Raw genomic sequence first — 288,358 nt, 5'->3', positions numbered from 1 at the left:
TCATGCATTTCCCTGTGCATTTTCTGGGAAGCTTTGGCCATCATGATGTTTTCCATGTCAGTACTGCACAGTTTTGAGGTAGGGCTTGGATGCGTGGATAAAAACATCCCACAAGCCCCCCTCTTGCGATGGCCATTCTATTTCACTAATGGGACTCGCAAGACCTGGGATGTTTCCTCATCTTCTTCCAATAGATGGCATAGTTCAGCATCTTTTCCTCCATCCGGTACTGATCGATCGGTTCTCCTCGCCGGTCCTGATGGGAATATTGGGCGGTACACCAGGCCCGTTGCGTCTCTGCTCCCGGTCTCCGGATCGTCCTCCTTGGCCCGTCTCCAGGTTTTCTTTCTCCTAGGACGACAAAGGAAGAGCGGCAATACCTATTCATAGACATTTTTCCCCCACCATTGATATAGTGGGGTGGCATATGAATTTTAGAACTCAGCAGATATGAACATGCACATTTTTTTAAATTAAGAGACAGGAACACATAAACTTGAGAAACACAGAATTTGATAGGCTATATGTAGGATCTTTTAAGTTAGAATTGAATTAATCTGAGACAGTACCCTCTAGGATTCCTCCAGTTGTTGCAGAGTGTGCCTGGGATGGCAACACTTCAACTGGTTTATGTGGACCCACTTGTCTTCCCCCTCTGCCAAACCGCCTTTGGGGATGCAGATCTTGTAGGCCACAGGGGAGATCTTGTCGATGATCTCAAAGGGTCCCTTCCATGTAGGCAAGAATTTCCGCTGTTTTGCCTGGTTCCTTTGGAAATTGTATAGATAGACCCGGTCCCCCACCTGATATTCCTTCCTGGAAGTCTTCAGGTCATAGTGGGTCTTCATGCTATCAGCTGATCTTTCTAGATTCCGCTGAGCGTAAGCAAAAGCATGTTGGAGGTGTTTCCTTAAATTCTCCACATACTCATGAGTAGTGGAGGCATTTATCAGTGTCTGCTCTTGGGTCCTATAGAGCAAATGCTGAGGAAGCACCATCTTGCGTCCAGTCATCAACTCGAATGGTGACATTTTGGTTGCAGATGAAGGGGTAGATCTGATGGCCATTAGGACCAGAGGTAATCGGATATCCCAACTTGACCCAGAATCTGCCACAAACTTTTTTAAGATGCTCACAATTGTCCGGTTGTAGCGTTCCACTGCTCCAGAAGAAGCTGGCCGGTAAGCAATATGTAACTTCCTTTTGACCCCCAGTATCTCCCACATCTTTGTCATTACTTCACTGGTGAAGTGGCTACCTCTGTCTGACTCAATCCTTTGAGGTAGACCAAAACGGGAAAAGATGTGGTTAATCATCAAGGCAGCTGCCGTTTCTGCCTTGCAGTTTGGGGCTGGGAGACATTCCATCCACTTGGTAAACAAGCATGTCACAGTCAACATGTACTTATTCCCCCTAGCAGAGCGAATCACAGGGCCTACAAAGTCGATTTGTAAATCTGACCATGGCAGTGTCATCCCCCTCTTTTGGAGAGGCGCACGGTGCGTGAGGGATGATGGCTGAAATTGTGCACACACAAACACCCCTTCAAGTATTGGTCGAGGTCCTGCCCCATGTGTGGCCAGTATGCAACCTCTCTTAAGATTTCCAATGTTGTGTGAAACCCCCTATGACCGGCGGTGGCCGCATCATGGGCGTGACTTAACATCAGGCTTCGGAATGAGGTAGGAACCACCCACTGATCGTGGCCCGCTTTGGATTTCCTTACCAGCAAACCGTCTTGGATTCGGAACATTTTTGGACATTTCATCAACACTCTTAGGTCCTCTTTCCCAATGTAATCGGTATCCGTCAGGGGAAAGTTCTCAGGGTCCTCAAGGTGTTGGTAAAATTTACCAATTATTGGATCCCCTTTCTGAGCTGTAATTAAATCAGCATCAGGGGTCTCCTTACTCCATTGTGCAATTGAAAGATCATTGTGAGCATTTGTCTGGAACCTAGTGATAGCAGTGACCTGGATTTCCCCCAACAGGGACTCAATCTCAATTTGATCCCCTTGGAAGGCCCCGGTTTTGGCCAGCTGATCAGCTAAGTCATTTCCAGTTTTGTCTGGTCCCTCTACTTTGGAATGACCCTTGATCTTTTTCCAATAGATGGTCATCTCATTCGAGGTGACCAGATCATCAATGTTTTGGATCAACTTCCCATGTTTCAAGGGTTTGTTCTTAGCACATAACATGCCTCTGGTTTTCCAATTAACCAGGTGCTCCACGAACCCGTTCCGTACATAATCCGAATCTGTGATTATGACCAGTTCGTGGAGTTGATGCTGGACAGCAGTGAGGATGGCCTGATGCACAGCCATCAATTCTGCCACCTGACTACTTCGGGGACCAATTTTGTATCCAGCGGAGGGTTCTGGGGACTCATTCACCCATGCATTCGCTACGCCGGCCACCAGTTCTTTCTCCCCGTCGTTGTCAACATGGTAAGAGCATCCATCCACATAGACAGTGGGCATTCCCTCACACCTGTCCTCTTCAAATACTTTGTGTGGGGAATTAAGGTATGCCTCCATGTTGTCCTTGATTTTTAGACTTTCGTCCTCGAGACAGTTTTCTCTGGCACAATCATGCAAGTCAGCCAGACCTTGCGCGAGGGGACTCTTCTTGTTTTGGCCATATCTGACCTCCACAGGAAAGCCTTGCATTGACAGAATCCAGGAAGTAATTCGGGAATTACTCACATTTCCGGCCCGGATTCTGTCACTTTGGAGATATTGCAGAGGCTGGTGTGGAGTCTCCACTATGATGTGTTCCCCCTGGATAAACGGGCGGTAATTCTTCAATGCCCACACCGTTGCCAGGAGTGCCTTCTCACAATCGTTGAATTTTTCCTCCACAGAGGATAAAGTTTTGCTCGCATAGGAGATTACTTTATTGACCTTGTCATGCTTTTGGTATAATACTGCCGTCAAGCACGTATTAGAGAACCCTGTCTCCAGGAAGAACTCCTTGTTTCTGACAGGGTAAGCTAGGCAAGGCGCTTGTGAGAGGCTTCTCTTGAGTTGTTTTACTGCCTCGGCTTGTTCTGGACCCCATTCCCACTTGACCCCCCCCTTCAGGAGATGAATCAGGGGTCTGGTGATCTCTGCGTAGCCCTCAATGAACTTTCTGCTGTAATTAGTCAGTCCAAGGAGGCTCCTTAGTTCCCGCAGAGTTGTGGGGTCTTTCAGTTTCTGAAGTGCTTCCACTTTCTTTTCCTGGGGACAGAGACCCTGAGGAGTAATCTCATGCCCCAAGAAATTAACACGGGTTCTACACCACTGTGCTTTCTGAAAGGAAAGTTTTGCTCCGGCGGCCCTCAACTGCGTCAGAACATAACAGATCTCCGCTATGTGTTCCTCCACAGATGAACTTTTGATGAGGACATCATCTACATAAGCCAGGTTACCCCTCGCACCCAGGTCGGGCATGGCCTTATGTAGGAAAATATTGAACTCATTACCGGAGTTAAGGTATCCGAAGGGAGTCCGGGTCCATGTGTATTGCTGGCCCCCAAAGGTAAAAGCCAGTTTGTATTGGTCCTCCCTACTGACAGGCACAGTCCAGTATCCATTGGTCAGGTCTATTGCAGTGAATACCTGTGACCCCTGGATCTGGGCCATTCCTTGGTCAATGTAGGGCAGAGGCCATCGGGAAGTATGGACCCGTTTGTTGAGCTCCCTAAGGTCAGCGCAGAGTCTCCACTGGCCGTTTGGCTTTAATATTCCCAGCACCGGATTATTGAAGGTGCTGTGGATGGGACGGATTATTCCCCTGGACTCAAGGTTCTTAATTATTTCAGTAAGGGACTCCATTGATGCGAGAGGCAAGCGATATTGCTTCACAAACACTGGAGTCATGCCAGGGTCCGTGGGGATTGTTGTTGTGTGGATGTCGGTGCGACCACAGTCATATGAGTCTACCGCAAAGAGATCTTGGAAATCCAAGAAAACTTGTTTCAACTTTTGCTTTTGTTCCAGAGTCACACAGGCATCAGCTAGGTTGACTCTCTCTTCCACCATCTGCCTGAAGCCTGGAAAGACTTCTGGTTTGGCTATTTCAGCGGCCTCCTCCAGCTGGGTGGAGAAGTCCCTGGTCAGAGTGCTGATTTGGACTGGAGGCTTCAGGTGGGAAAGGCAGCCCTCATGGACTTGGAAAATCACCTCATCCCTCCTGAAGTCACAAGTCACATCTTCCTTACCATAAGGGCAAGAAGTGTACACCAGGAAGTTCCCCCCATGCCGGGTAAAAATCCTGTCTGGTGTTGTATTGTCGTCACTGTCACTGTCAAAGCAGTCCTTGGGGATTGGCCCTAACAGTTCATTACCTAAATCTATGGAAAAATGTCGGTCATCAACCGCCATTCCAATAATGGTGCCTGCGGCTAGAGTAATACTCTTTAAGTCGCTGTTATCCACCTCTATTAGAATGGTGTCATGTTCTATGTTGACTAATGGTGTTGGGTTTACCCCTAACCCTTGCTGTTGGAGAGAAGCATTTAGATGTATGTAAGCATCAGGGTTTTGCAAATATTGTCCTCTTTTAACTTTCACTTCCAGGGAGAATTGTCGGGTCCTTTCTGGGATGGTGACTTCCTCTTTGATCTGAATTTCAACTGCATAAGGTAGCAATTGAGCTGACCTAAATGCTTTTTCTGGATCATCAAAGCCCATGGGATTATCCGCTAATCGGGACCAAGCTTTGAAGTTTATTAGGTCCAAACTAATGGCAAAGCGATTGAGAATGTCACTGCCTAAGTAAAAGGCGGCAGTAACGTCTCGCACGACCCAACAATTATGGACTATGCTCTTGTTGCCAATGGAGATTTTGAGCATACACCTGCTTGGCAGGAGATGTTTGGAATTAGGCGCTTCCAGGTCCATTTCCCATTTGTCTATCAGTTTGAATGTGGGAATGGCTGGATCTTTTGGGAGTTGGCGGAACATGGCTTCGCTGATGAAGCTCTTACCGTTGTTCACACACACTCGAGCGAGAACAGAGTCCTTCCCATCATTTAACTGAACAGGGATGAACAACTGCTCTCCAATTTGCTGAATATCAGCCAGGCTCTGAGCTGATTTCACATCTTTCTGGACTATAGGAGTGGGAGTTTCTGATTGTGGATTAGTATAGAATCTCAGAGTGTTTCCTTCCAGCGTGGAGTACCACTTTAGACTGGAAGGAAGGTTGATTTTCAGAAATAGAGAGGACCCCCCATCACCAGTCTGTTGTCCTACTGCTATTACTGTCACGTCTGGAATTTGGCTATTCTGGAAGTGAAATTCTACTTGGTCAGATTTTTGTTCAACCATGTGGCAGGTGCCGTTTAAACTAACATGGTTGACACTCTGTTTTAATTTTATTGGTCGGCTAGTCTGGGTCCAGAGGACCTTGTTTACGCAATCTATTAGGGGTGACAACCTCCTCAGGAGGTCATTCCCCAGTAAACAAGGGGTGCCCTCTGGAGTCACTACTATGACCGGGTGTTTCAACTTGTGTCGCCCGATTTTAATGTCCAAGTCTGCTGTCCCCTCGACGGGAATTTCCTTCCCGTCAAAGTTCTGGAGTTGTCCAGGAAGAGAGGTGAGAGGAATTTGGTAATTCTCTCCCCTTACTGCATTCAGTTCGTCAAAGGCCCTTCTGGACAGAAGGGTAGCTTGAGATCCAGTGTCCACCAGTGCCAAAATTGTCCCCTGCCCCTGTACTTGTACCGGGGCATAGTATCTTCCCTCCTTCTCCTCAAGGGGGCACAGATAATGCACATTTTTGGACAACTGGTGGGCTAACTTTCTGGTTTTGGACATCGCTAGCGAAGAGATTCGGGCAGAATTCTGTGGAGAGCCTTGGGAATCTGAAAGGAAAAGTTGGCAACTGGAGATCAGAGCCATTGTGGGTTCCCCTGGCTCCGGTTCCGGGCCGCCCCCCCCCCTTTTTGGAGGCAGTCACCAGGATGGGTTTGAACCAGGGGATTTTCTTGCTGTTGGTTCTGGGATGAGATGGTGGGCGGCGGTAGCTCAGTCTCCACATCTCCCCCGTCTGGATTTGCATCCCTAGGGACCCATTTTTCTTTGGGAGGAGTTCCTCCCTCTCTGAAGGAGAAGATCCTTTTCCCAGGATCCTCTGAGGATCCCTCTCCCTCAAATTGGAAGATCTGTACCTCCTCCTCAAACTGTGTCTGTTTGGGTCTTTTGTTTCTCCTACCCCCCCTCTGCTCCTTAGGAGGCAGACTATCAGGGGCAGGAGATTTTGTTTCCGGTTCCTGGTTTTCCAGGGGCTGTTTACAAGTAAGGAAGGAAGCTTCCTCCAAGGCTTTACACCCCCCTTCCCCTTGTGCCTCCTCCCTGGGAACCGGTGAGTTATCGGGGTGCTGCCCCCGTCATTGTTCTGGAGTACCAGGTCCAGAGTTTGGGGCATTCTGTGCCGGCATGCCCATCTGAGGGTTCTGCTGCGCCCTCAGTATTTGACCCAGATCCCGTGCCATATTTTGGACCTGGCGCTCTAATTGGGAAACCCGCTCAGGCTGATACGGGGCCCTGTTTTCTCCCCTGGGCTGATCCCGGGAAGGGTAGCTATCCCTTCTTTGGTAGTACCCCGGATTGGGAAGATTTGGGTACCCCTCCACCCTTGGCCTCCCCTCTCCCGGATTAGGTTGTCTGGGCTCAGGGAATTAGGGAAAGAAGGATGGATGATTTTGGGGTTGGAAATTGGGTGGATACCTGGGGAAAAAGTTCTGCCCAGGATTTGGAGAATTTCTGCCCTCCGGTGGGAAGTTAGGAGGGAAGTTCCCTGGGTTAGGTGCTTGGCTGGATCCCGCCCCTTGGGCTGGAGGAGTCCACACATAACCCAGGATGGGTCGATTTCCCTTGTAACGGGGACTTACATAATCAGGAGAGCGAGGGACCCCATTTGTGGGGCTGCCTCCCTGGCTCCCTGTCTGTGACTGGCCCGAGGACCTTCTGGGCCTAGCATTATTAGGTGCAGGTAGGTTTTTAGGCCCCCCCATCTCCAAATCCAAAACGGGGGTGACCTTTACCTCTGCCACCTTGGCAGCAGCAGGGGTTTTTCTGGGCATTACTTTTGCTATCTACCGGTTTCTGCACCTCATAGATCCGGGTAGCCTGTTCAATGACCCAGTCTAAAGATCTTTTCTTGTGAAAATCCCTCACGAGCTGGGTCATTATGTATTTGGGCAAGGCATGAAAAAATGTATTAATGAATTCTCTACTGTCTGTGCGCACCCTTCTGGTGGTCTGCGCAAAAGCACGTTTCAGTTCTTGCACAAATTCTTGTGGGGCCTGATCCTCCCCACATTGCAATTGTAGGCTGCCTTGCGAGCCTCTTGAGGATTTCTGTGAACAGAAAAATGTTTCAAGATGGCCGCCTTATAGGTGGACCATCTTACATGATTTTGGTCCTCCAGCCCCGCAAAGAAACTGGAGTATTCCGGGGAGAAGGTCCACTTTACATATTGAATACAGCTTTGGCTGTCCTTCAAATGGAAAGTCTCCATCATTTGCTCAAACAACTCTAAGTGCTCCCAAACAGAATACTTGGCGTTCTTGTGATAAGGCGTGATGACACTCCTGATTGCCTTTATTTGCTTCAATGGGTCCTTAAGCAAGGCCCTTTTTGCCTTATTGGCCCTTTTGGTCCGGGTAACCCTGGTCCATTCATCTTCTGACTCAGAGGCACTGCTCCCAGAGGTTCCCGTCTGTTCTTCCAGGTTTTCCCGGATTCTGCGAGCCTGGGAATGACTGGCAGAATGTGGGGACCTGGTCTCCTGTGTCCTGTACCGCTCAGAGGAGTCTTCAGATCCCTCCTGGCTGCCAGGATTTGATGGGTACCCCCTCCACTGACCTAACTGGGCAGAGGTTTTCAGGATGCCCTTAATGGGCCTACTCTCCTGGGGTTCCCCATTAAATTGCACTGTGCTTGGGTGCCCATACCCGGATGCCCGCCCCTCCATTCCTGGGTGGTACTGGCCTATGAGCCCCATGCTTCTGGCTGGATAGTAATCTGCCATCCCTGTGGCCCTGTGCTCATGTGCGCCAGGGGACATGGGGGTGGCAGAGTCCAGGGACTGAGAGAAATAAAGGCCTCTGGTACTGGGGCTCCTGGGGTTATGCTCAGGAGTTTCTCTTTCCCAGCGAACCTCATCTCTATCCGCCCCTGCTTCCTGTTGCAATGCAAGAGCCTGCACCTTCAGTTCCTCAGTTAAGGCCTTACTAGACTCTATCAGTCTCTCCTGCATCGCTACCTGTTGTTGGAGCCTATCATTGTGCTGGCAGAGAGCCTCATTCTCTCTCTGCGTTTCCTGATTGGTCCTGGAGCACTGGGCCAGTCTTTGCTGCAGGAGGGTTAGCTCCTGAGCTGTGTCCCTATTGGCCTGCTCCTTTCTTGCCAGAGCATCCTCCACCTTCCTGGTGTGCTCTAACAAGTTATGGTGTTCTTTTTGGAGGTCACCCAGTCCCTGGTGGGCCAGGTGATTTTCTTCCATTTTCCTTTTTAAGTGGCAGACTTCCTGGCCTAAGGTATCCCTTTCCTGACTAAGAGCCTGCATCTGTGCCGCCAGGTCGTCCCTTTGCCTTTGGAAGGCACCAGCTTTCTGGCGCTCCTGGTCAAATTCTGCCTGGGTATCCAGATCTTTCAAAATCAGTTTATTGCTCTTTGCCTTCTCCCTATCTAGGTGGCTTTGCAGGGTGACTACCTGCTCAGCACATACCCTGTTGAAGTCCAGTTGTTGCTCCAGCTTTTTCTGGTTTTGCAGTAGGGAGTCCAAACCTTCTTGGTATTCCTTCTGCAAGGCCAGAAATCTGGTATCCTGTTCTGCCTTTTCCTGTTGCAGGATGTCCATATCCTCTTTTATTTTAATGATGTACTGCCTACTATCATCTTCTGACTCCTGGCTCCTCTGCCGCCTCTGCTCAGAAGAGACCAGGTCAGATTGGACCTTCTGTAATGCCAGCAGTTGCCTATTCGCCAGATCTTGGCCTTCAGCCCATTTGTCCTGCATGGCTCCCATATGTAAATATAAATATGCTGCTACCTTGGCAATCTTGTGGTGCTCATCCTTGGCCTTCGGGGCCATGTATAGTTCACTCAGGGCCACATGTAGGGGACCCTGATCTCTATATATATCTGACCCTGTTTCAGTGACCTGTCGTGTGATTGCCTGCAACCACGCATCCTGGCCTTGTTCGGTCCATTCACCTCTCACAAATAGCTTATGTAAGAGGTGCTCTCTGGCTATTTTCATGTCTACTAAGGTCGTCATTCTAGAGATTGGTCTCTGTCCTGACTTACAGAAATTAGTATTTTATTTTTGCAAAACAGACCTTCTTCTTAGAGCGTTCCTTTGAGGAGTGCTTTACAGCGTAACACAGTGTGGTGATCTGACCGTATATGTGTATCTGGTCAGCTGGCACGCTGTATTTATCTGCACAAGTGATAGATCTAATCCAAATGTCCGGCGCGAGCCCCCAATTTGTAAGAGGATTCAATTCAACACTACAGCTAAGTCAATGCCTAGTCTGGGATACTGAATGGAAACCCTTATTGATATATCTTTATGTCCAGTTCATGCGTTCTGGATGACTACCCCTATATAACACCCCTCTATCGGAATCCCCCTGACCCCACTGAGCCAAGAAGTAGTTCTGTTTTGCAAGTTAAAAGGTTTATTTGAGAATTTAAACAATATAGATATATATCACACTTTATAATAAATTAATAATTGGATATCAAACTTAATCTGATATGTAATCAATAATGGATAGTCTGGCACTAGCACACTTCTTTATAATCAATGATGAGTGGTTATAGGATGGATAAGATAGCAACAATACTTTATGGTTTCAAATGGATGCAAGGTGGAATGAAAATGCAGTACAGAAAATACTCAATATGCGTTCAACAAAACAATGTAATCACTTTTCTCTGGCAATCCCCTCCCCCCTTTATGCAATGCAAGGACATGGAAGGAAAGCACACAGTTCTCAGAAATGCAATCAAATGTAATTCAGTTCACCCCAGCAAGCTTAGACTACAGAAGTTAGAAACACAGGCCCAAAATGCTTTTATATGTGCTGGTAATGAAGTGAAAAATATGCTAAAATGCTTTTAATTCCCTCTAGAGGTTCTAGGTGAGTGGTATCTAGTTAATATTAGTCCAGGCTCACCCTAGCAATGATTCAGGAATGATTGGCAGGTTAAACAAACTTTTCTTTAACGGAAGGCAGCAGCAGCAGATTTTTACACATGGAGAAACTTGCAAACCGCGGCAAAATGTCAAATCGCGGCAAAATTTTCGAATGCGCCGGGCGCGATTACAGAGGAACTACAAGGGCTAGCAATATCGTTTTGAAGTCAGTCCTAGGAAAGCCTATGATCTCAGCTTCCAGATGAAAGTTACTGCAAGTCTCTAGCACAAACGGTTACGGAGATATGAGCGATAAAATAAAGGTAGTTTTTCGGATTTGTAATGTTAAAATTCAAAAAGACAAGTGCAGCTTGCAACTAGAAAATGACAGGTGACAGCTTTACAAATGACAGGTGACAGTTAGGAGACAGTTCTACTTAGATTAAAATAGGATTGAATTATATTATTTTAACTAAGAGATTGGTTCTGCACAGTTTGCTAGGTACTCACACTATATTCTTGAATTAGAATGGGCCTCGCCACGGATCTGGTCAGGTTTTAGACTGGACTCTGGTCTCTGCACTTCACAGTGATCTGGGTCAGCTCTCTCTCTCTCTGGTTCTGGAAATTGATGGATTCGAAGTCTGGATCTTTCTGCACAGCTTTCTCTAGAGATTGATGGAGGTAAAGTATAGATTTTCCCGGCAGAGCGTCCCGCTGCAAATGGATTTGAAGGTCCCTATCTGTCCTGTCTGTCTGCTTTTATCTGTTTTTAAAATGGGTGTGTGTGCAGCATCACTAGACCCTACCCCTCTCCACTTGCCATTGGTCAAACTTCCATTTCTCACTTGATTGGGGAACTGACTGTGAGTCAGAGCGATGTCATTTTATGGCTTGCAGAGAGGACACTCCCCTGTCAAATTGCACACAATCTATATTTGATAAAAAAAAACATATTTGCACAGGTACACATTTGTTTAAAATTACATGCACCCTTCACATATCACAGGAGGTATCCCCTGTTCAAACTCTGCTCTTCCTGGGGGCTTGCATTCAGAAATGGCACATATTTCACTTTTTTAACTGATTTTGCAATTTCGGACATTACCCCAAATTTACACACATGTGCGCAAGGAGTATGGACATTAGTTGATGAAGTGTCAGATTTTTCACATGCACACATTTTGAGTAATATCCTCTTTTCCGCTAAAACCCCCCTGAACATACCACCGGGTCCTAACACGTCTTAAAATGTGGGCAGAAAAATCACAAGAATTATGGTATCATTTAAATAATTTTCACAAGTCCGTACTATGAGTTATTCATCTTGTTAGAGTTATGTTCTGGCCCCAAAGGGGTGTGGTTTCCCCCCAGCACAAGGTTGAATTTCTGGTTTTTCCAGTTCTGCCAAGCCAGCTTGCTCTCACAGGCAGTGCCCCTCCCCTGTCCTTCCAGGAGGAAGCTCCATTTACGACTCCCGCCAATAAAACATTTGCCTGAGTCAGGACAGGGCTTTGTTCAGAGCTCCTGTATTCTGTGGGGGCTCCCCTTAATTCAATTATCAGAGAGATGGCATATCCTTAGTGTGGCCAGCAAAAGGCAGATAGGCCTGGGAACACAGCTGTGACTCAAGTTTCACTCCTGATGGGGGGTAGTTGCCAGGCAGAATTCAGTTCCTTAAGCCAGGTTTCAGATAAAATGTCACTTTTTGTTCCCCAGTTTAAGTCAAGATATTTTTTTACATATGCAGCTAGAATGCTGATTCTAAGTTTAAAACTATGACATTTAAACAATTGCAGCCTATGTGACACTCAAAAGTAGGTCACTCATTTCTTTTAAACATTTAGATTTTTAGTGTCTTTCAGTCCAAATTTACTTAAACTGCTGAAATCCACAGCTCAGCCAGTCTTGTTATAAACCTTCAAGTCACTTCAGAATATAACTTTACATTGGATCCACCTCTCAGTAAGTCTTTCTTTGGCTTGCTTTGGGGTCATTTATTCAGTTTTCTACAAAAAAGTAAAATCTGGTGTTGTTTTAAAACGCCGGCTTTCTGATAGTGGTGAGTACTGGTACTGCACCCCTTTTTGGGATTTAAGAAAAAAAATGAATTCCCAACAGTCATGGGTTTGCTTTTGGCAATCAGCATTGCCATTCCCAATGGTTTCAGACTACTGTGTGGGTAGTCCAATGGTGGTTTTAGGCAGTGCCCTTCTGTGCCCATAACATCGGCAAAAATGAGTGGCAGCCTATTCTTCATGCATTTCCCTGTGCATTTTCTGGGAAGCTTTGGCCATCATGATGTTTTCCATGTCAGTACTGCACAGTTTTGAGGTAGGGCTTGGATGCGTGGATAAAAACATCCCACAGCGGGTTCCGCACAAGGGTGAGTAGCCACGGCCTCAAGGGATATCCTCCATCACCTGCAAGCAGATACAAATAGGTGTGTGTCACTCTGAACTACCACCTTCAGGGAGCACAGTCATGATGGCAGCTATTTGGTGTGGGCATGCACATGTCCCTGTACGCGATCAAAAATGTTACCTAGATGCAATCTATACTGTCATGAGGTGTGGTAGTCTGGATGGCATTCAATAGATGATGCAGGGTGTAATCATGCATGCTGAGGCAGATGTGCTGGCGTAGTGCAATAATGTTTAGCCTACAATTCATGCTGTTCATCCCTCACTATTCATGGTCACACTGACCACATTGCCACAGTTGCCATCCTGTTCATTCATGCATTGTTTGACATCAGCATGGTGGCCTGGTTGTGCCTCTTACTTGTTGTAATCGATATGCATTAATTGTGATATGTGTCCCAGTGATGTGTCATGTTCCGTTTGGCTGGTTCAGGTCAGGAGTGTTTAGCTCTGCATGCATTCTCCAATCAGCGGCTATTGCCACCCAGGTGCAGTATGCCCCCCCTTCCCACCCAGGTGCAGTATGCCCCCCTTTCCCACCTAGGTGCAGTATGCCCCCCCTTCTGCATCCCCACACATCAGTACCCCAAAGCACTGCCATGGGACAGTTGTGCAACTCAGCAAGCAGCCAGGCGCGTGGTCCAGCATGTCGCTCCATGTGACGGGGTAGCGTGGAGTTACGCAGTACCATAGCATCATGTGTTGATCCGGGAAATCGGGCGCAGCAATGTGTGATGGAGTCACATACAATTTGCACATTGATGGAGTGGTATTGCTTGCGATTGTGGTACACCGCCTCTATGGCATGGGGGACTACCAATTCCACATGGGTGCAGTCAAGTGCACCAACACAATTGTGCATGCCTGCATGGAAGGACACTTTAGTGTTGGCTATCTCCTGGGCAGTCCGTGATAGGGATATGTGGCTGCTTGCATGCTTCAGGAGGGCATCCAGCACTTGGTTCAACATGCGTGAAAATAGTGGCTGTGAAATGCCATGCAGCTGGCCCACTGTGTGTTGGTAGGTGCCTGTGGCCAGGGAGTGTAGCACAGCCACCACCTTTAGTTGCGGGGGGATGGCAGTGCGTATTTCTATGAGGCTGGCAATGTCGTTCTGTATCATGTCCAATATGGTGGTGATGGTGTAACGGTCCAACAGGTACAGGGTGTGGGTCTGCTCAGGGGTTAGGTTAAAAGGGCTGGGTCTAGTGCGTGGGATTGGTGGTTGGCTACGAGGCACTGCTGCCTGCGCTGGTGGTAATTGCTGGGCCTGTCTCACCCTCCTTCTCCTGCGTCTCCTCTGTGCTGCCTGTTGTTGCTGCTGTATTTGTTGTTGTTGCTGTTGTTGCTGTAGATGTAGCAGTATGGGCATGTCCTCCAGCGCCATGATTGCAACAGCTAGTGGTAGCATTTTGGTGTTGGAAGGGGTGTGGTGTGTGGGTGTGCTCATTTTATGCTGGCCCAGCCTCCATTGACTCCACCTGTGGGGATTGTGTGCACCTGTGGCAGCTGCCTTGTATCCTGATTGCTGTTTGCGGGTGGTCCGCGATGCCTGTATGGCCGGCATCATGCAGCCCGTGATTACCGGCTTCACGATGCCGGTATTTGCATGTCCACGTGGGTTGGGATGTCCCCCTATTACCGGCATGCCAGTATTTGCTCCCCGAAGGGGCGCGTGTACCCGCCTATGCCGCTATTAGCGGCACCGTTGTTTAGGGTGCCGCTCATACCGGGTTTGCGGTTCGGAATACACCAGAGCGGTAAACGATGCCGGTATTACCATACCGGCATCGTTTTTTGCCTTACCGCCAACCTTGTAATGAGGCCCATATACTTTTAAATCTAACAATGTTTAAGAGACTAAGGCCCATCCAACCCTGTCTTCATGTCTGGAGTAGCTTTTTATTCAAAAGCTTGCATTTAGTGGTGTTCTTTTACAGGGATGGGTTATTCATGTTTGTATTGTTGGGGTTTGTATTGTAAGTTTTATTGGAGTCTCCTTTTTTCCTAGAATCTTGATGGGATATTTCTTAATTTTGGTAATACAATACCATTGTTGTTTGGATGCTTCATTGACAGATCACATTCCTCTTGAAGAATTTAGCCTGCCCTCGGCTCATGCTACCTAAAATAGGCAAAGGAGCACTTCCATTCCTGCTGTGCCTGTTTTGCATTTAGGAATTGGATCACTGCTCGTTCACTAGTAGTGTGGCGCTGAGTAGGACTTTAGAAACCCCTACCCATCCATGCACTCTTGCTTGGCAGGAGTCCTTTCATCACAGCAGATGTCCAAGGAAGCTAGAAAGGCTACAAGAGCATGTCAATCAATTAAGTGGAATAGTTTTGTCATAATGTGTTTGCCTTAAAATAGAAATTTCCATATCTGTCTTTAGAGTTTCATGTGCCAGTAGTTTCAGCCACTACATCTTCCTAAATTGACTATGGGAATGCTCTCTATTTTGGTCTTCCCTCATATCTAACATGCTGATTGCAATGAGTACAGAATTTAGCTGCTAGACAGATCATAGAAACATGTAGATCTAAACACATTTTGCAGATTCTTCCATCTCTTTGTTGCCTTTGCAATAAGGAACAGATTTCCTAGTAGGACCTATGTTTGGCTCATCAGGTATTTATCATGGGTGCATTGTCATACAAGTGAACAGATGGAAGTGCAAGGCAGGGGGTGGGGGAACAAGTGCATCCAGTCCAGCACAGCCCTGGCTTAATTGCAGAGAGGTTACCCCTCTCAAGGCACATATGCTGAAAGTGCAGTAGTGCTGATCATAGTGCAGAGGCCTGGAGCTAAGTGCAAAGACTGGCGGGGAAGCCTGGGACCTTTGAGGCTGTGGAGGTGAGCCAGGCGACCAGTCAGCAGAAGCTGAACAGAGTTAGGGGAGAGACGGAGGAGTGAGGCAGGAGTGAAAGAGAGAGGAGGTTAGCAGGGGAGAGGGAGAGAGGAAGAGGAAGTACACCTGTGTCCATCTAAGCCCGCCCTAGATCAGCAATTACCATATGGTAACTCTTAAATATTTCTGCAGGTTTCAACCACTTACACATCTCAGTGACTGTGGTTACTCTCCAATGTTCTTCGCAGCCTCTGAAGCACACTGTGCATCTTACATATGCACCTATTGAACAGTTCCCCCAGCCATTAGGGCAAAAGCTCCAAAAGTGACCCTTCTCTTTTGATGTCTGTTTGCAATGTTGCCTCAGTCCCTTAATATGTTTGAGAAGATTATAGGATAGCCCTAACCTCATTTGATTTCTATTGAGTCTTTCCAGTGAGTTACGGGTTCTCCCTTGGTTTCTAACAACCACTCCCAATATACGAACCCCAAGGCCAAGCCACAGCTTCCACTGAAAAGAGTTCAGAGCATTTTGTTCCATTCCCTAATGTTACTTACCACATGGCCATTTGGCATCATGTGTTTCTTGTAGGGTCATGCATTAGTCAATGTGGTCCTTTCAGATGGCTGCCAATATTGCCTCACCTTTTTAATGACCACTGAGCGGAGGTAGATGTATGCGCTGTCGATGCCAGTCTAGACAGCAACGATTTCCACATCGGAGACAATGGTTCTCACGTGTTTCTAAAATCTCCCAAATTATCAGCAGAGCAAGTAAATGAATTTGAATTATGTATTTACTTGTTTGATTTGTCAAGTGCACAAATGTTGCCTTTCAGCCCCTTGACATTACTTGGGAGTCGGGAACACAGGAATCGGGTAGGAAGAAAGACTGGACGTGAGAGTGGTCGGCTCTTGTTTGGTCTCATGCAAGTGGACTGGAATTGTTGTATAGGTTTAGCACTCTGCTAGAGGGGAGATGAGCAACAGCAATATTGGCTGTAGCTCAACAACAGCTGCTTGTTTATTTTCTTCATTGTTACCTTGTGCACAAATGTGCCTCCGTTTTATTCCACTTTCTGACTATTGTGAGATTCACGACTTGAGGGAATCGGATTTTGAGATTTGAAAACAGATTCTCCTTTGGGCATGGGGGAGATCCTAAACAGCTCCCAGGTACATGTGATAAAGCAACAAGTTGCTGTCATATCTAGTGGGTGCGACCAGGCACACATTTACAGGAAGAACTTGTTCAACTGAACAGGTGCCAGGACAGAAACGCTTGACATCTCTTCCCTTATGCTTGGTCATAGGTATCATAAGCAGCTGGTCATTTTCTATTAGTAGGGCCAGAAGAGGAAGGCGGAGTCTGATCATATCTTTGAGGAGCAGATGAGATGTGCAAGCCGTGAATGCACTTGTATGTCAGCCATAAGCACTCCAACTTATTTCTCCTCCACACCAGGTGCCAGGAAAGGGCAATCAGAGATAAAATTAGAAATAAGAAAATGGTCCGACCAGGCAAGAGCAAAGTTTCAACAATCTTTTCGCTGCGACTCTTGTGAGGAAGAAGTCTGGTGGTACAAAGATTGTTATCATTAAGATGAGACTGAGCTTCTAGAAAATGTATAAGAAAACTTGTGTCAGGTTTGGTGGGTTCATCCATGCAGCTTCTATAATCCCCAAGAATTCAAATATGAGGCGTATCTGTTGCTTTTGAGGATAGAATAATGCAAACAGGTGTCAAGACATCTTTTGCTCATCCGGGCAGGGGGCAACATGGCAAAGTGTATATTCGGTGAGGGAGACGACGCCAAGGCAAGAAAGTAAACAGTGGCAGCATTATGAAGAAAGGCCTTTCAATCATCTGTAGATTGTGTATCCTGGGTTCCTGCTTGAGAGAACGCCGAACTGTGGCGTACACTAGTGGCTGATCAGCTTTGTTAACTGCTTCTTGGGTGGTGGCAGGCTTGCTGTGAGGGATCCTTCATCAGACAGATGCAGACAATGGCCTGACACAGCTTACAATGTAACTGGCCTACGGTGCACTACTGAATTTAGCAACAGAAAATTACAAAGTATTGCACATTGCCTCAGGAAATGGCAGACTCAAGGAGAAGGCTGCTAGCTCCAGGATGGAGAATAGGCTTATAGCAGGAGATTCACCAAACGCTCCAGCAATGCTGATTGGCAGGCGCCTTCTGCCCTTCTGCTAATACAAGTCATTGTAATTTACTTCCATTAAATACCACAGCTCACAGTTAAAATTTCAAACTTCAAAGGAGGTTTTCCAAAGTTATCTTTTTGGTAATATCGGGAGCCACGCCAAACACCCTGATTCATGGAACAGTGCAAAGTGTCTTTTTGAGTCACTGCTAACAAACACCTTGATTCGTGGAATGGTGCAATGTGTCTTTTGATGTGGAAAGTCTCTTTAAACTGCAAAAATACACTTTGCCGTGCTTCATGAATAAGGGTGAAGCCGTGCAAAGTGTATTTTTTGTAACGAGAGTCTGTTTGGTGTGCATTGTCTAGTCATGCTTTTCTTGATGTTCCTTGAACAACAGAATGCAGAGTGCATTGAAAAACTTAGACACAGTTAAACACAATAAAGGAGTGTAAGACAGGGCTTGTTTCTTTTACTTTATCAAGTACCTCTTAGAAAGATAAGTAATATGTGTTTCTTTAAGACAAACATTATGTGCTGCACTGATGTTCCCTTTCTCAGACTGCAATGGCCTCCACTGCGGTCACATAAATGCTTCAGTAACTTGACCCTTAAAGATGGACAAAATGAGTCATCTCTTAACCAGACCTCACTCCACATGGAACATGGTGCTGTGCAAACGTTTCGCCCTAAAATGTCCAAAATAATTGTACGTATCGTATAATTGTTTGAATTTGGGCTGCACTAAAATTCGTACATCCCTAAAGGTTGAACAATTATGCCATACTATCCATTATAGCGAACAGGGGAAGCAGGGATTGTGGGGGTGTCCCCCGCTCCCCTTGTTTGCTATAATGGGATCAGGATTTGTGGGGGTGTTCTCTGGTTAGCCGGAGGGGTTGTGGGGGTCTACGGCGGGAGGGGTGGTGGGGAAATAATGTTTTCAACAAAAAAAAAAGGACCCTGCGATGCCAGTTTCCATCCATGTATCCCATCCATGTATGTGAAGGGAACTGGCGTTGCAGGGAGAAAGGGGAGTCGGCAGCATACTTCTTTGTGTGGCGCCAAAAGGTAAGTGAGGTGGGAGGGTGTTGTGGCAAAGCGGATGAGGGGAAACCTAATCTGCTTGGTTACACTGCACCACGACTTTCGAATTTGTAATTTTGCACCACGGTTTAATCACGTACATCCTCGTGCAAATGCCTCGCCACTATTTCATGCTCCATTCTAATGCGCATAGTTAAATTCTGTTCCATTCACTTCTGAGTCCCATGGCTGTGAAATTCTTGAAAAATGTGCACACATCATGCTGGATGAATTATCATAGCTACTTCCGCTATGATTCACTTCCCCTTTCCACTTACTAGATAAGCATTGACTAAAATATGTCAGCCAACCACTAGGCAAGATTGTTGTCTTCGAGTTGAGGTGACAACAACTACATTTCAGTAATTCATCAGTTAGCTATTAGCTTAATATCCCGTTTAAGCCGACATGCATATCATAAACTTGGGGAGCCTCTACTCCTAGCCTTGCAGATTTGGGGCCATGTTACAGAAACTTTGTAAAAATAACTATTCTTTCTATGCATTGTTGCACCAGAACAAAGTTTGCCCCAGTCCGAGCCCTACTGCAAGGTGCAAACATGAATTGAAAGAGTGGCACTAAATGCAAAGGTTCTGTAGTATGACCAAAGCCATAACAATCAACTTCATTCAATATTAGTGTCAAACCCTCTACTTCTATCTCGTTCATTCTCATGTATTCTACTATAGGAAGGTAGTAGTCAACTTTTGTTCTGATACCAACTATATGTACCTGCAGCTCCATAGCTGAAGTTCTTATAGAGGGTGAAGGGGTGTATAGTATACAATTAAGGAAAAACGGATATGCAGCAAACGAAGAACTAACACAATACAGAGCCTTAACAGCGCCATAGACTTCCTTACCTCTGCTTTCGAGTTGTCTCTTTGCAAACGTAAAGGCGGGACATATTAATAGTGTTTCATGACTTTTGGGATTAAATCCTCCAGGAGCACATTGAGACGCAAGGTCCCTGGAGTAGAACAAATAAGCCATTATGTCAGATGAGAAAAAGGAAAAAGCGAAAAATACCAAATCATGCCTTTGCAGGGAATTTAATACTGCATACAGGGTCAGGCATGTGGCTTATTTGCTTTCGTTTATTCTCTCAAACAATCCTTTAGAGCTTTTTGTCAGACAGCAGCGGCAAATCCTCCTGCCTACGTATCTGTGTTGCTTCATCTCGGATTTGTTATGGCGTTCAAACAATATCAAGCATATTGTGTTCCTACTTGCAGAGAATGGTATCTTGAAAGGCCAGTTCAATAGTTACATTATCTCTCAACCAATAATGGAGATCTCTCATGACAGCCATAGCCCAAGAGAGGTGGAATAAAGGTGCCATTCAGCTACCCAGCTCGTGCCATAATCGCCTCACAAATAATACCTAGAGCAGTCCATACCTTTTCCAATCAATCAAAGGTACCACCTGTCCTCAGGAAATTATGAAATACAATGTCCAATATTTCTTCAACTCGTCAGACTTCTGCACGTATCAGGACCTTGAGCAACAATTGTGACACAGGTCTTCACTACTTTAGCAAGCTTTAATTGAGACTGTTCAAACGCAAATCATTTGGATTTATGACCTGTGCACATTCAAAAGGTCCCATAAATCAATGCTAAACCTTCCAACTTTCTCAGCAATGAACACACTGTGTGGACTAAACTATGCTCAAACTTCATTCAGATAATTCAACACTGGTCTGGTATTTATCGAATTGCAACATCTTATACTTACGTTTAAAAAAGTAAAAGTGTTTTGATGGGAAAAGCATCAGCACATCTTGAGCTCCAAGACAGGAAATGTGCATAGGTAAACATCTAGGATGGCAAGATTCAACACAAAAGAATGGAGAACCTCCAGCAGATAACTGCAGTGGGTCATTGTAAGCGAACTCAGTATGAGGCAAAAAATCAGCAAATTCTCTAAAGGTTCATTCATTAAATTAACGCCAAACATATGGTCTTATGTTATGTTAAAAATGTCATTTTCATTTAAAAAATGTATACTATACACTACAATGATAGACGTTTTACATTACGAACAGAAGGATGATGGTTGCGTAGGGTGGTTTGGCAGAACCTCTCTCCTACTGCTCCCAAATCCCGACAAACAAATCCATCAATGTTATTTCAAAAGAAAAGAATGTCCCTAATGTTCGAATTTCTACTAAGAGAGCAGTACGGATATTCATTTGGGATGCAATTTGGCGAGTTGCGCCTACTAAGGCCAACAACATGGGTTGGAAGGAGCATTTCCCTGTTCTTGACACAGACTGCATCAGCCTTCAGCCTTAAGACACTCTTCTCCCTGAAGGCTACAAGATCCTCTCTTAGCCCAGGCTCGACAAGCCAGGAGGGGGAGTTGCCCTGATTTTTCCAGAGTGAATCCCTGTTTCTATCATTCCCATTCAGGCTCATTCCTCTTTCGAATGTCTGGTCTGCAGGCTCTCTCCTGTTTCCTCTCTTACTCTGGCCACCTTCTATCAGCCGCCGAACCAGTCCACCCTCTTCCTCTCGGGATGGGCTGACCTGGCATCTTCTCTCCATTCCTCTGCCTCCCAACTCTTCCTGCTAGGGGATCTAAACATCCATCTTGGCTCTCCTGATTCTTCAGGAGCTTTCCCCAACCTATGCGACTCGCTCTCTCTCTCCATTTTACCCTCTGGTCCGACACACACTACTGGCCACACCTTGGATGCTCTCATCTCCACAGACACAGCCCTCTCTAACGTACATCTTTCCATCTCTAAAACTCTCGACATCCTTGTCCCTGTCAGGAAGGTCTAACTGAAGCCTCCCAACAAGTACAACTCTTAGTGCGACTCTGATCTGGCTGACCTTAAATGCAAGTGCAGGGCAGCGGAAAGGAAATGGGGATCTTCAGGTGCACCCTCTGACAAGCTGGCCTGCCTCCTTCTGCAAAGGCAATATAGACGCTGCATCCATTTCAAGAAAAGAGTGCATATTCAAGCCTCATCACTGTGGCATCCAACAACATGGTCTAACTCTTCAAAGTCTGTAAGGAGCTTTCCAACCCTACTGCGACCTCATCCTCTATTGCACCCTCTCAAGCCCTTTGCGGGGCCCTGGCTGCACACTTCACAGCCAAAACACAGGACATCCTGTCCTCTCTCTCCTTCGCACCCACTCATGCACCATTATCTCCTGGGCCCAACAGCCTCTTTCTCAATCTTCCTACTTCTACTCTCTGACCTCTTCAACTTATCCAGAACAGAACCACAAGACTTATTCTTGGCCTATGGACCGCATCTCTAAGGCCTGAAATCACTCCACCGGCTCGCTGTGGCTGCAAGGATCAAGTTCAAGTACCTCTGCATAGTCCACAAGGCTTTCTGGGGCCGGGGCCCTTACTATCTGCAATGCTCTCTTCCCAAATACTCTCCTTCTAGAGCTCTCTGCTCAGCCTCCTCCAACTCCCTGTTTTGGGGGTAGATCCTTATCCTCTGCAGGTGCCTCCCTCTGGAACAGCCTACCCACTTCTCTCCATCTTGAGCCAGATCTCCTTAAGTTCTGGAAATTCCTCAAGTCCTACCTCTTCTCTTTCTCTCCCCCTAATATTACACATCTTGTGCCTCCTCCCATGACTTTGGGACTGTGCCAGGGACTAGTTTAGCCCACCAGATCGATATCTCTCTTTCTCCCTGACTCTCTGACTCTCTCTCTCTCCCTTTCCCACTCCCTCACTCCCTCTCTCATTCCCTCTCTCCCTCTCTCTCCCTCTTCCTCTCTCTCTCTCTCTCTCTTGCTTTCGCTCTCTCTCTCTCTAGGAGGGGTATCCTTTCTCCTCCTGCCACCTCAGGTACAGGAGATGTATCTCCCCCACTAGCTCATCTCTTCTACCACCAATGTAAGGGGCTTTTACCTCACCCCCTTCTTGTTCGTCTCTTTCCCAGATAACAATCCACTTCCTCCTACCTACGCCGGCATCTCTCCCGAAACTCAAGCTGCCTCTTCCAAGTCCTCCTCTTGCAATGCTGTCCACTAAACTTCCTGCAACTTCTACTCAAAATGTCATCACTGACGGGCTGAATCATACCATTTTATAATAGTATCTCCTCTGTGTGTGTGGATTTGCAAGGACACAGGGAATACCTATGTTCTGAGAGCTTAGCAGATTTGTGATTTAACCATGTGTTGATGCTCATGTGCTTTGGAAGGGAGTTGGTTTAAGATTACATGAAGGTTTGCTGTCATCTTGGATTTTAGAAAGGCTATTGAGATGTGTCAGTTTCTATTTCTCCATCTGGAAAGCTAGTTGCAACTGCCTCCCTTATTATGGTTCTGTTGGATCCCTCAGCATGTGGATGAGGAGTTTGGAAAATGCTCTGGCAAGTCTGGAAGCTGTGGGTTACACTGACATTGCTTTGATTGTGGGGAGATTGCACGTTTGTAATCCTTGCAATACTAGTGAGTTTCTTTTCTTCCCCATGTCGTCCATGCAAGTAATTTCTCTAGCTTTCCAATGTTACTATGTATCAACGGGACTTCTGCCAGCTCTGTGGGGGTGAGTCACAAAAAGAAGTGTTTCTTTCAGCAGAGACACTGAGAGAAAGAATCAATTTATTTGCTTGTCAATAACATTGACATTTTGCAACGTTGTTTTCTTACACAGGCATGTTTAATTTCCCATGCTTGATGTTTTAGTCTGGCTAGTGTGCTGGAACAGCTCTCTAAAAATCTGCTCTTTATGAGAATTATACTTTTTAAGGGTTTTGGATCTTGTGCCCCTCGTGGTGGCTACTAGTATCGGTTGTGGCGTCTGCAATGGAAGTGCTTCTGTGACCGTCCCCACTGTTATTGCGGTGGCCCAGCAAGGGCAGTCTAGCAATCCCTCATATGCTTCTTCTGGGCCCATCATCCACTAGCTCAGGGTGGTACCTGGCCCCTTGACCACTATACCGTTGGTCAACATGGTTATGCAGGGAACTTTGTCAAATCGAAAAAAGACATGTTGAGGCAGACATTCTCTCATTGGGTGCCCTTGGATGGGGAATTTCTGTGTAGTAAGTCACAGCTGTCAGATTGCTCTAGCCATGTCATGGCATGGTGCTTTGTAATTGTAACTGTAATTGTTTATTTATAAAGCGCTTCAAAGCGCTTCAAGGTGGGAAGGGAACAAGGGAATACAAGTGTCATTCTTAGGCCTTGAAGATTCTGAATGATCTAACAACAATAGCTAGCATACTAGGCCAGAGCTATATATACTAGGTATATTTACTAGTGACATGCTTGACAAAGAGTGAGGAGTGAGGGGAGAAGGGGGGGAGAGGAAGAGGAGCATACAGATCAATAATCTACAGTACTGACCCGGCGACATTTCAGATTGCTTGGTAGTTGGTCATCCAATGTGCCTATGCATGTGTATTTCAAGCACAACCAAGCTAGGGAGTGGAGAAAGAGGGAGGCTCGGATAGACAGACTTGCAAGGCCTAGAACATTCAAGGTCAAGGTCGTGCAAATGTGCAGAACAGGAAGTGCGAGGGAAGGGGAGGTGGACAAGTGTGCCCAGTCCAGAAGGGGCCTGGCTTAAGTGCAGAGTGGTTGCCCCTCTCATGGAGCGTATTGCAGTAGTGCCAGGCAGAGTTCAGAGGGCCGGAGGCAAGTGCAGGACTGGCAGGGGAGCCTGGGAACTGTAAGGTTCTGGAAGTGCACCAGGTGACCAGTCAGCTATCTGAGCAGTTTGGGGAAGGGAAGGAAGGAGGGAAAGAAGTGAAGAGAAAGGAGGTTAGCAGGGAAGAGGGTGAATGTATCTATGTTCGTCCAGAGTCATATGAATCCACTGCAAAGATATCCTGAAAATCTAGGAACACCTGTTTTTGCTCCTCGGTCTCACAGGCATCAGCGACATTGATTCATTCTTTGACCATCTGATTAAAGCCTGGAAAGACCTCAGGCTTGGCAATTTCAGCGGTATCCTCCAGTTGGGTAGAGCGATCTCTTGTGATGGCCTCCTGGCAAACCCTGCACTTGGGGACTGTTTTTCTGTATCCCTACAGTCCCACTACTAGCACTTGACAGCTGATGCCTGCACTTTAGCCTTGCACTTGCCACCTGCTGGCCATACCTTACCATTGTACTATTGTTATTTATTCTATCTTCCCATGTACTGCACTGTCCCCTCCCCTTTTCCCCCCTGCACTTTCCCCTCTCCCCTCCCATGCACTTGTGCGATCTGAATGACACCTGGCCTAGTAGGATCGCTGTCTGTCTTCCCTTTGTCCCCCTTGCTTTGTTGCGCCTTGAAACTCTTGTGTATAGGCGCGTTATAAATGCCACATCATATCATATCATGGTGTTGACCTGGATGGGAGGTTCCAAGGATGATAGGTAGTCGCCATTGACTCGGAATACCACCTTCTTTCCTGATGTCACAGGTCACCTCTTCCACACCATAAGGGCAGGAAGAGTACACCAAGAATTTCCCCCCTTGTCTGGTGAACATCTTTTCTGGGGGGATACCGTCGTGGAAATTGTAGCAGTCATTTGGAATTGGCCCAAAGATCTCATTACCTAAATTAATAGAATAATGTTGGGCATCAACCGACATTCCAATAAAGTTGTCTGCAGCAAAAGTGTTACTTCGAGGGTCACTGTTATCCACCAATATTCAAATGTTGTTGTGTTCTAGGACAACTAGGGGTGTTGGATGTAAATACAAACCTTGTTGTAGGAGATGATAATTCAAATTTATATAGGTGTCCTAGTTTTTGAGGTTCTGTCCTTGCTTAATTTTTAGGGGATTTGTAAATTGTCACAGCTGTCCTGGGATGGTATCCTCTTCTCTCACTTGAACTTCAAACGCATAAGTCAGCAATTGAGCTAACCCATAAATCAGCAATTGAGCTAACCAGAATGCTTTCTCAGTGGTGTCAAGGCACATGGGGTTACCCCCCAGTCGGGACTAGGCTTTGTTATTAATTAGGTCCAAATTTATTGCGAATTGATTGAGAATGTCACTGCCTAAGTAAAAGGTGGAAGGGACATGTCTCACAACCCAAAAATTATGTTGTATGCTTTTGTCACCAATTGACATTTTTAGCATACACCTTTTAGGCAGAAGATGTTTGGAATTTGGAGTTTCCAGGCCCATATCCTACTCATCAATCAATTTAAATGTGGGAATGGTCTGATCTTTTGGGAGTTTCCTGAATAATTCTTCACTGATTAAGCTTCTTCCGTTATTGAGGCATACTCTGGTGAGAACAGGCTCCTCCCCCTCATTTATCTGAATGGGTCAAAACAGCTGTTCACCAATTATCTGGATATCCGTCAGACTTTGAGCTGGTATTTCACCTTCTTTCGTCATGGGTTTTGGGTTTTCCTCTGATTTTTGACTAGTATAACATTTCAGAGTATTCCCTTCCAGTGTGGAATGCTACTTAAAACTGGGAGGGAGGTTGATTTTCAAGAATGGAGAAGGGTTCCCATCACTAGTTTGTTCTCCTACAGAGATGATGGTGATGTCTGGGACTTGATTGTTCCTAACATGGAATTCTATTTTGTCAGACCGTTGTTCAATCATGTGACATGTACCACCCAATCTCACATAATTTGTGCTTTGTTTTAGTTTGTTCGGCCAGTGAGTCTGGAGCCGGAGGACCTTGTTCACACAGTCAATCAGGGGTGATAACGTGCGAAGGAAGTCATTACCCAATATACAAGGTTTGCTGCCTGGAGCCATGACTATCACTGGGTGTTTTACCCTATGTCGCCCAATTTGTATCTCCAAATCCGCAGTCCCTTCGACAGAAATATCATTGCCATCAAAGTTTTGGAGTTGTCCTGGAAGATATGTGAGGGGAATTTGGTGACTCTCCCCCTTCCTGAATTTAGTTGGTCGAAGGCCTTTTTGGACAGGAGGGTGGCTTGTGATCCAGTATCAACCAGCACTTATAACTCACACTGATCCTGTACCTTGACAGAAGTGTAAAATCTTCCTTCTCTCTCCTCAAGGGGGCAGAGAAAAGTGTGCATTATTGGCCTGCTTGGCGGTTAACTTTTTCATATTGAACTCTGACACTGTGTGATCTTGGACAGTTTTCTGTGTCGGAGTCTGGAATCTGTAAAGAATTGCACGCAGAAACAGGTGGGATTGGGAAGTCCCTTTTGTCCTCAATTCTTTGCTATCCCTCTTTTCCTGGAGACAGTTGCCTGAACCTGATTGGGGGAAAATAACCCTGTGATTTATGGGTCCACTGAGTGACATTGTTTGGGTCGGTTTCCATAGTTACCATGTCAAAATCAGTGTCATTTGAGACCCACTTTTCCTTGGGAGGGATCCCTCCATCCCCGAAAGAGAAGATTTTATTAACTGAATCCTCCATGGATTCTTCTCTTTTGAAAGGGATAATGCAGACTTTCTCCACAAAGTGGGTTGCTTTGGCTTTCAATTTCTCCTACTTACCCTCTGTTCTTTAGGGTCCAGCTTGTTGGGCGTAGAAGATTCATGTTTATACCCAGAGGTTTCCAGGGATTTTGTTACAGTGGGAAAGGAAGCTTCCTCTAGAGCTTTGCATCTCCCTTCCACCTGGACCCCCTCCTGTGGCATATGTTGGTTTGTCTGAGTTTTCTTCCTGTTATTGCTCCCTCAGGGCACCAGACCTGGGTGTTGAGTTATTCTGTGCAGCAGTTTCCAGTTGAGGGTCCTGCTGAGCCCTCAATAGGTGACTCAGGTCATGGGTTAATTGTTGAAATTGTCACTCCAGTTGTGAAATTTGTTCTGGTTGGTAGGGAGCTCTGGATTCATACTGTTGCTGCTGCCGGAAAGGGTACGTGTCTCTTCTACCGGAGTAGATAACCTTCCATCCTAGGTCTCCCTTCTCCCGTATTCGGGGTCTATTATCCTAAAAGTTGGGAGAAAGAGGAGGATTATTCTAGAAATTAGGGTTTCAAGGGTATCTGGGAAAGAAGCTTAGGTTGGGGGGTGGAACATTTCTTCCCTCCTATGGGAAGTTTGAAGGGAAGTTTCCTGGGGCAGTACCTACCTGGTCGGACCCCCCCTTTCTGTGCAGGGGAGAATAGACATACCCCAGGATGGGTCTGTTACCCTTGTATCTCGGACTGATGTAGGTTACAGGGTTTGATGGAGTGTTGGTCTGGTATCCTGCCTGGCTACCATCCGATTGGGTTGGATCAAGGGTCTCCTGTGCCTATCGTTCTGCTGATTGGTGGGAGGAGTTCTAGGCCCCCCATCTCCAAGTCCAATGGGGGAATATGTTTCGCCTCTGCTACCTTTGCAGGGGTAGGTGTGTTTCATGTTTTTAGTTTTTTTTTTTTGGTTACTCTTACTTTCATAGGGCTTTTGGACCTCATAGATCCTGGTGGCCTGCTTTAACACCCAATCCATGGTCCTACACTCATGGAAATCCCTTACTAATTGGGTCATTATGTATTTTGGGAGCGCGTGAAAATGTGTGTTGATGAACTCCCAGCTATTGTTGTTCACCTGCCGAGAAGTCTTTGCAAATGCTCGTTTCAGCTCCTGCACAAACTCTCTAGGTGCCTGGTCTTCCCCACACTGCAGGTTGTAGGCCACCTTGCAGGCCTCCTGCGGGTTCGTGTGAATTGAGAAGTGTTTCAGAATGGCTGCCTTATAGGTGGACCATTTTTGGTGATATTGGTCCTCCAGGCCTGCAAAGAAGCTTGAGTATTCAGGGGAGACTGTCCACTTAGCAAATTCCATCCATTCAATTCCTATCATTTTTAATCCCAAATGATGTCATCATTGCTCATAAGCTCTAGATGCTTCCATACAGAGTATTTTGCATTCTGAGGGTAATTTCCCTTGTACTCCCCATTTATCACCAGAAAGTACTCAGCCTCCTCATCCCTCCTTCCTGGGATGGTGGGGAATACCTCTCACCTCCCTGAATGTGTGGAGGATTTTAGGATGCTCTTCTGAGGCCTAACCTCTGGTTCTTATATTCCTGTAATGCAGCCCAGGTGGTCCCTTTGTAACTTCATTTTGTGCAAGTCCAACTCCCCGATTCTTTCATCATACGAGCCCACCTGGTCAGAAGAACATGTCAGGGCATTTTTAAATTCCCAGAGCCCACTCGTCTGGCCACTTTGCCTTCTACTTGTTAACCCTGAACCCTCCTCGATGTCAGATAAGGACTGGCCTTCTGGATCAGTTGGACTAGGCCTGGGTGAGTCCAGCTGCCTCATGTTTCCTTGTTATTGAAATGTGGTCTGCATGAAGTCAGCTGCACTCTGTAATATGAGGTGGTGAATTGTTTGACGTCCCTGATAATGAGGTCATCACTCCGTAATTGGAGGGCACTTTTCCATATCCTGACTGGTCATGGTGCCTCAAAGCCTGTTTTTGTTTGGCTATTTCAACTCTCACATTTGTTTTTTTCAGTCCCTATCTCTTGGTGATATGCAGAGGCCTGAGTTTTAAATTCTGACACCAGTGCTTGAGTGGCTTCTAGCACTTTACCTGGTGCCATTAATTGGTTTCTTAGTTCCTTGTTCTCTTCACAATGGGACTCATTTTCCTTCTGTGAGTCTTGCATCATCTGCGCATATTCAGAGTGTTTCTTTTTCTGGAGACTAATCTGCTCCTGTTGCACAATTTTGGCTTGTGTGGCCTGCTCTAGGTCCATCTCTGCTTGCCTCACACGTTCCATTAATTGTGCATTTTTATAACCTACTGTCAGTCAGTTCCTGAGAATTTGACTCACTTTTCCCCATGTCCATTCATAACGGATGCCCTTCCTGAAACAGGGCACTATTCTCTTGAGTTAATTTGCTATTTCTTCCCTCAACTGCTCTCTCTGCTGTTTCAAGGTGTTCAGATCTTGGTGCATCTGATCAAATTGACCCTGACAATCAACCCATTTAATAATTATCTGGCTGTTTTCAGCTTTTGGTTTTTTCACCTGTGATTGAAATGTGAAAATGTCCTCTAAGCAGGCTCTATTATGAGCAACCTGCTCATTTAATTTATATTTATTTGCACTAAGATTTTCAACACATTCTTTATACTCCCCTTGCAATGCAGAAGTCTCTCGCTCTACATTTTCTTACTGCTGTGTTTTTAGCTGCTCAATAACATTTCCTAATTTTAACTCTACATGTTGGCTCTGTTGTGCTTTCTCTTCTAATTGTTTCATCTCTTTCTGGGCTTGATTTAAAAGCTCAGCCTGGTTTTGCACAGGAGCCACACTATTCAGGTGTCCTTCTTCCATGATCAGCATATGAAAATACATGTATGCTGTAAGCTGAGACAGTTTAATTTGCTCATCTTTGCTGATTTGTGTCATGTAAAAGACTGTCTGGGCCTGATGTAACAGCCCATTATCCTGCCAGATGTCAACGTTTGCTGAGGTAAACTCCTGCATCATTCTGGCTTGCCAAATGTCATGTTCCTGTTGTACCCATTCACCTTTAATAAACAATTCAAACAGGAATTGCTTCCTGGCCATATTGAATTGCATGGTGCCCATTCTGAAATGTGTTCTGCACCTTATATACTCTCTATGCAAGGGCAGAAATCTCAGCCCTGTTCCTGCTTAGTTTGCACTCACAATGACAACTCAAAATCAACACTGTTTTATCCATACACCACCCTGGAACCCAGGGTACAGGCCTGAATGGCACCATCACAATGCAACACAACTTTCCATACACTGCAATGCAATTACACCCAAATGAATTGCCTGCTGCTACTGCAATGTCACAAGTGAAGACTCTCTCTAAATCCCGTCCATGAGCCCGAAGCTTTGTCACGCTTTATTAGGCAGTCACTCTCAACTCAGGGAGTTCCTTTCCTCCCAAGCTAGGTGGCGTGCACCAAGCGTTTATACAGATTCAACTTTAGTGAGGCCTCCAACCTATCTCGAACCCTCCAACCAATACCCTCTTTACCCCAATGAAGCAGGCCATTGCATATTAAGTGTCACGTTCCATTCCTGGAAACGCTGACATAGATGGAGATTGGGGTGTCTCGTACCTTCAGACCGCCTTCAACGGTCTAGTGTTCCCCCAAGATGGCCATTGGATGCATAAAGGAGGTCACTTCCGGATACAGCTTAGCGTTGTATCCGTCTTGGACCTCACTTCCGTACCACTACGTTTCTTCCAGCTCTCTGTTCCTGCATTTCATGTTTTAGAGCCTTCATAGCTCAGCCCCTTTTTTTTCACCTCCCACTTTCGCTCTGTGTTTACCTTCCGAAGCTTTCTCGCTCGGATGGTATCTTACGTAATCTTCGAGGTTTGTCGGTGCTCTTACTTTCGGTTTCTATCCTTTGCTTCCTTGCTGCCTTGTCGCTTTCTATAATTCTTGGCTGTTCGCTAACCGTTTACTTTCCGTTTTAGCCTTCCACTCTTGCTCCTTCTTACTTTCCGCATCTTAAGGTTATTTCCTTTTCTTTTCTACTTACCTGGTCATCCTGCGGGCGATTCTCTATCCTTTCCTATTTAGTCTTCTTTCCCACTGATCCTTTTGCTCATAATACCTTGTACTTTACCGCTTACCTTGTACTCCTTATCTTTTCCTTTTTGTGGCTATATCACCTCTTTTCCACATCTCCGGTGTTTCTGATACGCCTACAGTTCGCTGTACTCACTCTGGCGTACAGTTATTTCCCCTTTTGGACTACCCCTTTAAGATCTACCTGTTGTGCAGTCTACTTTCTGCAAAGAGGATTATATTACAAGAACTTCTGCATAAGGAAAATACATTATATCTCATTTGAACTACACCTATTTATATCCATTTGTGGTCCACTGCTCTTCTTCAACAAAAAGGAGGATTACACCACAAGATACTTTTCGCATCCTACAAGGACTGGATTTCCATCTAGCCCAGGGTTTTTTCCGCCTAATCAGGCCTTTTCCCTGGAAGTATATGGGAGCTTGCTCCTTGGGGTTCATCTTGGTACTGATTCCTAGCAGGTCAAGGTGGCCTCCGAGAGAGCTCGCCCTTACTTGCACGATAAGAAGGAGAGGAAACCAAAGGACTCCAAGAAGGATTGAAAGAAGAAGTTATCCGAGGAAGCTAAGTGCTTACCAGAAGATTCAGGTGAGGAGAGGGAATGGGGAGGTACCTTGAAATCTGACAGCATACAATGCCAAACCATGGCATCCTTGGAACAATTCCAGGAACTGGTGAATGCTATCCAGGGGCTTCGGCTAGAGGTACAGACACTAAAGGATCAGACTGCTCTACTGAACCAGCAGGTCGCTCTCAGAGAAGATACCAGAGGTGATCTCCCTCCATCACCATTTCCTTTTGGAAGATATGATGGAAATCCGAAGCATCTCAAGGAGGTTTTGGACGCATGCCATGTTTATTTCTCATTCGGTCGAGGGTAATCCCCAGCACCCAGACTTCCTCTGGCGACTGAAATGGCAGGCCCAGCTAACTTCTAGATTTACCAGTCTCTGTCATTCAATGCAAAGTTTAGGTCTTGGTAGCTCTCCCTGTATTTCTGCTAGTTTTTCCTAGAAAGAGGCCAGAAGTAGACTACCTCCAGTAATAGAGTGGAAAAGTCAAGGGAAAAGTCAAAAGAAAGGCAAAATGTCAAAAAGTCCAAGAAACTCAAAGAACAAGTCCCTCTGATATTGAAAACTGATCTCTTATAGGGCTGGTGACACTTCACTGTTATCATAATTCCCACGCTATAGATTGGCCAGCTCTCTCCCTCCCCCTCCCTCAATACACCCACTGCCTTCTGATAGGACAAGGAGTTGGAACGCGTGGATGATGGAGACTGAGGGAGGAGAAAGATTCATCATCCCAAAATGACAAGTAGGTTTAACTATTTTGATGTCCTTAAACACTTACATCATGACAGCTAGCTTACCCTTTCAGATAACTGCAGGCACATATATATCTTTGCATTCCATATGTTATGGCGAGTTGGAAAATACTAACCATATCTCCACACGCCCTTCCTGGGTGGAGATACCATTTTTATAGATGTGCTCCTTAGCCAAAATAGTCTCATATCTGAAAATTCAAGATTCAAACCTTACGTCCAAAACCTATCACCACATCAACTTTCCATTACCTCGGAATTATGAGAAAGCCAGAATCTTATTGTCTTTAACTCAACTTGTATACATCACACAGGATTCATATTTACAATCTCCATCACAACTTTCCTGTGAAAATCATGGAAAAGCTGGCATCTCCCAGCTTACTCTCCACACTGAATCTGTTGGTTGTCTCCATGACCATGAGTCTGGCTTCAGAGCTGCCAGAGGCACGGAAACTGCTCTCCTGAACACTTGTGAAGATCTGCTCTCTAACCTTAATTCCAGCATTGCTTCTGTCCTCATCCTCCTTAATCTTTCCTCTGCTTTCGATACGGTCAACCACGCCATACTGATCAATCAAACCCGGGCATCGTTGATCAGGCCCTGGAGTGGCTGACCTCCTTCCTATTGGACTGCCCCTACCAGGTCCAACTTGGTCCCTTTCTCTCTGCCACCTCGCTCTCTACCTGTGACATTCCCCAGGGTTCTATCCTATCTCCCTGGTTTTTCAACCTCTCCTTGGCCCCTTTGGCCCACCAGATCTCTACCTTCTCCTCTAACATTCAGTGTTATGGGGATGACACTCAGCTTTCCTTCATGCTCCCCTCAGCCTCCTCTCTTCTCTTGCTCATTCCTGACTGTCTATCCACGATTCAGGATTGGTGTGCCTCCAACAATCTGTACCTTAATTCCTGTAAAACAGAGATCCTTCTCCTTGGGACCCCTGCCCCTACTTTCCTTCTCTCACTCTGGCATTGGGCCCTCTTCCCCTCTTCCTTCACCTTCCTGCAAAGCAAAAAACCTTGGTGTCATCTTCGACTCTACTCTCTCCTTCTATCCTCATATCTCAGACATCTGCAAGAAGTCCCACTACATGCTGCACCTGCTCAAAGGGACTCTTCCTTTTCTCACTTTCCCCAGAAGCTCACTGTTTCCAGAGCCCTGTTTCTCCCTAAGCTGTACAACGGCAAAAGCCTCTTTATTAATCTGCCTTCCTCTACTCTCCACCCTCTGAAACTAATCCAGAACAGGACTTTGAGACTTATCCTTGGCCTCAAACCAAGGCACCATATCTCTCCAGCCATGGAATCTCTCCACTGGCTCCCTCTGGCTGCAAGGATCACGTTCAAGATCCTATGTATTGTCCACAAGGCTTTCTGGGGCTGGGGCCTGCACTACATCCAACGCTCTCTTCCAGAATACCTTCCTCTCGAGCCCTTCACTCAGCTACCGCCAAGTTTCGAAGGGTTAGATGCTTCTCCAGGCAGAGAGTGATGGTAGATCTTTCTCGTCTGCAGGTATGCCCCTCTCAAACTTGAGCCGGACCACGTGAAGTTCCAGAAGCAACTCAAAACTGTCCTCTTCTCCTCTGATTTCCCTCTTTCGCTCCCCTGTTGACCTACCCAACCTACTTGTCTACTGTACTGACTAGTTGCTTGGCTACCCTCAGAGTCTCACTGGGTGCCAGGCTCTTTCTTGATCAGTCACCCTTGAATTGCCTCTGGGACTACCACTCACTTAAGGGGAGCAGTAACTGTAACCCTACAGTTCCCTTTTCTCCTTGCACTACCCAGAGCTGCACTGCCCTGGCTGCACTTACTCAGAGCATTGCTACCCTGTTGCCCCACTCTCCCTTGTACTTCCTCCTTCCTTTCCCCTTGCACTTCTTGTTCTCACACTTGCACAATCTGAATGACACAAGGCCTAGTAAGATTGTTTGTCTTGTCTTGTCCTCCCTCTGTCTTCCATCCCTTGTCTTGACACACCTAGAACACTTGTGTACCTGCACGTTATACATGACATATCATATCATGATAATTTCAAGTAGTAACTCTGAGTGCTCGTAACATTCAGCTTGCAATTTTGCTCACCCATAAACATCACTTTTACAAAAACTTTAATAAGGTTTGAAGGGTTTTTCAAACTTTCACACAGTTGTGAAAACAGGTTTCCTTTTTCCCCTCACCACACCCATTACAAACCATACATTTGTTTGTCTCTGCGTGCGTAAATGTTTCTGAGCATCCAGTTACTCAGTAAAAGCATGCCTTTCCAAAATGTATATTAGTGATTATGAGCAAGTGAACATTAGATTGCAGGTAGTGGAGGATATGGCTTAAATCTGTCTCCCTCATTTTAATCTTTAACGTGGTATGCTGAACAACTTTTATCTTAAATTAGCATACAAATCCATCTAATTGTGTTCTCTCTAACATCTGCTTGATTATCCTACAGGGGAAAAAAGCCTGTAGCCTTCCTGCTCTTATTTGCTTGTGCAAAGAGGTGTTTCTTTTTTTATTTTTTTATTTTATTGTAAAACTTCAACTCGATATGTTATATCAAGCTTTTGTTACATTTCAAAAATAGAATCTCTTCTCTTTCCTAAAAAGATCCAAAATCAGGTTTGACAGACCGAGTTGGACTATGATGATGTAGGGTCACAGAGAGAAAACACAAACTGTTTTGACATGTCCTTCGGTTATTCATGTAGTTCATTTAGGGACTGACTTCAAGACTTCATCAAAGAAGTTGATTAAATTACAGGAAAGCTTGATGTTGTGACCTGCTACAACGTGATCCCACCAATTGTCGGACACATAGATTTGTGGTTTAAATTCACTTAGATGCACTTCACGACGATCAGTCAACATTGGGCATGCAGTCGCTAGATGCTTTAGGGTCTCGACTTCTGTTGATTTGCAAAATCGGCAATTGTTGTTGACTGTTTCTTTATTCTTACGCAGCCAGAGCATTTAATTTGTGTTGAGAGCGTTCCATCGGAATCTTAGAAACTGTGCCCTAATATGACGAGATGGACAGTTCGTGAGATATTTTGGTTGATGATGTAGTTTAACCAGACTTCTGGAAGTGGGCCAGGTGGATTTAAGAGTCAAACGGCTGTTGTAAATTGTAATCCAATCCCAAATTGCTAGCTTCTTTTTAGCGTGTTGTGGGCGAAGTACTTGCTTCAGCCATAATTGTTTTTAATTTGAGTTTCCATACGTGGATAAGGGAATTGTCGACGGATTCTTTCCCCGTCTCGAAGATATTTGTATGCCGGGATGGAGGAACCGAGTTGCATTTTGCGTAAGGTAGACAGAGATTTCCAGACAATTGTCATGTAGATTGAGTTCAAGGCTAGCTCATATCTCAAAGCTGACATCGAGATGTAGTTGGGAAGGTCCAGAACATGCCTCCAGAATTTTGCTTCCAATTTATGCCATAGATTGTGATTGACGTTCAAGGCTGCTTCGCCGCCAAAAGTGAGTGTTGGAATTACTTTTTGAAGGTAAAACATTACTACGGGAGAGATGGAGAATTTCCCATAGTCCTTGTTAATCTTGGCAGCTTGGAGACTCAGAATTTTTGTTTTGTCCACCAAATCGCTATTCCAGGCTGCTTCGCAGATCGAGTTGTTAACCATTATACCTAGGTAACGGATTGACTTGACGACGTGTAGGGCCTTTTTTTATATGCACCATCGGAAGGACCTGTCCTTCTTTTACATGATTCATCCGATGCACATGATTTTTGTTTTCTCTTCATTTAGACACAATTAGTTTGCAGTTAGAAAGCCATGCAGGCGAGAAAGAAGATGCTGGAGGCCAATTTGCGTTTGGTCAACCCACACAATGGGCCTCATTACGACCCAGGCGGTAAGTTACCGCCTGGGCCGTGACTTTACCACCATGGCGTAAACTACGTTTACGCCATGGTGGTTGGCGGACTTACCGCCCCATTCCGAGTTTGGCGGGGCGGTAAGTCCCCAATCCCCATTTACCCTTCCCCATTCCCATTTTTGCCCCATAGGGCATAATGGGAGTGGGGAAGGCGTTAATTACGCCACCGTAAATTACGGTGGCGTAATTAACTCCATGGTCCCTTAGTGCCATGGATTTTAACACCTGCTAAAAGCAGGTGTTAAGTCTGCCATGGCGCTAAGGGACCTCGTACTCAGGCGGTAAGGGTCGGCGCTGTTTACGCTGCCGTGAAACCCTTACCGCCTGAGTCGTAATGAGGCCCAATGTCATCTGCATAGACCAGGTGGTTAACAAGAGATCTGTTTAGCTTGGGAGGAAAGCAATGGACAGACTTTAGCCACTCTGGTAGATCAGCTATAAAGAGTTTAAAAAGATCTGCTGCAAGGGGACAACCTTGTTTGACGCCTTTGAATGTTCGTATTGAATCCATGAGGTCGCCTTGTGAGTTTACTCTTATTTGAATGGAAGTGTTGGAGTGCAGGGCTATAATGGGATCTAACAGGTGATCTGGGCATTGCCAAGAGCGTAGTTTTGCCCATAGTTTGCTGTGGTTAATGGTATCAAAAGCTTGTCGAAGATCAACAAATGCAAAGAAGATTCTTTTTTTCACCTCCATTGCTGACAACTTTAGGATTGACAAGATTGTGAGATTCACATCAGGCCCTACAGATTTCGTAAAGTCTGTTTGACGGCAATCAAATTTACCAGCTGAGAGTGCCCAAATCACCAGCTGTTGGCGCAAAAAGGATCCAAATATTTTTCCGATGGTATCGAGAAGGGCAATCGGGCGATAGTTTGCAGGATCAGCCCGACTGACCTTCTTGTATATAGGGACTACAATTGCTTTGGACCAAGAGGAAGGAAGCTTCCTACTATTTGTAATCTGGGAAATTAGCTCATGGATAAATTTGGCCCAGTGTACACAATGCTTTTTGAGCATGAGATTTGAGATTTGGTCTGGTCCAGCAGCCCTTGAATTCTTCAGCTTGGAGATTGCATAATCGAGCTCTTTGCAGGAAGGTGTGATATCACAAGTAGAATTTGTCACATCAGGTGGCGTTGAATCTTCACACGCCGATTTTTCATATATTGAAGTGAAGTATTCTCGCCATTTATTACTTGAAATTTCATTAGAGATTGCTGGAATGGATTTGGATCGGCCCTTATTCAAGATGGTCCAGATTTCACGTGTATTTTTCAGTGCTAGTAGCTTTAGCATTGTTTCTGCTCGTCCTTGATCAATGATGATAGAGTGTGATCTTAGCCAATTTCGATATGTTTGCCACCAATCCTTAACTTTCCTTGCCTTACAGCATGGATCGCTCAGCTCTCTTTTGATTTGTCGAAGGTCTTTCCTTAGTAATTTTTTTGCCGATGCTATTTCAGCACTATAAAGATGTTTTGGCGATGAGCCAAAAGATCTTGAGTTAGAGATTTCCAGGGTGAAGTCCATCAGCAGAGGCGTATATTCTACTATCTGGAGCGTGTTTAGGCTGTAGCTTAAAGAAGCAAATGCAGATCCATTGGTTACCAATCGGTTGCATGCAGCATTCACTTGGAGTTGGAAGGGGTGGTTTGCTGACATGTTGCAATGCTTTTCACGCCAAACAAGCCGTAGTATGTCGTGATCGCTAAATGACGTTGGTTGCACATTGAGGGAAGAGACTTTTTCAAAAAGGTCCGTCGAGACCCAGATATGATCAAGAGTACTTGGTCGCGACATACTATGCCACGTTGGATTGGCTGGAAGGTCACCTTTTATTGATCCATTTAACATCTGACAGTTGTGTTCAAAAAGGTCCTTAGCCCAAGTTTGGCCTTTTGGAGTAACTTCATTATTAGGAAGCCGAACATTTGACTTGGTAGATGAATCAAATTTAAACCAACTGCAATTGAGGTCGCCACAGATGATCACGGAGACATTGTCATAACCTAGAAAGGTGTGATCGATTTCGTTCAATACTGACTGGATGAAAGAAGTTGATGAAATCATGGCGGGATTCCAGTATACGTTAAGTATTAAGAGGTTTGAAAAGGAGGATCTTAGTGAAAGTTTGATCAAAGTACTTTGCACAAAAGGATTTGGATTCGAAGAGGCTACTAGCGACCACCAGTTCTGGATTTTCAAAAGTGTTACCAGACCTGCAAATGGTCAGCCCTAAGTGTTTTTTCCAGCCGGGTTTATCAGAATAGTAATCAGAATAGTAAATCTGTCACAGTTAGGGGGGTCCCTTAGCCACGTGTCTTGTAAGCATATGACAAACACGTTCTCCAGAGGTTCTTGGAATGTGTTGAACAGATGCATAAATCCTCTTGTGTTCCATGACAATAGAATTAATTCTTGTTGTATGGCGTTGGCTCATTGTTATTTACATGGTCCCTTTGGGAATCTTCTCACGTTGTTAGCCCTTCTTTCAAATAACTGATGTGTGGCAGCATCCAGAATGTCAGGAGATGAAGCTAGAGATTGGCGCAGGGCAGAGCGCTGAATGGCTCTGCGTCTATCATCTTGATCGAGATTTGCCTTGCAGGATGGAACGGATCGCCTGGCAGATGGTTCGAGAGTGAGATTAAAACCGCAAAGCAGGAGATCCTTGTTTGCATGGAGTAGCATATTTTTCACCGCAGCCGATGAGATGTGAAGAAGAACTTGGTCGGAAGACATTTCGGTTAAGTATTCCACAATTTTGATGTCATCTGATGAAATAGCTTGCAGAGGTGGAATACAAGCAAATCATTTTAAAATATTTGCTCGATTTAAATTGACTTCGTTGCCATCCGAATTAATGTTTTGAAGACGAAGTTTCCACTTGCAGGATGGATTCTCGCAGTTGACAGGTCCGGAAACTCGCTGAACTTGAGGCAAACGCGATTTTAACTGATTCAGCGTGTGTTTAAGATTGAGCTTTGAGCTTAAAGGTTGCTGAGGAGCCTTCTTCATTGAAGGAGAAAGTTGTTGTGCATTGGGGCCTGATTGCGGTATCTTCAGGCTTTTGCTTGCCTCTGTGCTCCTCTGCATCGGTGACCTGCTTGGTTTAACAGCTTGTGCTTCAGAGAGAGCATTGGTGGAGCTGTCGAGGTCAACCGAGTAGGTCGATAAATTGCATAAATCAATGGAAGAATCTGAGGTGACATTTCCAGTGAAGGTGTCGTTCGATGCTATGCGCCGACGTTTAGCTGGAATACTTGAAGGTCTCGGTGGAGCACCTGTTTGTTGTTATCAGTGATGCGTTGGTGGCAGTGATTGTCGCGGAAGTTGTGTGAGCAGGTCGAATAAACAAACTTGTCTTCTTTGGAGTCGTTATATTTCTTATACATTTTTTTACCCTTTGTTGTGTTTGTTTCATGGGGATACTTTGTTTTTTGAGTTACTGTACTTGTTTTCCAGGTGTTTTTTTCAAATCACTTTCAAGACTTGTGGAGATAGTTTTTGCCGGGCCTTTAAATATATTGAAAGAGTTCACTGACGTCAAGATTTGAGCCGGAACGCTTTCTTGAGTCAGGATCAATTTTGATGCAAGACTACTCGCTTGCGGCGCCAGACCATGATCGTGCGAGTTGGGATCCAAATCCTTGTGAGAGGAATCCATGGAGCTCACCATTGGGTCAGACTGGACCAGTTCTTTGGCGGCTGTGGCAAGAGCAACCAAAGTTTGAGGATGTGCAGTTCCAAGTGAATTCTCTCGTGCATTGGAGGATCCCCGCGGGGAGATAGTTGCATTTTTTCGCATCCATTTTACTGAGTCCAGCAGGCCCTCCATTAAGGAGTAATTTTGGCAGTGATGACATGCAGCTAGATCGCTCAGCCTGTCTTGCCATCTTGCCGCATTTTCAGCGTTGGACACCATTTGAACTTGCAAGAAACTTGAAAAGTGTTCAAGTTTGTCGATTTTTGTCATTACGTTAGAGATTGCCGTGCCTTGATAGCTATAGCCCCTATTAGAGATTCAAAGATTTTTGTGAACAGGGCTAGGGCAACAGCAAAAGCAGCTAGAACATTATTGTATATCTGTGAGAGCGCTTCAGTTGAAATGCCAGGTAGTTGAGGTGCAAAATCATGGACTGACGAAGAGCAATCTGAGTAATCCAAATTGTAGTGCGAGTTGAGAGTAGAGAACATTTTTGCATATTTTGTCGATTGATTTTCTTCAGCGAATTGTTGCAGCGTGGGATGCGGGGTACTGGCATTCAACATGGAGTTGCCACACAAAGGAGGTATAGTGGAGCGCGTTTTGCCTTGAGCTCGGCGACTCTTTGCAGGCGACTGGCCCGAGCAATCGCACTCCGGTCGTGGTGAATAGGCGGTGGATTGGATTCATGCACCAGAGACGGAGGGGTGCCGATGGATGAGCGTCAATGGACTGTTCATTAGCGCTCAACGTTGAAAATCGACCAGCTAAAGCACTGTCGTTGTCAGGGTCAGTACTGTCGAGAACTGCACCTCGAGCAGCTCCACCTGCTGTTTTTGGTCCGCAAAGATCGATTAAAGAACAAATTGGATTGGATGTAGACAGAAAGCATGGAATAGGAACAGAAGGCCTCATTACTTTTTTGCCGTCAGCTGAATAAGTTTGTGGACAGCATAAATGAGCAGGAAGACAGCAAAAGGTTTTCTCGTGTGTCAAGATGTCTTTGGCAGTAAAGGTACGAGTGGAAACAGCAGTAGGCATAGGTAGCTGTTGTGCCTTCATAGGTTGTTTCGGAATCAGTAAAGGGGCCAAATGATTTTCCACATCAAGATTTGAAATCTTTAAGAGTTCTTCATCAGTCACTAGATGGGACAAAGGACTTTTGTCTAAAGAGGAGCCACCAGCATTCGTAAAGTGATTAGACTTTGAGGGCGCAGTAGCCAAAAAGACTGGTTGCATCAATTGTTGTAAAGTGGGGGCTTGGTTGTCAGACCGAGGCACCGGAATGAGGATCGGAGCACTAGGCATGCTCAATAAGTCCACCTTAGCCGCTCTGCATCCTAACAAGTCTGTTTCGCCGGCGAACATGCTCAAGGGCTGGTCGCCGTTGGCGGGTCGAGTACAATCAAGATTGGTGGCAGGGGCACTCGAGGAACAAGATTTTTCAGACTGGACAGCTGAGGCAGCAGAATGAACGGTAGGCAGAGCGGGTGGAATTGGAGCAACCGATAATGAGCATCGCTCATCGGGAAGCGACAAAACTGGAGGCGGTAAAGAGCTAGTTGTCACAATCGTTGAAGAGTAATTCGCAGCCAAAAGCACGCGTCCAGTCACTTTGCTTACCTTGGAACCAGATGCTGCTTTCATCATGGACCAAGGGTTGGGCGTGCGCCATTGTTGTGACGATTTTTTCCGGGTCAATGGACCGTCTGCAGACAGAGTCATTGCTTGCGCCGCTGCCACCGCCGTCCAAAAGGGTGCGGGGTCAGGCGGTCAGGTGGAGAAGGTGGAGAAGGTGGGGGAGCAGGCTAGGAGCAGACTGGGGCAGACTGGGACTCTGCTCCTTGACTCCGCGCCGCGCTCCGCGCTCTGTAGGTGTTTTTAAGCCAATGGAGGTAGAAACAGGACAAGACGTGCAGCTCCTCTCAGCAGAACGTAGAGACTGGGGCAGACTGGGACTCTGATCCTTGACTCCGCGCTGCGCTCCGTGCTCTGTAGGTGTTTTTAAGCCAATGGAGGTAGAAACAGGACAAGACGTGCAGCTCCTCTCAGCAGAACGTAGAGACTGGGGCAGACTGGGACTCTGCTCCTTGACTCCGAGAGGTGTTTCCTGGTTGTGTCTGGTACTTTATGTTATAATGGGGGGTCACTTCAACAAGAGAGCATGGCTGTGCTTTGTCATTACTGGAGTGCACGCTTACTTTCCCAGCATCGACTTGATTAATATGAAAAATGTTCAACAAAAGGAACAAAAAAGAACTTCCAGGAAAAAAGAAACCTTGACATCTGTTTTCAATTCTCTTCTAAGTATGGCACTTATAAATGCCCAGTACTAAAACAGAAATCTAGAACTGCCGTTGTGGCCCTGTCCAACAGAAAATTATTAGTAATATGATTTCAATAGTGTACAGAAGTTGGCTGCAGTTGCTATGGACGCCACAATCTGCCACTAAAACGGATCTGTGTCTTGCAGTAAAACCTGAAAAACAACACGTGTGCCAATTCTGGCATTTTCAGTACGTAAATGTTCCATGGTATACTGGAGGAATGTTAAAGAAACGCAGACACGTAGGTAACATGCGCCGACTGCTCATATGCCACTGGAAACCCTGGGCCTCTGATACACCAATTTCCCTAATGCCCCAGTAAAACTAGGTCTCTGATTGGGTCTTGTTTCTACCTTTGGTATCAAAATGCATTTCTGACATTTTCTGTAGTTGTGCCACATTTGAGAGTACGCTTCAAAAGTGTCAAAAATGTATCTGTTACATGGTGCAGTGCAAAATGGTGACTTTAGTCTGTGCTGCCTTATTCCTAGTCATCCGCAACAGGGTCCCTTAAAAACTGTCTGTGCAGATGCTCTGTGGTACTTGTGCAGTGAGCTTGGATATTGCTTGCCAGTAGCAATGCAAAAGTCCTGAACAAATGGCTTGTTGGCACATAACCCCTTGGAAGTTCTTTTGAGCTATTGTGTTCACGGGTGACTGGCTCCCTACCCAAAAAATCTGGATTGAAAGTGCACTTCCACTCCATTTTCCCAAACATTTAAATCCTCTTTAAATGCAGACACTCCAATTGTACTCAGTGGATTGCATTTGGCTTCCTTTTGCCTTAATACACCTGAAATATGTTAATTAGAATTCCTTCCTAACAGAAGCAATACAATCCCCAAAAAATACTATAAAAATCCAAAAGCAATGCAGTCACCAAATAATACTCTACAAAGCCAAAAGCAATGCAATCCCAAAACAATCCTATAAAAAACCCAAAACGATGTTAATATAACCCTGAAAATAAACCCTCCAGTAGGCATTACACTCATTGGGTCTTAGTAGTCATTTGGGTAAAATTACATGAAAGTCGAACAAGGTTAATGGGATATTATCTATTTTTTAAAAAGAACAACCCATGCTTTTTGTTCAATTACATTTATTAAAAGAGACACAATGAGGTTCAACCTGAAACTGTGTACATAGCCCACAAGCATGATTGTAGCAATCACAGAACTGGATGGGTTGGGTGGGGACCTAGCTCAGGGAGCAATTGTGAAGCAGGACCCAAGACTCAGCCCAGCTAGCAAGGGAGTCTGTTGGGGACCCAGGGCAAGCCAAAGGAGTAGAGAGAGGACCCAGCCCAGGGAGCAAGTGTGAAGGATGGACCCGGAACCAGCCCAGGGAGCCAGATGGATACCCAGATACAGCCAAGCTAGTGAAGATGTTCGGTAGGGACCCAGAACAAGGCAGTGAGTCAAATGGGGAACTAGAGAAGACCCATAGAGCAAGGGATTCAGGTGGGGAACCAGAACCAGCTCATGGAGCAAGGGATGGGGGGGGCACCGACCCAGACCAGGGAGCGGGGGTGGCATGGTCCATCCCAGGGTAGAAGGTGCAGGTAGGGACACAGACCCAGCGCAAAGAGTAAAAGAGAGGGTGACGCAGGCATATCCCAGAGAGCAAGCGAGTAAGGGGGTAATCCATGACTAGCTTAGGGGGCAGAGGAGAAGGAAGAGGCAGACCCAGCCCAGAGCATGAAGCAGAGGGATACCGGTCCATGGAGCAAGATTTTCGGATAGGGAAGGACACAAAACCATGCGAGGTAGCAAGGGGGAGGAGTGGGCCCAGTCACAACACAGGGAACAAGAGGGCCCAATTTTGTTCGGCAGTGCTTTTCGGTACTCAACAGCAGAGAGTTCTGCAAATCCCATTTCCGTTGCTTTAACGGATACATTCTGAAATTCAAAAAGGAAAAATTCTGTAGCAATTGTTGAAAAGAGCTACCAAAAGACATCTAACCAACAGGTAGATCTTGAAAGGAGGTGCTCAACAAGCATTATAACTTTGCTGAAGATGTGTCTGGCACAGGGATGTGTCGATGAAAGGAAGCACACTAGACAATTTGCAATATACAATCTCCAAATAAATATATTTAACGTTTGTGTTCTGAATGGCATTTATCTATCATTTATAGCTTCATGTCGATGACAAACCAATGTTAATCTTCCCTTTTCTTCCATCAACTCTGTTTTGCTACATTCAAGGTCCAGCAGTTTGTTCAGCAGGTAGTGTGCCAAGTTGCTTGTCTGTCTTTTTTTGCCATCATCACAATCCCCCTTTGTTTTGCAGGGTTCACCAAGAAGTGTGTAACAAGAGGAATTTGCCTCTGTGCATATAAAAATCAAAAAATGATTAGGTTTCTCAAAACTGAAAATCTACATCAACATATGCAAATTGTTCAGATTTCAATATTTAATAGAGCCACATCCACAAGAATATTCCATCTTTTTGGTTGTCTGTTTATATTATTTTCTTGCTGGTTTTCTATTTTTTTGGTCATTTATCCACATTGTATCGTGCTTTGGTGAATCAGTGTTGTAAGCACAATACATATAATCATAGCCCTCTAAGCTTAGGCATATAGGGCCCGATTCATGGAAAAGTATACATTTCCCCTGGAATTGCTGCGTGCCGATAACGACACTGCACAAACCAGTGCAAAGGAAAAAAATGCATGCTCCCCAAAATCATGCCGTATTCGCAAGTAGTGCCCGGAAAGCCCCTGACATGCCCTCAAACAAAGCATTAACAGCTACCTTTGCGTGCTCCTCAGGATGCAAATACATGCACCCTTCAAACAGTGCATGGGGTCCCCCGCAATCAGGTCTGCACCACGGAGACCCTGCCCAGGTTCCCCCGTAACTGATGCCTGCACCACGAAAACATGCGTATGATGCTTGGTAACTCAGGTTAAACTGAGACAATCTGCATGCGAGCCCCGTAAACCGCTCCTGCACTCCACTACACTTTGTGCATGCACCCCTAAGTTAGATCGGAACACCAGATACGCACACGGACCCCTACATTCGACATGCAAACCAACCTCAGTGCTGCGATTCCTATGCACAAGTGTCATTATGCCTGGCTTCGGGTGGCCTAGAGATTGAGGGATTTGCATGGCCATTTCTATGCTGAGAGGCTGTGTGGGTAGTTCCATGAATATGTGTTGTTTGGTGCAATTGTGGGCGTGCAAGGGGCTGTCCGCTGGGCATTCCTCATAACACCCACTTTTTCACAGGTTCTTCCCCATTTTCTGTGTTCCACCCCCTCCCGAGCCCTCTGAGCAAGCCATGCCCATGCTCTGCATGGTGCTTGTGCAAAGCACTCAATAGCTTGCAGAGACGTGTCAAGCCTGCGCATCCCATAAAAGTCCTCTGTATTCGATTCCATGAATCTACGAATGGGATTTCGCACACAATTTGGCACGCAGTTTACCTATTTCCCACACAAATACTCCATGAATCGAGCCCTTAGTCTATTGCAAATTTTACAAGGTATTGACCCTGAGATGTCTTCATAGGAATGCGGGGCAGGGGTGAGATGATGCAGGAGGAAGACTAAGATTTCACTTGCATATTGACTGAGAAAATAAAGTATTTATTTTAATAGGGGGTCAATCAACTTTTTCTTTTACTCAAGCAGTGCTTACTTCTGATGCTGTTGCCGGAGCAGGAACGGGATCAGATTAAAGCCCACGAGTAGTTCCGTTCCCCCTCTATTTCCACTGAAGACCCAATTTCAGGCAGTACACTAAAACACTAGCACAAACATTAATATTACACATTCAAATAGCAACAAATGGTACTTCTTACTGGGCAATGAAAGTCAGCAAAAAGATTAAACTTCACTTTAAAGCCAAGCGTACACCTATGATGGCTTCTAGTTTGACTAGGGCTTGTGTCAAGCCTCTCTGGTGTCCCTCTCTATTGGTTTCACTATGTGTGCTTGTCTGCTTGGGTCGCCTTCTGTGTAAGCACCCTGCCCTTTCGGCTTTTGTATATGTGTGCCCCTGTTTGATTGGCTTGATCTCTCACTCTTTCTCCTTGGATCTCTTATGGTCTGTTCACCCCTTCCCACGCCAGTCTTCAAACATTTTCCATTCATTTTCCATGGGCTAAAATCAAGTGAGGTGCATAAAGTCCATGCTTCAGATATTGAATGTTCCTTTATCCACTCGGTGGCTCTATATGAACTTTGGCCAGAATATTCAGATCAATAGTTTTTATCCCTTTGATATTAATAAAATACTTTGTCCGTTTTTATGTTGCTTTGAATTTGCCTCCCTATCAGCCATCTATTTGAAATCTGTCTAAGATTTATTCAATAATTTTTTCTGTAGAATTCCGCGAGACTAAAAAATCCTCTTGTTTTCTGGCATAGTAGCTTCCCCCTTGTCTGCGACAAAGGGATCACCCATCCACTTGTTTTTATGCTTCAAGTTCCTGACATGAATACCCTGCTGTGCCTTCGTGTCACCATGCTCTGCCTGGTTTTTACTATTGGAGACGATCTGGGGCGGTAGGAGCTGGCCCTCTTTGTGGGATGCACCAGCGGGAGGGGCTTTTTCGACATGGTATTCTGTGGCGATTTCAATTTTGGACTTATTGGCAACGTGGATCTCTTGTAGCCTCATGCTTACAGCTACTCTGGGCAGTGGAACCTGGTACAGCTGGCAGTTGAGAAATGGAAAGCGATTGTGAGCAGAGGGTGATGTTGATGCGTGATTTTGAACCAATAAATTACTCACTTGATCCCCATTTTTGCGACGATCAGGAGGACCCAAAAGAAAGGAACGAGTGGAACGGAACGCACGCCAGCCCTCGTTCACCCTGTGATCTGGATTGGGTGCTATTTCAACCCCCATGGCAGAGTTATGGCCCGGTAACAGACTTTTGGGCTGTATGCACTCTCCTGGTTCACAGAGCCAGAGAGAGTGGTGTGCGCAAGGAAGGAGCAACAGTAGAGGGAAGGTCCTGTGGCTATGAGGAAACGTGGTGGCCATCTTGGTTGCTGGGGCAAACGGTGAACATGTGCAGTGTGGACGGCATTTTGATTGCGACGTCTTTGTTGCTGTAGTTTGGAATTTGAAGTCCATTAAGAGCATTGTTGGAAGTGGAAAAAGGAACTAGTGGTACTCCGGCTGCATCCAAAATGGAGGGGATGGGAGTATTGCGTGGGGGAGGAGAAGTTAGGGGGAAGGCTGGGTACGGGTATCGAGTGTGGGGGGTGTTGACCAGGGTCACAAACTTTGGCTCAAATTGTTGGATTTCAAGGTCCACAGTAATAATGTCTTATAGAGTGTAGTTTTAAAAACACAAATTGCATAATAAGGACACATGACAACATGTACATCCTTATAGCAACATGTTAAGCCAAAAGAATATCATTCTGGCTTTAATTTTCACCTATTGAATGGTAAACTATAAGTCACAGAATGCAAGATAATGCCAACCTGAAAAATCTAGTTAACCCCACAGTACTTTCAGAGATTTGACATGTAATACAAGAAGTTGTGCAATAACCAAAGACAGATATGCAGATTCTTTGAGGGTAATTCATAGATTTCAGCGCACAAGTGGCGCACACGGCTGGCGCACAGTGTGCGCGTGCGAATTTCTGCACCAGCCGCATGCGCTAAAATCCATTACCGCGCACAGCGTATTCATGGATTTTAGCTTCCAAAACCAGCCGTGGTGCAGAGTGGTGCAGCGACCCTGCAGCAGCACCAGTTACGCCCCCAACCCCCCACTGTGCACCATGCACAGCGCACAAATCCTGTACATGGTGCACAGGCCCCCAACCACGAAAACGCCTGTAAAACTCCCCTCGCACCCCTCCAAATACACGTACCCTGCTGCACGGGGAGTGTCACATGCGATTGGAGCGGGGTACGTGTATAACAGGGGTTTGCGGGAAGTTTCACATGCAAAATGCCCTGTGCGAGTGGGGTATGTGTATTCCTGGGGTGCGCGGGAAGTTTCACACGCGAAATGCCCTGTGCGAGTGGGGTACGTGTATTCCTGGAGTGCGCGGACATTTCACACGTAATAGGCCCTGTGCGAGTGGGGTACGTGTATTCCTGGGGTGCGCGGGAAGTTTCACACGCGATTGGAGTGGGGTACGTGTATTTCGGGGGTGCACAGGAAGTTTCACACCCGAAATGCCCTGTGCGAGTGGGGTACGTGTATTCCAGGGTGCGCGGGAAGTTTCACACGCAATAGGACATGTGCGAGTGGGGTACGTGTATTCCTGGGGTGCGCTGGAAGTTTCACACACGATTGGAGCGGGGTATGTGATTTACGGGGGTGCGTGGGGAGTCCTACACGTGAATTGGCAGTGTGGGTCCTCCCAGGTGTTCCCTCTACACCCTTCACGGCCCCTGCAGGCAGCCCACACCACAGGGGACTACCCTGCACCCCTGGTCATGTCCCGCAGGCAGCCCATCCACCATGGGCATGCCCCCAAGCCAAGCCACATGTCACCTTGCACTGGTGATCACCAACTCATGTTCCCCAGCACCCCCACCCCCCAGCAGTCAGGGGCACCTGCCAGCAGGCCCCCACTCATGTCCCACTCATGTCCCCCAGCACCCTCACCCCCCAGCAGTCAGGGGCACCTGCCCGCAGGCCCCCACTCATTTCCCCCAGCACCCCCACCCCCCAGCAGTCAGGGGCACCTGCCTGCAGGCCCCCACTCATGTCCCACTCATGTCCCACAGCACCCCCAGCAGTCAGGGGCACCTGCCAGCAGGCCCCCACTCATGCCCCACTCATGTCCCCCAGCACCCCACCCCCCCAGCAGTCAGGGGCACCTGCCAGCAGGCCCCCAGTCATGTCCCACTCATGTCCACCAGCACCCTCACCCCCCAGCAGTCAGGGGTACCTGCCAGCAGGCCCCCACTCATGTCCCCCAGCACCCCCACCCCCCAGCAGTCAGGGGCACCTGCCAGCAGGCCCCCACTCATGTCCCCCAGCACCCCCACCCCCCAGCAGTCATGGGCACCTGCCAGCAGGCCCCCACTCATGTCCCCCAGCACCCCTACCCCGCAGCAGTCAGGGGCACCTGCCAGCAGGCCCCCACTCATGTCCCACTCATGTCCCCCAGCACCCACGTCATGACGATCCTCAATCATGGGCCTCATGGCCACCCACACCACACCCCACGCCACCCCAGCCCAAAGGCCCAAACAAGTATTGCATCCACCCACAGAGAAATGGCCAGTACATGATACAACCCGAATGGCAAGGATGTACATGAACACATGTTCGTCACACGCACACAATGGGTGCAAGTGAATGTGAAAACCCATATCATGACATGCATGAAACCAATGAGAGAATACCACACATCAAAGTATAAAACAAAAATGTATTGAACACAACATGAATGTAATGAAAAAAACAAAAATCAATAATGGGAATAAAAAATAAAATGCAGCATGTCCGGAAAAAAATAAAAAATATGAAATCAGAATCCAAAGAAATCCAAATGAAAATGTGTCCAAAGTCTCAGTCCAACAAAGCAAATCCAAGGGAAAAAAAATGAAATCCATTGCGCCATGGTGAAATTAAAATAAAAACGAGAAACATCCACTGTTCACTTATATTCAAATCACCAATCCAGGGTCCATGAGCCCAACAAATGAAATGAAACCTACATAAAACCCTACCTAATAATTAACTATATACAAAACTGTGGTGCATTGTCTGAGCAGCCCAAAATAAACAAAAACAGAAAGGAAACCTAACACTAACTATTTACAATGGCAGTGGGCTAGTCCGACGGCTCCCTTTTTGATGTCCCAGGTCAGGGCATCATCGAACTCCCGCTTAAAGTCCTGGAGGCGGTCCTCTTCCATGGCCCTGAGGGTTCGCAGGGATGACAACATATTCACCTCCAACTCCCTGCGAATTGCCTCGAGGCACTCGGCCCGCCTCAGGGCCCTCCGCATGGGGTTCTCCGCCCTGACCATTGTGAGCCGTGCCTCTTCCGCCCGCTGCCGATCCACATCTATGGCGTGGCCCAACCGCTGCCACACGGAAGACACTTGAAATCCGGGGTCCTCCTGCCCTATGGCCGAAGCCTGCCTCTCTGATGTTGAAGGCCCCGAGCCATCATTGCTCCCACCATGTTGCTGCATTGCTGCTGCTGTGCCTGCAGCCTGGCTCTTGCTGCCTGCATGCCCTCCTCTGGCTGGGGTGCAGTTGTCGTGGTGGCCACCCCTGCTGGACGTCCGACTCCCGACTGTGGCAGGGATGAGTCCTCCACCAGCCTGGCCGCTGGGTCAGGGGCAGCTCCACAGGGTACCCAGGTGACACATGGTGGGAAGATGGCATGGAGGATGACTGGCGCATAGGGGGTTCAGGTGAGGAGGGGGTTGCAGAAGGTCCAGCACACGGAGGAATCCAGCACCGGTGACCCGTCCCAGTAGGTCAACGTGTTCAAAGAGGCATGCAAGATGACGTGCAGTCTCTCCACGAAAAGACTGCAGGCCACCTCGCATGCCCCGTTGACGCAACGCTATCCCACTCAGGACAGGCTCAACACGGTCCCGGATAGCCACGGCCGCAGGGAGAGGAAGGCCAGTTGTTGTGCGCTCATCCCCTCCCTGAAATCGGGTCAGGACGTAGGCATCCCTGCTGGTGCCAGATGATGCAGTGACAGGATCAGGGACAGGATTACACACAGGCACCTCCGCGGCTGCCTGTGCTGCCTCCTGTCCCTGCCCCTGCACTGCACCACTAGCACCAGTGGAATCCCCACCTCCAGACCCCGTGTGTGTCCCTTCCGCTGCCTCCTCCTCCACCAAACCCCCAACCAACCTGGATGACTCCGTGCCATCTTCCGCCGCTGGACCCTGTGGGGTCTCATCTGCCCCTTCTGCTGCTGAGGAGTCCACCTCCGACCCCTGCCTCTTGGACCTACCCTCGGCAGCTGCGGCCTGGGATGCGGCACAAGACTCCTCACTCCCCAATGAGATGACAATCTGGGAGGGGAGCCGGGCCTTGCATCTCCGGCTGGTGGTGCGATCCCTGCCGCTGTGCTCCACAGCACCCTCTCCGCCCGCTTCATCAGTTGACACTGCAGACAGGGAGAGATAAAACACAGACATTAGTGGCAGTGTCAAACTTCAGACATGGCATCACACTCCATGACACACATGTCATTTCAACTCACACACATGAGCATTTCCACAACAATATTGCACCAGGAAGCAACATCCATACACATACAACAGCATGAGCAGCCGAAGGTGAGCCTGACATCACATGAAACACAGGGAGTGCACTAGACATGCACACACGCCACCACACTTACATGCATGTCTACATCTCCTCCAACTGTCGCAGTGATGCGATCGCCATACATGTCACATCTGGCATTCAGCCTTCTACATATCAGTGTCACGTGCATTCATGTTGCATCACAGTTGCACACTTGTCAAATACACAAACATGCACTTGTACACAGTGCCAATACATGCAGCAGGAACCACCATCCATGTGTGACACCACAACCATGCCAACGTACATACACAGAAATTCAAACATGTGTGCTACCACACCTGCATTTGCATAGCATGCATACCAACACATACACCATCGATGTGTCTCACACCTAAGAGGACTCACATGTGACAGCCTCATGCCCCTGTTCATACACATCCCTACATGGCCCTACGAAAACACATGTGCAACTTGCACAGCGTCCAATCAGTATGCATGTACACTTACTGCTCGACTCCAGACGGGTCTGCCTCTCCAGGACCTGGACGCGGAGCGCTGGGCATATGTGTTCCAGGACCCTCATCTGGTGGTCGGACAGGTGGCCCCACCGCCCCTTGGCATCCGCTGCCTTCAAGAGGCGCCGGGCCTTGTTGAGAGTCCTGGACCTGACGTCCTCCCAGCGCTTTTTGACATGGTGTAAATTGCGGACTGCCAACCCCTCTGTGTTGATGGCAGTCACGATGTCCATCCAGATCCTGGTCCGTCCTTCATTGTCGGCGCGCAAACTTCCAAAGAGGGCATCATACTGCCCCAGGACTTGCTCCACCAGGACAGCAACTTCCCTGGCACTGAAGCTGGTGGCCCTCTGCCTCTCTTGCTGGGGGTTGGCAGTGGTGCCAGATGGTGTTGTGTCCGACATGACAACCCCAGAGGCAGGAGTGGGTGGGCAACTGGGTCCTGGGGCTGGGCTGTGGACCGATGGTATCCAGGTCGGGAGTCTTTGGTTCCAGCAGGGGTGGTCACAGCAACTGCACCCCTGGCTGATGTGCAGGCAGCAAATAGCAGGGCACGTGGGCAGCAGGCAGTCAGGCAGCAGCAGATGGCAGGTGTGAGCGTGCTCGGGGCTCTGGGGGGCAGTAATTAGGCCTCTGTGTTGTTGCATGGCCAGCTTGATACGGAGTGATTTGGCACGTGAAAATCTTGCACGTCAGTGTGTAATTCGAGGAAAGGCCCTTCGCGCGTAAGCGCGTCAGCACACGTACGCGGTTTCATTGGACCAAAGGCCTTTAGCGTGTAAGCGCTTCTGTGACATGACTCGCGCAGGCGTTTCCCTCGTGATGTGGGCATAGTGGTTCAGCGCACGTGAAAAACCTGCACGTCCGCGTGTGGATGCTTGAAATCGAGGAAAGGGCCTACGCGCGTAAGTGACGTGACGCACGTGGGCGTTTCCATCAACACGGGTGCATGTTCATCATACACGTCCAAAAACTGCACGTCCGAGTGTCAGCTCGTGTAATTGAAAGAAAGGGCCTTAGCACGTACACGCGTAAGTGACGCTGTACTTATGGTCTGCTTTAAAAGGTACGTGTAGGACCCCATTCCCTTGAACATGCTTTTCGTGGAGAGCGAGTGGGTGAATTCTGTACTTCTTGTGGGTTCACACGCGATTACTTCACAGCGTTTCAAGTTCGTACTCCCTGTTACCTCTGACAGCGTTCTTTATTTTTTTTGGGTCTGTTTCCTCAAACAGCGTTCACTTCTTCTTTTGTCCTGTCTCCTCAGACAGCATACCGTTCTTCTTTTGGCAGGGGTGTTGCCTACGTGCACACGCACGTTTTTTTCACATTCTTTTTCCGGGCAGACGGTGAGTCGCGCACGCATTTACCAACTGTGCTTGCCCCATGTGTCTCGTACCCCTTCAGAGGTCATTGTAGGCTGTGTGTAACACGCGTACACTTGTTTTTGTGTTTCTGGGTGCCACAGCATAGTGCAGGTTCATTTTTCCACGCACATAGTCTACGAGGGGTTGCGTGCACATTACTTTTTGTTTTTGGGGTGCCCGTGCGTTGCGTGAACCGTCATCTTCCCCCAAGGGTCACAGAGAGCCTTGCTAGAGCACTAGGGTACGAATTCCATCTAGTACCCTACCCCTTTCACCCCCAATTGCCCAGGACAATTGTTTACTGCAACTCCCATAAGCACAACAACATCAGTGCCATGGTTGGGAGGTGACCTAGCGGTAAGGGAGGCAAAGGTGGCCGACCTCCAAAAGGTGGGCGTGGTGGGTGCAGTAGGGAACATGGCCAGGATTTGCAAGGTGCCCCTAGACCCCCATGTGTGGAGGACCAGTCAGGGACACCCATGCCCCCTCCCCCATGGTTGAGGGAAACGTGGCTGACACCATCCCAGCTCAGCCCTTGTTGGACCAGCCCATTGTGGCACCTGAGCCGGAACAGAATGACTCCCAGGTTGACTTCCAGGTCAGCAAGTCTAAGCCACATGTGTCAGTGCAAGTTGGTGTCACCAGGCCACGTGGATCTGGGGCAGCGATGTCATCTGCTACCCTAAGCAGTCAGGGTAGGGAGGCTGCAGGGGAAGCTGCAGCTCTACCCACCCCAGCTCTGAGTCTCAGAGGAACAGATCCAAGGTGTGGGAGATCTACCTGATTACGAGGCATTGTCCGGTGAGTGCCCATGCGTGTGTGTGTAATCCATGTGTATGTTGTTTGGGTAAAGAGTTCTGATTGAGTGCCAGGTGAGGGTGTGTACTCCTGAGTGTTATGGGTCACCCATTTGCTTCCTCCCATAAATTCACGTGCCTTGGATTTGGGTATGACAGTATCACTTCTGCCCACATTTGCCAATTAGGCCCACATTAGTGCACTTTACCTTGAAGTGTCATCTTGCAACTACATTGTTCAGATTTTGTAAGTGTTCATTCAGGCGGATTGTTTCCACTCTCCCATTTTTGCTACGCATTATTCTGCCCTATTGCAACATATGTGATATGCTTCGGTCATTGTTTACAGCCCACACTGGGCCACTATTTTTACCTGGTTATGTTAATGATTACACCATTCAGGCCGATGGAGTATTGGGCTGCAGAAATGTTTTGTTAGGGCCTGTTTGCATGTGGAAGATGACAGATGTTTCCTTTGATGTTAAAATGACCAACCATTGATCAGCCCACAATGACTGTGTTATTGGACACTGGATGTGTTTCAGTGTGTGGCACATGCATATTTTGCAACACTATTCAGCATCAATCTTCGCATCATGTCAATGTGACATGGATGTGTGACAGCACTCATTCACTGACATATTGCTTAGGTTTTGTAATTTACCGTGGCTATGCTACATGACATCTGTGTGGTGGCATGTGTCATGTATGTCTATTAGACAGGCCACTCACAGCCTGATGTGTGATGCCAATGCTACCCAACTTGCTGCAAATGTGTTGCTTTTCCATCTTGCTCTCCCCAGTGTCTGCCTTTTTGACTCCACTTCCAACTCTTTGACAGTGCATGCATGGCAGGGTTATAGTCATGTGGGACATGTGTAAATCATGTACTGGATATCTGGCTTATCACGGCCTATGTGTGTGCTATGGTGCTCATGCCTGTTTCCATTTGATGTCTTTCATGTTTTTGCAGGTGATGACACACTTGGTGCTGTTGAGGTTGAGGAGATGGTGCAGACTCAGGAGGAATCTCAGGCACGACTGGGTACCAGTGGGGGACGTGGTGTGGTGGTGGGTGAAAACCCAATGTTACTGCAGACCATACTGTCCAGGGGTGTCTCTGGGTGCACCTCCCCAGATCTCTATTCAGGTGCTGAGTCGGATGATGAGACTTATGTGCTGTCGCAGGTAAGTGTTTCTGGCAGGGATTCTGTTCTGTCCAACCCATTCTGGACCAGGGGTAGAACCCTCTATGGGGATGTCAGTGTTGGTACGTCCGCCTTTGGCGGTTACGGATGCAGGGTCACACTCCACAGCATCTGATCCTGTTCCTGGGCCAGCAGATCAGAGGGGGAATGCAGTCCTGCAGCCTCAGGCAGTGCCAACACAGCAAGGTGCAGATCACCTTGCCCCAAACAGGTGTGGTGCCCGTTGATGTGGTGGCCGTGTGCCACCAGGCAATACTGTATGGGAAAACTCCATGTACGGTATGGCAACCCAACAGGCAGCATCAGTAGAAATGATGGCTCAGGCAATGGAGAGAGTGGCCACTTCCATCAACCCCCCTGAAAGGCAGATGGAGCAACAACAGAAAGCAACAGACTCCATTTGCCAATCACACAGGGAAGACATGTTGGCATCCAACAGGGACCGATGGGCGGCACTGGAGACTCTGCACGAATCCATATCAATAGAGTCACAGGGCCACAGGGGAGCCCTGAGGGAGGAACTCCATAACCTCAGGCAGAGTCTGCTTGAACTTGAGGCTTCCCGAAATGTTAGGGCAGAACAGCAGCTGGAGCAGCTCACACGTTCGCTCTCAGCTGGGCTGCATGCAACACGTGAGGAGATCCGGGCATCACGCGAGGCCATGCGTGCACAAATGCAGGCAACCCGTGATGTGCTGCATGGGGATCTCCGCACTTTAATCCTCCAGAATCAGACCTTCCAGACCTGCATGCTTGCTGCCATGGAGGACCATACAAGGGTTTTGCTTGGGCTGCCTCCCATAGTGCCACCGCCTCCTGATGCAGCAGCAGAGGATGAGCAGAGCAACAGCAGTTCTCCCACAATGGCATAGCCGTGCAGGCCATGAGCCCAAGGAGGTTTTCTTTTTTGCAACATCCACGCAGGTGGGTGTTGGTGTGCACCCTGTCCTCGAACCTCCTGGGTGGCCTCCCCCACCCGCCTGGCCACCACATGGCCATTTTTGATTTTTGATTTTTTTTTTTACAGTGTGTTGCTTTGTGTGGCTCTCGTGGGCATCCACTGTATTCTAGCTGGGCACATGCAGGCTTGTCCTGAGTTGGGTTAGATGCTTGGGTTCGTGAGACACACACCCCTCCTGCTTCCGGTTTCCATGGGCTTGCAAAGGATGTGACCAAGTGACAGTGAATTACACAGTGACGTTGGGCTCCCATGAGCTGTGTGGGCAGTCTGTAGTCAATACTGTGTAGACATCCCTAGTGGATATTGTTGTTGTATTGTACACTGCATGGTGTATTGATATGTGCTTGTGCATCCATGTCTTCCTCCTAATCTGCAGGTTCCTTCCTCATGTCTTCACAAGGCCGTCTACTTTGCAGATGCAGTTCATGTTGTATGCAGTACACTGAGACATTTGCGTTGCAGCAACACTCTACAGTTGTAAGGGGTCGATGTGCTGGCGTATTCAGGTTGTAGGACTACCACTACTTGAACTTAGTACTGTCATGTTTTTGCATTTTTCCATGGTGTGTTGCAGCATTGTGTTGGTGGTAAGTATTTGGTAATGTGTGCTGTTAGTTATACATTACTGGGAACATATTGTGTGTGGGCAGTTTCCATTAGAGACAGTGTACTTTGTGACACTTGTGTCAGGTCTTGTGCATTGCTTTGTTTGCTTTCACATTGCATGACATGCCATGGTGTGTTTGGTGGTGGAGCTGGGGAGGGGTTGGGTGACATGGCGCTGTTCTCATGTTGTATTTAGCAAGGGGGTAATGAATTTAGCAGCATAGATGCCTGTCTTTTGATGACACAGCATTGGTGGTGTTTGGGTAGGTAGGGATGCACACAATGTAACACTTCCAGGTGACAAATCTCAGGGTGGTATGGTTTATTTATTTTATTTTATTTATTACATTTGTTACTCGCCCAGACCCGCGGGTATTATGGCAAAGATTTCAATAAATTGTACCATTTTTATACAGGGTTACAGTTACCTCACATAGTACATATTTTATACTGAATTCCAAATTAATCATGTGATCATATGTCTTATACTCAGTTACAAATGGTCGCGGAAGCAGGTCACATTTTGTTTAAAATACTAGTTGCAGATCTAGAGGTACATGCGAGCCGTAGGGACTACATGTACTGTTTCGGTTCAAAGAAAGGTGGTAAACCAGAGGCATTCTTACTAAGGTGGAGTAGGACTAGTTGAGGTTGCGACAGTTGAGTGTCCCTTATGTCATCATCATTGATTGTCAGCTGGTATGTGCCAGGGCTGTGTGCACTACACAGAGGTGTGATTTTATGTGAAGTAATTAGCCATCAGCTGCGTACGGGCTGCCTCACCACGTGCCCTTTCCCCTCCCATGCGCAGCGGGCTTGCATGTGGTTGGGGATGTGGGGGCACCACCATGTCCACCGGCAGGCCCCGGCGTGTTGCAATGTTGTGCAGGACACATGCTGCCACTATGATCCTGCACACTACTGGGGGAGCATATAACAGCTGCCCACCAGAGCGGTCAAGGGAGCGAAAGCGTGACTTGAGCACTCCGAATGTGCGCTCCACTATGCCCCGGGTTGCAATATGGGCTGTGTTGTATCTTACCTTGGGTGGCGTGGTGGGGTTCCGAATTGGCGTCATGATGTGGGTGCTTAGAGGGTAGGCACTGTCCCCTGGGGAGGTGGTGATGGGTATCATTAGTGGGGTTGTGACATTACTCAGTATCTGACATGCATGCATGTGCAGTGGCATTTACACTCACCAAGCAGCCATGTATCACCATGCCGCCCAGCTTCTAGGTCCCGGTTTAGGGTTGACATTCTGTAAATGAAACTGTTGTGGGTGGACCCTGGATAGTTGGCATATACTGAGGTGATGATTCCCTTGGCATCACATACTACCTGCACGTTGATGGAATGCCAGTGCTTGCGTTTTCTATAGATGTGCTCTTGGGGGACGTAGAGCCACATGGGTGCAATCAATGGCACCTAGCACTTTTGGGAATTATGCCACCCCATAGAAATCCTGGACGGCAGCCTGCCTTTCTGCAGGTGTTCTGGGCACGTATATGTGCCTGCAGACTGAATGGCATGCAGTCATGATGGCCAACACCTGGTGTAGTCAGTGTGACTGCGTGGCCTGTGACACCCCCACACTATATCACTTGTCCGCTGAAATGATCCAGTGGCCAAGAAGTGCAGTACATTGGGGACTTTCTCCAGGGGGCTGAGTGCTTGGGAGCACAGGGTGGGTGATGTGAGGTCATCCTCCCACTCACTCACCAGGTCGAGTATTATGTGAGGTGGAAACCTGTACCTCCCATACACCTGGTCATCAGGCATCCCAAAAAGGCTGGTTCTGGGTGTAAAAATTCTGGGCCTGACTATCCTCCTCCTCATGCGGTATCCCATGACCACTGCTGCTAGGAACGGTATATTCATCTTGGCGTCTGAGCTTGTTTGTTGTTTGCGCACACTTTTGTGCTGCGCGGGTCCACATACGCCTGCTTCCTGCTGGCGTACGTGTTTCCGGATTAGCACATCTTTTTTGGCGCACACATTAGCCCCTGTTTCGATTCCATGAATACGTGTTGTAGACGCGCGTGTGGGCGTTCCGCGCATTTGCCTCCTGTACTTCCCCCATGACGCCCACATTTTCACGTATTGTTCCCCATTCCACGTGTTACGCCCCCTGTTCCACCTACTTTTGTTGTGTGCGCTGCGCTATGTGCGCTTTCGCTGTGCGCTTAGCGCACGCTGTTTGGAGACGTGTGCGCCAGCGTGCGCCACGCAGATTTTTAGCACACATCCAGGGATTTACACGCGCATGGACTTCCATGAATCACTGTGCATGAGTTTTGCTGTGATTTTCACACTTGCACTGCGATTCGCACGCTTTCGCACGCTTGCGCTGAAAATTTCAGCGCACATTAATTCCATGAATCGGCCTGTAAGTCACAAACTTCCATCTCGTTGTTATTAATGATGTTGAAAACATGTAATTAGTGACTTAAATCAACTTTATTTTTTTGCATGTCAAGATAGTAGACATCATGGATATAAACAAATCTTTACATCAGAGCTTTGTGTTGCTCACTTTACCTATTAAAGATTTGCAAGGTAGCTGATGCTTTGGATGAGTTGGAAATGTTACATCATGCATATGAAAGGCTCTGCCACTGATCAAAGAAATGTGTTGGCAACCTAAGCACCATAACCACCTGCGGAGCCACGGATGCTGTATGTGTGTCTGCCTAGCCGTGACTTGGGAAACTGTCAGTGCTTGAATGTCCAGCCTGAACCGATTCTATATTTGGCTCAGGAGAAAGAGAAAGCATCGATGACGCGTTTCTTGAGCTTTTGAACTAAAGGTACGTTCTGTAAAAGCAAACTAACTAGTGGTACACTGTACCAGTGATTTATATTACACTTCCATCTCTGATTAACAGCGCAAGGTTACATCTACTTCATCTCAGTAGTTCATACACTGAAAACTGTTTTAGGGCTAAATTGGAATACTTGTTTTTGGGATGTTTTTCTGATTATAGTCTAGTTGGGATTCTGATGTGGTAGTGATGAGTTGTTAATATATTGTGATGTCACTTGTATGAGTATATTGTAGCGGAAGTAGTTGTTAGGTGGATGTGGTTGTAATATGACTGATGTGGCTGTGAGGAGGTTTGCTGTGAAGATGTGATTGTGATGTTGGTGTGGTTTTGATGATGATATGTTGTGATAGATATATAATGTCTGATGTGGTTGTGATGTGATACGGAGAGTATTGTTTTGTGGTTATTATTTTGGTTTTTATGAAGAGTTTCTAGGCAAATTAAGTTATTCTACAAAACCACAAGGTGGAAGACAAAATGTCCAGAGCAATGGGTCTGATAATGGGGGAGATAGGCTTGCAAAATGTGTAAAAACACAGCACTAAATTAATCTGTTTTATAGCGTTTACTTGAAACTTGCAATCACATAATCAATCATGTTATGTTACATGGCATTTGTATACTACCCAGTGCCATTGGTATGGCCTCAAAGGTCTTTGACATGAAAGCCGGTGCTCTGTGAAGCACTTTACCAAATGTATTGCAATGGATATTGTGTGGTAGCTGTGAAATTGGGTTTAATTTAGCGCCTGTAGACTGGAGCCAACCTGCTTATCCGAAGATATTTGCGGACCTAATCCATTATCGCCATTGAGTTCCAGCAAAGAAGGCAGCTTGATCTGCCTCATAAATCAGTTAACTTGGGTCCAGGGAGACACAGAGATCACCAAAGTGCACAGCAAAAACCTCACGCTCACATAAACGGGCCAAGGCTGCCCTAAAATGTGTGCACTCCTCCTCCCTTAACTTACTGCAGGTTATTTATCAGGTTGTTCGTTCCCAGCACGGCCCACCATATCTTCTTGATCCTCCATTGATGCTTACATTGTTGTCAGGTCAGAAAGAAAAAAGGAGCTAAATGCCTTTCCAAAACAAGCCCAAAACAAGCTGACTCCTATCCAAATAAGATGAAAAACAAGCAGACACTTAAATTGCTGTTGCTGTGGATAGGTATCAAAAGTAAGAAACATAACAGAATAGCATAAATATACATAGAGAACGCATAGTGTTAGAACAAAAACATTGTATTATAATTGCATTGTTTTGACATTTAGTATCTCGTTTCCATGTCTTGTATATATCTTATGTATAAGTGTATCATTGTCTATTCACCTAATGTGCCTTATCTGACTCTGTCCCACTAATAGAGCCACTGCAAAACATACATTGATAATTCCACTGAAGTCCTATTTAAAACATTCCTGTTTAAAACATGCATTGGCAATGCCATTGCAGCCCTGCTAAGTACAAGAAATGCTAAGTAAAAGAATTGTTTACTTCTGATAATTATGATGTTGTACGAAAGGAAAATGACAAATATTAAATAAAATAAACTGCAACTGTGTTAAATGAAGATTGGAACTGTCTTATTATTTTATTAAAATATGTTTTCAAATTTGAGGCATAAAAATTTTGTTGGAAAAGAATGCTGGCTGACCACACCGATAGGTAAAACTAATCATTAGCTTTAGTTTGCAGAGAAGCAAATGCACACATGCAATAGATGCAATGCCCTATAAGACAATGGATAGAGTTCTATTCCTATTGTTGCAAATTGGTATACCCTGAAGATAAATCTTAACGAGTGGACATTATTTGCTAAATAAGTAAGTGCAGTTGATCTTTTATGGCACTAAAAAAATCCAAAATAAATAATCCTAAACTCTGCAAAATGTTTTTTCCATATTAAAATCCTAAATAACTGCAACCAAATCGTTGAAACTAGGTTGACATTATTTTTCCAACATTTTAAATCAGTAGAAATGTGTGCCAAGTGTTGCTGGATTGTTTTTACTGAGAAACAAATTGGATCAAATCCAAAATAAATCTTCCAATGTAAGACCAAACAATCCTTGCTTGTAAAACAATCCAGTGAAAATGTGTGTGTTACTGAATTGTTTTCGTTGAGAAACAAGTTGAAAACAGTTAAAAAGAAATCCTCCAATTTAGGATCATAAAATCCTTGCTTGTGAAAAAATCCAAATAAATTGTTTTTAATGAGAAAGAAATCAGTAAAAATCCAAATGAAATCCACCAACCCAAGACAAATGAATCCTTACTTGGAACAAATCCCTAATAAATCCTATATAAAGGCAAAACAAATCTGAAGCTCGAAAACAAGACAGTAGCAATCCAAAAATAATCCAAAAAGCGGATTTCTTTTTTGCTGTGGATACTTTGAGTGGTTTGTTTCTGAGTTATAGGAGGGGGTGATTCTGCAAGAGTTGTTTTTGTGTCTGGAGTTTTCAAAGGGGTTTTGTGTTTGTATGCAGATCGGTGAATGATGCATGAATCTGTGTGTGCGTGTGCACGGGTAAAGATGGAATGGAGGTGTGCAGCTGGGAGGAAAGCACTACACACTGTGTCAATCATTGAAGGCAGGTGGAGCATAATGGAAGCTGCAGCAAAACACAGCTGGAGGCTTGGCACTTTCATTGTGCTGTGCAGCATGGCTTTACCTAAGATATGACACTACCAAATGCTGCAGCAGGGGGGAGATGACCCATCAAAACCAGGACATCATTCTTCTTTTATAGCCCTCTTTATTGCCTCAGTTTATAGATTTTACTCAGTAGAATTCACAGTTTAAATTCGGTTTACTTGAATATGTCAGTTTTGGTGTTAGTCTTGATTGTTATTTGTTTAGTTTGAAATGAGTTGGGCATCTTGTTGGTAGAGTATGGAAAGATCGCTGAAGCTTGAGACCAGCAGCTGCTGTATTCTAATGCCCCGCCCATGAAGACATAAGTCTCCCACCTCACATATTTGCCTCAGTTCCTATGATGTGAAAGGAAGTTATTTATTTTTTTAGGGTGCAAAATTTATAGGGATAACTCAGAAAATAATCTAATTGAAACTGTGACTTGACCCGACTTGGCGTGTTGCAGTATGCCTCTGTCAACAGCACCATATGCCACCCTCGACAACACTTCTATCATAATGTTCTCTCTCAACCAGAAGCAGTGGAATTCTTAGTACAGGGCAGCGTCAGTAAAAATGTCATTGGCAAGTCCGACAATGATAATGATAACCTGAAATTAAGTGATGGATGTGGCATTGGGTAAAATGGGGAATCATGCTTTTCAAAGTTTTACATTTCATTTTTCACAGCTTTGTCTCCTGGTCTTCTGGGCTCTGTGGGAACTCCTCTAGCCTGCATGCCTCCAGCGGTGCCTGCTGTTACCTGTGAGCTGGTTGTATCACTGGGGAGCAGGGGTTTTCAGGATAACCTTCATTAATATTATTGAGACAAATTTGCATACAGTGATTCTAAATGTATGTACATTTTGTTCTCATTAATATTAATGAGCAATTAGCGCTGGGATACCACCCAACTCTTGATGAGGCCCATAGTCTCCTGGAGTTCACTAGGACGAGTAGGATTGGTCCCATTACAATTTTCTAACCCCCTCCCAGGTCTCCCTTTTTCCCTGTTACCTGCTGTTTGTAGAAATAATGTCTCTCACTGGGGCTTGCTTGGTGTTGATTCTCTCTTCTTGTCATTATCCAGAATGGTTGTGCGGTATCTCCAATACTATGAGGCTCTGTGTCCTCCATTGCGGAGCAGTGTCAGCAACCAGTCTATATTTCCTGGCAGTTAAATAGTATCTTAAATGGGTGATGGCCCACTTGATGGCCAGAGCTTCCTATTCACCAGTCACATAGGATTGTTCCCTATGAAAAAGTGTCCTACTAGCATATAAGACTGATTGCTCTATGCAATCGTGTTCCGGGAGAGTATGCCCCCCTATCCTGTCTTGGAAGTCTCTGTCTGTTGAATGAATTCCTGATTGAAGTCTGGCATCTTCAAGACCAGTACCTTACAAAGGATACTCTTTAATCCATTGAAACTCGCTTGATCTGGGAAGTGGGTAAGAGAACAAGGACTGATTGTCCTACGAGAATGTATGGGGAATGTCATTTTTATTATAACTAGCCCATTGATATTCTTGGGTCTGTCCTAGATGTTTCTGTACAATTTCTCTCACTATTGCCACATGAGACTGTAGTTTCTGAGCGGCTTTTAAATTTGTTAGGATGGCCTCTTCTCTTTCCTCTCAAGTTTTCCTCAACATAGTCTCAGGGTCCCCCCCCCCATATAGGAGGACAAATGGGGAATATCTCAGAGAGCCTTGAGCGGTCTTCCTGGTGGCAAATAAGGGCCAGGGGATCACCACATACCTGTTTTTTTCCATCAGCCTCCACCAGTTTACGTAGTACCCGGTTTAGAGTCTAGTTGAAAAGCGCAACTAAACCATCGGTTTGGGAATGATAAACCATGGTTCTTAGTGTCTTAATATTGAGCATTACTTTCACTACATGCGTTAAATGGGACTAAAGGTGATACCCTGGTCCATGAGGATCTATTTCTGAAAATCTACTCATGAGTGGAAAGGTAATAATGCTTTAATATCTGTTGAGTGGTGTTATTACACAACTGCAAAGCATCTGGATAAAGTGTGGTGTGGTCCACTGTCATTACAATGAAACGATTCCCCAATTTGGATGTTTCCAGTCATCCCACAATATCCATGGCTATTCTTGAAAATGGGACATCAACGATTGGTAGTGATTTGAGGGGATCTTGGATATTGGCTGTCTTTTGATATATTTCACAATTCGATACAATAATCTTCACATCTGCAAATACCACAGGCCAATAAAACTTTGGTGTTATCTGAATTGTATTCTTTTAGACTCCTGGATTGGATGCTGTCAAATGGGAGTGGGCTAATTCTAATACCACCTTTCTATGCCTTCTTGGGACCACCCAAGGTTCTGTCACCCAGAGATATTAGCCCTTTTTTAGAAAAAAGAAGGGACAGGCCTGGTTTTGTCCTTCTTCCATAACTACTTTGGAGAAGGCTTCCTTTGGGCGAACATTAGACCAGGAAGGAGATCAACCTCCTTTACCTCTTGTAAGGATCTGCTTCCTCAAACCCCTGTGAGCCTCAGTTTATTTCATCTTGAGTTTTTACCTTCCGGGGTATTGGGAATAATACTTTTTCCAGTATCCCTTATGATATCTTTTCCCCTACTTTCACAGTATAGGGATTACTCCTGTGATCACGTAGGTGGACAGTAACATCACCTCCCTATAATTGGTATCAATAATTCCTGCCATTACATCTAAACCATTGTTGCCAAGCTAACCCGTACTATGAGGCTAGTCTTATGTATGTTTCGTTTGGAGGGGCTAGAGTTAGATCAGTAGGGATTAGTTGTCTTTCACCGGATGATATTACTATGTCAGTAGTACTTTGTTGGTCAAAGCCGAAGCGCTCTGTTGTAGCCCCAGCAGGGGTTTTGGCTTTGGGACTTAGTTTGGTGAACTGCACGAGTCCCCAACTTTTATCATTTGGCACTGATCGCACCACTGCCACCATACGTGATGAGTCAGGATGAGGATGCGGACTCCAATATGATATTTTACTATCTTTATTATTAACCAAAGGGAAAAAATGCCTATCTCTCCCTATACTATAAGGCGTCCCCACCTAAACAACAAAGGTGCTTGACAATTGACAGTGAATGTCTTCACAGGATCTGTCCACCATTCAAACTAACCTCAACTGGCCCGACCACTAATACAACAACGAAGGACAGAAGAATGACTCCCTTCTCCTGGGGTGTTTGCTTTTCACAAACTTTATTCAATGTGTGATCTTCAGATAGTCTCTGGTGACTCTTTTGATCAGTTCATGCAACGTGTTTAACACTTTAACTTGGTTTTGCTTTTTCTAGCTTTGATAAATGTTCTTTACTATGTGCTTGCCATCCTCTTGGTTCTCTATACTGAGAGATGTTCTCCCTTGACTTTGACTAGTATGGTAAAGAGTATTCCAATTATGATTCTCTTTTATTTCTTTGGGTTTTAGTATTCTGATCTACTTTTCTCTACTGGGATGAGTATGATTGGTCCCAATAGACTCTTGTACATCACTGGAATGAGTGCTACGGACTTAACTGGGACGAGTATAATGGGTTTGGTAATTATTCTCATTCATTGCTCTGGGCTATAGTCTTTTGGACTTCACTAGGACAAGCAGGATTAACCATAATGATTTTCTAACCCCCTCCCGTTTCTCCCATTTTTCCCTGTTACCTGCTGTTTGTAGGGATAATGTCACTGTGCATTGATTTCACTAGGGGTCAATTCTCTCTTCTTGTAGTTGTCCAGAATGGTTGGCGGTATATCCAACACCATTAGGCTCTGCGTCCTCCATTGTTGAGTGGTGTCAGCATTGTTAAGAGGACCCTCGGTCCACCACAATCTTGTTGTGGTCACGCCACCACTTGCTGCCTCTCTCTCTCAATCTCTCTCTCTCTCCCTCTCTCTCTCTCTCTCTCTCTCTGTCAAAGCTTCAGGATGCCACACCTCTGACTTTCCTCCATTATCCTGCTGTCAAGTGCAGCACCTCTACCTCTGTTCATTCCTATGGTGTTACAGGATGCTGTGCATCCAGTTTCCCTTCCATATTACCACCTAACCTATTTGTAACTTGCAGAGCGGGCTCACCTCCCTCGTCTGATGGGGTGGGGCTCCCCCCTGGGAGAGGGGACACATTCTGGCAATTCTTCACAGACCACATATTTTATAACTCATCACAGTGACTAGGGTGGTATGTCTGAGGGTTCATAAATCCCTCAGTTGTAGTACTGTTTTCTCTAGGGATGGAAACGTCTGGGCGGATATTGTCCCCATGGAAGAATGCCAGATAAACAGATGTGATTAGACACAGGCATGGCTCTGCCAGTGTAGGAGACCCAGGGCTGCTCTGGTCATGACCAGATAAGTCCACTATTAGTGGATTTCTGGATTCAAGACTGAATCACATCTAGACACGTTGGCTGCAGGGAAGTTTGGGAAGTTTGAATGTGACTGTCTCCATTAACTAGATGACTAGAAGTATCTTTGAAATAGTGGTTTAAGTTGCTCTTCCCTCCAGCCAAAGTTCCATTCCCCAAAAATGTGGACGATTTTCTCTGGTTACTTGTATAGCAAATGGGCCTTATTACGACTGTGGCGGTCCGGAAATAACGGTGGCGGTAAACCCGCCGCCACCGTTGTTTCCGGACCGCCTGATCCCGACCCCTGCAGGCGGGAGGTGATGTTCCCGCCAGGTCTGACCTGGCGGGTTTAACACCGCCCGCCTGCAGGCGGACGAGGAAACACCGGCAGCATTACAAGATGCTGCCGGTGTTTCCATGATCCCGATTCCCATTGAGTCCCATAGGACTCAATGGGAATGGGGATTTACACCATTCCGCCTCCGTGATTCCCGGTAAACCGGGGTTGTGATGCCCCGGTAATTCCGGGAATCACGGAGGCGGAATGGTAATACGAGTCCGGCGTTAACCAGGCGGTTTTACCGCCTCGGTTAACGCCGGACTCGTAATGAGGCCCAATGTGTTAGTGAGACAATACTGACATGAAGACTTTACATGAGGAAACCCTGCAGGAATCTTCAACATTCCAATACCCTACTAATGGTAAAGCTCTCTCTGAGACCTGCAGAAACAGATGCTCATCTACCATGGTGGGATTATGAAAATGTTTGCTCCCTTTGTCCCCATATCACTTAGTCTATGGGTCAGATACCTTGACACATTGCTACACCAAGTCACAATACTGACTGTGACCATGAAGAGACGAGGGCATCAGCACTAAGGTGCATTGGCAGCTGAGAAAGTCGGAAGACCTGCAGCTGCTAATTGTATCTAAAGATTGAACCAAACCTCATTCCCATGTGTTACCTGCCCACTGAGGATTGCATCAATATCTCAAGCACTGTCACAGGATTTGTTATGTCTATATGCAATGCACCATCTTCAGTGTGCCTTCCTCAGATTGGATGGTTTCTTAACATACCTTAGCTCAAGGGCCACAAATGCTAGAGCTTGATGCTACTCTATTTTCACATCTATCCACCTGCATAAGCTCTTCCATTCCAAAGGATACCCATGGCACTAGTAACTATATATCTGAAGTCTCTGCCACCTAACTGCAGGCAAGCATTTGACAGCTTGTGGTTATAAACATCCAAGATGCCATCTGCATTGAAGACTGTATTTCCACAGGAAGCCCACTCCGAAGGTCAAAATTATTAGCCAGTGATCTGTGAAAGACTTGACTTTGGGTCTCCCAGCACCTAAATACTGTTCAGTAGCGAGGGAAAAACCTACTGCATACCGTAACTATAACTTCAATATTAACTGGCATCAAAACGATCTCCCATTCATTCAACAGCCATGGCCCAACCACTAACCTCCATCATAGCATAGCTATCTTTCAAGATTTGGTGCTAAGATTTTCTTTGTTCTCTCAGGTAAACCACCATCTAGCACTGCCAAAATTGAGCCCCAGTTAACCCTACAACCAGCTATATGTGGCATTGTAGTTGTCACTAGTGATTAATAGGACTTGAATACATCCACCCTAGAACCTTTGACATTGGACATATCTCATTATCATTCACTGTACAACCATTATTTATCTACATTTTAAAGAAACAAAGTATTTTTAATAGTGTGATACTGTGTGAATCAGTACTTAATGTCGGGGGGATGGGGCATTGCGGGAGCAGCATCTGCACTTATTTCTAAGCACTGGCACTTATTTTCTCAGACGGTGGTGTTTTTGGCAATTGTATAATTTTAACTGTCAGTCGTAGTCACACAACGAGCAACAACTGTGCACCTGGGCCAGGGACTTTGTATATTGGGACAGTTTATTTTTATTCATGACCTAGATGACCTAACTGGGCCTGGCAATATTAGGTATCCATTTCCATGGGGATAACCTTGAGTTGGAAGCTGCCAAACAATCCTGGGTACTTGTGCTAGCCATGGCCACATAGTGTTCCAGTCAGTCTCTATGACACTGCTGCAGTTCCGCTACTGTTATAAACCAGAGGTTCTACCACAGCAGTGTGGGTTAACAACAGCAGGACAGTCACCAGCCAGCATCACCAACACAGGTGAAATACCAGGTTAAAGGTCACTACTGAAGAGGAGTGCCTGTCATGAGTGCCAGCTAATAGAAGAAGCTCTGGGTGCAGTGTTTGAGAGTCAAGTTAATTAGTTCAGTAATGATTGTTCCTGAATTTGTTCATGAGTTTTCTATAGGAAGAAAGCACATTTGCTATTTTTTCTGCGGATAGATCTCAACATGTTTCATTCCGACTTTGGCAGTAGCCGTGCCGGTAATTACAGGCATGGCTGCTGCCAGAGTCATGAATTTACCGGCACCCAGCAATGGAGAGGTACCGGGGCATTCCAGCCCCGGAGGACCCGTTACATCCCCATTGTCGGTTGTCGGTATTTATTACTCCCCATTCCCATTTGAGCCTCATTGGGGCTTGTAATGAGGCCCATAGAATCAGAGCCAAATGCTTACATTGATGCCCTGTTTAAATAAACACTTACATATAAGTATCTTATTTCAAGACACAAATAGTATGTTATGTTATGTTGACTGGCATCTGTAAAATGCAAATATGCCTTGGGTAGTGCGTACATCAACTCAAATGAGCTGGTAGAATTTGCAGTTTAAACTGCAAATTTGCTCACACTGTAGGGAGCAACTGTGGGTGGTGGCCACGGTGGGTTTTAAGGTATCCACCACAGTGAGTAACAGGCATGCTGAAAAAAATGTTTGGGCCCTGCAATTACTTAATGGTCTGAACCTTCCTTCAGTGAAAGTGATAACACGTTATCCTGTACTTTGGTCCACCTCTCTAATTTCCTGAAATCATAGCCTTGATGTCATAGCCACTGCTGCCAATAAGTAAGCCAAGAGAAGCTCAGGAACCTTGTTCTGCTTATTGGAAGCCTGCTCAGACCACCACACTTAGGGCCTTGGGGAAAGCTTCTGGCAACGAGTCCATTTAATGCACATTTTAAATTAATAAAGTTGAAATTGTCTTATGTTAGTCATGTTGATCAATCTTAGAATAATGAAAGTTGTGTTAATCCTAGAAATAGTGATGCCTAATTTGTACGCATTGCCCTGAATCTAACTGTGTGTGCATGTGTGTGTGTGCATTCTTGTAATACATTGAAGCTTTAGGGCCTAATTCACAGAAGTGTTTATAATGGCAAAACCCAATTGGAAAACGCTCTTTGAATTAGGCCCTTAATCGTACACCATGGCAGTACTTATCAAATTATCTCAGTCCTTGGGTACATGATGGCAATACCTGCCAAAGATGTGTGTACTTTGACCTATGATGGCCATACTTAGCATTAGATGACAATACTTGCATTAGATGGTGCGCATCCCGGAGTGCCTCTGAGTGCTGTTTGCTGCCCGGCTGTCCGGTCACGCTTCCTTGGCCATAGGAAATTGGTCACAAATGTATAGGAGATGGAATGAGCTGCTATGGCTAAATCTACATTTATAAGGACTCGAACGGTTTGCAGACACCGATTTGCATGATTGGGTCTAAACCTACCTTTCGTTTTTACCTATAGTTGGATAAACCTACTTGCATCCCGTAGTGCCTCTGAGTGCTGTTCGCTGGGCAGGTGGGTAAAGGGAACTTAGCTGCTGTCCTCCGGCATCGCTCTTCTGGCATATATTAAAGAGAAGCAAACTGGTAACTGGGTGTTCCATGTACATTTACATGTTAATCCGGAAACAAGACTTTGGGCCTCATTACACGGAATGCGGTAAACCATGGTGCTATTAGCACCATGGTTGCCGCTGGTACCATACCGGTACCACCACGGAGGGAAGGGGAATTACCAACCCATTCCAAGGTTGGCGGGGCGGTAATTCCCCCCTTTCTCCATGGCCCTTCCCCATTCCCATTTTTGCCCCATAGGGCTCAATGGGAATGGGGAAGGGGCTAATTACGGTACCGCAAATTGCGGTACCGTAATTAGCATCAAGGTCCCCTTGCGGGTCCCAACTTTAACGGCTGGTCTACACCAGCCGTTAAGGTCGGGTCCCGCAAAGGGACCTCGTAGTAAAATGGTAAGGGTTTACCGGTACCGGTTCCCTTACCGGTACCGGTAAACCCTTACCACCTACCGTGTAAGTAATGAGCCCCTTTGACTATTGGCACTGAGTGTAATTTTGAATATTGTTTTTCTGTTACAAAGAATGAAACCAACCACACAAAGCCGTAAAGAAAACCCTGTGATGGTTGCTCATCAACATGACATTCCGTCAGCACCACTCATGTTTACTTCTCGAAGAAATAGCATGGCAAGAGCTCTAGTACTTCTCCTGCTGCCCTCTCCTCCCTCCCCTACCAAGATGGCGCAGCGTGGGGGCCAACTGTCGCCATTACTTTTGGACTCTTTAGTCGCCCCAGCTTCTGCACATATACCCGTAGGTAAAGAGGCATTTGATCAAGTCCTCGCCTCCACAAACTCAGCGGACCTGTCCTTTTTGGACACACTTGCCATTTGTGGAGCAGGCGAAATATCCCTGTTAGCCCTGTCTCAATATCCCTGGAGACAGGACCTGGGGCTCCATTCTTCTTTCCCCTTTGCTCAGGCACCCGCCCCATTTAAGGAGGATGGGGCTAATTATATGGTCACGGGGGGCTACAAGAGATGATCATGAGCAAATTGAGGGAGCACACTAAATGCTTCTGGGCTATCACTATCCAACTGATCAATCTTAATGCCTGTGAAATTTGAGACACAAATAGTAACCGTGCTTCTCCTGACATAGAAATAACATCGCCTAACACATTATTTAGTAACCCAGCACTACTTGTAGGGTAGGCGGTGGAAGTATGCCTGGATACAAATAATCCAAATTTGGTACCAGAACCAGGAGGAGCGGGACAGTCCCCTGAATTTCCAATTGTGTCCCAACCACAGACATTGAGGAAACCAATTTCACCAAAAAAGGGTGGAAAAAAGATATAAGGCCAGGGAAAAGAAAAAAACATATTTGGATTCCCGTAAAGGACCAAATAAATGCCCTAGAAATTCTTGGAGAAATATGGTGAGGAGTGAAATTGCGGACACTCTTGAAATTGGGTCCCATGACTAATCACTAGATATTGAAGCCGGTGACTATATTGAAATAATTACTCAAAGGCCTAGCGGTTCCATGGATCCCGGGAGGGGTGTAGTGCACCTCACAACTCGCCAGAACCCCAATGATTGAGTGAATTGACTTGTCAGTGAAAGAATGTGGGCGCCACAGACTCCCTCACTAGTGCTATGAAACATAAAGGCAGGAAAAATAAAACCCTTATAACGGAGAAGGACCCCTCGAACCATAATGTGGGACAAGGAATTTATGACCTCTTTTTTAAAAAAAAGGGAAAGGGGAGGCAGGGCGGAGACTTATGAGGGTGTAAATACAAGGAATCTGGTTGCCCCACAAAGGAGTAGGGGCAATACCCCGAGGTGGGGAAATGTAAGACAGAGGGCTGTGGGAGGGTGAAGTCATTACCAAGGCAATGATTAAACAAATGTTTAAGACTACAGTCACGAACATGATGGGCACGCGGGGTGGAACTGAAACTCAAACCCAAAATAGGTCATGCAGGGGTACAATGGTTATCCCTAAAAAGGTAGTAGGTGTTCAACTGATCCTAAAAAATATACCCAGAGACCCAGATTGAAAAATAACTAGAGGGGAAAAAGCAACCACAGATCTCTTGCACCATAGGCTGGAGCTCAAAATGTCAGGGACCCCGTCAAATCTAACTGGTCTGCAGGGGACAGAAAACAAAATTCTCCAGAATATCGATATGATATGATATGCTTGTTTATTTATATAGAGCCTATACACAATGTGTTTCAAAGTGCTTCAAGGCAAGGGAGGGTACAAGGGAAAATACAATTACATTCTTACAGGCCATGAACATTAAGGATGTGAAATTAACTGTCGCACTCAGCCTGACGACATTTCAGATAGTGCAAGAGCGAATACATAGATAAGGAAGGGAGGGGGAGAGCGGGAAGGAAATGGAAACAGACAGGCGTATACCGTACTATGCCTGATGACATTTATAGTAGAGCTGGAGAAAAACAAAAAGTGAGTGAGAGGGGTGCAGAAAGGGAGGGGAGGAACAAAGCAAGCGACTATCTTACTAGGCCTGACAACATTTCTAATAGTGTTGGAGTGGGGGGGAACAAGCAAGGGGAGGCGGGAGGGGACAGACGAGGTTGCTATTATACTAGGTCCAGAGACAATTCTGATAAAGTAAGTGCATAGAAGAAAGTAAGGGGAGGAGAGGAGAAGATAGGAAATAGGGAGAAAGGGAGAGGAGGAGAGAACAGAGAGTAAGCAGTCATAAAGAGTGGAGAAGTAAGAGGGGAGAGCGAATACAATTGCAGAAGTCAGTAGTAACACATTATTTTGCAAGCCAGGATACAAGATTAAGATGGGAACATCATGAATCAGGGCAATCATGAGTACAAGATGTCCATAAAAGTAAAATCCAGCATTGGCCACAAGATGGTGATGGTGAAACCATAATGTATCAGGACAGACTCCTGCAGCAGTAGGCTGGATTAGGGAGATGGGGGGGAGGGTAGAAGAATCAAGCAAAACAGGCAACACCTGTGTGCGAGAAGGGGGGGCACAAGCAAACTTCAGAGGGGGTGGGGATCGCCTGTGGGGTCAGAGGGAGTAAACACATGTTGGTGCATGCTTACCTGCTATCTGAGCAGGGGTTCGGACCCTGGGTCCTCCTGGTCCGAACAGGTCCGAACAAGAATTGCCCCTTTCTTTGTCTGTCCTTTGCTTCGGACGCCCGGGCGAGAGACGTCCTTGATCTAAGAATTAAGAGCAGAAAGGAAGAGGCAGGGCTAAGAAGGTGGGTGGTGCTTAGGCCAGGTGACCTAGACCCACTTACACCTGCTCCCCATCTGCAAAGGAAAAGAGGCTGGAGGGCTCTTTAAGTACGGAAAAAGAGCGTCAACCAGGAAGGCACCAGGTGGGCGGGGCTTGCTAAGTGGGGAAAAAGAGCGGGCACCAGGTGGGCGGGGCTTGCTAAGTGGGGAAAAAGCGGCAACCAGGAAAGCACCAGATGGGTGGGGCTTAGGCCAGGTGACCTAGATCCACTTGCACCTGCTCCCCATCTGAAAAGAAAAAGAGGCTGGAGGGCTCCTTAAGTAGGGAAACAGAGCGGCAACCAGGAAGGCAGCAGGTGGGCGGGGCTTTGGCCAGGTGACCTAGACCCAATGCACCTGCTCCCCATCTGCAAAGGAAGAAAGGTTGGAGGGCTCCTTAAGTAGGGAAAAAGAACAACAATCAGGAAGGCACTAGGTGGGCAGGGCTTAGGCCTGGTGACCTAGATCGACTGCACCTGCTCCCCATCTGCAAAGGAAGAGAGGCTGGAGGGCTCCTCAAGTAGAGAAAAAGAGCGGCAACCAGGAAGGCACCAGGTGGGCGGGGCTTGCTAAGTGGGCAAAAAGAGCAGCAGCCAGGAAGGCACCGGGTGGGCATGCCCTAGTGCAGGTCACCACACCCACTGCACCTGCTCCCCATCTACAAAGAAAGAGAGGCTGGAGGGCTCCTTAAGTAGGGAAAAAGAGTGGCAAACAGGAAGGCACCAGGTGGGGGGGATTGCTAAGTGGTAAAAAAGTGCAGCCACCAAGAATGCACCCAGTGGGCGGGGCTTAAGCCATGTGACCTAGATCCACTTGCACCTGCTGCCGCAAAGGAAAAGAGGCTGCAGGGCTCCTCAAGTAGGGAAAAAGAGCAGCAACCAGGAAGGCACCAGGTGGGCGGGGCTTGCTAAGTGGAGAAAAAGAGCGCCAACCAGGAAGGCTCCAGGTGGGTGGTGCTTAGGCCAGGAGACCTAGACCCACTTCACCTGCTCCCCATCTGCAAAGGAAGAGAGGCTGGGGGGCTCCTTAAGTAGGGGAAAAGAGTGGCAACCAGGAAGGCACTAAGTGGGCAGGGCTTAAGCCAGGTGACCTAGACCCACTGCACCTGCTCCCCATTGAAAAGGACCTTTCGTATAAGGAGCAGATTGGCCCAATGCCAACCTACACATCAATTCACTTCTCGCGAAAGGAGCCTAGGCTCCTAAAATCCGTCTTTCACAGTACACTCAGTGCTATCCAATGGCGAAAACCAGGCTTTCCGGATGACCCAAGCCTGGTATTGTATTATATGTTTGGGTACAGGGGACCTGATTCACTAAACAGGTGGAGAGTTGTAGCTTTGTTAAATGAAGTCCCAAGTTTAAGACTTATACCATCTGGGGATCTAAAATTGGTAGACTTCATTCATCCAGACCGGTACGACCATTGTTTTTCCCTCCTGTGTAGTGTACGAAGCACTGTTAGTGGAGGTAACCCACCCAAATAAATTGGGATATGAACTCTTAACCTTTAGCAGTGGATTTAGCAATGCACACAATGGCACCCAAAACGATCCTATACGGCAAGGACAATGTGAGTGCGATTCGGAACAGCAAATAGGGGGGTTTGCCAGACCACTTACAGGAGGACCAGAATTGGAGATGGCTTGCTCTCCCTTTGAGAGAATCCATCTCTCAATTACGAGGCCTAAAAACTCAGCTTTAGCCAGACTCAACATTTTTCAATAACATCATGGAACTCCAGAGGCTTTATGAACTTGTGCGCCTCTACAGAATTATGCCTCATCTTAAAGGAATTTTCAATAATCTGTCTTCAAGAAAAATGGCTGACCACTGTTCCGTGTTTCAATGGATAAGATGTCAGAGTAGAATGAGCCATTAAGGGGGCAAGAGGGAGGCCTGCTGGTGGGCTGTTAGTAGCAATACAAAATGGTCATGATATCAATTTGACTAACTCTTCAAATGTTGTGAAAGGAGTGTTAGCTGTCATGCTGGAGCTTCCCCTGAAGTATCCATGTCAAGATTGCCTGTTGATTAATATATATTGGAACCCCCAATCAAATCTTAGAGAAACTCTAAGAGCAATAAATGAGCTGATCGAAGATTGTATAACTAACACACTAGGTGGCCAGCTAATTATAGTAGGAGACCTAAATTCAGAATGCCCGTTGTCAGACGTAAATGATCGTTATTGCTCTGAGTTGGCATTAGCACCGCTGACGACCAGTGAACTTAAAAATTTAAATGCTCCCTTTTTGAGCACGTGAAAGACTATTCAAGTTCAAATCTGGTTAGAAATGTTTGTCGATTGGGGCTTTTATCCTGTAAATGCACTTCTTGACTCCACTGCGAGCTCTGCCACATGGTCAGACGGCAAGCATACATCAAACATTGATGACATGTTTATGTCAAAGGGCATTTTTGACCAGGTCAAAGATTTCAAAATTAAAGATAGACACCCTGATTCATGGAATTATTGCCACGTAAAACGCACATTTGCGCACCATTCTTCCTGAAAATCCCCATACCTTAAACAGGGATTTTCGGGCAGAAAGGCGCGCAAATGTGCGTTTTACGCGCAAATAATTCCATGAATCAAGATGATAAAGTTTAGTGATGATAAGATGCTTCAGGCCTTCCTATATGTATCTGTTGGAGGTAATACAAGTAAATACTACATGGTACCTTTAAGTGTGAATACTAAGAAATGCTAAATTATCTGGCATAAAGGAAATGTTGGTAAATGAAATAACCTGTTATTACCGACTTCATTAGTTTCACCATAGATATGAAATTATTTACATATTCACACACCTTCTTTGTTCCTTATACGCAGTCTCTAATAAAAAATTGTGAAAGATACAGTAGTTCGACCGTTAACCAAAAATCATAAATATGGGTTTGATTTGACGGTACCGAATATGAAGAAACTGTGCCACAGAGAAATACATACAATATTGAAAAACCCAATATCTAATGACCTAAAGAAGGCTAAACAAAGATTCAGAAACTGGATCATGGGACACCGTGTGCTTATGTATCAAAATGACAGTGAAAATATGATTGCAGCCCTGAAAGATGGCAGCACCAGACAATGCTGGACTTTAGTAAACACCACGGAAATCACTCAGTCCCCAACCCAAAGCAATGCTATATCTGAAAGGGCTTGGGCAGGGCATTTTGGTAGTATCTATGAAAAGAAAGATACAGTATTTCTGGAATTGGATGAGTTGAAGGTTTGCGCTTGGGACATAACATTTTCAATCGATGATATTAAGAATTTAATAAACAAGGCCAGCTCGTCAAGAGCAGCGGGTCCAAACGAGTTAACGAATGCCACGTTAAAAAACGATGCTGATCTATGCGCTAAAGCATTATACCTCGTGTTTAAAGATATTTTTCTAACTAAAGGTCTGCCCTCTTCTTGGCAGATCTCATAACTTGTACCAATCTATAAGAAGGGCGACAGGGCTGCCCACAGAACTACTGCCCAATAGCACTATTGGACGCGGATTCTAAAAAATGTTCTGGTATCGTCCTAAAATATATTGAAGAATGGAGTTCCCAAAAATTCAAAAGATTGGATTTAGAAGGCAGGTGGGGACAGATGTGGGCAGCCTCCTAATATGCGCCCTACAATGATTAGTTTGGGGTAATAATGACTCAAACTTATATATGTCCTCCATGGATTTATCGCAGGCGTTCGATTTGGTTGACAGAAATGTATTATGGACTACATTAAATAAATGGAGTCTTCTGGGGGGGTCTCCTGTCTATATTAATTTATTTGCATGAAGGGCCAAAAATCCAAATACACATGAACCGAGAGGGGTTTCTATGGGATACTATCTGTGCCCATAATGGTCTCCGGCATGGATGCATATTTCCACCAGCCCTATTCAATTTATACATGGATGATGCAGGACATATACTGGATGTGGCAGCCTTTATGCCTCCCAAGATCGAGGGAAAAAAAATCTGCTGGTTGGCCTACACGGACGATTTTATACTGTTGGATCATAGCCCTATAGGACTTCAAAGATTAATAATTGCTTTCAATGATTACATTTTGTCGAATTTTTAAAGGTAAACCCACAAAAGACAGTTTTTAATGAGGTTAAGTAATTGCACTACTCCAATTGACTATGCCTGGTTCCTAAATAATGTAACATCGGTGGTGAAGACATCCATGATCTATTTGGGTTATCCCATCTTTATGGTACCCAGAAAGTTCAATTACCGTAATTTTGTTGAAGATAAGGCCCGCAAACAAATTACGCAATTGATGAAAATGGACATGAAATATGGTCAATTTTCTATGCTCCCAATTTTACGCTTCTACCATTCAAAGACCTTACCGCGGCTGTGCTACAGCCTAGAACTGTTCCCATTATGGGCAGTTGGAGAGATTAATGAATATGAAGTCCTTATCTGGAAGTCTGTATTATATTATTTTCCAAAGTGCGTACCATTAACAGTAATACGTTCAAATTAGGACTTCAATCTATTGAAAGTATAGTGAAATGGAGAAGGTTGTTTTTGTGCAGAAAACTTTTCATGAGTGCGAATGAAACCCTTTACTCACTATTGGGGAAGGGAAGACGTGAAAGACAGCCTCAGGCAGGCTTTATCGCCTCGTATTATGATGAATGTTTACTGTCCCTAACTAATCTGCGGTCAACACTAGAAACCTTACTCCAAAACCCAATGAAGGTGAAAAAATATCATAATGACTGGGCTAGAACCGTGGATGAAGTGTTAAGTACTAAATTATACTCTCAGACTATTTTGTATTAAAAAAAAAATGGATTGTCCAGAATCATATTTAGTAACATTCCCTGATAAGATCAAGCGGGTTTGACCACTCAACTGCTTTGTTTTGTGCTTGGGTCTGGTATATGTACCATGTATATTTCATTTGTAACTTTCCACTCGATTGTACAATCAATATGCAGCCTCAGTAGAAGAGCCAGTCACTCGAAACACATGTCAAGCTGCATTCTTTGATTACATTACAAATCAATTGATTTGTACATAGTTTGTGTGTGCAGTGTGTTTGCAAAACAACCCTTCTCTGTATCAATTACTTGTTGGATAACTTGACAGGTTTCCACAACTGCACTCACCTGCAGCCCTCCCAAACTACCCAAATCTGTTTGGTCCTTGCGCAGAACCTCACTGTCCTTTTCTGCCAACCTCCTGTTTTCTAAATTTGGAACGTGTTTACACCGAAAAACTGCGGTGGGACATGATGCACAGCAACTCAGCCCCTATAAAACTGGCAGTGATGCGATTTCTGTCTAATGAATGCAATGTATTTTAATATAGAGAAGTTGTGTTTCTAATCACACATCTGAATATCTGTTATATTAAATATGTTTTGCTGTTTCCTTGTAATGTTTGTACCTTGGGAAACTGGTATTGTATATAGGTGTTTAATGTATTGCATTGTATTGTTTTGGTTTATGTATTTTCTGTGTATTTCTGTTAAAGCTTCTCTTTCTTTTTTAAGTATCTCTATAAAAAATACTTGCCATCTACTACCCGAACACATTCTGCCAATATCTGACAAATGATAGTACTGCTTGCTATACCTGGAGAGACAATGCCAATGGCCTGAAAATGGTATGCGAACCTGGCAATATAATGCAGGTGCTGGCAATATGTGTGGGGACTCTGGCATGTGATGAGAATACTTATAAATACACAGCACAATTTGACTGCACGAAATCCAGAAGCTATGGCAGGCTGTGAATGGTTGTTTAATCAAGGAAGGACGTCTTCCTATTTCCGCCATACAAGGCCCTATCCTCTAACAGAATTGCTGAGGCTACCGTTGATGAGACCGTCAAACATCTGGGCCTCCAGGACACTCTCAATGGACTGTCTCTTTCCTACCAGTCCAGAATAGAAAGGAATTTCTATTCAGGGTCTGCTTCCCTCCCTGCCTTTCACTGCTTCCACCGCCCAGCAGTGAGGCTGCAGCAGAGGAGAATCAAAGTATTGGGTTTCTCTTCTTTGTTCCGCCTATGTATTGTAACGTTATACAGTTACTCACAAAAGGGTACGTGAGCCTTCTGTGGAGAGAACTCTTTCACCTCATTGGCTGTTGTTCAAGCCTGATAATAAACAAGTTCGGTTACAGGTGGGCGTTTAGGGAATTAGAAACATCTTTTCAGGGGTTTCGAGGAGTTTGTCATTTGTATTGCAAGTCTGAGACAAGCGTGGGCAGTGGAAATAAAGAAGCAGGCTCAGACATCGACTGCACATCAAGTAAAAAAGCAGGTAAACATTACAGTTCGTTTTGTGTCTTCGTGTTCATCTCCCTTTCTAGTGCTCTCTAGTTCATCACTACATGGCGCTGCATGGCTTTTTCTTTGAGTTGTTTCTGCGTGTGGCTTAAACTTTCTCTTCATATCTCCAGTAAACATAGGCGAGCACAGTGATGTGAAATTAGATAATGCGATAAATTATGGTTCTGCTTCGAAGACACATCATCAAACTCGCCCTCGCGTTGCTGCCTCGTGGCTCATTCTACGGGATTGCCTGCTTTTGAAACCCCAGTTTACTTTCTTGTGAATTAATTTTTGAAATGGAACTACTTTTTCATCAATATTCTTATCCTGGTTTAGTAGTAGGTGGTAGGTTTTACAAAATCAGGTGACTTCAGAGCTGCAACACATCGGACAGAGAGTATCAGTGTCTGAAAGTATTTGTCCTGGCCCTTCAACAGGGGCAGCGACGTCATTTAGATGTCTCCAGGGATCTCCCAATATTCAGAAGTGAATCTGTGCTTGCAACTTTCTGAAGAGAACATTAATACAATCACACACTCCATGTCTGTTGACTTCACCAGGCACCCCCTTACTGCTTATCAAACATGAACAGGCTGCTGAATTCTTACAATATTATATTTGTCCCACTAGAACTCCTTAAAGTTTTTACTCCTTTTCGTTGTGACAGAGACAAATTAAAGATCACTATTAAGCCAATCATTTGTGTTTGTACAACAGCTTGCAACATACGTTATGCACAGGACAAACTGTAAACTGAAAGATACATTCTTTGACAAGCTGTACACACGTGTATGTGAACGAAATAATTACAAAATATGAGCTATGTTGCTAATATGTTAGTATGGAGTATTTGAGGATGTGACTGTCATATTATGGTAGCTACTGGACATGGCAGACTGCAGCATACACCTGGTGACTATACAATGCATCTTGTCAAGGTGGATCGCTCAACAAGGAAGGTGCTCACCTCTGACATGGGTCCAGCCTAAGCTTAGAAGTTTGATAAATTCGGTACCATTACATTGTGAAATAATAACGTGTGCTATTACAGCGCTCAGAATTAGGAAGACATTTTTGAGACTGCAAATGTATATAATGGCTGCGCCAACACATGTGAGACTGTACCATTCATAGGGGGCATTACCTCTTATAACTTGGAACTTCTGAATCATGGAAGGGTGTATTTGTCATATGCTTGTAGCACCTGCTCAGTGGTATGAGACATTGAGTCTCATTGGATGGGATCTCTGAGGTTTTGGAGCCTGCACCTGGGATTCAGACGTGCTGGTAGCTCCTACCACCCATTCTGTCCAGGACATATGTTATTTATTTTATTGTTTAATGCGCAGACTTAGCTCGATAGCAGCAGAATGCTGTACGGAGTGTGGGTAGCCAGCATTTAGGCTGGCTCTTTTAACAGTAGCACAGTACTGTGAGTTGAGGTCTGTGTGTTGGTATGTGAATCCATTGGGATTAGTCCTTGGTCAGGGGTTGTTGAAAAAGCCATATTTTGAGAGATTTGTGAAATTTGAGAATTGTAGGTGCATTTCCGAGCCGATACACGGATCGAATTCCAGAGGGAGGTTGTGGCACAAGAGAAGGATTGTTTGCAGTTCCTCTCTTTGCGGACGAGTTGGGATTGAAGCCGGTTGGTTGATTTGCTGTGCAAGGAGGGTGTGCCACAAGATACATTGAGCTTAGCCATCAGGTATGCTGGTGTGCTCTTCGTGACTGCTTTATAGATTATACGTGCAGTCCTTTATAGTATCCTCGCATGGAGAGGAAGCCAGGGTAGTTCACATAGGGCAGAGGTGATTTTGTCACATTTCCATGCACGTGTAATTTGATGTGCTGCACTGTGGTAGACTACTTTTAGGGGAGCCAAGTGAGAAGCTGGGAGTCCTGTCAGAGAGACCACATGAGCCTGCACTGTGGTCCGTAAATCTTGTGGTGGGATGAAGTGTTTTATTTTGCAAAACATAAACCTGCAGAGTTCTCATGCAACATCCGTCAGCAGAGTGTTTGCATTCCAAAGCAAGGTGAGCACCCCCTTCTCTTATCCATATCCCCTCCCAAAAATACAAAGTGAAGAGAATGATAACAATGCCAAAATGTTGCACATTCAGCCCATATACCTGGCATATGAGGCTATAGCAAAGATAAGATGGCAATATTTTTTATAGTACAATCTCTTTGCTTACTGTCTGGCTTGAAGGATGCGAGAAACTCACGGAATGCAATTAGACAACATCGGGTGCTTGTGTGGATGACGCGAGTGAGATATAGGTCATCAGTATTGTTCCATTCACATCCCATGAGTAGTGAAAAGAGACTACCACCTGTAGGAGTGGGGTCCAACACTCTATGTAATGTAGATCTCACACAAAGCTGTCTTAGGGCCCAGTTGCACTTGCTGCAGGTCTCCACATGTGCCACATTCACCACCACGTATTCTAATCCTGCCACATCGGTCATGATATGATATGATATAAGTCATTTATAACGTGCCTGTACACAAATGTTTCTAGGTGCGACAAGACAAGGGAGGGAAGACAGAGGGAGGACAATACAAATGATTTTACTAGGCCTTGTGACATTCAGATCATGCAAGTGCAACAGCGCCTAAGTGCAAGGGAGAGGGGGAAGTGTCGGGGGAGGTGGGAGAGGGAGGGAGAGGAAAGGGAATTGCGATCAGGACTGTAATGCTCTGAGTAAGTTCATCCAGGGCCGTGGGTAATAATAAATAGCGCTCATATATCTGAGGGTTCGTAGCACTATATAAATGTGAAATTATTATTATTATTATTATTATTATTATTATTATTGTTATTATTATTATTATTATTATTATTATTATTATTATGGGGCTATAGAGGTTACAGGTAGAGCCCCTAAGTGTGCAGTAGCCCAAAGGCAGTGTAGGGGAGACTGATCATGCAGGGGCCTGGTAACCATTATGCTCAGAGAGTAGCCAGGCAATCAGTCAGTGCAGCAAACAGCTAAGTCAACAGGGTAGGGAGAGAGAGAAAGCAGAGGAGAATAGGAAGGGCTTGAGTTGCGTTCGTAACTTCAGGGGTTCTGGCTCAAGTTTCAGAGGGGCAGGAAGGCCATTCCAGAGGGAGGCACCCACTCTCTGCCTAGCGAAGCGTCTGACCCACAGAGAGTTGGAGGTAGTTGAGCGAAGGGCTTGAGAAGGGAGGTATTTTGGAAAAGGGAGTTGGATGTAGTGAGGGTCCCGGCCCCAGACAGCCTTGTGGATGATGCAGAGGGTTGTGCACTTGATCCCTGCAGCCATGGGGAGCCAGTGGAGAGATTTCAGCGCTGGAGAGATATGGTCCCTGGGCTTGAGGCCAAGGACAACTCTTGCAGTCCTGTTCTGGATTTGTTGCAGAGAGTAGAGGAAGGGAGATTGAGAAAGAGGCTGTTGCAGTAGTCCAGTGAGAACCAGGTCTCTGGAGACAGTGAGCTTCTGGGTGAAGCGAGAAAAGGAAGAATGCTGCTGAGGAGGTGCAGCTGGTAGTGGGACCTCTTAGCGAGTTCCGAGATGTGAGGAGAAAAGGAGAGAGTGGCGTTGAAGATGACACCAAGGTTTTCTGCCTCACAGGAAGACAAAGGAAGAGGGCCCAAGGAGGGCGGCCAGAGTGAGAGGGGGTAAGTGGGAGCAGGGGTCCCAATAAGAAGGATCTCTGTCTTACTGGCATTAAGGCAGAGATCGTTGGAGGTGCAAAAGTGAAGAGGAGGCTGAGGGGAGCCTGAAAGAGAGCTGGGTATCATCCGCGTAACATTGAAAGGTAGAAGAAAAAGTAGAGATTTAGATGGGCCAAAGGGGCTAAGTAGATGTTAAAGGGCCAGGAAGAGGGTTAGAGCCCAGGGGGACACCACAAGTGGAAAGGGAGGTGGTAGAGAGAAAGGGCCCAAGTTGTACCTGGGAGGGCCGGTCCGAGAGGAAGGAGGTCAACCACTCCAAGGCCTGATCTGTGATGCCCAGTTTCTCATGGAGTCGATTGATCAGAATGGCATGACTGGCCATGTCAATGGCAGAGGAAAGGTCAAGGAAGATGAGCACAGAAGGAAGGCTTGAGTCAAGATTAGAGAGAAGATCTTCACAGGTGTTTGGGAGAGCAGTTTCCATGCCTATGGCTGCTCTGAAGCCTGACTGATGGTTATGAAGACAACCAACAAATTCAGTGAGGAGAGTAAGCTGGGAGATGGCCAGTTTTTCCATGAGGTTTCCCTGGAAAGGAGTGATAGAGATCGGGCAATAGTTTGGCAGGCAGGTAGTATTGGCAGAAGACTTTTTAGGGATGGGGTGCACAAGAGAGTGCTTGAGGAGAGAGGAGAAAGATCCATGGGTGAAAGAGTGATGGATGAAATCAGCCAAGGGTGGAGCGAGGGTGTCAGTGTGGTCCTTGATAGTTATAGTGGAGCAGGGGAGCACCTGTTTGGATGACACTTTCATAGATCAGAATTGTCTAGAAACCTTGTCAGGTGTTGTCAGGGAGAAACAGGAGAAAGGTGGATGAGAAGAAGAGGGGGCCAGGAGAGGTGGAGGGAGAGAAAGAGGAAATTGAGGACAGGAAGTCCTGAGTTTTAGTGGTGAAGTGAGCAACCAGAGACATAGAGAGAGCCTGGGAGGGAACAGGAGAGGTGGAGGCTGCAGCAGGATTGGCCAGTTCCTTGCACATTTTAAAGAGTTTGGCCGTGTTGTTAGAGGCTGCAGAGATGCAGGCTTGGCTGTGGACTCTCTTCCTGGACAGGACAGAGAGTCTGTATTGACTTTGGAGCAGGCGGCAGGCCAGTTTGTTAGAATATGTTCTTGAAACCCTCCACTACCTCTCAGACACGCTTCATGGGCCCGAATGACCAATAAGGTAGGTTGCAGTGCTGTGATTTGTCTGAGGGACAGAGTTTCAGGTGAGAGGAAAGCAGAAAGTGGTCAGTCCAAGAGAGAGGAGTGGTGAGGGGGTTAGAGAGGCAGATGTCTGAGGAGATGAGAACATCCAAGGTGTGCCCGGTAGAGTGTATCAGACCAGAGGGTAGAATGGAGAGAGATGTTGAGGTCTCAGAGGAGGATACTTTGAGTGGTAGAGGTAAAGAGAGAAGGGGAGAGGTCATCCCTCTCTTAGACGAATAGGGCAACCTGGCCAGGTGGCCACAGTTAGAGAGAGGCCGGGAGAGATAGAGAGCCTGCAGACCAGGCATTCAAAGAAGGAGTAGGCCTGCATAGGAATAGCAATTGATGCTCCAATTCTTTATCAGACTATTAGGGTGAAGAGGTAGCAGGTGGTATAAGCATGTAAGTGGAAGGGATATATGGAATGATGGCCAGACCACACCCTTGGCAGTAGCTAGTGATATGAGTCAGACACAGTTGCTGAGTAGGTGTTTTCTACATGAGAGAACACTTTAGATGTTACACATGTATGTAACTCAGCCTCTTCCAGGGCCAGCAAGGGGAGTAGACATTGGAATTATCTTGGTGCCTACTATTCCCTGCGGTCAAATCAGGGGAAATAGCTTCAGGTGCATGGCTGTTACGCTCAACTGGTATCCACGCGGGCGCCACACGATACTGGATGGAGGTCTATGCGCTATCTTGGACCCCTCTCTGCTTGGTTATGTACCAGACATTGGGTAGTGCCTATAACAGGAGAATGGAGGGTTAAGATACTGGTTCTGTGATGGGTGGACTCCCACCTCCCTCTGGTCCAAATCCCCTCTCTTGGGGTTATTGCTCACCATAGGTTTTTGTGCGTTGAACTCTCCGTCTTGCGTCTCTGTGCCGGGGCGCGTGGTTGGTGCGGGCATTCCATGGACCTAGTTGCTTCACTGGTCCATGTGCCCTTATGTCGGGTCTAGACTGGCTGTGACTCTGCTTGCTGTCTTCCAGGTGAGTTATAATGTCTTTTCCATCTTTATTCTTCCACTTTCTTTCCCTCCGTTTTCTCTGTCTTCTCGGCGTCTTGCTCCACTATGCTGTTCTCTAACAATGTCTCTTTTTTTGTTTTCACAGGGATGGTTGCGATCTCGGAGTTGCCGCGCCGACGGCGAAGTCCGCGGTGAGTTATTGATGCATGGAGCTCTGCACTGTTTATTGGTGTTAATTGCTAACCTGTGTTCTCTTCTCTTCTTTGTGCAGGTTGCGGTGAAACCCAGAGATGGGTGAGGTAAGAGAAGCGCAGGGTGCTGCGCAGGGTGCTGCCAGGACTCGCTGCTTGCCCAGGTAAGAATTGTTATTGAGGCTGTCCTTGTTTCTTTACCTTTGCAGGAAATGGGTGAGGTAAGCGAAGCGCAGGATGGATTCAAGGCTGGTTACTTCACAGGTAAGGGTTCTTGCTTGCTAATGCTATTCTTGTTCTTCCAGGTCATTAATGGAATCCGGATCTAGGGCTTCAGGATCGGGCCGCCGAAGAAGCAGATGAGCAGAAGCTGGACACGGTGAGCGTTACGCTGCAGGAGTGGAGAATAACTCGAAGAGTGTTCTGCTGTTTGGGTGTGGTTTAAATAGCCCAGGTAAAGTAGTTCCAGGCAAAGTAGTTCCAGACCCAGCCGCACCCAAAATACTAGACCCCATGGCTTGGTTCTAAAGAACTGAGCTGTGTAATAGGCCTCCATGTTGGATTAAGGTCCAAAACTGGTATTGCTTTATTCCTGATAATGAGTCTGGCGCCAAAGGTACTGCCAGGACTGACTCCATGTATGTTTCTGATGGAGTTTTAAGGCCGTTGGGGCCAATGTGAAGGGCTTTAGACCCACTGCTGCCAGGGGGCTGTTATACCTGAGGGGGTCAGGGGCATGGATCGTGACAATGACTCTGCAGAACAGTTTTCATTGGCTCCACATGTTATGCTCTCATCCCATGCCCTGGGATATCTCCCTTGCCCTCAGTGGCCAACTGCACTTGGAAAGTGCTGTTAGTGTGGGATTTCCATGCATGGCTCTCAAACATTGGTCCTGTGTCACTTGCTGTATTGGGGGTTCATGATGGTTGAGTATGGATATATGAGGCTATGATGTGTAGCATTAGGCAGGCTAGTAGTTGGTCTCCAGTCTTCAAGTAAGTGACTTGGCTTCGGCATATGTCTTGGTGAAGACTCTTAAAGAGATGACTTAAAATGTCAATAGCCCTCATTGTAAGTTTTCCGGTCCAGAGAAAAGTTTCAGTAACAACGGTTACCGGCAACTTTTCCAGATCAGCAAACTACAAGTCTGTCGGTAGGGGGAGGGAAATACCGGCAGGCCTGACCTGCTGGTAGTTCAAGCTCTACCAGCAGATTTTTCACTGGAGCACTGACACTGTTACTAACCGGACCGGTGCTTCAGTGTTTCCATTCCCATGGAGTCCTATCTCCTATTGGACTCCCTGGGAATGGGAACTTACCATTCTGCTGCCACCCATAATATCCGGGTATTACTGGGATATCGGGCGGCAGAAACGGTAAGCTGAGTCTGCCGGTAATCCGCCTGTAGAACCAGTGGGTTAAGGGCAAACACATAATGAGGACCAATGACTCTCTTGATGGGGCGAGTGGGCCCTCTGGTAGGGCCCTCTGGTAGTCCTTCATCTCTCTTGTTGTGGAGGACGATGAGTGGTGTCATAAGCTTTGTCTTCCATAGGTATCATCTGTTAATTATGAGAAGAAGAAGACTTTTCTGTTAAATGTCTTCATGCCTCTTGCCTATGTGTAGGTAGCTACCAACAAATGTAGGAGAGTGTCAGGATATGTATGGTATGTAGTTGCCTAAACACGTGTTTGCTTGTGAAATTACCTACCTCGATTCATTCATTTAGTCTATTTTTTCTCATGTGCCTTGATAACCAACTGACCTCCAAGATACCTACATTATACGATAATTCAGGCATATGCTTGGAACAGGTAGTGCATTTTGGGTGTGCATCACACACCAGCTGTATATTGAAGATGGTCTTGCCTTTTCTCTTCTACTGGCAGACGATTGTTTTTTGATAGACAAGCGTGTGCTGTAAATGGACCATTGATCTTGCGGAACTTGGTAATGTCACAGAGGACCTGATTTTCAGATTGGAGGACCTCCAGGGAATGTGGAAATCCAAAATATTGTGCAATAAGTGATTTTATCGACTCCCAGACGTTTCTGATGTAGAGTTAGGGTACGCCCAAGGCGTTTCCTATGACTCATTCCCGTGAGCGTGTTACATAGCATTGTATGCAGAGTTACATATTTCAATGTGATGTTGTTATCCATTATGTAAAGGAGGTTTTGCAGAAGGTTCTTATTGATCTGGTATCTCAGCATGCCTTTTCGCCAGTGGAGCATGTAAATGTTTTGTGCATGCTCAATATTGTTTTGCGTGTTTGCCTCCATTGATGCAAACATTGACCATGAGTGGCTGGGTAAACTGAAACATCAGTTACATCAGTCCCATCTACTAAATCTGAATGTGTTTTCATATAGGTAGCATGAGGGTGTTAGCTACACAGTGGCTGGGAGCCTTGTTATGTTGGTCATATTTGTACAGTGATTTGGTGGGCAGAAATTGCTATGAGGGAAGGGTATGGCACACTGCATGTCAGGTCAGGGGAACTGCAGAAGCCTTAAGGGCAATGGTGTGCATTGTCTATGGAAATCAGGTGGTCAACACAAGGGCAATATTACTGTTTGATGTCCCTCCTGTGTCTCATTTGATATCAATGCTTTTTTGTGCGTTGTGCCATTTCACTTGTGTTAATCTGAGATGGCCATTGTTTTCGTGACATGTCAATGAATATCCTTGCATTGCTGAAATAATGCTGCCACATGTTGCCCTTTGCGAGAAAGATTCCGTTATGTTAATTTCTTGTTTGTTCTGTTCATTGAGTTAGTCCAATGGTTGCCTTTGCAGGTTAGGTATCAGGTCGTGTGGGTATGCATTCAGCAAATGTGCTCTGAGCATGATTACAGTTTGGAGCTTGGTACTTAGTGCACCAAGCAACGTTCCTGTTTTCCACTTCCAAGGCCAGTTGCTTTTGATCAGTTGGTATAGTTGCTTACATTGATGAGGTGCTAATACACAGACTCTGGGCCTGTAGGCTTTTTTGTTTAATGACGCCATATTTACTCCACTTAAGGGTCTCATTACCGGTCTGGTGTTATTTGTAAGAGATGTGGTATTTTAAATACATCATATGGTGGTCAGTCAAAATGTCGAAAAAAAAGTCGAATGACAAAAATGTTGAAAAAAAAATGTTGAAAAAAAAAAAGTCGAATTTATTATTTTTTTATTTATGTTTTTTTTTTTGGGTTCGGTGAGTAAAGAAAAGGGGTAAAATAAAAAACATGAAAAAGGGAGGTTGGGGGGAACCCCCCATTTCGAAAAAAAATGTATTGAAAAAGAAATTCTACTTTTTTTTTTTTCGACATTTTATTTTCGACATTTTGACTTTCGACATTTTTGTTTTCAACCAAATCACTATAAACCACATCATATATTTACAATATTACCTAATTATGAGTTGGAATCACATGGGATATGTACAGCGTTGGGTACATACAAAGTATTGTAAAAAACCATCATTAACACCAAACTTGAACTAAAATAAAACCACATTAAAATCAACAACCCTGAAACTTGAACTCAATCTTTTCTTTTTGGATTGGTGATAACGTGAAAATGGGTTGATGTGTTGCTAATGTGTTTTTGTTTTGTTTGTATATGACTGGTGTACGTGTGCTTGCAGATTTTTACAGCAGATTTGTTACATTTCATTGTCACATTTTTACTGCATTATGCAAGGGGACATCTTCTGCTGCCACAGATTACCCTTCAAACACACCTCTGCTAATTCCATATCCCCTTTCCCTAACAAACAATATATTTTTTTATTAGATAAACATATAGCAACCAAGGCTTTGTATAACACATTACATACATCGTAAAAAACAAGTAGAAACAATCAAGTTAAAATCCTCTAAAAAGCGACATTGCTTATTCCAGGCATTTAAAAATATCAACAATATGAAAATAAAAAGGAACAATAAAATACATTAAATTGATATTGTTACCCTTCATAAAATGCATCCATAACTCCAAGCTTTCATTCATTATGACATCACTGTTATATGATTTAAAATATTTTGTACGTAGGTCTGTTAAACTTTCACATTCCATATTCACATGTTGTGCAGTTTCAGTGACCAAATTGCCACGTAGACGACAATAACTATGATTGTACAATGTAAGAGACTTTCTCGCTTTCGATGACAATACTTCAGACGCATTAAATTTAATTAAAAGATATGTGCGAAAGGTGCGAGGACTAGGATAGGCAGTAATATAAATAGGAGGTGAAGCTCTGGACATAATTTCATGGCAATAACTGCTGTTAGTGGACTTAACTCCTATATGTGCCAGATTCTTCTCATAGTCAACAATGCGCAGATATTTCTTTAACCACTGTTTCATTTAATTAAACGAATGGTTCTCATTACACTCCTGTGTCCATTTTTTATGGGTGCGCAATAATATGCCAAATATATTATCAGGTATTTTGTAAACTATAGAGAGAATGGCGTTCATATAGGGGACAATAATAGTATCCGTTTGTAATTTTAATAGTTTCTCAACTAACAATACACACTGAGTTGCGTATGTGCTCTCTATTCCTTTAATGTTAAACTCTAGGTATATATATTCAATACGTACGCATTGTGGGAGATGCAACAATCGCCTCAACAGTTTTGCTTCAAATACTGTAAGGTGCTTATCCTATTTCGTGCCCCATACAGCAACTGCATATCATAGCAAGGCCTTAATCTTTCGCATTGTAAATCGTCATGACGCATGAGGCTGAATAACCGTAATTTCTGCCTATAAAAATACTCAATGCGTTCACAGCTCTATTGCACCTATCTTTGAAATCAGACCAATGAAATTCCCACTTCAACTTCTCATCTACAGTAAGGCCTAAGTACTTATATGAAGTGACCTGCTCTAAGTTTACATTAGCTAAGGTCCATCTGTATTTCTTGGGACGATATTTACTTGTGAAGACCATCATTTTACTCTTGGAAGAATTAATCGTCAACCCACTCACTTTCTCATATATGACTAAAGAATTCAACATTAATTGGAGTCCCGCAGGTGTATAGTCAACAAGTAAAAGATCATCTGCGTATGCATGCCATACCAAAGTGGTATTATTTATTTTTAATTGGGTTGGCTAATGAAATATTAAATGCGGCGTGCATGTCCGCAAGGTATAAATTAAATTATAGAGCCACAATCATGCATCTAATTTCTGCCCCAATCGATTTCTCAAAACAGTATCAAAAGCAGCGGAAAAACCCTATTTAATTATGGGGAAGGATCTTATTATCAGCAACCCAAGCGTCCAACTCATGAAGTAATACTTTCATGAATATTTTAGATGTAGAGTCCAGCATGGCCAACAAACGATAATTTTTAGGATCGTCCCATCTCCCTTTCTTATATACAGTTAGTATATTGCTGGACTTCCACGATGAAGGGATGACATCCAGTTTACCAATTTGAGTAAACAATAAATGGAGTGCTGCACCCCATAATTGGGGATCTTTTTTGATTACTAAATTGCATACCTGGTCGGGTCCAGTGGCACACAATGACTTCAAGTGTTCAATGATAGTTATTATGTCAAGTACAGAGGAATTACATTCCCATATTACTTGTAGAGTTGGAAAGACCGGGTCAATAGAATCAATACTACCAAGTGTCAGGTGATGTGATTCTCCAAGCTATTTGTATTTTAGAACAACAGGTTACAGTTACATTTGTACAGAAGATCTAGTTAATTAAAGTAGATAGCAGTGCAAAAAAGGCAAAGAGGTTTTGGTCAAGTAGTAAGGCGACAAAAGTCCAGTCTGGTGGCATGTAAAGGCATTTAGTCAAGCGTGGCGGATAGCCAGAGCTTAGCTTTTTGTTTGAATAGAGTTGGAGAAGGTAAGGATCTGATGTTGAGTGGCAGTGAGTTCCAGAGTTTAGCGGCTAGATCTGGGAAGCTTACACCTCCGGCTTTCTGAAGTTTGTATCTGGAGATGGTCAGGCAGTGTGCTTGGGCGGATCTAAGTGACCGCGAGAGTATGTACTGAGAGAACCGAGAGGCTAAGTAGATGGGGGTCCTGGCCCTCACACATTTGTGTGTGAGAGCCAGGGATTTCGGTGATATCCTTTGGGCCACTGAAAGCTAATGTAGACTCTTCCTTGTTTCAGAGATGTGTGCAGATCTGGGAATTTTAAGGGCCACTCTAATAGCATTATTTTGAATGACCTTTTGAGTTTGTTGAGGTTGCGTTGGTTAGTTCCTTGATAAAGTACATTGCAGTAATCGAGTTTGGACATAACCAGTGTCCTGGCTAGAGTAATGCAATTCTGTGAGGAAATGAATGGGTGGCAGGCTGTGATAAGCTTACATGTTTAAGCAGAGGCAGCGACAACCGCATTAGTTTGTCTGTTAAGTGAAAGTGTAGAATCGAGATAGATTTCCAGAGTTTTAGTATCTTTGGACACTTTGATGGAGTTGCCATCAATATTGAAGGTGCTAAAAGATGGGTCAAGCTTGTTGAGTCTCTGTTGGGTGCCCAGGATGAGAAGCTCTGTCTTGTCATCGTTAAGACAGAGCTTGTTTTGGGCCATCCAGGCTTGGATGACTTGGTAGATGTCATTCAAAGCTTTGGAATCGGCCATGTAGTCACCCGTGATGGGAATGAGTATCTGGGTGTCATCAGCGTAGTTGGTGTAGGTGACACACATATAATCAAGCACATCGAACAAAGGTTTGGTAAATACATTGTAGAGTGTAGGTGATACACAAGACCCTTGTGGCACTCCACAGGGGACCGGGGTTGGAAATACAGATGAGGTAGGTGAAAATACTCTCATGTGTCTGTTGTCCAGGAAAGAGCTGATCCAATTAGTGGCTTTTTCAGAGAAGTGGGCAGCTGATTTCAATTGACGGCAGAGGATTTGGTGATTGACCAAATTGAAAGCTGCTGAGAGGTCAAGTAATAGTAGGAGGGCCAGTTTTCCATTGTCTTTTAAGTACTCAGTTTGAGTTTTGAGATCTAATAGGGCTGTTTCTGTCCCGTGCTTCGGTCTAAAGCCAGATTGTCTTGTACCAAGTAAATTGTTAGTTTCCAGATACTTCTGGATCTGTAAATAAGCTGCTCTGTCTAGTATTTTTAGAAGGAACGGGACCGTGGTGATGGGTCTGTAGTTGGAGGGTATCGAAGGGTCCAGAGTAGGTTTTTTCAGCAGGGGGATGACCCAAGAGTCCTTGAGATTGTCAGGGACGATGCCAGAGTGAAATGAAGAGTTGATAAAGGAGGTGATGAACGTGGCAAGGTCGTGTGCCGATTCCTTAATGATGGGTGCAGGGCAGGAATCACCTTGACAGTTGGAAGGTTTAAGCATGGTAATGATTTTCTCAACCTCTAGGATGGTGAAAGGTACAAAGCTGAATGAGGTATGAGTAAAGGAGGGAGTGGCCGTCTTAGATGCCTGGAGTTTGGTTTGGGAAGAGGTAAGAAGGCAGTTTTGTTTGGCATTAATTTTAGATTGTAAAGTGGTTATTTTAGTGAGGAGGGCATTTTGAATATTGTTGCACCATGTACTGTCTTTGCTACATGTGTCTAGGATGGGCGAGGGGGATTCTAGTTCTTTAAGAATTTTGAATAGCTCCTTCGTGTTGGATTCTGCTTGCGAGATGCGTAGGTTGTATGTCTCTTTTTTAGCTTGTACAATCGCTTCCTCGTAATTAAGGGAAACAATGAAGAGGTTGTCTTTATTAGTCACGCATGGGAGACTTTTCCATAGAGCTTCAGTCTTGTCTTGCGTTTTTCTTTGCGTAATGCTGTCAATTGTGGTTTAAACCATGAATTCAAGTGAGCTCGTTGTTTAGAATTCCGTAGTTTGAGGGGTGCTATGATGTTGATGGCTTTGAGCAAGGTTTGATTAAAGGTGTCCACTAGGATTGTAGGGTCGTTGTATTGTGAGGTACAATTGTTGAGAATAGGTAAGATGAGGGGGAGTAATTTGTCCCTAGTGATGTCCTTTTTGTTTGTTGTAGGAATGGGGGGTGCTATGTTGGGTTTAGGGCATGGGCTGTTAGCCGGTATGTGAAAGATGATGATGTGGTGGTCGGACCATGCGCATGCAGAATTGGAGCTTATCGACGTGTTGCAGTTTAAATCTGCAATCCAATCAAGCGTTCTGCCCTTGTTGTGAGTTGGTTCAAGAATGCGATGCGAGAAACCTAAGTTTGAAATGTTGCTAGCAACCTCAGTGGCCTGGAGATCCATGGGGTCTGATAGGCCAAGATTAAGGTCGCCCAGTAGCAGCACTTGGGAATTGGGTTTGGTGTTGTCATTAAGGATGGATATAATGTCCTCTGAGAAGGAAGTGAGGGGTCCTGTTATAATGTCCTAGTTCATTAATACAGTTAATTGTCAGATCACGTTTTTTGTCATTACTAATAAGATTCCAAATTCCATTACTATCGCCAGTGACAGCCGTCCTGCTATTTGCTGCCATAGCTGCAGCTTGTGTGCTTTTTTTATGGTTCTGTAGCCATTATTTGTAGTTACTTTTTATTATCTTAACCTGCATAGTAACAGATCGGACAGGAATCATATTATAGTTTTGATGAATTATTCTTCGAATCTCTTTCCGGAGATTACGCTTTGCTTTCTGAATCGATTTATCGTTCCCGGACCATGTGGGTAAACGACAATTGACTCTTTCACCAACTGATTTATACTACCTATGGGAAACTTCCTTACTTTGAATATCTGACATAATGGTAGAAAAGTTAGTAATCATTAGTTCATTTGAATTGGGCCCATCAATACCAGATTGGATAAATTCAGGAAGTAGTACAACGGCAACGCAATGTGCTTCATGAATATTATGTTTATGTCTCAGTATTCGGTTTTGAGCACCACTCTTGTGTGCTATACTTTCCTCAACTTGTTAGGTATTGTTTTCTTAACATGTGTTGATTATTTGGAGAACATTCTGAGTGTGCACTTTCTGTGTAAAATTTCTTGGTGTTTGTGTGTAATATTTTGAGAATCTTCTGATTTCATGTAATTCATTTAACATACTTTGAAACGATTTTCTCTCGAGGTTACGTAGATAGAGAAACATATGCAGTGATGTTCTCTGTGCTAGAGCTTGTGATTTGTGCAATTCATGATTGAAGATTACAATGGAGTTGGAGAAAGGCCTGTAATGTGAGATGGCCCTCTAAGATTTAGTAAACGTGCTGGTTTGATATTGGTACTGAAACTTGTGGCTTAATTTCAAGAGCAACAGAGAGACTTCAATTGAAAATGTTGTTACTGTTAACCTCTATGTTTATGATGGTAACTTGCTGAAAAATGGCAGCGAGCATGTGGGGCTTTCAGTAGATCATTTGAGTGTGTGTAGATGTATTATTTCTCCATTCTGCCAGGCCCATATCTGGTACATCATGCATTAGACTGCCACATCATTGCCTTCTTCATTCAGGGGGGTTGACTCGCCAACACAATATGTTTTGTCTTTATGTGTAAAAGTATGCATTGTATGATGTTTTGCCTTTTGTTGTTTTTTGGTTAGTACTGTGGATGTCTGAGTTGTGTAACTGTGTTTTGTAGTACCGTAAGGGGGAACAGTGTGTTTTTTAGTGATGATCGGAATTGTGGTTGTTTTACAGATGTTGCTGTTGATCGTACTGCATATGTTTGTACAGTCTGATGTTTGGAGGGTGTGATAATTGTACATATGGATGTGTAGTGGGTGTGTTGTTGGGCCTGTCCTTTCCCAAGAAAACTTTGAGTACAGATATTCCTGGATGACACAAGTTGGGGGCATTGGGCCTCATTACAGGTTTGGCGGTAGCCACCAAACTTGCAAATGTATGCGGCGCCCGTGAATGGGCAATTACTGGGTCATTACGGCACTGCTGGACCCGGTAATTGCCCATTTCTGAGCGCCGGAATGAAATGCTCCCCATGGGGCTCAATGGGAATGGGGAGGACGGATGCACCGGCACCATTCTGGATCCGACATGCTCTGCTCGTGGGTGCCGGTATGCCTGCCAGGCCAGTCCTGGCCGGTGGGAAGGCACCCGCGAGCAGAACTTGTAGTTTGCTGGTCCGGTAACAATGGTACCGGCAAGTTTACCGGTACCATTGTTACCGGACTGGCAAACTAATAATGAGGCACATTGTATTTTGTGTTCCTATGTTAAGTATGTATCTGTTTGTGAGAGTGTGTGTTGGTGTGTTTGTATTAAAAAATACACTGAACAAATGAAACAGTGTCCTTAATTGTAGCATGCTGACTCATTAGAACCTCCCGTCATTTCTTTTTGTTTTTATTGCACGCTCTGAGGTGCATGTGAAGGTGGACCTAGAAAAATGTATTTTTACATTTGTATGTGTTTTACCAGTTTTGAGATATACATTTCATGTGTGTTTCTAAATGACAAAGTAGTAATTTGGGTATAATGGGTGAGAGAGTGAGTCTGAGAAAGAAAGAGAGAGCAAGAGAGAGAAGTGAGTGAGTTTGTTAAAAGCAAAAATTATTTTGGTGTATTTTTTAATCTACTCTGTAACTCTGACTTTTGCATGCCCCATCTGCAATGCATCTGCATGAAAGCCAAAATGTACTCTCAAGCACAGGGATAATGATGTACATCTTCATCCCCTCCTTCTCAACTTTATTCTACCACCAAGGTAACCCTCCCACAATCCAGGTTGCTTCTCAACAAATACATTATCTTAAAACAATGCAAACTGTCCCAAGCTGACCCTTACACATCCGTAGCCACTTCTAGTGTAAGACGTCAGAGCACTATGGTTGATGGGAAGCACAGGAACAGCCAATGAACTGCAATCACACAGGTGGGCCAAGAAAACACAATCGTGAAAGACATTTGTGAGCTGAGTATGAGCTGAGGAGACAAGGTCTGGCAGTGACCGGGGTAAAAGCTAAGCCAGGGGAATCACAATGCCTGCGTGGTGAGCCTGCACATTTAAAAGGGCAGGCACTTTGCCAACCCCCACAAGACGGAAAGACAAGTAGCAAATATTCCCACCCAAACGGACAGCGGCAATGGTGCAAGGGGGGGTAAAGAGCCCTTTAGGGATGGGCAGGGGAAGTAGTGGAGGCAAAAAAAGAGTTAACAGCTGAACGTTGTGAAAATACAACGGAATTGTGAAGCAGATAATTGGAAAGTATGAGTCTTTCAATGGCAGTGAGGAAGATGGACAGCTAAGCATGGAGGCCTGATTAAATACGGAAAGAAAGCAGCAGAGAAAGGTTATTATGAGAGGGACATTACTTTAAATGAGGTCCAGCCTGTCGTTTATATATCAGACATTTTATCTAGCACCCATTGGCAGAGGTTTGGGTTTCACATGGATATGAAAGCCGAGTCCCTTAACTCTAGTCAGCTGAATGCTTCTAAAAGCAGCAGCCAATGGCACGTTTTATCGATCATGGGACCCGGAATGCTGCCTTCTACATCCCTGCAGCATCCGACGAGGCCATACCAAGATGGTCGCCGTACTTCCTTCTGCGTTTCTGCACCGTCCTCGGTGCTTGGAGGCACGTCCCCCTCTACTGCCTCCTGATTGGCCCCTGCCCTCCTCAAATGCAGGGACCCGACCTAGCCGTGAGGCGAAGCCGGGTCCGCGCATTTAAGGGCAGCGCTTAAGGGCTCCTTCCTGTCTTTTCCCTGTGCCCTCCACCTGGAAGGATGGCCCCCTCGACCACCATGGGACCCGGAATGCTGCCTTCTACATCCCTGCAGCATCCGACGAGGCCATACCAAGATGGCCGCCGTACTTCCTTCTGCGTTTCTGCACCGTCCTCGGTGCTTGGAGGCACGTCCCCCTCTACTGCCTCCTGATTGGCCCCTGCCCTCCTCAAATGCAGAGACCCGACCTAGCCGTGAGGCGAAGCCGGGTCCGCGCATTTAAGGGCAGCGCTTAAGGGCTCCTTCCTGTCTTTTCCCTGTGCCCTCCACCTGGAAGGATGGCCCCCTCGACCACCATGGGACCCGGAATGCTGCCTTCTACATCCCTGCAGCATCCGACGAGGCCATACCAAGATGGCCGCCGTACTTCCTTCTGCGTTTCTGCACCGTCCTCGGTGCTTGGAGGCACGTCCCCCTCTACTGCCTCCTGATTGGCCCCTGCCCTCCTCAAATGCAGAGACCCGACCTAGCCGTGAGACGAAGCCGGGTCCGCGCATTTAAGGGCAGCGCTTAAGGGCTCCTTCCTGTCTTTTCCCTGTGCCCTCCACCTGGAAGGATGGCCCCCTCGACCACCATGGGACCCGGAATGCTGCCTTCTACATCCCTGCAGCATCCGACGAGGCCATACCAAGATGGCCGCCGTACTTCCTTCTGCGTTTCTGCACCGTCCTCGGTGTTTGGAGGCACGTCCCCCTCTACTGCCTCCTGATTGGCCCCTGCCCTCCTCAAATGCAGAGACCCGACCTAGCCGTGAGGCGAAGCAGGGTCCGCGCATTTAAGGGCAGGGCCTAAGGGCTCCTTCCTGTCTTTTCCCTGTGCCCTCCACCTGGAAGGATGGCCCCCTCGACCACCATGGGACCCGGAATGCTGCCTTCTACATCCCTGCAGCATCCGGCGAGGCCATACCAAGATGGCCGCCGTACTTCCTTCTGCGTTTCTGCACCGTCCTCGGTGCTTGGAGGCACGTCCCCCTCTACTGCCTCCTGATTGGCCCCTGCCCTCCTCAAATGCAGAGACCCGACCTAGCCGTGAGGCGAAGCCGGGTCCGCGCATTTAAGGGCAGCGCTTAAGGGCTCCTTCCTGTCTTTTCCCTTTGCCCTCCACCTGGAAGGATGGCCCCCTCGACCACCATGGGACCCGGAATGCTGCCTTCTACATCCCTGCAGCATCCGACGAGGCCATACCAAGATGGCCGCCGTACTTCCTTCTGCGTTTCTGCACCGTCCTCGGTGCTTGGAGGCACGTCCCCCTCTACTGCCTCCTGATTGGCCCCTGCCCTCCTCAAATGCAGAGACCCGACCTAGCCATGAGGCGAAGCCGGGTCCGCGCATTTAAGGGCAGCGCCTAAGGGCTCCTTCCTGTCTTTTCCCTGTGCCCTCCACCTGGAAGGATGGCCCCCTCGACCACCATGGGACCCGGAATGCTGCCTTCTACATCCCTGCAGCATCCGACGAGGCCATACCAAGATGGCCGCCGTACTTCCTTCTGCGTTTCTGCACCGTCCTCGGTGCTTGGAGGCACGTCCCCCTCTACTGCCTCCTGATTGGCCCCTGCCCTCCTCAAATGCAGAGACCCGACCTAGCCGTGAGGCGAAGCCGGGTCTGTGCATTTAAGGGCAGCGCTTAAGGGCTCCTTCCTGTCTTTTCCCTGTGCCCTCCACCTGGAAGGATGGCCCCCTCGACCACCATGGGACCCGGAATGCTGCCTTCTACATCCCTGCAGCATCCGACGAGGCCATACCAAGATGGCCGCCGTACTTCCTTCTGCGTTTCTGCACCATCCTCGGTGCTTGGAGGCACGTCCCCCTCTACTGCCTCCTGATTGGCCCCTGCCCTCCTCAAATGCAGAGACCCGACCTAGCCGTGAGGCGAAGCCGGGTCCGCACATTTAAGGGCAGCGCTTAAGGGCTCCTTCCTGTCTTTTCCCTGTGCCCTCCACCTGGAAGGATGGCCCCCTCGACCACCGTGGGACCCGGAATGCTGCCTTCTACATCCCTGCAGCATCCGACGAGGCCATACCAAGATGTCCGCCGTACTTCCTTCTGCGTTTCTGCACCGTCCTCGGTGCTTGGAGGCACGTCCCCCTCTACTGCCTCCTGATTGGCCCCTGCCCTCCTCAAATGCAGAGACCCGACCTAGCCGTGAGGCGAATCCAGGTCCGCGCATTTAAGGGCAGCGCCTAAGGGCTCCTTCCTGTCTTTTCCCTGTGCCCTCCACCTGGAAGGATGACCCCCTCGACCACCATGGGACCCGGAACGCTGCCTTCTACATCCCTGCAGCATCCGACGAGGCCATACCAAGATGGCCACCGTACTTCCTTCTGCGTTTCTGCACCGTCCTCGGTGCTTGGAGGCACGTCCCCCTCTACTGCCTCCTGATTGGCCCCTGCCCTCCTCAAATGCAGAGACCCGACCTAGCCGTGATCTTTGCAGCCGAAACGGTCCCACATGTTGGCCAGATTTGACAACCCAAGTGCAATAGTTTATCCTCACATATCACAGCCTTAGGCAGTCCTGTCTCGTAGGAGAACATCCAGTCTAGCAACCCTGGGGTCCACATGAAGCCAGCTAGGCTATCATTCCCTCACTTTCAGCGACTGCTTCGCCATGACCTCCATGGCAGACTCGTCTTGTTCAGCAGATGTGCGTGTTCCACGTTATATATCCACACACTGGCAATGATGCACCACCAAGGTCTGCTCCAACTACCACAATCCTCCCCCAACGGCAACTATAATGCATGTGCTCTAGATCCACCAGGCTTCCATGCATATGCTGAAGCTCAGAGCAACCTGACCATGAAAGACACAGGCAGCTGTTATAAAGCTGTAATGCAAGTAGCGCCATATTAAATATTAAATCCAATGGAGGTCACTTTTATTCCGTCCAATAAGAATGTTATTTGTCATTCTGAGTTCTGGGCGTCCACATTTACATACAAAAGGGGAAAAAAGGGTCCCGTGCCTGCTGGGCTTAGAGACCCAAGCTACTCCTCACTGATGAGCCCCAACAAGTGTGAAACATGTTTGGGGATGCTTGTGGTCTTGTGCAGAAGGGATGTGACCTAGCAGTTTGGGCTGGACTGCCCCTTTTGGGGTGGGACCAAGCCTGATTTGCATATGGTCTAGCCCCTTCTGTAATGGCTTGGCAGGCGAAGAACGATGGTCTGGAGGGTTGCCCCGAGCAATGCCAGTGGTTAAGATTCAGTCTAAACCTTCCAGCCATCACCTCTTTTTTTTGCTTTGTCACCCCGAGTGGGACGGGTATTCCCAGACATGGGTCCCGTGACTGCTGGGCCTAGAGACTCAAGCTACTCCTCACTGATGAGCCCCAACAAGGGTGAAACATGTTTGGGGATGCTTGTGGTCTCGTGCAGGAGGGATGTGACCTAGCAGTTTGGGCTGGACTGCCCCTTTTCGGGTGGGGCCAAGCCTGATTTGCATATTGTCTTTCCCCTTCTGTAATGGCTTGGCAGGCGAAGAACGATGGTCTGGAGGGTTGCCCCGAGCAATGCCAGTGGTGAAGATTCAGTCTAAACCTTCCAGCCATCACCTCTTTGTTTTTGCTGTGTATTTTTTCAGTCCAAAGTCATTTTTGCAGTACAAAATGAACTTTGCACTGACTTTGCCATGAACAAATACACTTTGCACAGTTCCATGAATCAGGGTTTATGTTGGCAGTACAAAGTGCCTTTGCACTGGGCAAAGTAACTTTGCACCAGGCCAAAGATTACATGAATCGGCCCACCCTTGTCTAATGAGGCTTTTTTAAAGGATGACTGGCCTGGGGCCTCCTTCACACATTCCTTTGTTCACCTGCATTTTTTGACTTTTTATGGAAATAATAAGATTTTTTGGCATATTTTTACATTGGTGAGTGAGTGATATTTTAGCAACTGTTCAGGTGTATATTGTTCTTAAAAGATACCATGGAGGGAGCTGGATATTTGGTGCTATATTACATTGTGTCAGGGCATGTTCCTAAGGTGAATATATACTGTTTGGAATTTGATGAGTGTATGGATTGTTCTGGAAAAGCATAGAAGTGAAAGACAAAGTTATGTGATTTGTCATATCAGGATTTATGGTACTGATAGAGAGCATACTAGCAAGTGAGCTTTTGATTGATTGCTTTTTCCTTAATATACCTGTTTGAAAACCGACATGTTTCATGGTGCGTAGACCTGACAGCAGATTTTTCCTCTGTTGCACCAACTGAATGCTATTTTTTGTTGTTGTTGTTGTAACCTGTGTTTGGGAAACTAGGATGTTTTTGTAATATATATATAATTTCATTTTTCTGATACTGCCCATGTTTTGTAAGTGGGCCTTTCAATTAATGTGTAAATGTCATGCAAGACTTTGATTTTGAGCAGTTGAGGGGTGTTGTATGGGTGCTCTGTTATTGTAAATTGGCTGTATATATTTTGTCTGATTTGAATTATTCCACGATTGCAGTGGGTTCACAGATAAAATGATGTTCTGGGAGTAGCGAGGTGGCTGTTTGAATACATTGTATATTCATCAGTAAGACATGTATGTATTTTTGCATATATTTTAGTGTTTATCCGTTTTGTGTTTTCAGTGCAATGTAAGTGTGTGAAACTTCTCTCTTGTTTTAAAAATGGATAACTACAGACTTTATATTTGTTGGCTAAATGTTACAATGGACTTGAGCATCAATTGTTATCACTAGATGGAATTGAACATTTGGGATATATTACTAGTTCATTTTGCCATGGCTAAGTGCAGCCTTGATGCAAGAGCTGAGGTAAAACACATTTGTGTATTTTTCTTTCCTAAAGGACATTAGATGAATAATGTCAAAGGAAGATTTGCTCTTGTGGTTTATATTATTTAATGTTAATTTGTGTGTCTCCCTTCTTTGACAACACATTTTGTTCAGCCACAGCAATGCTATTTATTCAACATGTGTTGTTGATTTAGAAATGTGGCCTTGGTTAAGGGTATGTCTGATTTGTATTAAAGTAAGTTCAACTTACTACATTCACAGTGTACCTGGGATGAGACCATGAATGCAGCAGGCTAATAACAGCCTGACAGGTTTGTGGTTACAGAGTTCTGTGATCAGTCTGAGATGCACACAAATGTGGATATAGAAGTCATACTAGTATTTCTACAGTTTGCTTGTTGTAGTTGTTTACCTAGTTAACTAAATGTTTTCCAAGTGTATCTCTTTATATACCCCCCACTAGTTTGATTAGTTGTTACTACCTGTAAATAAGAAAGCTGGGTCTGTTATTGGTTACTAATACAATTAATATTTACTACTAACATATTTACTTTTTTCTACAAACTCTACATGAATGTATCTTTTACTATGTACTTTTTCTCCTCTGCTGATGCTTCCCTTGACAAATAATGTTGTCAAAAATAATGTAATTATGCCATTTTGTGGTGATTTTCTTTTATCTTGCACATTAAATCAAGTGTGTGTTGTGTTTGATACACTGTTATTGTAAATTATAGATGAGTGGTGTAATGTGTAATAAAATATTATGTACAACTGTGATATATGACATTTAAAATTGCATGCTGGTAAATTATAATCTGATATAGGGTGTGGTTGTCATTTACTTATAGAGTGGATTTGGGCATGTAGGAAAGAGGGATGGAGTGTGGCTATGAGGAAATTGTAAATGGTTGCCTTTTCTCTGCTCATGATGCAATGTGTGCAATTGTGTATCACCACAGTTCCATAACGTGTCAGTGGCACGTCAGTGTGGAGGTGGCTTAGTAGCCTGGTTGAGTACCTTACAGGGCAAATATGTTTTTTACTGTCAATACATATATGCTAATAAATAAATATATTGTGACTGATTTGTTTCTTTGGGTTCTATTCTTAGATGCAGAATACTTCTAAATGAGCAGTGTTGTCATGCTTATATGCCATTTGAATTGTGACATGAATCATGTTAACAGAAGTTCGTATACCTGTATTGGTTGACTGCTAAAATGAAATGTTGCTATGTCCATTGCTTTGTACTAGGGCCTATGCATTCATTTGACTTTAAGTGTAGATGGCAAGATGTTCTTCGCAGAGTGTTTGATGGCTCAATGCAAGCTGTTGCGAGAATTCCCTATTACGTAACATCTGTAAGTTGTTAGCTTGAACTATCTGGCCTGAGAGCACAGATGAAAGTTTGTTCTGGGTACAGATTTTAAGGGGTCTCTATGAGATGTTATGTATCAGTGAGGATTGGCACATGTAACAAAGCAAAACCTATTACACAATTGTGTATTTGTATGGGAGGTGAACGAGTGATGTGGATGGCAACACAAATGCCTTGTTGTGGGTAACATGTGGGTTGTTCTGGTCTGTTTTGTGATACACTTTGGATGTGACTAACACACTTGTGAATGCAATTTTGTTAAGTGTGTGGGGGCATGAGATGTGGGTGAAAGCTTTGATTGGGTAAGGGGATTCCCTGTCACTAGCCAAAAAGTATACTTTTAACATGTGTCTGGGAGGTGGTGTGAGTGGTATGAACTAACCTTTTTTAGGTCAGCTGTTTATGATGCCTATGGTGGTGTAGACGTGTTTGTGTGTTATGCTGTTGGTGATAGATAGGGGTAGATAGATAGGGGTTTCCCACCATTGTTGCATGGTCCTTGAAGCATGTGTTGGACTTTCCAGATTGATTTCTGGCGTTGCACTCTTGCAGCTGGATCTTTGTGGAAGAAATCATTGGACAGAGAAAGGGAAACAGCAAGGTTTCATGTGTTATGGCAGGATCTTGGATGTACGATTGTGTGATTATGTGTCCGTGGTTGCTATGAAATGTAATTCCACACTAAAAGTTGGTGTAGTGGCTGTAAAGTCATGCCAGGCAGTTGGCAAATGAGGTTCATAGTACAATACGTTGGAGAGCGCAAAGATGTTCAAAGGGAGCATGCATTTGGGTATTCCGGTTCCTCTCAAATGGCATGGTTATGGCTGGGACATTTTTCTGAAAGGCAGTCGGTTGCTCTCAGTGCGTGCACTGCTGATGTCACTGGGGCCGATTCATGGAACAAACGTGCGCCGAAAATCTACGCGCAAGCAGGCGCAAGCGGAAAAAAAGAGGCGCACGCGCACGCGTGCGATTCATGGAAGTCCCTGCGCGTGTCTTCCTCGGGATGTGCGCCAAACCCGTGCATGGCGCACACGTCACTGCAACATCCCGAAAGACGTGAGCGACGCGCACAGTGAAAGCGCACAACCTCTGCGCATACACTAGAAAGTGGGCGGAACACGGGGCGTAACGCGCGGAATGGGGAACAACTCGCGAAAACAAGGGCGTAACTGGGGATGTACTGCAGGGAAGCAGACAGAACGCCCACACGCACCCGAACCACACGTATTCATGGAATCGAATAGGCCAAAGCTACGCACAGCGAAAGACACACACAAGCCCAAACACGTCCGCCACACGAAGGCAGGCGGTAGCGTCCCTGCGCATTACAAAAGTGGCAACATACAGCAATAGTGCCTGTGCGAGCGGGGCACGTGTATTTCGGGGTTGCGCGGGAAGTTACACACGCGATTGAGCGGGGTACGTGTATTCCGGGGGTGCGCGTGAACTTTCTCACGCGATCGGGTCTGGGGGAGCGGGCTACGTGTATTTCAGGGGTTTGCGTGAAGTTTCTCACGCGATCGGGCCTGGGGGAGTGTGCTACGTGTATTTCAGGGGTTCGCGTGAAGTTTCTCACGCGATCGGGCCTGGGGGAGCGGGCTACGTGTATTTCAGGGGTTCGCGTGAACTTTTTCACGCGATCGGGCCTGGGGGAGCGGGCTACGTGTATTTCAGGGGTTCGCGTGAAGTTTCTCACGCGATCGGGCCTGGGGGAGCGGGCTACGTGTATTTCAGGGGTTCGCGTGAAGTTTCTCACGCGATCGGGCCTGGGGGAGCGGGCTACGTGTATTTCAGGGGTTCGCGTGAAGTTTCTCACGCGATCGGGCCTGGGTGAGCGGGCTACGTGTATTTCAGGGGTTCGCGTGAAGTTTCTCACGCGATCGGGCCTGGGGGAGCGGGGTACCACTCACCGTCTGCCTTGCGTGTAGAAGAACGCGTAGCCAACACCCGCTGTGAAGTAATAGCGTGTGAACCCCAACGGATGGAAAACACACGCACCGCACGAAAAGCACGTACAGAACATAAAGGCACGCGGGATCTCCAAGTCCTGCCAGGGCAACGCCCATGCGCAAAACGTCACAGACGCGCTTACGCTGTAAGGGCCTTTGGTCCAGTGAAATCGCGTACGCGTGCAGACGCGCTTACGCGCTAAGGGCCTTTCCTCGATTTTCACGCTGACGTGCAGGATTTTCACGTGCCAAATCACTCCGTATCAAGCTGGCCACGCGAAAACACACGGAAGACCATGCTCCTGCCCAGAAGGCCGAATTACTGCCCCCCAGTGCCCCGAGCAGCCTCCCACGTGCCATCTGCTGCTGCCTGCCTGCCTGCCTGCCTGCTGCCACCGTGCCCTGCCATTTGGTGCCTGCACATCAGCCATCTGCAGGTGTCCAGTTGCTGTGTCCACCCCTGCTGGAACAGAAGACTCCCGACTCGGATAACATCGCTCCACAGCCCAGCCCCAGGACCCAGTTGCCCACCCACTCCTGCCCCTGGGGTTGCCATGTCGGGCACATCAACATCTGGCACCAGTGGCAACCCCCGGCCAGAGGGGCAGAGGGGCACCAGCTTCACTGCCACCGAAGTTGGTGTCCTGGTGGAGCAAGTCCTGGGGCAGTATGATGCCCTCTTCGGATCGTCCCGCGCCAACAGGGAAGGACGGGAGAGGATCTGGGCCGACTGTGTGGTTGCCATCAATGCGCAGGGGGTGGCAACCCGCACCATCCAGAAGGTCAAGAAGCGCTGGGAGGACTTGAGGTCCAGGACCCTCATGAAGGCCCGGCGCTAGGTGGAGGGGGGCCGGGGCCGCATGAGTTCCATCCAGTTGAGGGTCCTGGAACGCGCACACCCAGCGCTCCACGCCCAGGTCCTTGAGAGGGGGACCCGTCTGGAGTTGAGCGGTAAGTGGCCAAGCATTGCTGTGTGAGACAGGGCATGTTGCAGTGTGCTGGTTGTCTGATACTTGCCTGCATGTGTGACATAGGGCATGTACGCATGTATGTGTGCAGGGACATCATGGGAATGCATGTGCGACCTGTAATGTGTGAACCGCACGGTTGTTGCATGTGTTTGAATGCGACATGGGGAGCCCTGTGCAGATTGCACACATGAGAGCATGGCAGTCTCTGTTCCTGTACATGGGTGGGGGCGAGGGATGGGTGCTGATGCCAGATACATATGTGGTATCCATGTCTGTGTGCCTGACCTGCGTGCCTGTGACTTGTGAGTGCCATGGATGCATGACACATGTCTGTGACAATGTACAGATTCACTGATGCAGCCTAGTCATCCTTGTATGCACTGTGATTGGGGTGTACGGGGCCAGATGGATGTGACTGAGGTGAAGTGTGTGCATGTGATAGGCATGACCCATGATGCATGTGAGTCCCATTACATTGTATGATTCGAGAGTCCATTGGACATGCATTGAAATGTCCATGGCACGCACCATGACTGTCACTGTGTGTGTTTTGCCTGGACTGACACATGTGTTGTGGTGTGACATGATGGAAGTGTACTTTGACAGTGGCACTAATCTGCTATTGCTTCCTGTCTAGGGGACCATTGTACAGTACCCTGATGCTTGTGTTCTATGTCTCCCTCTATGCAGCGGCTAGTGAAGGAGAGGGCGGAGACGGCGCTGTGGAGCAAGGCGGCGGGGATGCCCCCACGGCTGCAGCGGAAGGGGTGGGTGAGCCCCCACAGGGGCCTGCTACGGCGGTAGACGGCGAGGAGCCATCCAGGTTGGTGGTTTCCACAGAGGAGGAGGAGGCCGCCACTGAGGCGCACATGGGGCCTGGTGGGGGCATCCCTGCTGGTGCAAGTGGTGCAGTCCAGGGGCAGGGGCAGGAGGCAGCACAGGTCACCGTGGAGGGGCCTGTGCATGTCGCTGTCCCTGAACCTGTGGGTGCACCACCTTGCACCAGCAGGGATGCCCCGTCCCAGGCCCGTCCGCAGGTAGAGGGGATGTCCATGTCATCTGACTCCCCTCCACCTGCGGACGAGGGGACCCCTGGCGGTGTGGAGAAGGTCCTGATTGGGGTCGCGATGCGCACGGCTGTGATTCGTGATGCCGTGCGTGCTTCCCAGGAGGAGCACGCACGTCATCACGAAGAGCACCGTGCCGATGTGGCCCAATTGGGATCGGCCATGTACGGGGGTTTCCTGCATGTGTCAGCCAATCTGGCGGCCCTCTCCTCCTCTGTGGAGACTATACGCCAGTCGTTCTCCTTGCCGTCTTCCGGCCCAGATGCCACCAGGGCCCCCTGTGGACCTGCCCCGACCAATGCAGCCAGCTCGGTGGGGATCCCATCCCTGCCACAGTCGGGAGTCAGAGGTCCAGCAGGGGTGGACAACACAGCAACTGGACCCCAGCAGATGGAGGATGTGACGACATCATTGGGCAGGGCACGTGCACGACGGCGTCGGTGGTTTCCATCATCCTGGATGCCGTCGTGCTGGCAGAGGCAGTGGCGTCGGAGGCAGCAGCAGGCTCGACGTGGGAGGCATCATGGCTCGGGGCCATCAAGATCAGAGGGGCAGGCATCGGCCGGAGGGCAGGAGAACCCTGGGATGGTAGTGTCTTCCGTGTGGGAGCAGTTGGTCCAGCGGATAGGTGCGGAGCGGCAGCGGGCGGAAGAGGAGCGGCTCACCATGGTCAGGGCGGAGTTCTCCATGCGTCGGGCGTTGAGGCGGGCTGAGTGCCTCGAGGAAGCTCGCAGGGAGTTTGAGGTGAACATGGGGTTATCCCTGCGAGACCTCGGGGCCAGGACAGAGTCCCGCCTCCAGGACATCGACATGGAGTTCGATGATGCCCTGGCCGGCAACATCACAGAGTGAGCCGCAGGACTTGCCCGCTGCCATTGTTCTTTAGTTAGTTAGTGTTAGGTTTCCTTTATTTTTTGAGATTTTTTTGGACCGCTCGGACAATGGCCACTTTTCTGTATATAGTTTTTTTATTAGGTAGTAGTAGGTTTCATTTATAGTGTTGGGCTCATGGACCCTGGAATATTCTTGTGTATAGTTGGATTTTTTAAAATACATTTTTTTGATTCATATTTGTGTTCACCATGAGGCAATGGTTTTTCCTTATTTTTTTTCACCATGATTTTGCTTTGGACAACATTAGTTTTTGGATTCCTTTGTTTTTTGGATTTTTACATTACTTATCGGACATGGACAATTTATTTTGTTATCCCCATTGTTGTATGTTTGATTTGTTTACTTCATTTTCTTCGAGAATACATGTTTTTATAACTTTCTTTTGTGGTATTTTCTCATTGGTTTCATGCATGTCATGATATGGATTTTGACATTCACTTGCACCCATTGTGTATGTGTGTGTGACGGACATGTGTTCATTTACATACTTGCCATTGGGGTTGTATCATGTAATTGCATTTGCTATGTGGGTGGATGCAATCCTTGGCTGGGTGTTTGTGCTGGGTATGCTGCCCATTACTGCCATGATTGTGTATCGTCAGGACCTGGGGGCAGGGGGACCTGGTTGGGGGACTGCTGGTAGGTGCCCCACAGTGCTGGGGGGTGGGGGTGCAAGGGGGCATGAGTGGGACATGAGTGGGGGCCTGCTGGCAGGTGCCCCACAGTGCTGGGGGGTGGGGGTGCAAGGGGACATGAGTGGGAAATGAGTGGGGGCCTGCTGGCAGGTGCCCCACAGTGCTGGGGGGTGGGGGTGGTGGGGAACATGAGTTGGACATGGGTGGGGGCCTGCTGGCAGGTGCCCCACAGTGCTGGGGGGTGGGGGTGGTGGGAGACATGGGTGGGGGCCTGGTGGAGGCTGCCCCTGGTGACTGGGGGGGTGGGGGTGGTGGGAGACATGGGTGGGGGCCTGGTGGAGGCTGCCCCTGGTGACTGGGGGGGTGGGGGTGGTGGGAGACATGGGTGGGGGACTGGTGGAGGCTGCCCCTGGTGACTGGGGGGGTGGGGGTGGTGGGAGACATGGGTGGGGGCCTGGTGGAGGCTGCCCCTGGTGACTGGGGGGGTGGGGGTGGTGGGAGACATGGGTGGGGGCCTGGTGGAGGCTGCCCCTGGTGACTGGGGGGGTGGGGGTGGTGGGAGACATGGGTGGGGGCCTGGTGGAGGCTGCCCCTGGTGACTGGGGGGTGGGGGTGCTGGGAGACATGGGTGGGGGCCTGGTGGAGGCTGCCCCTGGTGACTGGGGGGGTGGGGGTGCTGGGAGACATGGGTGGGGGCCTGGTGGAGGCTGCCCCTGGTGACTGGGGGGGTGGGGGTGCTGGGAGACATGGGTGGGCGCCTGGTGGAGGCTGCCCCTGGTGACTGGGGGGGTGGGGGTGCTGGGAGACATGGGTGGGGGCCTGCTGGCAGGTGCCCCGCAATGCTGGGGGTGGGGGTGCAAGGGGACATGAGTTGGTGATCATTGGTGCAAGGAGACATGTGCCTTTGCTGGGGGGCATGCCCATGTTGGGTGGGCTGCCTGCGGGACATGACCAGGGATGCAGGGTAGTCCCCTGTGGTGTGGGCTGCCTGCAGGGGCCGTGGAGGGTGTACAGGGAACACCTGGGAGGACCCACACTGGCAGATCACATGTAGGACTCCCCGGCACCCCTGAAATACACGTACCCTGCTGAAATCGCGTGTAAAACTTTGTGCGCACCCCTGTAATACCCGCACGCAGCCCAATCGCGTGGAAAACTTTGCGCGCACCCCTTTAATACCCGCACGCAGCCCAATCACGTGTACAACTTTGCGCGCACCCCTAATACCCGCACGCAGCCCAATCGCGTGTGAAACTTTGCGCGCACCCCTAATACCCGCACGCAGCCCAATCGCGTGTACAACTTTGCGCGCACCCCTAATACCCGCACGCAGCCCAATCGCGTGTGGAACTTCCCGCGCACCCCTGAAATACACGCGCCCAGGCCAATCGCGTGTGGAACTTCCCGCGCACCCCTGAAATACACGCGCCCAGGCCAATCGCGTGTGGAACTTCCCGCGCACCCCTGAAATACACGCGCCCAGGCCAATCGCGTGTGGAACTTCCCGCGCACCCCTGAAATACACGCGCCCAGGCCAATCGCGTGTGGAACTTCCCGCGCACCCCTGAAATACACGCGCCGAGGCCAATCGCGTGGGGAACTTCCCGCGCACCCCTGAAATACACGCGCCCAGGCCAATCGCGTGTGGAACTTCCCGCGCACCCCTGAAATACACGCGCCCAGGCCAATCGCGTGTGGAACTTCCCGCGCACCCCTGAAATACACGCGCCCAGGCCAATCGCGTGTGGAACTTCCCGCGCACCCCTGAAATACACGCGCCCAGGCCAATCGCGTGTGGAACTTCCCGCGCACCCCTGAAATACACGCGCCCAGGCCAATCGCGTGTGGAACTTCCCGCGCACCCCTGAAATACACGCGCCCAGGCCAATCGCGTGTGGAACTTCCCGCGCACCCCTGAAATACACGCGCCCAGGCCAATCGCGTGTGGAACTTCCCACGCACCCCTGAAATACACGCGCCCAGGCCAATCGCGTGTGGAACTTCCCGCGCACCCCTGAAATACACGCGCCCAGGCCAATCGCGTGTGGAACTTCCCACGCACCCCTGAGATACACGCGCCCAGGCCAATCGCGTGTGGAACTTCTCACGCACCCCTGAAATACACGTAGCCCGCTCCCCCAGGCCCGATCGCATGAGAAACTTCACGCGAACCCCTGAAATACACGTAGCACGCTCCCCCAGGCCCGATCGCGTGAAAAAGTTCACGCGAACCCCTGAAATACACGTAGCCCGCTCCCCCAGGCCCGATCGCGTGAGAAACTTCACGCAAACCCCTGAAATACACGTAGCCCGCTCCCCCAGGCCCGATCGCGTGAGAAACTTCACGCGAACCCCTGAAATACACGTAGCCCGCTCCCCCAGGCCCGATCGCGTGAAAAAGTTCACGCGAACCCCTGAAATACACGTAGCACGCTCCCCCAGGCCCGATCGCGTGAGAAACTTCACGCGAACCCCTGAAATACACGTAGCACGCTCCCCCAGGCCTGATCGCGTGAAAAAGTTCACGCAAACCCCTGAAATACACGTAGCACGCTTGCCCAGGCCCGATCGCGTGAAAAAGTTCACGCGAACCCCTGAAATACACGTAGCACGCTCCCCCAGGCCCGATCGCGTGAGAAACTTCACGCGAACCCCTGAAATACACGTAGCCCGCTTGCCGTGCTGTTACAGGGTTAGCGCAGCCCTTTGCGCTGGATTGGGGATTTTGATGGCTTTTCCCTGCGCGGAAGGCGTTCTTGGGGGCGTAACTGGCGCTGCTGCAAGGTCGCTGCGCCACTGTGCGCCCCGGCTGGTTTTGGTGGCTGGAATCCATGAATACGCTGTGCGCGGAAATGGGTTTTGGCGCACGCGGCTGGCGCAGGGATTCGCACGCGCACACTGTGCGCCAGCCGCGTGCGCCACTTGTGCGCTGAATTCTATGAATTACCCCCACTGTGTTCATGACTAGTTTAGCTTTGTATGTATTTCTTACCATCTGATTTTATTCCTTGGTCGTCAGGGGTCCCCTATTTTTCTGGTGCTGAGGAAGGCGGACAACCACATTTACCGCCAAAACGAACAGCCCCCTCTCAAACACTAATGGACACAGTGATGAGGATGCACAGTCAACATGATTAGCACTGAGCTTGACGTAGAGCCCTGATCCCATGATTAGGTCGTTGTGGCCTTTCTTATCATAAGATGTATTCATTAGTCAGACAGCAAGGTAATTAATGCAATTAACTTGTTTGCACTATTGGATAAACATATGGGTCCTCCCTCCACACTATCTGACTGACATATTTCTTGTATTCCAAGTATCTGTATGATTATATGTCATAATCTTTGTACTGTATCCGTATTGTTTCTAAAATATGTGTGAGTTTCCTTTCTAAAATGTTCTTAAGAGATGATGCATTAAGTAAATACTTTTGCAAAAGAACTAAATAAATCTGCCATATGTAAGGCAGAAAATAATGATCTGCCTACTTGACTTCCATAAGGTTGCTATGTATGGGGCTTTGATTAAAACTACCAATGGCTACCATTATTCACCACGTACCCTGCGATCGTCTACACCTATGAATTATTAGGAATTTTTTTCCATTCAGAACTATTCCCTGACAGGACACTTTTTTGGTTTAGGTTTGCACTTCATAAACTGCATTTTGTTTTATTTTTTATTTTTATTTGTGAGTACAGTGGTGTGTGTAATACATTAGATACATCTAAAAAGCCCTTTCAACATGCAGTCATAATGTGTGTGTATAGGTGACTGTATTGGTCGATAGTTCATAGTTACTTCTGTTCTGAGTTTTCTCCTATGTTTTGAAAGGGGCTTCTATGTGTTACAGAGTGTTGTTTTTATTGTATTTTTTTATGTTGTGGAACTGTCCCACAACTTGAGGTTTGTTGGGGCTCTTGGATTCAGTTGGTCAATGCTTTCCCCTAAATATCGGAGTAGGATTGAATGAAAATCTTGGCTTGATTGGAATATTTGTTTGTCAGTGGCCATCATCCCATGTATTTTATTGCATTGCTGGATGTCGATAAATCGCGAGTCACGGGCAGAATGGTACATCACAAAGCTCACTGAATTATGACCAAATGCATGCATGCCTTCAAGCAAGATCACAAAATAACACAGATCTGCCACTTAAACCACTGCAGAAATGCTCAGTGGAGATGTAGTTCATTTAATTGGCCATGGCAACATCATTTTTTACAACAACATATTGGATGTTTTGTCTGTTGCTCTTAGGTACATTGGGCCTCATTACAACCCAGGCGTTAAGGGGTTAATGGCGCCGTAAAAGGTGGCAGGGCCGTTAAATCCTTAACGCCTGATTAAAAGGTCCCTTTGCAGGTGGCACTTTAACGCCTGCTTTTAGGGACGTAATTAGCACCTTCCCCAGTCCCATTGAGCCCTGTGGGGCAAAAATGGGAATGGGGAAGGACCATGGCGGCATGGGGAATTACCGCCCGCCAACCTCGGAATGGGGGCGGTAATTCCCCATTCTGCCATGGCGGAGTCGGTAGGTTACCGGCTATTAGCACCATGGTCCAACGCCTGGGTCGTAATGAGGGCCATTATGTATTAAATGTTGGGTGACTTCAGCTGTTGAACATACTGACAATACCTGTTCTTTGAGACCTTGGGCCTCATTACGACCTCGGCGGTAGCCATGCCGCTATTCGCCGGCATCGCTGCCGCCGAAATTGCATCCGGGTCCGGGTTCCCAGAATGGGGAATTACCGGGCCATTCCGAGTTTGGAGGGCCCGGTAATTCCTCCCTCCAGGAACCCGGGCCCGGACCTTCCCCATTCCCATTTCAGCACCCATAGTGCTGAATGGGAGTGGGAGAGGGAGCAAACAATGGTCCGATTATGAGTCGCCGTTTGTTTGCTCCCTCTTCCCCTCGCGGGACCCGGTAAAGATCCTGGTTTTACCAGGCGTCCTTACCGTGTCCTGTGAGGGGACCTTGTAACGTGGCAGAACGGGTTTAATGGGTCCGCCTCCTTTTGCGGAGCCCGTTAACCCGTTCCGCCAGGGTCGTAATGAGGTATATTGGTGCCTATTTTAATTGTGATTGGTGGATGGGGTTAGAGGTGTGGTATAGGTGTGTGTGTGTGTGAGAGAGAGAGAGAGAGAGAGAGAGAGAGAGACTTCTGCAGGATAAGGCTTAAATCTCAGTGAGATAACCCAGTAAGTTTAGCATTTAGTGCTGTGATCTGTTTAACCTGCAAGTACGGGCTCAAAGTCCAGTGAGAATGCTAGGGGTGCTCATCCTAGTAAGCCCTGTTAATAGCTGGTTGCTTTTTATAGCATTCCATCACCCAAGTCCCAAACTGCTGTAACAACAGTTTTTACTATTACTCAACACTAGATACTCATTTTAATAACATCAGAAAGACAAAAGGCTAGGTTCACTCACCAGTATTTGAAAGTGTGGCCTTTTAGTTATACAAATGTCTCCCATATATGTCAAAGTATTTGCTGTTTTTACTATTTGCTTATCCTTTTCAGTGTCACTGGAGACTTTCATCATCTACTGAGGAGCAAATATACGACCCATTCATAAACTATTATCACAAATTGATCTTGTGACTAGGAAGGATGTATGTACGGAGATAAAATAGATGAGTCTGTTCATCCTTAATTTCAAAATATATGTTCTTAACTATGAATTTACAATGCAGCTCATTTTCGAAGTCCCACATTGTAAATTAAGGTACTAAAGACAGGTGTAATACTACTGATGCCTGTCTTAGCGCCCCCATTCTCACTAACAGGGAATTTCATTGTTTTTGAAGGCAGAGAGCGGCGGCAGATCAGGAGTTAAGTTTCTGCCTCCCATTTGCAATCCGCTTTCAAACACAAATTTGTTTTACGACGGATGAGAAACTGCCAAAAAGCATGAGTTTTCCATAGGAAATCATTGTAAACGCCACCAGCCAAGCATTTATGGCAGGGGTGTTAAGTCTATTTGCACTGCAGAGTAGAGAAGTATAAGGAGGCTTCGGCCAGCTCTTTACCCTTCTCATTTGCACTCCAAAGTGGAAATGGTCAAAATTGCCTGCAGGGGACCTGTTTGCACGTAGGTGCAAATATAAGCCGTCCCCTGCAGGCAATTACTATTTTTATTAAAAGGAGCTCCCATACATGCATAATGTAAAACTAACAGGCCGATTCATGGAATAAATGTGCGCCGAAAATCCCGGCGCAGAGGGGCCAATACGTGCGCTGCGCCTAAAATCAGCGCAAAGCGCAGGGAAACCAGCGCACGTCGATTCATGGAAGTCCCTGCGCAAGAAAAGCAGAGGACGTGCGCGGAAAAAACGCGCGGCGCAGGCCGGCGCACAGGTCAACCAACGTCGTGCGCCACGGCCACTGCGCCATCACTCCGAGCGCAGCGCACAGCTCTAAAGTAGGCGGGACACAGGGCGGGACACTCGGAATGGGGAATAAAATGGGGCACAACACTCGGAATGGGGAAGAATGTGGGCGGCACGGGGAAAGTTAAGGAGGCAAGTGCGCGGAACGCCCACACGCTCGCATACAACACGTATTCATGGAATAGAATAGGGCAAAAAAGCGCACGCTCAAAGCAGCGCACAGGCACAAACAGGCACAAACACGACCGCCACAAGAAAGCAGGCGGTAGCGTCTCTGCGCCTGCAAGAAATGTGCGCTAAAAGGTGCGCCAACAAATAGCACCTATATACAGACATGATCAATGTCCAATACTGTGGCCCTCCAGGACAAATGACGTACAAAGGGGTACCCACAAACACAGACACGCGCAGAGAGAAAAAATAAACATGTGCGTGCATACCGGGGTGCGCGGTAAGTTGCACACGCGATATGGCCGGGTACGTGGATTTCAGGGGTGCGCGGGAAGTTCCACACGCGATATGGCAGGGTACGTGGATTACAGGGGTGCGCGGGAAGTTCCACACGCGACATGGCCGGCTACGTGGATCCCAGGGGTGCGCGGGAAGTAGCACACGCGATATGGCCCGGTACGTGGATTGCAGGGGTGCGCGGGAAGTTCCACACGCGATATGGCAGGGTACGTGGATTGCAGGGGTGCGCGGGAAGTTCCACACGCGAAATGGCAGGGAACGTGGATTTCAGGGGTGCGCGGGAAGTTCCACACGCGATATGGCCGGCTACGTGGATTGCAGGGGTGCGCGGGAAGTTCCACACGCGATATGGCAGGGTACGTGGATTGCAGGGGTGCGCGGGAAGTTCCACACGCGAAATGGCAGGGAACGTGGATTTCAGGGGTGCGCGGGAAGTTCCACACGCGATATGGCCGGCTACGTGGATTGCAGGGGTGCGCGGGAAATTACACACGCGATATGGCAGGGTACGTGGATTTCAGGGGTGCGCGGGAAGTTGCACACGCGAAATGGCCGGCTACGTGGATTTCAGGGGTGCGCGGGAAGTTCCACACGCGATATGGCCGGCTACGTGGATTCCAGGGGTGCGCGGGAAGTTCCACACGCGATATGGCAGGGTACGTGGATTCCAGGGGTGCGCGGGAAGTTGCACACGCGAAATGGCCGGCTACGTGGATTTCAGGGGTGCGCGGGAAGTCCCACACGCGATATGGCCCGGTACGTGGATTGCAGGGGTGCGCGGGAAGTTCCACACGCGATATGGCAGGGTACGTGGATTGCAGGGGTGCGCGGGAAGTTCCACACGCGAAATGGCCGGCTACGTGGATTACAGGGGTGCGCGGGAAGTTCAACACGCGATATGGCAGGGAACGTGGATTTCAGGGGTGCGCGGGAAGTTCCACACGCGATATGGCCGGCTACGTGGATTGCAGGGGTGCGCGGGAAGTTGCACACGCGAAATGGCCGGCTACGTGGATTTCAGGGGTGCGCGGGAAGTTCCACACGCGAAATGGCGGGCTACGTGGATTTCAGGGGTGCGCGGGAAGTTCCACACGCGATATGGCCGGCTACGTGGATTCCAGGGGTGCGCGGGAAGTTCCACACGCGAAATGGCCGGCTACGTGGATTACAGGGGTGCGCGGGAAGTTCAACGCGCGATATGGCAGGGAACGTGGATTTCAGGGGTGCGCGGGAAGTTCCACACGCGATATGGCCGGCTACGTGGATTGCAGGGGTGCGCGGGAAGTTCCACACGCGATATGGCAGGGTACGTGGATTTCAGGGGTGCGCGGGAAGTTGCACACGCGAAATGGCCGGCTACGTGGATTTCAGGGGTGCGCGGGAAGTTCCACACGCGAAATGGCGGGCTACGTGGATTTCAGGGGTGCGCGGGAAGTTCCACACGCGATATGGCCGGCTACGTGGATTCCAGGGGTGTGCGGGAAGTTGCACACGCGATATGGCAGGGTACGTGGATTCCAGGGGTGCGCGGGAAATTCCACACGCGATATGGCCTGCTACGTGGATTGCAGGGGTGCGCGGGAAGTTCCACACGCGAAATGGCCGGCTACGTGGATTACAGGGGTGCGCGGGAAGTTCAACACGCGATATGGCAGGGAACGTGGATTTCAGGGGTGCGCGGGAAGTTCCACACGCGATATGGCCGGCTACGTGGATTGCAGGGGTGCGCGGGAAGTTCCACACGCGAATTGGCTGTGTGCTCCCAGGCATTACCTGTACACCCTCCACGGCCCCTGCAGGCAGCACACACAACAGGGAACTACCCTGCACACCTGCTCATGTCTCCCACCACCCCCACCCCCCATCCACCAGGGACATCCTCCACCAGGCCCCCACCCATGTCTCCCACCACCCCCACCCCCAGCACTGTGGGGAACCTGCCAGCAGGCCCCCACCCATGTCCAACCCATGTCTCCCACCACCCCCAACCCCCCATCCACCAGGGGCACCCTCCACCAGGCCCCCACCCATGTCTCCCACCACCCCCACCCCCAGCACTGTGGGGAACCTGCCAGCAGGCCCCCACCCATGTCCAACCCATGTCTCCCACCACCCCCACCCCCCATCCACCAGGGACACCCTCCACCAGGCCCCCACCCATGTCTCCCACCACCCCCAACCCCCCATCCACCAGGGACACCCTCCACCAGGCCCCCACCCATGTCTCCCACCACCCCCACCCCCAGCACTGTGGGGAACCTGCCAGCAGGCCCCCACCCATGTCCAACCCATGTCTCCCACCACCCCCACCCCCCACCCACCAGGGACACCCTCCACCAGGCCCCCACCCATGTCTCCCACCACCCCCACCACTGTGGGGAACCTGTCAGCAGGCCCCCACCCATGTCCAACCCATGTCTCCCACCACCCCCAACCCCCATCCACCAGGGACACCCTCCACCAGGCCCCCACCCATGTCTCCCACCACCCCAAACCCCCCATCCACCAGGGGCACCCTCCACCAGGCCCCCACCCATGTCTCCCACCACCCCCACCCCCAGCACTGTGGGGAACCTGCCAGCAGGCCCCCACCCATGTCCAACCCATGTCTCCCACCACCCCCAACCCCCATCCACCAGGGACACCCTCCACCAGGCCCCCACCCATGTCCCCCTGGCCCCTGGTCCTGACGATACACAATAATGGCAGTAATGGCCAGCATACCCAGCACAAACACCCAGGCAAGGATTGCATGCACCCACATAGTGAATGCAATCACATGACACAACCCCAAAGGCAAGTATGCAAAAGAACACATGTCCGCCACACACACATACACAATGGGTGCAAGTGAATGTCAAAACCCATATCATGACATGTAAGAAACCAAAGAAAAAATGACACAAGTGTAAGATAATATAAAAATGTATTAAATAAAAAAATAAGTAAACTAATACAACTATCTGGCAAAGCAAATAAAAGGTCCATGTCCGGGAACAAAAATGAGAAACCAAAAAACAAAGGATAGAAAAATCAATAGATTTTGTCCAAAGCAAACACATGTAGCATGAAATCAAAGAAAAACCATTACGACATGGTGTAAACAATATGAAATTAAAAAAATGTATCTCCCAAAAAATAACAATATATACAGGAATGTTCAAGGGTCCATGAGCCCAACACCACTAATGAAACCTAATACTAACTAAGTTAAAAAATATGTACAAAAAAGTGGCCATTGTCCAAGCGGTCCAAAATAATAAAAAGAAATAAAGGAAACCTAGCACTAACTAACTAAAAAACTATATACAAAGGCAGCGGGCTAGTCCTGCGGCTCACTTGGTGATGCTGGCCAGGGCATCCTCGAACTCCATGTCAATGTCCTGGAGGCGGGACTCAGTCCTGGCCCCGAGGTCTCGCAGGGACAACCCCATGTGCTCACCAAATTCCCTGCGAGCCTCCTCGAGGCACTCAGCCCGCCTCAATGCCTGATGCATGGAGATCTCCGCCCTGGCCATGGCGAGCCGCTCCTCTTCCGCCCGCTGCCGCTCCGCACCTATCCGCTGGCCAAACTCCTCCCACACGGAACACACCGCCATGCCAGGGTTGCCCTGCCCTCCGGCCGATGCCTGCCCCTCTGATCTTGATGGCCCTGAGCCATGATGCCTCCCACGTCGAGCCCGCTGCTGCCTCCGACGCCACTGCCTCTGCCAGCACGACGGCATCCAGGCTGATGGTAACCACCGACGCCGTCGTGCACGTGCCCTGCCCGATGATGCCGGCACATCTTCCATCTGCTGGGGTCCACTTGCTGTGTCGTCCACCCCTGCTGGACCTCCGACTCCCAACTGCGGCAGGGATGGGATCCCCACCGAGCTGGCTGCATTGGTCGGGGCAGGTCCACAGGGGGCCATGGTGGCATCTGGGCCGGAAGACGGCAAGGAGAACGACCGGTGGATAGCCTGCACAGAGGAGGAGAGGGCCGTCAGATTGGCCAACACATGCAGGAACCCCCCGAACATGGCCGATCCCAATTGGGCCACGTCGGCACGGTGCACTTCGTGATGACGTGCGTGCTCCTCCCGGGAAGCACGCACGGCATCACGAATCACAGCCGTGCGCATCGCGACCCCAATCAGGACCTGCTCCACGCGGCCAGGGGTTCCCACGGCCGCAGGTGGAGGGGAGTCAGTTGACATGGACATCCCCTCTACCTGCGGACGGGCCTGGGACGGGGCATCCCTGCTGGTGCATGGTGGTGCACTCACAGGGTCAGGGACAGCGACATGCACAGGCACCTCCACGGTGACCTGTGCTGCCTCCTGCCCCTGGCCCTGGACTGCACCACTTGCACCAGCAGGGATGCTCCCACCAGGCCCCATGTGTGCACCAGTGTCGGCCTCCTCCTCCTCTGTGCAAACCACCAACCTGGATGGCTCCTCACCGTCTCCCGCCGTAGCAGGCCCCTGTGGGGGCTCACCCACCCCTTCCGCTGCAGCCGTGGGGGCATCCCCGCCGCCTTGCTCCACAGCGCCGTCTCCGCCCTCTTCTTCACTAGCCGCTGCGTAGAGGGAGACAAAGGACACAAGCATCAGGCTACTGTACAATGGTCCCCTAGACAGGAAGCAATAGCAGATGAGCACCCCTGTCAAAGTACACTTCCATCATGTCCCTCCACAACACATGGGTCAGTCCAGGCAAAACACACACAGTAACAGGCATGGTGCATGCCATGCACATTTCCATGCATGTCCAATTGACTCTTGAAACATTCAATGATATGTAACTCACATGCATCATGGCTCATGCATATCACATGCACACACTTCACCTCAGTCACATCCATCTGGCCCCAATCACACCGAACACAGGCAAAACAAGGGGAAGTTGGGTGCGTCACTGAATCTGTGCGTTGTCACACACATGTGTCATGCATCCATGGCATGCACAAGTCACAGACATGCAGGTCAGGCACACAGACATGACTACCATATATGTACCTGGCATCAGCACCCATCCTTCACCCCCATCCATGTCCAGGTACAGAGACTGGCATGCTCTCATGTCCCAAATCTGCATAGTGCTCCCCATGCCGCATTTCAACACATGCAACAACCATGTGGGTCACACATCACTGGTCGCACATGCATTACCATGATGTCCCAGCACACATACATGCATACATGGCCCATGGCACACATACAGGCAACTTTCATAGAACCAGCACACCGCAACATGCACTGTCTCACACAGTGATGCTTGGACACTTACCGCTCAACTCCAGACGGGTCTCCCTCTCAAGGATCTGGGCGTGGAGCGCTGGGCGTACGCGTTCCAGGACCCTCTTCTGGATGGAACTCATGTGGCCCCGGCCCCCCTCCACGAGGCGCCGGGCCTTCACAAGGGTCCTGGACCTCAAGTCCTCCCAGCGCTTCTTGATCTTCAAGACGTTGCGGGTTGCCACCCCCTCCGCGTTGATGGCAACCACACAGTCGGCCCAGATCCTCTCCCGTCCTTCCTTGCTGGCGCGGGACGATCCAAAGAGGGCATCATACTGCCCCAGGACATGCTCCACCAGGACACCAACTTCGGTGGCAGTGAAGCTGGTGCCCCTCTGCCCCTCTGGCCTGGGGTTGCCACTGGTGCCAGATGTAGAAGTGCCCGACATGGCAACCCCAGAGGCAGGTGTGGGTGGGCAACTGGGTCCTGGGGCTGGGCTGTGGAGTGATGTAATCCCAGTTGGGAGTCTTCAGTTCCAGCAGGGGTGGACACAGCAACTGGACCCCTGCAGATGGCTGATGTGCAGGCACCAAATGGCAGGGCACGGTGGCAGCAGGCAGGCAGGCAGGCAGGCAGCAGCAGATAGCACGTGGGAGGCTGCTCAGGGCACTGGGGGGGCAGTAACTCGGCCTTCGGGGCAGGAGCGTGGTGTTCCGTGTGTTTTCGGGTGGCCAGCTTGATACGGAGTGATTTGGCACGTGAAATTCCTGCACGTCAGCGTGAAATCCGAGGAAAGGCCCTTAGCGCGTAAGTGCGTCAGCACGCATACGCGATTCTATTGGACCAGAGTCCCTCATCGCGTAAGCGCGTCTGACGTGATCCGCACGGGCGTTCCCCACTCAGCACGTGAAGACGGAGCACACGCGGAAATACTGCACGTCAGAGTGTCATCGCGTGTAATTGGCCAAAAGTGCGCGTACACGCCATTGGCCTATGTACGTGTATTTCATCGCGTGTAATTGGGCAAAAGTGCGCGTACACGCCATTGGCCTATGTACGTGTATTTCATCGCGTGTAATTGGGCAAAAGTGCGCGTACACGCCATTGGCCTATGTACGTGTATTTCAGGGGTGCGGGCCACTTACACAAGCAAGTACGTCAGCGCACCTGTATGCCTGCTGCGTGGGAATTTCCACACGCGATTGGAGTGGGAACTCGATTCCAGGGGTGCGAGGCTCACACGCTCGCCTACAACACGCGCAAGGCATTAATTTGCGCACTTTTCAATAAACAAGCCAGATGCCAGGATGAACATACCGTTCCTAGCAGCAGTGGCAGTGGGCTACCAAAGGAGGAGGAGGAGGAGAGTCAGGGCCAGAATATTCACACCCAGAACCAGCCTATTCGGGATGCCTGATGACCAGGTGTATGGGAGGTACAGGTTTCCAGCACACATCATACTGGACCTGGTCAGTGAGTGGGAGGATGACCTCACATCACCCACCCTGTGCTCCCAAGCACTCAGCCCCCTGCAGAAGGTCCTGAATGTACTGCACTTCTTGGCCACTGGATCCTTTCAGCGGACAAGTGCCATAGTGGGTGGTGTGTCACAGGCCACGCAGTCACGCTGCCTACACCAGGTCTTGAACATCATCACTGCACGGCCATCAGTCCGCAGGCACATATATCTCCCCAGGACTCATGCAGAAAGGCGGACGTGCATCCAGGAATTCTATGGTGTGGCTCAATTCCCCAAAGTGCTTGGTGCAATTGACTGCACACATGTGGCTCTACGTCCACCCAGGGCAACAGAGCACATCTATAGAAACCGCAAGCACTGGCATTCCATCAACGTGCAAGTTGTATGCAATGCCAAGGGAATAATCACATCAGTATATGCCAACTATCCAGGGTCCACCCACGACAGCTTCATCTACAGAATGTCTACCCTATGCCGGGACCTAGAGGCTGGACAGCATGGAGATACATGGCTGCTTGGTGAGCATGAATGCCACTGCACATGCATGCATGTCAGATACTGGGTCATGACACAACACCACTAATGATACCCATCACCACCTCCACAGGGGACAGTGCCTACCCTATCAGCCCCCACATGATGACCCCAATCCGGAACCCCACCACGCCACCCCAGGTAAGGTACAACACAGCCCACATTGCAACACGGGGCATAGTGGAGCGCACATTCGGAGTGCTCAAGTCACGCTTTCGCTCCCTTGACCGTTCTGGCGGGCAGCTGTTATATGCTCCCCGAATAGTGTGCAGGATCATAGTGGCAGCATGTGTCCTGCACAACGTTGCAACACGCCGGGGCCTGCCCGTGGACATGGTGGTGCCCCCACATCCACAACCACATGCACGCCCGCTGCGCATGGGAGGAGGCAGCCCGTACGCAACTGATGGCCAACTTCTTCACCTAGGAATCACAGTGCTGGCTAGTGCACACTGCTCTGGCACATACCATCTGACAATCAATGATGACACTACCTGACAATGTCTGAAATTTACTTGACAATAAACTGTCAGATACACATCAGCCTGAGATTGTTAACATGGAAGTGTCAATATGTGTGCACCCCTAGCTACACATACACCAGCAATGCATCACAACGCAAAGACACAACTCCATCAATCTAATATGCATTGCCACAGGCGATTCACTACATGACAACATTGCCATGTCACCCATTCCCTTCACAGTCCCGCCACTGAGGACACCATGTCATGGTATGTGACAGCAAACAAACTGGCCATCACAACATGACACCAGTGTCACAAATAGCAGTGCCCCAAATGGAACATAGCCGCACTTGAGCAGCTAACGGACCTGGAGCCACTACTACACACCTGTGTAAGAGTAATTTCAATCAAATTACACACCAACCCACCCTGAAGCCCACCCAAACAAGACACAATGCATGTAATCAATGGTAGTCTCATTACCTGATTCTGCTGGTATGTCCTCACCGTCCAGATGTACAGTGATGGCGCCATGCAAAAGTGTCAGTGCACATCTACCGACATGTAGTCTGACTCCAGAGAGTATGCCCTTGTGAAGATCTGTGTGAAATACCTGCAAAACATGAGCAACATATGTAAGTAGAGGCACATATCAAACCATCATGCATAGTTAGGTGCAACAACAATGAACACTATGAATGTCTACACAGTATTGACTATGGACTGGCCAACAGCTCATGGGAGTCCAATGTCACCGTGTAATTTGATGTCACTTGGGCACACCCTTTGCAAGCCCATGGAAACGGAAGCAGGAGGGGTGTGGATGTCTGCTACCCAAGCATCGAAACCAAACTCAGGACAAGCCTGCATGTGCCCAGCCACAATACAGTGTATGCCCAGGTACCCACACAAGGCAACACTCTTGCAAAATAAAAATAAAATAGAGAAAAAATGGCCATGAAAGGGCCGGCGGGGGGGGGGGGGCACCTATGAGGTCCGAGGACAGGATGCATGCCACAATCCACCTGTGTGGATCATGGGAAACGAAAACACCCCATAGGCTCGTGGCCCACACGGCTACTCTGTTGTGGGAGATGAGTCGCTATGGCTCTGGCCAGACCCTGCAGCTGACTCTGGAGGTGGGGGAGCTGCCTCAGAAGATGGTGTGACAATGGGAGGCAGCCCACGCAAAGCACGAGTTTGCTCCTCCATGGCTGCAAGCAGGCGGGTCTGGTAGTTCTGGTTCTGGGTTATAATCATGCGGAGGTCCCCATGCAGTAACTCCCGGGATGACCTGACCTCCGCACGAGTTGCCTGCATCTCGGCCGAGAGCGTCCGTGTCAGACGCTCCAGCTGCTCCTCTGTCCTTCTATGGGATGAAGCCTCAAGCTCTAACAGGGTCGACCTGAGGTGACGGAGTTCTTCCCTCAGGCCTTCCCTGTGGCGCTGGGACTCCATGGAAAGTGATTCCCGCAGAGTCGCCAGTGCCGCCCGCCTGTCCATGTTGGACGCCAACATATCCTCCCTGTGTGCCTGGCAGATGGACTCTGTAGCCTGCTCCAGTCGCTCCATCAGCCTTTCTGGGGGGACAATGGAAGTGGCCACCCTATCCATGGCCTGTGCAATCATCTCGGATGATGCTGCCTGTTGGGTGGCCATACCGTAGATGGATTGCTCCCAAACGGTATTGCCAGGTGGCATACGGCCACCACGTTGACGGGCACCACACCTGCCTGGGGCAAGGCGGACTGCGCCTTGCTGTGCCGGCAAGGACTCAGGCTGCAGGACTGCATTCCCTCTCTGATCTGCAGCCCCAGGAACAGGATCAGAGATTGGGTGGTGTGGCCCTGCATCCGTAACCACCGGAGGCTGATCTGCCGACACTGACATCCCCATTGAGGGCAATGGCCCGGCTGCAGGTGGGTCGGACAGAGGAGATTCTCTCCCAAGAACACTCACCTGCGACTGCACATAGGTGTCATCCTCCGAGTCTACACCTGAATACTGCTCGGGGAGGAACCCCCAGAGACACCCCTCGACAGCACGACCTGCAGCACTTGTGGGTTTTCACCCACAAACACACCACGTCCCTCACTTGTGGTAGGTCGGCCCGGGTTGCCCTCCTGGGACGGCTCAACCACCACATCCCCAGCATCAACAAGTGCTTCGTCCCCTGCAAAGACATGAAAGAGAAAAATGGAAACAGGCATTAGCACCATGGCATGCAACAAGGGCTGATGAACAACAGAGGCAGTAGTTCTACGACACATGTCCCACATGACTGGGAGACCTCCTATGCATTCACCATCACTGGGTTTGTAGGGGAGGCTCAGGGCATACAATGTACAGATTGGAGAGCAACGCCTGCTCACCATGCTGCCTAGCACTGCCATCACACATTGGCCGGTGATTGCCATGTCAAAGGCACATGCCATCACACACATGGCATGTGACATAGCCACCAAGTGAAGAGGGAGAGGAGGGCGAGTTTTTTGGATTTCAACCACTCTGGTCCTGACATTGCATCGTCACTTCAATAAGTATACATGTTGTACATGGATCTGCTAGTCCAAATAGGCCACGATGCACAGTGCCTTGTCTACATCAACAAAATGCAGTAAACAATGTGATTCCACCTCCCCATCACCTGTAAAGGATTCATATTGCATTCGTGAAGCACCGGTCCAGAAATGTATGAAGGTACAGCGGAGCACTGAGGGGTGGTGGGGCAGAAGGGGATGCCAGTCAACAATCCTACTGGTGCTGGTGTCATTCATGTCATGCAAGTGCAGGGGTGGGTGGCACAATGAAGTGCAAGGGGAAGTGGCGGCTGGAAGTGCTGTACAAGGTAAGTAGGACTTGACGTCAAGGGCAGATGGTGTTAGGCACAGACAAGTGCTGGGGGGGTGGCCTATAGGGGTACAGAGTCAATCATGCAGTGCTGTGGGCTCGGAGGGGACAGGGGAGGTACACACTGCATCTGGCTCGGCAAGGTCCTTGCAGATTTCTATGTGTCCTGCAGAGTTGTCACATGCCGCAGATATGTGCCCTTGGATTGGGGATCTCATCTTGGTGAAAAGGGTGAGGCGCTATTGCCTTTGGAGCATGTGGCAGGCCAGTTTGCCAGAGGATGGCCATGATGCAGGACATTCCCTCTGCCACCCGGCACCTGTGGTTTGGGTTCACAAGATCCGAGTCATGCCAGGACTCTGCATTGGCATGGGGCTTCAGACAGGTGGTCATGACCGTGGCAAAGACATCCAGTGTACCTGACATGGAGTGGAGCATGGAGTGGGCCCTGTCAGGATGGGAGTGAGCCTAAGGGGGAGCTGGATGGGGGGGAGATTTTGGCAGCATGAGCCTCGACTGACACACACTTCATGGGTCGGAATACCAAGAAGGTGTGTGACAGTGGTGAGGGTGGCTTTGCCTGTGGGGTGGTGAGGGTGAGCTGGGAGGAGAGGAGAATGTGATCACTCCAGGAGAGAGGAGTGCAGAGATGGACGGAGAGGGGAAAGTCAGATGAGATCAGAGCATCAAGAGTGTGCCCTGCAGAATGAGTAGGGACAGACGGGAGTCTAGAGGGTGAGAGGGAGTTGCTGAGGTCACAGAAAGGTCACGTGGGGGCGTCAACAAGCATGCAGGTGGATGCGTACAGCACCAAGGATGAGGATTTCTGTGTCTGGGGACATGAGTGAGGAGGAGAGGTGAGGACACTCAGAAAGGAAGTAGTACATTTGACCAGTTTTCCCAGACACAGTACGCACTGTTTGAGAATGTCAAGGTGTGGTGGAGAGAGACGTCACACAAGCCATTCCAGAGTGGAGTAGGTCTAAGTAGGAGTGACAGTGGCAGGAATACCCTCAGGGAAGCCAAGGGCACACCCCCCTGCACAGTAGTGGCGGGCCAAGGAGAGGGTCTCCTGAACATCAGGTAGGAGTGTGTGAAGGATGCAGACAGAGCTGGCCGTCAGACATGTTTCCATGAGACCAAGGATGTCAAGGTGCATAACCTCATGTAAGTGACAGATATCGGAGGAATGCCTGATGCAGCCGCAGTGAAAGGAGTGTAATTGTGGAGGAGGTTGACAGCCTTGTAGGACTTACGGGGAGTGCTAGAGATCAGGGGTGCAGCATGTGTAGGAGTTGGAGTGGGAGGCGGAGAAGGTTCATGGGAGGGTGCAGGGAGGCAGTGCAGGATTGATGAGGAGAGAGGAGGGGGGACAGCAGGAGAGGTAAGGAAGTTGATGAGATGTGGGTAGCATTTCTCAAGGAGATTGAGGTTGGCCTAAGGGCCTTGGACTGGGACGCTCCCATTACCATGCACATCAATAGTGGCCTCTGAGGATTGGAAGGAGGCCAGGAGTACACCCCAACGGGTCCCACCATTGATGGTGGAAGAGGAGCAAGGAGAGAGGACAGGGACCATGTGAAGGGTCTATGGGACAGGCAAAGGCATGTATGAGCAGATGTCAGTGAGAGTTAGCTTTGAGTAGGCTCAGATGCACTGGTCAGTGATAGGGTGGGTCGCATTGGAGGGCAGGGTGCCCTCATTTGACTTTTGGCAAGCAGGTGTCGTGAGTAGGGCACGATGGTCTGAACTGTAGAAGTCATGGAAGATAGACCATGAAGAGCAGCATGGAGTGTGAGGGAATGGGGCTCGAAACCAGACGGTACCAAAGCCCACAGGTAGGAGGTGGATGTCAAGGCAACATCCACAGTATGACAGCATGTTGGTTGGCATTTATATACAGAGGACGCATTAGCATGTGGTATCATTGCATGTCAGGCATGTGAAGATGAAACTTGAATGGCTGGGGGAAAGTATAGGAATGGTATGTAAGACATCAGATGAATAGACAGGGGAGTATGAGCAACAATGTAGTGACAAAATGACAATTCAAGGGCAACTTCCATGGTGTCGGGCCATATGTGCACTGTTGCCAGTAGGGATAGTGCTGTGGGCAGATGGTGTTGCACTGAACATACTGGATGGGGCACATGGGTGCCACTATCAACTCTGCCACACACCCCCTTGACAGGCACCCAACATGAATGCTTCACACACACACCATGCACATGGATAATACACACATGCATGTGCACTCACCGGATGATGCCTCGTAATCAGGGAGGTCTCCCACACCTTGGAGTTGTCCCTCGGTGACGTAGGATCCAGCTACGGACTCGTGTGGTGTGAGTTCTATTTCCTGTGCTGGGGACCCACCTCCAGTCACCAAGGTTGCGGCATGACTTGAGGCCAGCTTATCCTTTGCCCTGCGCTTAAGGTCATTCCAGCGCTTCTGGCAATCACTAGCTGTGCGCCTCACTACTCCAAGGGCACTTATTCTGTCAGCAATGGTCTGCCAGTGTGCCTGGCGTCTGGCATGTGTGGTCTTGGACCCTGCAACGATGACCATTTCCCTATCATGATCTGACACATACTGAACAAGTGCATTCAGTTCGGCGTCTGTGAAGCTTGGCTTCCTTGATGGGCCGGACTGTGCAGCCGTGCCTGGTGCATCAGCCTGTGCCGGACGTGCACTCTTCCTCTTGCGCTTGGAAGGGGGTGGGGATCCAGAGTGTCCTACGCCGCTGTGGACACTAGGGGCAGGAGCCGTGATGGACTCAGTACTGGGTGTGTGGGATTGCCCACTCAGCATGGGAGTAGGTGCAGGCATTGGGGGTAGTGGGATGGGGTCAGGCCTGATCTGAGGTGCATGAACTAGGACCGACACAGTCTTGGCAGGGTGTATGAGAGGTGGGGTGGATGGAGCCACACCCTGGCTACGGGGGCCAGCAGATGACCTATCTGGCATAGATGCGCGTGCCCTGATGACACCAATGTGCACCGGTGCACGTGCAGTGGACCTGCTGACCTGGATGTCAGCGATGGGATCACCCTCGGACAGGTCTGGTGCCACAATGGCCTGGTCCGACAAGGGCTGATCAGGGTTGGTATCAGCCACATGACTCTCAACTGGGGGGGGGGGGGCATGGGTGTCCCTGACTGGTCCTCCAGACTGGGGGGGACAGGGGCACCCTGCAAGTCACAACCACGTCCCCTAGTGGATCCTCCACGGCCACCACGTGTGGCTCGGCCACCTTTGCCACCCTTACGGCTTGCACGCCTCCCAACCATGGCACTGATGGTATTGTGCGTATGGGAGTCGGTGTGCACAATTGTCCTGGGCAATTGGGTGTCAAAGGGGTTGGGTACCAGATGGTATTCGTACCCTAGTGCAGTGGCAAGGCTATATGACACCCCTGGGGAAAGATGACGGGTCACGCAACGCACAGGCACCCCAAAAAAGTTAAGGAACGTGCACAATACCCCTCCTAGACCACGTGTGCTGATGGAAAACCCTGCACTACGCTGTGGCATCCAGTAACACAATGAACGTATGCGTGTCACACGCAGCCTAGAATGACCTCTGAAGGGGTAGGCTACACACGGGGCAAGCACAGAAGTTAGATACGTGCGTGACTCACCGTCTGCCAGGTAAAAGAGCGTGAAAAATGAGCGCGTTTGGTTGGCAACACCCCCGCCAAAAGAAGATGTGTACGCTGTCTGAGGAGACAGGACAACAGTAGAAGGGGACACTGTTTGAGGGAACAGGCCCAGGTAAACCAGTACTAGAGGAAAAAGAGAAAAAGCTGTCAGAGGTAACAGGGAGTACGAACTGGAAACGCCGTGAAGTCAATCGCGTGTGAAACGACAAGAAGTACAGAATTCACCCACTCGCTCTCCACGAAAAGCACGTACAAGGAAATGGTGTTCAACACTACCTTTTATACAGGCCCACACGTACAGCGTCACTTACGGCGTGTACGTGCTTGGCCCATGTTCACCAATCACACGCTTTGTCACTTCTGCGTGTGGATCCTTTTTCACCAATCACACGCTTTGACACTCCTGCGTGTAGCTCACTTTTCACCAATCACACGCTTTGTCACTCCTGCGTGTGGATCCTTTTTCACCAATCACACGCTTTGACACTCCTGCGTGTAGCTCACTTTTCACCAATCACACGCTTTGTCACTCCTGCGTGTAGATCCTTTTTCACCAATCACACGCTTTGACACTGCACGTGCAGGTAACTATTGACGCACATATGCTGGGGACGGTTTCGCGCGATTCGCTGAGTGTGGGGTTTTCACGTGCAAAATCACTCCCTATCAGGCTGTCCACGCGTTCAAACACGAAAGACCACGCTCCTGGCCAGGAGGCCAAATTAAAGTCCCCCAGAGCCCTGAGCACGCTCCCACCTGCCATCTGCTGCTGCCTGACTGCCTGCTGGCCACGTGCCCCACAGTGCTGGTGGGTGGGGGTGGTGGGAGACATGGGTGGGGGCCTGGTGGAGGGTGCCCCTGGTGGATGGGGGGTGGGGGTGGTGGGAGACATGGGTGGGGGCCTGATGGCAGGTGCCCCTGCACTGCTGGGGGGTGGGGGTGGTGGGAGACATGGGTGGGGGCCTGGTGGAGGGTGCCCCTGGTGGATGGGGGTGCAGGGGGACATGATCAGGTGTGCAGGGTAGTCCACTGTTTTGTGGGCTGCCTGCAGGGGCCGTGGAGGGTGTACAGGGTACACCTGTGAGGGCCCACCCAGCCTATTCGCGTGTGATAATTCCCGCGTACCCCTGTGATACACGTTCCCTGGCCTATCGCGTGTTCTACCTCACGCGTCCCCCTGTAATACACGTTCCCTGGCCAATCGCGTGTTGGACTTCCCGCTACCCCTGTAATACACGCACCCTGGCTGTTCGCGTGTGATGATTCCCGCGTACCCCTGTAATACACGTTCCCTGGCCTATCGCGTGTTCTACTTCACGCGTACCCCTGTAATACACGTACCCTGGCTGTTCGCGTGTGGTGATTCCCGCGTACCCCTGTCATACACGTTCCCTGGCCTATCGCGTGTTCTACTTCACGCGTACCCCTGTAATACACGTACCCTGGCCAATCGCGTGTTGGACTTCCCGCTACCCCTGTGATACACGCACCCTGGCTGTTCGCGTGTGATAATTCCCGCGTACCCCTGTAATACACGTTCCCTGGCCTATCGCGTGTTCTACTTCACGCGTACCCCTGTAATACACGTACCCTGGCCAATCGCGTGTTGGACTTCCCGCTACCCCTGTAATACACGCACCCTGGCTGTTCGCGTGTGATGATTCCCGCGTACCCCTGTAATACACGTTCCCTGGCCTATCGCGTGTTCTACTTCACGCGTACCCCTGTAATACACGTACCCTGGCTGTTCGCGTGTGGTGATTCCCGCGTACCCCTGTAATACACGTTCCCTGGCCTATCGCGTGTTCTACTTCACGCGTACCCCTGTAATACACGCACCCTGGCTGTTCGCGTGCGGTGATTCCCGCGTACCCCTGTAATTCACGTTCCCTGCCTAGTCGCGTGTAGTACTTCCCGCGTACTCATGATTTGAAGATTGCCCGCTTTGCTTTCCTTGTTTGCCTGCCCTGTGAAGTGGTCCAGGGTTAGCGCAGCCCTTAGCGATGATTTAGCGATTTTGATGGCTTTTCCTTGCGCGAGGGCGTTCTTGGGGGCGTTACTGGCGCTGCTGCAGGCTCGCTGCGATTCTCTGCGCCACGGCTGGTTTGGGAGCTTGAAATCCATGAATACGCTGTGCGCGGAAATCTGTTTTAGCGCACGTGCCTGGCGCAGACTATCGCAGGCGCACGCTGTGCGCCAGCCGCGTGCGCTACTTGTGCGCTGGATTCTATGAATTAGCCTGTAAATGTATAGTGCCAGATTAAGCAGAGTGCCTGGTAGCATTGCAAGCAAGACACCTGGCAGATTAATTGGGTGACTATCAGGGTGATTAGAATGTGGAATAAAAAAGGCTCATTGAAATGTTGCTTCCCATGTTTCCACACATATGTTCCCTTTGCACTGACCATTAAAGATCATAACCACATGTGCACTTACCTGATAACACAGGCATGAGGCAATAGTCTACGAATGTCTGTGACACTTACTTGAAAGCACACAATTGTGCTACTAGATAGGAGTAAGGCAGTGCTGATGTCTATACGCCAAAGCAGGTTGTCAATGAAACAGTGCGGATGGCTGTCATTTTTATGTTCTGTTTCAGCAATAGTTCATGATTTAGACAAATGACTGCAGGACACCGGTATAGAGCTGTAATTGGCATGCCAAGTTATTTGTTTAGATCCCACCTCGTTTTCCAAGCAATGCTCAGTCCGGGTTTTTAAAACAATCGTCTGATGCCATCTCGTTTGAACGTCGCCCTAAAGTCTGCCAGTGTCCTGCGCGCTAGGATTGCAACACTTTGAAGTTGGACAATTCATCATAATGGGATGAGTGGCAGCCTGGCGAGATTGCTGCATGTGTGGCAGTATGCGCTACATCTGAGTTTTGCCAATAGACCATGGCTAACAAGCTTTACAATTCACATCACATGATTTTCCTGTCTTTGCATTTAGAAAAAAGAATATCAACTACATACCGGGATGTGCTGAAAAAAGAAAATGGCGCTCGGAGGTGCTGCCTACTTATCTGGATTCATTCATTCAACAAAGGAGTATGCTTAGCAATGGTATGGAACTATGAAGTCGTACATATTGTGTAATCATGCATGTGTGATTTTAACTGTGTTGAGTGAAATTTAATTCTATGACAAGACAGGAGGCGAGCATTATGCTTATCTTTCTTTATTTGCTGCCACACCAGCACTTTAAAACTTTAACTTTAATACTGCACAGTTATGTTTTTTTCAAACCACAGTTATGGAAAACGAAATGGGTCCGTTTAAATGTTTAGTCCTTCACTTCTGTGTGTCCAATGCAATCACTTGGGGAACTACGAGTTCCATGAAACTTAGGTCTCTGGTAGTCCAAGCCTCTATCCTCTGCACCTATCAGAGGGCAGCCCCATTTATAAGAACCCCTCTGCCCAGGTCCTTTCCTCTCTTTCTTTTTTCTGCCTGAGGTAAGTGACATTCATTGTTTAACATTGGTTACAGTTTGAAGTTTTAGTCACGTTATACAGTTTTGATAATGTTTAAGATTACATGAGAGTGAATCTTTGTATTACTCAGTATTAGCGCTCGCGCTCATTATATCGAAGTTTCATTTCTCCTCAGAAGTTTACATCAGCGTAGCAAAGCGCGAGCATTGTGCAGCGAGTTATTGCTTTCAGCGCGTGAGAAACATTGTTAGTAGTGACGCTGAGGCACAAACTGGACATCCCAGGAGGGAAGATTCTGCCTACAATGCCTAAGGGACAGAGGGACCAAAGGGAGGAGGGAGGGAGGAAACTCAGGGGGGGATAAAGGACTGGGGATCAACATGCCTAAATAATCACTGCTTATAATGTTTGTAATTGTCATCCTGCCTTGATTTAAAATAAACAAAGTTAAAATTAAAAAAAAACATTGTTAGTAGTATGCAGAGCTAGCAGGGGCCGGAGCCGCGAGCAATTCCGCCCGCTTCCGGCTGCCGAGCCCCGCTCTCTCTAGAATCATTACGGCGCCGGCGAACACGGGGGGAGCAGGAACCGTCCAGGTTTCCCAGCTTCGCCTGGGAATCCTACTTCCGTTCGGAGTGTGAGTTCAGCCGCAAACGAGTGAAGTGATTTAATTAGAGCTCCAGAATCAATTTAAAAAAAAAAAACATATTTATAAATCGCAATAAGTGGTTTACATACACACGCTGCAACGATCTACAGCACGTGTGAGAAAACTATTTAGAGCCTTCAATTGCTGACTTCCTTACAGTTGGCCCTGCCAACACCAAGAATATGGCTCGCTTTGGCACCCCAACTAACACTCCATCCACTTCCCCAGAGTGGAGTCAAGAAGAATCGGAAGAGGATCCTTCCCATCAAGAATCAGACTTGTCACAAAGTTTTAAAAAGGTGCTGGGAGACTCCTTGAAGCAGGCTGTCTCACAAGGGGTGCAACCCATTACAAAAAGGCTGGAGACTCTGGAAAGGATGATGGCTGAACAGCAGAAAAAGCTCACAGCCAGGAAAAGACGGGCTAGTAGCCCTGAAGAAGGAACGTCAGCAGGACACCCCCAAAAAGTAGTTGCGAAAAAGGGGTGTAAGGTAGCCCGGAAGAGCAAGCACTCTTTGACCCGGGCAATACTGAACAGGTTAACACTGTTCCCCAATTGGTAGGCGACCCTGTCGCCAGGCTTAGGGAAGCCTTTCTGGCAAAGAAAAGAGATGGCCAGCATAGACCCCCTGCCCCAGGGGTGTACAATCTAGGGGAAGATGACGAGGGCTATTTGCCCGATGATGAAGGAGGTGAGGAAGAGGAGGACATCAATAAAGATGTAGAAGACTCCCAGAATATTGACTACACCACAGACATGTTCGACCTGGAGGCCATCCGGCACCCTAAGTCATCTGAATGGGTACCATCCCCCAGAGTGGCACTATACATGGCCCAACATATTAGAAAGACCCTGGAGAGGGAAGTGAGATCAAGAATGAGATCGGAGTGCCCTAGACGAGAGCTGCCGAATAAACTGACAGAGATGCCAGACCTAGACCCCAAGATGGTCACTTTTGTAACCAAAGCATCTCGAGACATCAGAAAAGGTGTAGACCGTGCCTGGAGGGGATGTCAGGACAAGCTCCTGGACATTTCAGGTCCATTAGCAAAAATTATGGACCTTGCTGAAAAATCAAAAGATACAGGTACTCCAGTAGACGCGACCATCCTAGACAAGTGGCTGCAATGAGCAGTATGCCTCTTGGCCAACAACAATTGCGCCCTATCTTCAGAAAGGAGAAGAGGTATCTTATTGAAAATTTGAGGGATCTAGCCACCTACGAAGCAGGCGAAGGCACCAAAGGTCTGTTGTTCGGAGAGGTATTCGCGAAAGAAATGTCACAGTTCATCGGAACTTACTCTGCACTAGAGAAGACCCAGAGTTCCATCAGAAAGATCTTTCCGGGGTGAGTTTTTGCCGGGACCGGACGACATAGGGGTCGCTCGTCCGGTCGCTATAACTTTCAGCGAAGGCCCCATAATCAACGCACCCAGTACTGGGACTCTAGACAACAAGACTCCTTCTTCCCAGCTAGATCAAGGTTTGCTAGAGGTCGCAGAGGAAGAGGATCTTACAGGCAACCAGGGTCAACAGCTGGTGAGTACTGCAAGTTGGCGCATGGGAGGAAGAACCCTCCACTACCTGAGCGAATAGCAAGCCTTATCAAGCGATGCATGGGTGCTGCAGGCAGTAGCGGGTCTATAGATAGAATTTATAAGAACACCCGTGCAAAGAACAGAACCTTGCCCTATATATATGGCGCAAGAGGAGTCAGCGCTCCTGCACAGCGAACTGAGGATATTAGAAAGCAAAAATGCAATAGAGCGCGAATACCAGGGAGGTCCCGGATTCCTCAGCAACATGTTTCTAGTTCACAGAGGAGACAAGATGAGGCCCGTAATCAATCTCAAAGACTTAAACGAGTGGGTGGTGTACAACCATTTTAAAATGGAGGGGATCCATCTTCTCCGAGACCTTCTGTGTTCCAGAGACTGGCTAGCATGTCTAGACCTCAAGGGCGCATACCTGACGATTCCGATAGCGACAGCTTATCAGAAATATCTGCACTTCCGATGGAAGGGAGAAGTATGGTGATTCACTTGCCTCCCGTTCGGTCTGTCCTCCGCCCCTTGGGCTTTCACCAAGCTTATGGAACCGGTGGCAGCAGCCATCAGAGAAAGGGGCATTCGTATCATTATCTACCTAGGTGACATTCTCGTCTTTGGGCCATAGAAGGCTACTCTAACAAAGAATGTTCAATGGGTTTTCTTGCTCCTGACCTCCCTAGGGTTTCTAGTGAACCTAGACAAATCTCAGCTACTTCCGGTTCAGAGGATAGAATTCCTGGGCTTTACAATAGATTCAGTCAAAGCCTCTCTCAAACTCCTGGGACACAAGGTGAGAGCGATCAAGAAGGAGCTCAGAGCGGTTCTAGCGAAGGAGACTATCTCCCTTCACAATATGGCCAGAATAGTAGGTCTTCTGGCAGCCTCCATTCAGACGATCTTTCTGGGGCCTCTTCATTATCAAGCTCTTCAGCGGCTCAAAGTAAGGCATCTACAAGGAGGCCTCCGTTACCATCAATTAGTGACTATAGATCACAATGCCCGTACAGAGCTCAACTCTTCGCTAAAAAATATGGAAGCTTGGAACGGTCGTGCCATTTTTGGTGATGCCCAGATCTCATAATAGAATCAGATGCGAGTAGATCAGGCTTGGGAGCCAGATGCGAGCACGTTCAGACAGGAGGGAAATGGTCAGAAGAAGAGTTGCATCTCCACATAAACTCTCTCGAGTTGCTAGCGGGCTCTTTCGCAGTGCACGCTTTTACGAAAGACAAGGTAAATTGTTGCATACTGCTCCAGATGGACAACATCTCCGCAGTACGATACATACATAAAGAAAATTAGGAGGAACAAAGTCCAAAATGCTAGCCGAGTTAGTGAAGAATATATGGCATTACTGTCTCCAGAACAGGATATCCGTATCTTCAGAATATTTCCCAGGGAAGCAGAACGAAGTAGCAGACTGGAAGTCACGTTACCTTGTAGACTCCAGCGATTGGAAGCTACATCCTCAGGTCTTCCAGCGATTACAGGATCTCTGGAGCCCTGCACATAGATCTGTTTGCATCCAGAATGAATGCTCAGACTCGAGAGTACTTCAGATGGAAGATAGACACGGATGCAGCGGGCACAGATGCATTCCTGCAACCATGGACAGGAGCAGTACATTATGCCTTCCCGCCATTCATTATGATTCATTATGATCACGAGGGCTCTAGCGAAAATTCGCAGAGATCAAGCAGAGATTGTAATTGTGCTACCCCTATGGAAGGCACAGCCTTGGTTTCCAGTAGTGATGGAACTTTCTATGGATTTTCTGAGGATAGTGAATCATCTGCCGGACCTTCTTCTCGACCCGTCCGGGCAAGCTCACCTACTGCTAACAGCGGGCACGTTACACCTGATAGCGTTCAGGGTTTCAGGAAAATATGGGACTTGCCAGAAATTTCACAGCTCGCTGCAGATTGCATCAGAGACTCATGGGCACCTTCCACCCTTCGGAGATATAGTGCGGCATGGAACGGGTGGTCCATATGGTGTTCGGAACACAAGTTGGATCCCGTTTCAGCCCCTTTAGTAGAAGTCCTCAACTTTCTGGCTTTCAAATTTCAAGAAGGCAGCGCCTTCAGAACGGTGGGAATTTATAGAACGGCCATTTCAGCAGGGCACAAAGAAATAGAAGGTACCACCGTAGGTGAACACCCAGCAGTCTTGCCTTTGCTCAAGGGGATGAACCTCAAAAGACCACCTATGCCCAAGCACAAAATGTTATGGGATGTCAGAGATGTTTTTCGCCTCTTTCTCAGATGGCCCAATAACGAGAACTTATCCCGATCACAGTTATCAGGAAAACTAGCCATGCTTCTTTGCCTTACAGCCTGTAGGAGAGTATCTGATGTCAAAGCTCTTGAGATTGATAGAAAAATATTCTACCCAGAGGGCATATCATTCACCATTACAACAAAGACAGATTCGAGAGTAATAGATTACCCATACTTCACAAGTAATAAAAGCTTTGCGTAGCGCAGTGTATCAAGGATTATGAGAAAGCGACAGCACACCTTAGACCGCAGGGAGTGTCCCAGCTACTCCTAGCGCGCAGGAAGCCCTATCATGCAGTAGTGTCAGCAACCATTGCGAGATGGGTGAGAGAAATAATGAATTGGGCAGGTATTGACTTGGCTCTTTTTGGCGCGAATTCGGCCAGGGGGGGATGGCTTCAAAGGCGTTTACTACAGGGGTGTCTCTACAAGACATTATGAAGTCAGCAGATTGGTCCTCAGAGTCAACCTTTAAGACATTCTATTTTAAACCTGTATCTGAGATACCAAGTAGGGTGGTGGACAGCGTTGAACAAGCATAATGCAAGCCTCCTGTCTTGTCATAGAATAAAGATTGCCCACACTAACAGCTCAGGAAGTCTTCATTCTATTAAAGACAAGGAGGCGAGCATTTTATCCCACCCAGAATAGCAAGAGATCAATTTGCATTGTCATGTTGTTAACTATGTACTACCATTGCTCATTCCCACCCTCATATGTTACTCTCCATTCCTTACAGGACATGAACAAAAGACTGCCGGATGAAAAAATTCTCAGAAATGGCAGAATGACAGTTCAAGTTGGTCATGTTGGACCATAGAGTTTACAGTTTCAAGGATTCTTTCCAGTTCAGTTCTGAAAGGATCACTTCGTTGGCGAAAGACAATTAAGTTCAAATACTCAGACATAAAGAAAGAGGAAATGATCTGGGCAGAGGGGTTCTTATACATGGGGCTGCTCTCTGATAGATGCAGAGGATAGAGGCTTGGACTACCAGAGACCTAAGTTTCATGGGACTCGTAGTTCCCTAAGTGATTGCATTGGACACACAGAAGTGAATGACTAAACATTTAAACGGACCCATTTCGTTTTCCATAACTGTGGTTTTGAAAAAAACATAAATGTGCAGTATTAAAGTTAAAGTTTTAAAGTGCTGGTGTGGCAGCAAATAAAGAAAGATAAGCATAATGCTCGCCTCCTTGTCTTTAATAGAATGAAGACTTCCTGAGCTGTTAGCGTGGCCAATCTTTATTGTCTCCTCAGTTGCTTGCATACATTTATTTAAACCTTAGTCAAACTGAGTAGTTATAAACATATGAGATGATAATAAGATAGAGAAGTGTATAAAACTGTTTGTAAAGAAAATTTTGGAAGCACAAGAAATAGAACTATATTGCTATCCTCTCTAGCACATTTTGAGAGCAATATTGTAAGAGCACACTCATCTTTTAATGTATTGTTTGTGGCCGAGCCAATCAGAATGCTCAGAATGCGGTCTAAAACTCACAATTAAATCAGTTTTCTGAAGCACTTTGACAACCTAGAGTATGTGAAGTTGTACCACACCCCTACCCTGCCTGATCCATCCCCATTCTCCCCAAGCTCCTGTTCCTGCACTTACCTCATAAGGCATTGAGGAGCGTGCAACCCTCTTACTGTCCACTGATGCGACCTCTCACTTTCACCGTCAAATGGAAATCATTGCACCTTGTTAGGCAGAATTATATGCAGTACCCTTTGGGAACACCACAAACAATTAAGACTACAAGTGACAGTACACATTCACCTTTGGTACAAGCCTGTACTAAACAGTAAAAGTGGTAGCGATGGCTGAGCAGCCAGACATATCTAAAGAGCAAGTGAGCAGTATCAATAGTTACACAAAGGACCGCAATTATTATGATTCAAACAAACACTAACTCAAGGTGTCTGAGTAAAAGAATATACATTTATTTACACATCAGTTGTATAACATTTCACTAAAGTAATGCAGTTAAAAAATCACACTCTTAATACACCACACCATACCCAATAGTTTTCAGACAAGTTAAGGTCACAAAATGAAGTGGGAGCAACATGGCACTCTAGTAATTTAAAAGGGAGGGAAAGACAAAGTTAGGCAGAAAATGAGCAGCACCAACAGGTAAGTAAGCAGGGCAATCTAGAAAGAGGAACTACAGTGAGGGAATCAAATCAAATAGGCTTAGGGCCAAAGTCAGTAGGACAAAAGTCTTTTGCTCACGATCACACAGTTCAGGGTAGTTCGCGGTTAAGTCTTTGCCAAGAGTTCTGGACAAAGTTGGTTGGCAGAAAAGTTAGTTCAAAGAGTAGAGAAGGACAAGCCCTCGGATTGGAGAAAGATTTCACACACTTTCACCGTGGCTGAACGTTTCCTGGTAGTTCCTGCAAGTTCATGGTTCCTGAAGCAACTGTCGAACTGGCACGAAGTAGAAAGACTGGAGGAACCTGCACTACCCAGGGATGAAACAAGCAGCAGAGCAAAACAATGAATAAAAGGTGCACTCCTTAAAACCCAAGCAGGGTCCGACCTTCCTGGCTATCCGGCCCACTGTAGCTCTGAACAGCAAATTCGACCAGAGGAGGGAGTCCTGGCTTGCAGTTTGGGTGAACTGGTTGGTCCCACCAGCTCAGGGGAAGAAGATTCCTGGAGGATCTTCTCTGTCGTTGGAGTTCGAAGATTTGGACCTGCAGCAGGGCTTCACCGGGAGGTTCAGTCATGGTAAGGGTCCTCTTCTGTCAGCTCCTCGTTTGTTGTTTCATTTCCAGTGGGGACTCTGCCTTTCCAGACCCAGAGACCTGCTTTTAATGTAGTTTTCCCACCTATTCACACAGCCTGGCTGTCAATCACACAGCAGGGTGGCTATCCCGCCCGGACAGTCACCACAGTCAATAATTTCAGAGTGCGACATGGGTCTCCAAGGAGACCCTGTGCAGGGAGTCCTAAACCCCTCCCTCACATCGTGTCCCCCCCAGACATACAGGCATTCTGTGTAGAAGCCCACGAAAGACGGTGAACAAAGGAATGAACCCCGGTTTGGTGCGCAGAGTAAAACACGAGAAAGACTTTTACAACAAGAAATGGCGAATAAACCCAGCTGGAACCGTAATAAAACATATATGGTGTAGCGGGTTTAAGTTTGAGGCTACCAAGATAGCCTAAAACAATACCAAGGTTAAGTAAGATAACCGCGGTAGGAAAAATTGGGTAGTTACCACTGCCGCCAGCCAAGTCTTGATGAAAATGGAGCAAAACAATGCTCCAAGAGAAACTGACAAAAATGGGATAAGTATTAACCCTTTCCAGTATTCCACGTATGATGGTTTGTACTGGGTCTGTGGATTTAAAAAGACTAATAAAGCCAATGGCAACTTTACATGTTCTGGGAGACAGTAGTCAGTCCCAGAAAATGGAGTCTGAGTTGGGAAGTCTAAAAGACAACCCTGTGTCACTGCACTGAAGGTGCTGTGTAACACACAGTAAAAGGATGATGCCTGTGGAGTAGGTGAGGCGCCACAGTCTATGAACACAAAAAAAGGTTAAACACACACAGCAAAACACATGTAAGAGTGGGAAAAAAGGCTCACACTCTTACCAAGTGAAAAAAATAAATCCTAGAAATCCAGCAAAGCAGCTGAGGGACTCAGTAGGTAAGGGAAATTGGCCATTCTGGAGAATTCTCCATAACACACCTCATAGCAGCGGTCTCTTACTGTCATTAGCTGGGTGGTGACCTTTTATTGGATTGGATTACTGTGTCATTGCCACAGCCACTCCACAGTATCTGCTCAGCTACCATTAAAGGATGGGGACCATTTTTTGGGTCCTCCATTCATGTCACCTTTTTTTTCCTAGTACCTGGGGGCCAAAGGAAAAAAAAAACAGAGATGTGCTAATACATGGTGCCAACACGTGCAACTAGAATTCAATAGAAATATTATGCTTTGTAAAAACAGAAAATTGCCCAAGAGGACATATTACACAATTGGGAAAACATGTTTTATCCTTTTTAAGTATATTGTGCCTCATTTCCTGGAGAAAACATCTGGAAAAAACTTACCCACTAAAGGACATTTCTGGTTGTGGTTTATTGGTGTCACTTCAGCTATGTAGCAAAATATTATTGTAACAGAGAAGGGTAACAGCGTTACAGAGATTTAAATCTACACCAGTTAAATAATCAGTTGATGAAGAAAGCTCCTGTCTTGTAAATCATCAATGTCTTCAAGCAAAACGATACACCTGAAAAATAATTGGGTTCATTACTATCTTATCTCACTGAAAGGTAATACAATTTATACAAACATCTTGACCAAATGTGCCTTTCAGGGACTTCATATCTAAGCTATACTGCCTCCAAAATGGAGGCCTGAAATATCAAATAGACACGGGCATTTTTATTTTCCTTTGTATCATTGTCACGGCATAATGTCTGACTTAATCCTAGATGACGCCATTGCATCATTAATTTCCATCATAATTATTGACTGAGTTTACATATATTTACATTCCAAAGAAGGCTCCAAGGTATGTATAAAACCCTTTTTCATAAGCACATCAGAAATTAAATGCTCTGTCTTGCTTTGTATTTCTTAATAGGATCCATGCCCAATGAAGCTGAATATTGTTAATCCTCTTGCTTGTGTTCATGAAATAATATCTTGACTTTAGGAGAGGCTTATCATTTTTAGTGCACTACATTATCACATCAATTGTCATTTTTGCATATTTCAGTCAGCGAAATATCAGATACTGAACAGTTTTCTTACTTGAAAGCCCAAATCATATTAAATCGTCCAATGAGAAATTATAGATTGGTCTTTTATGTATGTAATGGATAGCCTTCTGGCTAAGTCTCGCCGGCGCATTCCATACATTTTGACACTTTTTAAAAAATAAAACATTAGTGGATTTTTAGCAAACTCGTGTAAGGAGCATGGGCAAGAACCTGAAAGCATGGTTTGCAAATGTGTCCATGTTGTCCATGTTTTATTTTTTGAAAAGTGTCATAATGTAGGTACAAAAAATAGTGATAAATCTTTGGTGACTGAGGTATAGCCTATGGCCATGGACAGTGGCCAGATTGTCTGGGACTTGGCCTAAGGCCATGACCCGCACAATATGGCTACTGGCCATGACCACGAGGGACCAGTAATGGGGTTAAAGTTGGCATGGTGACCAGGCACCATCTAAGTGGTAAAGTTTTTCGAATTTGGGATATGTTTGAATGGGAAAATAAATCTGCTTGTGGGTACAAGTTGAAGTGCTGGATGGGATTGGAGCAATATGCACAAGGAGCGTCAGCAAGAACTTGAAAGCATGTTTTTGGAAATATGTCTTGTGTTTCATTTTTCAAAAGTGTAAGAATGTAAGTAGAAAAAATAGGGATATGCATTTGGTGTGTGAGTAGTGGGCCTGGCCCTCAGCAAGTGCAGATGTGCTTTGCTTACTGGGGAAAGCGGCATGGCCAAAGCCTATGCCCATGCATTTGGAGACTGGCCATGGCTGCATGCCATGAGCACTGGCCATTGGTTACATTATTAGTGTATAGTGGAAACTAAGCTAGGATGCAGGGTAGGTGCAGTGAATAATAGGAGTGGTTTGGTTTGGCTGGGGTCATGGTGCCTTATGCCGTAGGCAATTGAACAATGATTTCCATCCACAGCATGCGCTGCTGATAACGACAGACATAAGTATGTTTTGCAAAAAATATGTTTCTTAAAGGAGCTTTATAGTTCTTTCATATATTTATTTATTTTATTTGTTTAGTTTTAAAAGAACTTTACAAATTGTTATAATATTACATTAATTACAATCTCAAAATTACAATTGCAATCCTTACAAACACTTACAAACACATGTTAAATACTAAAATCACGATCATTACATTAATTAAACACTATAAAAACACTATTAAGGTCAGAATTAAAATTTTGCTTTATGTCTTTTATCTCTTACTTAAGAATATTTTAAAAATCATCATTACTAGGCTCACTTATCATTTTATGTCTAGTATTAATCCATCATCATTGGTTGAGGCGAGTAACATACACTGGTTTAATGGTTCAATACTCTAAAATAGAAGTCATCATTTGATTATTCATTTAAAGTGGTGTTCTATCATCATCAATTCCTTTTCATTTTTTCAGGCACAAGCTTTCTTTTAATAGGTATCCACAGATGGTATAGTCTTATATGGACTGTTTCCAATTCGGTGTTCAAGCAATATGTCCAGAAAACATCACTTTTGATATAATCATAATTGTGTACCAAGTCTCCTAAATATAGCATATACATTGTACTTAATTCAGGGCACTGTAATAGTACATGTTGAGGAGATTCCAAATTATTAGGTTTTTTACAAATTCTGCATGTTCTTTCTGCGCGAGGGATTTTCTGATGAGACCACGTCATTGTTAACAAGGGCAGTTGGTTAATTCTTAACTTCAAACGGAATTGTCTAACTGCAGGATTTGGACATCTTTTCAAATACCTTTCTACTTGTAGGTATTTATGCACAATTCCATATATGAAATTATAGTTCTTTAATTGTTCTAGATGTTTGTAGTTTTTAGTCCAATCCCACTATTTGATCTTGTTTGTATATATCCGTTTCAAAGTTGCATATCCCGTCTTTTTGTAATACAATGGATAGCATTGAACTGTATGGAAGATGTTATTGCAGATGTTCTCGAAAGTATCATTCCTTCTGTTTCTCTCGTCTAGGAGTTCCAGTAATTTACATTGGGGGGAGGAGTGTATTTTGAGATGCAGTGCTCCCATCTTTATCCATAGCATGCTTTTTAGTGATGTTAGACCAAATTCAAGATGGATATATTCAATCGATGTACTTGGACTCAATTTCAGGAGTCTGCGCCAGAATCGTCCATCTAATACGTCTAGCCAATTAAGTTTTTCTATTGCTAGTGCCTCAAGCCCATACAGAATCGTTGGGCAGAAGCATTGTTTGTACAGGGTTATGATTCCTTCTAATGAAAACCCAGCTGTTTCTTTTGCAAATTTTACTATTAATTCTGTCAATTTTTTTGCTTTTCTTTGTTTATTTTCGATTATGTTTTTGTAATCTTTGTCATTACTCATGTCTAATCCCAGATACGGGTACGAGTTCACATATTTTATTACTCCTAATTCGGTGATAATATCTGGGCACAAAACCTTTTTTGTAGAGAATGCCATAATTTTGTTTTTTCCCATATTTATCTTTAGTTTGTTTATTTTTGCATATTTTATTAATGATGAAAACATTTCTTTAATCCCTAAAAATTTATAATTCATTAAGATCACATCATCATCATATATTAAGCATGGGATGATTTTTCCTCCTCGCTTCGGGCAGCACCCATGCGTAGGGGCGAACCAATCTGTAAGGTCTGCCATTTACAAATTGTATAGAAGCGCAGCCAATGGACATCCTTGTTGCACTCCGCAAGTGATGTTAATTGGGGCCGTGGTGCTGCCATCTAAGTCTAATCGTACTCGTGCTTGTGTACCTTGATGTAATAATTCAACTATAGTACTTAGCCAGTTGGGGCAGTCCCAATTTTGTAATTTATTCCATAGTCTTTGCCGGTCAACACTATCAAATGCTGCCACAAAGTCTACGAAAATAACATATAATGTATTCCCTTTCTGTAGTCTTGTATCTTCAATGCATGAGTCATAGTTAAGTTATGTATAGTGCCAGTTCCTGGTCTAAAACCTGTTTGTGTGAAATGAAGAATCTCATTATTATTAGCCTACTCTTGGAGTTTTTGAGAGACAAAGGAGGAGAATAATTTACCAGAAGCATCGAGCATTGATAATAAGCAATAACTTTCAGGTAATGTCTGTGTCCCTTTCTCATATATCGGGAGAATTATCGCCTTTGTCCAAGATTTTGGTATTTGTTGAGCCATGCAAACTTTGATATATAATTCACTTAGTATCACTGCCCATACATATTTGTTCTGTTTAAAGATAGCATTGGCCAGGCCATTAGGCCCCGGGGCCTTAGAGTCTTTTAATTTTGTGATCGCAGATTTCAGCATTTCGACCAAGAACTCCATGGGCCAGTTTTCATTGTTGCTTGAGATTCGATCTTCACTTATATCCTCTTGTTTTTGTTATAAAAATGTTACCCAGATGTTTCCTTGAATGGGATTCACTGTCAACTCACGCATTTCTCCTTTGGCTTTAGCTAATTTTGTCTGTATCTTTTTTGTATTCTTGCTTGCAAGCGTTTTCATCATTGCTTGTCAGTCCTGGTTTAATATGGAATATTTGTGCTTTCTCAGCCAACGTTGATAAGCTCCTCTTATTGAATTTCTTTGTTCGATGTATTGCTTACATTCTAATCCCAAGGTTCTGAGTTTACGAAGTTTTTTCCTCATTTCTCTTTTTTCATTATGAACTGACTCATCGTAAATATACTGTTTTTTCTGGCATAGCGTATATTGCTTCATTTTATTTTCTCCCGTTTTTTTAGTTAAGTCATAGAATTTATGTTCTATTTCATTGACAGATAAGAGATTTATTTCCGTCATTAACTTTTTGCAGAATATTTCAGTCTCTTGTTTGATCTTTTCTAAATTTACACCTGTCCATCGTATAGAGGTTCCTGCATGATTGACAGCACTATTTTTGCATCCACTGGTGTAATTCACGTACAGTGGTTTATTAATCTCCAGGATTAACATTTTATGATCACTATTGTTCATGGGAATGACTGTCAAACTAAATGCTCTTTCAAACATTTCATTATTACCAAAAATGTAATCAAGAGTTGATTCACTGTTGTTTCCCTTCCATGTGTATGCACCAGGGATATCACCCTGGGTTCTCCCATTCATCATCGAGAGTCCCCATTGATGGAGCATCATTATCCATCTATCACCTTTGGTGTTCCCAATTTTTTGTATCATGATACTCTTTTTCTTCACATTTTCATATTCTGCACATTCTCTGTTGTCGTTATATCTTGCATTCATATCTCCTCCAAATAATACCATTTGGCTTTTTTAGTTGATATCAGTAGTTAGTAGTGCACTTTCAATACTTTCCTGAAGTTCTTCTAGGTTGGTCAGATTTGGTGGCGCGTACACATTTATTACCAAAAGCTTCCAGGGAATACCTGATGCCCGGTGTGTGATCTCGACAGCCAATATATTATTATTTTGTATGTCAATTGGCAGCTGTTTAGATTCAAGTTTCTGACTCACTCCAATTATTAGTCCTCCATAAGGTCTGCCCTTTGTACCTTTACTGGCTAATATTTGATATATATGATAACCTTCCATATATATAGGACATTCTAGCCAAAGCTCTTGTAACATAAATATGTCACACCTACATAATTTTTCCCGGGATTGGCTATCTTTTATTGTGTTTGAATCCACGGGTATTCCAGCTTGCTATCCGCAATGGTCAGTTTGAAGTCATTAATTCCTTAAATTCAAATGTGTGCTTATATGTTGGGTTCCAGGTGATGGCTAAAAAGCCAGGATTTGTCTTACTGCTTCTTGCATTGTTTCTATCATTATGGATTTCACCGTCCTGGGTAATTTTACAAACTGTAAATTGTAACCCTTGGCTATAGAGTTTGTGTGCATTTTCCCAGAGCATTGATACTGCAGTGGATGAGGTGAAGCGAATTATCACCCAATTTGTAGGGCTATCAAGTTCAGGTAATTCAATCTGGGCCATATCTCTGCTCTGGATCATCTTTAACCCTGGGATAGATGCCCATAATTGCTCTAAGGCTGAGCGATTTAGAAAGGGGCTTTCATTAGTTGGATTAACTTCATCTATCCGAATTGCCAGGTTAATTTTTTCATACTTTTTCTTGATTTCCATTTGGTTTACATATATATATATATTATATATATATGAAAAGAGGAATTATTAGTAACGTATATGCAGTGATGAAACACCATGAAACATTTTGACCTATAAAAACCTATTTAATTGACAGAAAAAACATTGTTAGAGGGATGTAACAGTTGTAGGTGCCTTTTCCCGGCTTACTACGTGTGAGAGAAAAAAGAAAAAGGAAACACAACCCCTTGTTGGGGAAAGAGGCACTGAGACCCGGCTGCAAGAGTTCAAAGGATGGTTTATTTCTCCAGCTAGGAAATAACCCAAAAAACTCTCCCACATTTACATCAGTGCCAACATTTTTATTAGTTAAAATAACTCTAAAAAAAAATTTTAAATTGACCCGATTGGCCAGACGGTGTGGTGCTTTAGGTGTGGGTAGTATCTCTTCCTCCTGGCTGGCTGAGTAGCTGACGGACGTCAAACATCTTGTGCTCCATGCAGGTCAGGGTCTGGTCACTGTGGTCACTACCTAAGCTAATATGTTACATACTAAATAACAAATTATTTAAAAAATGTTATGCTACTTGTCACATTTCTACATAAGTCACTCACAATGATCATTGTCAGTACAATTGGGTCATTCGTGGCTTTAATTGAAGGCCTTGACCTTTATTGTGCATGTAAAAGAATCAGGCTATGTTTCGCATCTCTTCTAGGTTTCAAACCCATTAGTACAATTAAAACATATATAGTAATAAAAATGCTTAAGGTTAGTAGTGGGTGTGTTGGGTGCGTTTCGCAGCACAGGCGAGGGTCTGGCACTTGAAAGAAATACCTTACAGGGGGTGCAGGGTCAGGATAGCAATAAATTGTTCTAATGGGGGTGGTTGGCTTGCGCGTTTATGAGGACAATTCGAGCAGAAAGTGCTTAGCTCATCCTGGTTCACATGCCAGTTCTTAGACGAACAGTGATCTCAGAGGAAGAAAACTGTAGCATATTGATTGTTGCAACTTTCTCCAGCTTCAGCGTGAGAATGGAAGCGCAGAACTTTCCTTCACAGGGGGAGTGCAAGGGTGGGGGCCAACCAGCTGCCTGTGCGCCTTGTGTGTATGTCTCTGTCCTTGGCTGCTGCGGTGGAAAGGGGAGCTGAGCATTGCTGTACTATCGCAGTGAGGCCTGTTTACCCAACATGGAGTCGAAAGGGGGCACAAAAGATGAATGCCCCGTGTCCTGCTCAGTAGTCCCATCTATGCAGCAGTCAACCGTGGTTAACTTTACATAAAGGCAAGGGGCAATCCCACTACCGGAGGCACGTGGTCCAAGCCTTGTACTGAGGAGCGTACGACGTGAGGGGGCCTGAGGACCCCTCGCTCCCATACATTCCCCCCTTTTGTTACATCTAAAGTAACAAACTACTTTATCTCGTTCTTTCCGTTCTCCCTTCGGTAGCGCTTAGCTTCAGCCACAGCCTCATCCCAAGCAGGTGTACCCTTTATTGGCATCCATGCTTTACACACACTTCTTAAGCTGTTACCTCTTCGTGCATATTCTTCTGGGGTGACGATTAAGTATATCCCACCATCCCCATCTAGATCTATCCAAACCTCATTATACCACAGCAAGTTTTTTGGTTCTCTAATGGTAGTGTAATGTAGATTATCGACCACGTCCCCATACTGTCTATAGATGGCAGTCATCCTATACAGTGGTGTGGTGTATTCTCTGGTTTGTACTTGGGCATCTATCATGGTAGCCACCGTTGTCTGTCGGCCCACGGTTACCATCATCATTGCTGAATTAGGCATATTATTTTCACAGCATCTTAGTCCCAGTTGGCACACACAGAATATTAGGAGAAGAAAGACTATGATGGGAATGAGTATCTTTGCTGCAATGTTCACCCATGATGGTATCCAGCTGAACAAATCGTCGAACCACGTGTTGTTGTCTACTCCACCTTCTGCTCTCATTCTTTCACCTAAATTATGCACTGCTGTCATCACATGTGACAGTGTCCCGTTATCAGCATCGGAAGTTGGTACGAATGTGCAACATGCCCCCCCAATTCTTTTGCAAACACCACCGTCCAATGCCGTGATAAGATCTAAGACATATCTGTTTTGCATCATCATCAGGCGCAATGCTCGGAGCAATATTTTTATGATGTTGAATCCTTCTTCAGTGTCGTTAGCCAGCTGGATGAGCTCCCAGCGTGTTATCTGCAGCCATTTCGCGTTTGCCCTTGCTTGAACGCCTGGTGCTAGGAACGATGCAAAGAATGTTTCTGTAGATGAGAAAAGCTTATACTGCTGTGGGATTTTAGCAAGGAGTTCTGACGATTTGGACGAAATATAATTGGATCTTTTGCTGCGTGACAACATAGAGGGTAATTCATAGAATTTCGCAGAAAAGTGTCGCAAGCGGCTGGCGCAGAGTGTCCGCGTGCGATTGTCTGCGCCAGGCACGTGCGCTAAAACCGATTTCCGCGCACAGCGTATTCATGGATTTTAGGCTCCCAAACCAGCCGTGGCGCAGAGTATCGCAGCGACCCTGCAGCAGCGCCAGTAACGCCCCCAAGAACGCCCTCGCGCAAGGAAAAGCCATCAAAATCGCTAAATCATCGCAAAGGGCTGCGCTAACCCTGGACCAGTTTACAGGGCTGCCAAACAAGGAACGCAAAGCGGGTAACGTTCATATCAGGGGTACGCGGGAAGTTTTACACGCGATTAGCCAGGGTACGTGTATTACAGGGGTACGCGGGAAGTTTAACACGCGATTGGCCAGGGTACGTGTATTAGAGGGGTACACGTGAAGTTTTACATGCGATTAGCCAGGGCACGTGTATTACAGGGGTACGCGGGAATTATCACACGCGATTTGGCTGGGTAGGTGTATTACAGGGGTACACGGGAAGTTTTACACGCGATTTGGCTGGGTACGTGTATTACAGGGGTGCGCTGGAATTATCACACGCGATTGGGCCAGGTACGTGTATTACAGGGGTGCGCGGGAATTATCACACGCGATTTGGCTGGGTAAGTGGATTACAGGGGTGCGTGGGAAGTTACACACGCGATTAGGCTGGGTGGGTCCTCACAGGTGTTCCCTGTACACCCTCCACGGCCCCTGCAGGCAGCCCACAAAACAGGGGACTACCCTGCACACCTGCTCATGTCCCCCTGCACCCCCACCCCCCAGCCACCAGGGGCAGCCTCCACCAGGCCCCCACCCATGTCTACCACCACCCCCGCCCCCAGCCACCAGGGGCAGCCTCCACCAGGCCCCCACCCATGTCCCCCTGCACCCCCACCCCCCAGCCACCAGGGGCAGCCTCCACCAGGCCCCCACTCATGTCTACCACCACCCCCACCCCCCAGCCACCAGGGGCAGCCTCCACCAGGCCCCCACCCATGTCTACCACCACCCCAGCCCCCCAGCCACCAGGGGCAGCCTCCACCGGGCCCCCACCCATGTCCCCCTGCACCCCCACCCCCCAGCCACCAGGGGCAGCCTCCACCAGGCCCCCACCCATGTCTACCACCACCCCCGCCCCCCAGCCACCAGGGGCAGCCTCCACCAGGCCCCCACCCATGTCCCCCTGCACCCCCACCCCCCAGCCACCAGGGGCAGCCTCCACCAGGCCCCCACTCATGTCTCCCTGCACCCCCATCCCCCAGCCACCAGGGGCAGCCTCCACCAGGCCCCCACTCATGTCTACCACCCCACCCCCACCCCCCAGCAGTGCAGGGGCACCCTCCACCAGGCCCCCACTCATGTCTCCCACCACCCCCACCCCCCAGCCACCAGGGGCAGCCTCCACCAGGCCCCCACTCATGTCTCCCACCACCCCACCCCCCAGCCACCAGGGGCAGCCTCCACCAGGCCCCCACTCATGTCTCCCTGCACCCCCATACCCCAGCCACCAGGGGCAGCCTCCACCAGGCCCCCACTCATGTCTCCCACCACCCCCACCCCCCAGCCACCAGGGGCAGCCTCCACCAGGCCCCCACTCATGTCCCCTATCACCCCCACCCCCCAGCCACCAGGGGCAGCCTCCACCAGGGCCCCACTCATGTCTCCCACCACCCCACCCCCCAGCAGTGCAGGGGCACCCTCCACCAGGCCCCCACTCATGTCCCCTATCACCCCCACCCCCCAGCCACCAGGGGCACCCTCCACCAGGCCCCCACCCATGTCTCCCACCACCCCCACCCCACAGCCACCAGGGGAAGCCTCCACCAGGCCCCCACTCATGTGCCCTATCACCCCCACCCCCCAGCACTGTGGGGCACCTGCCAGCAGGCCCCAACCCATGTCACCCACCACCCCCACCCCCCAGCAGTGCAGGGGCAGCCTCCACCAGGCCCCCACTCATGTCCCCTATCACCCCACCCCCCAGCAGTGCAGGGGCACCCTCCACCAGGCCCCCACTCATGTCCCCTATCACCCCCACCCCCCAGCCACCAGGGGAAGCCTCCACCAGGCGCCCACCCATGTCCCCCTGCACCCCACCCCCCAGCCACCAGGGGAAGCCTCCACCAGGCCCCCACCCATGTCTACCACCCTTCCCACCCCCCAGCAGTGCAGGGGCACCCTCCACCAGGCCCCCACTCATGTCTCCCAGCGTGCTACGTGTATTTCAGGGGTGCGCGGGAAGTCCCACTCGCGAATAGCCTGGGCGCGTGTATTTCAGGGGTGCGCGGGAAGTTCCACACGCGAATAGCCTGGGCGCATGCATTTCAGGGGTGCGCGGGAAGTTTTACACGCGACTTCAGCAGGGTACGTGTATTTCAGGTATGCGCGGGAATTCTCACACGCGATTTGGCTTGGTACGTGTATTACAGGGGTGCGTGGGAAGTTACACACGCGATTAGGCTGGGTGGGTCCTCACAGGTGTTCCCTGTACACCCTCCACGGCCCCTGCAGGCAGCCCACAAAACAGGGGACTACCCTGCACACCTGCTCATGTCACCCACCACCCCCACCCTCCACCATCCAGGGGCACCCTCCACCAGGCCCCCACTCATGCCCGACTCATGTCTCCCACCACCCCCACCCCCCAGCACTGTGGGGCACCTGCCAGCAGGCCCCAACCCATGTCACCCACCACCCCCACCCCCCAGCAGTGCAGGGGCAGCCTCCACCAGGCCCCCACCCATGTCTCCCACCACCCCCACCCCCCAGCAGTGCAGGGGCAGCCCCCACCAGGCCCCCACTCATGTCCCCTACCACCCCCACCCCCCCAGTCACCAGGGGCAGCCCCCACCAGGCCCCCACTCATGTCCCCTATCACCCCCACCCCCCCAGTCACCAGGGGCAGCCCCCACCAGGCCCCCACTCATGTCCCCTATCACCCCCACCCCCCAGCAGTGCAGGGGCAGCAGGCAGTCAGGCAGCAGCAGGTGGGAGCGTGCTCGGGCTCTGGGGGGCAGTAGTTCGGCCTTCCGGGCAGGAGCGTGGTATTCCGTGTGCGTACGCGTGGCCAGCTTGGTACGGAGTGATTTTGCACGTGAAAATCCTGCACGTCAGCGTGAAAACTGAGGAAAGGCCCTCAGCGCGTAAGCGCGTCTGTGACGTGACCCGCACAGGTGTTTCCCACACAGCACGTGATGACAGAGCACACGTGGAAAGACTGCACGTCAGAGTGTAATCGCGTGTGATTGGTGGAAATGGCCCTACACGCAGAAGTGACAAAGCGTGTGATTGGTGGAAATGGCCCTACACGCAGAAGTGACAAAGCGTGTGATTGGTGGAAATGGCCCTACACGCAGAAGTGACAAAGCGTGTAATTGGTGGAAATGGCCCTACACGCAGAAGTGACAAAGCATGTAATAGGTGGAAATGGCCCTAGCGCGTACACGCCGCGTAAGTGACGCTGGACGTGTGGGCCTGTATAAAAGGTACGTGTAGAACACGTTTTCCTTGTACGTGCTTTTCGTGGAGAGCGAGTGGGTGAATTCTGTACTTCTTGTCGTTTCACACGCGATTTACTTCATGGCGTTTCAAGTTCGTATTCCCTGTTACCTCTGACAGCTTTTTCTCTTTTTTCTCTTTTACTGGTTTACCTGGGCCTGTTCCCTCAAACAGTGTTCCCTTCTACTGTTGTCCTGTCTCCTCAGACAGCGGACAAATCTTCTTTTGGCGGGGGTGTTGCCAACCAAACGTGCTCCTTTTACACGCTCGTTTACCAGGCAGACGGTGAGTCACGCACGTATCTAACATCTGTGCTTGCCCCGTGTGTAGCCTACCCCTTCAGAGGTCATTCTAGGCTGTGTGTGACACGCATACGTTCATTCTTGTGTTTCTGGGTGCCACAGCGTAGTGCAGGTTTTTCTTTCTGCACACGTGGTCTAGGAGGGGTTGCGTGCACGTCATCTCCCTTTTTTGGGCCTCCTGTGCGTTGCGTGACCCGTCATCTTTCCCCAGGGGTTACATTCAGCCTTGCTAGAGCACTAGGGTACAATTACCATCTGGTACCCAACCCCTTTGACCCCCAATTGCCCAGGACAATAGTCTACATCCACTCCCATACGCACATTAACATCAGTGCCATGGCTGGGAGGCGAGGATTCCGTAAGGGTGGCAAAGGTGGAAGAGCCACAAGTGGTGGCCGTGGTGGATCCGGTAGGGGACGTGGTCGTAACTTGCAGGGTGAGCCTGTCCCCCCATGTGTGGAGGACCAGTCACGGGCACCCATAATCCCCCCTCTCCCCCCCTCCCATTGAGGCTGATGTGGCTGACACCATCCATGCTCAGCCCTTGTTGGACCAGCCCATTGTGGCACCAGACCTGGCTAACTCCATGGCTGACTTCCAGGTCAGCAGGGCTATGACACGTGCGCTGGTGCACGTTGATGCCATCATGCCACGTGGATCTGGGGCAGCAAGGTCATCTGCTGCACCAAGGAGGCAGGGCGGAGAGGCTGCAGGGGCAGCTGCGGCTCCATCCACCCCAGCCCTCACACACCCAGCCAGGACAGTGTCGGTCCTAGTCCATGCTGCTGACATTCCCCCTGACACCATCACACTAGAGCCAATGCCTGCACCAACTCCCATGCTGAGTGTGCAATCCCACACTCCTGATACAGAGTCCACCAGGGCTCCTGCCCCTAGTGTCCAGAGCGGCGCAGGACACTCAGGATCACCACCACCTTCCAAGCGGAAGAGGAAGAGTGCTCGTCCGGCACAGGCTGAAGCCCCAGACACGGCTACACAGTCCGGCCCGTCCAGGAAGCCCAGCTTCACGGATGACGAACTGAATGCACTTGTCGAGTATGTGTCCGGACATGACAACGAGATGGTCATTGTTGCAGGATCCAAGACCACACCTGCACAACGCCAGGCACACTGGCAGACCGTTGCGGACATCTTAAGTGCCCTTGGAATCGTGAGGCGCACAGCCAATGATTGCTATAAGCGCTGGAATGACCTAAAGCGCAGGGCAAAGAGTAAGCTGGCCTCAAGTCATGCCGCAACTCTAGTGACTGGAGGTGGGTCTCCAGTAGTAGACATGGAACTCACTCCACATGAGTCAGTCGCTGGGACCTACGTCACGGAGGAACAGATCCAAGGCGTGGGAGATCTGGCTGATTACGAGGCATTGTCCGGTGAGTGCACATGCATGTGTGTGTCATCCATGTGCATGGTGTGTGTGTGAGGGCTTCTGTTCGGGTGCCAGGTGAGAGTGTGTGCGCCTGAGTCGTATGGGTCAGCCATGTGCTTCATGCAATCCTTCCTGCGCAGCTGCATTTGGCCATAGCAGTATCCCTTCTGCCAACAGTAGACATCTAGCCCAACTGCACGCCAGTTGCCCTTGAAGTGTCACCTTGCCACAACATATTTGCTTCTTTTTCACTGTTCATTCAGTCAGTTTGTTTGCATTCCACCACTTTCACTAGGCATGTCGCTGTCCACTAGTCACATGTCTGACATGGGTATGGTAAAGTGGAGTGACTTTGTTACCTGGATATCATTTGTACACACATGTCCCTGTGCAATTGGACCATTTCAGACTGGCAGCTACAGGTGAAAAATCTGACCTGTTAGAATTAGAAAAGCAATTACATGCGGGAACTGGACTGAATGAATAGGTGCTGCCCTCCTCTCCATCTTCACTCAATAGCAATGGTACATGCCATCTGTGTGATGGGATGTGTGTTTCACCTGCCAATCACAGGCCAATGTGTGATGCCACTGCCAGGCAGCATGCAGAAAATGTGTTCATCTTCCATCTTGGTGTCATCAGTGTGTGCCATTTGCCTGCACTTCATACTCAGTGAGGGTGCATGCATGGGAGGGTTTAGTCATGTGGGACATGTGTCAATCAAGTACTGGTTCTCTTGCTTCTCAGCCCTCAATGTGTGCCATGGTGCTTATGCCTGTTTCCATTTCTTTGTTTTCATGTCTTTGCAGGGGAAGACGCACCTGATACTGCTGGGGTTGTGGAGATGGTGCAGACCCAGGAGGGGTCCGAGGGCCGACCAACCACCAGTGAGGGACGTGGTGTGGTGGTGGGGGAGAACCCACAAGTGCTGCAGGTCGTGCTCTCAAGGGGTGTCTCTGGCTCCACCTCCCCCGAGCTGTACTCAGGTGTTGATTCGGATGAGACCTACGTGCCGTCGCAGGTGAGTGTTCCAGGGAGGGATTCTGTTCTGTCTCACCCACCTGCACCAGGGTAAGAACCCTCCATGGGGATGTCAGTGTTGGCAGCTACGCCTTCGGTGGTTACGGATGCAGGGTCACACTCCGCGACATCTGATCCTGTTCCTGGGCCAGCAGATCAGAGGGGGAATGCAGTCCTGCAGCCTCAGGCAGTGCCGGCACAGCAAGGCGCAGTTCGCCTTGCCCCAGACAGGTGTGGTGCCCGCCGACGTGGTGGCCGTACGCCACCCGGCAATACCGCATGGGAGCAATCCATTTACGGTATGGCAACCCAACAGGCTGCATCATCCGAGATGATGGCTCAGGCCATGGATAGGGTGGCCACTTCCATTGTCCCCCCAGAAAGGCTTATGGAGCGACTAAAGCAGGCAACCGACTCCATCTGCCAGTCACACAGGGAGGACATGTTGGGGTCCAACAGGGACAGGCGGGCGGCACTGGCGACTCTGCAGGAGGCCATCTCCATTGAGTCCCAGGGCCACAGGGAAGCCCTGAGGCAGGAGCTCCTTCACCTCAGGACGACTCTTGTTGAGCTTGAGGCTTCAACACACCAAAGGACAGAACAGCAGCTGGAGCGTCTCACCCGTACGCTCTCAGCTGAGATGCAGGCAACGAGGGCGGAGGTCCGGGCATCCCGTGAGTTGTTGCATGGGGACCTCCGCACACTCATCCTCCAGAACCAGACCTACCACACCCGCATGCTTGCAGCCATGGAGGAGCAGACTAGGGCCTTGCGTGGGCTGCCTCCCATAGTGCAACCACCTCCGGATGCAGCTGCACAGGGTGATAATAGCGACAGCAGTGATACTCCCACAATAGGGTAGCCGTGTGGGCCATGAGCCCATGGAGGTGTTTTATCTTCCAAGGATCCACGCAGGTGGGTTCTGGTGTGCATCCTGTCCTCGGACCTCCTGGGTGGCCTCCCCAACCCCCCCGGGCCCATCAGGGGCAATTTTTGATTGTTTCTTATTTTTATTTTTATTTTGATTTCTTTTATTCCCAATTTTTTTGGGACGATCTGTTGGCTTCCGTGGTTCCTGTGGGCATACGCTGCATTGTGGCTGGGCACATGCAGGCTTGTAATGTATTTGGTTCAGATGCTTGGGTTTGAGTCACACACACCCCTCCTGCTTCCCGTTTCCATGGGCTTGCAAAGGGTGTGCCCAAGTGACAGTGAATTACACAGTGACGTTGGACTCCCATGAGCTGTGTGGGCAGTCTGTAGTCAATACTGTGTATACATTCCTAGTGCATATTGCTGTTGTGTTGTACACTGCATGTTGCATTGATGTGTAACTCTTCTTCTGTGTCTACCTCCCAATTTGCAGGTCCCTTCCTCATGTCCACACAAGGACCTCTAGTCTGGAGATGGGGTCCATGTTGGCAGCAGTGCACCTACAACTCTACATGGCGACAACACTGCACAGTTGGTAGTGGTGGGAGTGCAGGCATTTCCAGGTGGTGAGACTACTAATATGTAACATTTGTGATGTCATGTTAATGGTACTACGTGCTCAAGTATGTTGTTGGTCCGGCATTGCTGTGAGCATTTCAGGTGTTGCAGGTTTCTAATAGTGCCACTGTACATAGTGAGACTGATGTCATGTTGTGGGGATTACTTTGTTTACCTGCAATTAGCATGACATGGCACGGTGTGTCGTGTGGCGGTGCTGGGGTTGGGTTGGCTGACATGGCACTGTCCTCTTGTTGCATTTTGCAAGTGGGTATTCATTTTAGCTGCTTCAATGTGTAACTTCACAAAACTGCATTGGTGGTGTCTGTGTGGGTAGGGATGCACACATTGTGACACTTCCAGGTGAACAATCTCAGGCTGACATGGTATTCCCGGTTCATTCTCCAGACATTCAGGATCAGTGTCAGGTTGAGTCATCATTGATTGTCAGATGGAATGTGCCAGGGCAGTGTGCACTCCACAGGGGTGTGATTTCTATGTGAAGTAATTAGCCACTAGCTGTGTACGGGCTGCCTCCCCCCGTGCCCTTTACCCTCCCATGCGCAGCGGCTGTGCTTGTGGTTGGGGATGTGGGGCCACCACCATGTCCACGGCCAGGCCCCGGCGTGTTGCAATGTTGTGCAGGACACATGCTGCCACTATGATCCTGCACACTACTGGGGGAGCGTATAACAGCTGCCCGCCAGAACGGTCAAGGGAGCGAAAGCGTGACTTTAGCACTCCGAATGTGCGCTCCACTATGCCCCTGGTTGTAATGTGGGCTGTGTTATATCTTACCTGGGGTGGCGTGGTGGGGTTCCGAATTGGCGCCATCATGTGGGGGCTGAGAGGGTAGGCACTGTCCCCTGTGGAGGTGGTGATTGGTATCATTGGTGGGGTTGTGACCTTGCTCAGTATCCAACATGCATGCATGTGCAGTGGCATACATACTCACCAAGCAGCCATGTATCGCCATGCCGCCCAGCTTCTAGGTCCCGGCTTAGGGTGGACATTCGGTAAATGAAGCTGTCGTGGGTGGAGCCGGGATAGTTGGCATATACTGAGGTGATGATTCCCTTGGCATTACATGCTACCTGCACGTTGATGGAATGCCAGTGCTTGCGGTTCCTATAGATGTGCTCAGATGCCCTGGGGGGACGTAGAGCCACATGGGTGCAGTCGATGGCACCTAGCACTTTGGGGAATCGTGCCACAGCGTAAAAATCCAGGGCGGCAGCATGCCTTTCTGCAGGTGTTCTGGGCAGGTATATGTGCCTGCGGACTGATGGGCGTGCAGTGATGATGTTCAAGACCTGGTGTAGGCAGCGTGACTGGGTGGCCTGTGACACCCCACCCACTATGGCACTTGTCCGCTGAAATGATCCAGTGGCTAAGAAGTGCAGTACATTGAGGACCTTCTCCAGGGGGCTGAGTGCTTGGGAGCACAGGGTGGGTGATGTGAGGTCATCCTCCCACTCACTCACCAGGTCCAGTATAATGTGTGGTGGAAACCTGTACCTCCCATACACCTGGTCATCAGGCATCCCGAAAAGGCTGGTTCTGGGTGTGAATATTCTGGCCCTGACTATCCTCCTCCTCCTCCTTTGGTAGCCCACTGCCACTGCTGCTAGGAACGGTATGTTCATCCTGGCGTCTGAGCTTGTTATTGTTAAAGTCCGCAAATTTATGCTTTGCGCGTGTTCTAGGCGAGCGTGTGACCCGCGCACCCCTGGAATCCAGTTCCCAGTCCAATAGCGTGTGGAAATTCACACGCACCACGGGATACAGCGTGTGACCCGTGCACCCCTGGAATCCAGTTCCCAGTCCAATAGCGTGTGGAAATTCACACGCACCACGGGATACATGTTCGCTGACGTACTTGCGTGTGTAAGTGCCCGCGCACCCATTAAATACACGTACATAGGCCAATCGCGTGTACGCGCACTTTTGTCCAATTACACGCGATGACACTCTGACGTGCAGTATCTCCACGTGTGCCCCGTCATCACGTGCTGAGTGGGGAACACCCGTGCGGGTCACGTCACAGACGCGCTTACGCGCTGAGGGACTCTGGTCCAATAGAATCGTGTATGCGTGCTGACGCGCTTACGCGCTAAGGGCCTTTCCTCGGATTTCACGCTCACGTGCAGGATTTTCACGTGCCAAATCACTCCGTATCAAGCTGGCCACGCGAAAACACACGGAAGACCACGCTCCGGCCCAGAAGGCCGAGTTACTGCCCCCCAGTGCCCCGAGCAGCCTCCCACGTGCCATCTGCTGCTGCCTGCCTGCCTGCCTGCTGCCACCGTGCCCTGCCATTTGGTGCCTGCACATCAGCCATCTGCAGGGGTCCAGTTGCTGTGTCCACCCCTGCTGGAACTGAAGACTCCCGACTGGGATTACATCGCTCCACAGCCCAGCCCCAGGACCCAGTTGCCCACCCACACCTGCCTCTGGGGTTGCCATGTCGGGCACTTCCACATCTGGCACCAGTGGCAACCCCAGGCCAGAGGGGCAGAGGGGCACCAGCTTCACTGTCACCGAAGTTGGTGTCCTGGTGGAGCATGTCCTGGGGCAGTATGATGCCCTCTTTGGATCGTCCCGCGCCAGCAAGGAAGGACGGCAGAGGATCTGGGCCGACTGTGTGGTTGCCATCAACGCGGAGGGGGTGGCAACCCGCGACGTCCTGAAGATCAAGAAGCGCTGGGAGGACTTGAGGTCCAGGACCCTTGTGAAGGCCCGGCGCCTCGTGGAGGGGGGCCGGGGCCGCATGAGTTCCATCCAGATGAGGGTCCTGGAACGCGTACGCCCAGCGCTCCACGCCCAGATCCTTGAGAGGGAGGCCCGTCTGGAGTTGAGCGGTAAGTGTCCATGCATTACTGTGTGAGACAGGGCATGTTGCGGTGTGCTGGTTCTATGATACTTGCCTGTATGTGTGCCATAGGCCATGTATGCATGTATGTGTGCAGGGACATCATGGTAATGCATGTGCGACCAGTGATGTGTGATGCACATGGTTGTTGCATGTGTTGAAATGCCGACATGGGGAGCCCTATGCAGATTTTGAACATGAGAGCATGCCAGTCTCTGTACCTGGACATGGGTGGGGGTGAGGGATGGGTGCTGATGCCAGGTACATATATGGTAGCCATGTCTGTGTGCCTGACCTGCGTGTCTGTGACTTGTGCATGCCATGGATGCATGACACATGTGTGTGACAATGCACAGATTCAGTAAAGCAGCCAAATTACCCTTGTATCCGCTGTGTTTGGTGTGTTTGGGGCCAGATGGATGTGACTGAGGTGAAGTGTGTGCATGTGATAGGCATGAGCCATAATGCATGTGAGTTACATATCATTGAATGTTTCAAGAGTCCATTGGACATGCATGGAAATGTCCATGGCATGCACCATGCCTGTTACTGTGTGTGTTTTGCCTGGACTGACCCATGTGTTGTGGAGGGACATGATGGAAGTGGACTTTGACAGTGGTGCTCATCTGCTATTGCTTCCTGTCTAGGGGACCATTGTACAGTGCCCTGATGCTTGTGTTCTTTGTCTCCCTCTACGCAGCGGCTAGTGAAGAAGAGGGCGGAGACGGCGCTGTGGAGCAAGGCGGCGGGGATGCCCCCACGGCTGCAGCGGAAGGGGTGGGTGAGCCCCCACAGGGGCCTGCTACGGTGGGAGACGGTGAGGAGCCATCCAGGTTGGTGGTTTGCACAGAGGAGGAGGAGGCCGCCACTGGGGCACACATGGGGCCTGGTGGGGGCATCCCTGCTGGTGCAAGTGGTGCAGTCCAGGGCCAGGGGCAGGAGGCAGCACAGGTCACCGTGGAAGGGCCTGTGCATGTCGCTGTCCCTGACCCTGTGAGTGCACCACCATGCACCAGCAGGGATGCCCCGTCCCAGGCCTGTCCGCAGGTAGAGGGGATGTCCATGTCACCTGACTCCCCTCCACCTGCGGACGTGGGAACCCCTGGCCATGCGGAGAAGGTCCTGATTGGGGTCGCGATGCGCACGGCTGTGATTCGTGATGCCGTGCGTGCTTCCTGGGAGGAGCACGCACGTCATCACGAAGTGCACCGTGCCGACGTGGCCCAATTGGGATCGGCCATGTTCGGGGGTTTCCTGCATGTGTTGGCCAATGTGGCGGCCCTCTCCTCCTCTGTGCAGGCTATCCACCAGTCATTCTCCTTGCCGTCTTCCAGCCCAGATGCCACCAGGGCCCCCTGTGGGCCTGCCCCGACCAATGCAGCCAGCTCGGTGGGGATCCCATCCCTCCCACAGTCGGGAGTCAGAGATCCAGCAGGGGTGGACACCACAGCAACTGGACCCCAGCAGATGGAGGATGTGACGGCATCATCGGGCAGGGCACGTGCACGACGGCGTCGGTGGTTTCCATCAGCCTGGATGCCGTCGTGCTGGCACAGGCAGTTGCGTCGGAGGCAGCAGCAGGCTCAACGTGGGAGGCATCATGGCTCGGGGCCATCAACATCAGGGGTGCAGGCATCGGCCGGAGGGCAGGAGAACCCTGGAATGGGAGTGGCTTCCGTGTGGGAGCGGTTGTGCCAGCGGATAGGTGCGGAGCGGCAGCGGGCAGAGGAGGAACGGCTCACGATGGTCAGGGCGGAGGACTCCATGCGGAGGGCGCAGAGGCGGGCTGAGTGCCTCGAGGGTCTTCGCAGGGAGTTTGAGCTTGACACTGCGTTATCCCTGCGGGACCTCGGGGCCAGGGAACAAGCCATTGACCAGGAGTTCGATGATGCCCTGGCCCATGACAACAACCAGTGAGCCGTCCGAATAGCCCGCTGCCTTTGTATATAGTTGTATAGTTAGGGTTAGGTTTCCTTTGTTTTTTTGATTTTTTTTTGGTTGCGATTGGACAATGCACCACTTTTTTGTATATAGTTCAGTTTTTAGTTAGTAGTCATAGTTAGGTTTAATTTGGTTGGGCTCATGGACCCAGGATGATCTTCTTCATGGTTCTTCATTGGCTTATTTTAATTTTTCAGATTATTTTCTTGGACATTCATCTTGTTTTGTTTGATTTGCTTTGTATTTTTTCTTATTTCATTTCCATTCTACTTGCTGTTCAATACATATTTTTTTTGATTCTTCAATGTGTCGTATCATCTCATTGCTTTCAGGCATGTCATGTTGGGTGTTTTGTCATTCACTTGCAGCCATTGTGTGTGACAGACATGTGTTCAATTGCATTATTTAAATTGGGGGTGTAACATGTAATTGCCTTTGATATGTGGGTGGGTGTGATAGTTGGTTGGGCCTTTTGGCAGGGGAGGATGGGCATTACGGACATGATTGGGGAATGTTGGGACCCAGGTGCAGGGGGGCATGGATTGGACATGGGTGGGGGCCTGCTGGCAGGTGCCCCACAGTGCTGGGGGGGTGGGGGTGGTGGGAGACATGGGTGGGGGCCTGGTGGAGGCTGCCCCTGGTGACTGGGGGGGTGGGGGTGCTGGGTGACATGAGTGGGGGCCTGGTGGAGGGTGCCCCTGGTGGCTGGGGGGTGGGGGTGGTGAGAGACATGAGTGGGGGCCTGGTGGAGGGTGACCCTGCACTTCTGGGGTGTGGGGGTGGTGGGTGACATGAGTGGGGGCCTGGTGGAGGGTGCCCCTGGTGGCTGGGGTGTGGGGGTGGTGGGAGACATGAGTGGGGGCCTGGTGGAGGGTGACCCTGGTGGCTGGGGGGTGGGGGTGGTGGGTGACATGAGTGGGGGCCTGGTGGAGCGTGACCCTGCACTGCTGGGGTGTGGGGGTGGTGGGAGACATGAGTGGGGGCCTGGTGGAGGGTGCCCCTGGTGGCTGGGGGGTGGGGGTGGTGGGAGACATGAGTGGGGGCCTGGTGGAGGGTGACCCTGCACTGCTGGGGTTTGGGGGTGGTGGGAGACATAAGTGGGGGCCTGGTGGAGGGTGCCCCTGGTGGCTGGGGGGTGGGGGTGGTGGGAGACATGAGTGGGGGCCTGGTGGAGGGTGACCCTGGTGGCTGGGGGGTGGGGGTGGTGGGAGACATGAGTTGGACATGGGTGGGGGCCTGCTGGCAGGTGCCCCACAGTGCTGGGGGGTGGGGGTGGTGGGGGACATGAGTTGGACATGGGTGGGGGCCTGCTGGCAGGTGCCCCACAGTGCTGGGGGGTGGGGGTGCAAGGGGACATGAGTTGGTGTTCATTAGTTCAAGGAGACATGTGCCTTTGCTGGGGGGCATGCCCATGGTGGGTGGGCTGCCTGCAGGACATGACCAGGGATGCAGGGTAGTCCCCTGTGGTGTGGGCTGCCTGCAGGGGCCGTGGAGGGTGTACAGGGTACACCTGGGAGGACCCACACTGTCAAATCACATGTGGAACTTCCCGCGCACCCCTGAAATACACGCGCCCAGGCTATTCGCGTGTGGAACTTCCCGCGCACCCCTGAAATACACGCGCCCAGGCTATTCGCGTGTGGAACTTCCCGCGCACCCCTGAAATACACGCGCCCAGGCTATTCGCGTGTGGAACTTCCCGCGCACCCCTGAAATACACGCGCCCAGGCTATTCGCGTGTGGAACTTCCCGCGCACCCCTGAAATACACGCGCCCCGAGGCTATTCGCGTGTGGAACTTCCCGCGCACCCCTGAAATACACGCGCCCAGGCTATTCGCGTGTGGAACTTCCCGCGCACCCCTGAAATACACGCGCCCAGGCTATTCGCGTGTGGAACTTCCCGCGCACCCCTGAAATACACGCGCCCAGGCTATTCGCGTGTGGAACTTCCCGCGCACCCCTGAAATACACGCGCCCAGGCTATTCGCGTGTGGAACTTCACGCGCACCCCTGGAATACACGCGCCCCCAGGCTATTCGCGTGTGGAACTTCCCGCGCACCCCTAAAATACACGCGCCCAGGCTATTCGCGTGTGGAACTTCACGCGCACCCCTGGAATACACGTAGCCCGCTCCCCCAGGCCCGATCGCGTGAGGAACTTCACGCGAACCCCTGTAATACACGTAGCCCGCTACCCCAGGCCCGATCGCGTGAGGAACTTCACGCGAACCCCTGTAATACACGTAGCCCGCTCCCCCAGGCCCGATCGCGTGTGAAACTTCACGCGAACCCCTGAAATACACGTAGCACGCTCCCCCAGGCCCGATCGCGTGAGGAACTTCACGCGAACCCCTGTAATACACGTAGCCCGCTCCCCCAGACCCGATCGCGTGTGAAACTTCACGCGAACCCCTGAAATACATGTAGCCCGCTCCCCCAGGCCCGATCGCGTGAATAACTTCACGCGAACCCCTGTGATGCACGTACCCTGCTGAAATCGCGTGTTAGACTTCCCGCGCACCCCGGTATACACGCACACGTATTTTTTGTCAGCGGGTGTCCGTGTTTGTGGGTACCCCTTTGCACGTCATTTTTCCTGGAGGGCCACAGTATGGGACATTGATCATGGCAGTATATAGGTGCTATTTGTTGGCGCACCTTTTGGCACACATTTCTTACAGCCGCAGAGACGCTACCGCCTGCTTTCTTGTGGCGGTCGTGTTTGTGCCTGTGCGCTGGTTTGAGCGTGCGCTTTTTTGCCCTATTCTATTCCATGAATACGTGTTGTAGGCGAGCGTGTGGGCGTTCCGCGCACTTGTGCCCTGTACTTCCCCCGTGACGCCCACGTTTTGGCAAGTTGTTCCCCATTCCGAGTGTTACGCCCGTGTTCGGCCTACTTTTGTTGCGTGCGCCGCGCTATGTGCGAATTTCGCTGTGGCCTGTGCGATTTTCGCTGTGACCTGGCGCACGCTGTTAGATGGCCTGTGCGCCAACGTGCGCCGCGCACTTTTTTATCGCACATCCGCTGGTTTTCTCGCGCACGGCCTTCCATGAATCGACGTGCGCTGCTTTTCGTGCGATTTTCGCAATTGCACTGCGATTTTTGCTATTCCACTGCGATTCGCACGTTTTTGCCCACTTGCGTCGCGCTAATTATTCCATGAATCGGCCTGTTAGTTTTCAACGTTTCTTCTGACAATAGTTCGTATGCTGGGGGCTCTGTGATTGTCCCATAGGGCGCTGTCGATGGTTCAACCGATTGCCCTGCTGCCGATTGGGCGGGTCGATTGGCATGCTGTTGATATGTCAGCCGAAGGCCTTGCTGTAAACTGGACGTGGCTCTCTGGTATCACCATTAGTGCTGAGTGAAGTGTGGCTAGGGCACAAGTGCACCTCCAAGATGCTGGAAGATGCAGGTAAGTTCGTTTGCCACGGATGTATACGAATTGTTCAAACTACAATTGTTCGAATCACAATTGACCTTTGCACAATTGACCGAATTGTGAAGGTCAATTGTTATTACATATCTGCGGGGGGAAACCCCCCGCAACCCCCATTATATATATATATATATATGTATGTATATATATATTCAGTGAAAAAAACGTTGTTAAAGGGACGTTATGGTTAAGTTGCGCTACTAAAAACCTATGAAATTCAGTGAAAAAACGTTGTTAAAGGGACGTTATGGTTCCAAGTAAAACCGAAAAACCCTTGAAATTCGCCAGTTATGGTAAGCTAAGCAACCATAACTCGCGCCACCACCGTGCACTGCTAAGACTAACACCCAGGACATCAAAGATGACATCACAAATGTCATTGATGACATCACTGATGACATCACATGTGTATGTACTTCTCATGAAATATGTGTAGAAGGGATTCTTATTATATTGCGAAAAAAGTGTCAAGAATCATTGCAAGAAATATACCCTAATAAGTGCATTGAACGATGCATTGATATAAATAGCATCCTATTATAGGGTTCTATCTAGTATACTAAGCTACTCATACAGAAACATAACATTGTGTGCAGCGTACAAGCTGAAGGTATGATATTCGTAATGTTAATATGTTGAATAATTAAATGATAATTGTTTTCTTAATATATTTTTGTGTACTGTGAAATATGTAATAAGTAGCTAATAAAACCCATGTATTACATAATTGCATTACTATAGACAAAACACAAAGACACAAGAACACATACCAATATGGGTATATACAGGGAAAGTGAAGTTAGCAAAAAAGCACAAGTAGTAGCAGAAACAATTCATAACTTAACTGATTAGTTTCATGCAAATAAATGATTGCTCTGTTTCAAAGCTGCTATTTACCCTATGTATAAGTATCACTTGATGTGATTGGACCCTAAGGAAAGTAGTGTGAGTACAATGTATACAAATATGACCATATACAGGGGAAGTACAGCCATAAAAAAAAACAACAGAACTATCAAAAAGTGCTCATAAGTCTAGTGATTATCTTTATTTACAAAAAGGATTGCTGTCTTTCAAGCTTGTGTTTTCCCATATGTATATGTTTCATATGATGTGACTGTACTCTAAGGGAATTACTGTAAGAACCTACTAGAAGGATATGTCTACAAATAAAATAAAATTCTTAGTTTCTGACTGTTACTGAAGAAAACCATGTGGCCTAAATATGTCAGCAAAAGAAAAAATAGTGAGCCAGACATGTGATGTCATCAGTGATGTCATCAATGACATTTGTGATGTCATCTTTGATGTCCTGGGTGTTAGTCTTAGCAGTGCACGGTGGTGGCGCGAGTTATGGTTGCTTAGCTTACCATAACTGGCGAATTTCAAGGGTTTTTCGGTTTTACTTGGAACCATAACGTCCCTTTAACAAAGTTTTTTCACTGAATTTCATAGGTTTTTAGTAGCGCAACTTAACCATAATGTCCCTTTAACAAAGTTTTTTTCACTGAATTTCATAGGTTTTTAGTAGCGCAACTTAACCATAACGTCCCTTTAACAAAGTTTTTTCACTGAATTTCATAGTTTTTTAGTAGCAAAATTTAACAATAATGACTTTGACTTTATATACATGTCATATGGAACTGACTAGATCTCTTCTTATGAACGTGATGTCCGCGAACTTATTTAATGTTCGCGGACATGTTCGGAGAACAGTACCACTACCTAAAAACTGTGGGGGGGGAGGGCGGGTATGTTTGATTGTTATATCATAATATAGGAACATTTAACAAATTCAAAAAGCAGCACACAAACACATTATATATAGTAATACATAAGAAATGTAACCCATATATGTAACACACTAACCATCCATTTAAATACAATATGTTCTGAAATGGAATATACCACAAGAACATAAATTGGCTTCCAACATAATTACCTCACAGACACAACAGAACTGAGAACAAGACCAGACCCACTGAATACATAGGACTTATCTTACCAGAAATAGTAAGTGTACTTCATTTTACTCACATATTTCTAAACTTTCTGTATTAGATTTTAAAATATATTATCTTTTTTTTTTCCTCACAGAAATGTCTAGTACTCTTAAAATGGCTAGAGGCCAATTTCCCACATGAAGAAATGTCACAAGATAGTGAAACTAATGGTAAACACTTTATAATATAAACCATTTAAATATTATTATTTTGTATACATTTAACATATATATATTTTTTTTGTACAGAGCATAACAAAATAGAAACTACCTCTGAAGAAGCTGTTATGGAAAACACGCTTGACAACATAAAAGAAAAAATTGATTTACTGTTGACCAATTTTAATAATTTGAAACCTTTTGTTGAAGATCATTTTAAAACAAAAACGTCATACCATTGCCCCACATGTACTTGTCCCTCCTCACCATATCCCAGTCAATTATCCCCAAACCCTCTCCATAATCCAAAACGTTTTGATGAGATTTCCATCCCTTCTTCACCTAATACCAATCATGTTGAAACCCCAAATTCTCCTGTTTTTGTTTCTGTTTCTGCCTCACCTTCTCTGTCATAAATTATTAATATATGTTAAATAAAGTTGAATTTTTATATTGCATTGTGAATAGTTTCCGTTTTTTTTTTAAAAAAACAATAAAAGTGTCCGCGGACAGTGCGAGTGTTCTGAAATGTTCGTACATAAACGAAAATGGAGGTGTCCTGAAGAACACCACACCTGTTCGTACTGTTCGCTAGCAAGTTGAAACTGTTCTTAGAACACACGTGGTGTCCTGAAATGTTCGTAAAGAAACAAAAATGAAAGTGTTCTAAAGAACACTATATCTGTCCGTAATGTTTGCTATCAACTTAAATCTGTCCTAAGAACACAATTGGTGTCCTGAAATGTTCGTAAATAAACGAAAATGATGTGTCCTGAACAACAGTACAACTGTTCGTAGTGTTCGCTAGCAACATGAAACTGTACTAAGAACACACGCGGTGTCCTGAATTGTTTGTAAACAAACAAAAATTAAAGTGTCCTAAAGAACACTATACCTGTCCGGTACTGTTCGCTAGCAAGTTCAAACTGTTCTAAGAACGCTATTTGTGTCCTGAAATGTTCGTACGTAAACGAAAATGGAGATGTCCTGAAGAACACTATACCTGTTCGTAGTGTTCGCTACCCAATTGAAACTGTTCTAAGAACACAATTGGTGTCCTGAAATTTTCGTACATAAACTAAATTACACGTGTCCTGAAGAACACTATATCTGTCCTTACTGTTCGCTACCAAGTTTAAACTGTTCTAAGAACACACGCGGTGTCCTGAAATGTTCGTTTGACGTGTGACGCACTTTTAATTACTTCAGAACCCGAACAGTGTCCGTAGGACATCAATGCGCATGCGCTAACCAATCTCCGTGCACTTGGTGTCCTGTGGACAGGCGCTTCCTTCGCGGACTAGTGCGCAAACGGATCATATGACCGCGCCCAGGTGTCCCCGAACAATTTAAAAGTACATTTTCAGTTAATCCATAATATTTTTCAATAAAATCTCACCATGCCACAAGTCCCACATAGCAATCTTGAGTTTCTATATACCTTTTGAAACTTTCCGATCCTTTTTTTGTGTTCGATCTGTCCGCGCACAGTGCGCATGTCCGCGGACTGCGCACAAGCACCCCTATAAAAGACCACGCCCAAGAGCTTATTCCCATTGTGTTTCTGGCTATTCTTCAGAACACAGTGATTTTTGCTGCCACCTGCAGACTATACCATCATCGAGATGGAATCCTTGGCTGCTGAACTGCCACTTGGTGCTGCACCTGCTTCAGCACCACCACCACCCCCTCCACCAACACCACCTCCCCAAGGGCCTGAAGAGGGGAACAGGACTGAGGATGTGGAGGAGGAAGAAGAGGATCATGAGAATGAGGCAGAGGAAATCCCTACTACCCGCACTAGGCGTGAGTCTTGGGTGTGGCGGTTATTTACCATTCATGGGAATGGTCCTAAGGCTCGTGTGAACCATGTTACCTGCAATGAGTGCAAAATGATACTCAGTGGCGGGAAGCACGGTAACTACAGCTTTGGGACCACTAATATGAAGCGACACCTGAGGTCATTTCACTCTGGGGCTATTCGCAGGGTTGTACCTTGCGAAGAACGTAGCAGGTTGATTTCCTCTACTTCATCCTCTGTTTCTGATCCTGTCACCACAAGGATCACCTCTGTGGGACAGCGTCTTTCGCAAGCTGCCGCACAGGCCATACAGAATGCTGATGACCCTTACCTTTCGAGGGTCACAGTTGTATGTATGTACTGTGACACAGTACTCTGCAGGGGGGAGCGACTTCGGAGTGCTTTTGAGACTATCGTCTCAGAGCACGAGAAGACCTGCTCACTACCCAAATAAAACCCACTCTACATCTTCCTCTCTCAGCTCGCCCTTTCTTATCCCTGTGGTTGGTGTCCCCCCCTTTACCCACCTTTACCCTCCTCTCCTAGTGTGTCGTGTCTGAAAAACCAAAAAAAAATACAAAATTACAAAAATCCAAAAAAAATAAGGCTCTTTTCAGAGCCGCCTTTCCCAGTTAAAAAATAGAAGTGAAAATAAATGAAGCAGGGCTCTTTGTATTTTTTAGAAGTCCGCGGACAGTTCGCGAACATTTAAAAAATTGGGTTGCTACTCCACCACAAACATTGTAATTTTCTCTGGAAAGAAGTGGTGGCTCTGAAAAGAGCCTTTGGGTGGTGTTTGTAAGTCAAAAATTGTAAATGCTTAACATCTACTTCAAAATCATTGTTGTAATTCCAAAAAAGGGCGCAATGCATTTTGTACATTTCTCAGAAAAATCTGATTGCCAGCATAAGTAAGATGGACTCCATCTCTGCGAAAAATGTATGTACTACAAAACATAATATTTTCATTGTGAAAAGAAGACATGCCAAAATCTCTTAGAAAGCCACAAATAGCCTTATTAACATTGCGCCTTTTTTTTTCCATTTGTGGACCAAATGAAGAAGAACAAAGCCATATTTGTCTCTGCGCAATCCGTGAAAATATCACTTGAGAATTAGGAAACATGTCCATAACCTTCCTAAGTCCTTCTTTCATAGCAAATTGCAAAGAAATTCCAGTCACATGTCCTAAACTGTTCCCTCCACAATGAATTACAATTATGTCTGGATGTTGCTCTGTCTCCAAAGAGAGGTAGCAAGTCCAACCACTTCATCCCACGTACTCCATGCCAGTGTACTTCCACATGTGGGAATCCAAGATCTACAGCTACTCCACAGCTTTCTGCATGCACCTTCAACCAATGTATCCACGAATCTCCTAAAATCCAAACAATCTGTTTTCTGAAACACACAGCCATAGCTATCTTTTGTTCTCTCAGCAAAAAGAGTATCTGAGAAAATCTCTCCTGGCACAACACACCCACCAAACTTTCCTGACCAATCCCTTTCAGTGCTTATTCTCATTTGCATGACTTCTGAACCCAAAAATCCCCGGATGTAACTCCTGATGTCCGCAAACTACCGCCATGTCCGCGGACATATCGTAACATGAACAGCCCTTCTACCATTTCCACTACACTCTCTCTGCCATTCCCTCATTGGATGTACCTCAAAAATCACATGACCATGCACCAATCACATTCAAGACCTCTACATCTAACTGCATCATCATAGATCAGCACTGCAAAAGTACTCTGAATCTCTCTGAGTACAAGTGTCATATCATTGGCAAGCAGCATCTACCAGAAATACTGTACAAGTCTTCAAGATTTCTACTTGCAGCTCCATGCATATCCATATGCATGAACACAAACTTCAGGTATGCATATTTTCTGTATAGTAGATGAACACATTTTCAAACAGACTTTTACCTTGTAAAATCTGTAAAATGAATTTACTGCACTTTTTTCAATTTCCTAAAATCAACTATCACTTATAAACCTTTATACTTTTTACTTTCTTTATACACACACACTCAAATCATGTTAAACTAACATTTTTTAAATTAAATATATAGACTACATATATTCAAACAAAATTGCATGCAAACACTATCTATGTTTAAACCTTTATAAAAATACTTATACAATTTCATATTTTTAGTTTTTATTTATTTATTTACTTAATTACTTTGAATTAGACATGACATTGAGGCGCTATTACCTAGAACAGTTTACTTACAAAAATAGTGGTATTCACTAATATATTATAAATTTCACAAGACATAGTAAAGATATATTTTTTTTGCTACAGTTAGTCATTCAATACAATTTGTTCATTAAGAACATATCATATGTACTGAACTCCTGCAATGTATCTTATGTAAATAAATTAGTTTAATGGTTTTACAGAAGGCACTGAGGATTTCAATTAAAAAAATCAATATCTAAATTAAAAACGGTGCTATATACAAACAAAGTTACTAATTTGAAGCTTTTACAATTGCAGTGAAGACCAGTTTCCTGAAAAGAAGCAGCCGAATTCGAAGAAGAAAGAAAAACTAAGAAGTTACCTGTTCATTTAAAAAAAAAGTAATATCACCATAATATTTATATTATTAATCGAATATACTATAACATTAATACGAGCTATTTTGGTTTCTTAAAATAGAGATTTTGTACCATTTTGTCCAAAAATGTCCATGTCTTAAACAGCGATTTACAGCCAGAACGGCCCACAAATTTCTATTTTTGGACACACAAATTAGCCAACTGAACCACTACAATTTTCATATTATAGAACAAACAACTGTTTTAATTGTATACATTAGATTTACTATTTGTACTTTTCCACACCACTAGCTTACTTTTTTTTTGTCATCTGAACCCCAGTTTAGTAACACATACATTCAAGAATACCTATCCCTACTAGTTTTAGTTCCCAATGCACAATCACACACCATTACATACATCTTTATCATCTTACTCAAACACTCATGCACACAGCACACATACATTCCAGAACACCAAAAAGTTGAAACAAAACAGCTAATACAATCATTTAGTGAAACACAAGAAGTTTCAAGTACAACAACTTCGCTTCCTCTATCAAAATGTAAAACAAACCAAAAAACAATTAACAGAAAATCAGCTATCAGTACAGATAAAACTACTTCTTCAAATTTTTTTATAGTGCAAAGTAAGCATACCAAGAAAAGTATTTTAGCCAAAATATACCACCACAAAGTCCTTCAAAATCTTATAAAAACAGGAGAGAAATCAGGTTCAAAGCTTAAAACCTATCGTAGGAAATTAATCTTAGAAGCATTGATGGACAGTGCAATTCTTCTCAAAAGAAATGTATTTATTTTACTCTTAAACAAAATGAAACCACTAACAAAACTAATAACTAAATTACAAAAAAGACTTCTCAATAAGCGAAATGTCAACAGAAAGAACTTCTTAAGTATCTGCGGAGGTGAATGGAATCACACTACGAGCACAGAACCATATTTTAATGAAGAAGCGTACAAACAAAAGCAAACAAATACAATTGCCATAAATAGCAGTGGTCGAGGTTATGAAAAAGTGAATAATACCATAATGGAACAAGAAGTACTCCTTACAAAAATATTCCCTGAAAACTTAGAATTACCCCTCCATTCAACTGAATCAGAACGTCTAGTGTACAAATGGCCATGCACGTCAATGTGTAACATTCCCAAACAATGTTTCAATAAATAAATATGTTCTCAAACAATGTTCTCAATAAATATGTAAAAAGCAAAGACAAAATCAAAATTAAATTACTGCAAAATATAGATACCTGTCCAGTGCGCAAGTACACAGGACTACAAGGACATTCATTGGCCTGGATTACAGGACCTACTTGTAAAACCACTTTCCATGATATCAAAAGGATATCAACACATCATTCAACTATAAGAAATCTAGTCTATAAACTGTACTATGCTAAAAGTCCTGCTTTAGCACTAGCAAAGTTAAATAACATCCTTCTACATGGTACAGCAAAAGACCTACTTGAAGAAATTCACAGGCCGATTCATGGAATTAATGTGTGCCGAAAAAACGGCGCACGCGTGCGAAAACGTGCGATTCGTAGAGAAATAGCGAAAATCGCAGTGCAAGTGCGATTATCGCACAGAAAACATCGCACATCAATTCATGGAAGTCCGTGCAGACGCGAAATGTGGGATGTGCGCTGAGAAAGTGCACGGCGCACGCTGGCGCACGCTGGCGCACAGGTCATTGAACGCCGTGCGATAAGGCCACAGCGAATTCGCACATAGCGTGGCGCACATAATAAAAGTAGGCGTAACACGGGGCGTCACACGCAGAATGGGTAACAACTCGTGAAAATGTGGGCGTCATGGAGGAAGTACAGGAGGCAAGTGCGCAGAACGCCCGCACGATCGCCTACAACACGTATTCATGGAATCGAATAGGGAAAACAGCGCACGGCCAAAGACGCGCACAGGCCCATACATGTCCGCCACACGAAAGCAGGCGGTAGCGTCCCTGCGCAGGAAAAAAATGTGCACCAAAGTCCTACATGCGCGAGAAGGCCCACACGCGATCGGGCCTGGGGGAGCGTGTGCGTGTATTTCAGGGGTGCGCGAGAAGTTTCTCACACGCGATTGGGCTGCGTGCGGCCATTTCAGGGGTGCGTGTGGAGTTTCACACACGATTGGGCTGTGTGCGGGTATTTCAGGGGTGCGAGTGAAGTTTTACACGCGATCTGGCCTGGGGGAGCGTGTGCGTGTATTACAGGGGTGCGCGTGAAGTTCCACACGCGATTGGCCTGGGCGCGTGTATTTCAGGGGTGCGCGAGAAGTTTCTCACACGCGATTGGCCTGGGCGCGTGTATTTCAGGGGCTCGCGGGTGTTTTTACACGCGATCGGGCCTAGGGGAGCGGCGTACGTGTATTTCAGGGGCTCGCGGGTGTTTACACACGCGATCGGGCCTGGGGGAGCGTGTGCGTGTATTACAGGGGTGCGCGTGAAGTTCCACACGCGATTGGCCTGGGCGCGTGTATTTCAGGGGTGCGCGAGAAGTTTCTCACACGCGATTGGCCTGGGCGCGTGTATTTCAGAGGCTCGCAGGTGTTTTCACACACGATTGGGCCTGGGGGAGCGGGGTACGTGTATTCCAGGGGCTCGTGGGTGTTTTTACACGCGATCGGGCCTAGGGGAGCGGCGTACGTGTATTTCAGGGGCTCGCGGGTGTTTACACACGCGATCGGGCCTGGGGGAGCGTTTGCGTGTATTACAGGGGTGCGCGTGAAGTTCCACACGCGATTGGCCTGGGCACGTGTATTTCAGGGGTGCGTGAGAAGTTTCTCACACGCGATTGGCCTGGGCGCGTGTATTTCAGGGGCTCGCGGGTGTTTTCACACACGATCGGGCCTGGGGGAGCGGGGTACGTGTATTCCAGGGGCTCGCAGGTGTTTTTACACGCGATCGGGCCTAGGGGAGCGGCGTACGTGTATTTCAGGGGCTCGCGGGTGTTTACACACGCGATCGGGCCTGGGGGAGCGTGTGCGTGTATTTCAGAGGTGCGCGAGAAGTTCCACACGGGATTGGGCTGCGTGCGGGCATTTCAGGGGTGCGCGTGAAGTTTCACACGCAATTGGGCTGCGTACAGGTATTTCAGAGGTGCGCGCAAAGTTTTACACGCGATCTGGCCTGGGGGAGCGTGTGCGTGTATTTCAGGGGCTCGCGGGTGTTATCACACGCGATTGGGCCTGGGGGAGTGGGGTACGTGTATTCCAGGGGCTCGCGGGTGTTTTCACACGCGAACAGGCCTGGAGGAGCGTGCTATGTGTATTCCAGGGGTTCACGTGAAGTTTTTCACGCGATCGGGCCTGGGGAGGAGCGGGGTACCACTCACCGTCTGCCTTGTGTGTAGAAGAACGCGTAGCCAACACCCGCTGTGAAGTAATACCGTGTGAACCCCAACGGATGGAAAACACACGCACCGCACGAAAAGCACGTACAGAGCAGTGTAAAGGCACGCGGGATCTCCAAGCCCTGCCAGGGCAACGCCCGTGTGCGAAACGCCACAGGCGCACTTACGCTGTAAGGGCCTTTGGTCCAATGAAATCGCGTACGCGTGCTGACATGCTTACGCGCTAAGGCCCTTTCCTCGAATTTTACGCTGACGTGCAGGATTTTCACGTGCCAAATCACTCCGTATCAAGCTGGCCACGCAAAAACACACGGAAGACCACGCTCCTGCCCAGAAGGCCGAATTACTGCCCCCCAGTGCCCCGAGCAGCCTCCCACGTGCCATCTGCTGCTGCCTGCCTGCCTGCTGCCATCGTGCCCTGCCATTTGGTGCCTGCACATCAGCCATCTGCGGGGGTCCAGTTGCTGTGTCCACCCCTGCTGGAAGAGAAGACTCCCGACTCGGATAACATCGCTCCACAGCCCAGCCCCAGGACCCAGTTGCCCACCCACTCCTGCCCCTGGGGTTGCCATGTCGGGCACATCAACATCTGGCACCAGTGGCAACCCCTGGCCAGAGGGGCAGAGGGGCACCATCTTCACTGCCACCGAAGTTGGTGTCCTGGTGGAGCAAGTCCTGGGGCAGTATGATGCCCTCTTCGGATCGTCCCGCGCCAACAAGGAAGGACGGGAGAGGATCTGGGCCGACTGTGTGGTTGCCATCAACGCGGAGGGGGTGGCAACCCGCACCATCCAGAAGGTCAAGAAGCGCTGGGAGGACTTGAGGTCCAGGACCCTCATAAAGGCCCGGCGCCTCGTGGAGGGGGGCCGGGGCCGCATGAGTTCCATCCAGATGAGGGTCCTGGAACGCGTACACCCAGCGTTCCACGCCCAGGTCCTTGAGAGGGAGACCCGTCTGGAGTTGAGCGGTAAGTGGCCAAGCATTGCTGTGTGAGACAGGGCATGTTGCAGTGTGCTGGTTGTCTGATACTTGCCTGTATGTGTGACATAGGCCATGTACGCATGTATGTGTGCAGGGACATCATGGTAATGCATGTGCGACCAGTAATGTGTGAACCGCACGTTTGTTGCATGTGTTTAAATGCGACATGGGGAGCCCTATGCAGATTGCACACAAGAGAGCATGGCAGTCTCTGTTCCTGGACTTGGGTGGGGGTGAAGGATGGGTGCTGATGCCAGGTACATATATAGTATCCATGTCTGTGTGCCTGACCTGCGTGTCTGTGACTTGTGAATGCCATGGATGCATGACACATGTCTGTGACAATTTACAGATTCACTGATGCAGCCTAGTCATCCTTGTATCCACTGTGATTGGAGTGTACGGGGCCAGATGGATGTGACTGAGGTGAAGTGTGTGCATGTGATAGGCATGACCCATGATGCATGTGAGTACCATTACATTGTATGTTTCGAGAGACCATTGGACATGTATGGAAATGTCCATGGCATGCACCATGACTGTCACTGTGTGTGTATGCCTGGACTGACACATGTGTTGTGGAGGGTCATGATGGAAGTGTACTTTGACAGTGGCACTCATCTGCTATTGCTTCCTGTCTAGGGGACCATTGTACAGTACCCTGATGCTTGTGTTCTATGTCTCCCTCTATGCAGCGGCTAGTGAAGAAGAGGGCGGAGGCGGTGCTGTGGAGCAAGGCGGCGGGGATGCCAGCACGGCTGCAGCGGAAGGGGTGGGTGAGCCCCCACAGGGGCCTGCTACGACGGAAGACGGTGAGGAGCCATCCAGGTTGGTGGTTTCCACAGAGGAGGAGGAGGCCGCCACTGAGGCGCACATGGGGCCTGGTGGGGGCATCCCTGCTGGTGCAAGTGGTGCAGTCCAGGGGCAGGAGGCAGCACAGGTCACCCTGGAGGGGCCTGTGCATGTCGCTGTCCCTGACCCTGTGGGTGCACCACCATGCACCAGCAGGGATGCCCCGTCCCAGGCCTGTCCGCAGGTAGAGGGGATGTCCATGTCATCTGACTCCCCTCCACCTGCGGACGAGGGGACCCCTGGCCGTATGGAGAAGGTCCTGATTGGGGTCGCGATGCGCACGGCTGTGATTTGTGATGCCGTGCGTGCTTCCCAGGAGGAGCACGCACGTCATCACGAAGAGCACCGTGCCGACGTGGCCCAATTGGGATCGTCCATGTTCGGGGGTTTCCTGCATGTGTCGGCCAATCTGGCGGCCCTCTCCTCCTCTGTGGAGACTATACGCCAGTCGTTCTCCTTGATGTCTTCCGGCCCAGATGCCACCAGGGCCCCCTGTGGACCTGCCCCGACCAATGCAGCCAGCTCGGTGGGGATCCCATCCCTGCCACAGTCGGGAGGCAGAGGTCCAGCAGGGGTGGAAACCACAGCAACTGTACCCCAGCAGATGGAGGATGTGCCGGCATCATCAGGCAGGGCACGTGCATGACGGCGTCAGTGGATTCCATCAGCCTGGATGCCGTCGTGCTGGCAGAGGCAGTGGCGTCGGAGGCAGCAGCGAAGTCAACGTGGGAGGCATCATGGCTCGGGGCCATCAACATCGGAGGGGCAGGCATCGGCCGGAGGGCAGGAGGACCCAGGACGGGAAGTGTCTTCCGTGTGGCAGCGGTTGGGCCAGCATATAGGTGCGGAGCGGCGGCGGGCGGAAGAGGCGCTGCTCACAATGGTCAGGGCGGAGAACTCCATGCGGAGGGCCCTGAGGCGGGCCGAGTGCCTCGAGGCAATCCACAGGGGGTTGGAGGAGGAGACGGCGTCGGCCCTGCGGACCCTCGGGGCCATGGAACAGGACCGCCTCCGGGACATCGAACAGGAGTTTGATGATGCCCTGGCCCGGAACACCACGGAGTGAGCCGCTGGACTTGGCCGCCGCCTTTGTATATAGTTATATAGTTAGTGATTTTTTTTTATTTGGTTGCGATTGGACAATGCGCCACATTTTTGTATATAGTTCAGTTTTTAGTTAGTTGTCATAGTTAGGTTTCATTTGGTTGGGCTCATGGACCCGGGATTATCTTGTAAATAGTTATTCAATTGATTCTTTTATTTTTTGGGTTTTTTTCATCGCCATGGAGCAATGGTTTTTGTTTATCATTTACACTTGGATTACTTTTCTGACTGTGACTTTGGACACCATTCATTTTGATTGTGCTGTGTGTTTTTTGATTTTTTTCATGGACATTCATCTTCTTTTGGTTGTTTTGCTTTGTGGTTTTTCTCATTTCATTTCCATTCAAGTTGATTTTCAATACATTTTTATTTTCATCCTTCAATGTGTCATATCATCTCATTGCTTTCATGCATGTCATGTTGGGTGTTTTAACATTCACTTGCAGCCATTGTGTGTTACAGACATGTGTTAATTTGCATTATTTACATTGGGTGTGTAACATGTAATTGCCTTTGATATGTGGGTGGATGTGATAGTTGGTTGGGCCTTTTGGCAGGGGAGGATGGCCATTACGGACATGATTGGGGATTGTTGGGAGCCAGGTGCAGGGGGGCATGGATGGGACATGGGCGAGGGCCTGGTGGAGGGTGCCCCTGCACTGCTGGGGGGTGGGGGGTGGGGAACATGAGTTGGACATGGGTGGGGGCCTGCTGGCAGGTGCCCCACAGTGGTGGGGGCTGGGGGGGTGGGAGACATGGGTGGGGGCCTGCTGGCAGGTGCCCCACAGTGCTGGGGGGTGGGGGTGGTGGGGAACATGAGTTGGACATGGGTGGGGGCCTGCTGGCAGGTGCCCCACAGTGCTGGGGGGTGGGGGGATGGGGAACATGAGTTGGACATGGGTGGGGGCCTGCTGGCAGGTGCACCACAGTGCGGGGGGTGGTGGGGTGGGGAACATGAGTTGGACATGGGTGGGGGCCTGCTGGCAGGTGCCCCACAGTGCTGAGGGGTGGGGGGGGGGTGGGAGACATGAGTTGGACATGGGTGGGGGCCTGATGGCAGGTGCCCCACAGTGCTGGGGGGTGGGGGGGTGGGAGACATGGGTGGGGGCCTGGTGGAGGGTGCCCCTGGTGGCTGAGGGTGCAGGGGGACATGCATTGGTGGGCAGTAGTGCAAGTTGACATGTGGGTTGGCTGGGGGTATGGCCATGGTGGAAGGGGTGCCTGCAGGACATGTGCAGGGTAGGCCCCTGTGGTGTGAGCCACCTGCAGGGGCCGTGGAGGGTGTAGAGGGAACACCTGGGAGGACCCACACGTGCAATCCACGTGTGGTGCTCCCTGCGCACCCCTGTAATACATGTACCCTGATGAAATCGCGTGTGAAACTTCCCGCGCACCCCTGTAATACACGCGCCCAGGGCAATCGCGTGTGAAACTTCCCGCGCACCCCTGAAATACACGCACACAGCCCAATCGCGTGTGAAACTTCCCGCGCACCCCTGTAATACATGCGCCCAGGGCAATCGCGTGTGAAACTTCCCGCGCACCCCTGAAATACACGCACGCAGCCCAATCGCGTGTGAAACTTCCCACGCACCCCTGAAATACACGCACGCAGCCCAATCGCGTGCGAAACTTCCCGCACACCCCTGAAATACATGCACGCAGCCCAATCGCGTGTGAAACTTCCCACGGACCCCTGAAATACACGCACGCAGCCCAATCGTGTGTGAAACTTCCCGCGCACCCCTGAAATACACGCACGCAGCCCAATCGCGTGTGAAACTTCCCACACACCCCTGAAATATACGCACACGCTCCCCCAGGCCCGATCGCATGTGAAACCACCCGCGAGCCCCTGAAATACACGCGCCCAGGCCAATCACGTGTGGAACTTCCCGCGCACCCCTGAAATACACGCACACTCTCCCCCAGGCCCGATCGCGTGTGAAACCACCTGCGAGCCCCTGAAATACACGCGCCCAGGCCAATCGCGTGTGGAACTTCTCGCGCACCCCTGAAATCCACGCACACGCTCCGCCAGGCCCGATCGCGTGTGAATCCACCCGCGAGCCCCTGAAATACACGCGCCCAGGCCAATCGCGTGTGGAACTTCTTGCGCACCCCTGAAATACACGCACACGCTCCTCCAGGCCCGATCGCGTGTGAAACCACCCGCGAGCCCCTGAAATACACACGCCCAGGCCAATCGCGTGTGGAACTTCTCGCACACCCCTGAAATACACACACATGCTCCCGCATGCCCGAACGCGTGTGAAACCACCCGCGAGCCCCTGAAATACACGCGCCCAGGCCAATCACGCGTGGTACTTCTCGCGCACCCCTGAAATACATGCACACGCTCCCCCAGGCCCGATCGCGTGTGAAACCACCCGCAAGCCCTTGAAATACACGCGCCCAGGCCAATCGCATGTGGAACTTCTCGCGCACCCCTGAAATACACGCACACGCTCCCCCAGGCCCGATAGTGTGTGAAACCACCCACGAGCCCCTGAAATACACGCGCCCAGGCCAATCGCGTGTGGTACTTCTCGCGCACCCCTGAAATACACGCACACGCTCCCCCAGGCCCGATCGCGTGTGAAACCACCCACGAGCCCCTGAAATACACGCGCCCAGGCCAATCACGTGTGGAACTTCTTGCGCACCCCTGAATTACACGCACACGCTCCCCCAGGCCCGATCACGTGTGAAACCACCCGCGAGCCCCTGAAATACATGTGCCCAGGCCAATCACGTGTGGAACTTCTCGCGCACCCCTGAAATACACGCACACGCTCCCCCAGGTCCGATCGCGTGTGAAACCACCCGCGAGCCCCTGAAATACACGCGCCCTGGCCAACCGCGTGTGGAACTTCTCGCGCACCCATGAAATACACGCACCCAGGCCATTCGCGTGTAATACTTCTCGCGCACCCCTAAAATACACGCACACGCTCCCCCAGGCCAGGTAGCGTGTGAAGCTTCTCGCGCACGCGTGTTCCCGACACCCGTAATACGCGTTCCCCGCTTTGCGTTTGCTGTTTGCCAGTCCGGTAAACTGGTACAGGGTTGGCGCAGCCCTTTGTGATGGTTTTGCGATCTTGATGGCTTTTCCTTGCGCGAGGGCATTCTTGGGGGCGTAACTGGCGCTGCTGCAGGGTCGCTGCGCCACTCTGCGCCACGTCTGCTTTTGGAGGTGGGAATCCATGAATACGCTGTGCGCGGAAATTGATTTTATCACACGCGGCTGGCGCAGACATTCGCACGGGCACGCTGTGCGCCAGCCGCGTGCAACACTTTTGAGAGGAATTACATGAATCGGCCTGTCACTATATCCAGAAAAAATATTTTGGAAGTGAAAGCCATTTACAGAATGAAATAGCTTTAAACCAATTAAGCAACAATTCTACACATGGCAACCTTTTGCTAAACACATACAAAAAAGAAATACTAAAATTTAAAAGTACATCAGCTGAAGTATCAAAGCATGTATGTGTATGTTGCCTTAGAATTTTTTATAAAAGTAACACAAAAACTGTGGACCTATCATACAAAATAGAAGACAATGAAGATTCTAAATGGTTTGAATTAGCTCTCTACCTTCTAGCAGAAAACAAATATGAAATAACTGAGCCCTTAATACATTGCAGTTATTGCACTACAAAACTTGACAACAACCAAACTCCTTCACGTTCTATCACAAATAATTTGGAATTATACCCAGAACCAAAACCTCTACAACAACTTAATTTATATGAGAGCATCATATTTCAAACAGTACACCCATTTCAAGCAATAATACGCCTTCAACCAAAAACAGCAAAATTACCTCCCTCTGAATTGGTAAAAGGCATTCGTGGAAAAGTAGTTTATTTACCATTAAATCTAAAAGAAAATGTGCATACTCTAGGAGTGCAACGTCCAATGCAGCAATCTTTAATTATATTAGTAAATGGAGTACCTACAAAAGACCAAAAAATATGGCAACAGCTGGTAGATTTAGACAAGCCTTCCAATATCTTAAAGAGAATAATGAATATTGCAAAGAAATTAATATTGAAGAAAACTTGAAAGATACAACTGAAATAATTCAAGAAACACAAGAAGCTGGTCAATTTGAGCTACTAGATCCTGCTACAATATCAAATTCTTTAGACCATTATACAATTCATCCTTTGCACTGTAATGACACCGTACAAGATGTACTGGAAACTTACCAAATGCGTCAAACAAAAGGATCGCCAATCAGTATATGGGAAAAAAGTATAGAAGCACGTGCTTTTCCTCTACTCTTTCCTACTGGCAAAGGAGGAAGGTATGATGATAGACCTATTCAAATATCAGCTTCAGAATACCGCTCATTACGGATGTATTCTGAAGATCCCAGATTTAGACAAAATGTGGAATACATATTCCACCTACTCTTTGAAAGTGAACTAGAAACTTTATGTTACGGAGTTGCACACATATTAAAATCAGGATCACACTTTCAAAATATGACAGCTACACAATTATTAGAGAAAGTGCAACAAAAGGATGAGGTTTTACAATCAAATATTACAAATCTATTAGCAAATATGCGTGGTACTAAAGAGTACTGGTTTCGACGTCATGGAGATGTACGTTGTATGATCAGAAACCTTGGCCCACCCACTTGGTTTGTTACATTAAGTTGTGCAGAATATGCATGGGAAGATTTACATGATTTCCTACGCATATCAAATAAAAACAAAACAAACATAGATATTCTAACACCTGGAGCACTTTGTTCTTTGGATCCTGTTAATGTTTCAAGATATTTTCACCATCGCTTCATTGCTATGCTACATTTTATTTGTAATAAAACTGTTCCTCCCCTTGGAGAAGTGCAGCACTTCTTTTGGAGAAAAGAATACCAAGCCAGAGGAGCACCACATATCCACATGCTTTTATGGTTTAAAGATGCTCCTAAATTTGGTCAAGACAGTGATGCCACTGTTTTACAGTTTATTGAAAAATATGTCACTTGTGAAATTCCATCAGAAGCCACAAATAGTGATCTTCGTGTACAAATTTTACAATTTCAAAGACACAAATGTGGAAAATATTGTCGTCGCAAATACAAAAACAAAGGCAAATACTACACCAAATGCCGATTTGGTTTCCCTAGACCAGTTACAAATACAGGTCAAGTAAACAACCTCATGTCTTCAGTTAGACATAGTGTTAAAAGTAAGTCACCTAAAAATACATATTACATAAAAAGAAAAGAAGAAGAAAAATATATCAATAATTATAATGCAATCATTGCCCACTTATGGAATGCAAACATAGATGTGCAGTACATTGCAGACAATTCTACTGCAGTTGCACGATATGTCACAGCATACTTAACTAAAGCAGAAAAGACAGAGCTCCAAGACCTCTGGAATGGAATGACCTGTCATCAGATAAAACAGTATCTCAGAAATTATACAGCTTGGGCATAAAAATGCTCACCCATAGAGAATGTGGATCTTATGAAGCAGCTGATCGTTTAACTGGTACTTCATTGTATGGTAAATCTAAAAATATAGTATGGCTAAGTCTTGGTCCAGCTAAATCTAGAAAAAGAGTTCTAAAATCATATGAAGATATAGAAACAATAGCCAAACATGATCCCAACAGCCAAAACATTTTAAAAAACAATTTATTGGACACATACTACCCAAACAGAAGTAATACTTTGGAAACATGTGTCTATACCAAATAGCCCAAAACTACACATACAAAAATAATATTAAACCTGATGAAAAAATAGGTAAATATAGAGTGACAGACTGTGAAGGCAGCTTAGTTAAACTCACTAAACCAAATTTAATTAATCATATCGAATTGTCACTGAAGACTCCTCAACATAAAGAAGTATATTACATGTCCCTGCTACAACTCTTCAAACCATGGAGAAAAGAAGAACAATTACTAGACAACTATGACTCATATGAGGATGCTTTCAAAGCAATTGAAAGCACTATAACTGATGTAAACTTCACACAGTACAAAACAATGTTGCACAATGAACAGCAACATGAAGAAGAACTCCAAGCCCAACTAGATAAGGATACTCCTGACAGTAGTCAACCTTCTGTAACAGGAAACCAAGAACCACTGGGAGAACCACTAATAACAAATGAGGCAGAATTAGCTATGATAGAAGTAGAAAACACCATGTGTCAGTATGAAGATAAGGAAGACTTAACTATACTACAATCAAAACTAAACAATGAGCAAAGTAGCATTTTTCAAAAAGTAACAAAACAAATTGCACATGGTGTAAAACATGAAAATAAAGAATGTTCCTGCCATAATTATAAACCTATACTACTGTACGTCAGTGGTGAAGCTGGTTCTGGCAAAACATTCCTAATCAAAATCATTAGTAAGTTCCTTCAACAATTGACAAACAACAAACTGTCAGCTGTTGTCACTGCCCCCACAGGTTTAGCTGCCTACGACATAGGTGGTGTTATATTACACCGATTACTACTATTACCAGTAGAACACCAGAACAAATTAGACTATTACAAACTTTCTGCAGAAGCTGCAATGGAATTACGCAGAGTATTGAAACAAATGAAAATGCTACTAATAGATGAAGTGAGCATGGTCTCCAACCTGATGTTACCTTTGATTCACCTCAGATTACAAGAAGTACTCAAAACAGACTATGAAGAGCTCTTTGCAGGAAAACACATTATTGTTTTTGGAGATCTGCTTCAATTAACACCAGTAAAAGGTGAACCTATTTTTAAAACATTAGGGCACAAACTCTGCCGTAAAACTGTTGGCAGCATTGGAAATGTCAACGTTTGGCAACATTTCCAATACAGAGAATTAACAGAAAACATGCGCCAATCTGCAGATCTAACTTATGCCAACATTTTAAAAAGTTTGAGAGTTGGTATACTTTCTAAAGAAGCAGAAGCATCATTGAAAACCCGGCACATTAATGCACTTTATGGCGATAATGCATGTGCTACAGATGTTATGGAACAATTAGCCCACAAAAATGTCAATTGTAGGACTTAGTGCCAACTCTTGCAAGCTGTTTCAAATTCAATGAAATCATGCTAAGTAAAGAAATGCAACCAATAATGGAAATTAGCGCCACAGACAAACTAGATGTACATGGTATGACACTACCCATGTGTGACCAAGCCACAACAAGACTAAATAATTTAGAAAAATCAATCTCAAACACAGCAGGCTTAGAAAAGATGTTAAAATTAATCTTAAATTGCAGAGTAATGCTTAAACGTAACCTTGACTTGGACCAAGGACTAGTTAATGGAGCACTGGGTACAGTTGTTGGCTTTCAAACATACTCACGTGACAACAAAATTCAGTTTGTCAATATACTCTTTGACAAACTTTCAGAAGTAAAATGGATAGGACGCTCAACAGCTAGATTCCTTCTCTTCAAAGATATGTATGTACGCAGAGAACAATTTTCTCTAACTCTTGCATACGCAGTCACGATTCATAAATCACAAGGTCTTACCCTAGACAAAGCAATGATAGATATTGGTAACACAGTCTTTAAAGAAGGCATGAGCTACGTAGCACTATCACGCTTACGTACATTTGACGGTCTATTTCTAATCAACTTTGATGCAAGTAAAGTAAACGCTGATATTCCTTGCATTTTAGAATATAATAGACTTCGCTCACTATACGCTCCCCATCTAAACACATATTCTGTTCCACAAAAACTAAAACGTTGTAAAAGAAAACTAAATCAAACAGAAATGCAACAGGACGTCACTGCAAATCCTCCAAAGAGAGTAAAAGAAACTAACACTTCATCAAGTACCACAAACAAAAAAGAATCAATTAGAGAAAGTAAACCAGGTACTTCTTTAAAGAAGGAAGACAAACTCCAAAAAAAGCAGTTAGATACAGAACTACCTGGACCATTTAAATTCTCAAATATAGTTGGTATAAGTTGCTATGCAAATGTAGCAATGAATATTCTATTTCAATTACCACCAATTGTTGACAACATTTACTTACACAGTACAGACCCATTGTGTTTGCAAATGTTAGTACTTCACAGAAATGCAGCAAACAATCCTGACAACACATATAGTGTTTTTGGAATAAGACGACAATTGGACTACTGTGCTGGAATGGTTAAATTCGCAATAAACTCACAGGAAGATCCACAAGAATTTCTAATGTACTTACTACAAGTACTGGAAAACAAAAACATACCTATAAATGAAATCTTTCAGATTTCATACATGTGGAAACATACATGCACTCTCTGCAACAATGTGACACAAGAAGAAATCCCCAATGAACGCTTCATATATATATCAATACCAAATTGTGAATCCATTCCATTTCAGCAACTTGTACAAAATGCAAACCATGGTAGATTATGCTCTACCTGCAATTCAGATAATCGCTCCACGTTAGTAATACAAACACATAGTAAATACGTAATACTAATGCTTCTACGTTACAATGCAGATGGTACCAAAAACAACTGCAAGCTGACTGGATTCACACATGGTCAAATATCACTTGGTAAGAAAACCTTCACAACAATAGGTATAATCTACCACGCAGGAGCCAAAACCAATTCAGGGCACTACACTGCATATATGAAAAAGAAATGTGGATGGTTTGAATATAATGATAGTACCATTACTGTAAAGCAGAGATTACCAGCAAATCTTACAAACGCTTATTTGATGTTCTTAAAACCAAAATTTGATAAATAAACTGTATTTAAACCTTTAAGTAAATTTGTGTTAAAAAAATATAAACTGTTAGAATACTCCAAAAGCTATCTAACTGCTCAAAGATTCTACAACAACTAATCAGATAAATGAATACCACTAAATTAGACCAAAGAATACACAGTTAGAATACGCCAATTGGTATCTAACTGTCCCAAAATTATAAATTTGTGTTAAAATAATATAAACTGTTAGAATACTCCAAAAGCTATCTAACAGCTCAAAGATTCTACAACAACTAATCAGATAAATGAATACCACTAAATTAGGCCAACAAATACACAGTTAGAATACGCCAATTGGTATCTAACTGTCCCAAAATTTAACAATATCCAAATAGATAAATCAAAACCACTAAAATATATTAAAAAAATAGACAGTTAAAATACGCCAATTGGTATCTAACTGCTCCAAAATTTTATAATATCAAAACAAATGAAGAATCTGTTACTGCTCCAAAAAAAATACAACAAAGCAAAGTATAAAGCATTAGCCAGAAACAACAAGTGAACACTGAAAACAAACAAACAAACAATTAAACTGTAGCATAACAGAAAAAGGTTTTTTTTTTAATCCAACATGGATTTTTTTTCTCCCACAGACCCAATGATTTTAGCAACAAATACAGAAACTGAGCAAATTGCACAGTACTCTGATTTGTACTCTACTTAATATGAGGGTCAAAAAAAAAAAAGTATATTGCTTATACAATGTAATAAGTCATTACAAAATACTAATACTAACATGCTATTTTCTTTTATCACAGAAATGAAGAAAAAAAACATGGACTCCCATTACTAGACCAAACAGTAAGTATACAATAATAAGGACAACCATAGCAGCATATCACATCCATAGTATCTAATACCTTTGTTCCTTATACATTTGCTTTTCACCCAAAGTTATAAGCAAATATGAATGTGATATGCTGCGGTGGTTGTTGCCAGGGCATAGAGTCTTGGGTGCATGGCCAAATGGCCATGCACCCAAGACTCTATGCCCTGGCAACAACCACCGCAGCATATCACATCTATAGAGTCAAACATTTCAACTATGATCTATGGGAAACTTTTAATGTCCGCGAACAATGTGAGTGTTCTTAGAACACTTTGAACTTGCCAGCGAACAATACGGACACCACTTTCAGGACACCCCCTACGAACATTTCAGAATAACGCGATAGTTCTTAGAACACTTTCAAATTAACAACGAACAATACGGACAGCGTCCTAAGGACACCCCCTACGAACATTCCAGGACACCGGGAGTGTTCTTAGAAGCGTCTTCAGAACACCACCATTTTGTTTATTTGCGAACATTTCAGGACACCGCGAGTGTTCTTAGGACACATTCAACTTGACAAAGAACAATACGGACAGCGTCCTCAGGACACACCCTACGAACACTCCCCGGACACGGGGAGTGTTCTTAGAAGAGTCTTCAGAACACCACCATCTTGTTTATTTGCGAACATTTCAGGACACTGCGAGTGTTCTTAGGATACATTCAACTTGACAAAGAACAATACGGACAGCGTCCTCAGGACACCCCCTACGAACACTACCCAGACACCGCGAGTGTTCTTAGAAGCGTCTTCAGAACACCCCCATTTTGTTTATTTGCGAACATTTCAGTACACCGTGAGTGTTCTTAGGACACATTCAACTTGACAGAGAACAATACGGACAGCGTCCTCAGGACACTCTCTACGAACACTCCCCGGACACCGCGAGTGTTCTTAGGAGCGTCTTCAGAACACCCCCATTTTGTTTATTTGCGAACATTTCCGGACACCGCGAGTGTTCTTAGGACACATTCAACTTGACAGAGAACAATATGGACAGCGTCCCCAGGACACCTCCTACGAACACTCCCCGGACACCGCGAGTGTTCTTAGAAGCGTCTTCAGAACACCCCCATTTTGTTTATTTGAGAACATTTCAGGACACCGCGCGTGTTCTTAGAACACATTCAACTTGACAGAGAACAATACGGACAGCGTCCTCAGGACACCCCCTACGAACACTCCCCGGACACCGCGAGTGTTCTTAGAACAGTTTCACTTTGCTTCCGAACAAAATGGACACATATTGACTCCTTAGAACAGCCCCTAGTCAGTTTATTTAGAACATTTCAGAACACCCGTGATGGCCGCAAACAAATCGAACACAAAAAGAATGTCTAACACATAAAAAACACAACTTTCATCCTATCTCATATACTCCCACCCTCCCCAAACACTCCTACACACCAACACACTATATAAAATACACATTTTGAACAAAGTTTCACCGCGCTGTCCGGGGACGTCCGCGAATCCAAGATGGCGGGCGCTACCGAAAAATCTGACGCGCTTCACGCTCCACGCCATCCAATCAGCGAACACTTTGCATGTCCGCGAACATCACGCAAGAAGATTGGCCAATCAGGACACTTTCCGCGGAGCGAACAGGGAAGTGTGTCCGCAAACCCAACACAGATATCACTAATTTTTTTTTACCTACTTTTTGGTCATTTTAAAAAAAAATACTGGACGGATTTTCACCAAATTTGCAAAAGCACACTTTCGGGACCAAACCGCTGCTCCTGGTCCAAATTTGGTGGAAATCCGTCCAGCGGTTTGGGCTGTAGGCGCGAGCAAAATTTTTTTCACATTCACTCTATGGAGAGTGAGTATAATGTATACAAATATGAGCATATAGAGGGAAGGTAGAGTAATAAAAATAAAACTATAAGAAAGTGCTGATAACCATAATGATTATCTTCATTCACAGAAAGGATTGCTCTCTTTCAAGCCTGTATCTTCCGCTATGTATATGTTTCAAATGATGTGACTGGACCCTAAGACTACAAATATAGTACCTTTTCAATTTTTACTTCCTGACTGTTACTGAAGAAAACTATGTGGCTTCGATATGTCAGTAAAGGATAAAAAGGGAGAGCCAGCCATGTGATGTCATCAGTGATGTCATCAATGACATTTGTGATGTCATCTTTGATGTCCTGGGTGTTAGTGTTAGCAGTGCACGGTGGCGCGAGTTATGGTTGCTTATGTTACCATAACTGCCGGATTTCAGGGGTTTTTCGGTTTTACTTTGAGCCATAACGTCCCTTTAACAAAGTTTTTTCACTGAATTTCATAGGTTTTTAGTAGCGCAACTTAACCATAACATCCCTTTAACAACGTTTTTTCACTGAATTTCATAGGTTTTTAGTGCACAACTTAACCATAATATCCCTGACTTCATATACATGTAACATAGAACATACTAACCCCCTCGTAGTGATTTTCATGTCCGCAGACTACCGCCATGTCTGCGGACACATCGAAAATCTGAGCGTGGTGAATGTAAATTTAAATAGTGTGCCCCATTTCCCCTTTGAAGTTGGCTCTGAAAAGAGACGTTTTTTTTTTTTTACAGATGCTTGACAGACACCTGTTATTTTGTATTTTTTTCTTGTTTTTTTTTTCTTACGTTACTCCTAAAATCTTCACATAACCTTCTCCAAAGCAACCCTTACCTTCCAAAATAGAAAGGCATTTCCCGTAAAAGATAAAGAAATGCCATCTTCTTTAAAATTAACAGCATTACTGGCATCAATATTCTCATTGTTACAGAAGAACATACCAGCTCTAAGCATGAAGACACACATGCCTCAGTTCATGACACACCTAGCAATATTTTGCTGAGGACAAAAAACTGAACTATTGTCCCATATTGCCCTAGGTAGTAATCCAGAAAAAATTACTTTTGCATTTGGAAGGATCTTCATTACTGCTTGAACCAAGCGTTCCAAATCAGCCAACAAAGTAGGGGCACTGACGTTGCCCAAATGGAAAGCACCATAGTGCAAAACTACCACATGCGGACTGTTCATCGTGGCCATATCCTCACAAACTTGTACAATTCCCTGTACATTGCAATCAGGCACACTGCTCCACACCACCTCCACTCCTTTCACATCAAAGTTCTTTGCAACATGCCTGCATTCAGCGTACTGCTGTAAAACATGCACAAACATATCTCTGAGCACCAACACCCTGACTTTCTCCACTTCTGCCATCTTCACCACACACAGTCTCTTTCAACACAAATCCACAACCTCGACATCTGATTGGCTGATCCGTACAGTCTTCTTTCCATGTTGGATTTCCTGGAAAAACCTGGATGTAGCACGCCCTGTCCACGAACAGCCGTGGTGTCCGCGGACGGCGTCCACTTTACTCTCTGTGCCATTCCCTCATTGCATACAGCTAAGCAATCACACAATACGAATAACGTCCTCAGAACAACCCCATTTTGTGAATTTTCGAACATTTCAGCACAATTATTATTTCATTATTCAACATATTAACATTACACATATAATACTTTCATCTTGTACTCTGCACACAATGCTATGTTTCTCCATTAGTAGCTCAGTATACTAGATAGAATCCCATAATACAATGCTATTTATATCAATGCATCGTTCAAAGCACTAATAACGGTATGATATTTATTGCAATATCTTTGACACTTTTTTCGCAACATTATAATAAAAATCCCTAGTACACAAATTCCATGAAAAGTACATACACACGTGATGTCATCAGTGATTTCATCAATGACATTTGCGATGTCATCTTTAATGTCCTGGGTGTTAGTCTTAGCAGTGCACGGTGGTGGCGCCAGTTATTTTTCAAAGCTTACCATAACTTGCGATTTTCAGGGGTCTTTCGGCTGTACTTAGAACCATAACGTCCTTTAAACAAACTTTTTTTAATATCACGCAAACAATATACAAACATGGCGTGCAAAAACCAACTTCTACAGATGGCTTTACACAGAATGTTCCAAAGTAAGAATTTATGCTCGTTCACAGTGAAGGTCAGCTGCTTCCGTTTTTTTCTCGGGCCCCGGAGAGGCTCACGAAGCGGACTATAAGGTTGTATTCTGTTTTGACCTTGACAGACAGAGATTGTGATGAAAGACTTCTCTTGAAGGAGTGTTGCTAAAACCTAAGAGAAGATAAAGATGAAATTTCTGAAACGAAACCACTTTTATATATGATATCACTATGCGAAAGATCGTTGGCACACGCGGAGTCGTATTTTGGGACTGCACCACTCGTAGACAATGGAAATTGCAATTGTACTGTAAGTTACCCTTTAGATTACTTTACACCAAATATAATTACAATAGCGTAGCATTAAAGACCGCTCAAGTTGAACTTGTTTGTTGAAAGTGGCATAATGTTTTCTACCGCGCACTATCACCGCCGAATTGATCCCCTGCCGTTTAGAGGGCTCTGAAAAAGGCAGTCGACACAGGGTGGGTTAATAGAAATAATTTAACCGGTCTACAGGCGGTCAAGCGCTCTACTCGCTGTGCCACTTCACTGTAGCCTGTCAAGTGGCACAGCGAGTACAGCGCTCGCTTTGACATCCGTGCACAGCTTGCTAAAGCAAGTTTGAATCCCGGCAAGGCCAAACTCAGCCTTTCATCCTTCCGTGGTCGATAAATGAGCACCACACACCGTGGTTAATAATAAGCACCGCTTAGATACCTCACGGTTCTTAGCGCTATATGAATGGGAAAATATTATTATTTTATTATTAACATACTCTGTTGCACTATCTTCGATAGCAAATATTTTCAAGCCCTAATAAATAAAATGATGATTTTTAATGAAGATTGGCTGGTGATACTAATTTATGTTTTTTAAAACAGGTATGTGGCTCCATTTTGCCTATGTCACGATTTACAGACTCCAGCGGATGGGGTCTTCAACTGCCAGGTGCAGGTCCAAATATGCAACTACATGACCCTCACCATTTTATGGGACAATCGCCAAGGACAAATATGCCCTTACGCAGTACTAGCGGCTACAAACAACATACCAACCAATAGGGTGGTCTAATGGCTTGTTGTTGGTGCAACCTTCCGATTATCAGAGCGACCATTTACTGCTTTTATCATAAACCAACAGCCTATAAACCGCAAAGGAACAACGGGTGGCTCCAAATAAACTTTTGCTGATCGACAGCAGAGACAATAGCAAATCGCTGAATATTCACTAAACATTTCATGTGAAATAAAGGTACTTTACCAAATGTACAATCCTGCTGTTTACTTTTAAACCACAGTTTCATATTCCAAATTGTGGCGCACTGAGTTGTAAGCTGATCTAACACTTTCTGTCCGCAAAGGAACATTGCGTGTCTCAACATGAACTTTTGCGGATCGACAACAAAGACAAATGCAAATTGCTGAATATTCTCTAAACATTTGATGTCAAATAAATGTACTTTACAACATTTACAATCTTGCTGTTTGCTTTTAAATCACAGTTTCATATTCCGAATTGTGGCGCGCTGTGTTGTGACATAATGTGTGTTGTCTTCCGGGTTCTGTGTAAAGTCGCGTAGTACTGGAGACGACTGGGCGCGTTTCATTACGCACCCTGTAATGTCACGGAGAGAGGCGGGGAATATGAATGCTTTGATAATATCAGGCTTAGGGGCGGGAGATATGATTTAGTGTCGCAAAAGCAAGTCAGCCAGGTCAATAGCGCCAGTCATAGGATTATCACATAATGTCGGCGCATACCAGCCGGATTTATCGTTTCTTTAGTGGACAAAAAGTCGGTTGACGCCCCTAGGAAATTGTACTATTAGCGGACAAAAGAAGTGCTCTTAAAACACTTTCACCCTGACAACGAACAATACAAACAACGTTCTCAGAACACCCCCATTTTGTGTAATTGCAACCATTTCGGGACACTGCGAGTGTTCTTAGAACACATTCAACTAGACAGATTACAATACGGACAGCGTCCTCAGGACACCCCCTACGAACACTCCCCAGACACCGCGAGTGTTCTTAGAAGCGTCTTCAGAACACCCCCATTTTGTTTATTTGCGAACATTTCAGGACACCGCGCGTGTTCTTAGAACACATTCAACTTGACAGAGAACAATACGGACAGCGTCCTCAGGACACCCCCTTTGAACACTCCCTGGACACCGCGAGTGTTCTTAGAACAGTTTCACTTTGCTTCCGAACAAAACGGACACATATTGACTTCGTAGAACACCCCCTAGTCAGTTTATTTAGAACATTTCAGAACACCCGTGATGGCCGCAAACAAATCGAACACAAAAAGAACGTCTAACACATAAAAAACACAACTTTCATCCTATCTCATACACTCCCACCCTACCCAAACACTCCTACACACCAACACACTCTACAAAATACACATTTTGAACAAAGTTTCACCGCGCTGTCCGGGGACGTCCGCGAATCCAAGATGGCGGGCGCTACCAAAAAATCTGACGCGCTTCACGCTCCACACCGTCCAATCAGCGAACACTTTGCATGTCCGCGAACATCACGCAAGACGATTGGCCAATCAGGACACTTTCCGCGGAGCGAACAGGGAAGTGTGTCCGCAAACCCAACACAGATATCACTAATTTTTTTTACCTACTTTTTGGTCATTTAAAAAAAAAACTACTGGACGGATTTTCACCAAATTTGCAAAAGCATGCTTTCGGGACCAAGCCGCTGCTCCGGGTCCAAATTTGGTGGAAATCCGTCCAGCGGTTTGGGCTGTAGGCGCGAGCAAATTTTTTTTCCCATTCACTCTATGGAGAGTGAGTATAATGTATACAAATATGAGCATATAGAGGGAAGGTAGAGTAATAAAAATAAAACTATGAGAAAGTGCTGATAACCATAATGATTATCTTCATGCACAGAAAGGATTGCTCTCTTTCAAGCCTGTATCTTCCGCTATGTATATGTTTCATATGATGTGACTGGACCCTAAGTCTACAAATATAGTACCTTTTCAATTTTTACTTCCTGACTGTTACTGAAGAAAACTATGTGGCTTCGATATGTCAGTAAAGGATAAAAAGGGAGAGCCAGCCATGTGATGTCATCAGTGATGTCATCAATGACATTTGCGATGTCATCTTTGATGTCCTGGGTGTTAGTGTTAGCAGTGCACGGTGGCGCGAGTTATGGTTGCTTATATTATCATAACTGCCGAATTTCAGGAGTTTTTCAGTTTTACTTTGAGCCATAACGTCCCTTTAACAAAGTTTTTTCACTGAATTTCATAGGTTTTTAGTAGCGCAACTTAACCATAACGTCCCTTTAACAAAGTTTTTTCACTGAATTTCATAGGTTTTTAGTGCACAACTTAACCATAATATCCCTGACTTCATATACATGTAACATAGAACATACTAACCCCCTCGTAGTGATTTTCATGTCCGCGGACTACCGCCATGTCTGCGGACACATCGAAAATCTGAGCAAGGTGAATGTAAATTTAAATAGTGTGCCCCATATTCCCTTTGAAGTTGGCTCTGAAAAGAGCCGTTTTTTTTTTTTTTACAGATGCTTGACAGACACCTGTTATTTTGTATTTTTTTTCTTGTTTTCTTACTTTACTCCTAAAATCTTCACATAACCTTCTCCAAAGCAACCCTTAGATTCCAAAATAGAAAGACATTTCCCGTAAAAGATAAAGAAATGCCATCTTCTTTACAATTAACAGCATTACTGGCATCAATATTCTCATTGTTACAGAAGAACATACCAGCTCTAAGCATGAAGGCACACATGCCTCGGTTCATGACACACCTAGCAATATTTTGCTGAGGACAAAAAACTGAACTATTGTCCCATATTGCCCTAGGTAGTAATCCAGAAAAAATTACTTTTGCATTTGGAAGGATCTTCATTACTGCTTGAATCAAGCGTTCCAAATCAGCCAACAAAGTAGGGGCACTGACGTTGCACAAATAGAAAGCACCATAGTGTAAAACTACCACATGCGGACTGTTCATTGTGGCCATATCCTCACAAACTTGTACAATTCCCTGTACATTGCAATCAGACACACTGCTCCACACCACCTCCACTCCTTTCACATCAAAGTTCTTTGCAACATGCCTGCATTCAGCGTACTGCTGTAAACCATGCACAAACATATCTCCGAGCACCAACACCCTGACTTTCTCCACTTCTGCCATCTTCACCACACACAGTCTCTTTCAACACAAATCCACAACCTCGACATCTGATTGGCTGATCCGTACAGTCTTCTTTCCATGTTGGATTTCCTGGAAAAACCCGGATGTAGCACGCCCTGTCCACGAACAGCCGCGGTGTCCGCGGACGGCGTCCACTTTACTCTCTGTGCCATTCCCTCATTGCATATAGCTAAGCAATCACACAATACGAATAACGTCCACAGAACAACCCCATTTTGGGAATTTTCGAACATTTCAGGACAATTATTATTTCATTATTCAACATATTAACATTACACATATTATACTTTCATCTTGTACTCTGCACACAATGCTATGTTTCTCCATTAGTAGCTCAGTATACTAGATAGAATCCCATAATACAATGCTATTTATATCAATGCATCGTTCAAAGCACTAATAACGGTATGATATTTATTGCAATATCCTTGACACTTTTTTCGCAACATTATAATAAAAATCCCTAGCACACAAATTCCATGAAAAGTACATACACATGTGATGTCATCAGTGATTTCATCAATGACATTTGCGATGTCATCTTTAATGTCCTGGGTGTTAGTCTTAGCAGTGCACGGTGGTGGCGTCAGTTATTTTTCAAAGCTTACCATAACTTGCAATTTTCAGGGGTCTTTCGGCTGTACTTAGAACCATAACGTCCTTTAAACAAACTTTTTTTAATATCACGCAAACAATATACAAACATGGCGTGCAAAAACCAACTTCTACAGATGGCTTTACACAGAATGTTCCACAGTAAGAATTTATGCTCGTTCACAGTGAAGGTCAGCTGCTTCCACAACTTCTACAGATGGCTTTACACAGAATGTTGCAAAGTAAGAATTTATGCTCGTTCACAGTGAAGGTTGGCTGCTTCCATTTTTTTCTCGGGCCCCGGAGAGGCTCACGAAGCAGACTATAAGGTTGTATTCTGTTTTGACCTTGACAGACAGAGATTGTGATGAAAGACTTCTCTTGAAGGAGTGTTGCTAAAACGTAAGAGAAGATAAAGATGAAATTTCTGAAACAAAACCACTTTTATATATTATATCACTATGCGAAAGATCGTTGGCACACGCGGAGTCATATTTTGGGACTGCACCACTCGTAGACAATGGAAATTGCAATTGTACTGTAAGTTACCCTTTAGATTACTTTATACCAAATATAATTACAATAGCGTAGCATTAAAGACCGCTCAAGTTGAACTTGTTCGTTGAAAGTGGCATAATGTTTTCTACCGCGCACTATCACCGCCAAATTGATCCCCTGTCGTTTAGAGGGCTCTGAAAAAGGCAGACGACACAGGGTGGGTTAATAGAAATAATTTAACCGGTCTATAGGCGGTCAAGCGCTCTACTCGCTGTGCCACTTCACTGTAGCCTGTCAAGTGGCACAGCGAGTACAGCGCTCGCTTTGACATCCGTACACAGCTTGCTAACGCAAGTTTGAATCCCGGCAAGGCCAAACTCAGCCTTTCATCCTTCCGTGGTCGATAAATAAGCACCACACACCGTGGTTAATAATAAGCACCGCTTAGATACCTCACGGTTCTTAGCGCTATATGAATGGGAAAATATTATTATTTTATTATTAACATACTCTGTTGCACTATCTTCGATAGCAAATATTTTCACGCCCTAATAAATAAAATGATGATTTTTATTGAAGATCGGCTGGTGATACTAATTTATGTTTTTTAAAACAGGTATGTGGCTCCATTTTGCCTATGTCATGATTTACAGACTCCAGCGTATGGGGTCTTCAACTGCCAGGTGCAGGTCCAAATATGCAACTTCATGACCCTCACCATTTTATGGGACAATCGCCAAGGACCAATATGCCCTTACGCAGTACTAGCGGCTACAAACAACATACCAACCAATAGGGTGGTCTAATGGCTCGTTGTTGGAGCAACCTTCCGATTATCAGAGCGACCATTTACTGCTTTTATCATAAACCAACAGCCTATCTACCGCAAAGGAACAACGCGTGGCTCCAAATAAACTTTTGCTGATCGACAGCAGAGACAACAGCAAATCGCTGAATATTCACTAAACATTTCATGTGAAATAAATGTACTTTACCAAATGTACAATCCTGCTGTTTACTTTTAAACCACAGTTTCATATTCCGAATTGTGGCGCACTGAGTTGTAAGATGATCTAACACTCTCTGTCCGCAAAGGAACATCGCGTGTCTCAACATGAACTTTTTCGGATCGACAACAAAGACAAATGCAAATTGCTGAATATTCTCTAAACATTTGATGTCAAATAAATGTACTTTACAACATTTACAATCTTGCTGTTTGCTTTTAAATCATAGTTTCATATTCCGAATTGTGGCGCGCTGTGTTGTGACATAATGTGTGTTGTCTTCCGGGTTCTGTGTAAAGTCGCGTAGTACTGGAGACGACTGGGCGCGTTTGATAACGCACCCTGTAACGTCACGGAGAGAGGCAGGGAATATGAATGCTTTGATAATATCAGGCTTAGGGGCGGGAGATATGATTTAGTGTCGCAAAAGCAAGTCAGCCAGGTCAATAGCGCCAGTCATATGATTATCACATAATGTCGGCGCACACCAGCCGGATTTATCGTTTCTTTAGTGGACAAAAAGTCGGTTGACGCCCCTAGGAAATTGTACTATTAGCGGACAAAAGGAGTGCTCTTAAAACACTTTCACCCTGACAACGAACAATACAAACAACGTTCTCAGAACACCCCCATTTTGTGTAATTGCAACCATTTCGGGACACTGCGAGTGTTCTTAGAACACATTGAACTAGACAGATTACAATACGGATAGCGTCCTCAAGACACCCCCTACGAACACTCCCCGGACACCGCGAGTGTTCTTAGAAGCGTCTTCAGAACACCCCCATTTTGTTTATTTGCGAACATTTCAGGACACCGCGCGTGTTCTTAGAACACATTCAACTAGACAGATTACAATACGGACAGCGTCCTGAGGACACCCCCAGTTTGTGTATTTACGAACAATTAAGTACACCGCGAGTGTTCATTGCTCATTTTTACCTACCTTGCGAACAAAAATGACACATACTCCGTCCTCGAAGCACCCCACCATTTAGTTTATTTACAAAATGTCAGAAGAGCCGTGTTCTCCGTGGACAAATCGAACGCAACAAAAACATCTAGCACATAAAAAAAAAAAACATTGAACCTATCTCATACTCCCGCACCCTCCCCAAACACTCTTACACACCAACACACGGCACTAAATACAATTTTTTATCCACGTTTCACTGCGCTGTAGGCGGTCGACTGCGAATACAAGATGGCGGGCGCCACAGAAAATCTGACGCGCTCCACGCCCCTCGCCGTCCAATCAGCGAACACGTCGCATGTCTGCGGACATGACGCAAGGCCATGGGCCAATCGGGGTGCTGTCCGCGGAGCGAACAGGGAAGTCCGTCCGCGAAGCGAACACAGATATCATTAATTTTTTTGCCTTACATTTTGGTCATTTTTAAAAGAACTACTGGACAGATTTACACCAAATTTACAAAAGCACACTTTTGGAACCAGGCCGCCGCTCCTGCCGCAAATTTGGTGTAAATCCGTCCAGCGGTTCGGGCTGTAGCCGTGCGCAAAGTTTTTTCCCATTCAGTCTATGGGAAAAAAAAAGTTTTGGGACCCCCCCTATAACTTTTCCCCCCCTGGACGAATCCTCACCAAACTTTGCAAAAGAATTCAGAGTGACCCAACTACTTTTTTTGCAAAGTTTGGTGAGGATCCGTCCAGGGAGAGCGAAGTTATAAGCCACCCAAAAAGTGCCCTTCCTATGGAAACAGCAACTTAACCATAACTACATGGCCACTTCCGTGGCCATGTAATATATATAACCAAAGCAAAATATATATATATATATATATATATATATATATATATATATATATATACAGTCAATTGTGCAAAGGTCAATTCGGACCCTTTCGATCAATTGGGTCATTCGAACAATTGTGTTCGAACAATTTGGGTAATTCCTTTGCCACAGATCCAGTATATGTCCATTAGTGCGGCAGTGCCTTTTTTCATAACTGGCATTATTAAAGTCTTATTGCACTGCTGCACGGTTCCCATGTTCACCTTCCCTTCTCCATGGAAGCAAGGTTCGTGTGGTATTTCCTTTTGAATCTTTATGGGTCTCTCCAGGGGTGTGAACCATGTCAGCTTGGTGATATGCTGTGACCAGATAGGGATTCACGTTTCTTTTTCCCATTCGTATGTTTCATCTGGCAGCCCTCGAAGCCCCTCAGCTTTGCATTCAATCGTTTCATCTTGCCACTTGTCATCTGCATATCTTGTCCCTTTTATAATGAAAAATGGCTCCTGGGGGCAGATTACTCCTTGTCGTCTGCTGGTGCAAGTTTGTTTGTTTTCCAATTTTTCCATAGTGACTGTGTGTGCCTGGAATGTCTTTTTTATTCTACACAGCATCAGCATTGTTACTTGCTTGCTTTGCTGCAATGCTCATGTCTGAATACCATTGTTTGATTGGTCAGGGTGTCGGGGGTCCTCTATTTCATCTAACCCCAGGTTATGAAAAATATCGTATCTGTTTTTTCCCACCCCCTTTTTCTCCTCCTTCTGTTTTTTAATTGGGTATCAACTCGTGGATATTGCAGCGGGAATATTCTAGACCATGCTTCATCTATGTTGTTCATGGTGACATGTGTGTATTCAGTAGTGGTTTCTGGTGCAGTGTGTGTACGCATGCTTGTATTTCTGGAATTAGTTAACCAATAGTAATCAACATTTACATTCCATCCAAGCTCTATTTCCTTGGCCCCGGTATTATTCAACAATGGAATAGCAGTTTTGTTTACGTGCAATTGTACAAGGGGCAACGTTATATTTTTACTATTCAATTCAATGTTATAAGAGTCCTTCAAAATAGCCGTTGCTTCAGTCCTTATTAGTTTAGACCCTGGTTTTGTCATATCAGTTCGGCTCCCCCCTTTGTTCATTTCATTTGCCACATATAAAACAACATTATACCAGAGACGATAAAACATCATTATTGCAAATAGTATGGCAGCATATTTTATAACACATTCCAAATTATTTAATCTACTGGCCCTAGTGGCATCCCTATTTCTATCTAACATTTCAGCCTGCTCAGCCATTTCGTCGCATTGGCTCATGTTGAACCTATGTGGGCGAGACAAATTCGTTAAATCACATGAAAAGAAACATAATTGCAATTGTTCATTCTTTTTCATTTCTTTACTCAGTTAGGCATTTAACAATTCCTTTTCATTTCATTATGGAAAAAATGAGGAAAATATAGAAAAAACAACACGATTTATATGAGAAGAAAAGAAAGAGAGAGAGAGAGAGAGAGAGAGAGAGAGAGAGACAAAATATGTAAAATATTTGCTTTTCCCCTATACTTTCCCTGTCTAAGTTGCAATTTTCATCATGTCAACCTGTGCCAGAAATGGCATCCACACAGTCGGTTTCATTTTGGGGAGGTGTAACACTGTGTGCCCTTCTCACATCTGAGAGGTGCACCCAGTACTTTAACCCCCGTAACTTTAACTGCACTTGGGGTGCTGTACACCACTGTGTATGGACCATGAAATCTTTGTGAATTCCACCTTCTTAAAAAATTTCTAACAAGAATTTGCTCCCCTGGCATTAAAGGCCCCTCCGGGCTGTCTGCTGTCGGCATGGAGGTGTCTGTTGCTACATCTTCAGTAAATGGTGAAACAATTTGTTTTGCTATGCTGCGTACTGCGCGCGTTAGCTGTGTTAGGTATTCTTTAAACTCTTCTCCCAGCACTGTGGCAGCCCTGTGCACATCATACGCCCTCCTAACAGGGGAGAGCGGTGTGTGCATTCTCCTTTCCGTCACGATTTTGTGCGGGCTTAAATGATGATCCTTGCATGGTTGGATTCTGAGTTGGAACAGTGCTAGGGGCAGACAATATACCCAATTGTTTTTCAACGTGCTGCATAATTTCGATAAATTGCTTTTGAGCAGCCCGTTGATCCTCTCCACAACTCCATTGGCCATTGGATGATAAATCGAACATAATTTGTGTTTCACCCCCAGAAGGGTGGTTACTTCTTTGAAGAGGTCATTCAGCAAAGTGCGTGCCGTTGTCTGAACGGATCATGTCACAGATTCCCCACCGCGAGAATACTTCTCGCACAAGGAACTTGGAAGCACATTTTGCATCAGGATGGGGACAGGGGCCCGCTTCCACCCACCGTGAAAAAGGGCATACCACCACAATCAAGTATCTTGCTCAGTTACATCGTTCTCCCATATCGGCGTAATCGATATGTAGTTCTCTAAATGGACCTGTAGGGCGTGGCAAAGTGCCACGCAGAGTTTGCAATGTCATTCCTGAATTGTAAGTTTGGCATGTAGTACATTCAATCACAAATTTAGTCAAGTATTTGTGTAGATTAGGAACAAATCAATCCTCTTGAATATCTGAGGCAATGTGTTGTTTTGTAATGTGAGCTGGGAAATGTAGTTGTTGGAATGCTACTTCTAATAATTCTACGGGCATCACTACCTTGCCTGTCGTTTCCTGTCTCCAAATGAGATTTGTGGCTGATTGCTTACACCCTCGTTTGCCCCACAATTCCTGCTCTTCCGGTGGGGCCCTTCTCTGGAGTTCTATCAATTGTGCTATGGGCGTGTTATTGTATGCATCTGCTGGTTGTTCTGCTTTGGTTGTTTTTACAATGTACTCTGATGTTGGTGTCTTATTGAAGTACGAGGGTTCTTTCGCTGCCGCGTCGGCTGCCGCGTTCCCCAATGAGACAGCATCTGTGTTATGGGTATGGCTTGGCATTTAACCACCGCTACTACCGATGGTTCTGCTAAAGCTTCTATTAGTTTATTTAGCAATGTGGCATGTTGTACAGGGGACCCGTCTGCTCTTCTGAACCCTCTACCTCGCCAACGTGATAGCCCTGAGTGAACTGTGGTGGTGACATAAGCTGAGTCTGAATATATGGTCATGGCACAATCTTTGGCTGTGTGTAACGCGCTGATTAGCGCAGTCGGTTCGGCTGCTTGTGCAGAGTAGTGTGAGGGGAGGCGTTTTTGAACAATCACTTTGTTTGTGTCTTCTTCCATGCGCACTACTGCCATCCCCACATGTTTCTCTCCTGTCTCTGAGTTTATGGATGCTGACCGTCTATAAAATAAATTTCTCCTTCTGTGAGGGCATTTACGCTTGCTTTGGGAATGTCATCGCCCTCTCCCTCATATGTGCTACAATCGTGTTCCTGTAAATCCTCAGTTGTGCATGGCTCTGTAATGAAGGTGGCTGGGTTCACTGTCTTGTATCTGACCACATGTACATTTGGACTTGATATTATTATTTCATAAGCAGAGGCTCTCTGTGTTGTGAGGGTAGATTTTGATCTTTCTAAAATAGCAAATAACGCATATAGCGTCACTGAACATCCCATTATGATCGTGGCACTTTTCTCAATGGCGAAGGCCGCTGCAGCGAGGGCCTGTTCGCAAGTGAAATGTCCCTGCATTACTGGGTCTAATATTCCACTGTAGTACGCTAATGTTTTGTGGCCTAGCGATGTCTTTTGTGTCAATACTGCTGTCATCAATGTTCCATTGCTGTGTGAAAACAGGAAAAAATCCCTTTCATAATCTGGATTTGCAAGGACTGGGGTGTCTGAAATAAGGTGTTTTAATTGAGAGAATTGAGCAATTGTCTCCTGTGTCCATTTTATTGGGGCTCTGTTCTTTTGTGCTATGTTACGTATTGGCCGTGTGTATGCTGCATAACCGAGGATCCATGCTCGGCAATAGTTACATATGCCAAGAAATTTCTGCATGTCCTTCACTGTTTCTGATATGATAATGTGTTGAATGGCTGCTGCTCTGTCTGGTAGTATTCTTTTTCCATCTTTAGATATTTGCTGGCCAAGATACACAATGTCAGCAAGGCAGTATTGTAACTTTCCTTTGTCCACTTTGTATCCTTTGGCAGCCAATAAGTTAAGCAGTGTTATTGAGTCTTCTCTACACTCTTCTTCTGTTTTGCTGCAGACGAGTAAATCGTCTACGTACTGTATAATGGTGCTCCCTACATCTATGTTGCCAATGTCTTCTCGTATTACTCTGTTGAAAATCCTTGGGCTCTCGCAATACCCCTGTGGGAGTCTGCGATGTTCATATCTGTTGTTTCCTAATGTAAAAGCTGTAAGGTACTGCAACTCTGGTGCGAGTGGCACAGTAAAAAAGGCATTTTTCACATCAATGACAGTGAAGCAAGTTGCCTCTTTTGGTATACTGCACAATATTGATGACGGGTTAGGCACTAAAGGGAACTCTTTTTGGATGATGTCATTGAGTGGGCAGAGGTCCTGGTCCATTCTCCACACCCCTCCTTTTGCTTTCTTAATCGGATAAATCGCTGTGTTGCATGCGGAAGTTGATGGCACTAAAATACCTTGGTTTAGGAGTGTTTCTCTAATACCTTCCTCTGCTTCTTTGGATATTAGGTATTGTTTCACTCTGGGTGGGAGGGCACCTGGTTTCAGTTTTATTTTTATGGGAGTTACCTCGTGCCACAATCCTACATCGTGTGGTCCGGTAGTCCAAATTTCAGGTGCTACCCTGGCCATGTCTTCTTCAAATATTGTCAGTGGGGCCTTTATGTAAGCCATGAGTGGGTTGTGTATCTCTCTGTATTGAATCATAATGTCACATGGTATGCTTATTTCCATTATTATTTCTCCATCCCCTTCGTAATAAGTAAACAATTCTTCATCAGTTATATCTTTTAGCATTATGTTTGGCACTATACACAGCACACTTTTCCACTCACTTCCTTGCGTGTCCAGGCCTATGACCACAATGCGTTTGTTGGAAACTTGAACTGCCTCAATGTCTATAGACATAATTGTGCCTGGTACTACATCTGTTGTTGTGATTCGGTGGAATATAAAGTCAGATGGTATTCTCCACTCTTTTTGTGTTATTTCAGGCACTACTCTGGCTAATACCTGTATTCCATAGACGAAAATGTCCATGTCAATGGGAATCCCTCTTACTGCAACTTCCTTTGTAATCGTGCTTATTATGAAGAGTGCCCGTACGGGGCATACCCCTTGCGTCGAGCACACTATTCCTCTTTCAGTAAAGGCTATGGTCATGTTTAACTTACTGAGTAGGTCTCGTCCCATCAAATTGATTGGCACGTCTTTGTAATACAATAAGGCTGCACACACTGTTTTTCCCCCCACTGTTACATCAAGATCTTTTGTATAAGGAACTTTTAAAATAGCCCCAGAGAACCCCTGCGTCTCCAAATTTCTTCCCGAGAGCTGAACCGCCCTTCTGTGAGGCATGATTTTTCTGCTCCAGAGTCTACCATAAAGATAAACTGCTTGTTTCCTATCTCTGCCGCCACTAGTGGTTCCTCATTTGCACTTTGTGTGGTGGATAGGACTGGACACGCAAGTGCTCCCTGTGGGCTGTCCTAGTCTTGGTATCTTTGCTGACCTCGCATTGAAAAAAGGTTATCACCCTCGTCCGTTACGCCGTGGTATGGTGCAGGGGCACCGTTTGCGGCCGCTGCAAAAGGGATATTGTTTATGTTCCCTACTGGGTTTTGTCTCGCCATGGGCTGTAGTGCATTTTGCTGTTGTGGCTGCTGCTGCTGTTGCTGCTGTTGTGGGGCTTGCTGTCTCTGTTGCCTTTGGGGGTCATAGCAGTATTGATCCTGTTGTCCCCCTCTCACCATTGGAGCTCCACAAGGGCTACCTGGGTGTGGGCAGCCCCACCCCTGTTCATTGTTCATGGGCTGTTGTTGCTGCTGTTGAAAATACCCTGATGGTCGCATACTAAAATCTACTGAATAATGTCCCCATCTTCCACAATTCCAACTCAACCCCTGTTGTCCTCCCCTTGGTCCTTGCCCACCATAACCTCTGTTTCCCATTCCTCCATATCCTCCCCTTTGCCCGCGGTACCCACCTCTTCCTTGGGCCGGCCTGTTCTGCCACTGCGATCCTTGGCATGGCTGTTCCTCTCCATTCCACTGTCCTCACCAACCCACTGCGCTGCTATCCCAACGGGCCTTCCTCCCGCGTTTTCCTCTCCTTCGTTTCCACTGTCTGCTGTTGTACTGGCAGTAATGGCGGCGACCTTCACTAATTTCGTCTGTACTAATTTTGATTCGTCAGCCAGCCTCTTTTGCGTGATCTTCTTTTCCTTCTATTTGATCCTCCTCCAGTGGTGTACAATTATGCTCTGAATTTCAGGCCACCCTGTGGCTTCAATACCAGCTATTTTGCCCAAGGCCTTCTGCACCTCTTTCGGCAACCCCTTTTTAATGATAAAATAGAATAAAGCTGTTGATTGATTCCATGCCGTACCAGTTTCGCTTCTCCATAAGTCTTGCACTCGCAAAAAAATGAATTGCGCAGGATCCTCGTTCTCCTCCATCGTGCACTGCATCACTGCATGTAAATCTGGAACGTCTGGAAATGCACGCCGCAATGCATCCCACACTTGTGCTCAAACATTGTTAAATGGTGATCCATCGTGTCGGTCACAGCTCATCGTTACTCCCGGGAACCCTGCCCTTTCCCAGATTATGTCTGCTTGGTCCCCGATTGCTGAAACTAATAGACTTTTTACATCACCTATAGCTGATAGCTAACGGCACACCTGCCGTGTTCTTCTCAAATACATGTATCCACTTACCTGCCTCTCCCGTCAGCGGGAGGAGGAGTTTTAACAAGTTGGTTTTGTCCATTTGGGCCCATGGAATGTAGTTTGGCCTACCTGCTCTTTTATGTATCAGTGGCATTTGTAGTTTTTGTTTCTTTCCCTTTCTGCTTGTCTTCCCTTTCTTCGTTTTACTTACCAATATGTTTCCTATCCTCCCTGTTCGTTCTTTTAATCTACCTTGCCATAATGGTGTCGATAGTGTGTCTGGGTAACAGCGGTTTGGCAGTGTGGAACCCTCCACGGCAGCTGCCTCTTCGTATTCATCTAAATCATCCCATATTTCTTCTATTTCTGACTCTAGCTCATTATTATCCTCCCAGTTTTCCTTGGGTTCACTTCCTTGTCTTTCACCTTGGTCTCCACTTTGTTGACTCTCTGGTGTATCTGGGCGTATAATTCTCACTGGCTTGTTATTCAATTGGAACAGGAACTGTCCTGACTGCCACTCTTGTTCTTGTCTTTGCTGCGATGACGTCCCTTGCGATACTATAGACTGCCCTGATACCGAGGCTACTGGGGTTGCATTGCTTGCTGCCCTGATCGGAGGTGTGAGATCTGCCAGTGACAAGGGGGGTACCTCCCCTCCCCCTGGCAGCATTTGCCCTTTGTCACATAAAGCTCTTAACCGTGTTATTTCCGCATGTGCTAGCTGACGGTTCAAATCACCTGTTAAACGTGCTATGTCCACAGGAGGTGCGCACGTGGGGCCATACAGGCCTCCTTTGTCGTATGGTGGAGGTTCGGGGACTGTTACCCCACCTTAGCCAGTGGCGGTGGGAGGTATATACAGGGGTTCACTAAACCCTACTGCTGGCCTAGTCATTAAGGGATAGATTTTTGTTACTTCGTTTTCGGTTGTAGTTGTTGAGCATTCCCCTTTTGGTGTTCAACCTACTTCTTCAGGGTTTTTCGGCTTTTCTATCATTCGGCTTGTACCTATGTCTGCCGTGGGGGCAACTTCCTCAAACATTCGCCATAGATCTAACACTTCTCTCCAGTTCTGTAACTGTTTCCCTTTATATTGTGCTAGCAAATGTGTTGATACTAGGTCCAGCACTCTTTTGTCAAATGATTCTCCTTCTGGCCAAATTGCTGTAACCCCGTCTCCCTTTATCTCAGTGATCCACTGATCGTGATACTTCTGTATCCTGTTGCTATAAAGTGGAAGGTGCTGGCAAATATGTGCCAGTGGTGTTACTCCCCCCATGGCAATGGTTCTTTTCCTTTCTTGTGTATTCTAGTACCTTTGAATCTCTTCCCACCTCTAACTTGGTATGTCAGTTACAATATGTGGAAATAATACGTTCTTTATCAATGCTTACAATTACCATATGTCACATTAGCTTTTTGAGAGGTGTTACCTGATCACCCCTCACAGTTTATTTCTTCTGCTTTGCCTTATATCAATCACAAATTACTTGTATTAAAATACTTTAGCGTGTTCAACAGGACATATACATAAAAGCAGACCAACAAACATGTAATCATGCAACATACACATGCACTTCCTGCGCGTGTTTGTTCTTTCCCTATTCCCGTTACTGTCCCTGTTTTTTCTTCTTCCCTATACTACCTACTATTTCGCATTCACTCCCCACCTCTTTCACCTTTATTATGTCTCAAGTCTTCTTCGTTACATGGAAAAAGAATATTCTAAAAACTACTCCGAGCCTACACGAGACCCCTATTATTTTTCTCTTTATCTCTATTCTGCACTTGGTCGGGACAAATGCTACGCGGCACCGCCTTCTACCCCCTAAGGGCTAGGATACCACTTCTCTTCTTCTTCTCACTTCTTACAACACCTAATGGCCATATAAAGGATAGATCAGAAAAGCCTCACCATCACTCACGCAGACCCTATTCTTGGCTACCTTCGCTTTGTTGCTAATTCCCTTCTTCCCGTATTTCCCCTTACCTTCCGTTGGGGTCTTTGCAGCCGGGACTCCACGTGTTCAGTCAAGTACTCCGAGGGTCGCCGCTCACGGCTGGACCTCGCTCAGGTCCTTCCCCCAACCAAGCCGTGGCCTGCCTTGGCGAGCAGCTTTTTCCATCGGGTATTCAACAACCGGGAACCCTTGACCCTTTCTTCTTGGTGTGCACAGTCTGGTCAACCGCAGAGGCAGTGGTTCTGCTGGGGAGCGCCCTGGATCTCGCTGCCGGGCGGCGCAGGCCTCAAGGCACCTCTCTAAATCACGTCGCGGAGGACACCAAAAATGTAGGTGCCTTTCCCCGGCTTACTACGTGTGAGAGAAAAAATAAAAAGCAAACACAACCTCTTGTCGGGGAAAGAGGCACTGAGACCTGGCTGCAAGAGTTCAAAGGATGGTTTATTTCTCCAGCTAGGATATAACCCAAAAAACTCTCCCACATGACATCAGTGCCAACATTTATATTATTTAAAGTAACTCTAACAAAAAATACTAAATGGACCCGTTTGGCCAGACGGTGTGGTGCTGTAGGTGTGGGTAGCATCTCTTCCTCCTGGTTGGCTAAGTAGCTGACGGTCGTCAAACATCTTGTGCTCCATGCAGGTCAGGGTCCGGTCACTGTGGTCACTAACTAAGCTTAAATGTTACATACTAAATAACAAATTATTTAAAACATTTTATGCTAATTGTCACATTTCTACATAAGTCACACACAATGATCATTGTCAGTACAATTGGGTCATTCATGGCTTTAATTGAAGGCCTTGACCTTTATTGTCCATGTAAAAGAATCAGGCTATGTTTCGCATCTCTTCTAGGTTTCAAACCCATTAGTACAAGTAAAAACATATATAGTAATAAAAATGCTTAAGGTTAGGGTGGGTGTGTTGGGTGGGTTTCACAGCACAGGCGAGGGTCTGGCACTTGAAAGAAATACCTTACAGGGGGTGCAGGGTCAGGATAGCAATAAATTGTTCTAATGGGGGTGGGTGGCTTGCGAGTTTATGAGGACGAATCGAGCAGAAAGTGCTTAGCTCATCCTGGTTCACATGCCGGTTCTTAGACGAACAGTGATCTCAGAGGAAGAAAACTGTAGCATATTGATTGTTGCAACTTTCTCCAGCTTCAGCGTGGGAATGGAAGCGCAGAGCTATCCTTCGCAGGGGGAGTGCAAGGGTGGGGGCCAGCCAGCTGCCTGTGCGCCTTGTGTGTGTGTCTCTGTCCTTGGCTGCTGCGGTGGAAAGGGGAGCTGAGCATTGCTGTACTATCGCAGTGAGGCCTGTTTACCACAGATGGAGTAGAAAGGGGGCACAAAAGATGGATGCCCCGTGTCCTGCTCAGTAGTCCCATCTATGCAGCAGTCAACCGTGGTTAACTTTACATAAGGGCAAGGGGCAATCCCACTACCGGACACACGTGGCCCAAGCCTTGTACTGAGGAGCGTACGACGCGAGGGGGCCTGAGGACCCCTCGCTCCCATATACAGTTAAGATGCATCCCACCCATGGGACTCCTTTGCTCCAGTAGTTAGCCAGTGGCGTCCCACGCTGTCCAGTCATTTGGTCGACAGACAAATGGTTGACAAATGGTCGACGCAATTTGGTCGAAAGACAAATGGTCGAATTTTTTTTTTATTTATACATATATTTTTCAGGTTTTCGTTTAGGAAAAAAAAGGTTTTTTTAGCAAAAAAAGGGGTTTGGGGGGACCCGCCCAAAACGAAAAAAACAAAAATGTGAGAATACAACAAAAAAAATTCGACCATTTGTCTTTCGACCAAATTGCGTCGACCATTTGTCCTGTCGACCATTTATTTTCGACCAAATGACCTGTAACCACGTCCCACCTTGCCACACTTTGGCATTTCCCTGCTGGGTTCTCAGGAGCACTTGCCCATTCGTACTGCCCCTTCTATTTATGCACTTCTCTCACTGCACAATGCATATGTGCATTTATAGGAGCATTGTGTACATTTCTTTGGTATACGTAAGGGAAATGCAGATGCAAAACATTTGTAGAAGATTGTTAAGTGGCAGTTGGTGTGTAGAAGCTAAGTATGGTCATAGGGTTGTATGTATAGTTTTTGAAAATGATTGGTGGATGGATGGATGTGTGACTGTTTGAAAGCAGGCATTGAGTGAGTGTTACAAATATAAAATTAAAAAGGGTAGAAGTGCTGCCCTGTTCGATGGTGTGCACATGCCATTCACATATTTTAATCATCCAGGGACCTGGAATGGGGACTGTGGAAACTGTGGATAGTTATAAAGGTTCACCGATTATGGTCCTTTTTGTATGTTTGAGAAAAGTATATGGGACAGAAAATGTTTTCTATCCTTTTATATTTTTCTCTAGTATACACTTGTCCATTAGCACCCTAAGCAGAGAAGCCAGCCAATCAGGTGGCGGGGAATGCAGGCTTGAACCGCCGGGACAAGCCTGCATTCCAAGCCACCTGATGGACTGCTCTCCCCCCTGTCATCTTCCCCCCACCCTCCGTCCCATTTTTTTATTTATTCTTCACCCCCACACCCCTAGTTACCTTATTACGGCAGCAGCGGGTACTGCTGTCACACTCATATTGTTCTCTTCACCTTCTGCAGGCCGCCATGGAAAGGGAAGAGGGGCTCCGTATGGATCCCGGCCTTCCCTTTCCATGGTGGACATCTTGGAAAAGGATTTTCCTTCCTATAGCGGGACGCCTGTGTGTCCCGCTGTAGGAAGCAAAACCCTTTTTTTAGCATCCGGGTTACCAGGGGTGTTAATGGCCTTCTTCCCCTGTTGCAGGGGATGGAACAGGGGATAATGGCCCAGACCCCTTGTTATCCTTCCTCGCTTCTCTTAGGCAGATAACTTGGGCTGCCGGACCGTTATCCCCTGTGCCTGCCCCTGGAATGGTGGATGAACACCACATTATTTGCATTAGCATATTACAAAATGTTAATCGAAGGAAATGTTGAAGAATCTTATTGCTTCTATCTACTTTCTTGAGAAATATAAAATAGATGTAGTATATAAGATTATTTTCTTAGTTCTAGTTATTGAACTGTGATTTGTTTATTACTTATATCGCGCGCCGAACCCTGGGGTAACTGGGCGCTTGAGAATATAGGTTACAGATATACAGCAGGTATACAGGTTGTACATATAAATAACAGTAAATGGGACCCTGGTTACAGCTAGGTCAGAATACGAAATACACAGGTGGTTGTACAATGGTGGACCCTGGTTACAGTAGGATCTGTCAAGGGAGGCAGCTGGTCTCTTACTGAGAAGGGTTGTTGCTTAGCCATATTTTTATGCCAGCTTTGAAGGTGAGGAAGGAGGGTTCCTGTTTGAGGGTGGTGGGGATGGCATTCCAATGTTTGGCGGCTTGAACTGGGAAGCTGGCGCCGCCTGCTGATTTTAGGTTGCATCTTGGGACCACTAGGTTTGAGGAGTTTGAAGATCTGGTGATACGAGTGGGTTGGTGGAGGCAGAGTTTATCTGCCAGTTATTTCGGGCAGAGTTGTTGAGGCATTTGTGCGTGATGGCTAGAGTACGAAGGGTGATTCTGTCACGGATGGGCAGCCAGTTGGCATTTCGTCTGTGTGTGGAGATGTGGCAGGATCTCGGGAGACTGAGTGCTGCTCTTAGGGAGTTATTCTGAAGTACCTGGAGTTTGTTGAGGTTGTGTTCCGAGGGGCCAAGGAATAGTGTGTTACAATAATCAATTTTGGAGCGAGCGAGTGCTCTGGCTAGCGTTAAGCAACTACTTGTGGATAAAAATGATTTACAACTATAGATCAGTTTGTTTGTGTAGGCTGTAGAGGATGCAACGCTGTTGACCTGTTTTCTGAGGGAGAGGGTTGAATCAAGATAAACCCCCAAGGTTTTTATCTCTTTGGAGACGCTGATAGTGTTGTTGTCAATGACGAAAGATGAGTATCTGCAATCGAGTTTGTTCAGGTGTGCCGGAGAGCCTACAATCATCAACTTTGTCTTGTCGTTATTGAGACAAAGGCTGTTGCCAGCCATTCAGGCTTGAATTTCAAGATAGATATTATTGAGTAGTTTGGAATCATGGTCATAGCAACCAGTAAGGTGGATGAGGACATGAGTGTCGTCAGCATAATTAGTGTAGACGACACCCAGGTTGTCTAGGCGGTCGAAGAGGAGCTTCATAAAATTATTATATAAAGTGGGTGACATGCAAGAACCTTGCGGGACGCCACACAATATCGGAGTTGGGTCTGCGGAGGCTGAGGGTGAAGTTTCATGAACAGTTCGGAAATGCGTTTTCTGCTGATCTAGGATCAAGCTCAAACCCTTGCACAGCTCCTACACCTATTCATACTCTTACTATTATTACTATGATAGGTGGTTCCTAAAGAAACCTTTTTTTGCTTTTGCAGGAGAGGTGAGAAAGTAAGGTGGGGAAAGAAATGAGGGAAGAGGCACCAACTGCTAATATGGAGGGGCAGGTGGACATGGGAAGATGTTGCGCGTGTGTTACATCTCAGGTAGGGGGCAGTGTTTCTCATGCTTCTTGATTACAGTTCACAAGCACTTTGAAAATGCTCCCCCCTGCAGAATGGTGCGTTGCAGTATGTACAGAGTACTGTTGTCTTCAAAAGATATAGATTGACAGCCTCTTTTATCACTTGCAATGTAGCTGGTGGGATTTTGTGTCGCACAGAAGAAGGCTGTGTGGTTGCAGTATTGGTTGAGGAAGATGAGGTGGAGGAAGACAGCATACTACTTGCTAAGAAAGGAAAAATCTTTCTGAGAGCATAGCAGTGGTTGGATTTGGTGTGGCAGCATGGAGTTGGTCCCATAGGAGTACTGTCCAGGTAGTTGGCGACTGATAGTGCAACGTTGCACTGAGTGCATTTTACTTTGGTAGCTTTAGCCTTCCGTACATTCCCAACAGTGGTAAAGAACTGCCACAATCATGTTTCTGTATGGGTGCTAGAGTTAGGCACTTCCTCTGCCTCATCTTCTGGGTCCTCCTTATTGTCTTTGGAAGTACTGTGCTTTTTTTGTTGTGTAGGTTCTCCAGCTGGTGGTGGTGGTGGCTCTTCGGGAGGTGGGATGGTAATAGCTGATGTCATTTTTAAGGTAAATAGCAGTGTTGCTAATATTCTTCCAAGTATGTGCTCGGTGCTAGATTATTAATGTATAATGAGTATGAATAGGTGGAGGAGCTGTGCAAGGGTTTGAGCTTTATCCTAGATCAGCAGACAATGCATTTCCGAACTGTTCATGAAGCACTGACCCGTTCGTGAAGTGCGGACATGTTCGTGGACATGATATCATGCCACGTGCATGCGTGCGGACACGTGACACTGTCCGGAAAGTCTGCAATGATGTCAGATGTTCGCAAACGCCAACAAACACAAAAACAGTGGCAACATTTGCAAAAAGTATATAGAATTATTCAAATTGACGCTAGAAGGTTGGGAATGACAGAGTTGTAAGGTGAAACGTTGTAAATTGGACACAAATGGTGCTACATTTGGGTAAGTATGATGTTAGTAAGTTGTAGGTAATTAAGGGTGCACTGCTACAAACCTATGAAATTCACTGAAAAATCTTTTTTAAAGGGACGTTATGGTAAACCCGATAAACCTCAGAAATTTGCCAGTTATGGTAAGCTAAGCAACCATAACTCGTGCCACCACCATGCACTGCTAAGACTAACACCCAGGACATGAAAGATGACATCCCAAATTACATTGATGACATCACTGATGGACCACTTGTTTTTATTTACTGACATGATCAGCTTAGTTTTTTGTTTTTACTGGCAATGAGAATTTCCAAAAAGGTGTTATCTATCTGCGCATTAACCTTTTTATATGTTCTAAAAGTACTTTCCTTAGAGTTTAGTCTGAGCTCATAGTGCACATACAGGGTGCAATAAGCATGCCTCAAACACAAATTTAATTTGTGTACATGATAATTAACTCTAATTTTATTGTCATTTTTGGATGCTGTTGTTTCTTTCTTCCTTACTTTAGATTCCCTGTGTGTGTGTCTCTAATTTGTACGCACTGTACATTTTTATATGTATTCTTTCTACTAACACAAGTGTATGCTAAGTTTTCAATTGTTACCTATTTACTCCATGTTTAAAATTACTAAAAACTCTCATAAGGTAGTATTTTTCATTTTACTATCGGAATTTACAAGATTAAAAATATTATACTTCTATGGTGCGTGCTGCAACGATTGCCTGTATGCATGTGCGATTAGGTTCCTCTAGTTACAACAACAATAGAAAATAATGATGTTTACATGAGTACATTCTTTAGTACATTAACTAGTTCATGAAAGTCCTCCCAATCACCCCCAACACCTTGTTTCCAACATAATAAATTCAACCCCTTGCAGGGACTCTTTATTAAAATGTATGTAATATGTGATGTCATCAATGACATGTGAGATGCCATCTTTCATGTCCTGGGTGTTAGTCTTAGCAGTGCACAGTGGTGGCGTGAGTTATGGCGGCTTAGCTTACCATAAGTGGCGAATTTCAGAGTTTTTTTCGGTTTTACTTGTAACTATGATATCCCTTTAACAAAGTTATTTCATTGAACTTCATAGGTTTTTATTAGTGCAACTTAACCATAATGTCCCGTTAACAAGCTTTTTCAGTGAAAAAAAAAAAAAAAAAAAAAAATTATATATATATATATATATATATATATATATATATATATATATATATATATTCAGTAAACAAAACTTTGTTAAAGGGACGTTATGGTTAAGTTGCGCTACTAAAAACCTATGAAATTCACTAAAAAAAATTGTTAATGGGACGTTATGGTTCCAAGTAAAACCGGAAAACCCTTGCAATTCACCAGTTATGGTAAGCTAAGCAACTCGTGCCACCACTGTGCACTGCTAAGACTAACACCCAGGACATCAAAGATGACATCACAAATGTCATTGATGACATCACTGATGACATCACATTTGCATTTACTTTTCATGAAAACTCTGTAGAAGGGATTGTTATTATAATGTTGACCAAAAAGTGTCAAGGATCATTGGAATAAATATCAAGTGCTAATTAGTGCATTAAGCAATGCATTGACATAAATAGCATTCTATTATGAAATTCTATCCAGTATACTAAGCTACTCATGTAGACACATAGGCATTGTGTGCAGCATATATGATGGAGCTACAATATTCATAATCTTGCCATGTTGAATAGTGAAATGATGTGTTTTCTTATTTGAGTTTTGCGTACTGTGAAACATGTGATAAGTAGGTAATAAAACCCACTTACTACATAATTGCATTATTATAGACAAAACACAAAGAGACAACACATACACATATGAGTATATACAAGGAAATTGAAGTAAGGAAAAAAGCAACAGTAGTAGCAGAAAGTGTTCATAATCTAACTGATTACCTTTATGCAGAGAAATGATTGCTCTGTTTCAAAGATGCTACTTACCCTATGCATATGTATGACATGATTTGACTGGACCCTAAGGGAATTACTGTAAGAACACACTTCAAGGATAAGTCTACAAATATAGTACCTTTTCAATTGTTAATTCCTGACTGTTACTGAAGAAAAACATGTGGCCTAGATGTCAGTAAAGGAAAAAAGGGGGGTGCCAGACATGTGATGTCATCAGTGATGTCATCAATGACATTTGTGATGTCATCTTTGATGTCCTGGGTGTTAGTCTTAGCAGTGCACAATGGTGGCGTGAGTTATGGTTGCTTAGCTTACCATAACTGGCGAATTTCAAGGGTTTTTTGGTTTTACTTGGAACCATAACGTCCCGTTAACAACATTTTTTTAGTGAATTTCATAGGTTTTTAGTAGCGCAACTTAACCATAACGTCCCTTTAACAAAGTTTTATTTACTGAATTTCATAGGCTTTTAGTAGCGCAATTTAACCATAATGTCCCTTTAACAAAGTTTTTTTTACTGAATTTCATAGGTTTTTAGTAGCGCAACTTAACCATAACGTCCCTTTAACAAAGTTTTTTTACTGAAGTTTATAGGTTTCTAGAAGTGGCACGTAACCATAATGTAAACAAACATCTGACTTCATTGCACACCTTCCGGAGAATGCCACATGACCATATGGTGGCGCACAGCATGGTGACGTGTCCGAGAACCCGTACACACTTAAGAATAAGATCTATGCCTCGTGGACAGTGTGGAACTACATTTTTTACTGATGTAGGAACTTGCAACTTCAACATTTCCCTTGCGCAGCTCCAACACCTATTCGTACTCAGCCATTAACAATGTAGTACACAGTATATACTTTTTGAAAAAGTACTATTTATCTGAAAACGACATGAGCTAAGGCCACCCCTCCTCCCCAAGAAACAGCACCACTGCTGTAATGAAGGATTCATGAGAAACACTGCCCCTACCTTACAAATAACAAACGCACAACATTTTCCCCATCCACCTACCCCTCCATATTACTAGTTTGGTGCCTCTTTGCTCATTTCTGTCCGCAACTTTCATTCTTAGCTGTCCTCCCAAAAAAAAAGCCATCCGTAAACAAAATAAATGTTCCTTTAAGAACCACCTTTCACAGTTAAAAAATATAACTAAATAAAAATTGCATAGACTCCATCTACTTTATATTTCTCAGTAAAGTACATAGACGCAATAAGATTTTCCAACATTTCTATTTGCAGTTTGTGTTATGCTAATGGGAATATTGTAGCGTTCATCCTCCGTTCCAGGGACTGGAACGTTGAATAAAGGGCCAGCAGGCCAAGTTATCAGCCCAATCGAAGCGAGAGTGCATAACGAGATCTCTGGATCACTACCCCCCTTCCACCCCTAAAATGGGGGATGAATACCATTAACAATCTAGAATTCCAAAGCAGTAACCCATGCTACTACAAAAGAGGATTTTTCATCCTAAACCGGGACACCTGTGGCGTCCCGGTTTAGGAAACAAAATCCTTTTCCAAGATGGCCACCATAGAAAGGGAAGGCGGGTATTCCATACAGGGCCGCTCTTCGTTTTCCAAGGCAGCCTGCAAAAAGCAAAAAGGAAACCCTGTTAACATATTACCACAAGAACTTTTTTCTTCCCTTTCAAATGTATCCTAATGTCGAACAACCTTACCGCAAAGCCAGTCCCAGGTGGACATGTCCACTTTAATCCTGTCTTTTCTCCCTTCTGGTCATGCCCAGTAGCCACATTGTGCGGATCAGGACCTTATACGATGACCCCGACATTCTGCCCACTCCCCATGGCTACAGCCTACCCTTCAGTCAGTAAAGGTATACCGCTATTTTTTTAACTACATTATGACACTTGTCAAATACGAAAACACTCCCACATCTCCAACACCAGGCTTTTCGGTCGTTGCCAATCAGCCTTATGCAAATTTACTGTAAATCAACCCACGTTTTTTTTTTTCAAAACTGTCAAAAGAATACACAAATAATTTGTCATATTAGGTTTTACTTTGTAAAATCATTTGCAATCACTAGTCTTGTCCATTGCTGCATCTGCCTAACATAAATTGCCCTGACGTCACTAAATCATATGGCCCTCCCCTGACCATCACATAACCAACCCTAATGATATTCTATACCTTTTATGGATGACGTTCCTCTCCAGCATAGCCAAATGCACCCATAAGCACCTACGTGCCGAGACCATAGGACTATTCCCATGTTCAATCAAATTGTAACTTTGTTTCTTTGGTCGTCATCAAAAATGTTAATCTTGAGGCACACGTTGTTCTTTTCCCATACACAAAGTATTCATTTTCGATAAAGCAACAGCTTCGGTCGCACAGTGAATTCTAGGACGTCGGCATGAACTTGTGCCTAGACCACCATAAAGATGTTATGTTACTCCTAATTGCCACTGCAGCGTATGGACAAATGGGTCCTGCGTGATCGTCCCACAAAACAGTCACGGTTAGGCAGCCGGTCATGAGTACATGCATCTGGCGTGCAAAAAATCCATCACTTGGCATCTGGAATCCATGGCAATCACAGTAAGGCAGGATGTAGCTATTTGGAAAACATAACAGAAAATACGTATCAATCCCCAACCTTTAGCAAACAATTTCAAAAAAGACAAAAAGAACGAGGAAACTGATACACAAATCGATGCGGTCATACATGACATTTTAAAGAAATATTAGATTTGAACATGGGGGAATCTACTGATAGCCTACAAACGCTGAGAATCTGCACTCTCCATAACTAAAAAAAATGACAATTACACAGAAAGATAATACTTCAGTTACAATGCCAAAATTAATGTTCAGGTAATAAAAAACGAAATCTTGTTCCGGTGTACAATCATCAAAAGCAAACTAACATGATATTGACCGTCTCCATTGTCTTCGTAAAACTCACACAGCAATGCGCTTGCACCAAAGATTCTTCATGAACTGATATTAAATGTGCCTTACAAACGTTTTGAATGCATAACCTTATCAAATGGTCTTTTTTGCAAACTTTCACTCCCTGCATTCTTACTGAATTTTCCCTTTTGCTCAAGGTCAAAAAACAATTGACCCTTATAGGTTCAGTCGGATGCGTGGGCCTACTGAGCTCGCAACCAAAAAAGCAAAGTAAGTGACCTTCACTCAGAATCCAAATACATTCTGACTTTGCAATAACATGTCTCAATGGGTTCATGAGAACTGGTACTCCCATACACTTGCAGACCCGCTGTTTCCATCAAACACTGCAGGTGGCTGCCTCAGATTTCAAACTCTAGGGCGCCAGTCTGACTGCAATATTATTTTAAATACATTGTAACACACACACAGTAATTCTTCGCCTGTACTTTACAGACATTATATTGAGCAACAACTTCCAATTTACCGTATGACTTTGGTGACAAAAAAAACACAACTTTTTGACTTCCTGCTGCCACATCCCATCCCAGTCTCATTAACACTGACCTTCCGAGACAGTATTTCATAAGTTTAACAAGTACAATGTTGTGTTGTTTTATATGTTTTAGCAGTGATGGCCGCGTACACCAAAACACAAACGAAAGATGGTGGGCGCATTGAAACAATCTGATGCACTTCACGCTCTTCAACATCCAATCAGTGAACATGTCACATGTCCACGGACATGACGCTATGGATTAGCCAATCGGTATCTTGTCCGCTGAGCGAACAGGGAAGTGTGACCGCTGAGCGGACATAGATATCACTAATGTTTTTAGACATTTTTTTGTTGTTTTAAAAAAAACTACTAGACGGATTCTCACCAAATTTACAAAAGCAGGCTTTCAGGACCAAGCTTCTGCTCCTGCCGCATATTTGGTGAAAATCCATCCAGCGGTTTGGGCTGTAGGCGTGCACAAACTTTTCCCCCATTCAGTCTATGGGAAAAAAATACATTTTAGGACCCCCCCTATAACTTCCCCCCCTGGACCAAACCTCACCAAACTTTGCAAAAAAATTCAGAGTGGGCCGTATACTTTTTTTGCACAGTTTGGTGAGGATTCGTCCAGGGGGAGCGGAGTTATAAGCCACCCAAAAAGTGTTCTTCCTATGGAAACAGCAACTTAACCATAACTACAGAGCCACTACCATGGCTGTGTAATATATATATATAGTTTTGACAAAACATAAATACAGTAAAACAATAAATAAAGCAAATGTATATGTTTAAGGCTTTATCATTTTAATTGGGGTAATTTTGAGCAATGTGCCCGAGGCAGTAAAATCTGCTCATATTGTTTAGATAAACAGCATCCCACCGAAATCTAATGTCAATTGATGGCAGTGTTTAAAGTTACCATTTTCATTTATCAAGCCCATGGTTGAAAGATTGGCTGAAAGATTGTGTATGGACTCCTTACATACCAATATTCCTTGTGGAGCTTCAAGTATTAGGCACAGCATTCAGTCTTCCTTAGCACACATGGTATTAGAAAATGCGATTTGAGAAGGTTTGCTACTGTGTCTGAACTAGTTGTTAATATGCCATAAAAGATTTTCAGTCTAATGCTAAGAATGCCTTTCCAGTTGCTGGTGGTTAAAAGCCAATATTTGGTATCTCTCCTTTCTTTTGAGAGGACTCTGCATTGCCAGAAGTCAACAGGAACATTGTATACAGGCGTCCCTGTCATACGCTTGGTTATCTAGCAATGTATAGCCCTTTTAAAGCCGGCATCAGAGTCTGCTGCCCCTGCCACTGCTAGACTGCCATATCTGTGACTTCTTCAACCAGCAGCTAATCATCTGTCTATATATATGCATAAGGGGTTTAAAATGGTTTTCTTTTGTATATGACTTATGGAGATGGCCGAGCAGTACCTATATTATATATGTATAGCTGGTCCCCTCCTTCTCATCAGTTCCCTTTAGCAGATGCAAGGAGTTCATCCATCTGCACTATGGAAAACATATACATATATGTTGTATTTAGAGCCAGTGGTCTTCAGAGTATTGGAGAGCAGTACAGAGCACCCCATAATAAGTGCATGACATTGGAATTAAGTAAGAAAATACTTTAAAGACGTGGGATGAAATAAGATCAAGGGCAAGAGCTAAGATAGACATAATTAAGTAGTAAAACAGCACATAGGGTGATACAGCATAGTGCTAACTGACCTCTTCACCCTCTCTCCAACTAACATCATCTATGAGTGAGTTGTCAAAGGCGGAGAGAGATGTTAATACTGTAAAACAGAACAAGAACATGACAGAGGGTGACGCTTTAGTAGTAAAATATGGACAGGCAGAGAAAGGAGCAAACTAAACAACAAATACATAGGAGGAAAGGAAAACCAGTCTAGATAGAAGTGTGATCAAATGGGGCATAGAAGAAAAGAAAAGGGTGTATAAATGTCATAAGACAATATAAAAATGGAAGTATACGGATAGCAAGTATAAAAAAGGAACAACAACATTATTTGCAATCTATGAAGCTTCTCTCATTAACTAAGTGAATAATGGGTCTGAACTGGGTCATACGCACATTATCCACGAAGCCACTCATATCAAAGGCAGAACACTAGACTGGCTCTCCCACCTCAACTGCTCTATTGACCTCCTATCCAATGACCCATGCATCTGGTCGGATCATCATAAATTAACCTTTGCTATCAAAGCCAACACACCCCTCCCGGCGACTATCATCGCCCCTGCCACCTGCACGAGAAATAAGAAAGATATTACTCCCGACAAACTCCTACCTATACTACTCCCTATTTTGAATAATATTGATTCAGATGCTGACCCCACAGTTTTAGTGGATATCTACAACCAGGCTATACTCAAAGCACTGAACACCATTTCCCCCTATAAAACTGCGGAAACCTAAACCACAGTGTCACCTTAACACTTGGTTCAGGCCACAGCTTAGAGAATTACGCAAATCTAAAAGAACTGTGGAGGCACATTGGAAAAAACAGCCCACAGCATCCAATAAGACTGAGCTAACCTTAGCCTCCTCTAGATACAAAGAAGCCATACTTCTTGCTAAAAAAGACACCTATAACAAAAGGATTACACAAGCGGAATCCAACACAAAAGAACTCTTTAAAATTCTGAAAGAACTAGAATCCCCCATTCCCCCCATAGACAAATGTGTTACTGGCGCACTATGGTGTAGTAATATTCAGAAGGCCTTATTAGATAAAATAGCTTGCCTACAATCCAAAATCAATGCAAAAAATCCTTACTACTAGCTGACCCAGACCACAAACAACCATCTAACAAACAATCTACCTTTAAGTCAACCTGTGAACCTTTCAGCTTTTCACCCCTCTCTACTTGGGAAGTAGAAAACATCATCAGGAAACTTAAACCCTCAAACTGCCAAGGTGATGCCTGCCCTGCCCCGATCATCAAAGCGGCCGCGCACGACCTGGCACCATTCATTACCAACCTCATCAATGCCTCCTTCAAATCTGGAATAGTACCTGACAACCTTAAAGACGCTTGGGTCATTCCACTCCTCAAAAAACCTACTCTTGACCCAGCCAACCCGTCCAACTATAGGCCGATAACAACTGAACCGTTCTTATTAAAAATACTGGACAGAGCACCCTATTTACAAATACAGGCCTACTTAGAATCAAACAATCTCCTAGGACTTAGGCAATCAGGCTTCCGACCGAGACACGGTACGGAAACTGCACTAATAGACCTTACTACCCAGATCCAAATCTCGAAAGATAATGGCAAACTTGCACTCCTCTTACTGCTTGACCTGTCAGCAGCTTTCGACCGGGTCAACCACCAAACACTCTGTCACCACTTGAAATCTGCAGCACACTTTTCAGACGCAGCTACGGCTTGGATCAGTTCCTTCATGGTGAACAGAACCATGAGGGTCTTCTCTCCAACGGATTCTGCTCAACCCTCACCAGTACCCTGTGGAGTCCCGCAAGGCTGTTGCGTGTCCCTGACACCTTATAATGTATTCACAAAACCCCTCTTTGATATCCTTGACTATCTGGGTGTCACGTATACCAATTACGCGGACGACACCCAGATACTCATTCCTATCTCGGGTGTTTAACTGACAGCACCACCCTTAATGAAATCTACTCTGTAATACAAGCATGGATGGCACACCATGGACTGTGTCTCAATGACGAAAAAAACGAGCTGATCATCCTGGGCACTCATGCCAAACTCAAAAATCTTAATCCCTCATTCAATGCCTTCACCATAGATGGCAATCTCATCCCTGTGTCAAATAACACTAAAACCCTTGGTAGCGACATCGATGCTACCTTATCCTTCTCAAAACAAACCAATGCAGTAGCATCATCAGCCACATACACCTGTAAGCTGATCACTGCATGTAGACCGTTCATCTCCGCACCCAATTGCATTACTCTTGCCAGAGCATTAGTCCTATCTAAAATAGACTACTGTAATGCCCTTTACTTGGGCACTAGTCACAAAATTATCAACAAATTGCAAGTAGTCCAAAACAATGCCATCAGGGCTGCCCTCAACATTCCCAAAAAGGCACACATATCTGAGACCAGACGTAAACTACGCTGGCTCCCTGTCGAGCATAGAATATCCCTTAAAACGTTGGCCTTTACACACAAAGCCAGGGCCAACCTTGCTCCAGCATACCTTACTAACCAATTTACACCTCACACCTCTTCAAGACCACTCAGAGCAGCACAAACTAACACCATGACCATACCGAGATTCAAACTTCATAACTCGGGTGGAGCTAGCTTCCCTGCACAAGCTTCCAAATTATGGAACACTATCCCGCGCCCTTGTGAGCAGAATCCTCAGTTAACCTGTTCAAACACAACACAAAGTGCTGGTTTCACAATTTGGACTCTATGACAGCCTAACCTCCTGATCCCAGCACAATGGACTGCTGCCGGCACACTTTGTAATTTAATGTATATTTGTACGCATTTGCAATACTATGTTTGTACTTACCTGTAACTGTCACGTAACCATTGTTGACTGCATTTAATTGTAACTGTAACCAGATCTAACTTACGCGCCCATATGCCCCCAGGCCTGGCTGCGCTTTATAAATAAAATAAATACAAATACAAATACAATTGTGCACCTTTGCCTCCCACGCACAACAGTAGCAGCTCCCCTTGCTAGATGGCTACAATAAACATTACTGCTCATGTCCAACCAAAGATGTATACATAAACTATTTAAACTTGCGTACCAGAGCATGTTGCAAAATGAAGTATACTAGAACATTTAAAATGTAACTTGTTGTATCCGGCGTAACATATGCCGTTCTAGAATATCTTAAAGGTTATTAATTAAATATCATCACACTTGTATTTATTTCATTGTGAAGAGAATAAATAAATCTGAGTGATCAAACTATTGAGAGAGCAACATATAGTTGCCCGTGACTGAATACAGGTTTAGAAAGGTGTATGCAGATTCTCTCAAAAGTCTGTCTCTGTGACTTATTAATGGTCATTGAAAAGGCTAAATGTATAGGAAATCTCTTCTTTTGAATTTGAAAGGCATATTTGTATCAGATGGAATGGGAGGTATGCGTGGTATAAAAACAGTATCTAAGTTCAATCCATCGATTGCATTGGCCTCTATGATGTCTCTTTGTAGATGCGTAATTGTCAAACTTGTTCCATTGCAGAGTCCCTGTGATGACATAAGATTGCATAGTAGCATAATTACAGCACCTACTTTTAGTTTTAGCTTGTGAGGAGGTATTTCTGTTGGTGTTAAGGTGTTGAGGAACGCTTCAGGGTATGCTACATGATCACTTGGTTCATCGCTTTATAGATTATCTACACGTTTGTAAATAACCTCTTCTCCTGACATACGGTTTAACACTTTGATGTTCAGTTCCACAGAATGCTCACTTGTAACAGTTAGTATTGCTGTGCCTGTTGCTGATCTGTAACAGTGTTGAAGTTAAGGTCACCATAGAGTTGTTCTACAGGGTCTTATGTATTTAAAAAACAGGCTGGAATTTTATAGATGCACCACTTCTTCCTACTTCGAATAGCTAGTCTAAAAATTCATTCTCACTTGATATTGTTTGCATATTACGTGTCAGTTTCAATGCTTGAAATTGGGTCCATAGCCTATGTTTCTTTATACAACTGGCAACAGTCCGAGATCTTGACCCTCGTAGTATCACCAGTAGAACTTGCTTGAAGTCTCTGCACAGTAGCATAACTTTCCCCGAAAAGACTTGAACGTGCGAAATTGGTGCTTCATCCCACACTATCAGTTTTGATTGGAGAACTGACTAAACTTCCTTTGTGTTTGGCTTTAAATTGCATGTTGAACTTGCATTCAACGGCAAAGGTATCTTGAACGTAGTGTGAGCAGCTGTACCCCCTGCTAAAAGAGTTGCTGCAACAACTGTAGATGCAACAGGCGTAACACTATCTCCATTGCCTCGTATAGCGTGTAGTAGATTTGAGTTAAGAAATGACTTTCCAGTTTCAGCTGGACCATCAAGAAAGAAACAGTGTTGATTAGTGGTTGGGTTACTGTAAACGGCCTCAATAATAGTGCCAAATGCCATTTTGTGTTCATTGTTCAATTTTTCTGTATTTGCAATCGCTTTGGCTTGTCCTTCCAAAATGTCAAATGATTGCAAATACAGAGCTGCTGTCAGCATTTCAACAGCTGGTAGATGCAGTTTTCAAAGGTTAAGATCATACGTTTTCACCAGTTTGCTGATTTCAACAAAAGAATAGAGCAGACCAGTTTCTTAAGAATAACATCTTATGAAGCCTTCACTCATGCCCTGCTTATGTCTTTCCATTAGTTCAGGTACATCTTCTAGTTCTCCAAATCCACATATCATTGCAAATAATAACTGTGTATAACTGTGTGTACATGTTCTGTTGCATACACAGAGGTGCAGTTTTCTATTTGGACAGCAGTGGGCAACCTAACACTGATAAATTGCATCAGCTGAGTACGGAAACATACCTATGTGTTTTATGTATATAGATAGATTTGTCTAGTTTGAACCTCTTATTCCATTTGACATAATCTCTGGCATGTGTGTAAATTGATTGTTGATGTGTGATGGCATATAGAGAGAATGAAATGTGCAATGTAATTAAGGTGAGTGCATGAGCTTACGTAATAATCATTTATGATGTATGTAATGATGGCAGTCAGCAACAATAACATAACCAATTGGCTTACTTGTTTTACAGGGCAAAACTTGGAATGCTGGTTTCATCAATATGACAATTTCCATGGAAGAGACAAGCTCTGAAAATGTCAGTGATACAGTGGAAGGGTGGTCACCTGAGGATTGGTTTGACAGACCTGGGGAAGAAGATCATACATTGCTTCTCATCTTGAGAAGCCTCTCGTTGGTATTTTCAGTCATTGGCTTGGTTGGCAATGGAATAGTCCTGTGGTTTCTTTTCTTTAGAATACATTCAAACCCGTTCACTGTCTATATCCTTAATCTGGCCCTGGCTGACTTTACAGTACTCCTCAGCTCCTTCATCACTCTACTCTATGTCTTTGTACACCCACCGGGGGAGGTGACTTCAACAGTTGCTAGAAATGTTTTACTGACCCTACGGATCTTTAATATCTTTGGCTTCAATACCAGTTTATACCTCCTGACAGCTATTAGCTTGGAGCGTTGCCTGTCAGTGTACCACCCAATCTGGTATAAATGTCGCCGCCCACAGCACCAGTCAGTAATAGTGTGTATGTTGCTCTGGGCACTCTCTTGTTTGATGACCGGGTCTGAGTTCTTCCTCTGTGATGAGAAGATGTATGCATTTGAGGACTATCAGTGTGCAGCAGCGCTTATAACTTCCTTTGGTTTTGGTTTCATCATTCTTGCCCCGATCATGGTCATTTCAAGCCTGACCCTGCTCTGCAAGATATGCTCCAGCTCCCGGCAGCACCAGAGTCCAAAGCTTTTTATTGTCATCTCAATTACTGTTGTGGTTTTTCTCAAAGTCACTATACCACCAAGGTTACTAGATATCCTCCTATACTTTAAAGTCATTTCACCAGGCATTATATCCTTCTTTAGTGCCAACCATGCAGGCATGATCTGCTCAACAATTAATGGCTGTGTTGACCCTTTCATATATGTCTTTGTAGGGGGGCTTTGGAAACACAGAGGTAAAAATCCCATCCATCGTGCACTCCACACAGTTTTCAAGAATGAGACATCAATAATTGCACACGAAGAACCCAGTCAGATAAGAACTTTATCGTAACTGGCAAAAAGCCCAATTTCCAACAAGAATTGATAGAAATAACTCACAATGGGTGTGAATGTTCTTGTTTGCGAAAGTTTACATTATTTTTGTATCCAAAATCAGGTACAGTGCAAGATTACCCACATTATGACATAATAAAATATCCATTAATGTATCACTAGAAATATGCAACTGCTACAGCTATATGAGAGTTCAAAGCACATTTCGTCCACATCCTTCATCTCTCGCTCTCTAGAAGGGAAACTTATTTAGGCTTGAAAGCAGTTGAAAGTGGACTTTTTTCTGTATACCTAACAATACCCCAGCCTACCTTTATGTGAACATTGTTAATAATTTGCGGAGTTGGAGTCGGTTTTATTCCCAAAATAATAAAATTCATCAATTTTTCAATTATTTATCAGATCTACAGTTTTAGAGCCAGTTTCATCTTAATTCTGATACAATCCTTTTCATCTCTCCAAATGGATCACAATCAAGCTGTGTGCTGGTAGTTCAGACTCAGACCAAAAGCAATCCTAGGTCTCTTTCTAAACAAACGCACTGCAGAGCGATTGCATTTACTCTGGAAACTAGTTAAACAGGGAGCTCTTTCAACATGGCTGGCCAATCCCCAAACCCCATCTGCGTGAGTTACATTCACAAAGCGACAGTGGAGGTTTGCTTGTGGGGTTAGGACGGGATTCCATGATAATGGATGTACATCCATGTCCATATCAATCAAAGTAAAATTATTTTTGGATAATACATAATCCACACAAATTCACATTAATTACAATGATACACGCATATTTAAATGGATTGGATCATGATTTCTACACAGGAGACTGCAATTAATACAAAAGTAATAGTCTACATTGGTAAAACACTTTCTATTAAAAAACGAACAATGTTTTTGCTCAAATCACTATATACTGGACACAATATTAAAATCTGTTAATTGCTCTCAATCTCAATAGGACAGAAGGGCCAAAAACACAAAAATATGTCCTCCTGGACAAAACAACAATCAATTATTCAGTATGCAATACATTAAACCTAGAAAACACAATTAAAAAGTAAGATGCATGCCCCAATATGTACACCAAGGAACATTTATCTCAATTTGTATTGGCATGGGCATGGCACATTTGCTAGTATATTATCCATGCAGCATTCGTGATTTCCCTGCAATTGTACTCACTTGCAATTAAGCATCTTTGTGGATGCAATCTTGGAGACAAAAAGAAGGAATATCTTTTGTACAAGAATGAATAGTCCATGCCTCAGCCAACCTGGGAATCCTCAATGATAATTCACTCTCAAAGATATACAGCCTGATTCATGGAATTATCTGCACGTAAAACGCAGATTTGCACGCCATTCTGCCGGAAAATCCATGTTTGAGGTAGGGGGATTTTTGAGCAGAATGGCGCGCAAATATCTATTTTACGTCCAAATAATTCCATGAATCGGGCATAATTTGTTAGTGACTTACTCAGAGCTGCATGTTCATTTAGCCAGGTGTCATGATAAGCCCCAAACTACAGAGATCTGCATGTTCACTGTGCATTGCATTGATTGGTGCTGATATGGATATTGCTAAAATACTTCTAAAAACAAATCTTCCCAAGGTTCTGAATTGGGAAATGATCAGCTTGCCCCCAAAATGTCTTATACAGCCACAAACTCTACTTTCGTCCTATAGACTTGAAACATAATATCCAGTTTTGGAGGCATACATGTTTAGAACGTCTAGCAAGTCCACCCGCTGCTTTCTCCATGTGCACTACTAGCATGCCCTTTAGCCCCCTCTGATCACTTATATTCACAATATGACAGTAAAGTTTTGCTTGTAGGGTTGGGAAGATGTATCAGTGCCAGATCAAGTGTTATCCTTGCTGTGTTAACACACTGCATGAATCTAGAGTTTTAGAGAGTATTTCATTTTATTGTTGAGACAACAATATCCGTCTTTCAAAATGGACTTCGAGATTGGTCATCATGAGAGTAGTTATCTTACCTTTTGAAGAATTATACCAGTCAAGTGTTGCTTGTTATATTGAGGGGTAGATTCAATCCCAAACTCAATTGTGTCATTGCTCTCTTTACTGATTCATTATATCTAAAATTGTGGAGGTGGAGCTCACTGCAATACTAATGCAAAAAAATCAAATTCATTTCTCAAATAATCTCACCATAGTTGTGTCACGGTAGTTCAATCTGAATGCTAATTCAATATTTGGATCACTTCATAATGTGTCCAATTTGCAGGGACCTATACGGTTACCTACTTTCAGGTAGTGGCACCTTTGAAATAAGGTTATTGAAAGGGGAATTCCTTCATAAGCACAATTTATCGTTTGGATATTAGGGTCTCTGGGGGCAGCCAATCTCTCTATTTGTTTTAGTCTTAGTAGCATTGCAAGCAATTCATTTTATGGACTACTGAAAGAGGTAGAAGGGAATTCAGGATCCCAACATGGCTTAAAGAAATTAACACATGGTCATAACTATGAATCACTCCATGCCAGCCAGGCCCTTAGTGTAGGCATGAACAATAAATAGTCAAACATTTCAGCTAAACAGACACATGTTCTCAAAGCACTCAAGACTTTGCAGGGGCAGGAAAGACATTGTAAAGACAGAAAAATTGACGTCGGAAAACAGGGCAGAATGCTGATTATAGCTATGAAGACAGAACTCGGATCTCCATTACACACAAAAAATAAGGATTTCTTGCCCTTGTTTTATGTTTTATGTGCACCATGAGGCCCATGGACATAAGGCACCATATAAGAGTGAAATAGTAATAATAATAAAAACAATAATAATAATAATAATAATGATAATAATAATAATAACAGATTTGCTTGCAGTATCAGAGGATGGCATACCCACTCTAGTATGCTTCACTCATACCAGTTTGCCAAGTAGTTTTCCTCTTCTGTATTAAAGTATGAAGAGCGCTTTACTAGTTGGACATTAATTTTAATTGAATGAGTATTCACCTCTGACTGACTCCTACATCCAAAATTAAAGTAAATAACTAAGCTAGTTATATTTTCCTTTGAATATATAATTGACTCTAAATTGTCAAAAATGTGGGTTAGTATTTCTAATCCTAAAGTGCCTGTATCATAGTCACAGCTGGTTCTGGAAAAAAGTCCCTCAGGTCAATTGTGTCATCTTTAACGTCCTATGAAAAGTGCAAAAGGTCTCCGACAAAACCAGAACACGTCTGCATACTGTGGAAGAAACTACAGAAAACAGACTCTTAGACATGCAATAAAGATGGTGGACCTTCAACACCAGGAACAGTTGTAATTCCAGCAACATTCACAGGGCAAGAATATTTTCAGATCTGGATGCTGACGATACATACATTGACAAAGATAACCTATGACATTTGATGATGTATGAACTGTTTGTTACAGACTACAGTGGTAGCAGGAAGAGAGAGTGTGTTCACTTCTTGGAGCATGTTGAAGACCTACTGCACTTTGACATGAGGTTAAAGTGCTGACATGGAAGTAAGGCCAATTTGGTTTTGCCAATGTTCTCTTGGGATGAGAGATACATTTTGGGCCACGTGAGACCACAAGCAAAACAGTGTTTGTTTAATTGTTGTGTGTTTTATATTTCACTTTTGCTCTTAGGTTATTATCGGAGGCATTATGCTTAATATCATTTTTAATTTCATAAAAATGTTTAGTCTATTTTGGATGATGCACTGCGAGTTTTAAAAATAAATAATATTTGCAATAATGTGCTTAGGTATTGCATTTCCATGCAGGTGCTGGCTCTCTAACCCCCTGCCACAGATGGCTCCTGGACATTGTTCAGCTTGTATATAGTTCAACTCTCCTCGTAGCAACCCATTGAAATGAAAAAGCAAGATTAAGGCTTTTGAAGGATGGATTTAATGACTTGTACATAGGCCAGAGTCACAATTAACAAAGTGTCTATTTTAGCATGGTTAGGTTTAAAATACCAACATTTAAATGTTTCCAAAGTAGTGGATAGCAGATAGAGAGAAAGCAATTAATAGTTGAAATAGTATGTTTATGTTCTGTTCTGAATATGTAGGGACACATTTTCGTTTAGTATTTCGTTTAGTATTGAAGCCACATTAACCATTTGTCTTCCTTAATAGTTGTATCAATCTGTCACATATCATAGCAAGACGAACTAAAAGCATTCTGGACACATACATAATCACCAGATAAAATAAGCTATGCACAGGAAAACATTGATTGATTTTGTCTCTAACTGAATGAATGGTACAAAATGATCTCTGGACAATATTCCACACAGAGGTTTAAGTTAAATCGATTGGTCCTGGAATTAACACACCAAGGTGAATGGGGGTCTTGTTCTACTCCCCAAAAATCAGGTCTCTTGAGTTACCACCCTGCAAAAGGGTTGGGACTTCTCATTGATGCTTCCCCCAAAATACCATCCACGATAAGGCAAGCTTAAAGCTAGTCCTTTCCATGGTGATGTTTGCCCTTCTACATCCTGCATTGTTCTACCAACAAATATGTAATGATGCAGGTGCTGGAAGAGATAGACTGCATTTGTATGGGAATTCTCTCTCCTAAATGCGGCCCATTCTATCAGACAGAGCAGAGCGGTGACCCCGGCCATTGACAAATAACTCTTGGCTGTTAAAGCGCACTACTCAGCTCCACTTGATCAGGGTGAATATGGTACTCTTCAATGCATAATGAAATATACTTATATGGGATCTTTGATCAATTTCCTTGGGGGAAGAAAGGTCGAGGGAGAGTGGAGTGTAATTAGAATATGGTAGAGAGGAAAGTGATTACATGCACGAATACATGAGGTTGATGTAGGTGAAAGGTCAGATTCATTCTGGTAAAGGGTGGAGGGAAAAAACAGGGGGGAATAAGGTGAAAATGAGGGAGGATAAGGGGAAGGAGGAACGAAGAGAGGATCATAGGGAAGATTCAAGGGAAGCGGAGAGAATGAGAGGTGGGCAAGGTTTCATGGCGGGGAATGGAGAAGGAGAGATTTCAGGGAAGAGCGGAAGGAGGAAAAGGTAGGTATGGAGCGGATTGAGAGAGGTAAGGTGTTCCAGTGCAGGGGGGCTAGGAGCTGAAAGGAGCGGGAGGAAGCACATGAGGAAGGGGGGATGGAAATGCACAGACAATTGCTTAATAAACAAGCTACTAAACATGTGCAGCTAAAAACAATTATCAAAACTAAATGGATCTCACAACCTATATATTCCAAGGTCATAAAACACCTAGGGTTGAGTCTATAATATTTAAATTTTGAATTAATGCTATTGGCCACATTCATTGCAAAATGCCCAAACAGAATAATTACAGGATTCATTATCACGGCTTTGTGGGTTACTTAAGGCACTGACAATGTTGATAGCATGCTCATGTATGTGTTTACTTTTCTATGGTGGATGTTAAGCACTCACACCCTGTGGCAGATCTCTGATCTCCCAAAACAAATTTGAGTTGAGTGTTTTTTGTTGTTTTTTATATTACCAGGATCAATCGTGTTGGTTTTTCATATAGCGAAAGGCTAGATTTTATGGACTACTTTAGTGATAGGCTTTTTCTGCGCAAAGACCCAAACTCAGAAGTGTATATATACTTCCAGACTGCACGCGTATAATTGTGAACGTATCTGTTTTTCATTGAATTCACCAGACAAACTTGAAACTTCAGCCTCATTCTCTTCAGGATAAATGTTTGACTTTTTGTGAAAATGCAAAAGACATTTAAACTCAAGTAAATACTACTGAAACAATTCCATATTTCTGTGTCAAACGTGTGTTTAAATTGAGTGCGGGTAATAAATAATTAAGTCGAGGTTACAAGGGGGGGGGGGGCGGAATCCACCCACTTTTTTCAGAGGGTGACTCAATCCCCCACAGCTAAAATGATAAATAATGAATGTCCTCTATGAATGAATGCATTAAAGGCGACCACAGGGATCGAACCACAGTCATCAGGTTTGTAGACACGAGGACACTTCACAACTGCATTATATAACCTGTTGAAAAATATCAAACAACTAAAGATGAAATGTCCCTTTTCGGCACTGCAAGTCCCAGGGAAAACATTTGCATTGGTTCTTGGAGTTTAAAACATGCACACCTTTAAAGGCTTTCAAAAACACTATTAGAAGAAAATCTCCTCTCTTGGTTGTGTGTGGGTGTTTATTGTATGAAAGGCAAATGCCTTTCGTCCTGTGCAATTTGGGTGGTTATGCAAAGCCAGTTTGATCAAATGCGCATATTTCACCTTGATATGCTACTTTCTGGTGACGTCACATCCCATTGCATTTGTTGTTGAGTCCCCCAACTTAAATTTTTAGGATTTGACCCCTGATGTACATGCATCTTACTCTAATGCTCACTCAAAACAAAAATGCATCTACGTGTTTTCAACAGGGTTTTTTAATGATATTTTAAGCAGATTTATGTATTTATTTTATTCATTAGACATTTGAATGGCACCTATTCAGAAGTGTTTCATGGTGCCAGAAGACAAATAAAGGGGGGGCAGGGGAGAAACAAAAGTAAGTGGTCCTACTAGGCCTTGCGACATTCAGACCATGCAAGTGCAGTGACAATAAATGCAGGGGGGGCAGGACAGGGTGGAAAGCTAGGGAAGGGGAGGGAGGGGAGAACTGCAGGAGGGATGAGGACCCAGGGGCAGGTTTAGTACTGTGGGGAGCCCAAGAGGGCATGTGCCAGGTGAAACAGGGGGTAGGGGCCAGCTAGTGCTAGGACTGCAGGACCAGAATTAGGCTGGTCAGGGACAGGTAACCTAGGGCAAGTGCTGGTTAAGGGGTGCGGCGGAAGACTGGACGGGAAGGGCCAGGCCACTGTAAGGCACATATGGGAACAGCCGCCAGTCATAGTGGCAAGAAGGCCATTTCAGAGGGAAGCTCCTGCCGAAGATGGAATTCTACCCCCCACTCTCTGCTTGGAGAATCGTCTAATCTGCAGAGTATTGGAGTTACATGACTGAAGGACTCTAGCAGGGAAGTATGTAGGGAGTGAACATTGGATGTAGCAGGATCCCAGGCCTCATAAAGCCTAATTGATGATGCAGAGGGTCTTGAATTTGATTCTTGCAGCCACCGGGAGCCAGTGGAGAGATTGTAAGGCTCAAGAGCTGCGGTCCCTGGGCTTGAGGCGAAGTGATTGATTATTCTTGCCATTGTGGTGTTTTCCGCTTTCTTCATTATTAAGACATGCATGTGAAGATTTTAACTTTTTAATGGCAGATCTTATCAGATCAATTTTGTGGCCTAGTGGAAGAGAAGGTACACAGTTATTCCCCGCTGACAGGAAAAGGTAGCGGGCATGGGTGCATTGAAGGGGGTCCCAGAACACTCAGAGAAAAAACGAAATGAGCAACAAACGTCAGTAGCTGATGAAGTGGTAGGCTGGTCCTAAAAGAGTAATTCAGATGCCAAATGAGGAGTACACTATTTCTCCTGATTGGGTGTTGGCAGGTGCCCAGGCAGGCCAAAGAGCACTGTTTGATGGCAGGAAGGCAGTGAAAAGAGGAGCGACAGAACACCCAGTCTGACACTTAACAGGAAATGTAAGGAAAAGGAGAAGAATGTAGCATGAGCACACAGAACATAAGGGAAAGCAATCAGGGCCTCAGAGGAACTGAACAAGGATACAGTGCAGTAAGAGTGTTTCATTGCAAAGAAGACTGCTGCTTCCTGAATGTGTGCTACTTTTCCCAACCAGAAAGCACCAAACCACCAACTTGAATTGGGCTGAATTCTGGTTCACAGAAAAATGCACCAGAGGAAAGCCAACATTTTGCAGTGGGACGTATGCCGACACTCTGAAGGCACATGCATAAGTCTTGCCTTTCGCTCCCAGAGAGCGCTGCACACAGAGGAACACCACCAAAGGCTGGAGAGATTTATATTACAAATCATTAGAATCAAATGAATTTAACTTTGTTCAGAACTTACAGTTATTAATTAAATGAACGTCAGAGTATGGAAAGATGGTGCCAAGGTGACATGCTAATTTGGTGAAGCAAATTTATTTATTTATGTATGCACTTATTTATTTTTGGTTTATTTAAACCTTTACAAAATCATTTCATCAGAAAGAACTAAATTTAAAATATTTTAAGAACATATCATCAAATCATCGACATATTGATCATGAAACAATAAAATCACAGTCAGAGTACAATCAGCATTTTCCTGACCAAATTATAGAACAATAAACTCTCAGTGAGTGCCAAGATAACTTAATCTCAATTCATTTCCTTATTCATGATAAATCACAAATTGTTTTCAAGAAGGCAGTAAATTTTATCTTTAAGACTATAGAGTTGCTATGTCTTATTTGATGCCATAACAGATCTCTGTTTACCCAGTGCAGATGTTGAATAAATTGCTCAAAGTATAGAATCCGTTGCTTGAGTAAGGCTGGACATAATAGTAAGATATGGTGTAACGTTAACTCAATGCCTTCCATTTTACAGTATCTACACCAGCCCCATGTATCATTGAGCAGATTCCATTTCTTCAAAATGTAATTTGTTTTTAATACGTTTAACCTAAATCGCATAAATGTATTTCTTAAGATACGCGAGGGATTTTTCTCAAGGTAACCTTCAATTACCGAATTGAATTTCCAAAAAGAATATACCTGGTTAACAGTTTTTGATTGGAGGATAATTCCTATAGTCTGTTGCCAGTCATTACATCTTAAAATATTTTTTACCTTTAACGGGTTCCGCAGAAGCATCTCTAAAGGTATACCTAGATTATTGAGAATTTCTTCAGTAATAGATTTCAATTGTATACAAAAAGTATTAGAACAATCCCTCGCTACAACTGTATAAGGCGTCTCGGAAATATTTAGTAAACATTTTCTCCATAGTAGCATTTTCTTTCATATAATAATCAATATTAGTGATTGGAGGCCAAACTCATATCTGATTGCCTCAATCGGAAAACACATTTGGGTATAAAAAATAATACATCTTTCCATATGGCACTTTCCAGGCTTTTTATAAAATCAGTATTTTCTAATTCATAAAACTCTAGACCATAGGTAAGTCTAGGAATCCCTGTCATGATAGAAAAAATCCCTATTGGTACCATTGTAAATCTGCAGAATTTTGTCTCTATTTTGCGCATCTGTCTCACGATCATATCAGCTTTTACTTTCAGTTGTCTGTTAATAAGTGCTGTCAAGCCTTTACCAGTAATATAGTATCCTAAGTATTTGAATGCTTCTTGGCATTTAAAGCGTTTTCCTTCACAGAGCCATGTCAGATTAGATCAATTTCCCTTCTTTCTTCCCAGACATATAATTGTCATTTTTGATGCATTAATTTTCAAATGTATCTTAGAGTTAGAGGCAACAAATGCATTTATCATTCGCTGTAAACCAATTTTTGTGCAATCTAACAACCAAAAATCGTCAGCATATGCCAACCATTCAAAAGAGGTAATTCCCAGTTCAGGAGATACAAGGCCCTTATTCATCAAATCTTTTCCTACTCTGCAGTAATATATGTTAAACAAAGTGTCTGACAGCTTGCAACCTTGTTGTAAACCATTATCTATCATAATCTCTGATGAGAGTCGACCCTCTGAATTTAACCTGACCTTTATCCTTGTGTCAGAATAGAGTTCGATAATTATTTCCAATAGATGTTTGGGCATATCCAAATCTCTCAAGATTATCCATAACGTGCGATGATCTACTAAATCAAACGCTTTACTGAGATCCATAGAGGCAACAAAAATCCCAGACCCTTGTTTCAGTAATGCTTTTGCCTGTAAACTTTTTATAATCAGTCCACCGCAGTCAGAACCAATATTTACTTTAAAGCCAATCTGTCTTTGATCTAGTATATTGTGCTGTCTAAGCCAAATTTCTATTTCCTCCAGTACAATGGATGCAAATATTTTGGATTCTGGATCTGAGGTAGCAAGCAGTGATTACCATTAAAATCCCCAAAATAGAAGAAATAGTCTTCATTTTTAAAATAGGGAAACAGGAAACAATCTGATTGCTCTTGTTCCTTTTACTTGATAGAGATTAGGATGACAATCATGAGAAATATCTTTCCAAAACGCTTGACAATTGGCACACAAAAAGCACGGCACTGGTGAATGCATGGCATTAATTTAGGAAGAATATGGGTACTGTGCAGCAATGTCTATATTTGCACTTAATTATAGAAAAGTATTTTTTGTCGCCTAGATGGGAGACTGTGCTTTGGTCTTACGAACCTAAACAAAGCCTTTGACTATGTAGACAGTGAGGCTCTCTGGATTTTTTCTTTCAGATTAGAGTGGAGGTTTCACACTTTAGGGACAGTGTTGGTTAGACATGGTTTGTAGGGTGAGAGATCATGTTCTCTCTCATATCCTAAACCAGTAGTGTTACTCCTTTCTCGCTTAGTGTATGTGTAAAATAGGTGAGAGGATGCTTTACTGTTTGCAACAAAAGATGTTACTAAGGTGGTAGTCAGGTTGTCACATTATAATTGTATGGACATGATGCAGTCCTCCTTTCGTGTACCCTTTAAGCTCTCAAGAAACTGGTAACATCTTGTGTGAACTTTATGCATGAAAAGAATCTGAAGCCCAAGGCGGGAAAATCCTGTTTAATGATGCTGGAAGTGAGAAATGTATAGTAATTGCTATTGAAGTATGGAAGGAGTGAGCATTCATGAGGTAACCAATGTGTCTACTGAACTTGAGAGTAATATTTGGACATGTTCTCCTTCCACTATACTTACTGTCCTCCCTTTTTATCACTCAGAGACTTACACACTGTGGCATGTGGTGCTATAAAATCCATAAAAACATTATTGCTCCTCTTGCCCAAAATAACCTTTTGATAGACACGTATCCTCAACATGTTGGCCCTAACATGGGGCAACGCAGGCGAGAGTGGCACTGTCTGTTGTTTCACTACTTTGTATCTCCATGATAATCAACAGTGTTCACTATCAAACTGGCATAAGAGCTCACGTGCACTTCTTCAGTAGGGCACTGGTGCATTAGATGTTAGAATACTCAGCGAGCAGAGGGAGAAGCTACAAGTGCTGGGTTCAAATCTCATCACTGATACTATCCTTTAACATGTTTCCTTTTTATTTCATTGGTTTGTCAGGTCTCCAAAATAAACAATGAACACTTACTATACACTTGATAGCTAAACGCAGATGTAGAGGTAGGGCAGTATGTTATTAACATAAGGGAACAGGACAAAACTGTAGAATATCATAATTTGCATAAAGTCATACATTTACCCAATGTTATCCCTCATAGGAGACCAATGCTTCTACTGGAACTACCAAAGTCAGGCACTAAGGTTCCTCCACCTGCAGATTATTTTGGTTGAAACCGGCAGATTAGTTTGGCCAACTCTGCCAATCTCTTTGATGAAATGCTGCTTTTGATCCTTTCCATTTCTTCATATCTATCGACCTTGGCTGCACTGGCTCGAGTGTGACTCATGCCTGAAAGCTTGGATTGTCATGACTGCATCTTTCTACTGGTAATTCATATTTTCAGGTCTTTTAGCATCTTAATCACACAAAACTGTCATGAGCCATCTGGTAATATGCTTACAATGTATATTCACTGTGATTTGTCTGGCAGCACTGTGCCTGCAAGGGGTGATACATGCAATATTTGTCTGATGATGTGCTGATTCTACCCCTACATGCATCAAAACTGATCAGCATCTTGTATAATCGATGTTATTGTACCTCCATCAGATCGGAAGCACTGCCAATTTCTAAGCACAGACATCATGCTATTTTCTGCACATTAGTCAAGACCACTTTGCATTCAAGCATCTTAATGAAGGAAGTAGGTGTGGATGTGCTAGTACAGCAATGTCTGAGGTTTGCTGCAGCGGCAGCACCACCTCAGGCCCCCGACCACTACTAAGAAGAGGTTTGCCATAAAGGATTCTCCTTCATTATGTATAAGTGTGCAACTTATTTTTGGGTCCCCAGGCTAACTTTGCCAGTACATTTAATTGATGGAAAGATCTTATGTGTGTGGCTTGTGAGATTTTTTTTTATGTTAGATATATTTAAGAAGTTCATCCATACCCTATGTAAAAAATGACTAAAACATGAAATAACTTTTACCCTACCTGAAGAATTCTGAAGCATAAGAACATCGCCAGGACTTAAGGTATATAAAGATTTAGACAGGCACACTGCAATTTCCAAAAATAAGACAAAAGCTTACAGGCTTATGAAAGAATTGATTTTATTTTGTTTGAGAAATTAAATGTTATTTTGCAAACTTTGACACTTATCACTTATCATATTAAACGGTATCCTGTTCACATATTTATTATATTCTTTATTCTGGACATTAAAACATAATTCTTAAGTCTTGTATTCAATCAAAAACAGAAAATAAGTAGAGCGATGGCCAATAGGATCGAACACAGCTCACAAGCCTACTTGCTTTTATCTATTGTCTGTTCCTCTACGCTAACAATAATCTATTTTTAAACCATGTGCAAGCATATTTATGCCTAAACACAGCACTTCGCATAACTTTGTACCGGGGATGGCATTCAATACAATCCACAGGACAGTCTATTAAGTGAGAGTCCTCGCCTAGCAGGAGGCCACACAACCCAACAGCAGTACTGTGCTCAATTTACATCAGCAGTGCACCAAAGTTAATATCGCAATACCACATGAGAAATTCATCACTGCATGGCCTCTCACCACTAAAGCAGCACATTGCACTGATTGATCACACATTCAGAGCTTATCATAATGGGAAGGAAATACAGTGAAGCACTGGAGAAGAAGTTTGAACACAGCTCTCAAGTGATTTTAACCTATATCAATATTTGTTTCTGAAAATCTTTTGCAGCAGTACATTTTAATGCCACCCACACCGGTGAAAAAAAAGAGAATTGGAAAAAAAATGTTGCACATTGGCAGAAAGATTTGAACCTGGCTCTTTTGGCTGTTCCCTTTCTCAAAGTTGAGTGTCTGATCCTCTGCACTAACAATGTTATCGTAGTACAATGGTATATGAGCTTAGAAAAGGCCCTATACCACTGTGCAATGTTCCCCATCATGGGCTGGCATTTAGTACCTGTAGGTAATACATGTAGGGTATTTTTAAACCTTGCGGATGGGCATCACGGTTTCTGTTTAGCACCACACTTTGGAGACAGTGCAGAGGGCAAATTGGCTTTCATTTTGGCTGATCACGAATTGGGAAAAAGGCATACCTTTTTACAGGCTGATAATACAAATGCAATGATAAATATTGTACTTAGGCTTAATAGTGATGACATATCTATTCCAGAATAATGCTATTAAAAGTGCAGAATGATCTAGAGCCAAAGACAATTGTGAAAGTAAAAAACAGTAATGCTTGAGGACATCATTCCCTTAACTTGCCCAAATATCAATAAGGCAGAACATATAAATATTAGTCTCTAAAGCAATATGCTATATGGCACTAGTGACACTGGTTTGATAGGATAACTGACAATATGTTTCTGAAGAGTGATTTCATGAGATCAAGTTCTGGAGCAATAGAATTAGTACTTAATGAACTGTGTAAGCCTCAATGAGAGGAGACAAATAGGTGCCCTTTGATCAAGGACCTTGCCTTTTGGGGTAAAAATGGAAGCTGCACTAACATATCAAATCATAATGATCTTCTGGGATAGGTCATGGGCAGAGGATTCACTGTAGAATATATAGTAATATGCAATTTGAAGTCGCATGGGGGGCTTTTACTATGAATGTCTACCTCCCTCAAAATCTCTTTGTAGATAGAATATATTAAATGGTACTTGGAGACCAAGAGATGAGAAGACTGATAGCAAAAATGAAGCTAACAGTTTTTAGCAACAAAAAACATTTCCCATCAGCTGCCAATTGAGATAGTACAGGGAATCTGTTCAGGAAATTCCATCAAGTAAAATGTTTGTAATTGTAATATGTGAGAAGCCGGAAAGCATCCACACTTCTCTTTCCCCAGAATCCTCTACTCAGGTGTCCAGGGAAAAGCCATTGCTTTTGGATCCCTACCCTGGGGGTGGATATGCGAAGGAGGATCACCTGGGTGGAGGAGACTTTGGGAATGGAGGAAGGGTGCCTTTAGGTGTGGCAAAGAATCCCCTTTCCCCTTATACATCCTACCCTCCCCCAACCTTTATAGGTTATTACCATTCTTGCACCTGCAACCCCTTAGGAGGCCACAGGTGCACAGGTGCATATAAAATGTAGTTACCCACATGAGAGGAGAGGACTGCCTGGGAAGCCAGGCCACTGTGGAGCAGGATGCCAGCAGCTGCAGGAGAGCAGAAAGGATGCCGAGGTTGGAGAGAGCGAGAAGAGAGTCCAGAGCCCTGCAGATATCCAAGCCGTGTGCCCCCAGCTGGGGCTGGGGGACACAGAAGTTGCTACTTTGCTGCAGGAGGCAGCACAAACATCAGGAAGAGACAATCGTGACTCTCCAGTGCTCCCGATGTAAGAGAGGAAAGCGAGCGAAAGCAGAAGAGGACCACGCAAGAACCCGGGTGAAGCTGCCGAATACAGGTGAGAGACAGGGAGAGAGCACTCGAACTGGGGCCGTCTGGAGCTTAATCTGGAAAAAATAAAGTGCTGACCAAATAACTGCATATAATAAAGGGGTCTGGAGACTCGATTGACATTATTAATTTTCTAGAGAAATACCAAGTACTTAATCAATATTGAATACCAAACAAAAAAATTGTTATGCACAAGTGAAACGAATGTACTGCACGAATGGGGAGAAGGTGAAGTGATTTACGAACAGAGTGAAATTAAGGAGAAAGCCTTTATGAACAATGTGAACGTGAAAAGCCAAGTGAAAACCAGTAATGAGAATTGGTGAAGCACGTGAAGGGCAAATAAGAAGCACTAATGGTTAGTGTGAAAGCAAGGTAATGAAAAGCCAAGTAAAAACCAGTAATGAGAATTGGTGAAGCACGTAAAGGGCAAATAAGAAGCACTAATAGTTAGTGTGAAAGCAAGGTAATAACTTGGAGTAAATACAGCAAAGTGAAGTGTATGAAAGGCATATAATGTCAGAGTGAAGAAACTGCCAAGAAGAAGCAAGGGTGCAAATGGACTAATGTCACAAATACAGAAAGGAAACATATGGTGACAAAGTAGTTCAAGGAGAATCAATGACCATTACAATGTTCCATAGGTTATCAGTTGTGTGACGTGTGATGGTTGGACGGTGTGGTCCGAAAACTGTGCCTAGACCGTGCCACTGCTTCTTGGAGTGAGCCATGGAAAACAAGGAGATTCAAGTTGTTTCTTTTTTTGTTTCAAAAGTATGGAAATGACTAAAAGAGAAAGAAGAGCAATGTGAATGATAAGGAAGCATAAAAGAATACCATTCATACTGAAAGCTCACAAAGTTGAATTAACTGTGAACTGTTTTAAACTTGGGGAAGGGAACCCCAAGATTGTTTTGAACTTTGTTGAACTTGTGGAAGCGAACCACAAGACCCTTTTGTGGAACTGTTTGAGTCTAAGGAAGAAGAAGCTGAAAACCTAGCTGGAGCTGGATGAAGCTCAGAACTTAAATTTGAACACTCTATGCAGATTTAGTTATGAGGACAAACATAGATTTTGGACACAGATGGACTTTAAGTTCAACTTTACAACACAGACTATCTTTCGTTTCTTTAGGAAGGGAAATCCCACCTTAGCATAGCGCAAGTTAGGCCTTACTCCATCCTGACATTTGAGAAATGCAAATCTCTATTTTAGAACGGTGAATTGGTTGTCTGTGTCATGCTTCATGATGCTTTTACAGATAATAATGATTTTATGCTGTGTTACTCCAGTTTCAAACCACTCAACAAGCAGACTTTCATCCCTGTAATTGGACTAGTCGGATGGTGCAGAGGGTAAAATGTAATTTGGGTGAATGAAAAGCAAGCATGAAATGCAGGCATGGGATTGCTGCCTTTTTATTCAGATAAATCACATAACAGTATCTATGGAAAGGAGTTCATATTTTTAGCCATGCTGAAAGTTACATTTTAAGAAAACAAATCTCATTCCCACAAACCACTGATTGCAATGTGTTCTCAATATGAGGCACAGGAAATCTTATAGTGAGCCAAGTAATTTCAGAAAAAAACTTCATGCTCTTTTGAAAATATGGTGAAATGAAAAGTGTAAAAACAAAAAGTTCGAAAGCATGGTGTGTTTTGCATTTGACTCCCACAGCGTCTGAACATGTGCTTTACAGCCAATATGCAATGTTAGGTGTGGATGAGAGGTGGTACTCAAGGGTTGTCTTCTTGCTCTGTTGATGTGATTGCCTTGCTAGAACTGGATTCAAAGTTCACCATTGTATGTCATAAAACATATATCTATGTTCAGATCTCTGTCTTCTGGATTTAGCATCTTCAAGTACTTGAGTACCCAAATTCTTCTGTATGTGGTATTTGAGCGGTCACAATTGAAAATCCTCACTAACAGGTCCCGCAGTGCATGACTGTCTTGTGTGAAATGTCGGACAGGGCTGGACTTGCCTAACAGGAAGGCAGGACATTTTCCGGTAGGCCTCTGTGCCCTGAGGCTTCCTTTTGGTGTGTGGAGGGATTCGGGATAACTGCACATTATGGTCTATAGCCTTACTAACAAGTGTGCAAATAAAGTACATTTCATTACTTTAAATACAAATAGTGTACCATCATACAGTGATTAAGTGAACTGCATGTGGTGGGGAAAAGCATGTTTACTTTAAAACAGTCGGATTCAGTCACTTTCTCTGTGAGGCTAGGGAGTAGCGCCCACTGCGCGATACCCTCCCTAGGGATAGATGCAAGTGAGACCTCACCGGGAGAGACTCCCCTCTAGGGTACAAGGACTCCCATTCTGAAGAGGAACGCCCTAAATCACTCATCTATAAATCATCGCTGATAGAGGAACCAAGCTGATGTTTGTTATTGCTAGGCAGAAACCTTAAGAAAACATCAAAAGAAATTATTTTTTGATACTGAGAAGAAGAATATCATGTGAGTACTACAGAGTACTTCTCTAAAGACAAGATGAACTCTGACACTCCGCTGGTGAAGTCTCGCATTGCATCATAAATCAAGGAGGAGGAGGAGTCCAGAGAGTGAGAGACCCCCTGGAGCTTCAAATCATCTGTGGGTGGAACGCCAAAGCAGAGAGGAACACACTCTTCCCAAGCTCGCTGGGAAGGTGGCATGTGCCACCTACACGGGTGAAACCCAAACCAGAGGAAACAAAAGCATGGGAGCCAGACATGAGCAACCAATTCCAAGGTGGTGGTGTGACCAAGAGTCGGTGGAGTGGGAAGTTCTACAACTATTCTGAGACCACTGACCCGACTGCAGTACGAAGTAAATACTATGAAGAAAAGGAAACCACAAATTGAGAAGCCAACCTGACACACAGAAAAAAGGATCCCGTCAAGAAGACAGCCCCGGTGATGCAAATCCTGAGAGTTAATGCTAATGGGGCATGCAGGAGACCCCGGAGGGATATAGATAATAACGAGGGGACTTAATGTTAAAATTGCAGGAGAAGAGTGAAGAATTATATGAGAGCACATATGCTCGTCTCATTAAAGACGGAATAACCAAGCAAGTTAAGAATCAGTATTTTAACCCTCATACTCATCTCAGTAAAGAAGGAATAACAGAGCAAGTTAAGAATCATTATCTGAATACTCATAATCATCTTAGTAAACATCGAATAACAGAGTAAGTTGAGAACCATTATTGGAACACTCATATTCGTCCCAATAAGAGTAAAAAGGTGGAGAAAAGTGAGAAACTTTACTGGAACATGCACACTCGTCCCAGTAAGATTACAGAGTTGGAGAGAAGTGGGAATGATTACTCGAATTCCCATACTCATACTCATCCCAGTAACTACCAAGTGGTGGAGGAGAGAGATGATCATTTTGGGAACAGCCCTACATGGCCCAGTGAAGTAAAAGGATGGACAATAAACAGAGAAAGGGAAAATAATTATCTGGAGAGGGGAAAACAAAGTGTAAAGGACACTGTTGAGAAAGTGTATACGACTAGATCAAAGTAGTTACCATGAGTTATCTGGGAATGCATTACTAAAGTGAACTTCCTGAAAAGCAGACAACATGAGAAGGGAGTCATTCTCCTGTTCTTTACTGTTTTTGTTTAGTGGCAGGCACAGGTTGGATTACTTTGGGCAGAAGACAGTTTTTCTTTTTGGGCACACCAATGACTGACGAGCACCCTAGTTAGATTGTGTTAGGTGGAGAAACCAGTAGCTTAGGGATGGTTAGGAGTTGTGCACTTTTCTTTAATAAATAAATAGTCCAAAATGGAGGACACAAGTCCTTGTCCTTCAACAGACCCGCAATATTTGGTGTCAGTAGTGGGATATGGACCAACTGATAAAAGTTGGGGGACCTTTCAGTTCACAAAACTAAGTACCAAAGCCTATGCACCCACTGTGCCTACAGGAGAATCTATCCGCTTTGATTTGCAAAGCACCACTGAAATAACAACCCCGTCAGGTGAAAGTCATCTAATTGTTACAGGTTAGTCTTGTCACCTCCCAAGGGAATATACATAGGACTAGCTTCAAAATCAGGATTAGCCTGAAAACAAGGTTTGGACATAATGGTAGGAATCATGAATTTTGATTATAGGGCTGATGTGACAGTCTTGTTACACAATCATGTGAGCAATCCCTATATGGTAAATGAAGGGGAAAAGATTGCCCAGGGAATCATAACAGAGCCCTATTCCCTATCCCTCAAGAAGTACAAGATAAAACGGATACTGATAAAGGTTCTCAGGGATTTGGTGAGGCAGACAAACCTAAGAAACATAGACCTCCATAGGAAGCAGAAGAAATCGCCTCCTGACTGACTTAGCCTTTGCCCAGAGAAACAATCCCATACTGACAGAGGTCTTCTCTAACGTCATCCCAGAGGAGGAAGGTAGGAATTAGGTTGGTCTGTTTATTTCTTTACAGAAAGGACTACTATAGATATTGCTCCAGAAGGAAACCCTCAATCACAACTCGTAATATCCAGAAGTCACAGGAGAATGGTTTTGGGGTGGGCTCATTCCCATTTGACTGCAGGCCATCAAGTAGTAGGAAAGACTAAGAGTCAAGTGACACCGAAATTCTATTGGCCATGTGAATTTGCCAATGTGAAGAACTTTGTATTGACATGCCATCTTTGCCAGAAAACGGCAGCAACCCCAGTTCTGTCAGCCCATCTACAGCCTCTTTCTATCATAGATATTCCATTTTCTAGAATTGCAATGGATATCGTAGGATCCCTAAAACCATCCAAGTTGGGGAATCTATTTATTCTAGTCATTGTCAATGATGCCACAAGATATCACAAAGCCTTTCCACTGAGAAGTAACACCAGTCAGCAAATCCTGAAACACCTCATTCCCTTCTTTTCACAAGTAGTATTTCCTAAGGAAATATTGAATGATCAGGGTACCACCTTAATGTCTCACATCATGTCGAAGGTAAAGGTAATCCTACATATTAAAACTCAAGGGACCTCGCTCTATCACCCCCAGAACCTTTGTCTTATTGAGCATTTTAATCAGATGCTTAAAGGGGTTTTAAGGAAGCTTCTAGAGTCAGATGATAAGAACTGGGACACCATGATCCCATGGGCCATTTACGCTGTGAGAAAAACACCTCAGACCTCTTTGGGGTACTCCTCCTTTGTGTTGCTTTATGGGAGAGGGTGGTGACTAGATGCTCTCGATATGCTAAGAGAGATGTGTGGGGAGAGGGAAGAGGCCATTCTACCCATTTCACTGATTACTCAAAACCCAAAAAAACACATGACCACCGTCCTAGAGATTATCCAAAAAGATCTGGGACAAGCCCAAGAAATTTAGAAGACCCATTATGATAAAAAGACCATTTCCCACTCTTTTTCAGTAGGACAACTAGTCTTAGGGCTAACAACAGTCAGTAAAATGCTATCCAATTGGTTTGACCCCTATAAGATCCTATAAAGAAAAGGCCCTTTTGAATACCCAATAGCCCAATTGGAGACAGAAAACACAATTATATCATGTGAATCTCTTGATAGAGGGAAGGGTATATGCCAGCGAAGACTCCAATGTGACCATAGCCGCTCTGCTCACAAACATAGGGTAAGAAAATCCTTTGATCTCTCCTGAGCTATCTCCCTCTCAACAAGTAGACATCCGAGATGTATTAACTCAATTCAATGATGTCTTTGTTGACCAGCCAGAGAGGGTTAAAAGCTTTTTTTCATAATATCAGAACACCTCATGGGTAAATTGTAACTCTCAGATCCTACCAGATTCCTGACTCTAGACAAAGAATACTTGAACACGAGGTAGAGAACCTGATCAACGCAGACATTATAGAGCCCTCAGAAAGCCCCTGGTCTTCACCAATAGTCTTAGTTGCAAAAGCTGATAAATCGTGGAGTTTTTGCATTGACTTCTGGAAGCTGAATTCGATCTTGCAATTTGATAATGATCCAATGCCCCGGATAGATGATCTGATTAACAAACTGGGTAGTGCCAAATTTATCTCCAATATTGATCTCACTGAAGGCTATTGCCAAGTTCCCCTGAATCCCTCAAATAGAAGGAAAACTGCTTTCTCAACCCCGTAGGAGTTATTACACTTTAAAGTGTTAACCTTTGGGGTACATGGTGCACCAGCAACTTTACAATGCTGAATGGATAAAGTCTTGCAACCCTTTTCCTATTTCTGTGGCACCTACCTTGACGATATATTGATCTACAGTGAGAGTTCAGTAGATCATGTATTCCACCTATACCAAATCTTCAGAGCCCTTAGAAAAGCAGGATTGACTGCCAATACCAAGAAGTGTCACCTAGCACAGTCAGCAGTCACATATAGGGATTCTTTGTGGGTAAGGGCCTGCTCCAGCTCCAAAAGAAAAATAATAAAGTGGTACAAAACACAGTTCCTCCCAAACCCAAGGGAGAGCTTTGTGCATTTTTAGGGCTGACTGTCTACTATTGGAGATTTATACGAAATTATTGCTCTATAGCAGCTAGACTAACGGATAAGCTAAAAAATGCACAACCTCAAAAACTGGTATGGAATGCTCAAGACCAAAAGAGTTTTAATGGATTAAAGAACATCTTGTGCAATTAACCAGTCCTAAATGTCCCGGACTTCAACCGAGAATTGCCTATAGTGGGCCGAAAAATAAATGTTGGAGGAGCAGAATGTGAGGCAATGGGAGGGGCGGTGGGAAGGGCACAAGCATGGCAGGAGGATTTTTCAAGCCCCAATTTCTATTAAACACATGGAAAACAAATAACTTTTTAGGTGTACCAGTCCTTATTTGCATTTCAAACTTACATGTTGTACTAAACATTTTCCATTGTTATCATTCATTACTTTCATAAGGACATATTGTCAATAGTGGACAAAGTAGGCAAATCATTCAGGAGAAAAACACTGCACTCAACCATTTTATGCATTATCCTGCTTTAGATCTACTATCTTTGTAACATAAGGGATAGCCTGTGGTCGGGCAGGACGTAAAGGCTCGATAGATATTTTTTACAGGGGGGTTGTCCTGTCCTCAAACAGTGGATCATCGTAGTAACAAATGTAACACATCTCCATATTCAGGTTAATACATCATTGGAGGAAAGTACAAATCCAAATTCTGGAAAAACAGTTGCAGCGTCCTTTATTAATTAGGCTGCATGTTTAAGCATTGATAATTCAATGTACATAATAGAAAATTTAAACTTAGAAAAATAAATAATGACACTTTTCACCAACTCAGTGAGTTTTGCAAAAAGAAGACACATGTGTTACAAATATTTAGTGCATATTTCAATAGCCTTACATGTCCAGTGGTGACAGGAGGTCAGTGAATTTAGCCTGTTTTTAGTCCATAGAGTGCAGAATTCTGAAGTGACTTTTTAAAAATGTACCAACATTTCAACAAAAAAGTACATTTGCAAAGTTAGTATAGTGTGTTGCCTCCACACTCCTATACTGGTGCTGTGTTGTATTGCCTGTGTACAGTGTTGCAAAGTATTACATCATATTTGCCCACCTAGTGATGTATTATCACAGTCACAACCAACATTTGCACAGCACAATGCTTATAGCTTAAGGAAGCCTAAAAATAGGGTCTGCTAAAAAGGCGACGTCAACATAAAGGTGGTAATGAAGATTCTGGTCATCTGTCTGAAAGGTGTAGGGGTAGGGCAAGATGACATAGGACGTTTCGGCTGTAAGAGGGTGGCAGCCTTCTTCTGGGGCCAGGTTAAGCAGGTCTCCCTATGGATAAAAACAATATGAAAGTATATTGTTGAATGTTCCAGGAAGTGGATCATTACTATGAATGCTAAAAAAGGCCTGTGAGAGGCTACACTGAGGGGTATCCCTCCGGTCCCAGACACTAACCTTGCATTTGGCAGTTTAAGTTCAGGACCTGATTGATAGAACTCTCATGATTTGGTGATCGTTGTCCCGCTTTCTGTAAGATGTGGGGTATTCACTATGGGGTGATCTGAAATTACAGGACACGCTCAGTACTTTTAGTCAAATGAGGCTGGAGCGCCTGGCTGTAGTTCAATAGTGTATGAGACTGACTGAGGGTACCTGGTAGCTGCAGGAAGCTGGGCGTAGTACTGCAGTGCCCTCTTGGTGAACGTTGTGTCTCAGTAGCAGGAGATAAGTTCCTGCCTGAAGGTCTGGGTGCTCGGAGTTAGGTTCTGGGGAGCGTGAATAGGAGAGAGAAAAGCCAGGAACAGCTGTTAGTAATGGATCAAGGCAAACCCTGCCAAGTTGGGAGAACTCACCTAGGGACTGTGTGCGAACCGCGCGCGCTGTGCCCGCACAGTAATGGAGTTCGCGTTTGTCTGGGAGAGAGCTGTATTTAGTTAACGAAGTGTGCTTGCGTGCTGGAGTCGAGTCTGAGCCTCGCACATGCGCAGGGTCGTAGATGCCGGGTCTCCAAGGAAACATGGACACGAGTCGGAGCGAGGTAAGGACAAGTCAGTTGGGTGTAGCTGTGGCTGAGATAAAGCCTGTGTTAAGTGTGTAGCACAGCTATTAATGCAAGCAAGTGAGTATTTACAGCCTGGATGCCTGTGTGGCAGGCAACAATGATTTAGAAAATAAAAAATAAAAATGGCATCCGGTCCGGAGCGCGGCTGAAAAAGGAAAAGTGAACGCAGCTGGGGCTATTTCCGACTGGGATTCACACTGTGTGTTTACTGTCAGTGAGTTATGAGGCGGGTGGGAGGATACCAGCAGCCCTACCATCTGTGCCCAAGCAAAAATGCAAAAATGGTGATGTGGAGGGCCTGCAAGATGGGGTGGCTCTCAGTGCAGGGTGCGCTGGTATCAGCTTGCAGATTGGAAGCTCATGGGGGCTGAGAGGCGTTAGCTAGGTTCCCAAGGGGCGAACGATGCCCTACCCAGCTGGAGATGTTTAATGGGGTATACAAGGACTATAGAGTCGGGGGCTGGGAAGCCCGTTTATATTCATTTACAAATATTCAAATGGTGTGAGCTCATTGAGACCCTTCGAGGTGGTCTGTAACTTAAAAATCCACCACGCTTCTTTGAAGTTCAAGGCATTGGTGGTATTGGAACAGTCTGTCACCTTGTCTAGTACCCACCATTTAAAGGAGTCACAGTTGTGTTGGAACTCAAGGAAATGAGAAACCAGGGGTGCATTGTGTGTTTTGCATCTTATTCTTGACTTGTGTTCCCCTATCCTTTTGTTCACTGGCCTGGATGTTTGGCCTATGTATCTCAGATGGCAAGGGCATTCAATAAGATAAATGACATTGGATGTCTTACAATTTGAAAAATGGCGAATTTCCCATTCTTTGTCATCTATAAGAAAGGATCGTAGTTTTCTGGTTTGGCTGCAAGCTGAACAACTACCACAGGGATGGTGTCTGCAGATATCCTGCATGTTCCACAAAGTGGATCTTGAGTCCTTGTGTTTGTTTCTAGCATGAGTCAAGAGATCTTTAAGATTTTTGGATCTCTTAAGGGCCAATTTGGGTAAGGCTTCTTCTGGCAAGCTAAGCTGGACGATAGGCCAGAGTTTTTTGATGATCCCTTTGAGTTGTGATGTGTTTGCATTGAAGGTAGTAACACAAGCCTTGTGATGTGTTTGCATTGAAGGTAGTAACACAAGCCATGGAGTCTTCAGTGTTATGGTTGCGGTTCTTGGGGACCAGTAATGCTTCTCTCAGTGTATAGAGTGCTCTTTTCTTGGTATCCTTAAGTAGTTTTTTGGGGTATCCTCTGTCTTCAAGTTTATTTTGAAGTTCTGTAGCATGGGTTTTGAAATCCTTGGTGCCTGTGCAGTTGCGCCTGATTCTTAAGAATTGCCCGTAGGGCAGATTATCCCAGAGACTTTTAGGATGATTACTCCTGTAGTGCAGTGTAGTGTTGCGGTCTGTCTCCTTTTTGAAGATGGAACATGTCAATTTGCCGTCAGAGGCCAGTATGTTGAGATCTAAGAAGTTGATTTTCTCATTGTTGTGGCTAATCGTGAATTGGATTTCTTGAGTTTGGTTGTTGGTCCAGTTTAGAAAGTTGTCCAGTTCTTGTTTATTTCCATGCCAGATGAAGATGACATCATCGATATATCGATACCAGAGGGGGATGTTATTGTGGAATGGGTTGGAATCACTGTGTATGAAGGTCTTCTCGTATTCTGCCATGAAAATTATGGCTAGGCTGGGTGCGAACGCTGCACCCATTGCGGTTCCGCAAGTCTGTTGGTAAAAAATGTAATGAAATGAAAAGTAGTTGTTGGTGAGAGCGAAGTCCAATAGTTCTGTTATGAAATTGGCCAGTACTCTTCTCTGGGTCATGTGTAGGGCTAGATGTTGTCTGATAAATTCCACTGCTTGTTCCTGGGGGATGCTGGTATACAGGCTCTTGATATCCATGGTGACTATTTCGTCATTGGTGGGGTCAAAAGGCTGATTTTCAAAGATGGTGATGGTCGTCATAGTGTCCTTAAGGTATGTCGGTGTGTTCTGACATAGTGGTTTAAGAAAAAGTCAATACATTTGCATAGGGGTTAAAGTATGGAGCCGCAGCCTGAGACAATAGGTCTCCCTGGAGGTGTTATCATATTCTTATGAATTTTGGGTAGAGCGTATAACGCCGGGATCCTGCCCTCGGAGGTATTGAGGAATGCCTCTTCTTCGTCAGTAATCCAGTTTCTTTCAGCTGCAAATTTCATCATTTCTTGTATTTTGGATTTCAACATGTTGGTAGGATCTTTTTTGAGTTTTTTATAGTTGTTGTCTTCATTTAATAGAGTCATGACATCAACGTGTATTGTTCTCTGCTTTGTATAACAATGCCTCCTCCTTTATCTGCCATTTTGATAACCATGTCCGAGTTGTTGGACAAGGTTTTGAGGGCTTTGTGTTCCCCAGTGGTTAAGTTGTTTCTCAGATGATTTTTAGTGGATTCGAGTTTTTTGATTTCTTGTCTGAGGCATTTTTCAAATGCAAGAAAGGTAGAGGGGATGTCACTGTCTTTCGGGTAGTAATCACTTTTGTCCTCTGTTTCCAAGGGACCGTCTTTGTCCTTGAAGAAATGTTTCTTTTGATGGTGCGAAGAAAGATAGAAAGTTCTCCATCCAATTTAAACCAGTCAGTGGTGTTCGTGTTTACAAAGGATAGGCCTTTCGCCAGAAGGGAGGTTTCTTCTGTGGAAAGTGGTGTACCTGAGAGGTTGAATATCGGGATTATGTCTGGCGTCTTCTGTTACCCCTGCGTCCACTGCCTGGTTGACCCCATTGGGGGTAGTTGTAAAATGGCATTTGAAGTTGAGGGGGGGGCAGAATCCGCCTCTGGGGCCCCCTTGCCCTAAAAAAGGCATCATGGGTAGTGGTTGGAAATGGCCATAGTTAGGATTAATGCCTCTGGGATTGCTTTGGTCTCCTGATGAAGAACCTGAGCTCGAGTTGTCTGAGCCTGAGAATGATACGCCCTTCCGTCGGTTCCTATTCATGCCTCCCTGTCTGGCCATTCTTTCCTTTTCCTTGGCGTCTTTATAGTCTATTGCGAGGTAAGGGTACACATTTTCCAATTTAAAGTTTTTGATGTTCTTCGCAAGTTTCTTATGTTTTCAATCCAGTGTTAATGCTGAGAAGGTTTAGATCTACCATTTGCACAGCTTCCGACAAGGCTGTAAGTGAGCAATGAACCAGGACATGCTTGTTCAGTGAAAACATTTCAGCATTTCTACGATGTCAGGGTCCAGTGACATTGTTCCTACTCTCGGAATAGCATGAAAATGGTGGTCAGTGAGTCTTTTCCTTAGACTGCATTTATATAATTTCAACTGAGGGAAAACATGCTCACAAATGTAGGTACTGCCAAACATGGACACCATCTTTAATGCTTTCTGGGACAGACTGGGAAATTGAGCAATGTCAGAAGCTTGTAAAAGGCCAATGAAGACATCTCTCTGTATTTATTTTTGAGGGCACTACAATACTGAAGTTCAATCACTTTGAGCTGAATATCAGGTGGCACATTTTCAACATCTGCAGATAATGGTTCTGCAAAAAGTTTAAAAGAGGTTTGCTGTGATTTAATTTGTGTGAAACGATTCCCAAAACAACTTGCAATTCAGCCAGGAATTTCGCATGTTGATGCCTTTCTACATACCTCTCATGGGGGAAAGCCTCTGCATATGCAGGGAAGTGTACCAACATTCTTTTCTCCAGTTGGGCTGTCAGAAGTCTTAATTTTATTTCAAAAGCACACGCGTCCTCAAACAGATCATAGATTTGATTTTTGCTTCCATGCAACTTTACATTTAAGTCACTAAAATGGCCTCTCAGGTCAGTCAGAAAAGCAAAGTCAGCTACCCAGTCAATATCTTGCATGACAGATGTTTCCATTCCTTTTCATCAAGGAATGCTTTTATATCCTTTCGTAAAGCCAATTATCATTTCAGAACATTGCCATGACTAAGCTAGTGAACATCAGTGTGATATACGACATCGCCATAATCTGCCTTTGCCTCTTCTAAAAACGCCTGAAACAATCTGTGGTTTAAAGAGCGTGCACAGATAAAATTAACTGTTTTCACAATAAAGCCCATGACTTCTGTGAATTGAAAATGTTTTGCACATAATGCCTCTTGATGTATAATACAATATTTTTTTTTAATGGACAGTCTTCTCACCCACGTGCTTTTTCGAGCAGCCAATAAAACCATTTCAGTCTCCTGTCATGTCTGGGACCCCCTCAGTGGTCACGCCTACCAGATTATCCAATGGCAAATTTAAATCATTGATGACTTTTTGAAAGGCATTATAAATGCCAACACCAGTACTTGTGCCATGCATAGATTCTAGGGAACCCAGTTCCTGAAATACTTTGAATTAGTTACTGACTCCACAAATGATTATTAAGAGCTGGCCAGTGTCATTCGCATCTGGGCCGCTGATTTTATTTTTTAATGTCCTTGCATCGCATTTTCAGTTGGCTGTAACAATTGTCAGCCGTATCTACAATACGCTGCTGAATGCTCATCCTTGAAAGGGGAACATTTCTAAAAACATGGTTTTTTCCTTACACAGAAATCTCCATCAGGCAGTCTTTTAGAAAGTCCCCATCTGTGAAGGTCTGTGCTGACCTCACAAGAAGCTGCCCAACATTATAACTAGCTACAGTGGCACATCCAAATTCTTTTTTTCTACTCAAAAACACTTCGTTGCTTACTCATTTGCATTTTAGCTCCTCCACTTTCTTCAACCTTGCTTCCCGATTGCAAATCCATATGTTGTGAATGCTTAATTTGACAATGGCTGTTGATATTACATTCCTCGGGAATGTAATTTGCTCAAGGCAAATAAGGCATGTGTGCACATTAGGTTTGGAATCAATGAAAAATAAACGTTTCAGTCCACTCAACCTTAAACTGAGGGCTCCCCTAGTCACTTTCCTTTTTTTAACAGCACTGGACATTGACTGGGACATCTTTGGAGCACAGACAGGGATGCCTGTGCCAAAGATGATGTACCAATGGTAAAGGGCAGGTTCAATAGTACTTCGAGGAAGACAGACTCCCACTACGATAGTTCAAGTCTAGAGTATATAAAAATCATATACTTTTCAGACAAGCCTAGATACGCCCAAAAATCTAGATCAGACTAAGTGCATATCCTCTCTTGCATTGCTTTTCAGGCACCTATTGATAGATATTTGCTTCAAGAATAGTGGCTGCGTAGCATATGAAACTGCTATGCAATAAGAGTAAGGTGGTGAATGCAGGTATTGCCTGGCCCTACTACAGTAGCCATTGTACATTTTTAAGTGGTAGAGCAGTGTCTTTCCAATCCCACCTTTGAAAAAAGCATTAACCCAGAGCACAAAATGTAGAAACTTGCACAATTCAACTAGTGTTGTGAAGCGTAAATCCACAATATGAAAAAATGCTGTGTGAACAATTAACACAGTAAGGCAAAATAGAGAACGGAAATGTTTCAGTGACTTTGATGTGCCTATGTAGAGAAGTGTGGGCATCCTTCATCAATGGGATTGCTGCCAGTTGTGAATCACACTTGTATACAGACGGTTTGTGCAAGTATTTCTAAACATTTCCACGTAAGATTGAATTGGTTAAAAATGCTTTAAGTTAGACGTATCTTAGCATATGGCTGGGTTTATCTGTTGACAGAATAGTAAAGTACAGTTCACGGGGTGCATAATCTTCTCGTATATATTTGTTGTGGAATTCTTAACAGCTCTCTGGATGTTAGTCTTTGGTGGACCAGTATGGCTGGCCGTTCTCAGCCGCGGAGTGGCAGCAATCTGCTGTAATTGGGACTTTCATGTCAGACACTTGATGATCCTTGTAGATATGGTATTCCTGTGGTACGAGCATGGTGGTGCAGAGACATGGTCCAATCATGCCATTTCTTGCGATAACAAGAGAGAAAGCAAGAAAGCATGTTCCTAGGTGTCATCATATAAAATGATAAACCTTGCATGAGGATACTTCATCATGTATGTTCAGAGCAAGGTCAAAGAAAGTCAAGGAAGACACTGGGCATCATTTTCATTTGAAACCTGTTTTGCACAGAGGGGACCACTCCAGTTCACACTTGTGAAAAAGGTCACCATCGTGCAATCACTCATTGGTGAAGTAAAGTGGAAAACACAGCCAAAAGTGCCCTAACAAAATACTTTCCCACTACGTGATGTAAAAAGTGTAAATGCCAATCATGTACTGCGGGTGAGGGCCATTTACAATGGATTTCTATGGAATCTGCCATACTTTTACCAGGTACTAATGTCATGCAGATTCCAGTGCATTACTTCCAGCATGAAAATCACATTCTGGAGGGAATGCATGCAGATGTGTCAGGCAGTGCTGAAAAAGAAGGAAGGCTACGCTACCTAACTCTGCCTGAGAAATGAATTAAATCTGGCATCTTGGAAAACGTGGCTGCAAAAGTGTACCACCAGCTTTACTGCTAGAGTTCCTGACTCACGGGATTCAAGAAATAGCCACCACTGAGTGTAATAATTTGGCTCAAGAAGAGTGAAAGAAAACCATTATCAAGTAGATGGTGAACCTTGCCAATTGAATTGCAGAATGGTCGCAGAGTACACTGTCGGGGTGGTTACCCCGGGGTCGGCTGAGTCGTCCGCGGACCTCCGGGCTGGGAGGCCCCAACTCCTCCCGTGCTTCCCAAAAATGAGTATGGGACACACACAAGGAGCAAGGCGGTTCTGCTGGTTATTAAAACAACGGCAGGGATGGGTCTAGGATCGTATGCGTCCGTCCAGACTCTCAAAATTCGTGGGGCTCGCAGGCCCTTTTTACCACAGTATGACCCGCTACTTGCGTCACCGGAGAAAGTTAGCAAAAACCTATTGCCACTTCAGATTGGTTCCTCGAATGGAAGGGCTTTTATAGTATACATATAGAGAGCAATATTAGTGGTTAAGGAAGAGTCAGGTGGTATTCTTGGGCTGTCCCTTCTATTAGATACTTGAAAATTGTTACACGAAGACCCGTAATGATTGGCTAATGTTAGTGGCGTCTGTAATGAGTGCCCTCATGTTCTGATTGGTCCTCCCGCAAGCCCCCCAGTCTGGGACCATCGTCGTTCCCAGCTCGCTGTGTACCTATCACTATCAACAATGTGTAACTATGTGTTTGTGCAGACAATGTGCGGGTTTGCTCATAGGCCTGAGAGCAGGCCGTTCCCATCGCCGTAGGTGTCCATCTTGTCATTTCACTGTTGCAACCTGTGTCCCAGACGTGGGACCCAAACGACTTCTTCCTCGTGGGTCTGGCACCTTGTCAGGTCGGCTTGGTCACGTGTGGAGAGACCGTAGCTGGGGCGGAATTCTGCACATTTATAGTTGTATTTTGCTTCTATGTGCTTGGCTTTGCTTACAGGTGTGACCTTGGCGCTGGCTGGTAGCATACGAGTTGCAACATCGCACCCTTGGCTATGAGCTCTCGCTGGGCTCATTCTGCGTGATCAGCACTTGTACTCTCGCTCATGCAGTGTTCATGGCGGTTCTTGCTTGCGGCCTACTTGGGCGTGGTTCATGGGTGGGAATGTGTAATGCACGGCACCTGTGTTGCGGTTTGACATGGCTTCATAAGCAATATTACGTCTTCATTATATTCTCATCACGATGCGAGGGGTGGGAGAGGCGTCAGCAAGCGTATATGCGAGTGCTTTAGGCGTCTTGCGTTTCTGCATTACTATAAAGGGGCCTATGTGAAAAATAATAAAGATGCGCGTCAGTGGGTGTAACCGTCACCTACGTCATAGCACTGAATATATTCTTCGTGTAGGCTGGTGCGTGAGTGACCAGTGTGCATGGTGGCACGTGTGTTCTTGGCAGTTGGCTGGGTCATTATGGCATCTCTAACGATGTGGGTGCTCGTTGTTAAAGTCTTAGTCGAGTTCATCCATGCCGCAGGTGTCGGCTTGAGTAGGACAGGCTGGTGGGCATATCCTTATGTTCTTGAACCAGGGTATTTTGTCATCTGGTAGATAGATGAACTCATCTCGTGGTGGATGCCATCCTCTAGGCCATGGTCGCGAGGAGATTGGGGGGAGCTTTTTCTCCCATTCTCCCACTTCAGTCCCCCCTCTGGTCGACATGTCGACCACAAACATATCATTCTCTTTATCTCCTCTTACTCTCCATATTTTAGTTATTCCACCCAGGTGTCCATAGTGGTTGACATGGTCTTCAAATGACCAGTACATATAAACACAGCTCCCTCCCGGTTTGCAGTATACCCATCTTCCAACATAGCTCCTCGGGTTTCTTGGGTTCTCCAGCTTTACAGATGGTGGGTCTAAGTGATCGGTGATGATCTGTTTGCGCAGTTTCTCTCTTTCCTTTATTATCACGTCGGTGTGCTGGTCATCATCAGTTGCCATCAAGGGGTGCATGCCAACCATTCTGATCATTTCGTCTGTAGTGCGTGCCTTCCTGGCCTTCCAGAACCTTATTACAATCAATACTGCTGCAGCCAGTATTATGCATCCAACTATTACCTTCAGCCCGTCTGACAGCCATGATGGCATCCATGACCATAACAATGAAAACCAGCTATTATCCTTCTTTACATCCTTTACTTTCTTCCATCATTTTGGAGTGCATCTGGGCCAGTTGTGATACTGCTTCAGTAAGTGTTCCATTATCTGCATCGTTAGCAGGAATAAATGTGCAGCATGATTGTCCTATTTTTGCACAAACTGCTCCTTCCATTGCTGTGAGAAGATCCAGTACATATCTGTTCTGCAGTGCTACCATTCTTACTGCTCACAGCTCCTCTTTTAGGGCATTGAATCAGTTTACTGTTGAATTAATCGTCATCATTAGTTCCCATCGGGTGATCTGGAGCCATTTCGAATTCGCATATGCTTGTAGTCCTGGGTGTATTATTGACGAGAAGAACATTGCAGCCCTGCTGAATAATCTATGTTATGGTGTAATGGAAGTGAGTGCTGTTTCCGACCTTCCCTACAGGTAGTTTCCTGTCAGGGGTTCTCCTTGTCTCTTTATTCTTGTTAGGATGTTATTGTTGTTGTTGTTCTCTCCCTCTTGTGATTGTACAGATCTCCTCTGCCTCTTGTTTCCTTCATCCATTGAGGGAAAATTGGCCATGTTCACATGTTTTTGGGGCACCACTAGTGATAGTACATTGATGTGTACCATTGTGCATATACCATTCCACAACGGAGGCAGGGTGTGGTATGCCTTATCTCCGCAGGCCCCATTATTACTGCCGTTCCAGCACCCCCCTCTGGTAGTTCTAACACGCTTCCGCAGTTGGTGTTATATCCCACCTCCACATCTCCTCTGTGTTGGTAGCATAACTTGGGTGCGGTCAGCGGTAGTATGCTTATTCGGTCTTCATCCTTCTCCATCCATGTCAGCATGGGTACATATTTGCCCCATGTCGTCCAGCATCTGTCATTGTGTTCCTGTATGGTGGTAATATTTTCTCTGGTTATCATGTTGTTACCAACCACTCCTATTTCCCATTCATTGTTCATGTATACCTTCCCTGTTATTGTTATCAATGGCCTTTCCCAACATCCCTGTATACCAGGAACTTCAGTGGCGTACCAATCACATGGCAGGTATTGTAGTGTTATCTTCTTCGTTTCTCCCTTGTCAGGGCCATTCGTCATGTATCTGAATGCTTCAGCGTGTAAGCTGCTCTTATGGTAACTCAAATATGACTTGAGGAAATTGTTTTCGTATGGGTATGTGTCTCTTGTTTCCCACTGCATTCTCACCACCGCTCCTTGAAATCGTCCTCTCGTTTGAAATAGTGTCAGATATACTATACATCGCGCTGTCTTTTCCTGTATTTCTGTGGCGACGAATGTCCGTGAAGCGCTCATGGCGTATGGGATCAATGAGCACACATAACAGGTATCTTCTGTTGTCTGCTTACCAATTTGGGTCATGTTCTGGTACCACATGTTGTTTGAGACGTGTGCTGAATCTGTTATGTAATTATCAATACCTTTGTTATCAGTATATGTGCTGCGTTTAACTCTACTTCCCTTATCCTTAGGGTTGCTAGTACCACCTGACGTCATACCTGTTGCAGCCGTGGGAGGGGGCATGTTAGTTTTGGGTGCAGCCATAATATTGATAGCATAACTTTTCTGTCATACAGAGGCAGCCAACAGACTAGTGATGACCAATACTCCTATCATTTTTATTACAAGAGCTAGTCTCACCGGCATTTTGCTCTTACCTTGCTGCAGTCCAGCAGCTTATTCTTGCAACGTTAAAGGTGCCCGCCTGAAAATCCTCTATATGCTTGTTATTATTGTTAGTCGTTGTTATTAAGCTCTCCCTACCAAGTAATAGTTCAGTGCCCAGGCGAAGAGCTGTTCCCACGCTAATCTTAGTGATCTATCTCTTAGAGCCGGTAATTTCTCGTGAAGATGGGGAAATGATTGTTCTATGGCCAAAACAAATGCGGTGTAATATACGCGTACCCTTCTTCTTTTTAGGTACTTTGGCCTTCTTATATGATATACAAATTGGTGTGATAGAGCTTCAGGGGTGTTATCATCCATGGGCAGCATCTACTCCTGGGCAGAGCACACTGTTAGTTACTTATTTTCTAAACAATACAATTATATACGGTACCTGCATGTGCGAGAGAAAAGAAAACAGAAAACATACAAGTGTTTTGTATGTGTGCAATGTCCACGTTTGTTAAACAACGTCCTTCAATCGGTGGTGACCTTGGAGGGGAGGGGGCTGGGGCTCGATTGGGCAGAAGTTTGTTTACTTTGTGATCTCGTGACCATGGGATGGGCTGTGGGCAAGCGTCCAATGTCTATGGCAGTAGTTGCTTCTGGGGAATCTGGGGGGTGATCAAGTGCAGTGACACTATTGTCATCAGCTGTGGTCGATGTCTCCTTCTCTGTAGCCGATGCTGTTGTTGTCGTTGTTCTTCCAATGGCCCTTTCGTTAACGCTGGGGCGGGTCTGGAGTTTGTAGATCTTTACGTCGTGCAGGTGATTCCAGGCGCGCTTATCTTGCAATTTCACCGCTCTGGTAGCTACCTCTTCTACCAAATGAGGGCCGGTAAAGCGTGGGCCGTTCCACTGTCTATTAAAGTTGCGTAGTAGCACATGGTCACCTTTAGCAATAGTGCATGACCCTTCCTTTCCCAGTTCCTTGCCGGTGTCTTCTTGTTGAGAACTCTTCGAGCACGCCCGGCGTGTGCTCGAGCTGTTGAGATACAAAGGCGACACTAGTAATCAAAGAAGACACATATTGATACATTTCGTCACCAAGAACAGTTGCAGTGTTTTCATAGTCCGTGAATGCTCTTGATGTAGGCGTTAGAGGAAGGCGCATTTGACGTCCTGTCACCACCACATGGGGAGTGAGGTGGTGATCAGACCCTGGCCTATTCCTTAGCTCAAATAGAGCCAGCGGAAGACAGTACAACCAGCTCTTCTTGGTTGTCTGCTGAATTTTTGTGATCTCTTCTTTCAATAGGCCATTCAGGCGTTCATATACATATATACATATATTCACATATACAGTTGGCCTGCGGGTGGTATGCACATGCAAATTTATGTTTAATACCCAGCAAGGATGTGATGTGCTGAAACATTTCATTAGCAAAGTGTGGCCCGTTATCCGACCGCAGCACTTCGCACACAACCCACTTGGGGAAGACCTCTCTCACAAATAATTTAACTGCTCTGAACACATCCACCTGTGAGCAGGGTCCGGCCTCGATTCACCTGGAGAATGGACATACCACTACAATCATATACCTATGTCCTTGACATACATTGATCATATGAACGTAGTCAATATGAATGTGTAGGAAGGGTCCCTCTGGCCGGGGTATAGTACCTTTTATCACTTTCAGCGTGTGACCGGACGTAAACTGTTGGCATGTGAGGCAGTTGCTGATGAAATTGGTGACATGAGAATTTAACTCGGGGCAGAACCAATCTTCCCTAATTCGTGCTGCAATTACTTCCTTTCCTGTATGTGCTGGATGATGGAGCTGGGCCAGGGCGGTGTTCAACAGTGCCAATGGCATGACCACTTTTCCGGTGTTATTTTGACGCCACAGTGCGTCAGTTGGGGACATCGTACATCCTCTTTTTACCCATAGTTCCTTTTCTGCCATTGGTGCGGCTGCCTGTAATTCCATTATCTGTGTGGCTGGGAGATGGGTGTACCCTTCTTTCATCAACATCTGTTTGGCCATCCCCCTCCCTTTCCCTCTCTCTGACTCTGGGGGGTTCCATATTTCACCAAAGTACGCCGCATGTTTGGCATGTGCGTCTGCTGTTTCATTCCCTTTCGAGATATGGTCGTCTCCATCAGTGTGCGCCGGGCATTTAATCAAAGCTATCTCTTGGGGATCATTAATTACAATTAATTCTGCTAATAAAAGAGCATGTTGCACTGGGGTGCCATCAGCTCTCCTAAACCCTCTTCTCTGCCATTTTATCAGCCCCAAGTGGACGGTTGACGTGACATATGCGCTATCAGAATATATGGTAACTCTTTTGTCAACAATTTCCTTCAACGCCAAAATCAGGGCAACCAATTCCGCTGCTTGAGCCAAATAATGCTGTGGTAACTGCACGCATTTCACCAGAACATACATCAAATCTTCTTATCCCATCACTTTGGTCTATTGTTGATGAACCATCAATGTACAAAATCTCCCCACGTTTAAGTGCATCCTGCTCAACTTTTCTAGTGCATGAGTATGTTTCAATAGTCTGTGTACAACCGTGAGCATAATCACCTTCCTCAATAACTTCCGCTATAAATCTGGCTGGGTTAACTCTACTGCGTCTGACAATTGACAATTTGGGTCTAGATAAGATGATCTCATAACCTGACGCCCTCTGTGTGGTTAGTGTGGACTTAGGCTTATTCAATATTGCAAATAGCGCATGCTCCACAAATAGTGTGGTGGGGCACCCCATTGTAATCAATGATGATTTCTCCACCGCAAATGCAGCTGCGGCGAGGCCCTCTTCGCAAGGGAAATGTCCTAGCATGACAGGGTCCAAGTGACCGCTGTAGAACGCTATTGGCTTGTGTCCCATGCTGGTTTTCTGAGCCAATACTGCTTTCATTACTGCTGAGTCGCAATGTGAAAAGATGAAGAACTGTTGTTCATAATCTGGGGCGGCTAGTACCGGAGCTGTGGATATGGCGTGTTTCAACTCATCAAACGCCTCCTTCATTTCTCTTGTCCACCCCAATGTTTTGTCCCCTTTGTGTGCTTCTCTCAATACCTCAAGTAGGGGTCCTATGTATGAGCTGTAGTCAAAAACCCATGCTCTACAATAGTTGCATAAGCCCAGGAACTGCTGCAGTTCCCTCACCGTTTGTGGTTGTGGCGTGTTGGATATAGCTTGTGCTCTTTGTGGTGCAATCTTTCTTCCGTGCTGGGATATTAGTTGACCAATGTATAGTACCTGTTCCTGACAGTACTGTAACTTTTCCCTGTCTACTTTGTACCCCTTTTCAGCCCACACTGTTAGCATTTTCATTGAGTCCTCCCTGTACCTTTTCTCAGTTGTGCTGCAAATTATTATATCGTCAACATATTGCAGCACCGTACTTTCTAATTCAATGTTCCCCAAATCCATCTGTATTACTCTGTTGAAAATTGAGGGTGACTCGCAGTACCCTTGTGGTAACCTGGTGTGTTTCCACTTTGTGTTCCTGTATGTGAAGCTTGTCAAGTCGTGTGAATCTGGGTGCAGAGGTATTGAGAAAAAGACATTCTTGAGGTCAATCACGGTGAACCGTGAGGCCTCTGCCGGAATTCCACATAATATTGTGGCTGGGTTTGCTGCTATAGGGTATTCTGCCTCTACAATGTTATTCAAGGGCCTGAGGTCCTGGAAAAAACATCAAGACCCTCCTTTAGCTTTGCACACTGGGTACATGGCCGTGTTGCATGGTGATTCTGAAGGTACCAATATGCCATTATTTATCAGGGCTGTTATGGTTTCGTATATGCCCTCATCTGCCTCTTTTGATAGTGGGTATTGCTTCACTCTATGTAGTATTGCACCCTTTTTCAGCTTTATTCTTACTCCTCCGATACTCTTTATGCAGCCCACGTCATAGGGACTGGTTGTCCATAGTGATGCTGGAACCTTAGCCATATCTTCCTCGTAGAATGGTATTGGGGTAGATGCGGGTGCCTCGAGTGCCATGGCCATTTTCTGTGCCACTTGCTTGTATGTCACTCTTAGCCAGATATCTACACCCATCATAAATATCATCTCTCCTTCTTCCCTGTCTTCTGAAAAGAGCTCTTCATCGGACACATGGGTGAGCCTACATCCCTCAGCCAGGGCTATCACTGCCCTCCATGCTCTCCCTTCCCTGTCTTGGGCATGTACTGTGATGTAATCAGCAGTTGCTATAATACTCTCGATGCTCGCCGAAATCACCTTCCCTTCTGGTTCACTGGCTGGTGTCTCAGGCCTGAACAAATATGCTGCTGGCCTCCTCCAAATCTTTCCTTCTATTCCTAGCATCCATGCAAATGCCATGTCTGTTCCGTACTGGAACAGTTCGCCATCCACCGGCTCAGCTCGAGCTACTGTCTGGTCACAGTACGCTTGCAGTATTTGTCATGCAGTAAGCATGTTTGTTCCTGGTGTGGAACAAATTATGCCATTCTCCTTTAAGGAGATTGTCATATTTAACCTGCTCATTATGTCCCTCCAAGTATGTTCACTGGCGACTCCCTTGAGTACAGGAGTGGGACAGACATGTCATAATCTCCTATTGATAAGGAGATGTTATCAGTAAAGGGAACCAACCCCCTAACCCCAGAAAATCCTTGGGTGTTCATGGCCTCACCTGACATTTTAAATCTACCCTCCCTTATGCAAGACCTGGGTGCCCCAGTGTCAACAAGGAATGATAATTTTTTGTCACCTATCGTTACCTCAATGCGTGGTTCCTCCGCACTATTAGGTGTTATCGACAGGATGGGACACACCAGGGACGTCTGTGGGCTGTCCTATTGTGGGTACAATGACTGACCGTTTCCTGTGTAAGGGTTGTGTCCCAGGATAGTCACCCTTCCCAACTGTGTATGTTGTAGCTGTGTATCGGTGGGGGTTAACTTATGGTCCTGTATTTGAGTGAGCTGTTGCACTGGTTGTACTTGGTGTTGTTGTGTTATTGCCACCTGTTGTTGCGGTAGTGAGTATGTCTGCAACTGTTGTTGTGTTGCTAATTGCTGCTGTGTGCTGCTCTGTTGTATTCCCTGTGGTTGATGATGGTAACCCTGCTGCTCCCTCATAGGCCCTTGTTGTCCTTGTTCCCCCCATGCTGGTGTGGAGGGTCTCATTCTACACGTACGCAACATGTGTCCTAACATCCCACAAACCCAACATACAGGTGGTTCCCTGGTCTACCATGGGAAACTTCCTGCATTATCTTGGTACCCTGGTTGCTCATTGGGGTAGAAACTCCGAAATCCTCCCCCTTGCTGTTGTGCAGGTTGGCCATATCCCCTCCCCCTCATCATTCCTCCCCTTCCCCTGATGTTGTTATAATATCTATTTCCCGGTACCATATACCCTCCTCCTATGTTAGCTGTGTATGGTGGGGGTGGTGGCATCTGTTGTGTTATAAGTCATGGTGATTGTGGTAGTGGTGCTATTTGTAGTTGTGAGGGATCCTGGTCAGCCACCACTTGCGTGGGGTTTGATGTCATTGTTGTTGGTGTACTTATTAGTGCTCCTTCCATGGTGTAATTTAGCCTCTTCCGCTTTTCTATCTTCTTCCTTTTGTTTCATTTTTTCTTGCCACATCCTACAATGGTGTACTATTGTTAATTGTATTTCCGGCCAGGCCTTGGCTTCCATCCCCACTATCTTCTTCAATTGTTTTTGTGCTGCCTCCGGAAGCCCTTGTATTAGTATGTGGTAAAAGATTGCCGGTGTCTTGTCCCATTGCTCTCTAGTTTCCATGCTCCACTTCCCCTGAATCTCCTGGATATAATCAACAGGATCTTCGTTCTCACGCATCTTGCTTGATGTAATTGCTCCTATATCTGAGATGTCTGGAGACTGTATCGTCAGGTTTGCCATAATGCATGCCTGCAATTCGCAAATGGCGCCCCGTCATGTGATGTGTTTGTTATTGTAACCCCGGGGAACCCCGCCCTCTTCCAGATGTCATCTGCCGCATCCCCTAATATTGATATTAATAGGCCCTTCACGTCTCCTACTGATAGTTTCTGTCCTGCAGTGTGCTTTTCCATCTCGTATATCCATTTTCCCACTCCTCCACTTAGTGATGGTAGCCTGCACTTTATATTTTCCTTATCAGCATGCTTCCAAGGGACGTTTTGTGGTCTAACCCCCCCTCTCCAATAGCGGAATTAGATTGTGCCTCATCTGTCCCCCCAGTTGTCGCGGAGTGGAGTCTGTAAACCCCTCCTCTTCCTCTGTGTCAACTAGACAATCTGTCATGTCCATATTACCGCTGCTTGCTGCAGCTTCCCCTTCATTTCTCCCCCTTCTCTTATTACTTTCTTTGTTTAATGCAGGTGTGTGTGTCCGTTCTTCCTGCCTACGTCCCGGGAGATCTCTAAGCCTGCCGGCGTAGGGTGTGTGTTCGGGAGCGGGTGTGGGTGGGCATGCTGGGCGGAATGATGCGGGTGTTACTGCACGTGTTTGCCCTCCCGCCACTTCTCATTCTTTCTCCTCACTTCCCTCCACTTCTTCCTTCTTTCTGCATGCCCATGGTGATTCCCGGTTGGTGCGTGTGATGTACAATTTGTCTAAGCTTTCCCTACCGCCGCTTCTTCTTTCTCCCCCCATTCCCTCTTCTTCTTCGCTGCAGAATTCATCCAGGAGCGACAACCCCCAATCTGTCCTTTTCCCCCTAATCGTCACCGTTTTTAAGTCTATTAAATCCGTTCCTTCCTGGTCTCCTTTACCAATTGCCCCCCTTTGCGCTGATGTTGTGGCTACTTCTGCATCCCGACGTACATATTTTCTTACCCCACTCCCCCTTTCCTCTCTCTTCTTTCCTCTTCCCTCTTTTCCACTATTTCACCACCTATTTCCTCTCTTTTCTTTTTCAATTCCTCCATCACCTCATTGCTTACCTTCTCTAATATCCTTTCTTCCTCTCTCCTCCTTTCCCATTTCTCTCTCTCCCTTTCTAATATGCTTTCTATTACTTTACCTTCTTCGTATTTCCTGGTGCTCTCGGAGAGTATTTTCTTCTTCCATAGTTCCATTTCCTTTTCTTTCTCTTCTTCCTCTCTTATCCTGTCACGCTGTGCTGCTCGGGATACCCTTTCTGCTACTGCCTTCTTTCTCTCAGCTTCCCTCTTCTGTTCTTCAGTTCGTTCCCTCATTTTCTCTAACTCATCCCTACTTTCCTTCCTTTCCCGCCTTCTCCCTCGTGCCTCTTTCTCGAGCTGTTTGATCAGTGCATTTTGCTTATTCCTTAATTCTGCCAATCGTTCCTCCAACATCTCCTCCTCTTTCCGTGACGGCTCCCCTTCTCTCGTTTTACCTTCCTCCCCTCTTATTTCAGTGCTACCCTCGTTGTCCTTGTTCATTCTCCGTACTACCTCCTTTTCTTCTCCCGTTAGTGTCCGTCGCAATTCTGACAGCACCTGCGCTGCTACCCACTCGTCGTGTCCTATATTTGGGATGGGTTCTTCACTGTTCTTCCCTTCCCTTGCATGCACCTTTGTACAAGTTGGGCCTACCATGCTTGTCACCTCCTCCCCCCCTGGGTAGCTACCTTTGGCTGTATATGGTGGTGGGCTGTACGCGGGGTTCGAATATCCCTCAGCTGCCGTTAGTTGTTGCCTTGCTGCTTCTCGTAGTTCCGTTACAGGATATAACCCCCCTTCTTTCTTCTTCACTACTTTCGCTAGGGGCATGTCGTTGGTACCTTCCTTCTTTACTTCTACTTCACTTACGATGCCAAGCTTTTCGTCCCCCTTTCTGTCTCTTCCCGCGCACTGTGCGCTACCAACCTCCTGTTCCCCGTTTCCCTCTTCCTCCTTAATCTTCTTCCCCTCCTTCGTTTCCTCCACAGTGAACATCCCGGTTGGCCCTGGTCGGGACCCCTGGAACATCCTCCATGAGTTAAACACCTCCACGTGATGCGCCAACTTCTTCCCTTTGTACGTGTTATGTATGTGTGCCAGTAGTGAGTGTTGGATGTATGGGTCGAAACTGCCGTTAGGCGGCCAGGGTGTCGTCATTTTGTTGCCTGTCCCTTCTGTCCATTCTATGCTGTATTTGATCAGTTTTTCCCTATGGGGTGATAGTGTTTTACAAATATGCTGGAGTGGGGTAGTCAGGGTATTCCCCCACCCTCCCGATTCTAACCCGTATGACATGGTTACACTGTGTTTTTAGCTCCCTTCAGTATAGTTGTCGTTACCTGGCCCCATAGTTTGGGGACTTTCGACCGTATGCTAAAAGAAAACAGCCAAATATAACAATTGCAAATATACAGTCTCGTCCTGTGTTTGTTTTCTTCCTTAATACCGTTACGGCCCCCTGCGGCCACGGCGCACGAAGCCCCCTGCGGCTGCGTGTCCTGTGTGACGTGCTTATACAGCCGTCCCACTTTGTCTCCTCCCCTCCTCCTTCCACATGACTCAGCGTGGCCGGTGTTCTCCGTGCGCGGTCACTTCCCCCTCTCCACCTGTTCCATATTTGGGGTGGCCGGCGGTCTCTGTGCGCACCCCCTGCCCCCACCTCCGTTTCACTGCCCCTGCCCTCTGTTCACTTCCCCACCACCCTTCAACAACGCTGTGTGGTCAAGGTGTCCTATGAAAGCCCTACGGGTGACGTCACCAACCTCTTCCAACAACTACCGATAAGATCTTTTACACTTCAAGAGAGCGCAGAATAAGTTTTAACTGCTTGTCCCCACAGCTGTCCTCTTGTTACGCCCGGAACAAGGTAACCAACAATACACTTGTATAACCGGACTGCGCACGCTGCGTTGCTTCGCGTGTGACACGCCCCTCGCCTGGAGGGCTTAACCAGCCAATTATCTTCCGTACTTGGCAACAATTTAGCTACCTCTTACAGGAAAACGTCATCTATCTATCGAGCTTCACTGCTCGATCAATAGGGATCCTCATCTACTCATTGGTCAAAAAACGCCAATTCGTAGGAAAGCCACACACACACACACCCTTTACAGGTGGCCACGACCTAGGCCAATCAGTGTCTACGAGCAACCGCACGTGGTGCTTTCTTGCTCCACCCACCCTTCTTCCATGACGTTGTAGCAGACGGCTCTTGCACCTGTCCCACTACCACTCACTTCACCATCAACACTAATTGATCAAATCTTCGCTGCACACCTTAGTAACACCTCCCGCCGCCCTTATTACAGCTCCTCCCCCCTCCCTCACAATCTCACATTGCTTGTTGGGTGTGACATACTCACCAAGTTCTCTTGATGCGGAGCCGCTCGACTGCGTGCACCCCTCCAAGTGGCTCGCCGCCTCCCCTCACCTGGACCACGTCTGGACACTCACCAATCGCGGGCGTGATACTTCTCAACCGGCTCCTAAGGGCCAATATCCGGATTGCGCTGTCGCAGTTCCGTGATGGTCCTGTAGTCCTCAAAAAGGGGGCAGCGGCAGAGGGTGCCGCGCCGCCGGGCCTCCTCGCAACGAGAGGCCTCGGAAAAATAAAAAAATGAAAAGGTAGATCTTAAAGAGAGATCTCAGCAGTGCCTCCAACATGTCGGGGTGGTTACCCCGGGGTCAGCTGAGCCGTCTGCGGACCTCCGGGCTGGGAGGCCCCAACTCCTCCCGTGCTTCCCAAAAATGAGTAAGAGACACACACAAGGAGCAAGGCGGTTCTGCTGTTTATTAAAACAACGGCAGGGATGGGTCTAGGATCGTACGCGTCCGTCCAGACTCTCAAAATTTGTGGGGCTCGCAGGCCCTTTTTACCGCAGTATGACGCGCTACTTGCGTCACCTGGGAAAGTTAGCGAAAAAACTATTGCCACTTCGGATTGGTTCCTCGAGTGGTAGGGTTAGTATAGTATACATATAGAGAGCAATATTAGTGGTTAAGGATGAGTCAGGTGGTATTCTTGGGCTGTCCCTTCTCTTAGATACTTGAAAATTGTTACACAAAGACCCCTAATGATTGGCCAATGTTAGTGGCGTCTGTGATGAGTGCCCTCATCGTCGTTCCCAGCTTGCGATGTACCTGCCACTAGCAACATTGTGTAACTATGTGTTTGTGCAGACAATGTGCAGGTTTGCTCATAGGCCTGAGAGCAGGCCGTTCCCATCACCGTAGGTGTCCATCTTGTCATTTCACTGCTGCAACCTGTGTCCCAGACGTGGGACCCAGGCGACTTCTTCCTCGTGGGTCTGGCACCTTGTCAGGTCGGCTTGGTCATGTGTGGAGAGACCGTAGCTGGGGCGGAATTCTGCACATTTAAAGTTGTATTTTGCTTCTATGTGCTTGGCTTTGCTTACAGGTGTGACCTTGGTGCTGGCTGGTAGCACACAAGTTGCAACATTGCGCCCTTGGCTATGAGCTCTCGCTGGGATCGTTCTGCGTGATCAGCACTTGTACTCTCGCTCATGCAGTGTTCATGGAGGTTCTTGCTTGCGGCCTACTTGGGCCTGGTTCATGGGTGGGGATGTGTAATGCACGGCACATGTGTTGCGGTTTGACATGGCTTCATAAGCAATATTACGTCTTCATTATATTCTCATCTCGATGCGAGGGGTGGGAGAGGCGTCAGCAAGCGCATACGCGAGTGCTTTAGGCGTCTTGCGTTTCTGCATTACTATAAAGGGGCCTATGTGAAAAATAATAAAGATGCGTGCCAGTGGGTGTAACCGTCACCTACGTCATAGCATTGAATATATTATTCGTGTAGGCTGGTGCGTGAGTGACCAGTGTGCATGGTGGCACGTGTGTTCTTGGCATTTGGCTAGGTCGTTATGGCATCTCTAACGATGTGGGTGCTCGTTGTTAAAGTCTTAGTCGAGTTCATCCATGCCGCAGGTGTCAGCTTGAGTAGGACAGGCTGGTGGGCATATCCTTATGTTCTTGAACCAGGGTATTTTGTCATCTGGTAGATAGACAAACTCATCTCGTGGTGGATGCCTGGGCCGCAATTCTCTAGGCCATGGTCGCAAGGAGATTGGGGGAGCTTTTTCTCCCAATCTCCCACTTCAACACAATATACATTCTACCAGATGTTTGTGAAAGACTCAAAGAATGTCTCTGGGTTGCCCTGTAGGCATGACTGTGGGATAGAGGTATTGTCACTGGGTAAAGCAACTAGAAAGAGTATTGGCTGAACTCCAGGTACGCAATAACTGTAGACTCTTACAAATATTAAATTGTCTAAATTGTTAAATGAAATAATACATGCAAAGCTGAAAAGAATGGCTCAAACTCCACGTTGGTAGGACCTAGATTTCAAAAGTTTGAATCTTTAGATATCCAACGTTAAGTCCTTTTGAAGAACATTGGAATGAGAATAGGGAGGTACAGGGCACTAGAGAAGCACTGGAGATACTCATAGACTGAAGTCAGGAACAATCCCAACACTGAGAATATGGCACCATTTGATCTACAGGCCACTGGAATGTCTTGTTAAACCTTAAACTAGGAGCCACAGATATAGATATCAGTGGGCCCCTTGGTAACTTGTGGCCCCTTTGTCACAAAATAAAGTCTTAATGAATATGGCATTAAGAACCCAATCCAAAGAAGAACAGGAATGGTCTGAGTTGAGGAGTGTGGTGGACGAGTGAAAAGGGACTTCTGAGGGATAAAGCACTCTGCTTGCTCTTTCAGTCAAATCTAGAGTCACACCATTATATTCGGTGTTCTCCGTTTAACAAGAATATGGAACACAGCTTTCTTCTCATGAGGTCTCTCTCCCCTCTCACCCTTTTCTTAAGCCTCTCATATACCTCTGGGTCTTGTGCTCTTGCAGGCCATTCTACCCTCTTAGGCCTCTCAACTGTCTCAAGCTTTCAACTCTGATATGACCTTCAGCTCTTGCCTGTGATTATGCTCTTTCAGTCCTCTCAGGTCTGCCAGACCCTTCAGCTATTTCAAGCTCTCTTAGGCCCCTCATTCTACCTGGCCCACCAGGTCTCTCCAACCCCTCAGTTCTCTGTGGTGTCCTCTTCTTTCTGCCTAGTATCTGCTTGATGGTGCACTCTCTCAGTCACCTAGGAGCTTCCATCAGCTCGAACAATGAACCTGACAACAACATTCTTGATTCACTATCCTCTGCTCTTAAATAAAGGTTTGCTTACTTGCATTCCTCCAATAATGCCTGGTACTGAGAGAGCCTATTTGCACCTTTTGGGTTCATTAATGGTTCTATTTCTGTAACTGACCTTACCTACAGCTTTTCTGTACATTGTTCAGAATTTAAACAACCCAGCGGACATTTTGGGGGCAGCTCCATATATTTTCTTCTGGAACTCTCAGCTCTAAGGTGCCTCCACCTTCTTCGAGCATGCAAGTATGATCGCTTGCCCATCAGCTTAAGATGAAAAGTGGTCAGTGGGTTAATGAGGAACAGTGTATTGAGGCATACTACTAGGATAAAGGTGCTATATAGATGAGAAACTACTACTGCTCTCCCACAATGAAGCTTGATCTGCAAAGGTCTTGTCTTGTGGTGCATGGGATCCGAGGTGAGGATTATCACTCAAAGGTTGTGCATCCTATGTAGTGCCTTAAACACATCCACAGGAAATCAGAGTGTATTAATGGCTAAATTAGTAACTGATGAATTGGGCTAGGGATGAAGGACAAAATAATCCTTACCACCTTCCTCAATGAAGTAATCCCTATACAGCTGATAAAGCAGGAGAGGGGGGTGACTTGGGAGTAGGTCTCTGGACATCCCAACCTTGAGTGCCTCTATGTTCCTCATGGAACTAGCCTAAGGACACTGTCAGTCTAGTTTTCCTATAGTTTATAGCTCTCCTCAGCTCAAGGGATGTGTTGTGTTGACATTAAACCTGCCAATTTCTCTCTGGATCTTCCTTGTTTTTAAGCTATCCTTGTGATGTTTAGACAGTGAGTCTTTATGGGTCGAGATGTGTCCTGTGGGACATACATGGGCCCTGTCCTTCCCAGAGACAAACTTCTATCTGTTTCCATCAGATGGGTTGGTTACTTCACCTTTCTGAGGTCACTGGTGCTGAAGTCCCTGTAATGTAGTCAGGCTAACTTTCAAAACATTTCAGATAGAGTTTCAGAATTATATTCACTGATCCTTCCAGGTTCTTGGTAAATAGGGTGTATTGGTGTCATTGAAGATCCCCACTTCTATGCATACTGTACTAATAATGCAAGCAGTTGCCAAATAAGTCCCCTTTCTACTTGGTAGTAGATAACCTCTCCAAAGAACAATGTTGTTCTTCTTTTATTTTGTCTTGAAACATACATTTGTTAAATTGGGGGAAGTAGGTTCTAATATGACCTGCTCTGAGAGCCCTTCTATGACAGCCCCTTTAATGGAGATCATCTCCTCACCTAAGGAAAATGTCAATTAACCTTGGTGTAACATTTCTTTAGGTTGAAAAGGGATTTACTTGAATATCTTTGCTCGAATATGCACAGTGCTTCAGCATACATCTCTAGGACCTATGATTCAGAACGTTCCTCTTTTATTCCCTGGTTTCTTCAGTTTCTGGGTACATCGAACAGCTTGAGGATAACTCAAGGCCAACACACTTGTCTTGGAAGCAAAACAATATGCAGCAGCATGAGTTTGATACCTGGTCCTATGCTAAGAGGCTGAAGTGTGATATAAAAAACATATTTTTTAAAAAGCTGTGTGGGTCTCATCATTCAGTGATCTATTGGCTCGGCTTTTTGACTTCCACTAAAACTGTAAAATATGTCCTGTTTTCCCACAGGAGAAACAACAAGGAAAACAACGTTCTGGCAGCGGTGTGGCTTCCAGAAGCTTTGTGCAGGTTTATCAAACATATATGGTTTACATACCCACTTGTTTTCAGACCGTTCTTTGACCAATGCCCACAGAGGCTGACTGAGAAGGATTCTCATTCTAAAAGATGTGTGATGTTTTATGGGTGGGGAAGTTAATAGTTTATAATACATTGTGTATGCATTGAATGACAGTACTGAAACTGATTTTGGGCCTAGGAGATCCATTTCTGGGGGTTGTTTTCTGAGCCAGTCAGTTTCGGCCCATCTTTCCAATTTCTTTATTTCTATTTCTTGTATAAAAAAAAAAGATTGTATTAGTGTGTTATAGTTTGCAATGAAACTTCTCACACAAGTCATACAAATACAAAAGGTAAACAATAAATTACAATTACATATCAAATACATTAAAATTGGTCAATGAACGCAAAAACGCAGCAATTTCATTGAGCAGTCAGGGGCCTCATCACAAGTGTGCAGTATCCCAGCGGTAAATCTGCAGAGATACCGCACAACTCACGCCGCATTACTGCAACTCCTTATGGTGCTATTAGCGCCGGATCCTGAGTTGTGGTACAGTGGTAAGTACTCATTTAAATCGGGGCAAAATTAGAGGGGTGTCCCCAAAATATTGTAAAGGCTTGTAAATGAGGTGCCATTTGATGAATCTACACAAAAGTGGGCGAGATGGTTGTATATCTATATCTAAATGTTTTTGCACAGTTTGGTGGGATTCTATCAAGAGGGGGCAAAATTAGAGGGGGGGTCCCAAAATATTGTAAAGGCTTATGAATGTGGTGACATTTTACAAATCTGCACAGACGTTTGCAAAAAGATTTTAGATCTAGACATAAATGTTTTTGTACAGTTTGGTGGGATTTTGTCAAGAGGGGGCTAAATAAGAGAGGGTCCTCAACATTTTTAGATAGCTTATAACTTTGTTGCTGTTTGACGAATGTGGACAAATGTTTTCAGAAAGATTATTGATGCAACCTGAATGGATTTTGTCAAGGGGGGAATAAGTTATATAACTATTGTATATGCATACATTTGACACTTTTGAAAAAATAAAACACTGATCACCCCTGACATCTTGTTACCAACAATATAAACACAACCCCTTGTAGGAATTTTTCATCAAAACGAATTTCACATGTGATGTCATCAGTGATGTCATCAATGACATTTGTGATGCCATCTTTGATGCCCTGGGTGTTAGTCTTAGCAGTGCACAGTGGTGGTGTGAGTTATGGTCGCTTAGCTTACCATAACCGGCAAATTTTATTTTTTTTTCGGTGTTACTTGTAACCATAACGTCCCTTTAACAACATTTTTTATTGAATTTCATAGGTTTTTAGTGGTGCAACTTAAACATAACGTCCCTTTAACAAAGTGTTTTCATTGAATATATATATATATATATATATATATATATATATATATATATATATATATATATATATGTATATAAGTGAATTGTATGGGTGTGTGTGTGTGTGTCTGTTCAAAATGTTCATCATAATTCCCAACATGGTACAAACCTGAAATCTGGCATGTGCGTAGGTTCCATGGTGTAGCCAATGTAAAACGTGTTCAAAAATAGCTTTATTCGGCTATAAAAAGCAATGAAAGCATCATCAAATCACACATTTCATAAAAAGAATTATAAAACCCGAAATTCATCATCAAACAAAATACATGAAAAGCAAGACTCAGCGAAAGTACATACTACAATATTAAAATAAAATGTAAAAAGTATCACAGCAGTCCAAGAATATGCGATCTTCTTAACCATGCCCTAAAAACATATTTGGAGGTAAACTGCAATCAAATCATTAGTGTTTTTACAAAAATCCGCAGCTGCAGCAGTCAATCTCACGTCCCTCAGCCTAAAAAGAGGTAACAGATAGCATTCCCTCAGATCCTTGTGTCCTGGGCAAAGCAATACAAAATGTGTTGTCATTTCCCGATGGAATCCACAGACCTTACACTGACAATCGTTGGAACAAGTCCCCTTTGCCGTAAATGTGGCCAGCTTCAATGTGTTGTTACACAGCTGAATGTATAATGCCGAGCATAACCAGGACCAACACAGTCTAAGTAAGGCTCAAACCCCTCTCTTTGTTTCAGTTCAAAATTCAAGGATCCAGTGCTGAAATTACGGTAAGCCCCTGTCATGCGATTTATAATTGCATGCTTTTTTTATCATCACCTTACAACCAGAAGACAAACCTCCAGGGCTGGACCAGAAAACAGCAGAGAGTCAGATCTGGGTACATTCAACAGGCTACTGAACACATCTCTGTAATTGCCCAATTCTGGTCCACTCAAATTCTAACCCAGTATAACGACGATTTAGTTCCAGTATCATAGAGATTGGCTTACGATCACATTCCCAATGAAGACTGGCCATGGGTGCACCCTTTGGTTGCATAAGTAAAGATCTCAAAAAGTTGTTATCAACTACATTCACTGAAGGTATTGTATGGTGTCCCCACCATTCTGCCCTTTACATAGTTGCTGCCCGACCCTGAGATTTATACAGATGAACGGCCAGAGAAACTGCTCCTCTGCCGTGGCTAAAATAAAATTGAAAGACTCCTCCACTATATTTTTCCAGGGTCACCACAGCCTTTATATGTTGGGCTGACCAGGTAAAATTGTCTGAAAACCAGACCCCCAAATAGTCATAGGAGTTCACCTGCTCCAGAACCCACCCTTCAATTAAAATCTTCAATTTGTTTTTCTTACTGAATTTCTGGCGAAATACCATCACTTTGGTCTTCTCGGCATTAAGCACCATGGGAAGTTCTTTACATTTCCCAAAAAAGGATTGTAGATTGTGTCTCAGTCCGATAGGGGTAGTCGATAGTAACACCACATCATCGGCATAAAATAACGGAGCCTGTTTTTCCGCAGTTTTGGAGAGTCAAGACTGCAGACCGAACAGATCCTCAATGATTACATTACATCTGCTCGAAAATGTTTAGCATACTTCCCACAATACAAAAAACCTGAAATTTTGGCAAGTGCTTAGGTTTGATGGTGTACACAATGTAAAAAGCATAAAATGTAAATTTTTCTAATTTTTATTTTTTTCAAGCGGTCTGCAGTGCTTACCCCTGCCATGTGGCTCTTCGTGCTGTAGTCCAGCCATAGTTCTACATTCATTGTTATAACATTCAGCTGTTCATGAAAACTTAAGTGGTTCATTATCCCTAAACTTTTCACACTATCAGCATTCTAGCTCACATTAGCGGCACTCACATTTGAAGTCATGTGGATGACAAAAAATTGTGTTTTTGTAGTAATGCGGGTGACAGGCAACAGTGCATGCCTCTTCAGTAGTGTCCACATTGACGCTGTGGCAAATCTCTCATGATAATTACAGGAACTTCATTTCCCACGGAAGTTGATGAATCCATGCCACCTCAACAGTAAAAAGCTTACATGTTTCAACCGTACACATACGGGTACAGCACTTTTCAAGCGTACCTGCTTCAGCCCTAGGATTTACTGTGCAAAGCACGGGTACACCTTTTAGTTGTACATAAAAGCAATGACTGTCCTGGAATGCCCTTTACTACAACAATTAAGGGGGACTATGAAAAGAAATGGTGGCATGGCACTAACTTAATACAAGGTGTGATGTGAAAATTATTTCTAGGAAATAGGTTGACAGCCTTGCCAATATCTAGGTTACGAACAATTGAGGTGTGAGTTTAAGAGCAGAACTAAGGAATGGTATTGGCCAAGAACACTGAAAAATGTATACCAATTAAAGAGTTAGCATGACTTCGCCAGGTTACATAGGAAGTTTTTCACAGCTCCAAGGTACTTGATAGTGCACCCCTCTCCCATATATGCAAGAATTGTTATGCTTATGAAAATGAACAGATTGCCTACATTGGCGGTGACTGGCTCATGGTTTGAGATTCCCCTCACCAAAAGGTGTTGTTGCTTATGTAAAAATAGAAATCTGGTGCAGACAAACAGACTCATCTTGATGCAATGGAGCATTTGTATGAATTACATATGCCACGATGTGTAAACACTCGGAAACGCATTCAGGAGGATCAATTCTGGGCGCGTTGCCTAGAGTGGACAAACCCATCACTTACGTTAGCCCCAGCGAGACTTTGGGTAATTATAAATAAAGTTCTAGGCACCCTGGACAACATGGTGGCAGTTGACAAATGATACAAGTGAGGTGCTGTATTATGTTCCTTGTCTTTTCGAAAAGTGACATTGCAACTTGTCTAAAACATGTATAAGGTTACTGCATGATCTGAAGAACATTGGCTTTGCGACTAATGTTGATCTTAACACTTTTATTGTTTTATCACTTTTTTTACTAGTTAATGTTTTCATGATATATTATATTGATTCATTTTGACATTTTGATGCGTGTTGTTTAGATGGTATTTAATTTGGTAAATGCCATAGTAGGCATGTTTAGATACATTATGGGAGTACATAGCCTACATATTTTATCTTGAAAAGTTCATGTTTTAAGTGTAACACATTGTAACAATAAATACAACATTATTGTAACTTCAACTTCTGTCATTGATTATTTTAGAGCAACAAAACAAGTATTTGAACCGTTTCGAGAATGGGTGCTCATGTGCTCTCTGGGTTGATAATAACAATAAAAAATGACCGGGAGTTTGCCTATTTAATTAAATACAGTACTCATATCATATGTAAATATGTGCTCTGTAAAGCGCTTTGGATCAAGGCGCTATATAAATAACGCATCATTAGCATTATCATTTAAAATGTTTAAAAAGTGAAGTGTGAAAGACAGTGACCAGTTCTTCATGGGTAAGAAGGGATAACTTTGTACAGGTACAATCCAACACGGGCCAAAAAGTAATCCACACAGTTAAAACCCACATCCCCATTGCTTAAGTAAAAACTGCCAGCTCTAAGCGAAGTATTTCTACCCCATGCGCCCACCCAACGGCAGGGGATGGGGGGCGAGTAGGGGGAGGTATTTGTGCTTAAATTGTGACACTGGTGTAGGGTCTGCTTGTGTTATGCCATTCATTTGATCATAATGTTGGAGGAGCTGAAAGAACTTGATTTCTCCTTCTTTTGGGATCTAATTCCCTTGCTGGTTCTGTGCATTCAGGTGCTTCTGAGATCCGTGGTAGTGGGTGTGACCCTGCGAGGAAGCTTTTAGAAACCTCACAAGCCTTTGTCTGGCCTGGTGTACTATTGAGTTCTACAGTCACTTGGGGTGTGTCTGTCATCTATTCATTTCTCAGTAACAATACACCCTTTACATGAAAATAGTTTCGGGTCCTTCGAATATCACACACAACAATTCATTCTACTCAGGACGAGGGCACCGGAAAAAAGAAAAGGTTTAGAAGTAGTTCTTTTAATGAAATGAACCTGCTGAAATATCACTAGCCCTGAAGGAATGTGACGCAAATGACTGTGCACAAAACTCAATAAGGGTGCCACTGTATTTAAGAACGAGTCTAACACTAGCGATCTTCTTGGCACGTTGGAAAGCTATTAGGAATGTTGTCTGAACCCTTTGTTTAGTGCTTGTGCTCATTTCTAATATAGGTTTGGAAGTGATGCTCCTCTTCCTGTTGTTTGGCTATTGCTACCAATGGCCAAACAGTAATAGTGAAACCCCCTGAAGGAGAGGGAAGCACATGAGACACAGGGCAACAATGTATTCCTTTGAATGAATGGGAGGTACACAGTGCTGCATACATTGCGCGCTTAATATTTTCGCTTGTGTTATTATGCTTTTGCACTGTCCTGAATCCTTTGTTTCGAAGCGCAGAATCCTTGTCTATTGTATAGTGTGCCCCCGCCTCGGGTAACCTGACCCTAGTCTGACAAAAGCAGAGCATAAACACAGGATTAAGGAAGAGGGAGCGAGTGTGGTTGAGTGTTTGTCCATTGTGTATGAACTATTTCCAAAGGAGAGTCAACACAGAAGAGTATGTGTGCAATTAATATACACATTGGGATTCGAAGGCCATTTTGGAGTATTCTGAGATCAGGATCAAGTAGGGTTGGACGTGTGAGGGGCTCAAGAGCATGCTTGGTCAGGCCCTGGTGGAAATGCAGGCTTAAAATACCTGACATATGTGTTTACAGCACTGCAGGTACATTTCTGAATGATAATTCTGGGTCTGTGAAGCCAACTCCAGAAGGCAGACTAATCCAAGGGTAGGACATGTGAGGTGAATGTTGGTAAGAAAAGGCAGGGGATGGGGAACGAGAGTATTTATAAGGTAAATGTATTATATCTCGACTGTAGATGTAAAGATTGTTTGTGTTCTTGTTCTTCTAAGTTTGAGTTATGAGGTAATGACAACAAACAACAGCAAAGCAGAGTTTAACATAGCACTGCATATCTTAGCAGACCGCTACATTAAATGTCCCAACACCTTGTTGTACAGCAAAACATTGTAGTCATAGTATACTACAGATTATGTAAACCTAGACTAGCATAAACCAGCGAGAGAAAGCACTACATAATTTTGTGCCTGGCAGCATAGCATAGCATTTAGCATGACTGCATAAACATAGAACTGACTAAAAATCACACTTGCAGCACCGTGTAGTCCAAGCCAGCAAGTGACAGCACAGCAACACTCAATGGCGGCACAACATAGCACCATCTTCATATTCAAATACCACCAGTTTCATCATGGCATATCAAGGGTATGAGACTGAAAGAGATATATTAGCATGACAGACTATCACAACATACTAAGTTAGGGAGACGATGGAGCAAACTGAAATAGGAGAAATGCCAACAATTAAGCAATGGAATGCCATCACAGTAAAGAGCTCCCCTTCCTTCAGCGTATCCTCCAGATCCATCCCCCAAGATGATAAACAACTTGCCTTTTCCCTTTCACCAAACCTCGAAACCAACAACTCTAAGACCATACAATTTACGATGTCCTAAACAACATATGCCTCAAGCCTATCAAGACAGAGGTCATGGTCTTGGGCACCCAACAAATTCACCACCTTCCTTTTATATGGCCCGCCGACCTCGGAACCACACCTATCATATACTTCAGAAGCACAGAACCTGGGAATCCTAATACACACTGATGTTTCCCTTAAACCACACAACAAAAAATATTTCCTACATATCCTCAGAAAGATACTCCCTTACAGGGGCAGCTCATCCACAATGTGTGAGGGTGCATCGACACACCCATTTAGGATGAGGCGCCAATCCATCCCAGTAAAACTCTGCTCAGCTGCAACACGCAGCTGAGGGAGTGCTTCTGGGAAGGCTTGAATTGTCAAAGGGAAACAGAGTTTCCCTTTGACAGTTTGTATCCCACCACGCATGTCCAATAGGCCATGCAAGGCGTGGGACTTTTTTGCTTCCCAAGCTTTGTATTGCTGATTGGGGATGCACGCTGGTGGAATGCAGCTTTGAATGTTGGAGCGGGTTCTCCTGCACAACCTCGCACATTCAGAGAATCTGGGGCATACTTCAGTGAGCGCCCCAGCTCCTGTGCACATCTGCAAATACCAGGATGCTCTCCCTGCTTCCTGGTTCCTCTTCATGTTGTGCAGGAGCTGTTGCGGTATCCTGGGCTGATGGCAGTGGGGAAGATTCTGGACCAGGGCTGCAGGCATGAAAAATAATGTCTATGTGAATGTGTGCATGGCTGCATGATTAGGAATTAGTGTATGAGTGAATGTTTGAATGAGAGTGTATGTCATGCGTACTAGGGTGAAAGACTTATCAATGCTGTCAATGTGTTTGATTGCACGAGTGAATGTGTATGGGTGCATGAGTGAATGTGTATGAATACTGAATGTGGCAAAAATGCACCCCCTCCCCCACATCCCTCAATCAGTGGCCTTCTTGCCAAGACAGTGAGTGGGCCTCTGAATTGGGGTTGTGGGTGGTGGAGTTGTCCCCAAATCAGAGGTCCTGTTACTATCTGTCTCATGATGAAGTACTCCTGGGTTACTTCGGGCGTTTAAGCACTTTCCTTGCGTCGTCCACTCTATTGGGCACCCAGAGCATAGGGTAGACAGAGCTAAGGGTTCTTGCAATTATCTTTTTCCTTTTTCAGTTTGTGTTCCCTGTTAGTCCTGTTTGCCACTGGTTGCCACAAAATATGGCACAAACAAAGCACACACATGACATTCAAATCAAACTCCACCACAGCACTGCAATGAAACAACTAATTGTGTACCCCTGGATTCTGCTTAACTGCCACTCTGCACCTGTTCACACACATGAAATCAATGGACCCATTAGCAGACACTCCCTAGACATATATTTCCATACAGAAATATGGCTCAAACCACAAAATTCACCCATTATCCCTGACATGCTTCCATCACACCAGTTCATCCACAAAAGAGACCGCCCACACAAACAAGGTGGTGGCATTTCCATCATATTTAAAGATTCACTCACAATTAGCCATCCCACACACCTGGCATACACATCTGAAGCACCCTTTCTCAACTGCTCCCCTGCATCACACCCACACCACACCTTTATCCACCTCCTTTACAGCCACCCAGCACCCAATCCCAATTTCCACACTGACTGGACTGACTTCACAACTAGCAACCACAGCTCCCCATGCACCAATTTCTACCTTGGTGACTTCAAACCTTTGTGTTTCTGTCCAGAGAGCAACCCATACTAAAGAGTATCTTCACTCTTCCCACCCCCTAGGACCTTGCACAACTCATCACTTACCCCACACAGGCAGCTAGCAACACTCTGCACCTTTTGATTTCAAGCAAAAAACATGTCTCATGGAAAATGGAATCTGCAAAATGGAAAATGTCTCATGGAAAATCGAATCTGGGTGTCGTGGTCAGATCAGTTTACAATCCCGTTCACATTCACTCGACCATACAGGATACCCCACCTGCAACACATCCTCCTCAACCTCATCCAGACAAATCAAACACATTACATACATAGCCTTAGCAGCACTCATACTATCCTCCTCCTCCCCAAAGAAACATATATTGCGCACCTCTCCCAAATGGAGAGACTAAGCTTCCTCAGGGGATCGGTCTAGGAGTAGACTCTTTAGGGGAAGCTGCGGGACAAAAAGAAAGACTTTCAAGAAGATGATTAGCATGGAGGACCTATGATGTAGGAAAAACAACAGTGGGAATGTCCAGGTAATCTGAGAGACCAGAAACCTAATGTAAGATGAATGTTGTTGTATAATTGTGAAAAGGCTCTTGAAGATAGTACCTGGTGAGGGACAATCAGATTGTATCAATTGATCTGATTAGCCCTCGCCAGGTCATTACCCGACAGATAAAGACTTACCTGCTGCACTTCGGAGTGCCGTGTCCCAGAGATTTCCTTCCCTTTTCTTCATCTGGCCACCATGGAAAGGGAGAAAGGACTATGTGTAGTACCTTTGCCCCGTTCCATGGCAGACATTTTTGTTGTTTTCTTTTTTTTCTATTTTTTTAATGGCCGCTATGGAAAGGGAGTCAATTCTCCACAATCAATGGTGGCCATTTTTTGTGCTTTTTTGTGCTCATTTACAGAAACTGTTGACACACCATTTCTCAACTCGAGTACAAATACTATTAGTACCCTGGTACAATGTGCTGGGGTACTAATAGCAAAAGAACCCCAGGAGGGGGCATTACTTGGCAGTTAATGCCCCTGCTTCTACATTAAAGCCCTCACTTTGCTCAGGCTTGTAAATATCACCCCAGGGGCATTACCAGACCGGTAATGCCCCCTTTCCTTGGGTTCTATTGCTTTATTAAAGGGTTTTTGGTTAAAGCAAACAGCAATAGTCTTTACCTCTCGCCAGCCTTCAGAAACGGACCCCCAAAGAATTCTCCCCATGGCGGATGACATGACTCTTAGCACCTGTACCTTTCAGAGCCATTTCTTCACCCCATGGGGAGTGTGCTAGCCCCCCTATTAGGGGTTGTGGCAGGAATAGAGTTACCTAAAACCATATACCTGTCTCTATGCATCAAACAACAGAGTAGGCAATAAACCCTTGCAGTGGGTAAGCCACCTTCACTCATCCACAGAGGACTGATTTACTAATATCTTGTAATTTATTGAGTGTCTACTGTTCAACCTTCTACCAACCCCTTCCTTATCAAAACATGCACCATATACAGCAAGACAATAAACAGTATGTTACATAGATGCCACACACTTAATTCACATTCAAAAATGATCATTAACTGACTCTCAATTAAGAACACTCCATGAATGCTCTCACGCTCTCCTGCAAAGTGCATTTCTTTTTATTCAGATAAATAAGCAATAAAAGAACATTGCCACTATAATTGTACCTATACGAAAAAGGTTATACATGAAAATACTGCTATCATTTTCTAGCCTATATCTCTACTCCAAATGAGTCAGCCATCTCAGAAACCTAATAGCTCCTTGAAACCAATTATATGCTCATCAATTCTCACTAAACAACCACATAAAGTGAACCGCCTTCTCAATACCTCTCCTCTTTCCCAATGTGATATTAAAAACTGGTAAGACTGACTCTCATGCTCACTACAGTCCTCTGTGAATCGGGAGAAGAGAGCTGAAAGCTGAATGCCTGGAGCCTGGATCTGGAGGAAGGCTTGTTGTCTATACAATCCTCAAATCATGAAAGAAATCCAGAAATATCAAATCCAGTGTCAAAAAACATCTATCAAAACCTTCACGTTCTCTTAATGACTTTAGCAAAAGTGATAAAAGATTTAGGGCCTCATTACGACTTTGGAGGTAGCCATGCCCTTAATAAGGGCATGGCTGCCTCCAAAATCGGGTCCGGGTACCCTGAACGGGGAAAAAACGGGCCATTCCGAGTATGGAGGGCCCGGTATTTCCTCCTAGGGCTCAATGGGAATGGGGAGGGAGCTAACAACGGGCCCATTACGAACGGGGCCATTGTTAGCTCCCTGGTCCCCTCACGGGACCCGCTATGGACGTCTGGAAAAACCAGACGTCCAGAGAGGGTCCCACGAGGGGACCTCGTAATAGTGCAGAGTGGGTTTAATGGTGCCAGCTCCATTACCGATGCCGTTAAACCCATTCCGCACATCTTATAATGAGGCCCTTAGTGTCAATTGGAATTGATCATGATGCATACATAAGCCAAATCTGAATCAGATAGTTCCATGGGTATTGATCTGACTGCTAAAGGTCTGAGTGCTTCCCTATACAGCTCATTCAAATAGTAGATCTCCCAGAAAGCAACAAGGAAAGGCTTTCAGAGCCTCTGGAGACCCGAAATGCAATTCCAATTCTTCAAAATACAAGCAGGAAAACAAAGGAGCGGATTCAGCCCCTCCTTCCTCATAGGCTATAATGGGGAGAGTATTTCCAGCCTGCTTCAGGTTCTCCAGCCCGATGGTGTTTCCCCAGGATCTTTTGAACATCTCTGACCTCCCCTCCCAGAACCTGGATTTGTATAGCTTCTAGCTTGTTTATTTACCACAATCCTCTGGAGTATGGTAAATAAAGGTTTTTTCCTACCTGCACTGAGGGAATATGTGCTTGGATGGAACACAGTAACATGCCTTGGGTACACCATGGGTGCATTGATCTTAAGGCTCATCAGTCAACAATCTTCTGAGTCACATCTGGAAACCACGTCAATCTTCCCTTGTAGTCCATTGCAGTCTTTTAGAGCCCTATTTATTGTTTAATAGAACATCAGGTACTATTAAAATAAACAAAACAGCCACTGGATTGCAGCTCAGACCACTGGATCGCAACCTAGAAGGTTCTGTTTACTATGTCCTCTCTGTGTTTCATAACAACTGATTAGCGTGGCTCGAAGCCCAGACCTGCACAATATATGGTCAAAACTACTCATACTTGATGATGTGTGCTGAATGTCTGAGTATATTTCAAATGCTGTTTACTACTGACAAGCTGTCGTGCATAATGACTGCACGGTTTGTGAGAATGCTCAATTCTTCTAGACTCATTACCCCATGTTTGACTGGAATACACAAGAAGACTTCCAATTCTAAAAGTCAGTAAAGGTTGATGGGTTCTGGAATCTGCTGCTTGTGATGGGCTGGTGTGCTGGGTCTCAGCAGGGGAGGAAGGTAATTGTAAGATATGGAAGGTAGAATGCAACAAATGTAGGCATATTGGTTATTAGAGCCAATCATTTCCATCTCAAACCCCACGATGTCTGGCTTACTGTAAACCAATGACTCTGGGTATGACACAAAAAAGGAAATAAAATTTAACTAAGAAATAGATTGGCCTTAAACAGGAGGGTTTAAAATCCCCTGTTAGTATTTGACTTATGTGGGCGAAACGCCGCTCATTGGGTGAACTATTGTTTGGAACTGTCTTTAAGATTGATCTTCAAAGAAGGATTAAGGTGGACCTCTTCTTGGAGCTACAGCTGCTCAAAGTCCATTCCATAGGGTGAAGTAAAGATCTCCAGGGGAGTGAGCAGCTTCTCCCTAACCACTTTTGGGG

At 46.0% G+C, this 288,358-nt stretch overlaps 1 protein-coding gene across 1 annotated transcript; it reads left to right on the top strand.

Moving 5' to 3' along the window:
* The first annotated feature begins 80,068 nt into the window (after positions 1–80,068).
* LOC138513772 (proto-oncogene Mas-like) lies at positions 80,069–228,971 on the top strand. Its single transcript, XM_069628864.1, has 3 exons — positions 80,069–80,219; positions 133,656–133,768; positions 227,798–228,971. Exons 2-3 carry the CDS (start codon positions 133,766–133,768, stop codon positions 228,830–228,832), a joined length of 1,038 nt encoding a protein of 345 aa, XP_069484965.1. The 5' UTR covers positions 80,069–80,219; positions 133,656–133,765; the 3' UTR covers positions 228,833–228,971.
* Positions 228,972–288,358: the final 59,387 nt, after the last annotated feature.

The sequence above is a fragment of the Ambystoma mexicanum genome, chromosome 12 (assembly GCF_040938575.1).
Source record: "Ambystoma mexicanum isolate Mex_15411 chromosome 12, UKY_AmexF1_1, whole genome shotgun sequence".
Classification (NCBI taxonomy): Eukaryota; Metazoa; Chordata; class Amphibia; order Caudata; family Ambystomatidae; genus Ambystoma; species Ambystoma mexicanum.
Note: the sequence above shows the minus strand (reverse complement) of the source record. Positions and strands in the feature narration are given on the sequence as shown.